Below are 243,707 nucleotides of genomic sequence, written 5' to 3' on the forward strand. Positions count from 1 at the left end.
TGGTGACTGTTCGGTGGTATGCATTTCCCATTTTTAAATCCCCACAACTCCGCTTTTGTGCCTTTGATTTGAAGCTGAGCCCGAGTGATACGCAGCAACTGAGCCGGCTGGATGGATTGGCTTGGGGCCCGTGCAACTGGTTCGTGTGAAGGAAGTGAAATGGCGTTAGGTCAACCCCGATTACATGCCCATGGTGAGAGATGTAGGTCAGCTTACTGTCCTCTGCCCCAATTGTTTGGAAAGGAAGGGGTTAATCAACACAAAATATGGCAGCTGTCAATGATCCGATGGGATTTACTTTCATGCTACAGTAATGAGAAGGCACCACATTCCATCACTCATATGGTTGCATTACAGGAAACCATAGTTGCCATAGTTACTGTTTGACCTCTGGACGTTTTTTTTGGGGAGGGTCATTTGCATTCACAGTACATTTACCAGTGTACATTTATGCAAATCTTGTTTGTAGGTTTGGATTCCACCGCTGCATCGATGCCACTGTAAGGAGTGTTGCTAAACCACGGTCATTTCGGTCATTGCCATTCATCCGTGCCAACAACAACAGTTTCATACATCACCACACACTCACGGGACGTTTCCTAGTTGTACAGATGGTTGAATTTGATGCTCAGATGTGTAGGTGGGTTGCAAAGGGAATCCAATTAACAGTTTAATCTGTCTAGTGTTTGTGTTCACTGTGGCACCAAACAGCACAAGGGAATGCTGGGAGAAAGCCAGTCCTCTCCCCTAATTACTGTATCTCACTCAGTACAGTTTTTGGCTAGCAGAGCCCAACTATGGTCCCACTATGACCACATTGAACAGTCTACGTAGGCTCGCTAGCTAGCTAAACCGTAGTCTTAGTATGAACGCATCACATTGCTGGCAATGTCGAGCTTCACACGCAGCGTGCAGATTAACTGAAATCTATGGAGTCAGCAGTATACAACCATTTATCCACAAGGAGATCTGGATGGGGCATGTTCTTCATTTTAAGTGGTCTTATTTAAGACCTGCTGTAATAGGCTGTTAATGAACCACTAACAGTCTAATATTGATCAGACATAAGAGGGGCTCGCAAGAGAGCGAAGAAACAGATATGGCTACGCACACGCATGCACAGGCACACACACACAGAACAAAAACTCACACATACACAATGTGCACAAACACACACACACACAACCCTCCTGAACCCTACCGTTCACACAATCACACACTTCTACACACAGACTTTGTGCCTCCTGGTGACATGTTATAGTCACAGCAGCCTCCCGGCGGCTCCAGTCGATAGACTTCCATTAGGAGGGGATAGACTGTCAAAGCAACCCATGACCTCTCTCACCCCTTTGGAGCCTGCTGGCCTCTTCTGTCCGTATCAATATGAATTTTTGCCCCCACGCCTGTCTTCCACCATTTCTTGTGTCCATTAGTCTCAAGTATCTGTTTTCCTCAACTTGTGTTATTGATTTCTGCTTGTCTTTTGTCCAAAGTATGTACAATGATCTTAAAACAGACTTTTTGATTTGTTGGATTTCTATCCACTGGGGATTCAGGGTTCTTGTGCGTCCTACCCTTTTAATGATCCTCAGGTCTCTGTAACGCTGTTTGAATATTTGCAATATCTCATCACCTTTCATTATTGCTTCAATAACAGCTCAGTTAGCCTGCTAAACAGATGTGTCCGATAGTACGATGAGAGTTGACAAACATGAACAGATGAGTGGGCATTTTTGAAGTCGGTGAGACGGGACCTTAAAGGTCAAGGCATTTCATCTCAGCGACTAGATGAGAAGAGCTGTTGTTGTCATCAACATGGCAGTATGTCACAGCAAATCTGCAATGTTATCACTACCTCGTGAGATGCTGGGGATGCGTCATAGATTCGCTTCTTTATCTTCATATTCAATAAAATAATAAGTGTTGTGACAAACAAATGTAAATTGTGAAACAGTGATATAATTGTTGAGGTCCTTGAATGATAATTGGTCAACCAAAAATATAAATAAATTGAAAGTAAAAAATAATTATATAAAAAAAAAATTCTTAGGTCCTAAAAACAGTAATCTTGATTCTCATGATAACAGCCTCAGACTAGATTATTACACAGTTGTTTCCTATAGCAATCCATTTCATACTGCATATCTGACTAAATTGTTTGTATTCCTGGACAGAAAAACTTGAAAATCACCTGTAAAGTTAGCTTTATGGAATGGCATTTCAACTACAAAACTCAAATTATTCCCATTGCATGCTTCCTAAAAGCAAACCTAGATAGTTAGCTATCACCAAACTGTGTAATAAAACATGATCAATTTAAGCCCTGAGGTACTACACCTAGTTATTAGCAAGTCAACTATGTTCAAGTAATGTTGAATGTGTGTAAAACAGCACAACTGCATATTTCTCATGCTGGCTAGCAAGTTAAGATATCACCAAACATGCAATTAGAAAGTAATTTAATGTTACTGAGTAGCTAGCTAGTACAACTAAGCCAGTTAAGAGGATTCCTCTGAGTCATCCACACACTGGCATAACTCAGGTGCAATAACAGTGACTTACAGTGGGCATCCCAAGTCTACAAAAAATAATAATCTGAAAAACTGCCAATGATGTGGTTGCGTAAGTGTACACCCCCTTTATAATGGAGGATGTGGCAGTGTTCAGATTTAACTTTCTTGGTTGCATATCACAGAGTTAGCCATGGCCAAAAAGGAGTTAACAAAAGATCTATGGAATCTTATTGTTAAAAGGCAAAGATCAGGTGAAAGATAGAAAATGATTTTATAGCCATTACATATATCCAAAACACTGTAAAGACTATCATTAATACAGTGGGGAGAACAAGTATCTGACGATTTTGCAGGTTTTCCCACTTACAAAGCATGTAGAAGTCTGTAATTTTTATAATATGTACTCTTCAACTGTGAGTGACGGAATCTAAAACAAAAATCCAGAAAATCACATTGTATGATTTTTAAGTAATTAATTTGCACTGTATTGCATGACATAAGTATTTGATACATCATAAAAACAGAATTAAATATTTGGTACAGAAAGCTTTGTTTGCAATTACAGAGATCATACGTTTCCTGTAGTTGACCAGGTTTGCACACACTGCAGCAGGGATTCTGGCCTACTCCTCCATACAGACCTTATCCAGATCCTTCAGGTTTCGGGGCTGTCGCTGGGCAATACGGACTTTCAGCTCCCTCCAAAAATATTATTTTGGGTTCAGGTCTGGAGACTGGCTAGGCCACTCCAGGACCTTGAGATGCTTCTTACGGAGCCACTCCTTAGTTGCCCTGGCTGTGTGTTTCGGGTCATTGTCATGCTGGAAGACACAGCCACGACCCATCTTCAATGTTCTTACTGAGGGAAGGAGGTTGTTGGCCAAGATCTCGTGATACATGGCCCCATCCATCCTCCCATCAATACGGTGCAGTCGTCCTGTCCCCTTTGCAGAAAAGCATCCCCAAAGAATGATGTTTCCACCTCCATGCTTAACGGTTAGGATGCTTAACGGTTGGGATTCTTGGGGTTGTACTCATACTTCTTCTTCCTCCAAACACTGTGAGTGGAGTTTAGACCAAAAAGCTCTATTTTTGTCTCATCAGACCACAAGATCTTCTCCCATTCCTCCTCTGGATCATCCAGACTTTCATTGGCAAACTTCAGATGGGCCTCGACATGCGCTGGCTTGAGCAGGGGGACCTTGCGTGTGCTGCAGGATTTTAATCCATGATGGCGTAGTGTGTTACTAATGGTTTTCTTTGAGACTGTGGTCCCAGCTCTCTTCAGGTCATTGACCAGGTCCTGCCGTGTAGTTCTGGGCTGATCCCTCACCTTCCTCATGATCATTGATGCCCCACGAGGTGAGATCTTGCATGGAGCCCCAGACCGAGGGAGATTGACCATCATCTTGAACTTCTTCCATTTTCTAATAATTGCTCCAAGAGTTGTTGCCTTCTCACCAAGCTGCTTGCCTATTGTCCTGTAGCCCACCCCAGCCTTGTGCAGGTCTACAATTTTATCCCTGATGTCCTTACACAGCTCTCTGGACTTGGCCATTGTGGAGAGGTTGGAGTCTGTTTGATTGAGTGTGTGGACAGGTGTCTTTTATACAGGTAACGAATTCAAACAGGTGCAGTTAAGACAAGTAATGAGTGGAGAACAGGAGGGCTTCTCCTGTGAGAGACGGAATTCTTACTGGTTGGTAGGTGATCAAATACTTATGTCATGCAATAAAAAGCTAATTAATTATTTAAAAATCATACAATGTGATTCTCTGGATTTTTGGCTCTCACAGTTGAAGTGTACCTATTATAAAAATGACAGACCTCTATATGCTTTGTAAGTAGAAAAACCTGCAAAATCGGCAGTGTATCAAATACTTGTTCTCCCCACTTTATATGGGGGCAAGGTGGCACCACCAGGAAAAAATCTAGAGATCCCTCCAAAAGTGATGACAAGGCAAAAAGAAAATCTTTCATGGATGTTACCAAGAGGCCAACGGCATCCGTGAAGGAGCTGTAGGAACTTGTAGCAGGAAGTGGGAACACCATGCATTTTACAACCACTGCGTGTGTATTCTTAAAAAGTCAGAGCTGTGGGGTAGGGTGGCAAGATGTAAACCATTTCTCATCAGAATTTCTAGAAGTACAGTTTGCAAGAAGACAAATTAAATCACCCAAAACCATGTTGGAAAATGTTATCTGGTCTGATGAAACTACGGTAGACATTTTTTTGCCATGTTTGCAAACTATATGTTTTGTAGCAAAGCCAACATGACTCATTACCCAAAGTACACAATATCTACTGTCAAGCATTGTGGCAGCAGCATAATGCTATTGGACTGCTTCACTTCAGCAAGGACAGGGACTCTGGTCAAAAAGAGGGGACAATGAATATCTCCAAATATCAAGGTATATTTTGGTGTGAATATCAAGGGATATCACCTCTGCCCTCTAGCTCCAAAAAACTGAAGTTAAAGAAGAATTTTGCCTTTCAACCTGACAACAATACAAATCACAAAGCCAAATCAACGAAGCAAGGGCTTGCAAAAAAAAAGTCAATGTCATAGAATGGCACTGTTAGATGCTGCGTTACATTGGCGTATTATTACATATTGCTGCCACAGTGGGGTTAGCTAACCTTAGCTGTCTCAGGTTTATCCTTGAGCAAGACAATTAGCCCTAATTGCTACCAGGTTGTTGCTGTGCAAACAAATGTGTTTGTAAAAAACCTTACTTGATTTTATACTCAAAATACAGGGTAAACCTAACCTTGAGGAAAAATCTTTATCACTGAGCAATTTTCTATGATGTTTAATGAGATATAAGAACACATTAAGGATGTGAGACCATTCATCCATTCACAGTCTCTGGCCTTTGGTCCTTGCTTCAGGACTCCTCTTCACCTCACCCCATAGGTTTTCAGCAGTGATTAGAAGACTGGGGTTTAGAAGACTGGAATGGCAAAAACAGTGGCAAATTTAGCAAATTCACAAAAAATCTAATTGGATTCTGTCATCTAATTTGATTGAGAAATGCTTTGGATTAGTGTCCTGCTGGAAGATCCAGAAACAACCCAGTTTTAGGTTCATATTAACTTTTTGGTCATCTTTACCAGTGGGGCCAATAATTCTAAAGGGAACTGTATATTAAAAATACAAAACTGAATATAATAATTGGTTAGGTCTTCACATCATTAAATTAATACTACCTCTTGCAAAAATTTGAACTGTGTGTCTGTTAGGAAAGGGCTCTATTAACTTTTTAATTCCAAATGTGGCAACTGTTTAGTATCTGTCAAGTTCCTATGCATTGTTTGAAAGGAAACTTCAAGTCATGGCACACATGCTTGATTGAATTTAGGTCAGGGCTCTTACTTGGCCATCCTAGGATTTCAAACTTTTTATTCCTTAGACACTCCACTGTAGATATACTGTAGCTTGGTGCTTCAGTTTGTTGACATGCTGAAAGGTAAACTCATGTCTATGTTTCAGCTTTCTCGCAGAGGGCATCATGTTTACCTGAAATACTGTTAGGTTCAATCCCAAAAGGTTACAGAAAAAGTCAACTTTTTTGTTTCATCATAACCACATAATATGTTGCCACATGGCTACAGAATGTCCTCATTGTTTTTGACATAATGTTTTTGGAATCAAGGATGGTATTCTTGAGTAATGGCTTCCTTCTCCCTTCCCTTGAAATATAAGTAAGATTTGTGGAGTAACGGGTATATTGTTGACACATACACACTTTGCCATATAGGCCTTTGCTTGGGCCAACAAACATTAGACCAATGGAAATCTGTCCATTGTTCTAACTGCTGTGTTTGTGTTTGTGAGACGCAGAGTGGGTGAATGGATGATCTCAACATGTGTGGTTCCTGAAGCATGAAGTGTGATGGTGTGGGTGTGCTTTGCTGGTGACACTATGGGATTTATTTAGAATTCAACACACACTCAACCAGCATGCAGCTATATGCCATGTCATGTGGATTTTAGTGGGACTATCATTTGTTTTTCAGTAAGACCATGACCCAAAACACACCTTCAGGCTGTGTAAAGGCTATTTGACCAATAGGGAGAGTGATGGTGCTGCATTAAATGACCTGGCCTCCACCATCACTCGACCTCAACCCAATGGAGCTGGTTTGGGATAAGTTGGACCACAAAGTGAAGGAAAAGCAGCAAAGAAGTTCTCAGCATATGTGGGAGATCCTTCAAGACCATTGGAAAAGCATTCCAGATGACTACCTCATGAAGCTGGTTGACAGAATGCCAAGAGTGTGCAAAGGCAAAGGGTGGTTACTTTTAAGAATCTCAAATGTAAATGTATCTAAATTTGTTAAACCCTTTGTTTATTTACTACATGATTACATATGTGTTATTGCATAGTTTTGATGTCTTCACTATTATTCTTCAATGCCAAAAATAGTAATAAATACCCTTGAATTAGTAGGTGTGTCCAAACTTTTAACTGTAACTGTGAGTGTAGCAAGATAATTCAAAGTTTTCAAACAATCGATGTTGTAAGACCAATTGGACAACTCTACAATCGTTTTTCAAACTTTGTCAACTTACTTTGAACTGGATTCATCTAAATATTATACAGTTTGGCACAAAACAAGGCGGTTTTTTAAAGTTACTTGTGATTCATTGAAAATGTAGCCTTGTGCCCAGGACAGGAAGCTGGGATGACCTTTGACTTTATTTTCTCTTCGAGGCCTCATTTCATAGATAGTGTCACTGTAATCCCTTAGCCCCCATTCAATTTACAGAGGCACTGTGTCACTCCAGGCCACTAAAGTCAACTAAATTAATGGATCAATAAGCCATCTGAAAGCCTGTGGGGAGAACAGAGATTCCCCAAGTCGCTATCAGGTTACTAGTCATAATGAATGGGGTGTTGTTTATGTTGTAAAGTGCAGTGTCATTGAGTCCTTTGAACATGCCCCCCTTCTTCAGACCTACACATGCCACTAGGGCAAAAAAAATTTACTGCCACCTAAAATATGTTACTGTATGTTTAGACTCATGTGGTTTTGTTCACTTGCTAAAAACTTGAGCTCACAGTGTTTTTGTTCTACACTGACTGATAGGAAGAGATGTACCTTTTGAGCAGGCCCACGATGTGTGCTGATTGACAGTATATCAGTTCTGATGCTCTTATAAACATGACAAGCACAAAGAGCCCTAATTGCTACTAGTTGTTTCATCAATGTCACTATACCCAAAGGCTAATCTGAGCACTGCTAATTAGAGGTAATTATAGATGCCATACTAGAATTCAAATAGAGGGCTTTATGGAAAAACTAGCTTGAAAGGAGTGCGGTCATTACTGAAGTGTGAAAAAATATCACTTTATTAGGGTAATTGAGCATATGTGCCCTTAAAACACACACTGTCTGTTAAGAGCAAGGCAGTTGATAAGGGTTGACATGACATCTTTGATTCAAGTTGTCACCTCTGGCTAATACAAAGATGGTTTTACGTTAAAAATGATTTCATATGACAACACTGGGTCAGAACCTCTGAGATGGAAATTGTGATCAATGTGTTGATTTCTGGGGAATCAAGAAATAAATAGACCCGGGCACGCAAGCCCAGATGCAGCTCCCCACATGCAACTCCACACACACAGCTCCACACATTTACACACACACACCCACACACACGCACACACACATGCATACTGACACACATATTGTCCAGTGTTTTAGATCAGTTTTGGATGTTGTCTTTAAATCAAAGTGGGCTTACTCTTAAGTAATAATAATTAAGTAATAATTAAGTAATTCTTGCTTCCTATGGCCAGAGTTTCCATACAGCCAGAGATTGAAGTGATTGGTATATTGTTGCCATATAAACACTGTCTTGGGCATCAAATTTGTCATTAGCCTCTTAGAAGATACCCTTTCTAATCAGTCTCCTATTTGGAGGCGCACTCAAAAGCACACACACGCAAACAGTCAAATATGTACACACATCAAGTTGCCCTGTTTTAGATCACTATAGTTTTTTAGGCTAGCCTAGCATCCATCGGCCACTAAGTGTTTTTTACGTGATTCAAACTGACTTCTCCAATCTACAAAGCAATATGGGCCCATTGTAATGATGTTAACAAATACGGGCAAAACATTCGGACGTGGCATCGGGTCTCGGTTTAAGTCGTAACAGTAAAGCATTTGCATTTTAGTGGCATGAGAAAGGCTCACGCCACAGCGGTTCAACGCGACCGCATGATCACATGCAATTCGAGATCAATGATCTCAAACAATGTAGCGAAAAACTAGACATTTTAACAGGGAATCAGAAACATGTGCTATGCGGGGTACTGATGGTGAGATTTGAAGGAAGTGCTGACAGTTCTGCTGCCTTCAGCCGTTGCGCTGCCCAGAATAACTCCAAATCAAACTCACAGGGCCATTTCTGGATATAGAACCCCTCCTTTGTAAGCCATGGCTGGCAGGAAGTCAATAGAATGTATTAAACTACCTATAATGTTCCACCATCGATAGCGCTTAATGTGTGCCGGTGGTATTTTGGCACTGGCGTCTTTTGATCATGTTGAGATTAATGGGTTTTTCGCCGCCTCTGACTGACAAACCTACGGATTGCAGCCCAGCTCAAGCGGACCAGGCAGCCAGGGGGGGTCATCTGAACCGTGTGGTTTGGGCGTAGAGTGCTTGGGTACAGGCTGAGAACGCTGCGTTCGCAACCGTCGGACACTCGGAGTCAGGAAGTCTGGCGACTCTACACCCCCCCCCACCCCCCATCCAATACACAACACCCCGAAGATACACTCCCGTACACACACCTGCAGACACACAGATGCTCAGACACACTCACACACATAGCGTTCCTTTAACCACACCCCAAACGTTGGGATTTTTTCGTAAATAGGGACCTTATTAATATGTTTGTGCACAAAGTGTGCACTTTCTTTGAACAATGCAAACGCTTTCAAACAATGCAAACCTTTCAAAGCTAGAACATTTACTTTTATATTAGCAGAATGACACCGTCTCCTGCAGCCTGTTAGAGAGTCTACAATCCAATAGACGAATTGGCTCCAACTGGACCAAAAGGAGCTATGACCGATAGTGGATTCTGTTTGAATGAGGAGCTCAAGGTGGATGAGTCTAAGGAAGACGTTTTAATAGTGACTTTATTAAAAATAAAAATAAAATAAAGCAGGAATTTTGCACAAAAATAAATCTGATTTGAGTGCAGACTAATTGGTTGAGTGAACAGGTTAACAGTGGCAGGCCTTGGAGCGGTTGTGACGCGGGAGAAAGCAGCACGTGAGACTCTGCCACTGAAGAGGGAAGTGACCCGGAAACGCTGTGAAAGTGCAGTCAACATGGCCCTTTAGAAAAACCTCTCCACAAGCAGCTATTTTCCTTCTCTATGCAAATACACATGATGCACAATCTCAATTTTTTCGTCTTTTTTCTTTAAATGTTTTTTGTCGGTCTATCACACCCACACGCGCAAGCATATTACACGCAAACCCACACAAACCCACAGGCAAGCAAGCAGAGATAACACAGACCATCGTAAAAGCGCCAACACACAGAAGTGGAAAACCCACAAGGTAAAGTTAGAATTTCGAATAGTGAAACCAAATCAGTAATTCTACTCTCCAATCCTGCACTTTAATGCAACCCTCTATCTTTAAGTGAAATTATTTTACTTCATAGATACACCATTTTGCTCCTCACAATGCACGCTGAAACACCAAATTAACAATTGAAGTAGAGCATAACTTCAATATAATGCACTGAACACTGTCGTTACCTATTCACATTCCGCGAAATCTAAAATATTTGCAAACGACCTGTTTATTTGAAAACAACTTATCGCCCGTGAGAAATCATGATTAAGGTGCACAGAATTAATTCTGGTTTGCTTGGATAAATTCTGGTCATGCTTATCATGCATTTATTTAAACACAAACTGCAAACAGGTGTCCCATGTTTAGATAAAGTGGATCCAACTGATAATTGGAGATGTGGGGTGATACGTAGTATCCACAGTCAATATGTAATCAATCTCAGAGATATTACAACATTTTATTGCATATTATCATCTTCGTGATATATAAGTCAACAGCTTTACAATCTGTCATCTGAAATGCGTGTAGATAATTAAATGAAATAGTTTTTAAAAGAAAGATCTGAAATGAACATAGAACTGTAAAGGTAAGGCCATATAAATTAAACTCTAATACAGAGAGAGAAAGATATGTCAACAATTCAACAAGTAAAGCAAGAAATAGCTAGAAAATAGTACTTGGAACAACAGGAAGCAAGCAAAAACTAATGGTGATAATAAAGATAGGCAAAATAAAATGAACCAATAGTACAACATAAACATATACATTCATTAAAATATAATTACTGTACAAAATAAAATGGATCCAAGTCCAATAATGCATGCATAGATCATACTTTGGTTTGGTGTATATTCATTTATGAAACAGCTGTGAAAAGAGTAACAATGATAATAATCATAATAACTATTATGATTATATTATTAATAATATAAATGTTAAAATAATGTATAGGCCATATTGACAGTTTGGGATCCCCTTGGACCTTTTCCTTACTTCCACTCAATATCATTTCTAGTCATTGTGAAGAGCTAAAAGTGGCAGATGCGTGCTGTGCATAGTCAAGGAAGCAAACATCACCAGTTAAAGCCAGCACACTGAACTGAACAGGCTCATTATTATGTACACTGAAGAAAGTTGGCATATTCAGTGGTACTGAATTTGTTTTAACATCCTTGAAAACGAAAAAGCAACCTTACTACCACGTGTCAGGTGGTGCTCTAATTCCAAACTTTTTTTTTTTGAGTTGCATGGATGTCGACTGGGTAGCGCATTCCAGAAAAGGATACATCCCTAAAAGTCATCCGTCTGCATCGAAAAGGCTAAAATATTTACCAGCGTTTGAGAAATAAATGTAAGGCGCACTGTTTCCTGTATACATAACAGGGAATGGCATTGGTAGCAAACATCCGCCCAATATGTTGCTATCTTTGTAAATAGTTGGTAATTGAACATTTTTCCCGACATCTGAAAAGTGGTCGACTGGAACTGGTCCTTCGATGTCGTTAGATAACTGTCGCTTCAACTTATTCCGGCGATTCTGGAACCAAATTTTCACTTGAGTCTCTGTAAGTTGTAAAGAATTCGCCAGACATGCACGTTCTGCACTGCTTAGGTACCTTTTCATGTCAAAAGTAGATTCCAACTGAAAAATCTGCCTCTTTGAGAATATAGTGCGGGTTTTCTTCTTTGCCATTGCTTTGGGTTTCGAGTTGCCTTTATGTTGTTCAGACACATCGTCGCAGCTGCTCGCGCTCTCCGTCCTTGAACAAGTGTCAATCATCTTCGTCCCATCGACGTCCTCCCTGCAGACTGAACGCGCACTGTCCTCATTGCTGGTGCTGTTTATTTGTGCTGTGAAATGAAGCGATAAAACTTGTTTAGAAGTGGTGACAGCAACGCATATATCATCACATATCATCTGTGATACACTTTAAGTGAAATATATCAAATGAGAGAATACAGATTTTTTTTTTCTTAGCCTAGATATTTTTGTCCAATTCCTCTGCTATTGTAGTGGACCATGCAAATAAAATAACAAATATCAATTTAGGTCTCACCTTTCTGGTCGGATGTATAATCTGAATCATGCCTTTGAACCTCATAGTTTTCATACCGGTGCGCAAAATTATTTTTACAACCTGCAACGCTCTGCACTTTTGAGTCGTATCTATCCAAGTTGCTGTTATTTTGCTTCAGATTGAGAATATTGTCAATAGTGAATTTCAACGAAGCAGTCCTACAGGGAATAGCCCCCGTGTTCATATTCCCCGACATTTACAGCCTTCCTTGTGTTCTGAATGGTGAATTGAGTTCCCCAAAACATCGAAGCCTCCAGATACTCCAAGCACCATTGCTCCGCGATTGCAACTACACCCTGGCGTAGGGTAATGTTATTCAATGAACCGGAAGACTGTGGTTTCGACGCTTTTGATTGGTGAGATTGTGTTGGCAGCGTGACGCCAAATATTAGACGAGGGCGGGAAGCATCCTTAGACCAGATCGGGGTTGACCTGGTAGATTGTTTCCTCGTGTTTTCTGGGTAATATTCGCAAAATTGCCTAAATAGCGCCCAAACAGTTGTTTGCTGTTTGGCATTGCTTTTCAGCCCATACAAAGAGCCTAATATATTCCACTCTATATAGGCATTTTACCCATAAGTGATGTCACATCCAGAACTGATTTAACATATTTGGGTCTTTTTGGTCCCATTCATCTAAACGTTAATGGGGTACTGATATAATCTCTCCCACTGATAAATGATGATTAACTTACTTATTGTATTTTTAGTGTAAGCTCCACGTTAGAAATCTATAGGGAGATTGAGGTTGTAGATATTATGTCAGGGTATAAGGCCTTGTGTATTCACTGCATATTATATTAAATCTCCTAGTTTCCTTTTACTGTTTTTCATTTACACAATTCCAACTTGACTGGCTATTTCTGTCTGATGAGTAGGCTAGTTCAAATTTAATTTAAGAGTTATGGGCCTACTTATATACATGAATACGTATCCGTTTCCCTGTGCCTCTACATAACCTTTTGAACCTTAACAAAAGCACAGATACGCTATTTTAAATGTAAACGTTTTTCAGTCGTCTGGTCTTTTATTGTCCACATCTTCTCAAAATTGGCGTACAATGTCGAAAGACACTTGCTATAAATTAGTTAATCAAACTTAATTGGTTGTGCACTTTCCTAAAAGCGGATTTCAAAGTTCTTACACAAATTACAATCGTAACAAAAATCTAGAAAAACAGTTTTGAAACAATCTGGGAATATACATTGTCTTAAAGGCAGAATTGCTGATGCACCTCCAGCAGGCTATTCCGGATTGTCTGATCTGATGGCAGGCTCACCAAAAATGTTATTCAGACGTTTAGAACAACTAATAGGCCATGCCGTGGTTCTGAGTGAGGTCATAAAAACATTTGATGCATGTATTCGGGCCCAGAAGTGCTTTTTTAATATCTATAAAGCAACTTCAATGTCAGTTGAAAAACATAGTTAAGTAATGCAGAAATTATGTGTTTTCCTTCTTTTTCCATGAAACATTTTTTGTGGTCTACCAAATCAGCCCTATATGTTCAGGTGCAGCATACGCAGTAGGTGCAGCTTTGCAAAAAGGTAAATGCGTAATTTTGGATAATGCACGGGTTGGATGAGACTTTCTGTTTATTCACGGCTGTGGTAGGACAATGCCCCTAGTGAGACAGCGCCTTCCGGAGACTGGCTATTAACATAATAAAATATTGTGCTAATTATGAAAACACAAAGAAGGCCTTTTCGTTAAAACAGTAATAAAGAAACATAGTATGGACTCAATTTTATTTACATTGATCGGACAACTCATGTACAAAATGTCATACGAAACCCACTTTCAATAAGAAATAATACAGTCCCTGTATCCCCATGCTACGCTCATAAAAATGTCTACAGGTGCCAAGTTTTGCCATTTAAAAGAAAACAAACACATTAGATACTGGTAGAATATTTGACAATAGTTTATTCATCAAAATATTTATATAAATCGAATAGTGTGTGCTTATGTTAAAATCCCTACATTTAGTAAGTGGTCTAGCTTGAGGGATTCATTTATTACATTTTTGTACACTAATCAAGAAAGTACTTGGCAATTGCAACTCGCAATTAAAATAAAGAGTTTGAAGCCTCTAGGCTTCAAAAGTGTTGTTGCCTTATGTGGCTTTAATATTAATGATTTGCTATAGTCACCATCAGCAATAAAATCTTAAAGGGAAATATACCTTGTCCAATACGCAAATTGACAGTTCAGTATAACAGACGGTCACACAATTCCTGTCATTTGTGATCTTATGAAAGCTATGGGGTGAGTGAACTGGGAGAGGGGATGATTAACAGTACTCGTGAAGCCCACTAAAGGCGGGGACACCTGTGCCAGGTTGCCGCTCAGTGTCCCAGGTGCTGCACTCTCGTGGTAAAGAATCGGAACCCTGACAATCCTTTGGGTGGAATAGGAGATGCTAGTGGCTTCCATATCGGCAGCTAGCTGCCTCTTCCACTTGTTCCTTCGGTTCTGGAACCAAATTTTTACCTGCGTTTCGGTTAGTTGTAAAGAAGCGGCCAGTCCCGCCCGCTCAGTGCTGCTCAGATAACGTTTTATGTCGAAGGTGGACTCCAGTTGAAAAACTTGACTCCGACTGAACACCGTACGAGTCTTCTTCTTGCGAGCGCCTTTCGAATCAGGTGTCTCACCGTCGTCTCGCGCGAAACAAAGAGACCCTGTTTCGTCATCTTTGTCATCTGTCAGACTGCCCTCTGCCCTCTCGTCGGGTTCGTTGTCTTCCACCCGCTCCGGTAGAGCGGGAGAATCCCGGTCGCTGGTTGGTAGGGAGTATCCGGTGTCATCAGAGTTTCTGGAGTGGCACTGCGGACCTGAAATGAATGAGAAGTGTCGAGACGCCTTTGGTAAACTGTTTCTGCTACATATTACTCACAGGCCAATACGGATCAATAAGTAGGCGACCTTTTCTCTCTCAAGCGTGATATCAACTCTCATTCTACCAATCATAAGTCTAAGCGATCGCTGTATTTGATGGTAGACAACAGGCAGCCATTCTGTAGCTACATCGCACTGAACAAATAGGAAATAAGCTTACATGGAAACTTGTAATAAAACACCGTAAGTATAACCTTTTCCAACTGCATGATAAGCAAGATAATCCTTCTTGACGAGTTAGAGTCGTTAGTGTTACGTATTGATACGGTGCACTACCCATGTAAAGAGGAACTGCTTGGAGACGTTTTACGCACCGGGTAGAAGAGAATAAGTCTTGTTATTATGGCTTGTTGTGGGCTATGCATGAAAAACAATGCAGCACAATGTTTTATTTTTATTGCCACGTCACGATGTACAGTGTATTGTAATTGAAAAATACATATTTTATTGTCTATAACTGAACGCAGCAACCTCCAAACATTGTCAATCTCTTTACGTTGTTTTCGTCGTCAAGATCTAAGGAAACACGTAGGCTATCCTCGCATGCTCCTCTTTGAGCGGATCAGCCTAAGAAGAGTTTAAGCTATTAGTTAATAAACGTACTACGTTTGGGCGTGGTTATAGGCTATTTTGCTTCCGTACAGGCAAACATAAGCGGCAATTAACAAAAGTGACACTTACTGTGTAAATCGCCCCAAGCTTTGTTGGGCGATGTCCCACACCAGTCCGAAATGCAACCGGCTTCAGCGAGGCGTTGGGCGTTTAATCTAAAGTACGACACTTGACGCTCCACTTGGCTGCAGCGACTCTCAATGACAGCGACTTGGTTGTATGACAGACCCGTTTCCTTACAGCCCCCCTCATCTTCAGTCTTAGACCGCCTGTCTGTAGTCCTGGTTGTAGAACGAAGTAAATTCTCAATGGAAAATGATGAGCTTCTTGACGCTGGATCATTACGTTGGGTTTCGGGTACCTTATCAAGCATGTTTATGGTCGTTTTTAAACCACCTAGTCTCAGATAAATCTTTCACTTTTAAATATTTACGTCCAATGTTCAGACATTACTGGGTGCCTTTTTTCTTTCGCTCAGTTACGCCTTGTGTTTCTCTCGAAGTCCGTCGAGCTATCCATCAGAGCTCGAGACAGCGCGAGACCGTGAGAGAATTCGTAGATATATGGCTCAGTATCTCAGCCTACTGTACATTCCACGGCGCGAGATCCACGCGCAGCACATAAATTGCGTCTTTCTTGCGATTGGACAGTAGGGCAGCGGGCAAGATTAGTCAAAGAGGAATACTCGCATTGAGTTCCTTTCTACGCTGGGTGATAGTCTGTTGCCTCGAGGGGTTGGAGGGACCCTGTTTCTCAGATGCTTTATTTAGGTCAATTAGAAAGCAAATCGAAGCAGAGACGACTGTGTCCCCCAGCTAGGATATACGGTGGAAGAGATGGCTTCTTGGAGAATGACACAGTACCTCCTATTGGCTACTTTTGTATTTGCACGCACTTTATTGTGCCTCATGAAATGATTATTCAACTGTTAGGAGAATGGGCACCTGCAGTTGACATAATAGCAGTAGGTTTGCATTTCACAATTATATTCTGTTATAGGCTGTAACTTACTTGGTTTTTATAAAATTAAACTCATTTTCTAAAAGGGATTAGAACGTATAGGGATATGATTTCGAAATGTTACGAAATAACGCATTATCTGTCATTAATAATAACAATTAATAATACTTATTTATTTAGCAGCAAATGGAAGCAAACGATCTGGGCTTAGTTTGTTTTTATTGTAAGACTACGTTGTAGTCTATTAGGTTCAGTCAACATGTTTTAGGCTTCTTGATGGCTTTACTTAAAGTAACTTTAGTGTCCTATATGTGTATCGATATAGTACTTTAAAAATAATAATTTCGCTATTTTTGCAGGCCCCAAGAAGTTATGCCCAATTACCGAATGATAGCATAGGCCAATAGCCTTCATTTATAAAAAATTAAATTCAAGTTGATTAATGTGATCCTATAATCAAATAAATAAACAGAATGCATGCGTGCAAAATAGGCTACAACGTCTTAATGGGACTGAAATTTAAACAAGTTGTATATATGAAGTTGGTTTGAGTATTTGGTTTGAGTACTTTGTGTGTACATATGCATTAATTTCTACTTTAACAGTTTTAGTCTAGCATTGAAATGCGAAATATGTTGTGTTACGCTTGTGTATCCAGTTATTAGTATTATCATTATTATTATTGTTAATATAATTATGAAATGTATTTTTGCATATCCATGCACATTCTTAAAAAAAATTATATTCTGTCCAATTCCACATTATACTCTAAACTTGGTAGTTAAAAATCACTTTCCCCAAAACTTTCCCGATTGCCCATTAACCCAATTTAGTAAAAAAAAATCTACTCTAAATATTTATTGAATGTTAATGTTAGGCCATATTGGTCAATAGGTCCACTGACCTTTATTGAAGTTCATTGCCAATTCATATTTTGGTTTAACTCTTTATCGTTAAACCAGGTTAGGTAATGGTCACGTGAGTCGTAGAGATTTATAGTGGGTCATTTCCATACGATGAGTTTATTTGTATTTTGGACAAGTTATCATTAGCCTACTAGGATCGGCGTGGTGTTATAATAGAATACAAATATAACCCATTACTTTTATTGAAAATACACATAGGTCAGCAGCAAGCTTATTTAAACAAATAAACAATGAGATCATCTAAATTCCCAAACCAAATTTCTGTCATCAGTACAGTAGATTATGTTTGAAATCTCAATTTAAATTACTATGTTTAATCTTTATTTCTTACTTTCTGTCCAAGTCTCAGAAACTTTGTTTTTGAATGTACAATTGTTGATGGACCATCAAGCTCTGTCCGTCTAATTCTGAAACTGAAACTGTTTCATTTTTCCACGCTTTGTAGGATGGCTGTCTTTTAGGTTAGTTGAGTGATATTAACATTTGTTTAAAATTGTGATGTAATCTGTGACAGTCTTAGAGGCATCACCAACTTTTCATTCATTATCCCACGATAAGCACATTTGACTAAATGTGCACCTCACCAACTACTGGACTCGAGGACATGTGAATCATCCGATAAGAGAAGATCGTTTGCCTGTCATATATCATGGTCTGGAGCTTTTCGCAGGACACCAAAACAACCTTGTGTTGGTTATTATTACAGACAAAATGTGTGTCTACGCGGCTGCATTTATACATAGCACGATACTACATATGACTTCACACAGTCATTACATTATTTCAGTTGAAGACACTGAGCAGAAAATTACAATGGTAGTTGTGGCTCTAAAACCTATGTATTTAGGCACTCTGCTTTACTTATAACAGGTATGTTCATCACGAGTTTGTGTAAAAAGAAAAAAGGTACTTTTTTATGCGAGTAAAACCCAATAGGGTTTGTTTAGAAATGATTGTTAAATCTCTCTCACTCTAGAACTTTTACATATTGTTGATATTGTGCCACAACAGGACAGCAGTTTTAATCTGTTGGGAAGTGTATGTCCATATTTTGTATTGACTTGTAAGCGCCTGTGTGTGTCACTGATATGTATATGCCAAACATGTGTAGCATTTTAGCAGAATACATTTAAAATCATCAGGAGTTTTCCAAAATATCTAACACAAACTACACAACAGTGCAACACTGATAAGTATTACAGATATGTTAAACCCTATAAGAATGTGTGAAGACAGGACAAACCAAGGTAGATAGATTTGAACTTGTTTTGTGCTTCTAAACTCTGGATTTGCGCATATGATGAGACAATCTCACGGATATGATTATGGCAGAATATGATATGTCCATGGCATAAAAAAAACGCATGATAGGAATACACAGTCTGTTTTCTTGCCAAGTGAAATGTATTGATTTGAAGGAAAATGTCACTATGATAGAGACATTCGTCTACCCTCAGTGATTTGAAGGCAACTACAGCACACACACACCTCCTCCATGCTGTCATCAGAAGCTAATGGTGTCTTCCTTCAATCACAGCCTTTGTTTACATCTAAAAAGAGCTTCAGAACTAATGCAAAAAAGAACAATGATTTATCAATTAAATTGAATTGCTGCACAAAAAGTAGATAAAATTGACTTTCTCCAAAAAGAAAGACATCCTCCTGGTATACCTATAGAGTTTATATAGGATTTTAGCCCGAGCAAAAATTCAAGCAGACATATCCCTGTAAATCCAAGACAACCTTGAAATGTACTCATTCCACTAAGTGAACATCCGATGGAATGGGGTGTGGTCTTCCTTGCTATATTTTCAAGAATTTCAAGAATTTTTGAAGTAAAGTTATTCGATTGGGGCTGTGACGCCTCTGATTTTAAAGCCCTAAATTAACATGAAAAACGTTCCTTCACCGTTGCAACAGAAGGGGGAGGGATCGATGCAAGTGAGGACACGGTCTTGAATCTTTGTCCTACATTTTCATAGAAAACCTTAATTGTATTATGTATTCTGCAGTATGTCTTGCTTGTAAAACAACATAAAAATGTTACGGCAGTTGACTAACTGTTGTTCATTTCTGTATATACTACATTCCTTTGCATCTCATTTAATCCAATGTAATCCCACTGTAGTCCCACTGTATTTAGTCTAGAATTTAATGACATTATTGTTAATCCCACATAATACATCAAAATGATTTCTCCATAACTTCTTACAGGATGTCGAGATGGGAAGTGTACTTAAAAGGCTCTGATATAGATACTACTGCGACACGCACTAACTGATGATTAATCTGATGTCCGTGGTTGTAGTCTTAAGATTGTTTATCCAAACACTGAAACCTATAATAGCCGCATCCGGATGGAAAGTCCTGAATTCCAATTCTATATCATTAGCAATGTAAATGTTTTGCATTTTTTCCTCCCGTCTGCTTTGCAGAAATGTGCTCCGTGGGGCCTGTCGGGGAGGGGAAACCTGTGTCATTACCGCAGTAGCAGAAACGATAATAGGTCACTGTCACAGTGCACTCTGCTGAGGTCAAGGCCATGTCCCAGAATGCAGTAGTGTATATGAGGTCATAGAGGTCCAGACATCTTGAATGTATCTGCCTTTAGAAGGGCAGTCATCCAGAACACCCTTGCTTTTAGAAATGTCTGGAGCTTGGCGCTATTGATGAACCTCTCTTATTTAGAAGTATGCTTGGGGAGATGTCTGACTCTACCTCCCTTTCGCTCCTTTCTCTTTTTTCTCCCTCTGTCTCATTCTTTTTTCCAAAATGCCACAATGTACCTAAATCTAATCCAAACTGCCACAATGTGCTTAAAATATTTGTTTAGTGCCGTTCTTATGTTTGACACGTAGCTCTTTACACAGCGCATTGATGTACGTTGTATAGCAACTAACGATAGTTAAATGCAGGAACCCCGCATCTCTAACTTCTAAGTATTCCTTCTTCCTCATTTTATCTCCCCCAGAAACTCAAAAGACCACTCCAGATCAGGTCCATTGAAACTGACACATACTTCTCCCCAGTTTATTCCATTGCCTTTCACCTCAGTGCACCCGGGACGCAATTCACCAGGACAGGCCAAAAGGCATTATAGGATTTGTTTGGTTAAGTCATTAGCGAAGCACATTGCTAAAGCCTTAACTGGACCCAATATTTGAAGACAAAAAAAACACACCAAATTGTTTCAAGTATTAGGTTGGAGTTCCAATGTGCCGTTTTTTGACGAACACAAATAGCATTTTAAAAACGGGGATTTTATCATGACACAAACTACGAATACCGTTTGCTTAACCCCTTAACAGCAAATTAACCCCGGTTAAGGCCAGCTCGTCAGTTCGGCACAATAGAGGGAAAGGCTTGACATTTTAAGCACATCACAGCTTAGTGCCAAGAGCTGCCCTCTCCCATAGATCAGTTGTGTGGAGTCGCTGGTTGGGGAGATGGCAAGACCAAAGACCAAGTTCAAAGAAGTCAAATATCTATAAACGCCCTCACTAAAACGACATTCAAATGCATGGTGTTTCCTCCATGAAAGGCAGTGGCGACATCAGAGTGACAGTTGTGATGAAAAAAATAGAAATTAAATGGGTAAAAGATAATTTTCTGATAACAATCAGTGACCCAATATCACTAAAAACTATTCTCATCTTTGACCCACACAATTGTTTACACAAAGGCTGTATTCGTTAGTAATTAGACTTCTGCGTTCCGTTTGAAACACACCCCGTACGTTTATGAGCCTCTGAGTGTACTGCAGGAATCAAACATCAGCATAATCTCAGAGCTCCTAACCATATAGGCCTGCATTATGTTAAACTAGTTGACTCAACGCGAGGTTAATTAGCCTGGCCTGTGTGAGATAAGTGCAGGTACACAGGAAGAACGTATTCTCCCTCAGGGCTGGAACAAAGGAGCACTTCTGATGGATTACATAGTCCGTTCGAAATAAATAGGCTTATTGGACATTAGATCAATTTATCCGAGTTATGTTCCAAGGCATATTTTTCTTTCCATAATTCCCCTAATGCCTTCAGCAGTGCCAGGAACTGGGGTCAAATGTTAAGACAGCACTTCCAATGCAGTCCAAGTCCTGTGGTGGTTGATAACAGCATTGGTAACAATTGTGTGTCATTATTGGATTTGATTGAGTTTTGACTAAGAATGGAAACTAACTTTAAGATTTCACCTACGTTCTAAGGCCAGAGAAGGTGCTTTTGGTAGGTAGCATCAAGCATCTTAACTTGGACAACTTGACCAAAATCCCATTCTCTGACTGCTCTTGTAGGCTTTGTGGTTCAGCTAGTATTTGTGAGTAAACTGGAATTAACCCTGCTTAATAGGGGAAAGTTACCCGACGGGACGAATTCCTCTCAAATACTAGAATCGCGTGAGAAAGGAGGAGAGCGCAGTCAAGGTAGCATGGAAAAAAAAGGCAGCTGACTTGAAAGTACACTGCCCCCAAGGTCAAAGCACTTCTGTCATATTAGCTTATACACGAGGTCCATATTTTTCAATAAATCATGCCACGAAGCCATAGCGGAGAGTGTAGGCTATTAGGCGGCTGTGCTTGATGTCTGTTTCCTCCAATGGAAGTAATGAGGATAATGATAATGAATAATAAGTTTGTTATGTTTGATAGGCCTGGTGAAGCATATGGGTGAGGTAACATTACATTTATTGGATTTTGCATGTGATAAAGTTATTTCCATATTTGTTTTTTATAAACAAAAGTTTTCTACTCATGTTAAATACTTGACAAAATGACAAATAGCCTCCATATTGGACTGCCACTAATATCTATAGCGTGTCATTTGCCCCCCAAATTGTATTACTGCCATTTCTGCGTATCACTATGCAACATTACCGTTTTATTATTAAATATTGAATAGGAGCAAAACATTGTGTTTCTTGATGACGGAAGTTGATTGCGGTAATATATATTAATCACAGTAGCTGATTGAATACAAACATGTTGATTCGAGAAAGGAAGGATACAAAAATCGAAGAAAGACATGGAAAAATAAAAACTGTTTTTGTATCTAATATTCGCTCTCGTCCGTTATTTAAAAGCTTAAGGGTTGGTTTGTTTACCGGTTGCCCCGCTTGAGGATATTTACACGACAAATAAATTGTTATTAAGGGTATTGATCGAATATGATGATATATTTGTTTGCAACTCGGAAGATCAGTCTATTTATATCAATAACATAAATGTTTCCCATAAATATCATTAAGGCCTGCAATCATAGTTTTCTGAAGTAAGACTGAAAAAAATGGTTTACAATTGCTCTTGCACGTATGGTTTAACTTAGGTTATAACCCATAACAGAAAACTTGATCAGATTTTAAAACGAACAAGATGTGATCATAAATTAAGTATGTAGGTTTAGAAACACGGTTCACATTAAACATGACAACATTCCCCATAATGCTCATCTTTCTCTCTCTCTGTCTCTCTCTCTCTCCATCTCCTTCCAAGAATCCAAAAAACGATTGCTTTACAGCAGCAAGGCCATAGTGTAGCCTACTTTCTTGTTTCAATCATTTTGGGACAATCTATGGATTTTCCCCACAGAGGTTACACTCTACGGAGGAACATCTGATATGATTAAACATACATGGGCAAGGGGCAGGCCAAGATAACCAGAAGCGACGTGAAAGATGAAAGAGTCCACTTTTAATGTGTGCCTCGAGGACACCGGATTGCCTGGGCTCTGCTTGTCACGCGAGTCCTTTTTACTCAGGCCTCCAACGAAATCCAAGCGCACCTCTGACCCGAATCTACCTCTTTTGACAAGGTGAAAGTGATTTTTTATCGCTATTCAAGGATAGCAATGAAAACTGCCCTCGATTTGAGGACATTAAAGTGCTTTTAATGAATTCTTAATAGAATGCCAATTCACCCATAATCATAGCGAGACAGAGAGGAAGTGATCTTAAATTATGAAACTATAGTATCTAACTTTTGGTCTACGTGGCAAAGATTGGCCTATGCCATAACAGTGGTATAAAATATCATTTTAGTGAATAAGTCAGCGGCAAACTGAATCCCAATCAAAGCTAAGAGGTTCACAGTTTAAATGTAGGCTCTTTAAACATTCCCTCTAGCTGTATGCTATTATAGGCCTCACCATCTTTTGACTTGCAAAGTTGACAAGACGGATAAAGTAAAAATGAACAGAAAATGATTAATTAAAGTACCCATAAACAGTTTACAGTTTACCCACCATTTGCAAAAGAAACACGCATTGAACGCATACCTACTTTATATATGGAGTAGGCTATTGTTTTTTTACATCGCAGTCCGCAAAACCAATGTTATTTACTAGTTTATTTTTCCTTTAAATATATGTCCATATAATATTATTTTATCATATTTAAAGAAATTAATAAATTAATTTCGAATTGGAAGTGAAATTCTATGTTGGAAGTGTTGTAAACTTGTGTAAAATGATCATTGCCTAGATAACCCCTGAAGTAATATAAATGTAATATATTATTGGTATTATTAATAATAATTACTTACTGCTTATAATAACCTTCCGCTAAAAACTCAATAACAAAAATAATAAAAGAAATGAACCCCGGTGGAAGTCAAAGAAGTTCGAATGTGGATTTTGAAATACAGTTAACAAACCATAACTGCAAAACTGTCCAGACATACCACTGTCTGATTTGTAGGGGTTAACCTATAATCCAAAAGGAGAAATGTTTTGTGTACAGTTTCAGAACAGGAAAAAGCCAGTGTTGCCCCAATAACGGGTGCGAAGAGGGGAGACATTGATCCGTGACGTTCGGGTTCAAGGATAGTGTAACCAAAGACAGGACAATATAAAGATAATTGACAAAACAAAAACTATATTCCTATTGTGGGTCGTCATTTACTAGTTTTTTTTGATACTGCAAACACTGAATTACAACTCTCTACAATAACTAAATAGGACAGACATTACTTATTGTGCTACAATTATTAAGTTCACAGAAGAGTGAAACATGCTAGGTCTTTCTGAATTTCTTTAAACCTAAACGACCGAACGTTCGTCACCTTGCAAACTAAAATGCAAACCATTCACACAATTAGATTTTAATGTATTGTATTTAGACCTATATTGCCTATATATAGAAGCAGATGGATATAACATATTCCGTTAGAATGTAAGGATTTGATTTTAGCTGTAGCCTACACACCATTAGGGTGTGCACTAATTTGATCCAGGCAAATGCATAAACTGGCAGGCCTAGCCCAATCAATTAAAATAGCAGCTTTTAACTTACCGCTTTATCTGTGCAACTAAATTATTGCAATAAAAAGGCTAATATTCTTGATGCCTATTTCCTCCAAGTATCCTATAGGCTTACATGCAGTTTCTAACGCTGCATCTTTGGCTGTGAGGGATGTGTGCCCAAACAAGGCCTGGTAGCTTGTAGATGCAAACGAGGTCGTTTGTTAATTACGGAGTTGGATGTTATTTTTTTTTTTTTTTTTAATGAAATGCATGAGAGGAAACTCAGATGTCAGCTCGGATTTTCTTGCTCACCTGAGCGAAGTTTTTCCCACTAGGCAAGCGTGTTTCATGCTGCGTGATCAAAAACAAGGGTGTCGTCCCCACTTACTTTGACACTGCGACAAAAGGAAACCCCAAACTAATTCCAAAAGCAATAAGTAATAAGTAATAACACATCGGAAGTAGCCTATAAAGCGCATACACATGACAGTGTGCAGAAGGAGAAACAAAACAAATGCCTACTGTGATTCTGTGTGATTCGGGGAACATTTTCATTGTATTTCGAGTTATGTCTTCTCTCAAAGAGCTGGCTCGTGTACTCCCGAAGAACTGACGTGGGTCAATTCCCTACATGGCATTAGGCCGAACTAAGCGATGTGCTCTGAGAGCGCCGCTTTGCACGGCCATGTGTTTGTAATACAGCTGACAATCACAGCAGTGTTACTTCAAATTCATGGTGGACCTGCAAGCCAAAGGTCACAGGCAATGCATTGCAGGGCACTCTCAATTTGACCGTTAGATAAAGTCAACACATTTCTAATTAATCAAGTCCACAGAGGGGAATGGCACCTTCATGAAGCTAAATAATGCATCAAAATTAGCATTAGTACCCCACAGCGCACCCCCAACCCCTTAAATGGTGATCAGTAAGGGCAACAGACTGTCACACTCTCAAGTGTCTGTTTTGAAATCAGTTTAATTTTGTGATATTTCAATGTGGGATGACCCTGGGCCTCAGCTGGACTCAGTTATGATGCTGCAGATTAACATGTTGGTTTATTGTCATGACAAAGAACCCAGGTGAAAGGACAAGTAAGCCAACTTTGCTGCATCAAAAGCCCAAGAGCATGCATGGATCTATTTGCGACACCATTTGGATACAGACTAGCAGTGGGGTGAGAAAGCATTTGCACTGTTGATGAAAGAAAATTGTTACAAAATGGCCATGTGATACAATTCAAACACTGATCAGTATTTTAGGTGTGTCTGGGTAAGTTATACCCTTTTCATACTCATACAATTACTCAGATAAAGATACTAATAGTTAGTTTCTTTCAAAAAGGTAGTGGTCTGAACGTCTTCAACAACTTTAATAACTCTCCCTGTGAAAATAACGCTAATCAGCACTTTTCTTTAAAATGTGTTATTCCTCTACAGAATCCTTAGAGATCCTTAATATCTTTCTAATACTCATGTACTACACTCTTCGAATTCAAAATACAGTTTTAAAAAGGCGTTTGAGGAAACAATACAACTTCACAATAACGGAACTATCATGTGCTCCTGTGTTGCTTAGTTTTTAGGGCAGTGTGCTTTCAACGTGACGTTGTGGGTTTAATTCCCAAACAGGACCATAACAATATTATTTTTTAACTTGATTACTTGCAGACAAAATCACTATATCTCTTATTAATGGGATTACTTAGGAACAGATTTCAAAAGTAAATGAATTAATATATTAGAACACTGATTTTTATAATTATACATTCATAATGTCTATTTTTCACTGGTGAACTAGTTCTGGCCTGTCTGGATCTGGCTTCAACCCCTGATCCACAGTATCTGTTTACTGTTATGGGTGTTTCAGCATATTCACTGATTGAATCCCACTGATACAATCATCTGGAGCCTGGAGGAGAATATTTCCTTTATTTGGATCCCATTAGACGTAATTCGCAAGAAACTGCAATACGCCCAATGTCATTTTTAACCTCACTGTTCATCCATTATGGCTCAAGGCCCAGAGAGCTGCAGAATGCAGCTGGCACTGAACTAGAGTTTAATCTCAGAGACCAGTAGAGGTAATGACTTGACACTGAATTATGACATATTTTCGCCAGAAGAGGGCAGAAACAAGGCTAGAATACCATTCTGCATATATACAGCGGATTTTGAAAGGCGAAACAGCACTTGCAGAGTCCTCAAATTTTGCTGCCGTAAAATCAAACCTTAGATAGATTTGCATATTAGATTCCCCTAAAGACCTGCTCCATAATTTCAAAGTAAACTGATATTCTACAACATTCATTTCAAATAATAAAAAATAATACGATTTGTCTTTACACCCAAGTAAATCCTTGGTCGAAGCACTTGCGGCAGCCCTTACAGCTATGAATCCTATTCTAAATGCTTTGAAAAACTCATAGGGCACCATGTCTATTGTTTTTCTCAAAACTGCTCAAGCTTGTATAGGATACATGGACAAAGCATCATCTGAACAGAATCTCTGATAGTCAAGTGAATTAAAAGAATGCACCATTCAGGAACACTCATCAGTTCTTGGAAAGCAATTCTTGTTGGCCTTTGGCATGAAAATGATTTTAATTGTTCCAGTGAAAAATACATCTCTGTTCCAGGGTTAGGTTTTGAAAAGACAGAGGCTAACTGTTTCACTGTGTGTTGTGTTGGATTTGTTCCAAACCTGTCATGTTTAATTTAGGCCAAAAAGTTAGTCATTGATGGTTGTCTAACCTAATTCCTTAAAAGGTTGGTAAAAACATTTTTATTTCAGTACTTTGATATGTACAATAATCCTCTTTAAAGTGTTATTATAAACGTGCATTGCTATTTTGATAAATGTTCATCCAAGCATTTCCCCTCTTTTCCATTTCTTGGATTTTGTGGGTGGGATCAAAACATGTACCTATTTACTCGGTTTTAACTCAAATGTTTTGCCCAATAAATTCACCCAATTCAAATTATCTACTTAGGCAATATGCCTCCAATTCATTGGACATCTATCTTACCGGCGGTGTCACTTTAGCATAGAGCCAATAACAACGTACCTTTAATCAGTTCCCATCCCCCCGAAAAGCAGCAGTCAGACAGAAATTGATGAAGTTTGTAGAGAGCCATGGCGAGCATGTAAAAAAAAACTTTACTGTGAGGAGCTAAATGTGGAGCGACCATTTCTTTCCTGACAGTGTTTTAAATGTCCCCCAGACAGCCAATAGATTAGCAAGACTGAGCTGTAGCATCTCGCCGTCTAACTATCTCGGCTACAGGATACACCAGTCAGCGGAGCCCGATTGTACATGTAACTAGTGTGCGCTACTCTCAAAGCTAGTTGAGTACCATTCTTTGCCTTTTGCAGAACTGATTAATTAGCAGGGTGCCTTGAAGTCGCTAAGCATTTGCAAGACGAACGTTGAGCCAAGTTTTGCCGTGCACGTGGAGTCACTGCTGTTGGTAACGTCTGTGTCCGCGTGAGTTTTGACGGTTGCCATGTGTTTGTCGGACATTTAAATGTTGCCCACATAATGAGGATAACATGTACGTCGGCTGAACTGTTGGAAGAGGCAATAAATGCTAATAGAAAATGATCTATGGTTGCTATGGTCGTTATTTTGGTTGGTGATTAAGATGATACCTAACTAACATATCATGTAAACATTACTGAGATTTATTTAACCTTTAAGTTTGCACCTACTTTAAAGATGCAGTCTGGAACTTTTGTAAATAATAGTTTTTATTTCACCTCCTCTATTGTGTTGTATGTGTATTATGTTGTTTATATGTGCATAATCTATAAATTGAAAACTTTAGTTAGCCATACAAAGTTTGATAGTAGGGGTTTGGATCACATAAGACACATTTTGGCACATACATGAGATACAGTTAATATTATTATTTTTACATGTTGGGGTAACAACATCATGTTATGTGTATGCTTGTCACCACCAGGGACTGAGGGCTTTGTTTTGATCAATAGGAAAGGCATAAATAAAATAAATGACATAAAAATATATATAATGACAAAAAAGACACATCACAATGACTTTCCAAGAGGGGTTGAGTTTCCCAAAATGGTCCAGTCTTCCTCTTGACTTAAAACTGTAAGAACAAAACAATAAAGGGCTTTAATATTGCTTTTAGGCAACAGCTTAAAAACAATCTGATGAGTGTGAGCAATTTTGTCAAAACCAATGGAAAGATTTAATCTTTTGGTAAAATATGATTCCAAATGATACAGTGTAATGGATGTCAAATAGGCTCCCATCAAGCAACATCTATGTGCTGTGAAGCCATACAAACAATACATGTTCCTTTTGTATTTTTTGGGAAAATGTAAAAACTTCAAAAAAAAATTTACCTCAAAAAAAACATCTAAAATGCAATAATTTTTTAGATTATAATTTTGAGACAGCAGTGTGTGAAGAATCTTTCACTATCTATGTAGTATTTTATGTAAATTGTAGGTGTTAGTAGAAACCATGTGTGCAAATAATGTTTTCTGTCAGTACAAAACTGTAGATTATTGACGCATTCAGCCATTGATATGCACTTTTGATCTGTCCCAAAATATGTGTATATACTAGTCTATGCTATATAGGCAGATACAGGGTAACACCAGTCTTATTAAATCTTTGTAAACCGTGCCAACCCTGTACACGAAATGTACCAGAAATCAGAACTAGAACTTACAATTACTGCTCAGTGTTTACAGTATAGGTCCATTCTTCCCACTAGGTACAGTGAATAATTCCAATGTTTACAGTAGAGGGCCACTCTTTTAGAACAATTGTAAATGAATGTTTATTAGAGGGCCACTCTTCTGACACAAGATGGCAGCATTGCATTGCAAGAAATCATGTCCCTGAGCGTTTTGCTTAAAAATTGAACGGTTTTCAAACTCCAGGGAAACTGCACCATGAGTACAATAGATGCACAGCATACTATTTAACAGTTTTACTGACTACACTCTTTAAAGTACTGAAAAAACAATAACATGGAAAAACAAAGTCTGCAACAGTATTCATGAAATCCATCCAAACAGTGGCACAGGCAAAATATGAATTAGATAGAATTGTTTTGAAGATATTATGGCTAAGATCACAACAGCTTTTAGATGAAGACTTGAAATAGAGTGCTAGTTCATGATAAGGATAATTCGCTTCGTGGAAGTTTTTATGGCTCATTTACCAACAAGGAAGCAGGAACTGCATGAAAGCAAAATTACATTATCATATGTGACACAATTTTATCTCCGAAAAGCTTTCAGGAAAGCAGGGAAGAGAGACAATCCAACATGTCATCAAGTTCTTTATACAAATGACTTATTTTTATAACTGAGGCAATCTTCAATTGTGGAGATCTTCATCTGTGATGAGCTTGTGATCTTTCCTGATGATGGCAATGATGATACTGAAAGTTGCTGAGTTTGAGATCACTATATTTTACTAGGAGAACAAGTTTTGTTTCTCAGTTTGACCTCGGAAACCTCTCAAACGTTAACCTTGTCCCAACGCTCAATTGATATGCAGAGAGGGAGCGTTGGCTACAGCTGGCTAGTGGCAGCGATGACTCAGAACTTGAATACATTTGTTATTTTGTACCATAGTCATACATTATTTTTTGCTTGGCTTTATTACGAACCACATGTAGAAATAATTGTCGTCTACTTTCAAGTTCCATGGCTGCATATTATCTAAGTAAAATTTTCAACAATATACAGGTAAACAACATTAATACAGCCTAACGACATAATCTATCATAGTCCAATTACCCAGAGAGAGATGGAGTACCCTCTGGGGATTTGATTCCTCCCAAGGCTGTCTCTCAGTCCATCCTTGGAGGTTTGGAAATGAAGGATATTATTGATCTTATGCTAGTTTTGTACTTGCAGAACTCTGAAAAGTTCTTTACATGCAAGTGGCACAAATTGGGCAAGATAATTAATATGTACTATAATGAATATGTCCTATAATGAATATGTATTATAATGAATATGTATTATGATATATAGCTGTGCCAGTGGTTAGGGTCGTCCTTTATGTCTGAGTGCAAAAACAAGCACTTTAAATCATACGCCAACGCTCTAGTTAAATTGTTTTATAATAATAGCTTGTAAGATAACCTGCATTTCTTGTCTGCTGAGAAACCCTGAGCAATTATGTACAGGACTCTCTGTGCCATCCAGGTCCATGTACCTCATCCCACAGCATGATGTAAGGTAGAAAATATTCCTGAGGAAAGATTTATGTTACAATAATTACCAAAGTGGAACTGTGAACTTACCCCAATAGAGGTAGATAGATGTGGATAAAAAACGTTTTGGCTTAACACTACCATTGAGGGCTTCCACTGTTTGAAATCAGTATGTGATATCTCTCCCACTCTCTTTGTTTACCATATATGACTGATTTCATTATGACTTTGACACATTCAAGTGCCCCGGTACCAGAGGCAGCAAAGCAACCTTACAGCATTATCAAACCTCCCACACATTTGACTATGGGTAGGGTATTCTCTTCTTTGACTGCTTCTTTTCTTTGAGCGTCTATAAATGTAGGGCTGACCTGCTTTGCCAAATAACTCCAATTTTGTTTCATCAGTCCAATTGACATTTACCCTGAAGCATATTGTTAGATGTTTACTTTGCAAAGAGTTCCCTCCAGAATATAGGCACCATAGGTAAATATGAACAATATAGTCTGTGGTCATCAATGACATCTTATTTCACTGGGGTGTAACAGGCTAAGCTGCCATAGTAATCTGTCAACGTGAAAAAGGCCTGAGAACACATAAATGAAATGAGACAAAAGGTTATCAAATTACACAAATCAGACAACACACCTAAAATACCCAACTCCACTTTTAGGACAATAATTTCGAAATGAAAAACAACTGGAGCTATGATGAAATTGCCTGGAAAAGATTAATGTATATTTAACCCCCTCAACATTGAGAAGAAATGGTTGAAATGGCAAAATAAATCTCCAAGGACCACAGTTGGAGAATTGCAGAAATTGCTTATATCATGGGTTCAACAAGTCTCCAAAACTACTTTTAAATGTCACTTCCATGCCAACAAGTTTATTTGGAAGGTTTGGGAGAAAAAATAGGAACTTTGATTGGAACAAGGTTCTACGTTCTGATGAGATGTGGTGGATGTGTGAAGTTGTGGGTCTGTTTTACATCCAAAAGCCCTGGGAAACTTATTAGGATACATGGCAACATGGAGTCCATCAAGAACCAGGAGATTTTAGTCCAAACTCTTTCTGGCTCTGCCAGGAGGCAAAAACTGGGTCTTCCAGCAGGACAACGATCAAAAGCACACCTCCACATACACACAAGAATGGTTCACCGTCAATAGAATCAAGCTTTTGCGATGGCCATCACAGTCCTCCGACCTAAATCCCATTGAAAACATCTGGGGTGAGTCCTCAAACAAGGAGTCGCCTCAGATCCTTTCCTGTGTGTTCTCCCACCTCATCAAACCTAATAGGAACCGACTCAGTGCTGTTACCTAGGCAATGTGTGGATGAACAAAGTGCTAAATGCCGGGGTGCCAAGTAATTGTGGCACGCAACGTTTTGAATAACAATTATTTATTGAAGATTTATTTCTCTTTGAACACGTTTGACTGAATTGAAGGTAAGAGTCATATGTTATGTTTGAGTGTAAGATCGAGCTGATAAACAACAATTGCATTATGTTGTTCCCATTCACCTAGAGTGCCAATAATTCTGTACCATTTCGTTTGAAATCTCTCGTGTCTCTTTTTAAGCAGTGGGGTCTCGCTGGGGTTCCCGTCACTGGTGACATGTGCGGCAGATATTACAGGCTGATACTGTCCGTCAGTTTGTAGATCTTCGGTAACCTGCTTTGTCAACCATTCCAACCAACTTCATACGACATCTGAGGCTGGAGCGTCTTTTTGCGGCCACCCCGCCAGGTTCCCCGGGTGACAACCCTGTACACGTTGACGACAGGAATTCCAAGGTCCTGGGAGATAGACTCGTAACCTGGTAACGGCTGAGAAACAGAAATAGAGAGGGAGTTAGGGGAGAGGTGGAAGATGGATACTGAATACAGAGAGGGAGGAAGAGGGGGAGCTATTGGAAGGGAGAGCGAAGAGACAGATGGGGAGATGAAGAGGAGGCGGAGAGAAGGAAGCCAAGAAAAGGAGGTGAAGGGAGGGAAAAGAAGTGGGTTGAATTCATGTCCTTGACGCATTTCTCTGGGCGTCAATGTGCTGACGCTGATCTGAGGTCCAGTGGAGGCAATGCATTCATACGCCGTGTACGCATCGTTAGGTTTGACGTACCAGACCAAGGCTTTTTCTGTTTACATCACGTTGGATTTCCAGGCTTCCATACGTTTCTTCAGCCTACGGATGAACGTGAGCTTGGGTGAATGAATGCGCGAGACTACTTGACTGGTGAGCTGGAGTCGGTTGTCGGGAGACACACGCTTTGCACACCACGCCTAGATGTGTGTGGCAAGGGAGGACCCCGGCTGCCGACTGAGAACGAACGCAGAGCCGGCGCAAATTTCGCCGTGCATAACGGCCAGCGAGAATTATCAGACGATGAGTCTGCGGCTCGTTTCTCATGCACGTCACACGCCGTCTCCTCCAGTCAGCCTGTCGAATCAAATAATTCCTTTAGAAGAGCCTCGACGGAGGATGTCATCTGTTGTAATGGTCTCAGGCAGACAGAACACAGAACAAAAACATATAGATATTTTGAGACGCAAACCTGCTCCCGAAAAGGGAACACTTCCAGAGTAATGCAAATTAACGTACTGGGCTTTCACTTCAATTGGATTTCAAAGTCAATGTCCGGGTGGCATAAGTTCTCTAGGCAGCCAGTTCCTGGGAGCTCGGTTAGAGTACAAGCATTTACATAACGTCTACTTGAATTAATCCCCCTGCATGAGTAAACAGTCCAATTCTAACTACACTGGCATTGAAGAAAGGGCTTAGTGTGGTGAGTAAAACAACATGCAGGCAATGTGACGCTGGCTTTAAAGATATTAAAATCAAAAGTCTCCACGGCCCCCTTTCTGCCTATGCCTGTTGACCTCAAAAGACCTTTTAAAAAGCCAGCAGGTGCATGTAGCAACATTGGGACACATGGAGGAGGATGTGAAGTTAACAACACAGACGCTGCTGTGGGAACCATATTCATACTACAACGTTTTAAATCAAACCAGGCGACAAAAGGAGTTGACCACACACTAACACACACACACAAACCCACTGAAAAGCACAGACTTTTGGTTTTGAGGAAATCAAATTTTGAAGCAAAAGGGTGAACATCTTGTCCAATGGGTTTAAAAGTGGGCTATCAGACTGGCACTGACGATCCCCACTCCAGCAGACCACATCCGTTCACTAAACATCTATTTCTCGTCACTGATTGGCCCTCTTCAAACTACCCAGCAATGATCATCCTCAGTTCTGACCAGAAATGAGTCATAGCCCAATGTTGGATTTTTATTACCGGCTCTTTACTTGATCATTGCCCATCATCAGATATCTCCTCAGAGACTTGCCAGACACCTTTTTATTGTATGGTAGGCTAATGATACATCATCAGAGACCAAACAAACACACTGTACTTGTCCATGTTCTCCCTCAGCACAGTTAAAATGAATAACCTGTTACACAGCACTGTCATGAAGACATCCTCTACTTACACAATGTTCACTGGATTCACAACTTGCACTACATTCACAAAGGAGGAATGACAATCGCCTGTCATGTAAGAACACTGAGAGCTGTTATTTATGGAGAACCTCCTGCCTAGGAACTTCCCAGCTGACAGGGAAGCCCAGGGATCCACAACACAACCTTCTGTCGTTCCTGGACCACCAAACAGAATCCTGACACTTCAGATGTTTTTTTCTCAGACGGGATTAGCCAATCCAAGTTAATAGCTGTAATTCCGTTAGCATGGTGCTTGTAACACCGGGGTAGTTCGCTTACTTGGTACGCCTATATCTAAAACACCGTACAGTATACGCCATCCAGGACTGTAAGTCCTTTTGGATAAAAGCGTTGCATGCAAAATGGCATATACTTTATTATTGTATTTTTACTGCCACTACTCCCGCTTTAAAACCATGCAGTTGCAATGGAATTGCTGTCACACCTGTGGTCTTCCATACACATGGCCGGGTTAACATGGTCGGAGGACCCTGGGCTAGAGGTCTATATGGGGCCCCAAAACAAAAAGAATCGTTTTCCCTCAGTCATTCTCAACCTTCAGTTGATAGTTACAACAGCAGAATGTACTACATGCCATTCCTACACTATATAGTGCATTTAGATGTGCAACAACACCTTCCTTTATGTCTTTTATTCACTGACAATGTGTCATTTTGCTAATGTTTTGTTTAAAGTTTCATCACTTAAATAAGGTTGCCAAAATCTTGTGTTCTATGCCATATATGTGCCAAACTTGCATCCAAATGTCATGGTTAACTGAGGTACAATAGTGATTCTACTTATAGATTAGGCTCATACAATATACACAATATTCTTCTATTTGCAAAAGTCGCAGACCGCCTTTTCAAGTAAAAAACATAAATTAGCTTAGCTTTTCTTAGCTAATTGTCAGGGCTGGACTGTAGTTTTGTTGATCCCCAATTAGAGGCAGCTGCCCTGCGTTGTCCCTAATTGGGGATCCGATTTAAGTTCAGCTCTTTCCACCCTTGGTGCGGTTCATTGTTTGTGTTTAGTGTGCTATGTAAAGTCCTCGGTTGGTGTCCCTCTTTCTGTCGTTTGCTGTTACTTGAAAAGAAGGATTTAAAAGAACGTTCTTCAGCTCTGCTCCCCGTGTCCTGCCTCACCACCACAGCCGTGGAACAGACTGCACACACACATCAATCCACCCCCCCCTTCAGCCCAGGCTATTCTGTGCATTAAAACATTAAAACGGTCCTACTACACAGCGCACTCAGCCTGTAATATAATAGCGACTGCTCTCTCTCTCTCTCTGTGATTCTGCTGCCCCACGTTTGTTATCGTAAGGGTTTCTAGCTGACTCGAGATGCTGTCAAAGAGGTTTTAACCGAGTAAATGTAATTTCGGTCCATGTGAAATATCACTGTCGTTCCCACTGTGAGCCGTCCAGGCCCAAGAGAAAAGGCTGAGGCAATTTGTATGGATGTAATCCTGGGCAAATATAGTGTTTCCCATGCGCTCCATGCACTCATCCAGAAAAGGGTTCCTGCCGAGGTGACCAAAACCTATTTACAGACTGAAGCAAAGATAAGAGCATAATCATTCTGCATTTTCAAAACATCAGGGAAAGTTAGCGGGTCAAATGATGTCCCTGAGCATACAGACATCACACCACTAATGTCTGAGGACGGCCAAAATAGCCTGTGTTCGGAGTGCAACACAAATAGAGATAAATGATCTCTTATAAACTTTTTTTTGGTCGGGTTCAAGAACACAGGTAATTACACAGGAATATAAATACATGTACATGTATAAATACCGTAAGTGTATTTATGTACATATACACAGTGCCTTGTAAAAGTATTCAACCCCCCTCTTAAATTTGACTGAATTACAAATGATAAATGGACATTTCTTTCTATTTGACATTTTATTTCAAAACGCTGCACCTCCAAATAAGTTATTGTAGGGTGACATGGGTTTTATGTAGGGAAACTTAACAAAAAAAAAGAATAGTTAAAACCGATGTGTTGCTCGACCCCTGTGCTTTGGACGCTCCCAGTTCACACAAAAGAAAAAAAATTGCCATAACCAAGGCACAGTTACCTCACCGTTGGCCTCTACCTGTGAGGCCTGCAATGGGCGGTCACATGTTCTGGAAGAAAACCCACTGTTGATGGGTCTTTGTGGACACCACAGAACACCACCTAGACAAGAAAAGTTGAGTCCCTTGGTGAAACCAATTTCGCCTTAAAATAATTGGTTTTGAGTGTCAGTATTTTAAAATAAAACATCAGACAGAATGAAATGTACCATTTGTAATTCAGTAAATATTAGAAAATGTGTTGTGGGTTTAGTATATACAGTACACCTCACATTTTTGTAAATATTTGAGTATATCTTTTCATGTGACAACACTGAAGAAATGGCACTTCGCTACAATGTAAAGTAGTGAGTGTACAGCTTATATAACAGTGTAAATTTGCTGTTCCCTCAAAATAACTCAACACACAGCCATTAATGTTTAAACTGCTGGCAATTAAGGTGACTACACCCCTAAGTGAAAATGTCCTTATTGGGCCCAATTAGCCCCACTGTCATGTGACTCAGGTGTGAATTGGGAGCAGGTGTGTTACATTTGGTGTTATCGCTCTCACACTCCCTTATACTGGTCACTGGAAGTTCAACATGGCACCTCATCCTCTCTGAGGATCTGAAAAAATGAACTGTTCCTTTACATAAAGATGGCCTAGGCCAGTGGTTCCCAACCAGGGGTACTAGGACCCCTGGGGGTACTTAGCCTCTCCACAGGGGGTACTTGAAAACACTCATGACACCATAGACTTACTAGTGAAATTAACACGAGGGGGTACTTCAGGGGTACTGAAAGCAGTGCAAAATAGTTTTGGGGGTACAGTAACTGAAAAAAGTTGGGAAACACTAGGCTATAAGAAGATGGCCAAGACCCTGAAACTGAGCTGCAGCACGGTGGCCAAGACCATACAGCAGTTTAACAGGACAGGTTCCACTCAGAACAGGCCTCTCCATGATCAACCAAAGAAGTTGAGTGCACATGCTCAGCGTCACATCCAGAGGTCGTCTTTGGGATATAGACGTATGAGTGCTGCCAGCATTGCTGCAGACGTTGAAAGGTTGGGGGGGGTCAGCCTGTAAGTGCTCAGACCATACATCAAATTGGTCTACGAGGAAGCCTCGTTTAAAGATGATGCACAAGAAAGCCTGCAAACAGTTTGCTGAAGACAAGCAGACTAAGGACATGGATTACTGGAACCATGTCCTGTGGTCTGATGAGACCAAGATAAACTTATTTGGTTCAGATGGTGTCAAGCGTGTGGCGGCAACCGGGTGAGGAGTACAAAGGCAAGTGTGTCTTGCCCTACAGTCAAGCATGGTGGTGGGAGTGTCATGGTCTGAGGCTGCATGAGTGCTGCCGGCACTGGGGAGCTACAGTTCATTGAGGGAACCATGAATGTCAACATGTACTGTGACATACTGAAGCAGAGCATGATCCCATCCCTTCAGAGACTGGGCCGCAGGGCAGTATTCCAACATGATAACGACCCCAAACACACCTCCAAGATTACCACTGCCTTGCTAAAAAAGCTGAGGGTAAAGGTGATGGACTGGCCAAGTACGTTTCCAGACCTAAACCCTATTGAGCACCCTATGGGGCATCCTCAAATGGAAGGTGGAGGAGCGCAAGGTTTCTAACATCCACCAGCTCTGTGATGTCATCATGGAGGAGTGGAAGAGGACTCCAGTGGCAACCTGTGAAGCTCTGGTGAACTCTATTTCCAAGAGGGTTAAGGCAGTGCTGGAAAATGATGGTGGGCACACTAAATATTGACACTTTGGGCCCAATTTGGAGATTTTCACTTAGGGGTGTACTCACTTTTGTCGCCATCGGTTTAGACATTAATGGCTGTTGTTGTGTTATTTTGAGGGGCCGGCAAATTTACACTGTTATGCAAACTGTACACTCACTACTTTACATTGTAGCAAAGTGTCATTTCTTCAGTGTTGTCATATGAACAGATATAATCAAATCATTACAAAAATGTGAGGGGTGTACTCACTTTGGTGAGATACTGTACACACAGCGAACCAAATATTTGCACTGTGACACACTGTTATATATTGTCTCTCTATTCAAGCCCTTTGGTTTAGAAATGACACAAACAATTCAGGCCGTTGGATGTGACTGCACGTTATGTAACCCCCACCCTGGGCCTCATTACCATTTTGCCACGGGATGCCCAGAAGGCTTTCCCGCAAGTAAAACACAAATCTTTTTAAGCCGTGATTAGGAGATGTATTTGTCTCCCACGTAACGTCTGCTTAGCCTCAACCCACCAAGTAATCACGGCGCATCGAGGACGTGTCCGAAATCCTGTCCAATCTCCTGTTTGTGTTGACCAGAGCCGTCTGAAGCCTGGCCAAACATAGTGCACTTTTTAGGGCGCGGGGTCCATTTGAGATGCAGCACTGAATGTTACATGGCCTCAGGGCACTTTTCAAACCTCACTTTCATGCACCTATTAGCTACCCCTGGAAATGCCTTCCATATGTGTAATGGATGTGCTGTGTATTACATCGGCACTCAAGACCAATTTCTAATTTAAGTCCCAATTACAATGTAACCCTGTGGAGATTTGTTTCTTATAGCTTTTATAGCTTGAAAAACCAATACAATTATATAATTAAGCGCCAAGGAATGGGATTTCGATTTCTCTTCATGGATAATTACACTGCCTGGGTACATATGTTTCATAGCATTCTTGCTAAAAGTGGCACTCCGTTTTAGGCTTATCGATTTACATAAATGTGTATGCATGTGACATGTACACTCAGCTCCCGACAAAGGAGCTCAAAATAAAAGCATGAAAAAAGAGCAAATGAATCCCAGTCGTAATATAGCAGAAACACCTGGTGATGAATTATGATAGGAGGCGATATGATATCCTGGATAACAAGTCGTCGAAAACACATCCACTCATCCAACCGCCTTTCAGAGAGAAGGCTCCCCTCCCTCCTTTAGAGTTCCACAGGACTTACAAAAAAAATCTGGGCAGGAGACATCAAAAGCTCTATGTCTCGAACACAGATGTTTTCTCAGGCATGAACAGGGGAATTCATCTATTCATTTATTCATACATCAGCAGGCTGGTCTGTAGGTGGAACCAGCAGTGTGGCTCTTTGGAAATGTATCGGCAGCACGGCAATGTGTGGACAAATGCCATGTTGTCCTAGGGGCCACCAGAATCAGTACAGCAACTGCTTTCAAGGAAAACAGTTTTTCTTTAGATTTTCTAATGTTTTCTGTGGGCATGGCAAAGAGTGACGAGGGATGCTTTAGGTTACAGTATTGAATCTGAGGCGGAGCTATATTTTTTGTTATCTCACCAAAGCACCAGTTTTAATCCCAGTGGCAATGCAGATTCCAGGCATTTATATTAGTTTGACGACTTGGCCATACATTTGGTGGGATCTGGCATCAAAATGAAAACGGATGAGCAGTCAACAACCCCAAATCGAGTGTGAAGTTTTGTGAGGTGGTGGATCTTTGATGTTGCAGGTTATTTGGAGTTCACTTGTCCTGGGGCTTCTGTTAAAATCAACAGCATCATGGACTTTACCCAGTACCGAAATATTTAAGCCCAAACCTGCCAAGAGGCTTGCCAAGAGGCTGACACTTGGTCACAAATGGATCTTCAAGCAGGACAATGACCTCAAGCACACATCAAAATCAACAAGAAAATAGTTCATTGGCCACAAAATCCACAATTTACAATGACCAACTCAGTTTCTGGACATAAAAGCCTTTGACATCCTCTGTTCTTCCGTCCATAAGCGCAGGTGAAGGTTATTTAGCATCTGTAAGGGTGTTACAGATTAATCTCATTGTGTTTTCCAAGTATTAGCATTGTAATACCCACACTGTGAGGTATTTCAAGTTATTGAAAACAAGGGTACATAATTTTCACCCCTACTTTTTGAAGATGAAAATAAATGACTTAATACTGAATAAAATCACCTTCTCAAAAAAGTATAAAATGTTAATACATTCATAATAATTATAATAACAATTATAATTAAAAATTTTTTTATAAAACACAGAGATTATTTATTTTATAGTTTCTGTTCCCTTCATCTTTGGGCTTCACTGATATCCCCGCACACCTGGACTGTTGATCTGAAAAATATCCAATTTGTCAGGAGCAGCTGTGGCAATAATACCAAATGGAAGACTAACATTAAAGAGCCTGTGTGTTGCTTAATTTCAGCCTGGGAACTTCATTAACCAAACATCCCTGGACCACTCAAGGGCAGACGCTCTATTAACGCAAAAAGCACAAATGCTATTTCAATAACTCTGCTACATTCCCATCTGGGTTTTTTTTTTACCCCCCTGCCCTCCATTTCATCAGCAGTAAATGTACCCTCATCTTGCTGATGAAAAAAAAATGTCAATAATTAAAAAGTAAGTAGTGATCAGGTAAAATACAACTTAGGAGAGAAATTACAGTTATGCATAATGCTTTACTACAGAGACAAAAGGACAGATGACAGCATACCATAATTCAAAAACTGGAGAAAGTAAGGAAAGAAATGTAAAATACTAGATTGCAGCGACTGGCATAGGAACATACAGAGCCATATTTACTAACATACTATGGTACTCAGGACCTCTCTGAATTCCGGTCAGACAGGCCTACAAAAGTTTATTTTCATTTGACAGCTACATTGTTTTGAATCTTCTATAATACCTAACGGTACACAACATCCTACAATACATTTTCTATATTTATAGTTTCAAATTAAACGTTTATTTGACATGTCAAATATTGTGGTCGCACAAAGATCGAAACAAAATGGCGTTCCATAGCAACAGTGTTTTGTGGACCAACAGGTTGGATTCCTTACGTTTGAAAGAAGCATGGTTACAGTGGAGCTGAGCCTGCCAGTCTAACTTAACATGTCTTACTGCCACATTCTGTTTATGCTGATTCAAATTTAGTAAGATGCCACTTTTTGTCTTCATGCCAAATGTTTGGAAAAAGAAATGTCAGGGGAAAGAAGCATCTTCTGTTATTTTGAAGCTTCCAAAGCGCTGAGTGGGATTACCACATGAACGACTTACAGAAACCCTGTTCTAGGAAGTAAGATAGTAATTGTTTTAGGGGAAACATCTCATACGGTTGTATGCCAGCGAGTATTTTTACAAGAACCACATTTTGTAGTGAAAGCCTAAATAGTTAATCATTTAAAAAACTAAAATCGAGACCCACTCATGGATTCTCAGTATAACTGCATTGATTGCATTGGAAACAGCTGGGCTTTTAATATCTTTAAGAGCACTATATTCAGGTAGATGTTCAGTAAATTAGTTTTATCCAGCTAGCACAACACACCCGTTTAGAAGAATTAAATCTTCCTACTATAAAAGATTGGGCTTCTTGAACCAGGGCCAAGCTGGCACCAACCTTCTTTATCCATTCTTCCACTACTTTGGGGGGGTGGGGGCTGGGCAACTCATTTTATTTGCACTTTAAACCTAATTTCCTCTTTGCCTCATACAATCGACACTTGACTGGACTGGACTCTTAACACACATCACAGCTTCATTTCACACTCTCACGCTGATGTCCGTTGCCACCAGGCCCTGCGGCCAGCTGTACAGGTCATGGCCCTAGGTCAAGCAACGCCCAAGAGGCTCTTACCACCGAACGGCCTCACTTCTCCTGGACACAGATGAGTCATGGGGAAAACGGCAAAAGACAGGAGGAGGTCGGTACATTTCCGTGGACCGGCAGGGAGTCGACATATCAAAACTGGAATCTCAGCGGGGGCTTGAATGAAGCAGGTAAAGCTGGCCCGAGAGGGCGACTGCGGAGCTCAGATCCCAGACGTGCACTGTGATGTGTGCCGACGGTTGTGGCAGTCGTGGCCCCATCGACTCATCCTTCCCTGTCACAATGACAAAGTCACGAATGTACCCTTTCACAATGACACGCCAATTAAAAAGCAGAGGTTCTGTGATAAGAAGTGAGACAATGCCCTCTGCGGCAAGCCCATTATTAGTGGATCATCATAGCAGGCGGTTTGGAACTGATGGCTCAAGGGGTTACCATTAAAAACCGTCAGAAGGTGAATGTTAGTAGAGGCAGCTACTGATGTACACCTCAGCAATGCAGTGCTTTGCCATGGCAGCAGGTTGGCACATTCGTGTGTCATGGTCTAAAATCCTACTGTATTTCTGACAATCCAGTATTATATTGCGACTGAAACCAATGTTTACCACATACAGTTTAATCTAGACCATCTAAGAAATCAGTTTGATCTCTCATTGGATTGCACTTAGGTTTTACAGCATTGCTGGACATTGTTGCCGTGACAAATAACTAATTACCGCGTGTCTGACTGGATTTGGCCACCTCCAACCAGTTTTGGAACAGGTTTGTGATGCAAAGCAGTCTTCTGGCCTTTGAACTACATTGCTGTAAATAAAAAAGAACAGGGAATTAAGGGTGTTTAGGGGAAGACTTTGGAAAAGGTTTGACATAAATCCAAGCTTTGGTTTGTTTTCCATGGCACTGTTTCCAAATGCTCACATTTATGGCACAAATCACATCCAATTAAAGTTCTGGTACTGGTATTCTAATTTGTTGGACATTTTGTCCAAATGATCCCAAAGTATCTGAAATTGATTTTTTAATCTTAAAGTGTCGTGTAGATGATGCCAACATGAGAGGTGGTAGTATTGTCACTATGACTTTAATGGGATTTGTTCCAGAAATGCTAGGAAATGCATATCACAGTGAAAATATTGAACTCAATCAGAGTCAGGAGTATCGGAAACCGAAAGGTGAAATAATGTGAAAATCTTAAGTTTATAAGAATATACACATTCTAGGCAGAGTTCTTATTTGTATTTTTGGCACTAATCAGGGCTGAAGGTTCATGCTGAACATTGACTGTGTTGAAAATGGTTCAATGGGGTGGGTATATACTGATGATTAACAAGAGATTTTTACCCCGTAAACCTTCCCCGGGTGACACGGCAAAAGGGAAAAACACGTGACACCACACGTGACACCTCAATGTGCCCAGTATCTGTGTTTCCAAGAAGATGGGCAGAAATATAAACATCTCGATAAACGTAAGGACATACCCTCGACGAAGCAGCCTCGTGACGCCATCTGTTTGTCCTTGAGAACAGAAGGTGTGTTGTGGCTGAGGAGCACAATGCCACCTCCAGTGCCTTGAGTTCCTCTCATCTGGAGAAACAAAGGAGCCATAATGGGAGGTTCCAGTACCTTCTGTTGCTTAGTGTGGGACGTCACTCAGTTTACCAAGCCATACATGTGTCCTGCCTGCCTCGTCTACACCCATCTCATTCACGCCAAGATTCGCCGTGGCAACGGGATGTTATGTTCAGTAAACGCCCAAAAGATGAAGGCATTTCTTTACCGACCTGCACCACGGTCCTGAAAGCTTCGCAGCTGGTAAAATTATATATAACAAAAAGTAAATTGCAAATAGTGAATTTCCTTTAACACCAGGGGTGTGTCTGCGGTCATGAGCTTTACTTCCTGTTCACCCACAACTTGGAGGCTCTGATTTTATGTTGCAAACAAGCATCAACCGCACAATGGGGCCATAAAAGCAAGGTCCCTCTTGATTCGCTAGGCTCGTTTTCCTGTCTTATCTACTCACTTGTTACTGTTGCAATTACAATCATTCCAGTTCTAGTAGCTATGCAAGGATATGTAACAAAAAAATTGGCAGTTTGTCAAACATCACCAAAAACTGGATAGAGCCCATAGATGCACCAAATGTCCATAGATGCACGAAAATGTCGTACATATGGTCTTTCCATGCCAACTTACATCAATATTGGTCTTTTGGCATTATAGGAGTAGTCTTTTCACAAATTCAAACGATAGAAAATCCACAATGGCGAAGCTATTGTCCCAATGGGTAACGAGGTGATTGTTAAGATGGACCACTGACCTTTTTTTTTCTTTTTTTTTTTTTACACTTTAGGTCAAACGGGGTGTATGGCATGAGTTATCCAATGTTAGATGGTCAAATAGCGCCCCTGTATGGTCAATATATATTTGTTTTTAGAAATGGTCCATAGCAACAAATATCAAGGTACATGGCGATTGACCTACTGGTATTATAGAAGCAACTTATGAAGCGTTTTTTTCTTTTTTTTAAACCAAAATGGACAAAGGCAAAGATGGTAGAATTTTTCCAAAATGCAAATATGTTCCTTGTGAGGAGATAAACTTGTATACTTTTCAAGACTCTGGGCCCCATCGCACAAACCTCCACCATACCTTAAATCTTAAATCACTGTTAATGAACAGATTTACCGGCTACAAAAACAGGGTGGATAACTTTGGAAATCCCTGTAATCTCCAAAAAGTTAATCTGCATTTTATTTATTTAGAATTGATCAATTGGTATGGCTGTTATGATTTGGGACCTTATTGCAAAACCATGTTTTCCCTTTCTTTATGGTATATTTATTGTTTGGAAATTTTGTGCAGGCATGTTAATATGCATTTAGGGTTGTGTATTTGATTGTGCACCTTGTATTCCTATAAATTGAGTGCACCGAGTAATGACGGTCGCAGTGTTCTGGATGAAAACGTTAAGGCTAAATAAATACAGTAAATACCACAAAGGGTCCAGAGGTTTTCCCTTCTAGGCAATTTTCCAGTTCTCACCTTTTCCCCTTAGTGCTATTTGACAGAGGAGCGAAAAGGTGCCAGCGAACTGAGGCTCTGCTGAGGAATCTAGCAGGAAGCTGTGAGCTCTGCCGGGAGGGTGTTAGCAAGTGTGTGGGACCCCATTTGAGCCGCCCTCCATCACCGATGCTGACAAGTAAGAGCTGATGTATGTGTCTGGAGATTAACTGAGGTCACTAACTCAAAGTGCATGGAACTGTGCCCCGTAGTGCATTGAGCCAGTGGAGCGCCTGCGTTTCTTCACACAGTCCCGCACTGCAGGGAGGTACTGGGTGCCGTTGCACATTATTAAAAAAAAAACAGTTATTGAAATAATATTTCTGTGTCACCACAAATGTCCAAAAGGAGCTTGAGTTAAGAAAATTGTACTCCCTAAAATAACGGATTTGTGATGTAATCTGAGATTTTCAAAATGTTCAGTGGGCAGCAACTCCCCCTCTCCTTCTGGCCCCTGCACTTGCTTAGACAGAACATGCCGGAACTGGTAGAGTTGCCAAAGCAATGCTTAACTGGATTCATTTTATACAGATAGATAGCCTTTCCTTTTTTACTGACTGAGGGCAATTTTGTTTGAAGTGTTTTTCTGAGGGCCCACCTGAGATTGCTCCAGCCACCTTCTGGTCAACCACCACATCCTATTCCCATAAGTCTGACTGCTGTCTGTAAAATGAAAATTTGTGGTGTGGAAGGGTATGAAATTAAGTTATTACTGGAGAAAGTAAAATGAAGTTATAGTGCTGAAGAGTGTCAAAAGAAGTTGGAACTGCAGAAGAGTGTACAATTAAGTTAGCAGTGTGGAAGGATATAAAATGGTAACAAAGTTAGTACTGGACAAAGTTAGCACTTATGAGTGCAAAATGACGTTAGTAGTGTAGAATAGTGTAAAATATGTTTGTAGTGTAGAAAAGTGTAAAATTAAGTTAGTATGGAAGAGCCACATCCTCTGTATGCAACCAGTTAGCTCCCTTTTCACAAATGCTCAAGCTGAGAACCCAAAAATTCCTCTTCCAGACATTTCTGTGGATTATTGTCTGTGTTGTAGGTGGAAGACCGTACTATCACTTTGTGTACACAAGAATATAAAAGGGACACTTTGAAATATTTTTGCATGGCTTCATATTTTCCAGTATTGTCATGCTAATTCACACAATGGATTTCCGTAATGCCGAGGCTGCACTTCTGCATGGCGTTCATCTAGTGGCATTATGAACAATGGCGGCACCTCAACCACTGACATTAGTATTCAACTTTTCTTGCAGTCTCACCATAGGGCTCATAAGGCCAGTGGGATTTGACGCACGTCGAAAGTATAATTGGATTTGAATTCAACTTAAAATGGAAGCAGACAGTGGACCCACTTACCCAGATGAGGGTGAAAATATACAATTGTCTAAAGGAGACAGTCCTCATAGAGGATTTTCACTTACTGCAATTGCTAGTGACAGGAATGGCTTCATTGCTGTCTGCAGAACATTCCTCTCTTCAGAATACATGCCAGTTGTTGGGCAACCATCTACATTCAAGTCTGAGGCACTCTAACGTAAATGTTTCTTCAGCTGGGAGCCCAGGCTTCCTCTTTTTATCAAATTACTTTTATCAAGGCAGAAGTGTCAACAAATATCAATAATGCCCACATATAGTTTGCTTAAGGCTGATGAAGCCGCACCCTGTCAGTCCTTATATTAGATTCCTGTAGGAAATGGCCAGTTACCATGTTCTCTTTCAACGTTTATTCAAACTGAACTGGAACTATTTCTCGTTTACATTTCGTTGGCGTCTTTTAGTGTCAGGTCCGCAGGAATGCCTCTACACATCTCTAGGTTTAGTTTTTTGGTTGTTCGCAGATAGAGGCAGCTGCCCTGCTTTGTCTCTAATAGGGGTTGCTATTTAAGTTGCCATTTTCTTACCGATGGTTTGTGCCTTGTGCATTTCAGTGCTTGGTTGTGACCTCTCCTTTTTGTTGTTTTGGAAAGACACTATTAAAGGATTGTTTGCTCTCAACCTCTCTGCGCTTCAGGTCCTGTCTTCCAACCGGGACAAGGCTTTTAGCGAAGTCCATTTCAATCGGCCTAGCAGGACCTCAGGGCTTGGTGCTTGGCCCACTGCAAATGTTCAAATTCTTCTCAGATTGCGGTGTGTCATGGCACAGATTGCAGCCAATCCATTCTGTTCCATTTAATCAATACAAATCAGTAGACTTGGTACACTTTTACACTGCTTGTGTTTACACGGCTGTGTTTTCAGGGACAGAAAGGGAAAATGAATACAAAAACAACCACCCTAACCTATTGCAATAGCGTGTGATTATCTACTGCAGCAGACACCCATTCCTTTCAAACAGGTTTGAATAACAGACTGAATGCAACAAGTCATCTGAAAATATTCCCTGGTTTCTCTCACTGAGGTTTGCCTTTAAAGTATTCTCCTCTGTAACAGAAAGTACACAGTCCATTAGTTGTGGCACGCGGGGCTGTAGGCATACTATATCGATTCCATTTACATTCCCTTTCAATAGCTCTGCTTGAAGGACCATTCATTACTTAATTCACTGAGGATTAAAAATCATACTTGGTTCGAGTTTCAAGTGCGCGTTTCCTTTTTATTTGACTTTGTTAAATTACTGGCCAGACAACATTTGCAATTAAAGAACATTGAAGGGTGGCGTGGTAAACTACAACACAAGAATCAGTCTGACCTTACGAAGCAAGCAATTCAACACAACTGTTTACCCCTAGATCGTACACCAGTGGAGCATTAAATGCTAGTCTTGTGTTTGACAAAGTGAGATGCAAAACCACAGAACTTTTCGTAACGCATCACAGATCAAACAAGAGCTGAATGCCGTGGGTAGAGTTCCGTCTTAACATTCCTCTGAAACGTACTGTGAATGAGCATGATGCCTACACGTGGATATGTGGGCCAACCATATCCCTTACACAAGTCAATGGGGGTTGTCACAGGGTGCATGTCCACTGCATTCATACTGCTAACATCTAATTCAAACAAACGCGAAAGCCTAATTTAATCACTTTGATTCAGTTAGCTTAAAGGGTAAACACGTTTATTTCACTATGCCTATATCAGCATAATGTATCATGTGTGGCTTTTTCTTAACATTTACCCGTGAATAACAAAGCACCCCTTCAATCCCCAATGTCTGCGTATGTTGACATTTGCTTTAACACTGTAATTGACCTGAGCAGGAAATACGGGCACCATTACAAGGAGCTGTTACGAGTGGAGGAAAGATCCAGAACAACTGTTAGAGGATTCTGTCTCACCTTGCTGATGCCCACGGGGCAGTGAGGGATATTGGATTATCTTCTCAACCACAAGTGACATTCAACCTGTTGTGATACAAGGTCAGCGCTACTCTGGTATTGACACTGCCGGTCTTTGCCAGGGGGACGGAGCTTTGGATTGAACCCATTACTGCACATTTCTTAAATTTCACAGTAAACTTCTGAAAACGTTTCCAATTAACGTCACCGGGGATCGGTGGGACTTCTTAATAAAACGGGTCGCGTCCTAAAACTCCACGAAGCATCCTTGTTTCGCTCCATTTGTGAAAGTACACGGACCCTTTTTGTGTTCACGAACATTGCTTAATGAGGGTGATGTTTGCACGACACGGTTGCAAAAAAACTAGTTACTGATATAATCTGTAACGTAAAATCTGACTGAAGCGAGACAGTAAGATAGAGTTTTAGTTTTTCTCCATGTTTTCGGAATGTTACTGTTGATTATACACCCAACATCAGAACTGCTACTCCCATAAACGTACTTTAAAAAAGTGTGTTTGACAGAGTTGTTACTGAACTGACGACCCAATAAAGTTATGGAAGGGTTCTTATATGTTAATAAAAAATTTACTTATTGACCAGAGATCTTGAATATGACTTCACAGCATTTAGTTATTTAACATGTACACTACAGGTCAAACGTTTGGGGTCACTTAGAAGTGTCCTTGTTTTTGAAAGAACATGTTTGGTCCATTAAAATAACATCAAACTGATCAGAAATACAGTGTAGACATTGTTAATGTTGTAAAAGACTATTGTACCTGGAAATGGCAGATTTTTTATGGAATATCTACATAGACGTACAGAGGTCCATTAATCTGCAACCATCACTCCTGGATTCCAATGGCACGTTGTTTGTGCTAATCCAAGTTAAGAATTTTAAAAGGCTAATTGATCATTAGAAAACTATTTTGCAATTATGTCAGCACTGCTGAAAACTGTTTTGCTGATTAAAGAATCACTAAAACTGGCCTTTTATGTGAAGGGAGTAGTACACAAACTTTTTAACGGTGGTGTAGATTACTTTTTTACATAGTGGCTATACTATAATTTAATAGATATTACCATGATTCATCTTGTGCTTTTCAGCAGACCCTCGTCCTCAAGCGCTGGGACAAGCTGGTCAGAAAAAAGCTAGCTAAACAAAAACACAGAAAAAACAGATAATCTGTTTGTTAGATATTTAGCAAGGTGTCATGTGTTTATCTCGACAATACACCTAATAATTTATAAGGCCATTTTCTTTGATGATGGTTGTGTTTGGGTGCGGCCCACTCAATATTCGCTGCTACATTATGTTTCACTTTGGGGCAGTGGGAGTCTTTGGGGCAGCGGGGGTCAGTATAGTTTGCTAGGTTTACGTGAGTAAAACGAGCGCCTACTAGTTGCATGTATTATTAAATGAATACTAAAGACATTAAAATGCCTTTGGTCATTATTTACAGGCATCCCTGTTGGTCCCTGTCGGTCTATATCACAGAGATGTCTTTTCATCTCAGTGATATAGACTGGTGAGGGGAAATGAGATATTATGAAATGGCCATCCTAATTCTCCACAATTCTCCCCAAGTATGAAGGCACACGTTCCCACTAATGGGTTGCCGCTACATAACTGGGAGTTTACAGGCGAAGATTTTGGGAGAAGGTGGGAGATTGGTATGTGGCCCGATTAAGAACACCCCCAAGCCACTCTACCCGGGGATTTCAAACATGATAGATAACAGGTTGATACCGGAGTCTTGATCAAAATTGTCACAAGGGGGTTTAGACTTCTAACTATAGAACACATGTATTCCCAGGATGCTACAGCAGAGACCTCCATCTAAGTTAGTGTAATTACACCTGACATTCATTTTGTCCCACTGAGTGCGTGTGGATGAAAGGAGTGTGTAAATTCATGCTTGTCCTGTGGCTGTTCTGAGGGAAAGTCTAAGGGACAAATGGGTTGCCAGATGTCTTAGAGAGCACTGCACTTCAGACAGAGGCAGGGGCACACTAGCAGGGCACATTATCTCTAAAATCTCTTACAGAGAAATGGAGAGAGCTGAGTATTGGCAACCTCAGTATCTCTCTATCACTCAAGCATGTTAAATGCAGTACATTGTCACAGTTCTCAACTTTATATATATATATATAAAGTTGAGAACTGTGACAATATATATATATATATTTATATGTGTATTCCAGAACTCCAACATCATAATGGCTCTTACATAAGAGTCTTCCTATATATATATATATATATATATATACACACACACACAAGTGTATGTATGCCAGAAGTCCAACATCATAATAGCTCTTACATAAGATTTCTCCTGCATTTATTGTGCATGACATACCTCTACATTAAATGTAGGAAACGCAGCATTTGCTAAACAAAATGCTAAAGAAAATTCACAATACTTTACAGAAATAGTCCACAAGACAGGTAATGTCTATAAATAAAGACTTTTTTTATTCTTAAATTTGAATTAGTCAGCATCCAAGGCATAAAATAGGGAGGTTTCTTACTGATATAAATAACAGGTCCAACCATAGCCTACATTTTAAAAAGTATTTCAGTCAGCCCTCCACACCTCAACACAAAGTATGTAATCCAAAGGTCAACTTGGAAATTAGTCATCCTGCCCAGAAAACATAGTGAATCTGACTGCTTTCATACCCTAAGAATTAGTGGGGACTTCGAGAAACCCTGGAAACTCTCAAGGAAAGTAAAAGCTAATACAAATGTATCAATGGTTCATATTTGTGGCTTCAGCAAGATGAGCGGCTCTTGAAAGAACATTTCATGGCTAAATGTAGTAAGAGATTGCAGAAAGAACCATGGAGTGGAGGCGTGGCTTAGTAGGGACGTGGCTTTTAGATACATTGGTTTGTCCAAAACCTATAGTAAATATAAAACTTGTTCATCTCCTCCATGTCATTAAAGTGTACACTGACAGTAGTTTAGCTTCAATAAGGGTCACACAGGTAAATGAGAGCGTGCATCAATAGCCTACAAAATCCCAAATTTTAATGTTTACCGCTTTCTAACCGCTATTTTTAATCAGCAGTGTCAATATTCGTCATAAGGTGCAACCTGGTCTCAGAAGGATTACGTTACTTTGCATACATTTCAGCCAGGGGATTTCCTAAGATATATTACGTTCAGTAAAATAACGTTGGAGTAGGAATGGAGAAAAGAAAACAGGAAACGTTCCACATCGCAGACAGGTGCACTACCCACTGCTCCAGTGAGGAACCCATGAAGGCAAGTGGTGGTGTCACAACATAAATATGTTTGAAGTGATTTTCTTTGTAATCCTAACCCAAAACACAACCCTAACCTGAACCCCAGTGCTGTGAGACCTAACCTGAACCCAAACCCTAACCTGAACCCCAGAGCTGTGAGACCTAACCAAACCTGAACCTAACTTTTTTGTTTCCTAACCGTAGCCCAAACCTTAACCCTAATCTTAACCCCAGCGCTGTAATATCTAAACCTAACCTTAACCCCAGTGCTATGATGCCTAATTTTAACCTAACTGTAACAATAAAATGCTTTTATAACATATTTTAGGGACCTTGGTGTTGCTGTTACTCATCTTAAATCTACATATCCTGTGTTGGGCAATGGGTAGGGTGACTGCCATCTCATCCAAATGTCGCTGGTTTGAAACAAAGTTCGAGCATATTGTTAAAAATGTGTCATTATTTATATGTTTTGATAGCGTTCGTAAATATCATACGTTTGTCTGGCTTTCGTATGTTATTTTACGTTTTAATAGCGCTCGTAACATTTGATACGTTGTAATAGTGTTCGTAAGATATGTTACGTTTGAATAATTTCGTTATGTATCATATGTTTTGGTGGTGCATTGTAATGTAACCTAACGTAACGTCACATATTATACGAAATCGGGTGCCATGGATTTTCGTAAAATAGTCTACGTAGTGTCCTGAGACCAGGTTGCGTTTGCAAGATTATAAACCAGGAAGTTCAAATCCTTAATGCTTATTGGCTGAAAGCAGTGGTGTGTGTGTGTGTGTGTATATATATATATATATATATATATATATATATATATATATATATATACTTTGTTGTGCCTAGGAGCGTCTCTTAGCTGTGGTATATTGGTCATGTACCACATCTCTTAGTGCCTGCCTCACTGCGTAAAGCCAGTATATATACACAATAATGGGTGGCCAAAGATGACTACCTGAAAACCACGTCTCCAGTAATCCACACCTTTGAACCGACATTTTATTAAGCTACAAAACAACATTTCCATCACAGAAAAAGGGGTTCTTCAAAGAGCCCATTTCAGAGCGGTTTCCTCATGGAACCCTTTTAACTAGAAAGGCGCCACCAGCTCTGCAAAAGAAAAGGTTTTTACCGGTCACCTTTACTTCTAAGAGCGCGGGCCCGCTCCCCCGTGTTTCCTGCGTTAACATAACTAGCCTTGGTAATGCTATCTGCAGTCGGTAGGAGACATCTAATGTGACACTTAGTTTAAGCCTTGCGACACACTTCAGCACGTCTATGTCTGGGGACCACTGTGCACACACTGAGCGTAGATAGCAAATATGCAGGCTGGTAACAGAAGAATGTAGGCTGAGGACACTCAAGAGTTGCCTGTGAAGGGATATGGAGGGGTAGGGGTATGAAGGTGCATGAAGGCTTAGCTGGGTGTTGTGCTCCGACTCAGCGTAACACTGTGCGTGTTCACCGTAAATACAGCGATTTGCATTGTTCAGGTGGTCTAATGCAAAGGGGATTCGTTCACGCTGATATTCCACGGCAGCATTCACACGTTCATGCTGTTGAGTTTGGCCGCGGTCACCTTGAGGCATACGTGTTCTGGCCTCGTCCATCCCACTATCAGACAATATCTAGAAGGACTTTTTCCACGACCTGCAAAGGATTTTCTGAAATGCGCGCCTGAAGTCCTGGTTGAAGATGGTGTAGATGGCCGGGTTGAGGGAGCTGTTGCAGTAACCAATCCAGAAGAAGAACTTAAAGAGGGGATCGGGGATCTTACAGGGGTCCCCACACACTCCATGCAAGCAGTAGCTGAAGAAGAACGGGAACCAGCACACCACGAACACCCCCATGACCACAGCAAGCACGAAGGTGAACCTCTTCTCCCTGGCCTGGGAGACCTTCTTCCTGGACGCCGAGCTCCTCCTCCTCTTCCTCCTGGAGGCAAATATGTCCATGGATTTGTTGCTGGCTCTGGAAATCCGGCTGGAGTGTTTGGAGATGGCGCTGTTCTTCCGGCTGGCTCTACGGGCACTCTTGGCTTTCTTACGGTGCAGGTCGGGGGGTTTGGGGCGACCTTTGCCCTCAGAGGAGGAGCTCTCGTCCTGGTCCACCTCGTCATGGACCCCGGTTGTCCTCATACTGGGTGTGGGCGGGCACTGACAGTGGCCGTTCTCTCTGTCCCCGTTCGTTTTGCACGGCGGCGTTACTCTGCTCAGTCCATTCTCAGTCATTGTAGATTCACATGCACCGTGTTTCTTCTCCGACATGCCCCTGGTCCTGGTCTTAGCCACTTGGTATATTCGGATGTATACTAATATCATTATTAGGCAGGGAGCGAAGAACGACGCAATGCTAGAGGAGAGGATGTACCAAGTGTCATCATTCAGCTCACACTGTGGGTACAGAGTGTGGTCATTGTTATTGTCTATTGATATTAATGGAGGAGAGGATATCAACGCAGATATAAGCCATACAATGACGATAATACACTTCACTCGTTTAGGAGTCCGTTTTAGATTGTATTCAACAGCTTGCGTAACGGACCAGTAGCGGTCTAAACTGATTGCGCACAAATGGACAATGGACGAAGTGCAAAACAAGACATCTAACGCCAGATAAATTCCACACCAAACTTTCCCGAAATACCAAAACCCCATAAGTTCGTTGGCCAGAGAAAAGGGCATCACTAAAGTGGCGACCAGAATGTCTGCGGTGGCTAAGGAAACCAAAAACAGATTCTGGGGTGCTTTCAGTGCTCGGCTTGTTAACACGGCAATTACAACCAGAACGTTCCCGACCACCGTAAACAAAATGAGAAAACTTACAAGTGCTGCAAGACTCGCTATTGTAGCCACGCAATACGGACTTTCTGATGAGGAATTTAAATTAAACGCAAACGCGTCAACTCCGCTTGAATTAAACGAATCCATGTCGTCCGTATATTTCTTTTAATTCCAGAAGGATCGATTCATGGAAAATACTTCACTTTATTCATGCAGAATCCGTCAAAAAAAATCACACGAGTAACTATCAGTTTTGACATTGCTAAAACGAAAACGCGCACAGTGGTAACGAAACATATGTCCCAGTGGGTTTTCCAAATGCGACTTCTGCAAATAGTAAGTTCTCAAATCATCCCAATCTGGTCGATTAAATGAAGATGCCATGCACACAACTGAAAAGGCAACCCTTCACCATCAGATGCTGTGCTTCTCTCAGCCGGTTGCGCTCGCGCTGCGCTCTACATCAAAAAGCTGTCTCACTCAGTGCCCATGTGTTCTTCACATACAGCTAAATTATTTTTTCGCCCCCCTTCCCCCGAAAAAGAACACTATTGATTGGTATCGATATGGTATCACTGTAATCTCACTGAATTACAGCAAGCTTTGGGGGCTTATTTTTGCCTTTGTTGTAAAGATATTTTGTGACAGACGACCATGAAACACGTCGGCTGTCACTATGATCATGTGATGTACTGATCATAACTTGCCTGCACGTATATCATGCTGATACAAATATAAAAATGTTGATATTGCATGAGAGAAGAAAGTACATTTGCGAACACAAGCATATTTCGGAGATGTGAGTAGAACCCTGTCTTTGTGAAATACCACCGTTACCCCAACACGCTGGAGGTCACTATTGCTGCATCAGGAACGAAGTCATCCTTTCATCTCAGCCATGACAACACGTATTGTCACCGGTAACATATGTATATGTACATATTTATTTATAACCGATTATTATCTATCCTTACATACATACCAAGGCGTTCGTCATTACAAAACCGAAATATGAAAAATATGCTGGTTATAAAACTACGCCTAATTAATTTATTCGGATTCCTTGAGTCAGTTCCAGTGCGCGCGCGCGCGCGCGTGTGTATCCTATGTGTGTGAAAAAGAGAGTGGCCAGATTCATGATAAGACAAAGTGAGAAAGTGTGAATCTGCATATCAAATTAAGCCCAATATACTGTAGGTGGCAAAGGCAGGGTGTTGATTTGAGCTGAACAGCCAGGCAGAAGTAGACATCAGACAGACAGGAGAGCGGCTGTGATTCCAACGTCAGTAATACAAAAGATATTTTGTATTTTTCACTTTCAACATGCACCCACCCACTATGTCCCGCTGCAGGGAATCTAACTGAGTTATTCTGTCAACTAAGTGGGGTTACCGGTCTGAATTGAGATGAACGAAGAGCTTAATGCAAAAACGACAATCTCTCCTAACCACCCTCCTATCCACCGCTGTTTCTATTTGTTTTAGCGATGGTCAGGAGAAGCCAGGTGAAGCATTGAGGACAGATCGAATGCTTGGCTTAACTGTCAGAGCACGACGATGATGAGAATGACCCACACGTTTCACGAGCTCCCGGGGAGTTCAGCCGAGGGCCCAGTTTTGAGATGCTGAAGATTGGACGTCATGTTGTCCACAGTCAACTTCAATATAGCGATCTGTCAGGATCCGGTCTACACGCACACAGGTCAGCCTTTACGCCCTACACACTTGCTCGGAGTGCCCTTCATGGTGACGTGTTGCTAACGACATACCAATAGGCTATATATATTTTTGGTAATAAATACATCAATTCCGTGATACACTCGTGACTTTGATGAAATCCATCCACTTTTAATTAAACTGAAATGAATCAAATTAAAATGTAATCCCTATCGTTTTTGAATAAATAAAGCTCATTAACAATTTAACATTTTAAGTAGGATGCATTTCATCTTGATTTCATTTTTGGCTGTGTCAAGGCTTGAAATCAGACACAAACAAAAAGACGTGTCATGTGATCAGGCATGCCTATCCATTTCTTTGGGTGTGAAATTTGTGCAAGCTCAAAAACAATGCAGTGCCCCACGGGATCCCACTTCACCCATAAAGGATGCACACTTGCTGAAAGAATCCACTGGGGGGTCTAATTAGCCCCTACAACCTTGACAATTTTCGCTCCCTCTACTTTGTGACACTTTGTGAGGTCTGTTATGAAACCTACTGTTTTTTTTAAATGCATGGTATGACACCTGCCCCCCAATGCGGATTATAACCTCTTATAGTAACCAGTATCAGATTAAATTATTAACTGACAAAAGGGACTAAATCCAGTTCTAACGTGTGACGTGCCAATAAAGGAGAACTGTATTAGCTCGCTGAGATTAAGCTACCTTGGCGAACATCCTCAGTCTCTGACCAGGTAGTTTAGACAGTAAGGGACAAAGACCCATCCACTGATTCACAGGTACCCCCAAAAATCGCCACGTTCAAGTTGCAGATTTGCGGTCACCTATACCCGGTTAAAAAAACGACCATGTAAGAAAACATCGGAAAGTCGCATTTCCTTGAGATGATACGGAATAGTCTCGGGTCTCACCCCCCTCTTTGTGTGTGTGTGTGTGTGTGTGTGTGCGCGCCCCTGCGTGCTTGCATTGCGAGCTTATGTCTCCGCGCAAGTTTGTGTGTTCATGCGTTTATATGTAGGGGAGGGATTACTCCAAGTTGGAAGTTAAAGCCATTTTGTCAGCATGGGTGCTTTGAGCCACGTGAAGGCTCTGGGGCCGTTGTGTATTTCTGAACTGCATGGGTTCACCACTTGAAACAGACAGTGTATTTGGCGAAGTGGTATGTTCAGAGAGCCTGCCTCATCTCTGGGAGCTATTCTATTAATATTAGTTTGGATTTGCGACATTTAAAAGGAGAACAAAATTAACTTACCTCAAGTTTCGGAAATATTAGTAGTAGCAGTGGACTAGCCTTTACTCATTTTATTGGCTGTTTGTACTGTTTATTTGGCTTGTCAGGTCAAGATGCAGAGGCCTGGTACATAGTCTGTTAGAATGCCTGAAAGACCAAGGTGAATTCTCTGTCTTTGCTGTTCCTCAGATTTATGTCGACTTAGCCATGGAGGTCTCCAGGGTAATTCTGAGCAAAAAAAAAGTGTGAGAAAAGACATCCAGCCAACACGTAACTCTTATTTTTCTATTTATTTAATGGAGAACCATGCTGTTTGTAGTCTGTGGATATTTTAGTGCAGTGTGTGAGTCACTGTTTTTTGGAGCACTCCAACAGAATGCTGGGCTTGTCAAACTGTCAACACAGTTTATAAATAATGCAAAAGATGAGTTATGTTAAAGTTTCTTACTTATTTATTAATTTGACCCTCACCTGAATACATCAGTGTCTTTTCATATTATGACAGGCGTACCCTACAAGACAGCAACCTTTTTGATTAAATTACATTGTGAAGCCATCTGGGATTTTGAAGGATGTGTACATTATATGAGCTATATAGGTTAGTTTCATTATTGCCTGAAACACTCTTAATTATAGTCCTGCATGGTTCCCCTTTTTCTTGTAACTAGCTGGGTGTTTGCTAATGATATTCAGCCTCATTTAGAAACAAACTGGGCTACCAGGATTGATTATCCTTAACTACAGGCCTTGCTAAATGTTCTGGGATTCGGTTCTTCTTTGGTGAACAACAATTTCCAACTCTTTCCACATTTCACATTCTAGATGGCCAAAAGATAAAAACTGATAGTCATGTATTTAATTGGGTTTGTTTTGGACCAAACATTATTTGTTTTCATTTATCACAAATACGTTGTACCTTGAATATCCTCAAAGTTGACATTTTCATTTTGAGATTCTATCTCATCAATTATCGTTGGTCATGTCAAGTCGACATTCTTTTTTTGTGGGTGTGACGGTTTTTAGAGTGCAGGCTTATAAAAAAAAAAACTTGCTATATAGACAGGGAAGCTAAGGAGATACATTTTTCAAAATAATTTTCCCCTGAACATTTAATCGCAAAAATGAAAGACACTTTGGGGCAGTTTCCCATTTTGGTTCGATTAAGACGCCCATGTCTTTTCCACCTCCATCTCATTAGGTGTCATATTTACCTCCACAATAAAAAAAAGAGACCTACGAGTTTCCGCCATTATTAACATGCAGGGAGGATGGCCTCCCGCATGCTGGGAGTGAGAATTGACTTCCACGGAGGCCCCACAGCGAAAGGCAAAAGAGATTTCACATCAAACGCAGCAGCTGCTTCTTCATGGGCTGGGTCTGAGCATACAGGCAAACAGCAATAACACCATTAGGACAGGGTAGGATTCTGCAGGCTAAAAGCCCATAGCAAGCAGCAGGTTAAGGGGTACCTGGTGGAACAAATGTTCCCCCTAGACTGCCGTCCAAGTGTGAGTAGCATACAGTCTGTCCAAATCCCATTCCGAAGCGTGTGGATGAATACGAAACAGTTGGGTGGGACTTACAGGGCAAACACGTTGGGATTCCTTCTGTCTGCTGCTAGTTATGTGTGGGGCTTAACTACAAACAGTGCAAGAAACCAATTGAAGCGGTCTAAGTCAGGATCTGATTAAGGAGTTGATACATGATTATTACCCTGTAATAGAATTATTATTATTATTCAAACGTGTAATAAGGGGATTGACGAGAAAACGCGCACAAATCAATGGGGACTTATTTGAGTAACCCTCTCTAAAATGGTTGGTAGGTCCGGAGGGCAGTAAGGAACGCCCTGATCTGCACACTGGTTCACCAGTCGCCGCCAAGTCAATCAGCTCATTCAAGGTGAACCCTTGTGCAGGGGATGAAATGTGCTTGGAATGTTCCAGTTTGCCAGGAGCGTGTTGTGGCTGAAACCCACGTGAGCGTTGTCAGAGTGCGAAACAATTTAATTACAGACGAGCAGGCCAGCCGTTTGATCGATGATGACTTTTAGCTTGCACGCCCCAGACTGGCCTGTTTAATGGTGCCATTTGTCAGAGGTTCCCTTTTTTCGGGGCTAACAATGGCGGCCGGTCTGGATAACGACCGTTACGAAGTGAGCTTCACTCCACTGATGAGAGGCAAAGCTAAGGGGACCGAGGACGTGAACCTTCGACTTTCAAGAGGAGCTGGCGAGCTTATAAGAGCTTGAGACCCAGGTGACCTCATATCGGACCGTAAGGCCAATATAAGTGAGCAGAAGTGCCACTTAACCACTCTATATTCCCAAACTCAAAGAAACGGACTAATACACTGTAAACCCTAACGTATTTCTTACTCAAATGTTTTTACTAAGTGCAACTCAAAGTTAGATAAATGTTCCCAATAACTTACAACGTTTATGTTTTACTGACTTTTAAGTTTAAAATGAAAATGTTCCCAGCATGCTTTGCTTCAAGTTGATATTTTGGAAACATTTTATTATCCCTTTTTGCATGTACTTTGACTGATTAATTAATATTAGCTACACAAACATCAAACACATACATTTGTCTAAAGTAATCCAATAATTTAGTCAAACATATATTTTGCACCCACTACTGAAATGATTGTAACAATTAGATAAAATATCCATCTATGTGTCAGACCAGCTGGTTCTGATAGGAATTATGCATTCCTTTGCAAACCAATGACTTGTGGGTAGCTTTGCAAAACGCTGCCAATGTTCCCAGGATTGCCAGAAATCTTAGCAGAATTGTTGATTAATATTTTGAAAGTCTGAGAGTTTTGTTAAAGTTAAGAAGGTTTATTTAACATGAAGTTCTAGCCACTGTGCTAGGATTTCAATCTTACCTTTCACAGCCTATTTTGACGGCATCTGAAACGAACAGTCCATGAGCTCATGGTGGCGGGGCTTACAAGACTTCAAAATAAGGATTTATGAATATGTTAAGTATTCGCAGTTTAATATTTTATAACTGTTGGCAAGGAATTGACAAAAGGAATAAATGTGTTCAATAACCATGTCTCAGGCATTAACAAATACAGTCATGGGTGATAACTTTAGAGTTAATTAAAAGGGCAATGCATATTAGGAAATAATTTTCTTCTATATTTTTATGTACAGTAAACTATTAAGTTCCAATAAATTGTAATTTTTTACTAATTACTTACTTAAGAAAATTAAGGTATTTGACTTAAATATTTACATGTAATCAGTTTCCACAAAAGCTTTGAGTATTCTGAACAAAAAATAAATACATTTTTTACAGTGTAGAAACTGTCCACCTGTTCCTAAGACAAATAGGTCTATGCTCACCAAATCAAAATACCTCCAAACCGTTAACTACATAGAAATATTGCACTAAAACTCTGTTCATCTCGCTACATCTGGACATACTACACTGATAGGGTAAATGTGTATCAACTGTAAATCCATGTATATTTATATTCACCGCTCATATCTCATTATCTTTTAATATGTAATCTGTGTGTAGACCTGGTGTTTTCCATTGCAGACTACCGTGTACATTCTGGTATCAATGTCAATAAGAAAATGTCGGAAATTGGCGCAATTACTTTGTTTACAACTACACGGAGTAAATGTCCAGTCCATGCAGTCTTCCATATTGTCCAGCAAGTTTTGATTAGTCAACTCACACACACACAGACGCACACACCCACTGTATACAGACAAACTCACACGCAAACTCAAACCTAGCCTAGAGATGTATCTCTAAAACTAGGTTTCATGGTAGGAACTCTGGAAGCACGTGCACTTGGTTCATAGAACCAGGGTTACCAGAGCGGCAATTAAACACACTTGTAATAAGCAGAGCACATTATGTTTTCTTACAAATCTGGCACTCATGTTTAAATGTTTTCAGCTACAAAGCATTATGACCTATTCATTAAAATGATTGACTCAAATGAACACCTGTAGGTCTTCCCCTCAGAAACACTTAGGAGAGAGTGGACAGCCATTAGCCTTGATGTGTTCCTGAAGTTCTACATTACCGTTCCGATGTGTTTCTTAGTTCAAACTGAAATCTGCCCACAAAGAAGTCTAAAACGGTTAGTGACAGAATGTTGTGTTTCCAATTAACACAATTAACATTTATTGTTAACGTCCTTTTTTGACATGTGACGTGAGGTTGCCAAACATTGTTTCAAATCGCAATAGGATCAAGGTCCACAAATATTTGGGTACCTCCTGTCAGGATATGCAGATAGCTTTTACTTCCACACAGCTATTCATGTTGCTTCTGATAAATGATTGTGGCTGTCAGCACACTGTAATTGTCCCTGACAGTAGACACACATGAAATTATTTGGGACCATGTCAAATCAATCAAGCTATTATTGAGGAACAGGTAGGATGACTTTATCTCTTCCTCGTATTTAGAAATGGAAATCGGTATATGTCAGACACGATATCGGCTATGAAAAACATTGAGTCCAATTACAGAGTCATTGACAAATTAATGGAACCACAACCATTTTGCTAGAGAAACCACATTTTTACTGCACAACTGCAAATTGAAACCCCAAAAGATGGAGACACTGTAGTTTATCTACTGTTAGTTGGTGCAGTGTAAATGTGTCTTGATTTTAATTCAGTATAATAACCGTACAATATATTAATTTTAATTCCAAACATCTGTATATACATCACTTAGTGACTGATGCAGGAAAGGCTTTTGTTTTTTTCTTTCCTTCCAGACAACTTTAGTGGCAATTACATACAACTTTAGTAGACACCAACTGATGAGAAACATCCAACAGGTGCGTTGGGAACCTAGTTACCTTTAAATCAGTATAAGTAGTTGATAGGGGCAGCCAAAATGCAGGACTGATTAATGACTTCAACATCTTTTAACTTGTAGATTTTGTTACTTCTAATGTATAATACAAATGTACTATATAGCAAAGCAACTTACAACTTTGATAACATTATGAATTAACAGAATTATTTTGGTTTGCTATCTGCAGCTCTACCAAGTGATCCTAAATGACGCTTTCTCTCACACCCACTGTCCACAAACACTATACACATACCACTATAGGAGACGGACAGAGACAGACAAACAGACCAGATCAACTTATCAGAAGCAGTCATAACTGCCTGTGGTATTTCCATGGCCATTCCTACTGCCATATTTCTAGACTGTAAACCAAGAAAAATGAACCTGCTCCTCAGCAGCTCTACGGTAAACGACAGTGGGTCTCACTTCTTAATTCTCCCTGTCACAAAGAGTTTCAGTTTGGGAAATGAATAAGTTACTGAGGATCTAAACCAAATGAAGAACCCCCAGAGTCTCATAATGACTCTGGCCATAATGGCCAATGACGTGAATGCTCCCATGGAGGTCTATTTGCATTGGTAAATAAACCATTTGGACTGAGAATACCACATTTTTGTCACAGTATTTATTTCAATATTTAGGAGTTGATATGATATGTAGTGCAATTTTATACTGAGGTTTTATTATAATTTAATATTTCAAAAATATTTCTCACCATATGCCGATGGCAGAGGGACTAGATAGTCATGAGGAAATGTGTTTTGATCAGTCATGGAAATGAAAGTGCTGGAATGAAAACATTGGTTCGCTATTTAAAATGAGAAAAGGTTCCCCCTTCGCCCCTAAACCAATTCCTGGCAACTGATGATGGGCTGTTTCTGAGTTGCCGTGGTGCTGACTGATATTCTGTTGGTTTGGTGACTCAGAAGTAGTCTTTCAAAAAAACAGATGAGAGACAAACTAGGGACCATAGAAGGGTCCAGAGCTATTTTGGAAATACATTTATTCTGGGAGTGATCAGATCATCATATCTTATTGATTGGCCAGATTCCTTTTCAACTATGAAATTATCATTTTATCATCTAGGATCATTTTTCTATTTTATATCGTAATCAATAGGATTATATGGACAAGTGGTAAACTCTTAGATCTGTACCCTTACTCTGAGACACTTTGGGGATAGGAGTTATGTTGGCCCAGACAGGTAAATCAGTAAATCAGAATTTACATTTAAGTCATTAAGCAGAGCCTCTTATCCAGAGCAACATACTACAGAAGTGAGTGCACACCATTCTATACTCTCTTTCTACTGGCCCCTGAGGGAATTGATCCCACAACCTTACCATTGTAAGCACCATGCTCTTAACACAGCTAAACAGGACCACCTCTTGGCATCTTCTAATCATCTCCTTATTGGAAGTGCCCTACGAAACCAGGAGTGATAAGGCCCATTAAGACAACCGAACACTGCAAAATTAACACTGAGGACAAAGCCTGACTCTTTATTTGCATTCCTTTTCAGTGTTAAAGGAACAGTGGACCGTCTCACTGATGAGAAGTGGCGGCTCGTTTCAAACAGCATTGAGTCGATCTTTCAGCGTAGGACATGGGCGTCCACACAGGACTTCTCCAACTCATTTAACAATGACGGATGCCTTTCTAAAAAATTTCAGAGGCTCATCCATCCCGTGTCCGGTGTCAGTGGGATGGCTGGGCCCGCTGGGTATCAGCCTCTGCTGGTCAACCTTGTCGCATGGGGGACTTTACATCAACTAGCTTGTAATATAAACATCTGCCAGTTGATAAAAAATAAAAACAACAAGCCTCTAGATCCATATCATCAGTGTGCAATGAAACCAGCTAAATAATTCAGAAATGACCACTTCATTATTCAAGTAAACAAGATTGTTTGGACTGTTTGTTTTTTGAGCCAAAGGGGAATACGTTTGAAAGAAACGCCATTCAGATACTGAGTTGCTTATCAGTTCCCAAGTGTCTCAGCACTTCAATTTTAATTAACTTGTATTCCATAAAGGCAAAGTCTATTTGTCAACAACAGAAGTGTACTAGAGATCTTAATAATTCTAATTATGAGTTAAATGAAACTTCATGCAAGGGTGAGAGCATGAAATAACCATGGATTTGAAAGAAGTCAGGTTGTTATTCCTTATGGTTTTACTCAGGGTCTTATCGTGTTGGTTGATTGGTTGACTGAGCGGTGTACAACTCGGCCATGCAGCAAATGTTTTAAGTATCGTCGTATTGTGCTCCTTGAAACAAGCACACCGTCTTTTTCCAGAGCAGCCTGTATTTCTACTGAGGTTACCTGTGGCTTTGTCTTTGTATCCCAAACAATTGTTCTGGCAGTTTTGGCTGAAATCCTTCTTGGTCTACCTGACCTTGGCTTGGTATCAAGAGATCCCTGAATTTTCCATTTCTTAATAAGTGATTGAACAGTACTGACTGGCATTTGCAAGGCTTTGGATATATTTTTATATATTTTTCCTTCTTTATTAAGTTCCATTACCTTGTTACGCAGGTCTTTTGACAGTTCTTTTCTGCTCCCCATGGCTCAGTATCCAGCCTGCTCAGTGCATCCACATGAGAGCTAACCAACTCACTGACTGTTTATACACAGACACTAATTGCAATATAATAAGCCACAGGTATGGGAAATTAACCTAAATATTGCTAGTTTTAACCTGTGTTTCACCTTGTATGTCTGTAAAAAAACCAAACATTAATGGGTATGTAAACTTTTGATCAGGGCCATTTGGGTGATTTCTGTTATCATTATGATTTAAAAAGGAGCCAAAAAACTATGTGATAATAAATGGCTTCATATGATCACTATCCTTAAATAAAAGACAGTTTTTTTGCATGATCACTATTTTCAAAATCAATGCCAACATTTCCCAATTTCTGCCAGGGTATGCAAACTTATCAGCACAAATGTACATATTTATGTTATAAAGTGGGCCTGAACTGGCTAATTATCTGAAAGGAGAGAACCGCATAGATTATGACAGGATGACGTTTCACAGTGTAGCGTATCAGTGCCCCGCTGTGTTTCAGTACTTACATTTTAATTGTATTCCGTTACAAGAATGTCTATATAAAAAATTATGTTTTATGTGTGTTACTGGATACATGGTTGGCATTGGAAAATAACAGATCTAGGTAAGGAGTTTCTGGATACAGACCGTTGTCGTATATTAGCCACTTATTAAATGTGAAAATAAATAAACGCGTCATACCCTTGGTGTAACGTCCGCTAATAAGCATTCAATGTTTAGACAACGCTGTCTAAGAAAGGAATTCATCTACAGTGTAATGTACAGTGTAGATCATTTTAAATGGCATTGAGGCACCACAGATTCTTTCTAATGTAAATCACCACACACGCTGAAAGGGCTAAAACAACACGAATCAAACATCTCACTGGAAACAAAACACTATGTCTTTCTTCATGCATTTTCTCATTTCCTTCCAATTATTGTCATTCCCTCCAACTATTGTCATTTAGCAGACAAATGTTAAAGGACAGACTTTTAGTTTGTCCTGCTGATGATTAGCTAATACGTTTGGTTCTCCCAGGCCATAATTGTGGTACTGATAAGCCTTTTCTGGTGCAGATGTTTTTTTTCCCAAAATGGGGCAAAAGGTGTGATTCAAATTACAATACTGTGAACTCTGAAAGTGCATGTTCTGTCATTGTCAAGTCTGTCTATTTTGGCTCTTTATTCAAGCAATCTGAATTTAAAATGATACAATTATTATGGGGTTTAAGTGCAGACTGCCGACTTTAATTTCAGGGTATTTTCATTCATATCGGATGAACAATTAAAAAATGACAGCATGTTTTGAACATTCATCCGCCTGCGCTTCGTTATTGTATCATTTCCAATCTGAAATGCAGAAACACAGAGGCCAAACAAATCGAGGCACTGTCCTAATACTTTTCTGTGTCAGGTATTCACAATTAACATTTAAGATTTTATAATAAAGAAATGTCTTTACATTGTTTCAAGGACACAGCATAAGCTTCCACAGCAGCTAGAATTCCTAGTAGGCTAATCTCAGTCAATTGAAACCATATTTTTTGCTGGTAGCCTACTCAATGAAATGTGGTAAGTCCTAAAGTGGGGAGAACAATTGCTGCTCACAATGACAGGCACAATAAAAAAAAATACAGGAGACACTAATCATCCCTTTGTGCAAGTTATTAATTAAGTTTTGAAGTATAGTATATCAGTACACCCAGTTGATACACCTTCTTTCGCAGTTTTCAAGGAGGAAGAAAACTGTGGTTTTACAGGGAAGCCCATGGTAAATAAAAGAAAGCCTGTGTTTTGAAAAAACTGAGAAAGGATCCAAAACATTGTAGTTGCTCCTTATGTTTGCCTAAGTTAGTAAAAAGACAGAAGCCTCCAAAACAAACGGTCTGAAACATGTTTGCTCCTTCGCTGTACTCCTTCGCTGTCAGAAAAGGTAATATATCATACAAATCAGAAAGGTTGTGCCAAAAAGTTTGAGAAAAAGTGACAGTGTAGTCAAGTAGAAAGCAAATTCAGAAAATACATTGTTAGCTTTAGTCACACGGTTCAATTGGCAGTAGCAGCCACAAGTTTCAATCCATCAAGGTGATTTTTTTCTCTAACCATAACCCAAACATAAGTGGGTACCTTTTTAAAACGGCCCCACACCGTTTTAAAATGTCTCCCAAAATGCAAAAAATACTGTATACTAAATATAATAAACAAATGTCCCTTGACCCTCACTGCAATGGCCACATGTTCTAACCCATTGAGAGGTGATTTTACCCATAACCCCATAACATAACCCAAACTGTAACCCCCATTTATAATAGTGCCACAATGAGCAACTTTCTAACCCTTTCTAAAGATCCCTGTTCATTCTCTTTAAGCAAAGTGGTGACTGGATCATGTCCGAGGGTGTACTTATCGTTGGAATTTTTTCAGACAGTTCCATCAGCATCATAGCGGCTCGCTTTTTCTTCTCTTTGGTAATGTTATACCCACAGTACTGTTCAGCTACAGGACATACTCATTAGCCCAAAGGATAATAGAGTACTGAAGTTTTGTGAACCATGTTGTCAACCTCCTGTGACAAGGATCTTTCTAACTGGAGTCAACACTTGTTGACACACCTGATCAATTATTTGGTCACAAATGCGATATTGAGGCAACTTTGGTAAACGTGAGAAACGATAAACATGACACTGTGAGGAATGACTGATCAAGCTTTTCTGAGGAGTGCAACTGTACACTGCACCTGCAAGCATGTCATCATTCATGTCAGTCATCTTTAGCCAAGCTCAGCAGGGATCCACAAAGACAAAGAAATAGGGGGATGACAAAAACCTGTCGAGAATATAGATGTCGTCTCCAAGCAATTAAAAATCACAGAGAACAATGGTGCAGCCCTCAACCTGAGAAACACAGAGTAAAACATAAGAAGAGAAACTGGTCACCAACGGCAAAGAAAGATGACAACCAACTCCTTTGAATGGTTGCTGGCGAGTGGGATTTCTAACTCTGAATTCTGGTCAGTAAGAAGAAAATTGTGCTGAATACATTAGGGACTGAATATACAATTGGCTGAACAAACACATTTAGGAACTGAACGACTACATGCCAGCTACTTCTGAGGCACTTCTGAGGTTCCTGATAAGCGTTTGCTCAGCTGTTTTAGATAGCTTGAGGTTAAGTTACCCACCTGTTTATGCCAGCTAAGACACTGACATCCTGCAAAGTCAGGTAGGGGTCGGACACGTTCTCGGAGGAGAAACCTTGATGTCTAAAAAATGCATTGATGAAGTAAATAAGTTCTCAAATGCATCATTTATATTTTTTTTACTAAAATGCTCATTGCTTCCGCAAAATGCACAGAGAATTATCAGAATGTGGCATCTCTGGTGACTTTACTTGAGGCAAAAACCATGGCATGAGTTCTCCTTTACTTAAATATGAAACTATGATGGAGCTCATTCATTTACCTGCCTGAGTCAATTAATCTACCCAACTCCCTATGGGGATAAGTAATTGATCTCTGATTAAACAAAACATACGAAATAAGGCCTACACACAGACCTGCCTTTCTTATCTATTTATTATAACAGTTGTTGTTTGCAGATCAATAGAATACAAATTATATCTATATATATAGAGTGGATCTTACATCATCCATCCATCCATCTTCTTCCGCTTCTCCGGGGCCGGGTCGCGGGGGCAGCAGTCTAAGCAGGGATTATTACACTTATTTAAATTATAAAATGGTTAAAGTGTTAGGTTTGGGTTCAAGGTAGAATTAGAGTTTAGGCTAATGTCAAGGTTTAGGGTAGAGACAGGTTTTTGGTCAAATGTCTACTTACAGCATTCAGCCTGTTTTAAATTTAAGCCCCACCCACTCCATTGAGTCAACAAATTACATTAATTTCTATCTTCAGGGCAGATCTGCCGCCAAGACGTGTTTAAGTAAGTGAAACTCCAACGTGCATATCTAGGGGATTTGTGCAATCATAGATTCTGATACATAATTATGGGCCCCAGAGTGATTGCACTGCCTCAATCTCACTGGCTTGCTTCTACACCATGTGGACTGAGTTTACCCTTGCACAGCCACTTGACCCTAGTCTAGCTCACATCAGCGCTCTATGTCAATCACAGCCCTTCCTTCCAGGGTGGTTACCCGGGTCACGGTAACAATGCTAAACTGGTAGTGTGAGCTTTCATTAATTCATGTAATGTGAATGAATTCATACGAGCTGGCAGGATCATGCGGTTTTTGTGTTAGCTCGTGATATCTGTGAGGTATTTGTGAGTTTGATGGCCGCTCCCAAAGGCTTGTTCTGGGCCACGTGTGTTTCCAGTACCTCAACTACCAGATCTAACTTCTAATAAATCTAATTAAAAACAATAATGTCCACACATTTGTGGGGGAGGAAAATGCCTCCTCGTGAGAGGAGAGAAAATGTCCCCATATGAGAGGGAAGAAATTCTCCCACACAGGAAGTGTCACCACACACGAGATGGAGGTAAATGCCTCCAGATATTTGACACTGGGTTCCCCAATCACTCCGAGCTATAGAGTAAATCTAAGCGCGAGGGATATTTTTGTACCTGCGCTCAGTTAAACGGGCCCAATACATCCCAGCTTGTGTACCAGAGCGTATTGTCCCTCCGTCTGCACGAATGATGCGTCACACTCCCTGTGAAAATTATATAATGAATCATTGCACCCCCACCCCCCCACCCTCCCCCCCACCCCCCCAAACGGATCTTCATCAGACTGTCGCATAGCTGAATCACTTCGGCAGCCAGGCAGCTGAATACAAGGGTGGTGTGGAGCGACAGCCCGCCTGGGCTTAAACAAAGTTCTTCCTATCACCCGTCTTGAAAGCTCGCAGCCTCCCTTCTCAAATTGAGTTCCACCACGACAATAGCTCACACAGATAATAATAAAACACCAGGAAGTGAAGGTTAATAGATCTTCCAGTCGAGTTGCCTGGCGCCTGCATTAGTGATGTGGGCGCTTTGTCCATAGCCGACTTGAGGTAAATTAGTTTGATTGCTATGGCGTCATTGATAAATTACAAGTGCATATTGGGTTTTAATTGGCTTTGGGTAGTAAAAAGAAAAGAATGATTGTGGACATGGGGCTGCTGTGAGTCACATTTATTGGTTATATCAACAAGAATTAAAGGCCAAGAAATGGCTATCATATTTGATAGTAGAGTAAGGAATGAAGCTCAATTTCACATTTTGCGGAAAGGAATTCACTACACCCTCTCATGTACAATTAAGTGATGGGAAGTACAACTGTTTTCAAGTTGTACAGTAAAAAGAACACATTTCTCGAGTCAAATTGTTAATTTGTATCAGTAACAGTAGCTAACAGGCAGGGTTACAGTACAGTACCTACGTAACAGAAACTGCAGAATTCAGAAAGAGGTATTTTGGACCTCTACTTGAGAGCATTCCTCCCAGAACCACCCTATAGTATGGACCCCCTGTGTCTCTCCCAGTTACGCCCTAAAATAGTACTTCAAATCTAAACTTCTGGAGTATAAAGAAGAAACATTTCTTCAGGGCTTAAGCGGTCATACTGAATTCAAAACGCAGCCTTAAAAGGTAAAGTTCTGTCTGCGAAAAGGCCATGGACTCCGTGTTCACATGGCTTTCACAGGGCCACACAAGGAACAGGTCAGACTCTGAGCCTTTTCTGGGTCAACCTGCAAGACACAGTCCTTAATTGAAAGAGGCAGGGGAACAGGGGCTAGTCAGAGAGCACATTAAAGTAAACGATACCTGCTCTCATTCAGCCATCAGAACCAGCAGTAAATGTCAAACCACCAGAAAGGCCAGGCACAGCATGAGATTTAACAGACTGGTTGAATGTCCGCTAACATTTTTATCTTCCATTTTAGATCGATTCCAAGTTAAAGATGCATTTTGGTATTTGGTACCGCTGGTTGTAAATGTGGCCCTGTCGAGCAAAGAGCGGGTCCGTGAAAACGGAATAGTATGTAACTTCTGTGCCTCATGTAATCAGAAAAATTTGCATTCAAACTTGGAATTCCATGTCAAACTGAAGTATGATACTAACTTTACTTATAGATTATACACATATAAACAACTTATCACACATCCAGCCCAAAATGGGAGTCTTTAAGGCCTCCAAGCAAAACTACATTTTCTTACAGCCTAATAGAGCAGTCCTGATAGTAGACCAACCAGAGAATGTTCAGTGACCTTAAACATCTTAAAACATTCTACATAATATAATTTGACTGAACATTTTTATTCCGTCCATCAGTTTAGAAACAAAGAGCAATCAGGCCAGAAAGTCACTGTTGATGAAAGGATCTGATTAGTGACCACAGAGCCAGAGTTATTTTTTTTAAATCTTCATACAGACTCGACCATTGTGAGTAATGACACAACATCACTCACATCACTTCAGTGAATTATTCAAAGGGGAGTGTTCAAGATGTTCTCAAAACAGAGAGGAAATATTTTAAATGAACGCAGACCTCATGCCCTCCTTCTGTCTCTCTTTATCTCTTTTTAAAAGCACCTGCTAAATTCAATCTACTGTCCTTGCCCACAATGCTTATTGAATTTGTGCAGTTTATCTTATTTTCAGTCAATTCAAGTTCTAGTGGGAAGCGTGGATGTTAAATGTTAGTTAGAAAGAAAGAAAGAAAGTTCAAAAAGAAAAAGTCACAGGGAGAATCAGCCACTTTCACGCTTCATCGCCTAAACTCAACAGAAAAACAGAAGAGCTGTAATTTCTTATGATGCAGGAAATTGAACGGGTCATTTGGTTAAGAAATGAAACGGGCCAAACATTAATCCAAACCAGAATAAATAATGCTAGAGCTGAAGTGTGGGATGATAAAGATGCCATAGGAGGCAGCCATCAGGACCAAACTTGTCCTAGGCCAGAACTTGTCAAACGTTAATCTCTCATGGACAGATTCCATGTGTAAGCAGCAGGAATCCATCAAGGCTCACATTAATATGTGATTACCAGCGGCATTAGTTCCTGGTTATGGGTTGTCATCATTGGTCAGGTCGGAGGAAAGGTGGTACCAACTGAGGTGGAGATTTTATGCATGCGTGTGGATGTAAAGGAAGTGATAAACTATGTATCCAAAAGTATGGGGACACACCGACCAACACACCTCTATGAGCTTGTTGGATATCCCATTTCAAAACTATGGGCATTAATACGGAGTTGGTCCTCCTTTTGCAGCTATAACAGTTTCCACTCTTCTGGGAAGGCTTTCCACAACCCATTTCGTGATGCTCCCGACGCGCAGAGGCCACCTGGAACTCTTGGGTGAGTCATGCACTTCAGCACTCTGCGGCCCTGCTCTGTGAGTGCGTGGTCCACCACTTCCTGTCTGCTCTGTGAGTGCGTGGTCCACCACTTCCTGTCTGCTCTGTGAGTGCGTGGTCCACCACTTCCTGTCTGCTCTGTGAGTGCGTGGTCCACCACTTCCTGTCTGCGCTGTTGTTGCTCCTAGACGCTTCCGCTTCACAATTATGGCGGTTACACTTGACCGAGGCAGATCAAGTAGGGCAGACATTTCCCAAACTGACTTGTGGTAAAGGTGGCGTCCTATGACAGTGCCACATTTAAAGTCACTGGGCTCTTCAGTACCACCCATTGTACTGCCAGTGTACTCACTTTTTTTGCCAGCGGTTTAGACATTAATGGCTTTGTGTTGTGTTATTTTGAGGGGACAGCAAATGTACACTGTTATACAAGCTGTAAATTCACTACTTTACATTGTAGCAAAGTGTCATTTCTTCAGTGTTGTCACATGAACAGATTTAATCAAATATTTACAAAGACGTAAGACTTCTGTGAGATGCTGTATATAGATTTGTCCTGAAATTACTGTTCCTGAATGATGTAGTGGGGTGAGAGGATAGGGGTGCTTCTGAACTTAAAATGTGATAGAAAGTGTCTAATAAATGGGGAAGGGATGTTTGTTCAGAGTTAATGTTTGTTTCGGGGAGGGAGATAAAAAAAAAATATTCAAACATAAAAAAAAACGTTTGACGGATTTTCAACTGGACAAATAGCAAGTGTGTGTCACGTCCTGGCTGTGCCCCTAGCCATCTCTGCGCTGGGCTCGGGGCATAGCCAGGACAGGACAGGAGGTGGCCTTTAGCCACCTCTACTCCTTTTTTTGGTTTCCCCAATTGGAGGCAGGTGTTAGTCATTGCCTCCAATTGGGGACCCTATTTAAGTTTAGTTTGTAGGCCCCAAGGCGTGGTTCATTTTGGTTTTGTTTGTCCTGTGTAAGGAATACCCACGTCACTGGTTGCTGCCTTTTTGTTTTGTTGGAGTCCTTCTTTCTTTTGTTTGATTAAAACATGGATTACCCTTGTGACCTTCAGTCTGCGCCTCTGTCCTTTCCACCCCACGACCGTGACAGTGTGGTGCAGTTTCTTGCATTAACCCGGTCATCTGTGTCCTCAGACATTTTGGACAACATATTTGCTTTTTGTCACAATGGTTCCCCAAACACATCCTGTGAACTTTGTACTTCCAGATGTCAGTTAGGGAATAACGAAGTTTCCCTTCAGTAACCATGCTGTGCCAATTGCACTCATTTTGACCATGCACAAAAAAAAAGTGTGTGTTTGCCATTTTATTATTGAGACATTTTTAATGTAAGATTAAATACATTCTAAAAATATTCAGACAATGAATGAAACTCTGGGAATGGTAATCCCTTCTCAGAGATAAACAAGGCTGGCCGAACTGGGGATTTTAACCCTCCTTTAAAAGCTGAAACCACACAATCCAACCATTAAAATCTAAATTACACAGTAAACTTCACAACAACCATGAAAAGTGGTGCACATTGGGAGCGAACACTGGTCCTTTAAATTTAAAATTTTTTCAAAACTATATACACTTTAATTTCATGTAAACTGTCACTCTAAATAGTGGTTTAACTGTCATGAAAAATAAAGATGTGTTTACTTGCGCGTACTCCCCAACTAGTGTAAGTGGCGTTCCCCTCCGACTGGCGGTTAATGCAGTGTAGCATGTCCACTCCACACATATCTCACCCTGGATCTCCTGGGCCTGCTGTGTTGTGAATACTAATTGAGACCCAGCAGTCGTCTGCTGCTTACTTGGGCATCAGTAATCTCCAAGCATCACATCATGTCCCAGAGGCAAAGCACATTCTATTTCTCATTTAATGCCTTCTCTCTCCACTACACTTTTTTGTTTCTGCCTGCGGTTCTGTGATCTCCCTTTTGTCTTTGCAAGTTCTTGTTCTGCAGTCCCGGAGGGGCGAGTTGTGGAAGTGAAGTTACCTGTTCGCCGTTGTTGTGATACACCCCCCCCCCCCCCCCCCCCCCCCCCCCGCGCGCGCGGGAGGAATGCTGAGGGATAGTTCGGGTGTGTGAGAGGTCAAGGGTCATTCCAGACTGTGACTATACATAAGACTTCACTTTGAGCAGTGATTCATTGCCGCCATGGCACACAGAAACCTCACAGTCATTACTTTCATGGCTTCCTGGCCATGATGGAGATGACATTAGAAAACCTCAAATGAGATGGAAATACCTAACCCTAATCCAATGTAAAGCATAGCTAATCTACTTACTCAGCAATGATATCTATTCCACTGCAGAATCCCCATTAAAAAATTTCTTTCTGGACAGTATGGGATTTGGTCATACTTTTTCTGTAAGATTGGGTATGGAGGCAATAATATCACGTTTTGTGCACATTAGCCATCAAATTCGAGAGAAGTGTTGTAAACCTTAAAAAATATATGGCAGACCCCATGGGTTCATAAGCCAAATTGGTTCCCTGTGAGGAGCGGGACCTAAGTATTGAATTTCATGACTTTAAATCAAATGGAATGATGAGTTTACTTTGTAACTGCCACATCTGTTTAGGTAGGCGAGGTACGAACGACCAATTCTTCTGCTACCTGAATTTCTTTATGGGAACAAACATCCTTCTGCCTTTTTTCCCCAATGAACTGAGCTATGTGGGCTCACATGGAATTGATCTGTGGTCAATTTCTGATCAAATATATTTTCCTGTTCCAGAAGATCAACATTTTACAGTATAAGTAGAATTACGCAGAGGCATAATTTTCATAGTTGGCAGATCTGTTCAAGTAAAACAATGATAAAGTCAGCACCATTAGAAAAATAATTAGGAAAGCATTGAAAAAAGGGCTTTGTGGTTAAAAATGAAAGGGACGGGGGGGGTAAATGGTGTGTCATTGGCCGTGACATGAAAAAGCAGTAAGAAGACAGCTAAGACCGGAGAGCAGAACAAATGTAGTCTGAATTGAAACTTTGAATTACTTTCGAGTAATTTAAATATAGATGTTTGAAGAATATTCCCGACAAATTATTATATGGGGCAGTTACTTAGCAACCACTAATAGCACATTAACTGATAATATAAACACACATTATTGAAGGCCCAAGGTTTGCTGGATGACATTGTTTTGAAAACAAGGATGGTGTGAATTGTTTTCACATTTCTCAAACCTTAAACCTGGACCTTCGGAAATAATGCCTTAACTGTAGAGACGATAAACGTTAAGTTAATTCACTTAAGTCACTTTACAGTTATAAACCTGAGAGTGACTATGCTATGAAGAAATACACGGATCAGCCATAACATTATGACCACCTGCCCAATATTGTGTTGGTCCCCCCTTTGCTGCCAAAATAGCCCTGACCCGTCGAGGCATGGACTCCACTAGACCTCTGAAGGTGTGCTGTGGTATCTGGCACCAAGACGTTAGCAGCAGATCCTTTAGGTCCTGTAAGTTGCCAGGTGGGGCCTCCATGGATCAGACCTGTTTGTCCAGCACATCCCAGAGATGCTTGATTGGATTGAGATCTGGGGAATTTGGAGGCCAGGTCAACACATTGAACTCGTTGATGTGTTCCTCAAAACATTCCTGAACCATTTTTGCTTTGTGCCAGGGCGCATTATCCTGCCAATGCCACCAGGGAATACCGTTGCCATGAAAGGGTGCACATGGTCTGCAACAATGCTTAGGTAGGTGGTACGTGTCAAAGTAACATCCACATGAATGGCAGCACCCAAGGTTTCCCAGCAGAACATTGCCTGAAGCATCACAGTGCCTCCGCCAGCTAGCCTTCCTCCCATAGTGCATCCTGGTGCCATGTGTTCTCCAGGTACGCGACACACATGCACCCGGCCATCCACACGATGTAAAAGGAAACATGAGATTCATCAGACCAGGCCACCTTCTTCCATTGCTCCGTGGTCCAGTTCTGATGCTCACGTGCCCATTGTAGGCACTTTTGGCAGTAGACAGGGGTCAGCATGGGCACCCTGACTGGTCTGCAGCTATGCAGCCCCATACACAACAAACTGCGATGCACTGTGTGTTCTGACACCTTACAATCAGTACCAGCATTAACTTTTTCAGCAATTTGAGCTACAGAAGCTCCTCTGTTGGATCGGACAACATGACCCTGTCACCGGTTCCCCGCATTTCCTTCCTTGGACCACTTTTGATAGGTACTGACCACTGAAGACCGGGAACACCTCAGAAGGGCTGCAGTTTTGGAGATGTTCTGACCCAGTTATCTAGCCATCACAATTTGGCCCTTGTCAAAGTCGCTCAAATCCTTACTCTTGCCCATTTTTCCTGCTTCTAACACATCAACTTTGAGGACAGAATGTTCACTTTCTGCCTAATATATCCCACCCACTGACAGGTGCCATGATAACGAGATTATCAGTGTTATTCACTTCACCTGTCAGTGGTCATAATATTATGGCTGATCGGTGTCTGCTGTATATCACAGCCAGGCTTGGATGTCTGTGCATACATGCAGAAAAACCCTTTTGAAGGATCACGAGCCCCTAGTTTCCAGTGTTTAGTTCCCGCCACCCACACACTGTTGGACGGCCTTTCACAAGCTGGTGTTTGCCAGTTGTCAAGTGCGTGGCCTGTACGACTTGTTACGTGTTGCGTCAAACTCAAGCACTGAATATCAAACAGGGCTGTGCTTGTTTTTCAAGTATCTGTGACGTTTACCTCAATTAAATAGACTCTATAAATGTGTAATTTCAAATTTAAATGGGACATTCACCAGGCACTCTTGTAGGAAAATATTTGAAAGATTAACTTAAAACAAACTGCAGATCAACTGGTGGATTTTGCTGGTAATTATGCTAGCAGTACAAAAATAACACTTTTTCCTGGCTAGTGTGGCGCAGTACGGATATGTGCAAGTTCCAGTAGATAGCTTGCTACTTATGGAGAGCTTAACTGGAGCTAAAATATCCAACAGCTCAATTCTCAGGTGCATATAAGCCTGTGTATTCTCTATAGCTTGAAAGCGATGCCTATGTTTGAGTTGTTACCAGAACTACATACCAATTTCTTCAAAACTGGAAAAACAACACGGGACAAAAACAAAGACAATTATGGGGACGACGCCGAGGTCATTTGAAAAAAGTTATTTTATGCTATGAACCACTGTTTCCACAAAGCACCCCCCCCCCCCCCCACCACCACCACAAGGCAGATATATCAAAATAGATCGATCAAAACATTGGGCATGCCAAAATCAACTGTTTGGAACAAGAAGAAAGAACTGCTGAGCTTATGTACACCATCCAAAAGCAACAATCGATGGAGAACCGTTTATAAGCATTACTGTCAATGAGGATCTGGGCACAAAGCACTGCTGAGCTTATGTACACCATCCAAAAGCAACTATCAATGGAGAACCATTTATAAGCATTACGATCAGTGAGGATCTGGGCACAGAGCAATGCCAGAGCAATACACCAGCCTGCCCTGACCACTCTAGGTTTACGTCAAGGAGCAGAAGGCCATCATCCCAGAATGCTTTGGAATCCTTAATTGAAACTTCTCGGTCCAGTGTCTTCCTTCCAGTAGTTCCTGGTAATTATATCCTTCAAAAGCTTAACTAACTTCTCCCAATTCCAGCCTCCTGTCTCTAAAAATGAGTAGAACAATGTTAGTGCCTTTGCTGTGGGGGGCTATGACTTTCTCAGAGGCTAAACGGGCCCGTGAAATGAAACCCTAAAACATTTCCAACTGCCAAACCAGAGGTGCCAGCTTTACCTGAAGGGTTTGCTGCTCCAACTGGAGGCGCCGCCTTGTTGTACATCGTCAGTTTTTGTTGTTGTCTGGGGTGACAGTTTCAGTACAGCGTTAAAGCTGGCTAGTTACGAATCTGACAGGATGTACAGTGCCAATCAAACGTTTGGACAACCCTATTCACTTCACTCAAGAGGGAGAGTGGTTGTTTGAGGTACTTAGTAGACACTCAAAACGGTTGCAAAGCACGATTAATTAAACTGCTATGGATTGATGAGCCGGACCAACTGCCCTAACGGAAAACATCTCTCACTGTTAGTCTTATGGCTAAATAAAGAGTGGACCGTTTCTCCTCTTCTCCATCAGCGAATACACTGGTCCCTTTGCTTTCATTATCGTTCATGTACCAGAGCAGCCAGGAAGCCTCTTATCCGATTTTTCTGTTTTCAAAGAAGGCCGGAAAGCAACCGCCACTCTGAGTTCTCCATCTACACAGTGCAGAGCTTCATCAACTCTACCACTGTTCAGATTTACAGCCATTCATCTCGTTTGATTGTTCACCTTCATTCACCTGGATATTGGTCACAACTGCACAGCCTAATACCTGCTGTCCCACTCTCTCACGAGACCTTGTTTCAGTTTTGCCCGACGACAGACAGTGCAGGGGAGATTATGACTGTGACGTCAGATGTGGTTATTCCATACAGAGAGACACCGGATGAAGTCCCCCTTACTAGCAAATACAGACCTGGCCTCACAATGACCTTTATACTGCGTGAGACTGTGTGCTGTACTGTGTGAGATTCAATATTTCCATTTGGTGGCAGAGAACTCGTTATTGTATCATCATCACACAAGAGCATGCATGCTCGTTGTTGCACGTCAAGAATTGCATCAATAAATGCGTGCTTGCAGAGGAACCTATAATAGGACAATGTTGCAATCACATTAAGTCTGTGCGTCTACCTAGTTTTATTGCAAATCTGAAATGTGCATTTGTTTGTGTAGAGTACCAGTGTTTAGTGTGTCTACATTATGTGGCATTGGTCAAACCCTGTAGTTCAAAATGAAATGCTGTGAATGTTTTAGTGGGAAAACAAGTGTTTATCTGAACGTGTACAGGGCCCATTGTATTCACCTTCTTGCAAGTGCAAATGAAGAGGGAAAAAACTGTGGTCTGTCATTAAGTACATACTTCAAACACATTAGCCTAAATGAGATATGAATAAATATAAATAATACACATTCATTAAAAAGTCTGTGGGACTGACAATGATTAATATCAAGACCTTTTCAATTGACTGAATAGATAAATATGTATTTAATGGCTAAAGTGGGTACTGCGTTATTTTCAAGTGTTTAAATCCACACCTTTAACATAAAAAACTATGTATTTTAGCCTCACAAAATATTATTCACGTTGATACACAAATTAGGGACACTTGTAAAATGTTAAAAAATATATATATCTAAATTAAAGATGGATGTTTTCTTTTTACTTATCGTGTTGGTTAGCAATATCACAAGTATAAATACATGCAAGTAGACAAACGAAAGGGTGAAAAAACATTTTGAATTGCACAGAGCTTCTTTTTTTTTTTACACTTCATTAATTCATGAGAAAAACAGTCAAACGCCTTTGAAACTGCTGCATAACCACTTATGCACAAATGCTGTTAGTATCCAATTCTCTGTAACCAATATTTTTTTCAAATCTGGGCTATAGCTGTGGAAATGAGGGTTCAAATAATAAGATTTATGAAACAAATTTGTAAGGTTTGCTTTGACTAGAAGACACTCCGGATCTTTTGCTTTAATGTGATTATGATTTGTAGGCTATGGAAGATAACTAAGGGAGTCAATCATGCATCAAACCAAAGACACTTGGCCAGAAGCCATGCTACAAGGATGAGTGTTGGAATGCATAATCAACTTGTGACATAATTCAGTCCCTCATGTTTTACAGACAAAAAGGAAGTTCTGAAGCCATTCCAGTGTCCCTTTCCAAGGTGCTAGCACACCACAGTCTAAGGTGCTAGCACACCAAAGTCCAAGGTGCTAGCACACCACAGTCTAAGGTGCTAGCACACCACAGTCTAAAGTGCTAGCACACCACAGTCCAAGGTCCTGGCACACCACAGTCTAAGGTGCTAGCACACCACAGTCTAAAGTGCTAGCACACCACAGTCCAAGGTGCTAGCACACCACAGTCTAAGATGCTAGCACACCACAGTCCAAGGTGCTAGCACACCACAGTCTAAGATGCTAGCACACCACAGTCTAAGGTGCTAGCACACCACAGTCTAAGATGCTAGCACACCACAGTCTAAGATGCTAGCACACCACAGTCTAAGGTGCTAGCACACCACAGTCTAAGTTCAAAGTACAAATGTCAGATTATGATGCAGCTCAAGTCTTAACCCATGTTCAATAGTTGTACTTTCTCAAACATGTACTCTGGGCAGACTGGCCCTGAAGGCAGAAATGTGCAAACTAGCTCAACTCAATTGAAAGGAGGGCGCTCAAATACATGTTTAGACTATGTACAAAAAAAAAGTATCCTACATCCTGGGAACTTTGAAATCATTGACCTCCAACTTCAGTGATTAAAAAAATCATTTAACTGAAAAAAGTTAACTCTGACTAGTAAATAGTTGGATTTGCCTCCAGTTCATGCTTAGACTATATAAAACTCGCATTTGATGGGAATTATGAAATCTTTGACCTCTGACTTCAGTGCTTTACCAGTCAATTGACTCGGAATTCCAAGTCAGAAACTGAAATCTTCCTTTTTCACCTGAAGATCGCTGACGCCATTATCTGTTATTTCTGTTATATGTTTTGAATTTACCCGTGTCACATCTCCAAGGTGACCACATTCATGACGACACCACCTCTCTGACACAAAAATTTCACAAAATTTCACCGTTGTTAGCATACACCTAATTATAGAGCAATGTACATTGCCATGGATCTCTGAGGAATTCCAAAGATGATTGTCATTTGCTGATAGAGTTACTCTAAACCGACCTCTGAAATCTTCCATTTCACCCTAATTAGCCTACATGTATTTACTAGAGGGGGGCACAGGGGACACCCAGGGCCCCAACCAAAAACGTACACACTATATATGATACTATGTAGTTTATTGCCCAATATCATGGAAACTAATTTCGTATTTGGGTAGAGTTTTAATTAAAAACTAAAATAAATATAGTACATACAAATACATTATAATTTTTTTGACAAATAAACACTTACTATCCAAATAAATTATTATAGTTCAACTTTCAGGTGCCCTAAGACTTATGCACTAGGCTGTACACAACAAATAGACTCATGGTCGGTACAGACAACCGGAGTCTCAGTTTACACATTTACGGTCTGGCGTTTTCAAGGTCTCCGCGTCAAACTGTGTGACTCTGTATTGGGCCTGTTTTATCCCGTTGCACAGTGCAGAGCCGCCTGAGGGCTGACGGAATGAAACCTGCCTTGCTCCCGTTCTTTCTGAACCGTGGGATCTTGCATTCCTCCAGATGGCAGCAGCTCAAACAGCTGGGCATCCTCTTAGCCTTCGCCCACGCCTGCCCATCATAGACGTCCTGAAGCCCTTTGCATCACAACACACAGAGCCTCTTCAACTCAGGTTCACAGCCCGCCTGAGGTTGCCGTCGGTGACTGCTGACGGCCCCGCCGTGCAAGGCCAGGAAGCTGTAAGTCAGCGTCCCCTTAAAATGGCAGGTGTAGCCGCTGGAGTGCAGTCTGGCATTAACAGTCAATTTCCTTGGTCTGCGCGGAGGTTGGAGTCGTTGATTTTTATTGATATTCTGAGTGGTGCCATTAAAATTGAGTGAGCAGTCCGTGACAGTTCTGAGGTACCTAAAACCCTCCACCTCTTCACCATCACTCAGGACTGGCTGGCACACCGAGTTGGCCTCATACGGAGAATATCCCTGGGGCGATGACTGACACTTGGGAGAACAAGTAAATATAAATAGGGGAAAGGACCAATGATGCCCTACTTGTGATTTGGTCAGAAAATATATAAAAGCACGGTAAATGTGTGAACTGCCTCTAAAAAAAATATTATTCAATACTTCAAGCTTTTCAGCGCTAACTACTATGCTACTCCTCCAGCAGCAGTCCTGAGATTCGGGCCTGACACCCAAACTTGGACTGCATAGCAATTGCTTGCTATGGGGGGAGGTTGCAGCTGTGGGTTTGTAGCAGTTTATCTCCACTTTTACAGCACACTGTTTATAGACCACTTTGGGGTGTTGACATTAACACTAGGTCCGTTATATTTGGTACTAATCAGATGGCGCTAAATAGCTAGTTAATGGTGTCTGACTTTATTTGACTAATAGAAATGACCTAAAGCATTTTGTACAAGAAGCAGGATCCAAGCAGGGCACATCTGTGATGCTCACTCACACCAGCTAAATTATAGAAATTAGTCTCTCTGAGAACGCTAATGTAGCAACACAGATAAACAGAGGCTACCGTGCTAGTATTTATAGACAAAACATGGAAGTTGACAGGAATCGTCTTCTCCTATCAAAGCTAATTCACTGTTGGGCTTTTGAGCTGGTACTCAGGGGACACGACTCTGCCAAAGAATCTGAGAACCCAGGATAGGGAACTTGTTGGTTATCAGACACCACTGGTCAGTGTAATGAAAAAGACCACTTAAGCACAATTACAATGTTGAAAGGCATGTCTAGAACTGTTCAAAATGAGCTCCTGGACTGAATACTGGCCACACAATTCACGGTAATAAATCCATTCATTCTATTTAGAGATTCGACAAATGAATAGCCAATAACTGGAACGGTTTGCCCTATTATCAGGCCGGCTATTTTATTAGCGCAGACAAGCTACTAGTGGAAGCATGTCTGTTCAAATCAAATGTGTAATAATTCTACCACCACCCGGTACAGCTCCTGTTACTGAGCCAATCAGCAGCTGCTACTGGAAAGCATTGAGCTGTTGAACCTGACAAACTGCCCCCTCCCCGCTGTCTAGCACCTTCAAGATAAGTTTGTCGCAGGCTGCAGAGAAGGCCGTGAAAATGATGCGCGCACAACAGTGAGCATGTTTCCCGGTTGAACGGTTACAATTAACCACGCTTTTAAAATGGCAGCATTTTTGTGTACATCTGTTTGCTTCAAGGAAATGTTTTGTAGAAGAGCTTGAAATGTTTTCTTGAAATGCCCAAATTCAGGCCTCGCTATCTAGTGCTCCCTTTGGTGCACACAGTATTCCACTGTACCATTGGTTGGGTTCACGACCCCTGCTAATTTTAAAACATTCTTTCCTGTTGTCCCTTATCCAGCAGAAAATGCGCTAAAATATGGTTTCTATATGCACTTGAATGGGTGTGTCCAAATATTTGACTGGAACCCTATGTGTATGTAACAATGGTATGACATGAGTTTTAAAACAGTTAATTCCTCATGGCAAAAAGCGCAAGGAAATTAGCTTTGAAATGCCAACCTAGCATCATGACAAGATGTTTTAAAAGGCATAAAAATGTTGCCGTTAGTAATTTCCCACCTAGGTTTTCCCAAAATAATTATCCTGTCCTGACTCTGTTTCCATCCATCCATCCATCCATGGGATGAGTCGCAAATATTTTTTTTGTTGTTAACTGATAATGTTGGTCAATCTAACCTAATGCCATGTCTTAGCAACAAAAACAAATGCATTCTTATCAAGAATTGTCCTCAATCTGACCTGGTTTAGAAAGAGAATAAAAGAAAGACATGAACAAGAGAGCACCTGCCATGTTAGAAGGAGCATCAACAACAGAAGGGGGGTTGTATATGTTTTTTCTTAAAACAAGATTAGGACATTTGTGCAGCACAATGCCTCATGGGCACTGCCTGTAAAAGCTACTTTCTGAGGGACATTAGGGAATATAATCGAGTTGCGTTCAACAAGGCCAATGACCAGCAACCAATGACCAGGATGGAAAGGTCAGTGGCCACAGTTTATTGGGTTGCCTGGCGTTTGAAAATGTTACCCAGCCCTCCAGGTCTTGACCATTCACAACAAATCACGTCCAACAGCTAAACCAATCAGCAGCTATATGTGGGGGCTTAGCATTTACTTTGAATCAATGGAGGTTGAAGGTTCAAGTCGTTAATGTGTGGCGAAGACCAATTCAACCAACGTTTTTCAAACCTATGTGTAGACAGGAATGACATAAATGAACACACTGAAATACTGTGGTTTGTCGTGACAGTTGTGACACTCTGAGATGCTTTGGTGGACAGGGTAATCTATGAGGCCTCTGCCAATCTTACACCAGTGATACTCTATATCAGCAGGTACACCTAATGTTTATGAAATTAACATTGTCTGTACCTGATCTACAACAATAACACAATTACAAACTGAGAACGTTATCTGAGAAGCAATTGCAAATGTTTTGAGAATTACTCAGAAATGTACATTGGGGCAAAAAAGTATTTAGTCAGCCACCAATTGTGCAAGTTCTCCCACTTAAAAAGATGAGAGAGGCCTGTAATTTTCATCATAAGGTACTTTTCAACCATGAGATACAAAATGAGAAAGAAAATCCAGAAAATCACATTGTAGAATTTTTCATGAATTTATTGGTAAATTATGGTGGAAAATAAGTATATGCCGATAATCAATACATCATAAACATTCATATTTCAAGCCCTATCATCCCAGACTGGCCTGTACTTTTCTCCATTAAATGTCAAGTATCCCATTCCCTGCTGCAGGAAAACATCCCCATATCATAATGCTGCCACCATGCCTTACAGTAGAGAAAGCCTTACACTGGTTTAGTGGCTTGGCCTTGATTACTCAAAATGTTGGTGCCCGGGTTACACCAAGGTGTTACACTTTTGTTTCTTCTGCATTTTTTCTCATTATTTCACAAGCCTTTCTGCAAAATGCAGGCATGTTGTCTTGCACCTTGTTTTCTGAGTAGTGGGTTCCATCTGACCACTGTCCCATTAGGCTCAGATTGGTGGAGTGCAGCCAAAACGAGTCCTTCTGGTACGATCTCCCATCACAGCCAGGTTTATGGCTCTTCAATAGTTGCTCAGTTTGGTTTGTTTTTCGGGCAGCCAGGACTGTGCCAGGAGACTGGACACTGTGAGTGCGTCAATTTCTTCCCCATTTCATAATGATGGGACCCGCAGTGCATACGAGAACCTTCAACTGTCCACAAATAGTTGTATAAACCTAATCAAGGATGTTTAAGACACCTTAAAGATCTACAGACTCTCGCTTGGAGTTCATGTTTCAGTTGTTGCTCTGATCTGCACAGTCAACAATAAGACCTTGTATATAGACAGGTCCCTCTGTTTCTAAATCATGTCAAAACAATTGAATTGGTCACAGTTGGACCTGAATCAAATCCTAGAGACAATCATTATTTAATGGTCATTTGTAACATTGCCAAAATGGGGTGTAGGGTGTAGAAGCTTGAGAAAAAAACAAGTTATTTATAAATGCAGACTGTAGCACAACAATCTGTGGAAAATGTCAAGGGGTTTGAATACTTTTGGAATGCCCTATACAGGTGCTGGTCATAAAATTAGAATATCATCAGAAAGTTGATTTATTTCCGTAACTTATATAATGTATACAATCATTCAGAGATACTGAATTTGGGATTTTCATTAGTTGTCAGTTATAATCATTACAATTACAAGAAATAAACATTTGAAATATATCAGTCTGTGTGTAATGAATGAATATAATATACAAGTTTCATTTTCTGAATGGAATTACTGAAAGAAATCAACTTTTTGATGATATTCTGATTTTATGACCAGCACCTGTATATGGGTCAGCCATTCCGCACTCCAGCCACTAACCAGCCATTTCCTCGCTTCTGGCATGCAATTAAAAACAAAAAGCTGGGGTATTGGTGACCTGGGGTACAGAGAAAGAGGAAATAGTGGAGGATTTAATGTGAGAATAGTTGCTGAGTGGACACAGTGACATAACAGAACTGACATCATGCCAAGCTGAGTCATTGTCACAACAGCATTGTATACTCAACAACATGCATCTAGTAACATCACATTCTTCATGTTAAACAACAGTTCAGAAGCCTCGCCCGGGGCCGGATATTCCTGAGTTGTCCGTTGTCGGCATATTATGATGAGGTGCAAATAAGCCTCCCTTCTCAATCTGACGTTGAATTATTTACTGAATTTAGCAGGGTTTATTCTTCATTCATTATTCATTTCAAACCAAGCATTTTTTTTAACCCTGTTTCTTAAACTTACAGAAGGCACACAAATTTCTTCTTAACCAAAGAAACATTAGAAGAGGTTTGATACATTTGTAGTGCCTTTCACAACATTTCCCTCTATTGTCACTATAACAACCAATCCTTGCAATTTTACGAGATAGTCAAGCAATAACTTACTTGGCAATAGAAAAATGTGAATCGCACCAGTGCCATTTGTGAGAGCTCCTTTACTCATTATATTCTCGAAACACGTTTTTGTTTTGGGGGGTGAAACCCATTATTCCCACGGTGTCCTGCACTGCAACGTGTCTTCCTCCTGTTTAGTTCCCTGTCATACTTCCCACCCTCCCTCTAAGATTACACGTGTCAGCGGGACACACACTGCCGACTTTGGACTGAATTTGCCAATGTCGGGAAATTATCTTCATTACTAATCTTAGTATGTGAACTTTTGAACGGTAACATTTTTAATGAACTACTATATTATTTATTCATTTTATCTCTAAAATGTAGACCAGACGCATGTGGAGCTACTCCCGTGGCAGACCTCCCACAATTGCCTTTGGCCTTACATCAGCAATGGCCTTGTGAGCAGTGTATAATTTAGAAGAAGAATAACAGTTATAAAAACATAATTTCTCACGCCCTACCTAACACATCCTCTACTTGAAATCCAACCTCATGGAGTATTAAGCCCACCACTCTATTTCTGTGCAGCTTCAGCGCTGGTTTTCATGTGCAGTTTGTGAACGTAAAACACCACAGACAGATTAATCCAGGAGGTGGCAGTATAGTGGCCTGAGGTTGGTTCCCAAGAGAGACAGTCGCGGTGGGATGCCGTTGAAAGACTCTTAATAACAGAATCATTCTTAATAATACCTACAGTGAATTTGTTGTTGAATGGCGTTGATAGACAGAATCAAAACAAGCACTGGCAGCAGAAAAAAATATTTATGAATTAAGAATTTGTTTTTGGTTGGATATTGTTACCTCAGATATTTTCATAGGCTTTCTTGTTCTCGTTCTAGATTAATATTTAGGTGAAATAACACTTACCTTGAGTTGTTCTTGTAGGCCCTTGGGTAGATTTTTCACAACAAGCCATTATAAAATGTTGTCCCAGCCTGGAATTGGCTTTATTAGCATTATCCAAATTAATGAATTGAAATCATGTGTTCCGAGCAACAAAAACTGCACTGCATGCGAAAACATTCCAAAACACTTCCAACTAAATCTATTGGTGTTGTTTACCTCAAAGAAACGTTCAATGTTGTATTCCTCAAAATAATGTTTCCTTTGTTGATATATAAATCTCTTTTTAAGCTGAACTGATTCTTACCTATGTTTACCGGTCAGTTTTGTTCACAATCCATGTTTTTTCAAGTTTGACCTAACAACCGTTAAAAACCTGGAACCACCACTTAGCATTTACTAGCTACTGATGACAGAATTGCCATATAACAGGCTGTGTGTGGTGGCTACATAAAATAGTTTGTATAGTTCCAGTTTGAAGTCTCCAAATTCCACCAGCTGTTTCATCAGTATGCAGTCAAAAAAAACAATACTAGCGCAACCGATTACGGAAAGTAGTCTGAAGTGTTTTTTTACTCTGCTTGCAGTTAGAGTTGGGCACAGGTAGTTGAATATTCGAATAACCGAAATTAAGTTAGTATTCGATTACTTGTGTGTGTATTCATTTTTGCCCCTCAAAAGATATTCTTAATTTATGTATTTCTTTGGTTGAAAAAATTGACCTGTACGTTACTTTTCTAAATACTATTAAAATTCCAATCTAGAATTGTTACATGCGATGATATTAATAGGACTCAGGAGCCAAACGCTGACTCAGGAGAACCGTTCCAACAACAATTTCTTGGCAAAGGCAAGGGTAGATTCTTACAGTGTTTATTATTGTTACATCTTGCAGGAATACATATCCTGATCCCTATCCAGGTTTCATACATCACTGATGTCTCCTCTTGTGAAAGCATACGTGTTAATACTAAAAGTTAACTACACCAATCCAGAGGTGGTGGTCAGCTCCAGGATCACCTTTTATGACTTTTTACCTGGGAAATAGTTAACAAGCAGCCCCCAATGAAGAAAATAATCATAAAAAAAGGCTCTGAATCTAGTTCCACCTGGATTTGGTAGTTACACAACCTGAAGAACACTATTTGGCAAAAGGCATTTGCACTCAAATGCTCAGGCTGACTGACTTTTGTTGAGGCAAATTAGCAATGGGTTCACTCAGGCTATGAGGAAGGCAGGGCAGGATTATATTTGTCGGTTCCATTGGGGAGACTCAGAAATAATCCTTTCTGTGTTCCAGGTAGAATGCCTGTGGTTTCAGGTAGAATCCTTAATGGAACCCAAAATGTTCAACCTGGCTACCAAAACATTGGGTCTCAATTTAGACCTCAGAGTCTAAAACATTTTGGAAAGGGCTGCTTTTTGATCATTGTGAGTTGCTGAGGAAAAACCTCTGGTTCCATAGATAATATATCCTTCTTATATAATATATTTTTACATTGTTGGGCCCAGGGAGTTTAGCCCCGGTAAGCCCCCCGCATTAATCCATCCAGACGGAAGAATAAAGTCAATTACTTTTTACAGTTCACTGTGGGTCTAGAAAAACAGAAAAAGACCAGCCAAAGAAAAACCCTCCTGGTTCACAGCCACCCGTGTGCATTAATGCCGATTACGCAGCCGTCACTGAGAAGGGGACGTACGAACGGCCCGAGTTCTTTAATTACCATTTTAGTACGCCGGGATTCCTGTTTGCCTGCTTGTCCGTTCCTAATCTGCCAGCCCCTCTAATGCGACTAGCCTTGACTCTCCTCCCTGGTTTCCCCAGCCACCTTCCTTAGCTAAACGAGCTCCTTCATCTAAACCCTAAAAAAACACATATGTGACAGACTGTCTTGTCCCATGGTTCTTGCAGGTAGCAGTTCCTATGATCACGCAGGCCATCTCAGCCCGTCTCTCCCATCGGCTGAAGTTTATAATGCATGAAAGACAACCACGGTCCATTCCTTATTGAACTGATCCCAAGGGTTACACACATTTCTAACTTTCTTTTGTATTTCAAAGATTTCAATGGGGAACACTTTGGTGAGAAACCGGCTGTTATGGTATTGTTATGGTGTTGTTTTTTTTATTTTGTCACTAAGATGTTGTATTGGTTCCAGGTTGTTGTATAATGTCGTGTTACAATCATGTTGTATTGCTGCTAGTTTGTTGTCTAATCTTGTGTTACGATCATGTTGTATTGCTGCTAGGTTGTTGTCTAATCTTGTGTTACGATCATGTTGTATTGCTCCTAGGTTGTTGTCTAATCTTGTGTTACGATCATGTTGTATTGCTGGTAGGTTGTTGTCTAATGTTGTGTTACGATCATGTTGTATTGCTCCTAGGTTGTTGTCTAATCTTGTGTTACGATCATGTTGTATTGCTGGTAGGTTGTTGTCTAATGTTGTGTTACGATCATGTTGTATTGCAGCTAGGTTGTTGTCTAATGTTGTGTTACGATCATGTTGTATTGCTGCTAGGTTGTTGTCTAATCTTGTGTTACGATCATGTTGTATTGCTGCTAGGTTGTTGTCTAATGTTGTGTTACGATCATGTTGTATTGTTCCTAGGTTGTTGTCTAATCTTGTGTTACGATCATGTTGTATTGCTGCTAGGTTGTTGTCTAATCTTGTGTTACGATCATGTTGTATTGCTGCTAGGTTGTTGTCTAATGTTGTGTTACGATCATGTTGTATTGCTGCTAGGTTGTTGTCTAATGTTGTGTTACGATCATGTTGAATTGTTCCTAGGTTGTTGTCTAATCTTGTGTTACGATCATGTTGTATTGCTCCTAGGTTGTTGTCTAATCTTGTGTTACGATCATGTTGTATTGCTCCTAGGTTGTTGTCTAATGTTGTGCCGGGTTCTGTGTTGTCCTTTTTTCTTTTTTAATCCCAGCCCCTATTCCCACAGGAGGCCTTTGCCTCATCATTGACAATAGAAATATGTTCAAAATTGACTTCCCTGGTAAAAATAAATAAAAATAAAAAGGTGTTTTAAATGTATTTTTCACAAGACAGAAGACAAAAGCCAACCCGATGAAGTCTCAGTGTCGGGGTCGTCATTTTTAATTCAACAGACATAATTTTCTCTGAAGCCATGACTAAGAGGTTTTCTGGGATAGCAAACAAGCAGAGCAACAAATCCTTTTACTGAATTCATCAAGTGCCCTCTCATAGGTCAGCAACTTGATTGCTTTCATAGGCACTTAACATCAACCCTGCTTGGAGGAAAGGGGCTTGAATATATTACATTTGCCAAACAAATGAGGTAGGAGCAGTATGTAAGTTCCAGGTTATTTTGACTGCACCAATCCACCAGTCAGTCAGAACAAATATTTTTCCTCTTGTGAGCTCAGAGATGCGATCATCAACCTTTTTTCGAAAGCTCCAGTCACCAGTCTACCCTGCTGCCCATCTAACAGTTGTTTTTATCCCAAACACTTTGGTCCTGACAGCCTGTTTTTGAAAGAAGGAAGGGTGCAGGGAAAGTCACATGTCTAGGATTCTTAGGATTAAAAAACACTGGGTCTTAATCAGAGGCGTTGCTAGGGATCACAATACATACAGAGGCAGCAGCTCAAACCAGTGGTCTACCCTAGGCTACAAATGTGAATGCTTTCTCGTTCCCCAAATGTTGAAAATACTATTTGAATTTAGCAGACTATTATCCAGGGCAACTCACCAATAATCTATCGTTTCGGTCCCCATGGGAACCGAACCCACAACTCCAGCATTCCATGTGACACAAACTGAGCTACACAGGAACTGTGAACTGCAAAGCTTTGCATCTTGGGTATTTTCTGTCATACGTGTAAATGTTCCAGGTGTAAAATTCTTCTATATGTTTTTCCCACAGGCACGCCGTTAAACAATAGACTGTTCCCATTCCCTTTGTACTTTTCAGTTAGGGGAGAGTAAGGATGGCGGGCGGGCGGGGGGGGGGGGAGAACCGCAACAAAATGTTGTCAGCATTAAAGTGGCGTTGATTGCAGATCTTCTGCAGCTGGGTGAATCAGGAATGAGGCTCAGCTGTGCGCCATTAAACAGGGTTGGTTGTGGTGCTCATTTTTCATGTTCACTTTCTGGTTCTTCATTTAGTAATTTCATCATCGCCTTTTTTTAAGAATTTGCATAGTGTGAAACTTGTGAAACTCAGTACACGCGCAATCAATGAACTGAACATTCTGCGTTTTTAAATACCTAATTACAATATCTAACAGGCACATTGCATTTCATTGTAGGCCTTCTCATTGACATCGTATCTCTAGGTCAAAGATTGATTAAGACATTTTTCAAAAACGTTCATTTTGTTTTACGGTGGGATCCAACGGGAGGCTATTCTGGTAACAATTACATATAGGTGTCACCTTATTCCCTGCCAATCCTGAGCTCTATACTGTCACACACATTTGAGGAGTTAGCCAGGTACTTGTGTAAACAGGGGATAATGTAGGTTATATATAAACAGGGCAGGTTTCACCTCAAACAGTCCACACTTAGCGAGAGAGCGTGATGAAGCCTGCTCACATGTCAGGCCGAGCAGGGAGCAAAGAGAAAAAATACATTCAGGGAGAAGGGCTTAAAGTCAGATTCAGCTGTCGGCTCATAAACGCGGTTCAACAGGTCCTCTAGGAGCGTTTCCGCCCGGCCTTCTCAGGCAGATCCCCAGCCAGTCAGGGGGGACTTGTGTCATTACTACTGTCCTTCAAGAAGGTGGATTACCAGGTAGGACCCCGCTGAGTTTAGAGGATCTTGGATCTTCAGGGACATCGGACCTGAAAGCCCAAGTTGGCCCCTCCCACCTTCACCTGTCCGTTTTGGGAGTTAGGGTGGAATGCATTGAGGAGGCCGACAGAGCCTTGGTTACTGCTGCCGTTATTAACTTTGCTATGAAATGATGGCAGTCGAGGAAGTTGAAGACCTTGTTCATTCTCTGCGGGGGGGCGAGGGACGCAGTCATAATCAAGGAGATGAGAAATACTCATGCAAGCGGCATGTTCAACAAGGCACAATACAATTCAGGAACATGTTTACAGCACTCCACCCCCGGGGAAATCAGACCATGTGATTATCCATCTCATCCCGCCGTACAGACACGTAAATGTGCAAAGCCTGTCAAACACACAATGTGGAGTCGGACTGACAAGGCCATTGGGGGGTAAAGTGCTGCCTTGACACCACAGGTTGGGACCGCACACCGACAGGGTCACCTCCTGCATTAATCAGTGTTAGTGATTCAATCCGCACCCTGTCAACAAAAAATTACTTCTGTCACACGGCAACGACAAGCCAAGATTCACCGGGGAGTTCAGAGGTCTCCGCTGTGACAAACGGAAAGCCTTCGGGACCTTCTGCCCGGCCAAAGAGCCAGAGTAGGTACGGAGCCCACTACAAGGAGCACGGATACATAAATAGGTCAGGACATGGGCCATTTTAGGATTTGACTCTCATGGACACCGAATTAGAATGTGAGATGTGCAAAGTGCAGGTAATTAATAAATTAATATTAAATTCCCCGCAACAAAACAACACAAGGATGGCTGCTAACACTCTTTCAAACTATCAAACACTCCCTCTCTAAATGCCATGAAAAAGGTGTCTAAAGGGATTTTACAATGTGTCCTTGAAGGTCCGAACTTAAGAATGTAAACCAACCAATGTTTTCCTAAAAGGCACACAGCCACCATGGACGAAACCAACTGAAAACCTAAAATGACCAGTACGAATGTGTTGGTGAAGAAAATTATAATCATAATATAATCAGGAATATAATTTTGGGTGCACTGCAGTATATGTGGGCAACAGCTGCTGTTTGTGATACACTTGTCTTGGCTTGACTACCAGCTCAGTTTCTCACCTGGTACTTGCTCTCTCTCCACTGTGGCCTCTCCATCCCACTCTCCCTCCTCTTCTTTCACTCTTTGTACTGACAAGCATAAGCAAATAATACTAACTAACGTTAGTTAGTTAGATGCTTGGGCATCTGTTTCGGATGCCTCCGGAACGCCTTCCTGGGAAGGTGTTCCGGTCCCGTCCCACCGGGAGGAGACCCCGGGGAAGACCTAGGACACGCTGGAGGGACTATGTCTCCCGGCTGGCCTGGGAACGCCTCGGTGTCCCCCCGGAAGAGCTGGAGGAAGTGTCTGGGGAGAGGGAAGTCTGGGCATCCCTGCTTAGACTGCAGCCCCCGCGACCCGGCCCCGGATAAGCGGAAGAAGATGGTATGGTATGGTAACGTTAAAGTCGGAGATGTTACATTAAAGGTAGCTTCCTAAACCAGGCGTGGCTGGTCTCCAAGGAGGACAGACGAGATTGGAGGTGTGGCCTCGCGAGACTACGTTAAGGGTAATCTGACATTTTGAATGGGGCCTAACTTGTTGATGATAAGACAACACAACTTATATAAATCGCTGTTATAAGTACTCGAATGCAGCCATTTATAAGCTATACATTGGCCAAAACAATGTACAATAGATAAAGTACTTAGCTTGCTAGCTAATGCAAATGATAATCTGACTAACATTAGGTATGTTGATTAATTGCAGCGAGCACCTGCACATTCACTGTCTCCACAGTCTTTCTGCACCGCGCACACCCTCGATGTGTGGTTCAAAGCAACCAATCACAAATCAGAAGACTGGGAAGGAAATGGTGGCCCACAGCCTTACTGAGCAAACATCTACACTCAGCCTTAATTCCAGTCATGCTGGGCACAAAGGATGCAAGTGATGTTTTCAACAGTAAGTTAATGAGACCACGCCACGGATGTCTTTGGTTAGCGTACTACAATAAAAATGTTGTACTGAGGGAAGCTTGACTGAAGTTCCCATAAAAAAAACGCAGTGTGGAGTTTCTTACTATAGAAGATGGTCGACAATGGGAGTATTTACTTTAGATGATAGCTCACAAAATACCAGGGGAGTAAATAGATGTCAGAAAATAATGACTTAACATTTTCTGGAGTGCTGATGTCCCTCAATCACCAGGTCACCTCACTATGCAGTCTGTCTAGAGAGCCAACAGTTCTGTGGACTATTGTGTTATGATGAGCCTCTACTACATATTCCAACACTTTGAAAAAGACATACTGTTTGTGGACTTCAGCTCTGCGTTCAACACCATAAAACCAAATGTACTGCTCGACAAATTTCAGGAAGAGTTGGAAACCCATTCCATTCCCCTTGAGATTGAGGGCGCAGCTGTTAGCTTGGCACATTCATTCAAATTCCTACGGTCCATCATCTCCCAGTCTCAGGTGGGAAAACATTTAATGTCACCAACCAGTGAGGTCATCAACCAGTGGATGTAACAATTAGGCTAATTAGACAGTAGAATAAAAATATAGCTTTTTATGAACTCATAGTCCTGGGTTAGGGAATTGCGAGGAAGACGACAAAGCAAGTCTGGGTCAAACTCTGTCATCCTCCTAATCTAAGGGTGGATTATTAATGTGGGCTCCAGGTTTTGTCTACCTTAGCTGTAACTGACAATTTCAATCAACAATTAAAAGTATACCAACCTGCTACAAATAGTGGTGAACCGATAAGGAAACAGCACGGTCAATTCAGTTTATGAAAACCAAAAATCTGTGACTAAACCAGTGAAAGCCAAGGGAAAATTGTCAAATTCAGACACCCTATTATATCCTTCAGACCTAAGTCTTCAGACTTTAAGACTTTAACTTTATTTTAGGGTATCACGTTGTGTCAGAATATATATCTCATTACATGTAAAATTGTCCCATTTCTAAGCCTGAGTTGGAATGTGAAGCTAACTGAAGCTGGCAAGATTTTGGAATCCCTGGTAAACGCTAGCTTGCTTTGTAGATCACTCCTCAGGTAGCGTTACCTGTCCAGGCATTGTACTTTGTCAGTTGTCAGCAGCGTCTGAGCAGAGGGATGAGCTTCATGTTATCCACATTTGTCAATGATACAGTCGATGTTGCGTCGCCTCACCTCAGCTGTGTAATGCATGCTATGAAAGTTTTTTTCTTAATCTAAAACAGCCAACCATTTGGTTGTAGTGGTTATTATGAATACAGTGTAACCGTCAGCTTTTGGTTCACTGAAACCACATCAGGATAAAATGTGTCCCAAAGAAATTGACTCACACATTGAAATGATTTATCATTTATTAATAAAATGTTGAAAGAAAATATGTCTTTTGAAAAAATACAGGCATTGTTTTAAAACTCTTTACACTGAACTGTACAGATCTTCAAATGTATAATGTATGGCAATCCAAAACATCTAGACTAAAAACAGGACAATGTATTTACAGATAACAGAGAAATATATAGCTTTCTCTGGTTTTAATATGAAGATATTTCTTTCTAGACAAGGAAACATGTGCCGAGTATCTGAAAACTGTATGGACTACTATGTTATGAACCTCAGTAATATCAGAAATAATCAGTTTTATCTCAGTAGCAAAACTACATACAGTGGGGAGAACAAGTATTTGATACACTGGCGATTTTGCAGGTTTTCCCACTTACAAAGCATGTAGAAGTCTGTAATTTTTATTATAGGTACTCTTCAACTGTGAGTGACGGAATCTAAAACAAAAATCCAGAAAATCACATTGTATGATTTTAAGGAATCAATTTGCATTTTATTGCATGACGTAAGTATTTGATACATCAGAAAAGCAGAACTTAATATTTGGTACAGAAACCTTGGTTTGCAATTACAGAGACCATACGTTTCCTGTAGTTCTTGACCAGGTTTGCACACACTGCAGCAGGGATTTTGGCCCACTCCCCCATACAGACCTTCTCCAGATCCTTCAGGTTTCTGGGCTGTCGCTGGGCAATACAGACTTTCAGCTCCCTCCAAAGATTTTCTTTTGGGTTCAGGTCTGGAGACTGGCTAGGCCACTCCAGGACCTTGAGATGCTTCATATGGAGCCACTCCTTAATTGCCCTGGCTGTGTGTTTCGGGTCGTTGTCATGCTGGAAGACCCAGCCACGACCCATCTTCAATGCTCTTACTGAGGGAAGGAAGGTTGTTGGCCAAGATCTCACGATACATGGCCCCATCCATCCTCCCCTTAATACGGTTCAGTCGTCCTGTCTCCTTTGCAGAAAAGCATCCCCAAAGAATGATGTTTCCACCTCCATGCTTCACGGTTGGGATGGTGTTCTTGGGGTTGTACTCATACTTCTTCTTCCTCCAAACAGGTGAGTGGAGTTTAGACATAAAGCTCTATTTTTGTCTCATCCGACCACAAGATCTTCTCCCATTCCTCCTCTGGATCATCCAGATGTTCATTGGCAAACTTCAGTTGGGCCTGGACATGCGCTGGCTTGAGCAGGGGGACCTTGCGTGCGCTGCCGGATTTTAATCAATGATGGCGTAGTGTGTTACTAATGGTTTTCTTTGAGACTGTGGTCCCAGCTCTCTTCAGGTCATTGACCAGGTCCTCCCGTGTAGTTCTGGGCTGATCCCTCACCTTCCTCATGATCATTGATGCCCCATGAGGTGAGATCTTGCATGGAGCCTCAGACCGAGGGAGATTGACCATCATCTTTAAATTCTTCCATTTTCTAATAATTGCGCCAACAGTTGTTGCCTTCTCACCAAGCTGCTTGCCTATTGTCCTGTAGCCCATCCCAGCCTTGTGCAGGTCTACAATTTTATCCCTGATGTCCTTACACAGCTCTCTGGTCTTGGCCATTGTGGAAAGGTTGGAGTCTGTTTGATTGAGTGTGTGGACAGGTGTCTTTTATACAGGTAACGAGTTCAAACAGGTGCAGTTAATACAGGTAATGAGTGGAGAACCGGAGGGCTTCTTAAAGAAAAACTAACAGGTCTGTGAGAGACGGAATTCTTACTGGTTGGTAGGTGATCAAATACTTATGTCATGCAATAAAATGCTAATTAATTATTTAAAAATCATACAATGTGATTTTTTAGGGATTTTGGTTTTAGATTTCGTCTCTCACAGTTGAAGTGTACCTATGATAAAAACTACAGACCTCTACATGCTTTCTAAGTAGGAAATCCTGCAAAATTGGCAGTGTATCAAATACTTGTTCTCCCTACTGTAGTTAATTTGACACAAAAGGGAATACAGACAAACAGCTATTTCTATTTGTCTAAGGTTACATGTTCAAAGTAACTCCTGTCTTAAATAATGTATTACAAAAATTCATGTCTGAATAATGGTGGCCGAAGGTGCTTTAGAATTGTTTTCCAAGAATATAGTTTAAAATCTCCCCTTTATGCGAAGCTGCAAAAATCCAATGATGTTTCTTATTACATGTTCTGAATTATTTATGTGTGTGTGTGTGTGTGTGTGTTGCAAAAGCACTGTTTGTTTGTCCCTTGGCGAAGCCATGTGAACTGTGAATCTGAAAAATAAATGCGACGCATGTGGCCATCAGTGGGCAATTAGGCACACTCAAGCCAACCAAAGTTCATTTAGACAACAGAGAACAATTCTCAGCCTGGGCTGAATCATCAGAAACCATTAATGAGGGGTTGATCGCGCTGTTCTCATTGACACACAAAGACTGCTGCAACTTCTATGCCCACTTTGTCACATTTGCTTTATGAAGTGATTAAAAAGCCAGGCGAGCGTTCTGAATGAGTAAGACTGCTTGTATTATACAGGACAAATAGAGACTGATTTTCCATTATCTTTCCGACCCCGTGCTGAACTAAACTCTATCAAAAGGCCCCAATCAAGGCTTTCGTATAACTAGGCGGTGTAGAATGAATATAATGATAATCAGAGAGGTGTTATGATGGGTGACGCTCTTCATAATTAGACCCTGTGGTTTTTTTCTCATGTCCCTCCTCCATCTTTCCCCAAATGAGATCCTGACCACAATGTATTAGATTATGGGGTGGCACAGTTGAGGCTGTGAAAAACCCGCCACTCCCCTGGGGGCCGTTTCCAGGACTGGCACTAACAGGCTTCCACTCCAAAGTCGGCCCCCGGGCTGCGGCGGCGACTCGATACTCTAATGAGACGTCTGTATCCACAGAGAGAAGCCCTGATTGAGATGTTCCCTGCCGTGACAACAGCAGCTCTTGTCTTCTACTTTAACAGTTGGCGTTAATGCTGCTGTACTGTTCATCAAATTCAAACGAAAGGAGCCGTCCTCGTAAGAGCCTGGGAACTTGGCTGGTAATTCAAGGAAAGCCATTAGGGTCGAGGGGTTCCATGAATTCTAAAAATGTTTACAACTTTCTCCAACATCTTCGTCGAGGTCAGCGCGCGACGCGTGGTGTCACTGTGATACTCCCTTCCTCCTCTGTTCCAGAGTGTGAAGACCCTCCTCTCGCCCCAGGGCATGCTGGGTACCCGTTTTGTGGGCAGCGTCCGTAGCCGTGATGTCTATCTGGGCGTATTTTGTGGAACATTTTCCTGTGCGGAGAAAAGACAACAGGCCCTGCATGAGAGGGGTGACCATCACTTGGTGTTGTTGACCCACCTCTCGGGGTGTTGTATAGAACGAACACCACTGAGGCTATGCCTGGGTGCGGCCGTCATATAAATGAGAGAAAGCAGCAATATATCCCCTGTCCAGGAAATACAGCAGAAGCAGTGAGATCAACATCAAGAATGCTTCAGTTATTTATTCTCTAGGCAGTTTCCTAAAGTGGACGAATCATCACGAAACAAACAAACACACAACTCCACACTCTGGGAATATGACCCAGTTACAACAAGTGAATTCATGGTGGTATTCCAAACGCCCCTTTACCATCACGGCTAAGCCGGAAACGCTCCTTTCGGCAGATAGAAACGATGGCGCGGACATTGGAAACACTTTCAGCACGATCGGCGCTCGTATTCCTAGAGAATAATGACATTAATGGTTGACTTTTCTGTCGATTAGACTCTATTAGGCTCTATCGCATCCTGATGACAGAGGCTTTTGGTTGTAGTTCAGCAGGACAGGGAGCAATCAGAGTGACCACTGAACAGATATTTCCTTATCTCCTACCGAGGGGAATTAGAATCAGAGGAGTATCATTTACCAAAGTCTCTTGAGTCTGACTGGAATCAATATGCCAGTGCATCCTCCCCATCTGTCACTCTTGGCCATTCTTGTGTAAGCAAGAACCAAGAAATCTGAAACACTCAAGGTCAGCAAATTGCCCAGCAGTTAAGAGAATTTAGTCAGTAACAGAAGGGTTGCTGGGTCCAATCCCCCAAGCTGACAAGGTCAAAATAAATCGGTAGTTGCACTTGTGAGCAAGGGATTGAACCCTGATTACTCCTGTAAGTGCCTCTATAGTCTTCTAAATGTAAAGTGTGTGTCCGTACTGGATGCCACTTGAATATGCTTTTAAATATTCAGTCCAGTGAACCTACATAAACTGAAGGACACTTTAAAAGGCACATAATGTCAATTGGGCACACAGAAATCCATAGCAAGATGGACGACATTGGCCAGACAACCAAAGAAGCAGAAAAAGACAGGTAATTACTGGAAATGTCCTTACTCTGTCCTGGGAGGCGTTGGCCACTAACCCTGAACCCCGCAGGGTCCTGGTGGTCCAACTCCATATAATAAAGCTGTTTCTTGGACGTGGGGCTGACAGGAATATTGACGTAAGTCACTCCGTCACCACGGGGTCTTTCTGGAGCAGCTGAATCCGGAGGGGACGCGTGCGTGGTTCCTGCCAATGGAGAAATACCAACACGTTATTCAATAACTGATCCATCTGAGGGGGGGGGGGGGGGGGGGGGGGGACGACGACGACGACGACGACTAATGAGGCTAATTCATCAGCAAGCACAGATGTGGCATACCCCTGAAAAATGAAAATTAAATATCTGCTTCACTGCGGTGACACGCGTGAGTGCTAATTCTCAAATGTATTTTTAATAACGCACTCCTCAGTGTTGGTGAGCCATTGGTGGCCATTTCTGTGACATTTCACATACTGCTGTGAGCTTCAGTAGGGTTTCGCATCTGTCAAGTCCCTGACATGATCTACCAAATGTAGGCGCAAATGGGATCAGGACATAATGTACAGCACCCAATACAGAGGTCATAAGGTATTGCAGAACCATGGCGTAAAAAATACAACCAACACATGTTTTTAAATACATTGTAAACATGAGTCCTTCCTGTCAGACAGACAAAGAAGAGAAATAACAGTCATTTTCTTGCATCCACGCACTTCGCACCTGCTCTCAGACTGAACGTGATAAGAAAAGGAAGCCCCCAAAGAGGGGCTGCCATTAATCTGTAATCCGTTCAGCCATTCAAAAACACGCATAGACACGCCTTTGACCTCAATGTCTTATTCATACAAGGGTACGGACCAAAACTAAAATATGTGCATTTTAGATGACTGTCTTTTTATTAGCTAGAGTAGGTGTCAACAGTTCTCAGAAAGTTATCCATCATATCGTTCCGTACGTGTACAGTACATGGGCCTGAAAGGGATACAGGAAGTGCAGGATCTACATTTGAAAACTGTTACAGAGTTTTGTGAGACTATAACACAGTCATCTTAAGAAGCATGTACAAAAGCCTAAAATTAAGTGTGCTGGCCTTTTCTGTCAGTGTATAGTGTATAGAAACAGATTTGATCCCCAGATCCATAAAATGTTTTCCTGTTTATATAACGTATTCATCTGAAGAACTAAAACTTCTAAATATATAATTTTTGAACCTCTCATTTACATCCTCAATAATACCAAAATTACTATATTTGAATCTTCAATAATACCAAAATTACTGTATATTTAAATCCTCGATAATACCAAAGTTACTGTATATTTAAATCCTCAATAATACCAAAGTTACTGCATATTTGAATACAAATGTGTTGTCCAGCAGGATACTATGATAACTGAGTTGGTCACATTACCCCTTTTATCCACCTGATTGGGAAACATTGCATGGTGGGCATTATGTAAATAAATAACATTTTAAAGGGATGGTAAAATGATGGATGTATGCAAGAGGTCTCCAAATATTTGCCGGCATAAGCTTCATTTAAAAATGTCATGTCACAAGCTATTGTTTTGTTGCTTTCAATTAGACACACTATTATTTTCTCCTCTGGCCTGCAACCTTTCCGTGGGTCCTTTGGGTAGAAGTGAATGTACTAGACTATATTTTCTGTCAATATACCTGGTCAAATAGGGGTTCATTAACAACCAGTCACAATCCAAATTAAAAATTAGTTTCAGCTCCGCAGCTGGCCATTTGGTCAGAGGGATTCACTCCGGTCAGGGCTACAATCGTTTCTAATTCCATTTGAAACCAATCATAATCTTGAACAAATCACCCTATTTATCCTGACTGGCTGAGCGGATGGTCTAGAGCTCGCCACTTACCCAGCTGACCAGCTCAAACAGAAAAAGAGAATTATCTCTTATATAAAATATAAAATATTTCAGAGTGCTATTTTGACCTTAAAACAATGTGGCAATAGCTTCATCCACATCATTTACTTCATATTGATGTCACTAAAGTAAGTGTTGTTCAGTTCTGCAGATTTCACTAAACTGTCATTTGTTCAGTTCTGAAAAACTTGCTAAACTGTCATTTGTTCAGTTCTGAAAAACTTGCTAAAATGTCTTTTGTTCAGTTCTGCAGAAATCACTAAGCTGTCATTTGTTCAGTTCTGCAGAACTACTTAATCTTTAGACATCAGGCGGGTGGTTAAACTAAATGGTATTTTGCACCCACACACAATATTATTGTCTCTGAAAATAATCTGTGAAGTGGTAGATTTCAAACAAATACATTTGACATTGATAAAACCCAAGCCATAATTAGAAAATGAAAAATAACTCTAATCTCTTTCAGAAGTTATTTCAATAATAAAAGTTAATGTACCAATATTTTTGTAAGTTGATATACAGCATTTTGTAATAAAAGGCTTTTATTTCATAGTCGTTGAGAAGCCATTAAAGACTGGCATGGTCTCCTCTGGTCAGTATTTAGCCTGGTCTGGGAGGACTAATGCCTAATCAGACATTAACTGGCCCTTGCAATCACAGCAGGCTCTAATGGCAGCCCATTAAAACGGTAGGCATCCACACCGCTTCAGAGGCTGAGGCCTTTTAGCTGCTGTTCACACAGATTGATCACGGAAGGGGGCGGCCATTTTGTCAGAAAGCTCATTCTGGAGCAGCATCACTCTGTGGAAAGTCTTTTGGAAGGTGATGTCATGGAATTCACCAATGGCTACGCTTAGCGACGCAAGCTCTTCGCGGTCAGCTCGTTGCCAATGGACAGTGTAAGCAAGCGGTTTAGTGTTACTATAAGGGAGGGTCGTTTCTCAAAAGGATTCAGGGGTGACCAGTTTTTGAGAAGCGCACAGAATTAAATGGTACAGGTTGTTATGCATAGAAAAGTATTGTTGGGCACAGACAATTACAGGCACTAGTGAGTTGATGCTTCTTCTGTAATGTAAACGGCAGTGTCCGTCCTGCTTATGATCACAGCTCTGTTGTAGTCTGTGTTCTACGAGTAATTCCATACATATTACTATATTATATTACATCCAAATTGTAGCAATCTAAGCAATTACGCATTCCAAGTTCCAAGCATTTGCACATATTTAGTTGTGATCAATGGTTTTGTTTCCAAAGAACATTGAGATGTTAAGCACATGTGACCTCATTCTTGAGGTCAGGGTTGTGTGCAACTTCCTTCTATGTGAAAATATTTTTTTTTTCCAAAATGCATTTTCTTTCAAAAAGGCTTCTTGAACATGTGAACTTCCATGTGACTTTAATATTACTAACTTTTGTGGTCAGCAAATATGAATAAATATGGTAAATTACAAGCCTTATTCACATGAACAACCATGGATGTTGAACAAAACCAAATGCTTCATTACCTCTGAGGTTGGAAAAGGCACTCTTCATGTTACAGAGAGGTTGTGAACACCTCTTCAAATAAAATGTTCCCTGTCAGGCACTGAAATCCATTAGCTTGGCTCAAGCTCGCAGTGCACTCCAGGTGTCCCAGACTGATCTCAGATTCTACTTCGCTCTCTCTGACCTCCAACGTCTGATGTCTATGTCAATCCTCCAAGATGTTGTCTTTCTGACGGTTTCATTGTTACACCAGACAATAGTCAATCTGTCATCTCATACAGTCCAGCTCCCTGAGTCACCGCTAACTTAGATATGCTGATTTGAGGTAGATCACATAATATTTTAGTGGGGATTATTGCTGTTTTTCTTTTTTACATATTAGCTATACTTTCCTGTCTATTTTGACATTTTGGGCATAATGCAAGAAGAACAGTTTGAAGTTTTAACGTTTTTTTTTGTAATTCCAACTGATTAGCCACGAGACAGAGAAAAGATGTGTACAGATTTCGAAAGACTGCCATGGGGTGGAAGGACATGTTTTCAGTCTTGAAAATGATGTGAGTGAGAGTGACTATCAAAATCAATAGTGGAACTATGATTACTAGGAATTTAGCTAAAGCTATTCTTTGTACTCACCGTCAGTCTCATGAAGGAACCATGGTGTTCCATAACTCCCCATTAGCTCATACTTGCATTTTTCCTCTGGCTGAAAGATAAAACACAGTATATAAAATGCTGGTTCTGACAGAAAAATAAAACCGAATATAATATGCTGGCTCTTGCTGAAAGACGACAGTCTATATTAGGCTGGTTCTGGCTGAAAAACAACACAGCGTCTAACAGGCTGGTTCCCACTAAAAAAGTGATCAGCCGGTTCTGGCTAAAAGGCAACATAGTATTTAATAGGCTGGTTTTGTCTGAAAGAAATAACATAGTATGTAAGTTCATATAAGTTCACTTTGTCCAAGTGTAAGTGGGTAGTTCATTACTGAGAAATTCAGTCCAAGTTTAATAATATATTTCATTAGCAGACTAAAACAGACTCAAAGCCAATCCCAGTTCAACAGTTCACTGGAGGCACTCAAGTTCAATTAAGAATTGACTAATTAAAGTGTACTGAAATCTCCGACATGTCTACTTCAGCTGAAATGAGACTAAAGTGTGCCCTGTCCTCATTAAAGCTCGTCCATGCCTGTCTTCATAGGTCAGACTGAACAGTAAGAAATAGCGACTGAGGTAGGACTCTTACACATTGTCTTCTGTCTGTTCTGCCCCAAACGGCACAAAACATCACTTTCACTGACTTGCTTTGTTTTCCCCACATACTCCTCACAAACATGATTTGAATGTGCTGTACTTAAGATGTTGAGGACTGTCACTTAAGACCATTAAAGTGCATATGAGCAACCCTGACACATCACATAGATGTTGTTGATGTTCACCAAATATTCTTTCCCACTGCGTAAATGCTGAAGGGGCCCAGATCAGTCACAAACGTAAATACCCTATTTTTTTACGTCTGGCTAACTTCATGAGGTCATAACCCTGATTTGATTATAATAGATGAATGACTGTTCAGCTGGGTAAGGAGAAAATTAAGTCTGACCAATGACAAATCTTCAAATAGTTTTCTTACGCCGACACAATCAGACTGAGCGAGGACAAAAGAGGGAAATGCATAAAAGAAAATATATCTGAAATAAGCAAGCAAAGCAAATAAGCAAACAAATGTATTATAAGCAACTTATGCCATGTTGTAATATGTTCTGTTTTATTTCCATTTGTCCTTAGCAGTGACATTTGCCCTCAGTGGTGTTTCATTTTAAGTTTGGACGACATCAAAAAGCTAATGAAGCATGTGACTATGTGGATCTTCTTGAGGAATCACATTCATATGTCCATACCTCTGAGCTCTTCTCCAATGCTCGACTTTCCATGATCTCATATTCGACTGCACTCCTTTCCTCCTTCCTCCTCTGCTTCTTGTCTGGTGACAAGAGAATAAAACTAAATGTTTAAAATGAGACACCTAACCACCATTACACAGCAACAAACCCTGTGACGTGAATTCTCCTAACAACGTACAACATGCTGTGAACTAACACAGTGGCATTTCTTGTTGCCCAAAACATAAACATTCTCGATCCAAGGATGGGAAATGATTGGGGATGATCATTTCAGGGAATGGATTAATCATACTCCAATACCGCAGAATGTCAGGGGACAGGATTTGGCACTATACTGTCAGAAGCTCCCTAGTGTGGTAGGGATAAGTGATGTGTTAGCCAATACAATGGGCCTGATGTCATTTCCAGTACAACTGTAAAGCTCCCCGAAACCGCAGTTTCTAAATAACTAGCAGATTTATTTTCAATGCAATCTGGTCTCTTTCTTGGGCAACAAATGAGAATGGTCATTTTAATTTGTTGTTCACTTGTTTGACATCACTGGGAAAATTCTATTCGCTTCTAATGTCCTTCTGTTTGAGCCAGCCGCAACTGGTTGAGATTCTCTCGAGCTCAGTGGTAAAATCAGGAAAAGGCGAAAAGGGCAGAGAGAGGGAGAAGCATTAACAGCTTGCAGAAGGAGTAGAACTAGTCCAAGAAACAAGAGGGAACAGAAAAGGGATATCTTTTTTTATTAAACTGAAAGAGAAAAAGGCAAAGGAAAGCTGAAGAAACACAGCTTTTACAGGACTCACAACAGAAGAAAGGAAGGCTGGAGGAAGCCAGAAAGCAGGAGGCCGGCTTCGCTTGTTAGCTTGGCGTCCAAAGAGACAGAAGAAATCGGAAGGAAGCACCATCTTACCTTCCACTGACACCGAATGACCTTTCACATCTACACACGGAAGGTCCCCGTCTTGGACTTCAGAGTCCAGCAGTTGTACTTCAATGGGCCGCCAATCAGGCGTCTCTTTGCGATCCACACGGTTCTGTGAGGATGGCTCCGAGGGTGGAGGCAATCCCAAACGCACACCACTGTGGTGAATGTGACTGGGCCGCTCGACAACACTGTCACTGGATAATGTTGGTGTCCCTCTGGCGGGGGGGTGGCACCCATCCCCTTTCCCGCACTTCAGGCAGTTTTCATAAATGACAGTCCTCTCACCTTTCCGCAAGGTCGGGTAACCTAAAGGTCCAGTTGCGGTTACAGGATGCTGAGATCTAAGCTCTCGTCCCGAAGCAGTGGCCATCGACTCGTACAGATTCAGTCTGTCCGTCTTGGTGCCTGGCTCTCCACTTGAGCCACGGTATCCCACTAGGTCAGCCAAGAGGTTGGCTAACCTCCCCCTGTCTCTGGTCTGTAGACCCGCCGGTCCCTCGCGAATCCCCCTCAGATTCTCTGTGCTGCGATCGGTCACCGAAGCAAGTGGCCCTGCGGTCATCGTAGTTTTCGGCGAGGCAACCTGGACGTATTCAAAGGAGCTGCTGTTGGGTCTGAACGAGCCCCTATCAATACGTTCACCTGTTGATTGGTAACAATTGGGAGGTTCTGAGTTTACCACCAATCCTGTCCACCAGTTCTGCGACTGAGTGTCAACGCATTTTCTATCTAGTTCTACAGGTTAGGGATTCTGCGTATTGGCATGATAATTTGTGCGAGTCAATACTTAGAACCAACAAATTAGCCGAAACCGTCTCAAAATGAACTTAGCTTTGAAAATGGATATGAAAGGGATGTCGTGGCACAGACACAAAGGAGAGCAGACTAACCTGGTATTGCTGGCATGGCTGAGCCCCCAGGGTAGGGGAGCGGGTTGCCCTGTGCGAAGATGTGGAGAGAGAACATCTTCAATAATTCAGACTAGATGAAACGGCATGTGCCGGTACAGCTCCTTTCACACAACAATATTTGTTTTACATTTGTGCTGGAGTCTTTCAATTAGTATAACTGGGGCATTGCTTTGTTGTAAAAAGACATGAGAGGTACAGATTGGCATCGGAACATTTGGGCCCTGAAGGGTCCTTGTTTTCTTAGCTGAGGTTGAGTATTACAACTAAGTTGGTAGATGTCCACCCACACAATTATCCCATAGGAGTGGCGCTGAAAAACTAGCAGAGAAATTACTACAATGTAAGGGTGGACTTTGACAGCACTCATGGCGAGTATCTTTCAAAGTGTCTAAAGACTACACTTAAGACAGAGGAAACAACCACAAATATCCCTTCTTTGTTTTCTACTAAAATCATCGGAAATTGACCTTGGTATGTTTGGCTCTAATACATTTTTGATTATTTCTAGTATCATCTAAATGCACCACCAGCAGATGGGGCTCTAAGTTTGGGAAATCAAGACAGTCATGAAACATGAATAGAAATCTGAATAAGCAGAGTGCGACAACTGCAGATTTTAAAAGGGCTTTATAAAAAAACATTTGATTGATTGGTGTGACATTTTTGGTGTGACATTTTTCTTCTTTGGATGGACGTGTTATGCATAATGAAAATAATTGCCTAATTAAACCGGTATGTTTTTTTTACCAAAACAATCACTGCATCATGTGTTTTACGAAACTAGAAAAGTCAATCATAAGCATACAAAGGCTCCACAGTGCTTTAAAATATGGTATGTTTTGGTTGGTTTAGTTGACAACACGAAGACAAGGGTTTACTTATATTCACACAATCTGCTATACAGTTTAAAGGCTTGTGCATGAGCCACCAAAAGCGGAACAAAGTAGGAGTTGGAAATTCGACACGAGTGGGAAGAAGCTATGCTTCGCCGCCAGAAACAAGTTAATTATGACCAATGATTTTTACAGATTTGTGAATCCGACTGATGAACTCATTGAATTATAAACTCAGACAGTATTTTTGTACTTTGGTAGTTACTCTGGTGCAGTGTGGCACCAACAAGGACAAATGGAACACACACCAAAACCCTCCTACAAGACAGAAGAGTCCAATCAGAACCAGGAGAGTCGAAGCAGCACCAGAAGAGTCCAAGCAGCACCAGAAGAGTCCAAGTCCCCCTTGGCCTTCTATCATACATCTGTGAGAGAAGGCCAAGGGGGATTTCAAAGCTTCTCAAAGAATCAACAAAGATGGCAGGTTTGAAGCAAATGTCACCACAACTAATCCCGATAATGACTTAGGATAACTGCGACTCAAGCGAGGAGATTCTCTATTGGATGGCAATGAAATGGCACACAAAGTTCCTCACAACCGCTTCTTTTCTTCAGGAAAATAAAGTAAACAGAATTAAAACTACATTATTAAATGGGTTGATGCGGTTGGTATAATGGTATAATTTCCAGAAAGTTCACAGGTTTCACATCACTTCAACTCAAAGAAAAGCATGTACGCTTGTAGACCGTTACCTGAGCAACTACATAGTCGACACACAGGGGTTGATATGGCATGACAGTTGTTACACTACCCTCTTTTTTTGTGTTGGCAATGCGTAGATTCTATGCAGGTCACAGAAAAAGCATGCAACGAATCTTGGAAGGGGCGCAGGTCCCAAAACCCTCATCTGAATCAATCCCAGCTGTCTTTGTCTCACAGCTTCCTGTCCAGGATTATAGACTGAATGTGTGAGCACCACTCCTTGTGTTCAGAACCAGTGACCAGTCACGGTTGTGGTCAATCACAACCAAGAATAATTTAAGGAAATTCTGTGATCCTTTGTTTTTTTGACTCAGCATGCATGGAGAGTTCTCTGAAGATCATTGGTCCCAGTAAAATATACATAATATATATGCAAAAGAGTTGTACAGACTACACCTCATTTCCCCCAAGTTGAACCTGAGCCTGTATTTCAGTACAAATACTAATATATTTTAATAAACGGAGATTCAAAGCTGATGTTCTTATGCCCGTTTAATCAAAGGATTTCCACACCTATCCCCCTCCTTCCTTAGTTTGATTCTATTTAATCTAAATCTGCATCAACCATTCATCCTGTAGGCCTACATTCATTGTTTAACCTTGGATATTTTTATAATCAGTCTCTGTGTATGAAGTACTGTATTCGCTGTGTCCGGAATACTAATAGGACTTGTCATTTAGAAGTACTCAGTGGTATTTAGATGACTCACGGGTTTGTCCCTTATTGCTAAATGCTAGGTTCTCACTGATGATGAACAAATGACCGCTGCCCTGTAAATACTAATGAACATTACATAACTAACTGTGTCACTTAACAGAATACAGTAGACTGGAGGAACATAAAAGCTCTCTGTACCTTAACACCACCACAGGTTTGGCAGATGGTGAGCAGGGTTCTGGAGGCAGTGGTTTGGGCAGTGCTGCAGACCAGACAGGAGTCTGGGTGTTGACTGTCACTGGGGGGCGCCGCACTGCTTTTGCGCTCAGGTCGGCCGTGCACGAGCTCTGCGGTGGAGCACCTGACAGTGTCCGAGCAACCCCCCGAATGAGCCCCTTCCTCCCCCTGTGTTGGATCACATGACGGGGATGACTGGCGTGAACTGGCTGTCTTGTCCTTAGGTTTTGTAGAAGACTCCTGCCCCCTGGCCTTCGCTGTGTCCCCCTGCAGTACAGTCCGGGGACTGTCATAGAGGTACCTCAGTGAAGTGGGCGTCTGGTACTCGGGTCCTGGGGCCGGGGGGCAGGTACAGGGGGCCAGGTCCGAGGCTAGGTGTGGGGGAAGGCTGAGCAGAGAGCCAAAGTCCAGGCTACCTGTGTAGGAGGAGAAACTCCCAGAGTAAGAGGAGTGGCTTCCTGTCGCGATGCCGCTGTCCGATGAGCTCTGGCGACCAATCTCCTGCAGCTGCCGGGATCGAGGAGGCTTGGCCACTGTTCGGGCTCCTCCCACTTGGCCGACGGACAGTTTCTCCTCGGCCTGTGAGGTCACCTTGGGTCCTGACTGGCCAGTGATGATCTCTGCGGGGGCGGAGCTTGTTGTGACAGCCTCGGTCCAAATGGCCAGTCGGCTGCCGATGCTGGAGTCCGATTGGCTGGTGTCAGAGTTCTCTGAGGAGCCCGATATGCTATGGTCGTCTCCGGCCACAGAGGGAACATACGAGGAGGCTGCCAAAATAAAACATTAGAGAAACATCCAGACTATTACAACACTTGGGTTCATTGTAACGGCCGAAAAACAGAATGAACGGTGAACAGCGGAGGTAGGCTGTCACCATAAGTGGCACGCCAGGCCTCGCTGTGATGGCCACGTCTGAACGAACAACACGGTACTGCACCTGTGCTGCTCAGATGAGCCAGCATGCTGATGCGTTTTTCCAGCTCCTGCGCTTCTTGGTTCATCCGCTCCTCAGCGTGGGCCTGGCTGGCCACGGCATCGGGCACTGTCAGGAAGAAGGCAGCGCATCAGTAAGGCACCAAGGACGGCGGGCCTAACCTAACACTCTAGCGTCTGCAGGCGGCACTCCCAGAGGACGCACCTGTTCCCCATCACTGATTAGTTCTGTATATGCGTGTGTTTGTTTTCGGCCACTGCGCCCCACGGACTATTCGTTTGCCGTGAGGTGCTGTAAAAATAAGAGACAACCTTTTCGATCGTTATTGCTTGGTTTTTGTTTTCCTTCTTTTTGAGACTCGCTCGTCACAAACATGCCTGATTCAAGCTGCTGAGTAGTCACTGGCAAGCTCTTGATGAGTTGAATCAAGTGTGTTCGTCCGTTTACCGGACTCTAATGGGAGGAACGGCTGCAGGCATGTTTGGGAATCACTGCACCAAAACAATGCAATAAAAGCCTTCCAATTGCAGTTAAATTTGAGTATCCTAAAAGCATTACTGCCTATAAACCTTACCGGTAGGTTCCGCTTTTTAAATGTATTTTCATTTCGGTAGTATCTGTTGATTAAAAGGTCACACAACTCAATACCAGGCACCGGGGACATAATTATCTCTGAGAAGGTAACCTTGAGAGCCATTCTGGTGTCACAGTGTGACATCATTAGTGACATCATTGCTGGCGTAAAAGAAACGTTTGAGAGGAGCGCTAACATTCGGTTTGCCGGGGGGAAAACATAAGCCGACTGTATCCCTAAACACCAGATGTTTCTGCTTTCTGGAGCTTCCACCGCGGGTGTTACCGGGGCGACAATGGGACAGCTGCCAACACAAATCACCAGTCTGCCAGTCTAAGCTAATCTCCATGCTAGCGCTACCGTTTTTGCTGTCACATCGCCCTCTATCTGTGAAGGTGAAAACTCCAGGCCTGTGGAGGGTAACAGGCAACCGTCAGACAGTGGAACTCGTACTGTGTGTGTTACACTGTTTATTAATAGTGCCACTGGCTACTGTGCTGTGTGCTAGAGAGGTATGATTGAGGATCATTAGTACCAAACTCATGTAAATTCGAATAAGCCTAAACCAAATAATACCAAACTGATATCCTGAAGTAAAAAAAAATTGTGATATACAGCTCCGGGAAAAATTAAGAGACCACTGCACCTTTTTCTTTCCTTTCCAAAAAAAGTCAAAAAGAAGGGTTTTGAGTGAGAAGGGTTAAAATTAAAAGACCACCGCAAATTGAACGCTTCTGTTCCTCACTCAAAACTTTCCATTTCAACTCTTTTGGAAAGGAAAGAAAAAGGTGCAGTGGTCTCTTAATATTTTCCGGAGCTGTATATTTACACCAGGAAAGAAGATTTAATACAAGCTTGGCCTATACTGGGCCTATATGTGATTCCAAGGTACTTCTGAAGCACATTCATAATTGTTCCAAGTAAACTAATATGTCACACTGTAAAGACATTTGTTTGTAATGAAAGCACAAATGTTGACAAAAATATAATTGTCATTGCAATTACAAAGTGGATTTTGGAATATTAGGTTCACATTGGTTATAAACACTTTCCTACTGAAATGCATTACAGTACATTCAGAAAGTAACCCTGTAGCTCACATGATAAGAACCTTGCAACACCAGGGTTTCGGGTTCAATTCCAGTACTTACCATAAGTCATTACTGTAAGTCATTTTGGATGAGAGTGTCACATTTACATACACGTGAAGGAATTGTTCTGTTGTTTTACAGCCTAAATTTAAAATTGATAAAAATTAGATTTTTTTGGTCACTGTTCTACTGACAATACCATATGAAGAAAAAGGCACATTTTGTTTTTATAGAAATCTTAGAAATCCACAGAAGCGGCGGCAACATCGAGGTATGTGTATGCTTTTCAGCATCAGGGCTTGACAGCATCGAGGGAACAATAGCTGGAGACAAATAAGGGCAAGTCCTTGATTTGAACCTGGTTCAGAACATGAACATTTCCATTTCAAGGACAAGGACCACAAGCATACTGCCAAATAAATTCTGGAACGGCTTAAGGACAATACTGTTAGTCCTTGAGTTGCCCAGACCAAGTCCAGACTTAAACCCAATTGAGAATCTGTGGAAAGACCACTGTTCACCCCAGCTACATGGAATTGTGTGTAGTTCAGTGACAAGAAATGTCAGTCTGGTCCATTTTAAATTCAGGCTGCAGTGCAACAATACCTTGAAAAAGTAAAGGGTTTTGAATGCGGCCCAAAACACATTTGAACTGCCCACAACACATTCATTAAATCAATGATCTCCCAGAGAATGCATTTCTAAGGGGCCATTGATTTACAAAAAAAGAAGACGATGAACTGCCACAGGAAGATGAAAGCATTGTGTCTGAAAAATGGGTCAGGCAAGGTTCGGTAAGAAGTAAACAATCATGATGCCTAATGAATATACACTAGCTTTTCTGGACTCAGAACAAATGGTTCGGTGAAGCCTTATCATGACAACGTTATTATTTCTTTGCAAACAGTGCAGTCACACCGCTAAATACTTGGAAATGATTCACACCTTGGAGGCCTGCGTCAACACAATATCTTCTGGTTCTTTCATTGCAAAATTACATGGAAAAATACTACCTCAAGAATTCCAAATGGATTCCCATTTAAAATGTTGGCGGCATATCAATCTGTTAACAAATGGACGGCGATTGACTGTGTGTAACAGATGACATCTGCTTCAGCATCCTGTCAACAACCGCGTTCCCTTGCGTGAGGAGGCACTGTGATGTTTACTCAGGTTAGGACTGAGAGAGAGAGGGACACAGCAAGGGGAAATATTTGAAGAAGAGAAACAAAGCAGGAAAAAGAGGAATATCGAAAGAGAGAAAGAGACGGAAGTACCAAGATCAAGTGACCGAACAATTCATCGAGGTAGAAGGAGAGCAGTGGGAGAGAGCAACGGAAACCGAGACAGAAACAGGCAGAGGCAGGAAAGAAAGGGGGCGACGCAGAGAGACCAAAGAGACTGAGGCAGGTACTGAGAGAGAAATCTTGGGGGAGGAGGGTACACACAGAGCGAGCCAAAGGGTTTGGGGCGCCCTGCTCGTGTGAATCTAGACCCGGACCCTCCACTTTCCCTCTGACATCGTCCCATGCTATTTATTCTACTACGAACTGCAATAATAGGAGATGAGCTCAAGGCCTGGATTGGGCCGAGGGGATGTGTGAAAACCAGGAATACCCATAAGCCACAGCTGCAATGCCCTCCCCAACCTTTGCAGTACCCCTCAGGACGCGGAAGACTATACAGAGGTGACAGGACTGAATTAGCTGCTATAATTACAGTTAGCAGAGTGGTATGACCTACACTGTAAATATACAGTGACACCATTGTATAAAATGTGTACCGTACTGTCCAGTGGCTATCGGATTACATTATACTAATATTACAGTCTGCATCCAGCTAATTCAATTACGCATTAAACAGCTGTGAGTCACAGATCTGTCGGATCGCAGTACCCTGGACGGAGTCCTTGGGACCCAGTGTGGTGAGTGCCTTGTCAGTGGCTACATTGCTGGTAGCACATAATCTGCCATTTTTGTAGCCAGGAGGATAAATCCCACCGTCAGTGCGTTTCGAAGGACACTAAAACACTGATATCAAACACTCGTCGAGGAGAAACCGCAATGGTTAATATAACTCAATCTACATAGCCCAGAATGACCACAACAAAACACTGACACAATAATTGACATTCGCCAAGTTATTCGCCCGTAGAAACGCACCAGGCCGATAATGTCATGTACCACAGACTTGCGACCCTCGTCTGTATGGACTTCCTTGGCCGAACCCCGTCATTGGCCATAACAACCTCCACACACACGCAGTTGTAAACACTTTGGAACTGACCTGGAAGGACTGGCCGCAGTCCAAAGGGGCCCCTGGTGGGGGAGATGCCCCTGACGATGCAGTCGAATAGAAAGCTGATCTGCTCGCCCTCCAGGGACGATAGGAAGAAGACGCCGGCCCCTGTAGGAAACACACATAGTCCGGTGGCTTAATGACACATTTCACTCTTCAGATGGATTGTGACGCCACGCCCCTCTGGGTCGTTTAAAACTGGATGGAACACTGATACATCTTTGCAATGGCGAGTCGGGCTTACTAGTTTACAGCCAAACTTCAAGTCAAAATGTGAAACACAATTGAAATGTCCTATACTTCCATATGAATGTTGGCAGTAAGTGACATTTTATATGTATATATAGTTGTCATTTAGCAGATGGTCATTTTTGAATGAATTACTTTAGTGGTTGCACAAAACTATGACAAAATCAGAGGGAGGGGAGCAAAATTGTAATGAGCAAATTGTAACGTGCGGATTAGGCGGCCATGAGGCCCTGATTGGAAATGTATCCAGGACACCGGCGGTTACCACCCTGACACCATAAGTGATCCTTGGTGACCACAGGGTCAAGATACCTGTTTAAAGTTTCATCTAAAAGACTGCACCCTAAACAGAACAATGGCCCATTACTGCCCTGGGGCATTTGAATCTCCCTAAACCAAGTACTTGGGCCATTTTGGGATTTTGACACTGAATGTTTTCGGTTTCTCAATCAAAACTTTGTATTATAACTGAACAATGAACAAAACAATTGTACACATGTTTAATATATTAAGAGAGGTATTCAACGCCTAATTTACCTCTGTAAATAAGTGATACACTTATCTTTCCACTCAAGAGCAAATTGTGCCGTGCAAGGAATGAAACCAAATACTTATTTTTATTGGCCCTACCACAATATCTCAACTGGATTTTGGTCTGAACATTGACTAGGCCATTTAAAAAGGTTACATTTTTAGCTTTGTATTTATTTTGATGTGGCGTTGCTTATGTGTTTTGGGTCATTGTCTTGCTGCATGACCCAGATCTGTCTTCATCTAATGGATGGGTGACCTGACATTCTCCATTAGAATTCTCTGATCCAGAGCAGCATTCATGTCTTTCTCCAAGCCATGAGGCAGAAACGCTTCCTGAAAACATCCCCATGGAGAATAAACAGAGAGTACATTCTACAGATTGTCCCTTCAATTAAGTGGCCCATTATTCTGTGCCACGACCTTCCCGTGCAAATAACATTTTGGAACACTACTCTAACCTCCTTCCTTCCTTACTTCTCTCCAGAATAAAGCACAAAAATTACACAAAATAATTATCTTAATCAACCCATATTTTACTAATTAAGCTCTAGAACAGCCTTTGTAGCCACTCATTTAGATACACGGTTACTGTAAACTGTAGGCTACAAATGACTTGCATATAATGATGTATGTACATAGGGTGAGAGTAGGAGGGTTGAGGACTGCTCCTCTGGCAGATGTCCAAAGTTCATAACCATCTTCTCAACACCCCAGACACACACGGGGGGGGGGGGGGGGCACCAAGAGGGCCCTTCTGTCACCCTGGTCCTGAGACCACCCAGCAGAGAGCTGCCCCCGCCACATTATTCAGATGCCACTGACCCTAAGAAGAGGTCAGCATCTACGACCACACATGCGTCTGCACTGACACAAGAACTACAGTTCCCGTCAGCCATGGCTTTTTTTTTTGTAATGCCGGAAGTTCAAAGTCCTAACACTAGTGGGGTTTTGAAAACAACTTAAAGCTCCGCTTACAGCGACTGCAAGGAACAACAGACACCACAATACCACACACCATCTAAAACTTCCTAACCATACCCAAAAATAAGGGACCTTTCCACTTCTGCCTTCATAACACTCCATAGAACCATCCCAAATGTCAGACATTCTCTAGAGGGACAGGATTAAAGGGCCTTATACAACACGATACAGACAGTACACACGAGGGAATGGTTATCATTACTACACATTTCCAGATTTCACAGACTGACCTTTTTTAAATGAAATAATGATAAAAATACGTATGTTTAATTACCCGATAATAGGACATAGGCTTGGTAAAATGTATAGGAATCTCATGATTTTCATAGATTACCCCTTCAATAAATCTGAAAGAAGAGTATTTTAGGAGGGCCATGCATCATTTATTTTATGTTTCTGGAGCAATGAGGGGCTGCTTGCCAAAAAGAGTCCGAATGGTTTAAGGTGACCAGACAGACATCCCTGTTTTTCCGGGGACTGTCCTAATTTGTGGTTGTCTGTCTCTGGCTTGAGCTGTCTCCGTAAATGTCCCTGTTTAGCCCCAAGTTAAATGTCAGCTGATATTTCAACAATCAGATGCTCCAGCCTAATCAAAATGGCCGGTAAAATGTTGTTCCTCCCTGTGCTGTACCTTAGGGTTAAGAATACCTTTTATTGGCAAGTTTGATTGGTGAAGTCATTTAGGTTAACAACTGTCTAAACAACAGTGCACATGGCCAGAAGGTGTTATCGCAAAACAACAACACAACACTACAGCAACAACGTCTGCTCCCAAACCGAACATTTATCTCAATACTATTCGTATGCAGTTGAGAAAAAAATTAATACCCGCAATTTTCCCTTCAGATAGCCGATCACTTTATGCTTTTGTTGCTGTCGATATCTATCCTCGCCACACCACAGCGTTAAGAGGGGGGGGGGGCGCGCTGCGGTGTAACCACGGAAGGCTGCGGCTCGATGTTGTGATTGCCTAAAGTTCATTCTACAACATAAACTAGCGGCTTGAGTGCTCTTCGATACTTTTCAGGAAATAAACTGCAGTACAAAAAGTCCATTAGGCGAGTGTGTAAATACGTTTTAAGCTCTGCACTGGCGCAGTGTGTCAAGGTTGGGCTGTTTGTTTTGCTCAGCGGCAGTTAACAATGCTCCAAGCAGCCGCCATTAACACCAGTACCACGAGATGAAAGCACTGAATGAAAACTAAGGCATACAGAAACACACTACTATCTGCGCGGACATGCCCTTGTCCCGGCTCTCTAAAAGCATAGTTATATAAGCACAGTTTTTTCTGAGTAGCTCCTGTCCAATGATCCGGTGTCCTTATTTAGTCGAAAAATAAAGTCGGCGTGATTGAAAGATGTTTTGAGCAGGCGTAATAAGACATCCCAGCTCCACACTAAACAATGCAAATATATTTACTTTGATCAGAATAGCTTTGTTACCCAACACCATTTACCTATAAAATGGCTCTGAAGAAACACCTCAGTTTTGATATCGGACCACCTGCCTCTCCCTGGCGGCCTCCTTTGGGTCGGGCCTTGGAGAGTGTTGACACGGCAAAGACAGAAGAGGCCAATTCACCACCAGCCACCATGAAGCAACACTACCCCCGAGCCCATCTGGCGTGGATAAACTGTGCCGCAACAGTGTATCTCTGGAATGCCTGCCCTTCAAGACACATAAACATTCAGACGCGCCCACGTATAGATGAGCTTTCCCTTTTTTTTTTTTTTTTTTTTTTTTTTTTTTTACAACGCACAGATTGGAAAACCTCTCCGCGGCGACGCGACCTTCACAATATTAAGTTGCGCCCCTGGCCGAAGATTGAATCGAGCTAAATAAATCACAGATCACATTCTGAAGTCTCGTATGTCCATTTGGTGGTGTGTATTAACATTGCTCTGATGTCGTCGGGCGCAGCACTCCGGGTCTTGACGCGTGTTCATTCCGTCTTTAATGGTTTTGTGTCCATTCCAAAATGCGAACTGCAAAACACCGGAGCCCAATCACGTTTCAGCTATGGACGTTAATGTTGTGCACTCTCCGGCCGTTTAAACATGCATGGACCTTAAACACACCAAATGTGTATGATATGGATGGAAGTAGATGTCAAAAGTAATTGTACACAAAGAAATACAATACCATTCAAAAGTTCAGACACACTTACCCATTCGCTGCCTGACCAATTGTTTATATGTGTCGTTTTTTCAAAAACATATAGTTCCAGTCAAAAGTTTGGACACACTTGAATGGCCAAGCAAATCCCTGTCGTTGGTCCAACTCTTGTTGGACCGATGAGTGTCTGGGATTTCTGTCCAAAGCTCATCCACAAGAACATTTTCATGTTGTCTGTGCAAGTTAAAAACCAGACACTCTTTCACATGTCTAATCTATAATCACTACTGAGCAGATTTATTCTGTCTGAACCAGGGGAGGCCTACACTGTCAGGGAACTGAAGGAACATTCAGTAGCTCTGCTCATCTCTTCAGTCACCAGTCACAGATCTGACACTAATGTTCTCCGTCTAAACGACACCAGCTGCCACGCCGTTAGCTGCGTGCTATTCTTCACAATAGCTTGCGACAGGCTAGAGAGGACAGAGTAAAGAACCCATGAAAGTGTAATGATCTAAATCGAATGCAAAACACGTCTTTCAGACTCTCAATGAAAATAGGTCCCAATTATGAGGATTTGTCATGGAGCCCGTTTTTACGAGTGGTACTGTGGTTTAGTGAAAAAAGCAGATACAAGCCGATGCATCCTCCTCAGTATTCCCACGATATGTAATCAGACAAATCAGTTGGTTTCTGTACTTAGAATATGGTCCAAGACTGATCTTGGCAAAGTCTAAAGGATTGACCTCCGAAAGCTTAATATTAAACTGGAAAGCACCCGTTTAACATTACAGTTCCATGCTTTTTTGCAAAACAATATGAAAGCACTGCAGCTAGTCATTTATAAACTCAAAGTAACATCGGTGTCAACAACAGTGTCAATGGTGTCATCTATAAACTCACAGTAAAAACAGTGTCAACAACAGTATCATCTATAAACTCACAGTAATATCACTGTCATCTATAAACTCACAGTAACAACGGTGTCAACAATGCTGTCAACAAAACTGTCAACAATGCTGTCAACAACGCTGTCAACAACGTTGTCAACAACGCTGTCAATAGTGTTATCTATAAACTCACAGTAGCCGCAGCGCGTTCCCCCCTCGAAGACGAAGCCGTTTGGTACGGGCCCATACCTGCGCAGGTCCGGAAGGTTCCACTGACCAATGATAACGGGGGGGAGGTCCCTAGCTAGAACCAGTAGGTTATTACATAAGTGCAGGGTAGCAGGCCCACACTCCAGCTTGGTGCCCGGTAAGATGCCAACGCTGAACCTGTGGACTGGAAAGAGAGGAAGACAAGCTGAAAGCGAGTAAAAGAAAAAACAACAAAAATAAATACATCAGAGATTCAACAAGAACGCATCACTCCCTCGATTCCCACATCCGATTTGGGGTGACCAATAGCTACGTCCAAGAGGATTGAAGGACACCATTCCTAAACGTTACATAACTCCAGTAGGGCTCTTATTCAACAATAACAATTTAGGAAAAACAGCCGAGCACACTGAGGGTGAGATTAGTAGGCAGAACAAAGAACAGAGCAGTACTCAGATCTAAAGCCCACATGTAATCAATCTGAGCTTGTCACAAACACCGATGTCACTTACTCAATATTTTGGTTAACGAGCAACAAAGCAGGAACGGCAGGCACGGCCAGGGTTAGAATGTGTGCCGCATATATAAGGACGCTTGCCTATCTGCCTAAGCCTTCAGCTGTGTGTTTACAGGTGGGATTCCTACAACACCAAATGGTGACTTCATTAAATGAACGAGCGATCACGGCGGGCTGCACTCTGTCAGGTGACAGACGGATGGCGCCGGTGATGAGAGGACGTCAGCCGATCCCAGCGTGTCATCGCTCAGTTTGAGAGGGAGATTTATGGGGTGTCCCAAAACACAACAAAAGCTCCGGAGCATAGTTACACTCAGCCAAATGCCGCCAGGTGACATTTCTGTGCTCCTTGCCTTGCTTAACACACACCAGAGCATGGAGAATTGCCAGACACACACGGGAACACACACGTGGACACTCGTAAAACACGGACTGGAAATTGAACACAAACATGCATGCACACTCCCTCAAACACTAACAGGCACGCTCTCAGAGAGCAGCTGAGATTTACCAATTATACTCCACACAATAGTTCCATTGCCTCAGTGACTTTTGAACTATTTTACACCCCTCTGTTCTAAAACCCAATTCATTTGGATTCTGTGGAGTCTGTAAAAGTCCTACAAAATCTCCCTTCCCTAATACATTTACATTACATTTTAGTCATTTAGCAGAGGCTCTTATCCAAAGCAAATTACAGTTAGTGCTTTCGTTTTAAGATCGCTAAGTGGGAAAACCACACAACTCAGCAATATTAAGCACACTATAATAAATGGAGTGGCTGTCAGCAAAGTCAGTCCCAGAAGGAAGAAAAAAAATTAAATTAATTTAGATAATCTTTAAAAGGTTATGGTTTCAGACATTTCTGCAATTGGGACAGGATTATGTTGAACTTCTATTAACTGTTAAACCAGAATAAGAGGAATAACACATAAAAACACAGAACTTTCTAGATTTTGACAGGGATTTGTTTTGGACCCCCACACCTCACTCCAGGTTAAACCAGTCATTAATGTGACATCTAAAACACTTCACTGGTTACTAAAGGGATATTTGGTTTGATGACCATTTCATGTTAAATTGGTCACCCAGAAGCGCATGTCACTGGAGAACCCAACCACCCTGAAACCAACCACCCTGTAGGACACTGGTCAGTTAGCAGTAACTAACTGACCAGGTTCAGTTTTACCAAGCTGATGTATCTCAATATCCAGCAGAGGTAAATATACGTTAGATTTTTTCCCCCAAATTACGTTTAGCTATTAGTCATAACGCAAAAAGTATGCACATCACCCCACAGGAAAATACACTGCGTTTTCATGGAAAAGTCTGGAATGGGACAGTTAAACTTTTGACGTTGTTCAACATCATCTAGCCATTGTCTTTCAAACTGGAAAAGGAGATTACTATATTCGTGCAGTTCTAAAAATATATTTCGGAGTTATTTTCATAAAAGAACACGCTTTAAAAGTGGGGACCAACAGCAAGGATTTCAAAAAAAATAAATCACAGTATTATCAATACATAACTGTTAGCAACACTAAATACAAGTGTGCTTACTAACATTATTCATTAACAAATATTAGCAGCATGGAATTGAAATCACTGAGAGTGAAGAAGTTGGAAATGAGAACATCTGCAGTGCACACCACCTCCCTGGGCCGAGTGGATACGTCATCAGGCTGAAGGGGACACAGATGACCCCGGGCTAAAATCTACAACATCTGCTCAATTTATTACTTCACGAACTAGTAAACACGGCATGCACGCAGGGAGCGCAAGCATAGAGTGGCAACAAATGTTTGCCCCCCCCCCTCCCCCCAAAATGACTAGCCCCGCATCTCCCACCTTCTCCCAAACTGTAGCGGATGCGTATTTCCCAGGCCAGCAGAGTGTCCTTTCCGTCGAAGCCCAGCACGGCAGCCTGGCTCAGGCAGAGGATGGAGAGTGTGTGGCCCACACCTTCATAGGACACACCCGACTCCAGGCCACAAATGTCCTCCAAGGTGACGCTGGCCCTCTCGCGGTGACCCTGGCCTTTGTCTGACTTGTCTTTGTAGACCAGCAGCACCAGACAGTCTAAGGATGACAGAGGGAGGAGGGAAAAGCGTGCGTGTGTTTATAGGTCTCAAAAAATAATTGCATTGTTGGTAATATTTGAATCCTAAAATAAGCATGCGGTAGCTTAATTTGACTGAGCCTTTCGCAACACATAAAAAAAGTTGTTGTGTGGATTATCGTGAATGTACACACCTTACGTTTTGCATTAAGGCAAATTACGTTAGACATTTTGTAAAAACTTTTCCAAACCTCAAATACAAGTTCCTACAACAACAGGATGATCACATTTCAATATGGGATCTGCGCATGACTCTGTTTACCAGACACAGACAACCATTAGTCCAGGACTAAGATGAGAAGAGGAGGCTAACTATATCCAGAGAAGGTTGTCATACATTTAGCTATCACTGTATTCAAATAAGAAGTGAGTATAGTTAATTGGATAGTTAATGAGATAGTTAATTGTACGGTACTGACTGTTCTGATGGGGTAGGAGACCAGGGAGGAGAAAGATGGGAGGAAACAGCATTAGAACATGTGAGTGCTTGTTGAACTTGACCTCGGGACGTCGCTGCGGCCTAAGCGAAGAAATGTGGCGCAAATATTTGTCTGGTCTGTTTCTAAATAAAGATACAAAAGGAATGACTTCACATCACGATCCCAGAGAGGTTTACGCTCATCACAGCATCAAGCCAGTAAGCAACGTTTGCACTTTCGGCCTTCTGGCAGCACCGGCCACTGTAAGACATGACCGGCCAACCCTAACCCGCGTCTTCTTCCGTAGTCCAGACGGGTCATTACTCAAGGTAAATAAACCGTAGTGGGCCCACTTTTAGAAGCAGTTCCCCTTGACATATTGGGTGCCTGGTGACGACAGCCAGACAGTCGTCACTGGTGCCCTCGCCCTGTCACCGTGGCGCTTTTGAAGTACAATCGGGGTCAACTGACCAAACAAGGCCTATTATTGTCCCGGCCTCAAGCGGACACGAGACAGACACACCGGACACAGCTCACGAGTGACCCTGGACAGCTGGGATAACTAGCGCTTCAAAGGGACAAGGCATGGCTGCATCCAGCCTCAACTTAATTCAATAAACACCTCAGGTACGGAAGGGCAGAGCCCAAATAGGCAGAGACGACCAGGCTTTAGGTCAACCCCAACTTGGCTGCTTCTGTTGCATAACCAAAGTGTGGCAGCATGAAAGCCTATGTCTTTGTGAGTAGACCCAAGAATGACAAGTCAATCAATGATGCAAAGATTTGGCGCCTAGTGTGCTTGAGGCATGCTACTAAACTCCACTTGAGGATTGTAGGCTAATAGGCTGTACGATGGGTGACATCAGATAATTACAATGACGTGCAGTGAAGAGCAGTAAACACTTCACCAGCGTCCGTTTACTATTCGTCTACTAAACGTTAAATACTTTACCCATGTTCAACTTAACATATATGTTAACATAGGCTACATGTCTGATATACATGTATATACAATTAACATACATGTCGGATATACAGAGTTGTAAACCACTTATAGACATACGTGCGGAATTGTGCTCTATCAATGTAGAATATACCTGAACACATAAAGGTGGCCCGGCAAAGTTCAGAATGTGCAACGTGAAATTCGAACCTATTCCAGCACTGCGGCCTATGCTTTGTAACACATTTCATTTCATGGCAAGCATTAAAGCAACTTTAGCTCCCAATTGCTTTTCATTTGGGCCATTTAAAATTACAAGCAGAACGTAAGTCGTCGATTTAGTACGGTAGCAGGACATTTTAAGAATGTACAGAATTATATTGACAAATTATTATAACAAAGCCAAACGTTTCAAAGTTGTTATTCCAAAAACGTGTATGGTATTACGCACTTTCAAATATAGAACATTGAGTGTGCGACGTACCTGCTACAGGCGAAGGCTTGCGAAGTACGACCCACCTATTCTTCCACTGAAAAAGATAACGGTACATAATACACGTAGACGTTAAAAGACCGTTAATCTTCGACGCACATGCATGTTTACTGAATTGTTACGTTTTGTAAACACCTTTTTCCCATCTCTGAATTTGACGTAACCCTCCACGACAACCGAATCCGTCATCTTCATTCATGGTTCCAAACAGCTGCCGTGTTGCTGTCCCATTCCCGAATGAGGGGTCACTTTCAAAATAGCTTTTAGCTTACTTAAGAGGGGGCACGCTAACCCTTGTACACGCACGTCGTGCACCCCTGCGTGACAACACAGAGAATCGCACGCACCCAAACTCAATATCTAAATGCACGTGAACAGGTCTTCATCAACATGTTACCTATCTAATAATAGTTCAAATAAAATCTCTTTGCATTTGACTCATAACACAATAGCATACTAATCAATAAACTAGTCAACAGTAATCATCTGGGGCTGACTCACTGACAAGACAAGTCATTTGCTTTTACAGGGACCTCTTCATTCAACGAAAAAAATTTCAAGACAGGTGGAAATACTACTAAAAACATTTACAATGTTTATTCAGTCAGAAAATAATCATTATTTTACAGTTGTGTGTACCTTTGTTCCACAGTATGACAAAAAACAATACAACCCCAATCCCCAAAAAGCTGGGACGCTGGGTAAAATGCAAATAAAAACAGAATGCAATAATGTGCAAATCCCTACATTATCCCTACATTTAATTGAAAATTGTACAAAGACAACATATTAATGTTGAAACCGAAATGTTATTGTTTTGGGAAAAATACCTGCCCATTTTGAATTTGATGGCAGCAACATATATCAAAACCTGAGACGGGCATGTTTAGTAGTGTTGTATCACCTCTTCTTTTAACAACACTCTGTAAGCGTTTGCGCACTGAGACCAATTGCTGTAGTTTTGAAAGTGAAATGTATTCCCTTTCTTACTTGATATAGGATTTCAGCTGCTCAACAGTTCCGGGTCTCCTTTGTCACATTTTTTATTTCATAATGAGCCAAATGTTTCCAATGGGTGACAGGTCAGGACTGCAGGCAGGCACCCGGATTCTTTCACTATGGAGCCATGCTGTTGTAATACCTGCAGAATGTAGTTTGGCATTCTCTTGCTGAAAATAGCAAGGCTCTCCCTGAAAAAGACATTGTCTGGATGGCTGCATATGTTGCTCCAAAACCTGTATATATTGTTCAGCATTAATGGCGACTTCACAGATGTGAAAGTCACTAATGCCACATGCACTAATGTACCCCTATACCATCACGAATGCTGGCTTTTCAATTTCACACAGTAAAAAATTTTAACTTGGTACTGATTACAAGCCAGTTATGGTCCCTCTCCTCTTTAGCCCAGAGGACGTAGCGTCCATGATACCCAAAAATATTTTGTCAGAACACAGAACAGTTGCCTCAGTCCATCTTAAATGAGCAGCGTTTATGGATCTTGTTCATGGTTTCTTCATTGCATGGTAGTTTTAATTTGCATTTGTGGATGCAGCAATGTGCTGCCTGCGCAGTCTTTCACAGAGTGGTGAACCCCTCCCTGTCTTTACTTCTGAAAACCTCATCCTCTCTGGGATGCTCTTTTTATACCCAATCATGTTACTGAACTGTTGCCAAGTAACCTAATTAGTTACGAAATGTTCCACCAGGATGTGTTTTTAGGATTACATAACTTTTCCAGTCTTTTGTCTTTTTTGGATTTATTTCCTGCCTTTTGGGCCCTGTCTGGGGCCTCCCCCGGATAGGGCCACAGTGTCACTGGACCCCCCTGTCTCAGTCCCATGGTCTTACGCTGCTATATTATTGTGCTAGGGGAGTAGGGCCAGTATCTTCTTCACTATAAATCCTTGTAGATATAAGGAAGGCATTTTCTAAATGTTCCCTGTCTTCTGCCATTTTAAACTTAGGTGGACATGAGGTCTTGGCCCACACCTGAGGAGTACCAGGCTTGAAAGACCCGTTGCTGTCCCTGTCCAAAGTCCTCCTGGTTGTGTTGCAGATCAAGACGATACCTGACGATTTCAGCTGCCACTGTGCTGACACCTCCCCCCCCGTCCCTGTCCAGCTGGTCATGCTTCCGACCTGGACTAAGTTTAAATAGACTCTGGACTCAGCCCACATGCATTTATTAATTATTACAATTACAGCCTTCTTAGGGAGTTTTTCCTAGCCACTGAAATTCAACACTACTGTTGTTTGCTCCTTGGGGTTTAAGGCAGGGTGTTTTGTAAAAGCACTTTGTGACAACTGTTGATGTAAAAAGGGCTTTATAAATACATTTGATTGATTGATTGATTTTGTTGCCCCTGTCCCAGTTTTTTTGAAAAGTGTTGTTGGCATCAAATTCAAAGCGGACATATATTTTTCAAGAAACAATAACATCTCTCAGTTTCAACATTTCATATGTTGTCATTGTACTATTTTCTGTTGAATATAGGGTTTCAATTATTTGCACATCATTGCATTCTGTTTTTATTTACATTTTACACAGCGTCACAACTTTTCTGGAAACAGGGTTGCAGATAAAGTGAAATGTCCTTTTATTCAGTCTTGGGCTTGCGCTTAATAATTGTGTTGATCCAGTTCACATAGTTAACAACTTTGGTGTAGACGCCAGGCTTCCCAGTATTTCCACAGCCTTCGCCCCAGCTGATGACACCATACAGGAAGCTGACATCATCCTTTGCACAGGCTAGGGGGCCTCCTGAGTCACCCTTTGTGGAACAAGCATATTTAACACAAACACACACACACACACAGAGTGAGTCATCTCCTTGAAACAGTTGCATTCAACCTACAGTGAATATGTGTTCTAATACAACGCCACGTATAAACAAGGTGGGAGATTAGCAAAGAAAAGATGGACTAAAGAGAAAGCAGCTGGAGACCATGCAATGCTGAAGCTAAAATACCCCAGCGGTTCCTTTGCACAGTCAATACACACCTGTATCCCAAGTCAAATGCCTTCAGCTCACGAATGGACCCAGTCATCTAGTCTAGTCACTCTAACTTAAAGGCCTGATGGATGGAGGTCCACTCAGAGAAATGTTTGCCCACTCCTCGCAGTACTGCTTCTGGTCTTTACCCAGGTGTTGTCAGTCATTTCTGGATATTCTATTTTGAGACCAGAGGCTTTTTCATTCCTGACCTCCCATGTAGGCCGTGTATGTGCAGCCTCTTTCTGACAGTTGACTTATGCACCTTGAAATTGATTGAGGCCTGTAGAGCTATAGATGTTGACCTGAGGTTCTTAGAGACTTTATTAAACATCTTTCAGTCCGCTCTTGGGCTGTATTTGGTGGGACAACCTGTTCTATGCATATTGCTGGTGGTTTGGACATTTATCCATCTGTAGCTGATCTGTCGTACAGTGGAATTATGTACTTCGAATTGCTTGGAAATTATTGTAACCTCTCCCAGACTTAAGGGCACCAATAATCTTTATTCTGAGAGCCTTGGATAGGTCTTTTGATTTCGGCATGACGTGTTAACACAAAACCATATGATTAATGCCAAACCAGACACTTCTCATCTTTATTGAAGGCTAGACCAATCCCAAGTCAATCTGAAATTATCTTGTAATCATTTACAATTAAGGAAATTGCATTTATTTTCATTTTGAATAGCCCAAATGGTCTGAATAATCATGGACATACAAAGATATTTCAGTTGGCACACATTTCCAAAAATGTGTATTTGCTTAGTTTTTGCGTGTAGATTGATGGCAACTTTTTAAAAATAAATTATAAATGAAGTATGTTACAACAAAACAGGAAGAAAGCAAAGGAGTATGAATACTTTATGTATAAACTTGTTGTTTAACACTCACTTTATAAGAGTTTGTGAAAATAGGTTCACCTAAATTGAGACTTGCATGACATAAAGCAATGCCGGGGCGCAGGATATAATACCCAAATGTTTCCTGCTGAGGACACAGTCCCACCACCAGTACACACTTAAAGTGGCTGATATGTCCCGGACGTCTCGATATTTTCGGTCAATTCTGAAATGCAGCAGCTTAGACCGCAAGACCAACCTAGGACATCTTCTTTTCGCTCGTTAGCTGAGGTGAGGATGTTAAGTCACTTGAGATGTTGGGGACTGGGGGTTTTACTTAACCTGAACATGTTTTCTGGAGGCTGATTCGCCCTGAAGGCAGAAATGAATGTGGTCGTTTTGACTTAATAGATAGGGGGGGGCAGAGCTCGCATTCCAACCCCGTAATCATTCAATTTCTGTTCAATCCTAAAACGGCAAGGGTAAAGGGTTACGGTTAGGTAAGAATCAAGTCAGTGTCGCTAGTGTAGAAGTTAGAGTAAAGGTTATTGTTGAAGGTTACCGTAAGGAAAAAGCGCCAACGTTGGCCAAATGTCAGCTTGGGGCATTCATCCCCGTTTCAACACTTCTGACGATGTGGGATCGGATCAGAACGGGACATAGATCGACACCGGCTTAAAGGCGAGTGTTGTTTTGACAGCCAACAACTAGGCGACATTGTTTAAGGGTTGTAAGTGCAAACGCAGCGACTGAGGTGTGTGCGCCTGGAAATCGGTACCTGGCAGGCGTCCACACATCGGTTGATGCCGGCACAGACCATGTTCGGTGTCACGTGGTTGCCGTAGACTTCAGGCTTAGTGCACGTCTTGAATGGGACGATCCGCACTCCAGCCTCCTGCAAGTTGTTGTATTGATTCTGCTCTTTGAAAAACAAGAGAAGAGCAGACATTGGGATTGGGATTTACTCCCACAGTCTAGAGGTCCGACAGGACAAACCCACAGAATACCGTTTGCACACACGATTGGATATGCACTTTAATGGCCAGTTTGAAATGTTATATTGTAGTTGTAGGAAGGCAATATGAAGACATTCAAGACATTCAAAACAGACAAAACCGTCTTTTGATACATCCAGTGCCTCTGAATGAGTGTGTGTGTGTGTGTGGGGGGGGGGGGCACATTAAGAGGCACTGGATGTATCAAAAGACTGTTTTAACTTACTCTCGTACTTGTGTCCCCAGCCTGAAATCTGACAGCAGTAGTGGTCTGGGAAGATCATGTCTTTATCCGGCAGGCAGATTGGCCGTATAAACTTGTTTTTTTTCACACAGCGGCCATTCTTCTTCTTCAGTTTTAACAGAACTGTTGAAATAGAACCATTCACATCATAAAACAGGAAAGGATTAGCCGATAGCTTGTGTTGTATGTTTTAACTTTATATGTAAATTGAGCGCCAGTGTCCTTTCAGCAATGCTTGAAAATCAATACAATCTTAATGTTCGTTATTATAAAATACACATTTTGATTGACAAGCTGTGGCACCAGAGGTAATGTTATGATTTTAAAATATATATAAAAAAATAAAAGAAAGTGCCTTGCTTAAAGAGATATATTAGGTACTTAGAATTTCCAACCATCAAGCTTTCGGCAGTAAAAACAAACAAAACACTCTGACGGAGTTAAAAACATGTCGATAAAGCATCATTCTACTGTCAACTCAATGCTCAAGCAGCTGAAAATTATTAACCATTTTCCTGTCGAACTAAGCGTAAAATGTCCAAAAATACAGTATATCTTAAAAAGAGAAAGAATACCCCAAAAACAGATTTCCATGAAACCCCTGGATTACAAGTTATAGAACTAAGTTACAGAAAGTTGTAGGATGTAGGATGTAGAATGTAGTGTTCTAATGATTTAAACTGCTGACTCGTTGAATCCCAAAAAAGATTTCTGTGCTGTTGGACAATGTCTGTAATGCCGATGAGCTCAGAAAACAGCTCTCCTAAAATAGGGAAATTGGGACGGACGAAAATATTTTTCTTTTGAATGGACACAGATGTTCAGATCCTCTCACCCAAGTGTCTATTTGTGTGTGTGTGTGTGTGGGTCTTTACATTGGAGACAGCTGTTCCAAGATACACAGCTGTGACTACGAATGTGCGCCACATGCAGACAGACTAGGGATGTGTGTTTGTTTGTTTGTGTTGGGTGTGTGCGTTTGTGTGTGTAGGGGAGTATGCTGTAAACACAGGAATACACAAGTGAGTATACGAGCGTGTGCTATAACATAAACTGTGTATGAATGTTTGCGTGTGTGTACTAATCAGCGGGTGTAAATAGGAGTGTGCCAGTAGATTACCAATGTCATGGAGAGTTGGATTGTAGACAGAGAAACTCTTTGGAAAGATGTACTTTTCCACTCCAAAGGTCCTGGTGTCAGGGGTTGTTACGTTGAACTCATGCTGGCCCAAAATCACACGAATCTTTGACACAAGGGGGCTGAGGACAAACACACATCATTGTAATTTTGTCTCACAACTGTGCTTCAAACACAATGGCGTTACCTTTTTACGACACAAAGCTTCTTGCTTAAGAGCTTTCGGGGTTCCATGGTTCTAACCGGGACCAAAAGTTCCACGGTTCTAACCGGGAGTACTTCCAAAATGGAAAGTAGCGTCGGCTCTCTATTCTATTTCTATGCTCAGGCAGGCCGACATATAGTACCAACAGAAACAACAGCCTCTCGTAGAAAGGAGCGTTGCACTATACAGGTGACTCACAACGTCCTAAAACACCAACAGGTGACAAAAGAACAAACAGAAACGGACGCCCCAAGCAGCTGTGTGGCCCCGAGGTCCCTCCATTTCCACAGTACCTGCGGAAGAAGCAGTGGGCGGCGGACACCACCCAACAGGAGGCCACCAGGGTGCCCGCGCAAAAGCTGTCAACGCCTATGTAGATGGCCGCCATCCAGGGGTGGCTGCCGTGCTGGGCAGAGATGCCGCCCAGGATGCGCCCCATGGGCCCCGGAATGATCCTGTTGTGCCTCTTCCCGCACACAGGCTTCTTGGCTGGCTTGGCCTGATCAGCTGGGCTGGTTTCGGCGGGGGAGTTGAGTGGCAGCAGCGGCACCACCACTCTCTGTGAGGAATCTGAGGGGACACACCCATAAGCATTTAGGACTAGTTTACGTCAGAAACTGATTTAGTTTACAAGCTGTGATAGGGACACTCTTTTTGTCTTTTTACACTGCCCTTTTACTAGGTAAATTGTGACAGGTATTACTATACATGAGGCAGGGGAAGCTCTTGTCGGACCCCCTGACCATCAGCACTGGCTCCCCTCAAGGTTGCGTCCTGTCCCCCTTACTCTTCTCCCTTTGCACCAACAGCTGCACCTCCAGTCACCACTCTGTCAAGCTCCTGAAGTTTGCGGATGACACCACCCTCATCAGACTTATCTCTGATGAGGGTGAAGTCTGCTTACAGGTGGGGGTTTGACCATCTGGTGTCCTGGTGCAGTCAGAACAACCTGGTGCTCAATGCCCTAAAGACTGTGGAGATGACAGTGGACCTCAGGAGAAACCCAGCTGCCCCCCCCCCCCCCCCATTGCCCTGGGTGGCTCCCCAGTCAACTCTGTGGAGTCCTTTCGCTTTCTGGGCATCACCATCACCCAGGACCTCAAGTGGGACGTGAACATCACCTCGCTTACAAAGAAAGCTCAGCAGAGGATGAACTTCCTGCAGCAGCTGAAAAAGTTCAAGAGGCGAGCAGCAGAGATTAGGGCGGATCCTGCTCACCGTGGAAGTGGACTATTCAGAACCCTGCCCAATAGCAGAAGGCTGAGGACTATCAGGACCAAAACCTCCCGCCACAAGAACAGTTTCTTTCCTACAGCAGTAGTCCTCATGAACAAGCCAAACTGACATCGGCCCGCTCCCCACATAGACACACAACCCTCAACTGGATAATATATATAACCCCTCCCCACATAGACACACAACCCTCAACTGGATAATATATATAACCCCTCCCCACATAGACACACAACCCTCAACTGGATAATATATATAACCCCTCCCCACATAGACACACAACCCTCAACTGGATAATATATATAACCCCTCCCCACATACACACACAACCCTCAACTGGATAATATATATAACCCCTCCCCACATACACACAACCCTCAACTGGATAATATATATAACCCCTCCCCACATACACACAACCCTCAACTGGACAAATCTTGCACCTTACATCATTTGTAGTATATTTTTTTGTATTTTATTAATGTTCAGTGTACTGTTTTTATGTTCAGTCCACTACTCTTATTTGTTTTTATTTCATTTGTACAAAATTGCTGCATCAACGGACCAGAACAAATTCCTAGTTTGTTGTTAAACTTACTTGGCAATAAAACTCTTTCTGATTCCATATTATTATTACTACACCGCTATCACCCCCACCACTACCATTACTCCTACTACAACCATCACTATTACCATCACTACCATTACTCCTACTACAACCATCACTATTACCACCACTACCATTACTCCTACTACAACCATCACTATTACCACCACTACCATTACTTCTACTACAACCATCACTATTACCACCACTACCATTACTTCTACTACAACCATCACTATTACCACCACTACCATTACTCCTACTACAACCATCACTATTACCACCACTACCATTACTCCTACTACAACCATCACTATTACCACCACTACCATTACTCCTACTACAACCATCACTATTACCACCACTACCATTACTCCTACTACAACCATCACTATTACCACCACTACCATTACTCCTACTACAACCATCACTATTACCACCACTACCATTACTTCTACTACAACCATCACTATTACCACCACTACCTTTACTTCTACTACAACCATCACTATTACCACCACTACCATTACTTCTACTACAACCATCACTATCACCACTACTAACACTATTCCTACCACAACCATCACTATCACCACTACTCCTACCACAAACAACTATCACCACTACTACCATTACTCCTACTACAACCATCACTATCACCACCGCTACTCCAACTACAACCATTACTATCACCACTACTACCACTACTCCCACGACAACCATCACTATCACCACCGCTACTCCAACTACAACCATCACTATCACCACTACTACCACTACACCTACTACAACCATCACTATCACCACCGCTACTCCAACTACAACCATCACTATCACCACTACTACCACTACACCTACTACAACCATCACTATCACCACCGCTACTCCAACTACAACCATCACTATCACCACTACTACCACTACACCTACTACAACCATCACTATCACCACCGCTACTCCAACTACAACCATTACTATCACCACTACTACCACTACTCCTACTACAACCATCACTATCACCACTACAACCATCACTATCACCACTACTACTACTACTAGACCACTGCACCTTTTTCTTTCCTTAATTTGAACAGAAGGTTCAAATTAAGAGACCACTGCAAATTGAACGCTTCTGTTCCTCACTCAAAACTTTCCTTTTCAACTTTTTTGGAAAGGAAAGAAAAAGGTGCAGTTTCTCTGAATTTTTTCTAGAGCTGTATATTAAAAAATATATTTTGAATTAACTCACATGTAAGTCGCAGCTGGTTATGAAAATGCACAAACTGACACCCCATATTTCGAGAATTAGGAAGAAATCTGATATGTATTCCCTGCTGGGAGAGCCTAGCAAGACCTTACTGCAAAAATCCATGGCATTATTTTTTTTATGGTTTTGGGTGAATTAAGTTTGAGATGGTGTTGCATCCACTTTTATCATGATCTTTATTTTTATTTCCTCTTTCTTTTACAGTGTAGTTCCAACAATCATTTGGCCATGTTTGGAGTAATGACTAATGGCATATTTTATCCAAAGTTAATACATTTACCTCTTCTTATCATTTTGGAAATTTTGGGGGGGAATAATTTTCCCCTGAAAAGAAAAGCAACAGACACAGTTGTTTAACAGAAAGCACCAAGTATAGTCTCAATAACGTAATGTCAGGCACTCAGAAAATAATACAATGTCCCACTCATCAATGACCATTCAATGAAGGAATGTGCTTTCTGTGCATACCCATTTCATCATGGCATCGATATATTAACAAGAGCCAGATTTGTAATTACCACTAAAACAATCTACAACACTTGGTTTGACATGTTTAAACTGAATGCCTAAACTTCCATATCTTATCCAATCAATTTCTAGCTATTCAGATTAAAATCATATTCAAAGATAAAGCCATCTGTGTCAAGATATTATGTGAACTTTCTATAAACAGTGCCTATATCAAGTAAGAACAGTCTCTTCTGTGGCACATGGGCGTGTGCTGTATAAATCCATTAATCTTCTTTTAATCGGTTATAGGGACATGTTCTGTATTAAACTGAGAGCACATTTTAATTAATTATGCAGAGTACTTTGAATTAGCGGAGGGCTTTGAATTTTACAAAGCCGTAGTGTCATGGGTTTTGTCAATGTTCTGTGAAAGCAGAGAACAACATTTTTGGAAGGAATATAAAGAGACTATTCAGTCCCACTTACATGAGATGCAGCAGTTGGCGGGATAAAATAAAACATGTCAACCTCTTGGTAACTCATAATAACACAGCCGTGGTTTTAATGTAGCACAAATTGAAGACTGCAAAATGCATATTTCACCCATGATAAAGGACAAAGCCTCTCACGGATCAAAGAGACTTGCAGAGCTCTATAAAATGGTTCATTGGAAACAGTTCAGATTCATAGGAGACATTAAACTGAACTCTGTATTATAAAGTCATCTTCATCTACGAAGGTATAATTAACCAATTCTTTAAACAAGGTGCGATATCAAGGTTATTCATATAATCTAAGTTCATTTCTTGAAGAGAAACTGTTACGATAAATGGAAAATGGTCATGGCAATCTGAGAGAACCCCTTTGTTCTCTCAGACCGGTTGTGTAAAAAATATAATGAAAGCAATGTCAGGGTTGGATTCCTGCTCACAGATTGGCCATCAGGTCCCGTGGAATGCAGTGCGACGGCCTAGCGCCTTCCAGATTTGGAGAGTTAGCAATCAGATATGGTCACACTTCCCCATCGAGCTCTAGCGACTCCCTGTGGAGGCTTGGGTGCCTGTAAGCTCAATCAAGGTAGTAGATTGGGATAATTAGCTTCTACTGACGCAGGATTCCGGTCTAGGCTTCCTAGTTGAGTGAGCTGCGCGATACGAACCAGAAGGTCGGAGGACACGCATCTATAAGTTGACCCTGGAAGTTGATGCGATCAACTCTCCTATCCTGAACAACAACAAAAAAAACACTAATACTTTTTAAACTTGAACATTAAGTACCCAGACAAGGCGACCTAGCAGTGGTTTTGGACTCATTCTGACCAACAGATCTCTGTTTGCCCTAGGAACTACTAGCACAAATTACTGAACCCCCCGGGGGGACTCAGATCGATCTCCCCATTCGGTCACGCTCTCTGTGTTCAGCAGAGTGGCACTGTTAGAAATCTGTGACTCCCAGCTAAGATTTCCTGGCCTATCAGGATAAAGGATTCATTTGTTCAGAGTGACAAAGCCCCAGGTGAGACATGTGAAGGGGAAATTAATGATGGTAGTAATGGTAATGGTAGCAACTAGTAATGGTAGCAACTCGCTCTGATGTTCCTATGAGGATTTAGCATTCAAAACATGGAGAATGTACTAAGGTACATGCAGGAAAAACACACTGAAACTTTAAAACTGAGTATTACTTTTAACAGTTACTTTTGTTTGACCCAGGCTTATGTTTTGCTGTGGTAACTGGAGCACCTCTATCACTCACAGGACTTAATAAGACCTACATGCTTTCTCTATGCAACTTTCATCTCTCCAGCATCGCATTTTGTCCTTGTACAGTCGCTGGAAGTTTGCTGAAGATGCTCCTGATAAAATGTTAATACGTTTGCCAAAGTTATAATTTGAGACACAGTTTAATCTGAAAATAATTTAGCGTACTACATGGAGCAGGCCACTTATTTTGGCACAGAGGACAAATATCATCCTTTAATAGAGTTAAATAAACGAGATGTGAACTGTGTGCATCTCAAAGCTTGGCCCAAAAGCAAATTAATTCCTCCAAAAGAAATGGCTCCTGCTAATCTGTCCGTAAGGCTAACAACTTCCCAATAGGCCTTTTGAGCAAAGAGCAGCTAAGATGCTAAGCTACTGTTGAGGATTTCCAAATATAGCACTGTACTTGGCTCGCACCAAAGTATCTTGCACTCTTTTCATGCTGGGAAGATGCTAGCTACCAGTTAAGCAGCTGAAGAAATCAGTGCCACTGTTCACCCAGGAGATGTCTTCGCCAATCTGGATGCTACGTCTAGATCTAGGGATAAGTGTATATGTCAAGACCAAATGTCACTACAATGGTAGTAAAAACCGATAAATCTGTCCCTATAAAGGTTTTTGGCCGTCCCCTTCTGGGTGGAAAAAATACTTATTGCTTAGGGAATAGGATGAACATTTTAAGTTGGGTATTGAGTTGGGCATACAATTGGGGTTAAACTCGGCCTCCGTAGTCACACATTGCTGATGAAACTCAGAGGGTGACTTCCAGAGTGTGTTGAGGGGATCAATGAACCCATCAAATGTGGGATGCACTCAGATTCCATTTGACAAGTAGAGCTAGCAAGAAAGACAACTTTCCAAAGTATTTCTGTCATTTTAGAAGAAATTAACCTCAATAAGCTCAATTACATTTTGAGGTATTTCATTATGAGGAAATCAGATCATCAAATGCACCTGTCGTATACTGTATCTAGATATGCCTATCCATTCTCTCGTGTGAAATGGTGCAAACTCGAAAATAACATGGTGCCTTATGGGATTGTACTCCACTCATGCTTACATGTCGCTGGAAGGCTCTCCCTCCCACTGCAGGCTCTAAACTGACTCCACAACCTCCAAACGTTTTAATTCCATCAGCTTTGGGGTCAGGCGCAAATGATGGAAGGATGGAGAAGAGGAGTTCACCTGGGATTTGCTGGGAAAATGCTTCAAATGCTTCCAAAATAATTTAGATCTCAGTGTTCATGCTCGGATGTGTTTTCTCCCAGCTGCGTCCTCTAAACCTCTACGTTGTTCAATGAAATCCTGAACAGACAAACCAACCAAGACCGGGTACCGCTGCACATACTACACAGACCTGCAGTCGGCGTGTTTCCCATATGTCCCTAAGGGGGCACTGCCTACAAGGCCTGTGGGGAGTTCAATACGCAACAGGTCGGAGTTCTGACAGGGGTTACCAGAGATGGCGGGGCACACCATGCCACGTCAGCCTGTGCCACTTGTTTTCATAGCACTCCGCCTCCGGGAGCTGAACGAGACATGTGGGGGCATGAGACGCCACGCTTCACACCGCGTATATCACAGCCTGCTGTGTTTGTTTATTTATGCCAGTGTGTGTGACCGAGTGTGTCAGCATGTTTTATATTATAAAATCTAAACGTTTTTTGTCTAGACTGTGGCCACAGAGTCAAATAAACGCTATTAAAAGTATTCGCTGTGTCATCGTATGACATCTGGGTCAGACCGGTAATGCTAAGCTAAAGCTAAGCTAACCTAAGCAATGTAAATGTAACGTCGTTAGCATATAGAGGCGGGACTCACCAATACGGCAGTATGGTCCACTGTAACCAGCGCGGCAGGCACACACCTCCTCCCTGGTGGCAGTGAGGAGCCGGCAGGCACCGTCGTTCTCACAGGGGTTCTTGCTGCAGCCTGAGGACGGTTACACAATAACTCAGCATGACGAACAACAGCACCGGGATCGTTCCCACCATGTCCTGCGTCACACCACGGCATGACAAACACCGGAACTGGCCTTGCATCACTGCCTTGAGACCAAAACCCCACATGATAAAGACTGCTTACATTCTACCAAGCGCTTGTGTTTATGGTTGCACAAGTAGAGTGGGAGCAATCTAAGTCAGACACCGGTGTAGATCAGTGGTTTTCAAAAAAATAATTAGTTTGTTTTTTGTTTAGTATTTTCTTCCTAATTGTAGGGGTTATAATTATGGTATCATTGAGTCAATGCATTTGTTTAATGATAATAATAATATGTCTGTATTACTTTAATAAAATGTAATTTGAGCAGTAATACATGTTATGTAAAAGAAAAAATGTACTATGCGAACTGTGGTCCTCAGGAGCTTTTGATTAGTTGGTCCCGGAAAAGAGAAGATTGAGAACAGCCGGAACAGATTTTACGTGTAGTTCTTAGAGTGACCTTGTGGGGGCAGTGTGAGTGGATAAAGCTTGTGTGCTGTAAACGGCCTGGGAAGGTGGGGGGGGGGGGGGCATGAAAGCACAAACTCTCCTGCTGTACAAAACTAGATGAGCAAGAAAATTCTGCCTCAAATCGTATTTGTTTTGCGGAACCTTTTGAAAATTCACCATGACAAAACACTGGCTCGGGAAAGTGCCTATTCTGTAAGAACAAGTCTTAGAATACCTCTAAAACATACCCAATTGAGAATAAAGCACTTTAGGGCGTGTCCCAGAGGCCGCTATCGACTCAGGTTGAGTCATATAATCTGTCTTTTTATCTAGGCCTACAGCAAGGCTATACTTGTAACCATGGCGAGTACAGTCGAACCGAAGGCCAGCCCTGCCTTTGGGATCTCTACTGGAAGGAAACCTAAAGGATTTTCTTTTGCCTGCAAGATTTTTCTTAAATGTTCTGAGGGGCCTCAAAAGTACAGTGGGAGTTTCTCAAGGCCTGGCAACCTTGCCAAACAGTGCAAACCGCGGATTTCCCTATTTTACAATAGACAGCGGAACCGTGGATTCAAGTTTTTCTTTAAGCTGCCATTTGAAACTTTAGCATTACTGAATTATAAAACATTTAGTAATAAATTTTAAAAAACTACAATTCATATGGAAGAAATAGTGGCGTATAAATCTATGGAAATAATTGGGGTGTGTGAGCACATTTTTAAATCCTTTCCAAATACTCAAAATCACCTGAAATCAACTCTTTACCAGAAGTTCTGTTACCTGAAGGTGATTCGTCCATTAAGAAAACAAGACCATCCTCACGCTGTGCATGAACATGTTCTTGTTTTTTTTATAGGGTTTTAGAGGCCCCTCAGAGGAAAACCCACAAGTCTGAGGTTCCACACTCATTTTAACAAAAGGTGACATGGCAAGGAGTGGCTACAGCTAAAGCAACAAAAGATCAAAGAAGGCATACCAATGTAGGGGACTCTCTCACAGGAGATGTCTCCGTCTGCACATGTACACCGCTCCACGTTGCGAAGGTGAATCCTCCCCCAGGACTCTCCATTGTCATAATATCTCAGGTGTATGGTTTCAAAGCACTTCCCTGTCAAATGGGGAGAACAGAACAAATAAATGTTGTTGGACGAAATATGAGAGGATGGGTACCGTCACTGAGGCGTTGGACCACTCAGCCTTTTGTGGTGTTCTGGCATTGAGAATAGCAATGTGCGTACGGGTCAAGGCACTGAGGGTGCTTCTCACAGAGGTCGCCAGTTTCTTCGCCACACCCACACTTGGGAAAAATAACTTTTGAATTTAGAGCGAAACCCCACTCGACTGTAAGCTAAATGTTAATCCGTGCTTCAGTTTGATTGAAACTGGTTTGAAACACAAGTCCATATTGTTGAAGGTACGATGGTGAAAAGTGCTCACTCTGATCGCACAGCCTCCCGGTGAAGCTCTTAGGACAGGAGCAGTCAAACGATAGTCGGTTTGGGACCTGAGTGCAGACGCCACCATTTTGGCATGGATTCACCTGACACAGGTCTTTGGATACACAAACACACAAGAAACAATATTTGTGAAAACCCTGAAAAATAAATAAGACTGTACCAAAGTGGCATTTGAATAGATGATGTAACATTTGTGCGTTTTGCTTTGAAGTTTCAGGACTACTGGTAAAATGTATTTTGAAAATGTGGAAAAATGACCACTGCCACTACTAGACATGGCATGAAATGTTTACTTAAGATTGTACAGATAATGTTCATATGCAGGCACAATGCAGACTTTGTAGACGTCAAATGATTGTCCATTGTCTCCACAGATATGATCTCTTACCCCTGGGTTGAGTGGTCTCAGGTGAACAGTAGCCCCACAAAGAGTCCTGGTCAAAGTTGTGTGTGAGAGAACACCTACGATACGGAAATAAAAATGCATACCTGTAACGCAACGCAACAGTTTCAACATCGCTATTAAGATCAAGGTGTCAGATAGCGAAGAGACAAAAAAAAATTACCGGGGAAAAAAATGTGAACATACTCAAATAAACCCTTATTCCTCAGATCCCTGAATATCTCCCGACCAGTAAGGCACAGGATGGATTTGTAACTGATACCATATTTAACAACTGTTTTTCAAGTTTGCTGAAAAACTAAGTTCTAATGGCTCGCCACTTCTGTCATTTCTTTTCTGACAAAAATGACGTAACCACAAAAATGTTTTATTATTGATTCCTCCACCCATCTATCCAGAACCAAATCTTCGTGTACATATTAGATCACATTTTTCAGTGTGGCTCCTGTTGTAAGTGGCCACAAACCGCACACTCCAAAGGCCCTCACAATAAAATATGACCAAGTATTGCTACTAATTGAGGAGAGGGCACAAGCAATGCTGAATTACATGTTAGTCGTTTATTCTGGCACACGTCAGTCTGTGCTGACCTACTGCCGTCTCACTCATGATGACTTGTTGTTTTGACAATACAAGATTCTACAGAAACTGTTTCCAGTCTTGCTGTGTCACACTATGTGTGAGATTTGACACATGTAAAGTCTGTCACAATTGTATATGTATATACAGCTCCGGAAAGAATTAAGAGACCACTGCAACTTTTTCTTTCTTTCATACATTGAATATTTTTATCCCAACAACACACAAGATTTTAAGCTGGTGTTATGGAGTTGGGTAAACCTACAATCAAGGGTTAGTGTCAGAATGGGGGTATGTTTTAGGTGTAGATATTAAGGGTTAGGGGTAGATTTTAGGGTTGAGTTAAGTTAAGATTAAGGTTAGTGATAGGTTAAGTTCAGGCATAAATATTGAGGTTAATGTTATGTTAAGTTCAGTCAAAAAGATAGAGGTTAGTGTTAGGTTAAGTTCAGGCATAAAGATAGAGGTTAGTGTTAGGTTAAGTTCAGGCATAAAGATAGAGGTTAGTGTTAGGTTAAGTTCAGGCATAAAGATAGAGGTTAGTGTTAGGTTAAGTTCAGGCATAAAGATAGAGGTTAGTGTTAGGTTAAGTTCAGGCATAAAGATAGAGGTTAGTGTTAGGTTAAGTTCAGGCTTAAAGATAGAGGTTAGTGTTAGGTTTAAGAAAGGATAATTTTTTTCTGCTCACCACAGAGATAGTTCAATGTGTGTGTATATTTACGTGTACATGAGGGAACAGAAGGTCCCCACAAAAATAAAATGTTGGGCAGGTCTGAACGAAATGTGAACTCTGGCTTAGTTTGGATGAAAATTATCCTTTTAGAGATAATCATTACTGGTTAAGGTTTGAGTAGGAATTAGCATGGATTTCTGGATTAGGGTTCTGTCCCCACAAGGATAGCAAAATAAAATTTGAGCGTGTGTGTGTGTGTGTGTGTGTTTGTATCGCGTCACAGTTAATGATTAGAAAACCCTTGAAGTTGTACAAGAGTGAGCCTACCGCTTCATGTAATGGCAGTGTGTGGCAATGTTGTGCTGAGTGTATGCGATTTCAAGAGACTGCTTGTGTCTCCAAAACACTGGATACTGGAGTGACATAGCTATGGGAGTGACGTGGATTGGGAGTGATGTTGATGTGGGAGTGATGTGGATTGGGAGTAATGTGGATGTGGGATTGGCACAGATGTGGAAGTGACGTGGATGTGGGAGTGATGTGGATGTGGGAGTGGCGTGGATGTGGGAGTGGCGTGGATGTGGGAGTGGCGTGGATGTGGGGGTGGCGTGGATGTGGGGGTGATGTGGATGTGGGAGTGGCGTGGATGTAGGAGTGATGTGGATGTGGGAGTGGCGTGGATGTAGGAGTGACGTGGATGTGGATGTGCCGTAAATGTTGAAATGGTGTGGATGTGGGAGTGATGTGGATGTGGGAGTGATGTAGATGTAGGGGTGACATGGATGTGGGAGTGGCGTGGATGTGGGAGTGATGTAGATGTAGGAGTGACATGGATGTGGGAGTGGCGTGGATGTGGGGTGGCATGGATGTGGGAGTGGCATGGATGTGGGAGTGATGTAGATGTAGGAGTGACATGGGTGTGGGAGTGGCGTGGATGTGGGAGTGATGTAGATGTAGGAGTGACATGGATGTGGGAGTGGCGTGGATGTGGGGTAGCATGGATGTGGGAGTGCCGTGGATGTGGGAGTGACGTAGATGTAGGAGTGGTGTCTATGTAGAAGTGACGTGGATGTGGGGGTGACATGGATGTGGGTGATACTGGGCTCACCAAGATCTGGATGAGCTGATGCTGATGCAGTGGTGGTGAATGGATCCTCCCTGACGGAAGGGGAATTTACATTCTTTCCCATCGACTGTTAGAACTGGATCCAGAGTAACAGGATTAGAAACATTTGATCATCAGTACACCCCAATATACCTTATTGTATTATTCACATATAGTGCCTACAGAGAGTCTACACCACCTTAAACAGATTCCCATTTTATTGTGTCAGTATCTTAGAATTTCAGACTTTTTTATTAGGACATATTTTTATCTACCACCATACTTCACACTTTAAGGGTAATCATCATATATTTTGTGAGTTCAAATTAGTCAGTACAATAAAAAAAAAACTGAAATATAAACAAACAGATCTCCAGCCCCGAGTTCGGTCTTGGTATAAGCATCTTTTATCAAAAATTACAGCAGGGAATCTTTTGCGGCAGGTTACTACCAATTTCCGGCATTGCCTGTAAAATAGGCTCAGTGTGCTATAATTTAGTAATTATGTATTTAACATTTTCAGTATCTTCATCCATTGTCCATCTATTGCATTTATTAGAATAGTCAAAATAAGGGAAACTATGTTTTAACAATCAGGATGAATGTTGCTTGTGTGTCATATATCATCATTGTGTATGTCTCCACCCCTCTGAGTTAACTCTTGGTGGAAAGAACGTTGGCAATAGTTACAGCTGGAAGTCTGTTGGGACAGGTCCAACTTGGCACACCTAGATTTGACAATATCCGTACATTTTTTACTGAACTGCTCAAACTATGAACCGTAGATCCAGCTGGGCCATCTAAGGACATTTGCCTGTTTATTTCTTAGCCGCTGTAGCTTTGGTCGTGAGCCCAGAGTCATTGTCACGCTGAATGTTAGAATTCCTTCTGAGTTTCACTTTGCTTTCAGAGCACTGTAGGTGTTTCTCAGGGAGTTTTATGTACATCGCTGCATTCATTTTCCTGTCTATGCTGACAATAGGCCTTATGATTAGACACATCCCCATGCCACTTGGCTACAGGACCTCCTGAGTACTTTTTTTTCCTACTTCTTACATTCCAGGGGGACTTTCTTCTCACCACCCTACTGTACATTGGTATATTTCTGTCACACTTGGATGAATCTTGGCCATGAATGTTGGTCACGCCGTCAAAGTTCCCATTGGCCTCTTGGAGTGACATAGATATGGGAGTGACATGGATTGGGAGTGATTTGGATGTGGGAGTGGCGTGGATGTTGGAGTGATGTGGATGTGGGAGTGATGTGGATTTTGGAGTGATGTGGAGTGATGTGGATGTTGGAGTGATGTGGATGTGGAGTGATGTGGATGTTGGAGTGATGTGGATGTAGGAGTGATTTGGATGTGGGATTGGCATGGATGTGGGAGTGGCGTGGATGTGGGAGTGAGGTGGATGTTGGAGTGATGTGGATGTGGGAGTGATGTGGATTTTTGGAGTGGCGTGGATGTCGGAGTGACGTGGATGTAGTTTGAGGTGAAAGTCTGATCTAGACAGGGTCTTTGTGGGATCATAACCATCCCATGATCTGTGTCTTTCCACAGCTTTTTTGCTTGTTCTTTGAAAGCTCTTTGGTGCTCATGGTTGGTTGTCTGCTTTACAGTCCACTACCCAACTGAGGGAAACTACAGAAACTGTATTATTGATCCTGAAGTCTAAAAGCTCTACCATTTAACACAGGCAGACGTCAGTTTTCTTGGTGTGTGTGATGGTGAAGATGATTGGGCACATCTGAGATTACTTAAGATGTCTCTTACAACTGGGACATAGACTTCTATATTACATTTCAGTTTGTATTATTAACATATCATGTTTTTTCAAAAAGTGTGGAGAATGGTATGTAGATATGTGGAAAATGTTAATTTGCGTTAAAATGTCTGTTACATTTCCGTGAAGGAAAAACTGGTGTAGACTTTCCAAATGCACTGTATTCCCATCATACATTCTATATTATCTTCAAGAAATATCTAGTGTTTTACCCATAATATCTTTTTAACAGCCATATTCAAATTAACACAATACCAACACTAAATCAAAAGCACCTTTTGGCAAAAAAGGGACAATTAATATGAGAGACGAACGCTTTGACTTGGACAGGGGTTCCAGCCAGGACCCAATCAAATTAAATTACCCGGGAGGCCCAATAGAAGGTAATAAGAATACAATTCAGTACTATATTCTACCCCATGAAAACCCAATCGTGGTTCAGTTATGAAAATCTAATGTGACCCTTGCCAACACAAACTGAATAATACTGAAAACCTACTCTATCAAGGTCTTTATCATTGAGCTGTTGACTGTATTTATTGTACAAATGTGTAAAATATTTTACAAACAAAATACTAAATCAACATTTTATACAAATAAATACAATAAAAGAAACATTTGAGGCCTGTAAGGGACGATTACTCATTAAACGGTGTAATCAATTATGCTTTTTTTGATGTGATTAGGAATGATTACCTTTTTTAATATCTCTGGTCAAATTTCTCGTACTCAATGTTTCATATCCTGTGAGTACCATTCGCTGGATTTCAAGATAAAAATAAGTTTAAAGGAATTCAAAGTTAGTATATTGCCAAATTACGCATGCATAAATAGGTATACCTCTACAAACAGTAGCATTCACTGAAATAACTGCAATCATTTTAAGAAATAACTTTTTTAAACTTCACTTACTTCACTCCGAGCACTGAAGACATACGGTAGGAAAAGTAAAACAAGGTATATCATCGTAACCTTTTGGTTTGTTTAGTCTGTAATACTGTGCGCGAAGCTTTAGAAGTTGATACCCTGTATCAGGTCCGTGTCACGTTTTATCTGTCAGGTCCAGAAAACACAGCCTGCTTTTGGTAATTGAGAACGTGGGAAATCCTTCTAGAGCGATCCAGTACACCGCGCGCTCAAATAATTGCGTCATTAAACAGCCTTTTTGGTTCTGGCCATTGATCTACGCAAAACATGTATTTCTCGAAACGCCCACGATTAAACATGCAAGATCTTGAAAGAGAGAATCTTTGATGTCATGGAGTTAACGTTTTGCAGGATGAGGGGCGGTCGGTCACCAAGCGCCGTCCCAGTTGTAAACATTCCAAAAGAAACGTGCCGTGGCAAGAATATCCCCAATGTCACAAACCAAACCTCTAATTCTCTATACGGTTGCAATATTTAGCAGACCTGCAGATGCTTCGATGAATTACCCAAGAAGACCTATTACTGATAAAACAAGCGTTCCTAACAAGACGGTTGAAATGCAGTTCATTAACTGTGCCTCGAAGCCCCAATTATGTTAACCCGTAAAATTGCGTGGCCTATGTACTGCTGCGGCATGGGTTCAATTCCGACGGACTGCTCTTTTGGCAAATACTCTCTTCTGTCTTCTCCCACTCTCCTGTGCAATAAAGCAAAAGGCCTACAATACCAGACAAAAGTTTGGACCCTCAAATGTTTAGACACACCTAACTGGGTTAGTGTGTCCAAACGTTTGGCTAGTACTATAGCCTATATACATATAATAGTATATATAAATAAATGTTTATAATTTACAATTCATAAAAAACTAGGCAAACAGAGCAACAAGCCAAAACACACTTGGGAAATACCTGGAATGTAAAACATCTCAAGTGATAATGGTTTTAAAAGTTTATGTTTGAGCCAGCTTGAACATGAAGTAGGCTATTTGCGTTTCGCTTTGTGATTTCACAAATTAGTAATTCGAAAGGAAATCAAAGGGGAATTCGAAAGACAATGTTTAACTTAAAAATGCACGATGTGTAGCCATTGATTCCAGGAAGAATTAACTAGATACTTTAATTTCCAATTCGTGTCACTTTCCAATTATCCTGTAAACGTCCTCAACTTTGTACTTCTGCAACGTGGTTAGCCTGGTATATATTCCGCTACATCCGTGAACATCTGCAGCCAATATAAAAGCGGGAAAAAAAAAACTATGAAAATAATAAATGCGTCATGAGCTACTTCGTTCGACCCATCAGTCGTTTATATCCCAGATTGCCACGTTTATTAAGCCCAATAATATGAGTCATTACAATGCTCTAGCCGAGTAAAGACAGACGCTTCAGTGTTGGAATTATAAAGGTAGGAATGTTTATTGTAATTTGAATAACCGAACATGAAGCCAGACCAACACAGATCAGATTTACAGACATACGACATCACATTTTGTTCATAATGAAACCATAATAGTACATTAAAACACACACGAGAGCATTCCTACAATGTGTAGCCTTAATCCCATCCTTCAGTCTACTTGAAAGAGGCCATATGCTTCAGCCGCTGATTTGCAGTACCATTGACTTCAGTCTCGAGGTACTCCCTGATTAAAATCCCCAAACAGTAGTATATTACAGAATTGTTCATCACTTCTTGAAAATGTTTACCCGCTTAACACACCAGAGAATGGTATAGTCATGTTTCAGAACACAATAGCTATCACCAAAACAATTATTATACATATAAGTTCTGGAATTAAAATTAACACATTTTTACAGGATAAGTTCCTTATTTGTCCAGTAAGTAACTGTTTGAACAGTGACTAAAGCTTGGAAAGTGCTGGTGAAGGTTGCTCAAGCTCACACCATTGTGGCCTTGTATGTGTCAGTCTTGGAGTCTTTACTCTCATCTGATTGGTCGTGGGCATTGGTCTTGGAGCCTTTGCTCTCGTCTGATTGGTCGTGGGTATTGCCGGGTGCCAGCGAGGTCTTCATACGGCTCTGGCATTGCCGGAGCTCTGAGACGTACCCTTGGAAACTGAGACTGAGCTCGGAGTCTTCTCCCTGGATAATGGTGACCTCTCCCACCTTGTCCCCCTCCTCCAGACACACTCCCTCCATATCCATCAACTCCTGTACAGCTGGCTGAGAGCCCAAGGCCCCAAGACATGGCGCCCTCTTGTGGGAGTGGTCAGAAGCGCTTGCTCTTTTTCTTCTCTCTGGGTAAAGGAGAGATGGGAGATTTAGAAATGGAGGGATGTGCCCTTATTTTCAACCCGTAGAGAACGATAGCGGTATATAGATACCAAGGGGGCCGTTTAACATGGGCAGATGTAATGAGGGCTTCCACCATTGCAGTGTGTTCTACTAGGTGAGACTTCCAACTTAATTGGCTGATCCCTGATTAGCCTGTCGTAGTCATGTCCAATAAGCTATTGCAAAGTGATCAGCCAATAATGAAGAAGAAAATTAACTATTTCATAATGGAGATGGCCTCAGTGGTGCTGATGAAGTACTCAGACAGCATAATGGGAACTCTATAGGTAGAGTTTCACTTGTGTTTTCTATGGTTCCAGATCAAATAGTCCCAATATTGGGTAACATTGAGGATGACTACCACAGCCTGGGAAGAATACAGTCAACAATGATTTGGTTAAAATTGCAAATTAGTCACTGATGCTTTGCTATGACTTCCCTGTGTGAACCGGGAAACCTTTCAGTGGATCTGATGATCTGTTACCATTTGTTAAATGCAGAGTCACTGTAGGCCCACAGTGCATTGTCCTGACATATGCCCTTTTATTTGGTGGTATTTGAACCAGACAGTGAGTCGGGGAACTAAGAAACTCATCCGAGAGCTAATACATCTCAATTATGATGGAGCTCTGACCCATGAAATGCTGCAAGCCCACTGAACTGAGCTCAGAGCTCGATGGCTTCTGGCCCAAGATCAATTCAGAGCATTGCTCCATATAATCTAACAAATATCCCAACCCTATTGGTCTGCTTGGACTAAAATTTTAACTTATTGCTTCTTCATTACATCCACACACACACACACACACAAAATACTGTACTCACACTCCATACATACATATACACACTCAATTATACATAACCTGAATACACATTTACATAAATTTGCCACACAGAGACACACTACTCATACACTATGATTGATTTACTGCTACCCCTACCTAAATGTACATAAACCTAAATAGCCTAAATGTTTTTGTTTATTCCTTCTTATTGTGATTGAGAGTGACATTTATTGTTTTAATACCTTTTATTATATACCCTTTATTTAGCAATTTATGTCAATTGAGAAGCACTTCTAGTTTTCAAGGGCCAACTGGCCAAAGGCGTTTTATTACTAAACAGCGTGCTTGCTGGTTTTCCCAATGTACTTTAAATTAACACTATCACAGCTGCGCAAAACAGTTGGGGCTGAGCAAATATCAACCCACAAAACACTCTGGGCTGAGCAAATATTGTCCAGTGCTGAACCCTGAAAGCCTGGATCTGGCAATGTGCATGGTGAAAGCCAGCTAACAGGAGAGCAAAGCTAAGTTTTGATGAGCGGTGAAGGGGCTAATAGTGATAAAACGTATAGAACTGAATGAATCGAACGTATTGAGAAGGAGTTTAGGGCTGTAGCCAAGTCAATAAAAATAGCTGCCCAAACACGCCTGTTGTCTAAAGCAGATTTGATGTCGTTGAGGACCACTGCAAATTCTGATCAGTGGCCAGTGCTCAGGCCTGACTGCACGCAGAGAAGACAGCGTAGAACTCCCGATGGCAGGCTACCTGTTTGTTGAAGAGGCATTTAAGTTTAGACAGACAGGGCAAGACTGAGATATGGCCTATAAAAACAGAGTCGCCCTTTGAAAAGAGGCATGAAGACCGCAGCTTTCCAATCCAATGCTGGTTTAGCTCGGATAATTTAAAGATGAACCAGAGGCTGAACTGGTTTCTGGTCCGACCATACTGAGTGTCATGTTTCCTCCAAGCTGGAAAGGAGAGTTTTTATAGTAGGACCAGGTGCCCTTACCAGTGTATATTGTCACTTCTAGGCCAGTGTACGGGTGACAAGGCCAAGAAGACATGCTCATTCAAGATTCATTTTTTCAAATTGCATTTATCAGCCACAGGACGTCTCTATAGGGCGTGATCAGGTGAGGCACGGCGACCATATTTTATTACAATCACCCTAAACCAGGATGAAGCTGGCCAATTGGCACATCCTTCCAAGGAACCCTTTGGCTGATCCGGGGGATGTGAATCAAACCGTGTGATTCAAACCGTCACAATGACACAGCTAACTGATATGCAGTGATTTACCACGGCGATGTTCGCTGTCACTGCAAGGCAAAACACTGGAGTCAAAGAGAGTTCGGGCCTGGCTCTGTAGGTGAGGTACAATTACTGGGAATTTGACCAGTGCACATACATGAAGAGAAGTGGACTATAATAAGCCTTTCGCTGGAGGTTCACACCTAATGTCAACGAATCACATTCCTTACATTTGGAAGAATCCTCAACCAAATGTGGTGCTTCCGCACAAAAACTTCACACGCTACATCACGGGGGTTACATAAAAGAAAGAACTTCATCGAAATGATTATTTTTGATCTTCAGTAAGGATGGGTTTGTATCATCGCGGCTTTGGTACATTCCCGTTTGGTCTTTAGCGGAATTCTTATCTTGGCAGCGTTTGACAAGTGTGACAATCACAGACAGAGAGAGAAGCAGATGCCAGTTCGGGGTCCTCCGCCACAACAAAGGAGGGTGGAGTGTGCACAGAGTGTGCACAGAGTGTGCACAGAGTGTGCACAGAGTGTGCACAGAAGCACATTGACTCATACCGTTCCCCCGTGACATCTTTATCATGCAGAGAGCTCCCAAATCGAGAAAGCCAAAGCTGGGTTCGTTACGATTCCAGTTTCGACGAGTAATAATTCTCCTCGTGCCTTCTGTACTCTGCAGTCCCTGGGTATTAAACAGGAGGCCTGAGTGACTCAATTGCTGCAGTCCAACACATACTCCTACGACTCTGATTTACAGTCAAAGCAGTGTTGTAAACAGCCTCTGCTATGTTTCCTTCATCCAGCATAATGAACACACACACACACACACACACAGATGCTCTTCTCTTGTAAGTGTAGGCCTACCTAACAAATGGATGTGCTCAGTGTTGTCTCTTGAAGCTACTTCATTTACTCCTGAACTTTAACTAATGGTATGTTGATGATCATTACTATAATTACAGTGACCCATTTAAGCAGGGTGCGTTAGTTAGCCTAGCTGTTAGCGCATGCAACCAATAACCCAAAGGTTGCTGGTTCGAATCCCATAGCCAGCAAGCAATAGTGTTGTCCCGTCGCTCAGCAAGATAGTTAACCCTACGTATTCCCCTGCGGTAAACTTACCAAAAAAGTAAATTATTGAAAAGGTTTGGAACTATCATATTTTTTAAATGAATGTGAGCCTACTATTTCTTTTACCCTGTTTTCTCCCCTCCAATAAATGCAGTCTCAAGGCAGTGCCTCATTGCACTAAGTCTTGACAGGCTTGGGAGAGTCTGTGTCTCTGCTTATCACTTGGCTCGCACAACCAGGAAAGACCTGCCAGCACTGCGTGCTTAAAGGCTTAAGCATTCCCTGGCCAACAACCACTAATGAGCTTGCAGGTGCCCAGCCCACCAGAAGGAGTACTGAACAGTATCTAGCCAACTGGTACCACCTCATTCCGGGATCGCCGGCCATTGACGGTTACACAGACCTATTTGGTTTGGTGGCAAACATGATCCTGCTGGCTGTTGTTCACGTGTCTGCTCCTTTAATAGACCATGCCACTATACTGGCTCCAAACAAACTACCACTCCTCATGGCCAGTCTGGAACAGAACCCACAGAACCAAGGCTGCGATCAAGGATGGCTGGGATCAGCCCAAGGCTCCTTGGTTCGTGCCAGATGAATAATAAGGCAAATTCTGAGCTAGCTACGGTGAGCCTTCAGTCAGTCAGACATGGGAGACAGAGAGGCTTAAAGATCTGCTGAAGGAGCACAGACAGTATGTTTAATGTTCATTTAGCTGTTTTGGAGTAACTGCACAGTGGCCAATACTAAGCCTAGCCCTGTGCCAATGTGGTTGATTTGAAAAACGGATAGCTAGCTGTTTTAAATTCTGGATATAGGGAGAGATATCAGTCCTATTTTTCCAAAAGCTTATGTGACTGACCAGTAATATCCTGAAGCCTTAGAACCACAACAACTCACTATAGACCTGCACCTGCTATGATAATTAGTGAAAATGAAACACAACTGCAGGCAATGAGAAATGGGCCGAAGTCAAATTACATATTTATGTGTTGGTTCTTTGCTATGACTACAAACCTAAAAGGTTTTGAGCGCATCCTCAAATGCCCTTTCACTGAAGCGGATGAATAGTTTGGCTATATACGGTTGCCCTCTAGTGGTCAAAACAATAAATAAAAAAAGTTATTAACGATACGCGCTTTGCTGAGATGCAGATAACAGCTTTTCAAAATAGGAGAGGTGTGAATTAAAGGCCATAAAATAAATTATCAGATTATCTCTTTCAGGTATTCAAATTGGAAATGTTACCTACTACGAAACCTTGCAGAAATGTTTTATAACGTCATTGTTGTAATCATGGACTGAACCTGAATAGTCTATAGGAGTTGATCCCATATTCACTGTCTGACTGCAAGTATGTTTGTGACAGATTTACTCGGGCAGCTATTTAAGTCTGTTAATTTAATAACAGTCTAGAAAAATGTATAATAAATAAAACTATATTCTTTATTAAATAGAAGAAAATGCCATGGCAAAAAAATACTACTTTGACAGACATTACATAAAATGTTTAATCATTGCATATTAAATAATTAATATTTCATATTTCCATCATGTGCACATTCAAAAAGCCTAGTCCAAAAAATGCAAACCCAAAATAAAGTAAGACAAAAGCACATCTGCCAAAATCAACAGCATTTCGTGGCACCGTGCCGACTTCCTGTCAAACTAATTGTCATGGTAACGATGACAGCAATACATTCTGGGAAAGGCCTAACCAGGCTGGGACCATGCTAACCAAGCCTGACTGTGGCTTCGGGTCATCCGGCGGTGCAGCGTGCTCCTCTATTTCACACCCTTTGTTTAACACCGCAATTTGAACAGCCTGCATGGTCGTCCCCGTCCCCCCATAAATATTACATTGTGTTGACAGAAAATGTACCCCAAAACAGAAAGATGAAAAAAGAACAGTTAAACTCGGGCTGCTAATAACCTGGATGCTTATTGGAAAACCCATTTGATTTGTTATAGTCATACTGAATTTGGCTTCTCTTAATCTGTGAAAAAGACTCACCAGCAGAGGGAGGTAGCCTGGACAGAAGCGCTGACAGAAAAAATATTACATTTCCACTCAACCCACCGACTGATACAGGAGCTGTTCTGTTGACTGAAGTGTCTGAGATGTATGTAATGGAAAGATACAACGACGCATTATTTTAACGTTACACAATTCATCCGCGCACGCAAGCGACCACATCACACCAGGCACGGGTGAAGAGCAGCACGGATATGCAGCATGCACAACAATACATAGAAATGACACGCATTTCTATCAGGGACATTTCGTTAAGCCCAAAGCAGACAACGAGAGAGAAAAGGAGGGGGAAGGAGAGAAATAGAGACAGAGAGAGAGAGAGAGTGAGAGGGAAGGAGAATAAGATAACAAACACACACCCCCACAATAATATCAACATCTCTGCAGCAGCACGGTGAACTGACGGAGAGGAAAGTCGTTACCAAGGTTCCCAACATAGCAGAATCAGTCTGATACGCTTAGCAACCAGAACAGAGGGGCAGAGATACACTCTGTAGGGCTCATTCCACCCCCACGTATCATCTTGTGTACACACATCACCATCACCTTATATATTGACAGAGCAATTGAGAAACAGGTCAGGGCTAGGCTCACTGCGTCCACCGGAGCGATGGACGTTTGTGTGCTTAGAAGTGCACCTCGGTTTGAGCTACAGGCCATGTTTCTAATGTCATTTGTTTCCTTTCAGCACTTTCGGTGTTTGATTGAATTCTGGATGGTTGCATTTTAGGGACTGTGCAGATTGTTTGTACTATGGGGTTCTTTTGCATGTTAACGTGTAAATGTTTTTCTATTGTAATTATTAACCTTTTCAAAAATGTAGTCATTTAGCTGATGCTTTTCTCCAGGGCAACTTATACGGCAAGCCTGTAGAAGAAACCTGAGTCTCAGAATGACTTCCTTGTTACAATAAATTTAACAGAAGATTACATTAACCAAGAAGCTCAATAAAGTGCCTAACTATTTAAATAAAAAATATATCTATTTGAGATAGACAGTGCCTTGCAAAAGTATTTAAACTGACAATTGTCCCATTTGTTTTCTTTAAAACACTGACACTCAAAATCAAGAATTGTATGGTGATATTTGTATGTTGGTAAATATTTGTAATACATATAAATTAAATGTGTTACTTTAATAATCCCCACACATACAGCTCCGGAAAAAATTAAGAGACCACTGCACCTTTTTCTTTCCTTTCCAAAAAAGTCGAGAAGGTAGGTTTTGAGTGAGGAATAGAAGGGTTACAATTAAGAGACCACTGCAAATTGAACGTTTGTGTTCCTCACTCAAAAGAAAGAAAAGAAAAAAGTGCAGTGGTCTATGACTTTTTGACAGATTTGTATTTGGTAGAGTCACTTTGACTGCAGTAACCGCTTTTGACAAGCAGGTACCCACTTTGCACTACGTGTTGGAGTGATTTACACAGATCTACGCCGACACAGATCAACGCCGACACAGATCTACGCCGACACAGATCAACGCCGACACAGATCAACGCCGACACAGATCTAGGCTGACACAGATCTACGCTGACACAGATCTACGCTGACACAGATCTACGCTGACACAGATCTACACTGACACAGATCTACGCTGACACAGATCTACACTGACAGATCTACGCTGACACAGATCTACGCTGACACCATCTACGCTGACACAGATCTACGCTGACACAGATCTACGCTGACACCATCTACGCTGACACAGATCTACGCTGACAAAGATCTACGCTGACACAGATCTACACTGACACAGATCTACACTGACACAGATCTACGCTGACACAGATCAACGCTGACACAGATCAACACTGACACAGATCAACACTGACACAGATCAACACTGACAGATCTACGCTGACACAGATCTACGCTGACACAGATCTACGCTGACAGATCTACGCTGACACAGATCTACGCTGACACAGATCAACGCTGACACAGATCAACGCTGACACAGATCTACGCTGTGCATCCAGCAAGTAGATGGCATTAGCTTAGGATAACTTCCCTATAATTCCCAGAATTTCCAGAAATCGTGGTTGTATGATTTCTAGGAATGGAGCTCCAACCATGATTTATGAAAAACAATTCCTTTGGAAAGACAGATGAAAGCAGCACAGAGAAAACATAATTACACAAAAAACATTATAGTCTAGAATTGTAGCCAAAGCACCAAAATCCCATCACCGTCATGCTCCCTTGGAAGCTGGTTTTTCCGACGAGGCTAGGATTACCCTGACGCAGCAACGCTCATTTTTCAGAAGCGCACAGAACGAAGAAAGCTAACATGCAAACACAAGTTAGGGAGAAGGCGACGGAAGAAAAACTAAATGAGATGAGACGTAGCTACAGACAGTCAGAGATGAGAGGGCGGAGTGGTAAATAATCACAAACGTGTAAAAAGACAAGACTGTGATTTCAGGTCTAACATTTATTAGATCTAATCAAACACAAATACAGAATGAATTGTCATGATTAACAGGCTTCTACGGAGGGACAGGGTGATTCCACACAGTGAGTGACACGCAATTCAACAATGACACTTCATCTAAAACCTCTACCATCAATAAGATGCCAAAATCTTGTTAAGAAACATTCGGCTATCCTTCTGTATGTTTCCAGATTGAATGTATTGTGGAAGGACAGTAGTGTATAATCTGATATAACTATATTATCTACATTGTTGAATTGCATTGCATTTGAGGATGGGATGGAAGGAAATCAGCTTTTTGATTTAAAAACCAATAATTCAAAGTACAGGCAGGTAACAATCATGATCATCTTCTCAAATAACAATTTCACAACTCTTTGGTTACGTTGCATTTTGTCTGTAGCTAGGTACTAGGTTGTTTTTTAATCAATCAAACAATTGACATTTGAATGGTAATTGATGCTGAAGAATAAAGTGTGTCAATTTGAGTTTGATTGTAAAGACAATGTTAATCATTAAAGGAATATTTAGGGATTTTTGGCACTGAGGCCCTTTATCTACTTACCCCAGGTGAACTTGTGGAGTTAAGGAAATTGCTACGCTGCACCAGCACAGCGTTAGCACAATGCACGGAAATCTATGGAATTAGCTAGCAGACTAGCCGATCCCATAGACTTCCCATCATTGCAGTCATGCTAGTTAGCAGTGGCTTGTAAATTTAGCTCTACTTTCTTTCATACTGGAAGCAAAGACACAAAATGGTATCCACAAGTTCATCTGACACTGGGCAGGAAGATTAACGGCCACATCCCAGAGTGCCCCATTCAATCATAATGTAGGTATTCTGAAATGCATCCTTAATTTTTTCTTATTTACTTGAATACAATCTAAATCCTCTCCAGAACAACAGTATGAAACATCAATCTCAAGTATCAGTAACTTGGTAAAACCCCCATCAGTTCAATGGTGTGCGAATGTAAATGTCATTCAGTTCAAAATATGTACATCAGTATTTACAGTTGAGCTCAACTTACTATTGAAAGTGACCACAAACTATGTTCATTAGGAAATATTTAAAGAAGTAACAAATAGATGACTGGTCGTAGTACTTTGAGAGCATTCATTTTCAGTTGTAAATAAAGTGCATTGAATTCGGTATAAAAGGAGTTGATGTTGGAAGTCAGGTCACCTACACACACACACACACACACACACACACACACATACACACATTGCACACTCTCTTGTTTCTCACATATACACACACACCCACATGTACAGGCACACCAAGGCACTGACGCATAGTCACACTGTGGAAATACCTGAGCTGGACTGGCCGTTCCCACATCCGTCCTGGGAGGGATGGGCGCAGGGGGGAGGAGGGGTGAAGTTGGCCTTGGGCAGACTGCCCTCGTGGGGGAGCAGCGTGGGGGAGGGGGGTAGAAGGGTGCAGTTGGGGCTGGTGATGTCCCCCTCGCCCACCAGGGTCAGGTCCGCCGGAGAGTCTTCCTCCAGCGTCCTGAGTCCCGGGCCTCTAGCTTCCGAGGGGCGGGGGATGGGCGAGAGGGCAGAGCCGAACAGGGGGGCGGTGTGGCGGGGCGGGGGCAGCAGTGCTCGGCGCCCGGCAGCGGAGTAGGAGTGTCCGTTGGCGCTGCCGAGGGAGGAGTCCAGGCTCTCGGAGCGCAGGCTGGCGCTGAGGGGGTGGGCGCGGCCGGGGGCGCTGCCCGCCGTCTTCTCCCGGCCTGCCCCGGGGCCCTGACTGACGGAGGTGGGGGTGGAGCAGGCCGCGTCTAGGGTGGCCGTGGAGGAGGGGGTCAACCGCAGGAAGTCAGGTAACTCCAGGTCCTCTTTGTTCAGGAGTCCTCTCTGGTCATTCTTCCGGCTGCTCTGTGCTCGGCTCAGGAGCTCAAAGAATTCTACAGAGAAAGACAGCAGCAGGGTTACTTCCTGTTCCTAAACCCTTCAGAAGAACAAGCTGGATGTGTTCTAATGAACTGGGGATTAATTCATACACCACGCACAGTACACATCCCCCGCGCTGCACTGACAGAGAGCTGTGAAGGTTTACAGAAAGTAGACAGCGTTAGTGACGCGGCGAAGCAAAGCTCAGCGAGGCCACCAGACAGAGCGGCTTGATTTACCTTCGGCTTCGTCTATATTAATCTTTTTCGGTTTTCTCTTTTCCGTAGGGAGGGACGGGTCCGGTCCGCTCGCCTTCCCTGACGACCTGTCGTCTCCCTGCAGACGCAACAATAACAACACACTCCGTTAAGAGGGCGTAGGGTGCATGGCGTTGCGTTAACCCAGGTGACCTAACAGTACATCTAGGCAAGAGTCACTGACGTGTTTATGGGGTCACACTTGTGCTCCTGTTATCTTCAGACGACAAGGGGACACAAGAAAGGCAAGAAAAACTTTGAACGCTTGTGGTTTTCTTTTCGATGCTCGCTCTATGCTTAGTGGATCACGTTGACGTATTATCCGCGAGGTCAAAATGTCAAACTATAAACGTTGTCGGGGAGGCTAAACTACAATGTGGGTAGTCGGCCAGTCAGTGTTTAAGTCAGCCGCAGCAAAGCAGTCAAGCAGGAAAACGACAGGGGACAGGAACAAAGTGGAGCCAAGCACTTGAGCGATGTAACATTACGGGATTAAGAAGCAGCGCAGCAGGGAAGCAGAAAACTGGCACATCCAAAACTTCAAAGATACTTGAGAGAGTGAAGGTGGTCTCCTTACTGTGGCAGAAGGGCTCCTGCTGGTCAAGGAGGCAGGGTGTCCCTTCAAGGAGGCTGACTTGGACTTGGAGTCTAGAGAAAGAAAGAACTGTGAGGTGAATGGGAGCTATTGGCCCATACCCAGTGTTCTCTATTACTCTGAAACCACTGGTTAACTGTCTAACAATCTCACTGGTTAACTGTCTAACAATCTCACTGGTTAACTGTCTAACAATCTCACTGGTTAACTCTAGAACTGATAACACTGTTTAACTCTATAATTGATATCACTGGTTAACTCTAGAACTGATATCACTGGTTAACTCTAGAATTGATATCACTGGTTAACTCTAGAATTGATATCACTGGTTAACTCTAGAACTGATATCACTGGTTAACTCTAGAATTGATATCACTGGTTAACTCTAGAACTGATATCACTGGTTAACTCTAGAACTGATATCACTGGTTAACTCTAGAACTGATATCACTGGTTAACTATAACGAATGTGACTGGTTAACTATAACGAATGTGACTGGTTAACTCTAGAACTGATATCATTGGTTAACTATAACAAATGTGACTGGTTAACTCTATAACTGATATCACTGGTTAACTCCATAACTGATAACACTGGTTAACACCATAACTGATATCACAGGTTAACACCATAACTGATATCACTGGTTAACTCCATAACTGATATCACTGGTTAACTCCATTACTGATGTCACTAGTTAACTTCATAACAGACACCCCTGAAAACTCCACAAATCTAACATCACTGTTTAAGTAGAGGGACATCAAAACAGGACATTGACTTCAAGAGTGCTTTGAATTCCTGAAACAGACGAGGTGAAGTGCAAGGTCAACATCGAACAATCATTTCTCCAGCCACTACGGGGGTCTGAGTGTGACAGCGGGTGACCGTTGGGCTGTGCAGCCAACTAGGTTTGACAACCAGGATCTAGGTCACCGCTCTCCGGCTGTCTCCACAATGCGCTGAACTCATACCTGTCCCTGTTCCTCTTACCTTTCCCTGAGGCAGCTGTCTCGGCTCTCTCCAGTACCACGCGCAGGCCGTCCAGGCTGGATATGGGAGCCCCCAGGTCTAGAGGCTCCGTTCTGCCGCTCTGACAAAGCACAACATTTTTCATGTTAGCGTGCTTCCACCTGAGTGTCTGAACGAGCACAACGCGATGCCACCACGTGCTGCCGACACGTTGCTATTTCAGGTTGTGTACTGCGGTTTACAACGTAAGCCGTCGCTCCGTTTAGAATGTGGCTTTTAGATTGCTGGGCAATACTTGGGTAATGATTGGAAACTCACCACAGGCCCAAAATAAACCATCCAACTGGCCAGGATTTAGGGGGAGATGGGAGGGTCTTTTGTACCCCACGCCCCTCCCCACATGTTTCAGTGGTGTTGTCATTCATAATTATAGCCCTCACCCTGTCTGGTACTTCAGAGGTTGTGGAGTCAGAATGGTCTAACCACCCAGTAAGATTTGAAGAGGATGCGGTTATTTTCCTCTGAGCCGAACGAGGCTCCACCCATTGACACTGTCATGCTTTACATAAGAGCTGGGATTCATTGGGCACACAACCGCCAACAGAGCACCAGTAACGACGCCACGAAGCCACTTACTATTTTGGCGACCAGATCGTTTAGGTGGAGACCGTATTTGGCCACGACGGGACGCAGGACCTCGGTGACTGGTTTGGTGGGTTTGGCCTTCAAGCCCACAGACCGATTAATGGGTACCAGGTCCAACCTTAACATAGAGGGAAAATAGATAAACATACACAATGCTTTCTGCAACACCATCATATGATTCTTCTTTCTACTGGGAAGAAAGTAATAGGTTATATTTCATTTTGCATCACGTGAGTGAGGTAGATTTACCTGAACAGGGTGCGCTTTTCCATTCGGAGGTCCCGTGCGCTTAGGGTCATGCAGTCTTGATCCAGCACCAACGGCTGAAACCATTAAAATAAATATGAAAACCGTGAAGCAATTCCTGACCAGTACAACTGATAAAATCCCTCAGTTATTTCTCCACATGGGGTGGCTCCCATGAAAACTGACCACATAATGTACCGGTGAATCTTCAAATGCACATTTAGGCAGAGCAGAGACTTGGCAAGCGGCCGTCGTGTGTGATCCTCACCTTCTCCCCTCCCACCAGGAAGAGGTCAACGGCGGCCATGTTTATGCAGACGCTCTGACACAGGTCCCGGAGGAGTTCCCTGATGGTGGCCCCGGGCCGCAGAGTGACGGAGGCGCAGGAGCCGTCCGGGAGCATCATGTTGCACTGCTTGGCAGGGCCCTCCCTCCCCCTCTCCCACGCCGAGTGGCGATGGTCTCCCTGTGAGGTCACAACGAGGAGGAGACATCAAACGGGCGCGGGTGAAAGAGGGCAGACACCTAAAAACCTCTCTGTGGATTGTGTGCGCGGATTAACGTTCATCCCGCCAACAGACCCAAAAATAACCTTTGAAAACCTTTAAAACTTCAATCAAATGCTCGGTGTAACAACCGTCGGAACGGCTTAAAATGCAGCACACCCAAATCCCCTTTCAAAAGGTATGTCTGCAAACATGCCACGTAACCACGCCGTGATCCGTGCGACATGTGAGTCTACAAACAGAGCTATCTCGGTTCAGTGTTGCCATGGTGACCTGGCAGCAGGATTTTTACCTCCGTCTTGCCCGCTGAACAGGAAGTGGCTAGCTCCATACTGGCACCGGAGGACACGGATCCCTGGGATGCCCTCCGACCGTTGCTGCCGGAGAAATCTAACCCAACCCCCAGGGTGACACGGAGGACAGAGTTAGGACACAAATCATCCCACATTTAATCCACTCCGACTACAAGCACATTGACGCTACATCTAAAACGGTGGTGGTCATGAAATCTGGTCTGCCGGTAATTGTCATGCTAATGATTGCCTGTCTCTCCGTAATTCACCATTAATTAACATAAACACGTTTAGCTTCTCCGGGCTGAAACACACACACACAAGCTGCTGATGCGCACCTTCGCAACGTGCAAATATATATATCTTTAACATAATAAAAAACGCTTATGTGTACCGTCCCAACCCTTACATTATTTATTTTAGTCACGTCTTACAAAATATGATATGGAGAAAATGTCAGAATAACAGAACGCTGTATTCGGAGTGGATTTCCATGCTACTGATCTTCCCACGTTGTGCTTTTACGCCCAAGCCACTGCAGAGCAAGCGTGTACGAGGAGCTGTCACATAAAGACATCACTTCAGACAGGACCCATGTGCACCACTTGAAAACAGTCGTCACACAAACCTTAGAATGCAGTGGAAATGTACGGGCTATCTTCAGTATGACCCTTAATGATTTAGAGGTGGGTAACAAAACGACTGCCGTCCTTTCATACAGTGATGACACTGTCACAGTCAGACTGCGTCTCAGTGTAATCTTGCCACCCCCAACATGTTTGAAATCCGTCTAAATCTAAACTGAAGCAAAAAGCATCAGTATCAGCTGGACAGGAGCTTTGGGGAGGGGGAACGGACGTGTAATTCACAAGCACTGGAACAGAGGAGGCATTTTCCTTTCAGGCTGTTAAGGCTGCCAGTCGTAGAGCTGGCTGGAAGAAGGCGTCTAATATTGTAAAAAATGTGAATCAGGCCAACCTGCACCTACAGTCAACAGTGTGAGTCTGTTATCTCCCAGCCTCATGGGTAGAAAGTTTGGAGCGGAGCGCTTTGCCAAAGTCAGCCACGCGTAAAACGCTGATTAATGGCACAATCATTATTTTAATTCTGCCTTTTATTCTCCTGGCTTCGGCTTGTACATAGAACTTCGAGATTAGCCTGTAATATATGCATGGATGTTTTCCGCTCAATTTAAACCTGTTGCTGAACTTTTTATTTTTTTCCCTCCTCTCAAATTGATCAGTCACAGTCAGGTCAAACAGCCGCTTTTAAAGTATAACACTCCCACCCATCCAGCAGAATTAGACAGCCATTGATAGCGCTCCGCCGTCGGCGGTTATCCTTGCCATTCGTATTATTCAAATTCAATCATTAAGTGTTGGAGGGGATTTTTGATTGCTTTTGCATTGATGTCTGAGTGATTACAGGGACAATACAGAGCTGAGTACCGGGCCATTAGCGGAGCGGGCTGTTAGCGATTTGAGTAGCCTATCAACCCATCAATGCCGTTCAAGCACACAGCGCCAAACAGGAGGAGATTAGCGTCACTCGGCGGTCACGTGGAATTCTACTGCAGAGCACTGCAATGACTCACGACTGCCAGTGAGTCGGGAATAGTCCCTGCAACAGCCCCGACCGCCAGTGCGTGTAAAAAGCGCGCTACTATCCAGTCGTCAACTGAGAACATTTTCTGCATGCCGCTGCCGCGGTTAGGGCGCAGCCCAAACCACGACGACACACGGAACGGCGACCGTGATCTGTCTGTGTGTGGCTCACCAAGGTTGATTTCTCCGATGTCCTTTTTCTTGGGGCCCTTCCCAAAGCTCCGGTTCCGGGACCAAGAGGAGAAGATGCCCCGTTTCTTATGCTCGTCGTGCTCCTCTCCGTGCTCCTCGTTAAGGGACTTCCCTGACCTCTGCTTCCTGGCCTCCTATTGGTCAAATAACGAAACACGAACACATCAGACAACCTGCCTGACATCTGGATGAGAATGCTCTAAACTCAAAACCACCAGAATGATCCAGAATCCCCAAGGGTTTTCTTTACATTGACGTAATTTAGCAGAAGATCATATAATCCGCATTTTCATTCCTTTGATATTCCCTGTAACTTTCCATCCACTGGGTAGTTATGTAACAACCTCTACACTGTCATAGTAAAACAGAAATGTGACACTACATAGACTGTGATAGTAGATGCGTGTATTTCACCCTTGAAATGACTTACCAATACTGCAGTCAATGTTACGAAATTCACTAGCGGTTTTCAACATCTCTAAAACCACCCCACCTTAGTTAATGTGACTCAGTGGTAGTAGCTTTCACCTTTATTAATCAATTACATCCAGTCAGTATCAAGATAAGTGGACACATTTAAAGTAATCGATTACTGGCCGATACATTGGTGGATACATTGGCGCATCCCTAGCTACAACAGTTACTAAGACAACGGCAGATACCTTGTATTGTACCTTTTTGGGCGTGGAGAGGGAGGAGTGGCCAGAGCTACCACTGTGCTTGGAAGGGGCGGGGCTACAGGGTATCTGGTAGGGGTCGGGCAGAGGTCGTCCCTCCACCTCTGCCAGCATGCACTCCTGGTACAGACCAGATTTGAGGAACCTGGAGTAGCTGTCGAACTTCATCAGGTTGAAGATCTGCAGATAAAACGGGGGTCCGGTGTTATGAAGGGCCACAAACAGCTATGACATGTGTCATGATCTGCGTCATAACAGCCATGGTTAAGTCATGCCTGGAACAACATCGGACAGGCAGGAGCCCTCGGAAGTGTGTGGCCTTGGTGAAGAATCCGGGCCCTTAGACAAACAGTGGAAGCATTGTACTGGAACAATGAGCGCATAGCACAAAGAAAAAGATCCAACAGCGTACCAAAGTATATATAATTAAACAACATAACAAGTAGCAGGCAGCTCATCCTCTCACCTGTAGCTGCTGAGCTTTGAACATGTTTGGACATGGGGAGGTGAGGACGTCATCGGCCAGCTGGGCCTGACTGTCAATGTTGACCGGCGTGGTGGCCTTGGTGGACAGGAAGCTGTTGTAGATCTCCCCCGCACGCTGGGACAGCTGATGGACCCAAGGAAGATGTGTTAGAAAACACACACACCACCGCAATAAAACGTACTGCAAACAGTATATTGAGGGCTCTAGGTAGAAAAGAGTGGTTTGGTGTTGTTGTACGGTGCACAAAGAACTGCACCTGCTTTTTGTCCGTTGCAGGTACGTGACTGAAGTATTCACAGGCCTGCCAGAACAAGATATTCTCCTCACTGAATTCCTTCTTGAGGAATTCCTGTGGAGACACAAGCAAAAGATCTACCATACCTGCAATGAGCATGTACAGTTGTCTTGCCCGCCGTTATTTGGCTATAAATATATTGCCGATTGCTTCTGTACAACAGAAGGGAATGATAACGTCTGAAGTAGTTGCCTATTGATTTTATGCAACTGACTAAAAAATTTGAAAAATACTGATTCATATAACAGATAAATAATTAAAATCAATTTTGCTACTGGTAATTATCTGAATAGTTAAATGCGGACTATATCCCACAGAACAAATTTGGATGTCTGTGAAAGGTAGTGACTTAATAAAAAATGTAAATAAAATCCCAGCAGGTTTGTTCCCCAGAGTACCTTACTGGACTTACAGAGAAGTAGCGAACGCCGATGGGGTCCTGGAGCAGCCGCTCAAAACAGGCCGCCCAGCTGGCCACCCGGCGATCTGACAGCCTCCGCTGGCTGCTGGAGCCCGCCAGACTGCCGGTGCTATTCAGGCTGCTTTGACTGCAGCAGCCCTGGAGCTGCACACCACCACCATAGTCTGGAGGAAGGAGGTGGAGACAGGGGTCAGGAGACAAGGAGGTGGAGACAGGGGTTGAGGACAAGGAGGTGGACACAGGGGTCAGGAGGCAAGAAGGTGGAGACAGGGGTTGAGGACAAGGTAGGTGGAGACAGGGGTCAGGAGGCAAGGAGGTGGAGACGGGTCAGGGGACAAGGAAGTGGAGACGGGTTGAAGGAAAAGGATGTGGAACAGGAGTCAGGAGACAAGGAGGTGGAGACAGGAGTCAGGAGACAAGGAGATGGAGACAGGGGTCAGGAGACAAGGAGGTGGAGACAGGGGTTGAGGACAAGGAGGTGGAGACAGGAGTCAGGAGACCGAGACAGGAGTCAGGAGACAAGGAGATGGAGACAGGGGTTGATGACAAGGAGGCGGAGACAGAGGTCAAGCGACAAGGAGGCGGGGACAGGGGTCAGGAGACAAGGAGGTGGAGACAGGGGTCAGGAGAAAAGGGGGTATAACATGGGTTGAGGACAAGAAGGTGGAGACAGGGGTCAGGAGACAAAGAGGTGGAGACAGGGGTCAGGAGAAAAGGGGGTATAACATGGGTTGAGGACAAGAAGGTGGAGACAGGGGTCAGGAGACAAAGAGGTGGAGACAGGGGTCAGGAGAAAAGGGGGTATAACATGGGTTGAGGACAAGAAGGTGGAGACAGGGGTCAGGAGACAAAGAGGTGGAGACAGGGGTCAGGAGAAAAGGGGGTGTAACATGGGTTGAGGACAAGGAGGTGGAGATAGGGGTTATGGAAAAGGAGGTGGAGACGGGGAAAGGAGGAGGAGACAGTGGATTGGGGACAAAGGGTGTTTTTGGTCCTTGTCCACCCGGTCATGATTCTGAACTAGATTCTGGACACAGCCCACTTGCATTTATTAATTATTACAATTTGTACTCTTAAAATGTTCACCCAACACAGCCAGAAGAGGACTGGTCACCCCTCCAAGCCTGGTTCCTCCCTAGGTTTCTTCCTAAATTTAAGGCCCCTTTAAGGAGTTTTTACTAACTACTGGGCTTCAACACTGTTTTTGCTTGCTCCTTGCGGTTTCAGGCTGGGTGTTTTGTAAAAGCATCTTGTGACAACTGCTGATGTAAGGGCTTAATTATACATTTGATTGATTGATTGTTTTATGCTACATTTTTGACCGATGACCGAGAAATATATCGGAGACATGTTTTTTATACTGCACACAATCCTCCAAAGGTAACACGTGTGATACTTCTGAGAGATATGGTCTAAAGACAACGTCTCACTCGATATGAATAGCAGTGGAATGAGCGGTGGCGCAGGAAGCCATGTTCTGTAAATCTCCACGAACTAAATCAGGAAAAAAATTACTTTGTTGATGGGAAGAAACTAAAAAAACTCACACTGACACGATAAGAATGCTATTTGCATCAACAACCACTTATCTGACGAAGAGCACCATATTGGTAACCAGGTAAACAATAATGTGAGTGAGTTTAAAGTCCTTCCAGGTCAGTGGCCTGGTCAAAGTGTTGCACACGCTGGTGTTGGGCCGCTTCGGCGCATAGTGAGAGTTTCTCGTTTGCTCGCCTGAATTGAAAATCACATATACATGTAACGCTAACGTCATTTCGATGAGAGCGCTTCCACGACAGTTGTTGTAGACTACACGGTCTCAGAGAGCTGAAGACAGTGGTCGGACGGGGACGGCTGTAAAAAAAAAAAAAAAAACTAAACAAAAACAGCTTCCTCGTTAAAGCTGCCTGCCACCCACCACCACGGTTCCAGAGAGAAGAAAGGTTAGAGGGGTGGTGACTGTTCTCACAACAACGGCTCTGACACTACAGCCTCCCCCACATCCACCGCCCAGAGCCTGTCCAGGAAAACACACAGTGATCATATAACAATCATTAAGGACTGACGTTATATGGCCAACATGTCACAGATAAGAGCCGTGCCCAGGAACTATGTGTCACACTGCCGTGCCTTTGTTACTTCAATAGAAATGTGGCCACAGCCTTCCACGGTAACGCATATTTGTCTCCCCAGGGATGCTGGGCGTTCCGTCCCCGCGTGTTGCCATCCATCAGCGGCACCGGCGCAACAAGCCAAGGAACTGTACGTAGTAAATAAAGGCGATTCTGGTGTAGTGGATGAGCGGCGGTGTCAGAGAGAACCGCTCGGCCTATTGGCAGCCGGTCGGGTTTCCTGGCACATGACATCCGTGAGAATCGAGGGTAACTTCTGATTGGTTTATCCAATGTGGATAAAAATACCTTGAAATTTAAGTGGACAGTCAACCCCATGTTCATTTTACATTTTAGATCTAAAGTGCTGGAATAAAGTCCTGACATTAAATATGAATTTTGTCTACAGACAAATATTTTTCTAGTTCACTGCCTTATGTAGCCGGCGTAATGAGGCCTAGCCAGTGCACGTTGATAAAACAATGGTTACGTGTCCACACACACACACGTTCCTAAACTCCACAACCCTGTCTCGGGCTTAGCTGTACACATACACACAAACTCAAACATTATGGAAATGACTATGGAAAATAAGGCAAATGTTCTCTCGGTTTCCTTCTGATATTCAAAAAAGGCTTTACGGTAGGAGAGACAAAGCCATTGTACAACCAATAACATGTAGCGCGTAGCCTGGAAACTGTGTTAGAGTAGAGAAAAACTACTCCACTGTCTGACCAGATTTAAAGTATGTATGACTAAGTTAAAATACTCCAGTTTCAATTTAAATGACTGATACCAGGTAGAGAGTGAGCAAAAAATATTATTGAATTAATTTCTGAAACAAATGTCTTCAATAACATTTCGTTCAGTATGGAGCTACATGTATAGATGGTGCTATTTATCAGGCTGTGTGGTCCCAAGGGAGCTTGCCAACGTTCTTCCTCAAGAATATAAGCAATATCGAATTATTGACAGTGGAAAAGGTGGGGACGCTGTTTCTTTGTCTAATACACCTTCAGGCATTGTAGGGATTGTCCCCAGGCCTTTTAAAACAAGTACTTCCAAAGACTCACAGGGAGTACTGGCTATCATGGTGGCAGACGACCATTTCAATGGCCCACCAACCGGAGAAAGCGCAAAAAGACAAAAGGATGACAGAAGGACACGTTACCAAAAGGTTCTTCAGCATTTCACGATCTGCCAACAGGACTTTTAACAGCCTCTGTGGGAAGTTCCTGACAACCCTAAGCTAAGATAATTCTAAGAAAACTCGACACCCAGTAGCCAGTTTATTCGGCACAGTGAGTGATTCACACGGCCAAGGCTCAGCAGAGGCCTTCGGTTACTGTTCCACTGGATGTAGTACTGGTCCCTGGGTCAGAACAGACACCCTCCAGGGTTCTCACAGACGACACTGGTCAGGGTTTACGGGCAAATGGTGCGACAAACTACAGACTTCCAGGCGAAGACACAGTAACAACGGCATAGTGAAACAGCAGAAAGACACCTCAGAACTGCACAATTCTTTGTCAGGTCGGGCATACGCAGCAGGCAACATTTCAACGGTCCACCCAGCTTTTAGCTCAAATTTAAAAAGAACCAGCTCCAGTCGGCATGCATTCAACGACACCGGGCTGCTGAGGAATGGAAAACATTTCAGTCAAATCCTGCTTCTTGTAGCGTTGTGCTGGCGGCAGAGCCAGGGTTTGGCGTACGCAGGCAAAAGTCCCCCTGACCCGTCCTGTCTATTGTCAACGGTGCTGCCTGTTAGCGGCGGTGTAATGGTGCAGAGAATGTTATCCTGGCACATGTCCTGGCAGCAGGTCCCTTGATACCGGTTGAGCAATGTTTGAATGGCACAGCGAAACTGAACATTGTCACTAACCATGTGCATTTCTTAATGGCTACAGTTCAGCCATCACCACATGGATTCATCCAGCAGGGAACCTGACAGCAAGTTGAGTTTACCTGGATGGACTACACAATCCCCAGACCTCAATTCAACACAGTCTCTCTGAGATGAGATGGAATGTGCAGAATGTATCCCCGTCCAATCAGCAGCAACCGTGAAAGCCATCACATCAGCATGGACCCACGTCACAGTGAGACGTTTCCAACACCTTATATAATCCATGCCCAGAATAATTAATGCTGTAACTAAGGCAAAACGGGGGGGTCTGGCCCAGTACCAGGTGAGTGTAGCGGGGGGTAAAAAAATCACAGGTTACTTTGATCCGTTAATAATGCCTCCTACAAACAGGTGAGACTTGACTGTGGCTATTCGAGCAACAACTGACTGCCATGGCAAACATTACCTGACAGCTTGGACGTGTCGTGACAGCTGACTTTCCACTGCTGGAGTAACACCTGGGAGGTACAGCAGCTCACGACCCTGTTTTAACCAGCCCGCCCCAGTTAAATCAGCACACTCCAGTCCGGTGATACAGCATAGCTAGCTTGTTTTACACGAGGCCTGACATGCTCCGAATTCACAAACTCATTTCCATTTTGTTACTGAGCAAATCAATCATGTACACATTCTCGTTTCAAAGCCCTGCGGTATGACCTTGGCGATATGACATTTGGTTTGGAGCTGACATGGTATTTGCTTTGGAGTTAGCCCTTAAACGATTTGGGGGGGAAGGCGGGGGGGTTGGTGAGTCTTGTGTTTCCCAGTGGAGAGCAGATATGGGGCACGTGTAGCTTTGTTAATGAGACGGTTTTCAGGGAAAACAGCGCACGTCTGCACCACGTCCCCGCTGAGAGCAAAGCAGCCCCTCCACGGCACCCGATCCATCCCCCGCGGAGCTCAACAAACAGACCAAAACCCCATCCAGAAATCCTGGCACGGAAACCCATTGTCTCGGTCGGGAAAAAAGAGAAAAATACACCGAAATAATTCTGCGCTCCGGTTTTATTCAACAACCTCGGAGTTGCGTGTTCTTGGTGAGCTTAACAAACACACAATTAAATGCGAACACACCGAGAAGGCAGCATTCGAGGCAAAGGCACAAAACAGCAAAGCAGAAAGGCTTTGGAGGAAATGGTCTGTCTGGCCAATGCCTGTTTTGCTGTCGATCTCAAAGTGAAGCAAAAAAAGATTTAATCCGTGACCAACAGGGACAATCACTGTGCTGTACTTGGAGTGTCACAGATTACCTCAATCTAAGGAAGAGTGCAGAGAAATATGAAGATAAATTGTACTCACCGGCCTCTGAGGAAGCAGCCGACTGAAAGAAAACAAAGAGAGACATGAGTGAGAAACTGCCCTCATGACCTCCTCCCGCCGTGAAACGAGGAACTGCTGGAGCCTGAGAGCGGAGCGTCTGTCCAGACATACCGCCAGTGTCAATGGGTGCTTGTGAATGCATGTGTGGCACTGCAGAAAGGGAGGCCCCCTGTTCTCCACAGCACAGGGCCATTCATGTGGGATGTGGGTGGACCCAGGGCCTCCACAAGCACACAGACACACACACACACACACACACAGCTGTTCACACCTCAAGAACGCGGCCCGCCCCTCACAACACACTCACACAACACACTCACCAGGTATGACTCACATACTTTGGACACACAAAAAACATTTGGAGACGCACCCACACACTCTCACCAACACACACACACACACGCACGTATACACACGCACCTACACGCACGCACACACAGGCAGGCCAAGAATTAGCCCATTCTCCCTGGCTGGTGTTATGATCAGATGAGGAGAAATCACGAGCAGACATTTGAACGGACGACGTTTAGACTAATGGGCCACTTTTCACATGTTAAATCCGGTGCTAAGTGGGCAATACAAATCTATGCATGGTCACCGAGTGAAAAGGGAATTAAAAAAAAAGCATCTCAGGAAAGGTTGAACCATTGCATTTCACAAAGTGGTGGAATTTCTGAGTTGGCGTATTTATTAACAAACTTGTCTCATCTATTCAAGCAAATAGGTTGAGGTTATGAAGCAGCTAAAAGGGGTTTACTTTGTATACATCATTTGTAGACGCTGCTGGAAGGAAAGCGAGAATACATGTTTACATTCGTTCAGCACGGCTATAAAATGAACTTACCCCCGTTTAGCAAAGCTATAAAATGAAGAGTCAGAGCTGAAAGGCTCACATTCTCAAATGCCCAGGATAAAATGAGTGTGACACCGTTTAGCTTTTTCCAAGAACACTTTTTAAATCAGTGTGAAGGAGGATTCGTTTGGGAAGACAGTCCAATTCCCAAAGAGGTTCTGAAAAGCCCCGATCAAAGTGTGAATGCTGGGAGATATGTTTGGACACACCAGCCAAAATCATGATCACACTGAGGCACTGATTGTATCTGTGTCCCTAATTTCCATAGTTTCCTCTGTGTGAGCCATACATTTTCACAGTCAAAAAGTAGAAATAAGTTGAACTTTTAAAGGCCAAAGGGAATGTCAGCCAATTAGCACACTTTACAAGCATGCCACTGACCACTGAACATAACGTGTCAATTTTTTAGTAGGGCCATCAATCTAACGCTTGAATCAATTCAACATGTACCCTATTATTGTTTAATTTCCCCACTGAAGAAGTAATATCTTAAGTATAAATACAGTAATAAACACATTCACAAGGGAGCATATGTAGGATTTTCACTGCATTACTGCCATAAATACAAGCATAAATGACCAGTACTGCGTGTGGTCAGACACAGTAATGTCCCTGCACATCCTAAACTACCCTGGACTAACTAATCCTATTCCTGTCTTGTTTGGTAAGGGAAGACGAGGAGGAGACAAGACGTGTCATTGGTTGAAATTCAGGATTCTACACAGTGCAAAAATAAACAAAGGCAAAGTTCAAGAGTGGGCCAATCAAGGAGTTGCCCATTTAGGAGTTTAAGGCTGATGTCAACGGCCATGGCTATTTCTTGCAGGAAGAATAGAGGACAATACAGAAACGTCACCGTTTGTCACCCTTCTCTAAGCACACACACACTTGTTCCATGTCACGGGGGTCCCTGGACCTGACAACCGGACAGATTTGAATGATGTCGTCAGCAGATTAACATCTAATCATAACATATTGAGAGAATGTCGAAAAATACTTTCACTATTGTCCACGGCTGGTTGAAGCAATATACACATCCGAAATAATCATCGATCGATCACTCGAGGAACTAGACCAGACATGTTTTGTACACGCCTGCTCCCAGTTTGAGGCTGACGAATGTCGTCGGACCTTCTGAGAGGCAGGGATGACGGTCACATGTTCCAACAGTGGTTCAGTACATTTTTAGGAGTACATTCCGCGCGGTCAACACAAAAGCAAACTGGGGGAAGTCCCAAGAGCCACAACATCTTGTCACCAGGCTTCGGAACCAATCCCATATAGCCTGGTGCTAAAAGCTACCTTGTCTGCTGTGGCTAGACCACATACAGTCAGAGATTAAAGGGGGAGTAGATGACGCGGTTTATAGACAACAGAGTAAGAACATGGAGAGTGCGCACACTCAAAAACGATGTTTGCTTTAGTTGCTCTCGTGGCAAAAAAAGCACTGAAACTATCACCCTTAAATACAGTCTGGTGTGACCAAGACTCCTTCTGAGCTACAGACAGATTTCAACAGACGACACACGTCTTGGGTGGTTTGAACTGGTAACAAGTCCCTAAAGAAACCCCTTAAAATATATACAGGGGGATTGGTAGCAGCGTGCGGAAGTGCTGAGTGGACATTCCCAGGCCTGGTGTTCTGTTAGATGAGCCAGTCTGCCAGTCCCTGTTCTCCAGACTGACGGTCCCTACCCACCTGCGCTGCGTGACGACACGGGAGATAATGCTGGGGTAGATCGTGACACATTCCGGATGTTAGCACACCGAATGCCTGTCCCACCAAATCACCACGTGTCATAGGAGAAGAACTCGTGATTGACAGCGACACGGGTTGGATCTTGTCATCGATCGTGAGGGGATGCCTTGACACAGCTACACTTCACACTAACACCGTCGTAAACATCAACTAAATGCAACTTCAACACTCCCTTGGTCTCGTCACACCTAGAAATTGTTGATTGATAAAACGGTGTGTGCGTAATACCCTACACCTCCCCTAAATGTTCTCTACCAACCACTTATCGCTCCCATTTTACTGATATTGTTCATGACATTAATTCGCTTGTGCTATAGAGTTTGACTATTTCCTGTTATCACATCAAGCTATGGGGATCCTTCTGGCCTATCGCTCCATCTGTTCAAGGCTCGAAGCACCTCAAACGTTCCACTTCAGCTGGACATTTTGCTTTGTTGTATTCCAGACCTACTGTTTGTTTCCTATCTGAATGCACATATTTTATTATTATCACTATTATTACCTTTAGTAATGAAAAGGTCTATAGAAGCTAAAATTATGAAATCTATCAGTTTTCCGCAATATGGATGTTTTCCCATATCACCAAGCTTTAGTGTGTGTGTATGTGGAAGCCTGCTGCAGGGACCACACACAGCTTTGTTTGTGTTCCAGCATCTTACTGCTTCCACAGCGGTACACCTCTTTGCTGAGATCAAGTGACGGCTTCCAATCTCTGTTTTGTCAACTGCTTCCTTAGTTCACACCTCTGGTGACGCCCTGTGAACAGGTTCCATTCATGGGAGGCACTAGGCAGGGCAGGCTTTGATCCTCAATGCATCAGTGCTTAAGGATCACAAATGTCCAGGAGCACTGTGCGCCAACAAACGCAAAAATATGCGACTTTCTATATGGGTATGGTTGTTCAGGCAGTGGTTGGGCCAGCTAAAATGCATCGCATTCGGAAGCAGGCGAGCTTGAGTGCCTGTTGTCTTCAGAGGGCTCACCGAAAACTGGGACTGTCAACAGAGAACGGGGCTGTTCTTTTGGTCACCAAAAATGAAGAACATAAGTAACATAGCTCAGATTCTCCCTTGGTATTAATTAGGCCAGTAAGAAGATATCGCCAGAACCCTGACGAGCAAGTAGAGTGATTCTGCCGGGAGCTGGAGGAGTTAATCGGCATACGACATAACATATACACGCCGACAAGAATGTCAGAAACATTTATGTATTAAACGTAAGAATATGAACATTACAGAATATTGTTTGAATTTTTACCATATCTGCAAGAGATCAGAGTAGCAGCTTTCCCAGCCTCTTTGGTAAGCAGGCACTTGTGGCTTCGTTCAAGAGACGTATCATGGCTCCCAAAAGGCTGTTTGTCCAAACTGCTTAAAAACTAACCAGGAACCAGGAAAAACTTTCCAAAAATCTCCCATTTAAACTTCAATAGTCCAAAATCAGCAAACTAAGTGTCATATGGCGTGTGTCGGTGTGCCATGCCAAAATAAATGTCCAACAGTGTGCAATACACACATTAAAATCACCTCCTGCGTGTAGGGTTGGTCAGTCTTACTAGGAAGTCGTGACCAGGCATGGTGGACGTACCAAACATTCCAACTGAGCCTCCAATGTCTGTGAGTTTGAATCACAACAATGTTTTGTTGTCTAATCTTACAACTAACCTTAACATTGACCGTAACCACACTGAAGGATTACCAAACCTTAACCCGTAACCATGCATGCAAACTGGAGCGTCAACGTTGCAATTTTCAGTTTTTACAGTTCATTTCGTTAAAAATGTAGTGCAGTGGCAATCAAATCTGCCCATCGAAACCAGTTCCACGCGCGCTACAATCCACAGTTCCACACGCGGTTCATCGTTGATTTCTGCGTGGTATACACACAATATGAGTGCCTGGTTTGTTAGACCGCCTGCTCCAAAGGACCACTATTGAGGTAACATCAATGAACAGAAGCACAAGGACCAGAACAATGCTCATCCCACTATTTATTGAATGAGCATTCTTTTTTATTCATTTACTCATTATTACGTGCAGATACATCTATTTTGATCACAATAAGTATGAAAATGCAGCAATCCAAATGAGCTTTTTCATTGTTGCAATTCGGTTCCCAGCGTTTCCCAAAAAAGAACTGTTACGGTAGTCAAGGGTGAGGGAAGAAAATGGCAAGTAGCTTACTGTTCAATGTCAATTTAAGGAAATATATCGTGGCATTCCATGGCTTCCTGTTTCACTGGGGCATAAAAATAACATGCATGTAAAATCCCATTGTAATATATCACCATGGGAAACGGTGAAGAGCTCACAAATGGTTGTTGACCTTGGCAATAGGTACACAAAACTACATAAGCATCAAACTCTCTGATGTTTTTCTTTGGGTTTGGGACTGAAGGAAAAATCGCAACGCCAATGTGATTTACAAAACATGGTCGCAACTTTAGGTCACCAAGTCCCCAAAATCTACATCTACAAATCTACAAATGTCACATCCAAGCCACAAAATGTTTGGAAGGGTGGCCATAAAGAATTACGATTGACAAGAACCAACGTAAACAGCATTGGCAGCTGAACCAGCGCTATGGTCAGAACAACAACAGAAAACATTATTGTTGTTTCGATGGAAGCATATGCAAAGAAGATATCTATGTAAAATACGGTGGTTGTTCAATGTTATTGGTTATTTTGCTTTCACTCATCCAAGTTAACGGCACTGCAAATTCTACAAAGACAAACCTTTGCTTTATTCACACAGATTTGATACAGCAGGGGGGACATACTGAACAGGCATAGAAGGTCGGAAGAGGATGGAACCTTGGTCACCAGGAAGCTGGCTTGGGTTCTGGGGGGTATTCCACACATCAAAGAAAATCAAGGTCCTGACTTTCTGCTCCAAATCTGGTTTAGTCTGTACCTAAAAACTGGTTGGGGTCTGCACTTCAAATCAGGTTTGACTCTTTCCTCCAAATCTTGGGATTTTAAATAAAAAATGAAGGACTATGGCATTGAAGTACAGACTGACAGATTTAATTTGAGGTGGTTGTCATTGGTATCGAATGAACCATTTTGAAATTATAGCACATTGTGTACATATAGTTCACCCATCTAAGGGGACAAAAAGTAATTGAACAATTGGCTTCATGCATTCATGCATCATTCGTGCATGCAACAAGAGAGTTGTCAAAGTCAGGTCATTATTATAGATTTTGCATTTGCATTTACAGTTAGTTGCAGGTGTCTGACAACACAAAGACTAAAAAATGTCAGTGCAAGTCAAGCTGACCAACACAATGCAGATAAATCAGAATAAACGTAACAGAGACTTAGCAGAAACATTAGAATGATGTAACGGCTGACAGCAGCACCAGGATCAATTCTGAATTGTACAGAAAATATCTTGTATGCGCAGATCAGATCTTCACCTGGCAGTGGAACAAAGATCCCAAACACACTGCAGAAAACAACCACGTTTTAGACTGGCCAATCACCTGAATCCAATTGAGCATATGTTTCACTTGCTAAAGACAAGGCTGAATGCAAACGAACTGAAGACGGCTGCAGCAAAGCCAAAACATCATCAGGGAAAGATACACTGATGGTCCAGAGCGACTGACAGAAGTGACCGGATCCATGTTTGGACCACCAGGGAGGTTGAACACAGAACCCTGACATAGCAAGCCGTGCTCGGTCAACTGAGCTGCATCGGGCATAACCGTATAATGACTTAGATTAAGATTATGTTCCCTTTACTTTAGGTTGTCTAAATTGGTCAGCGGGCTATGTATAAAAAGGGTCTGTAATTCCTAAATGAGGTTTATTGATATTGATATTAAATATCCTAAAATGAATGCAGACAGTCTGCACTTTAGCCTCTTAGTCACTGATCCATTACAGATCCAACGTGTTGGAGTACAGAGCCAAAACAACAAAACTTGTGTCACTGTCCATATTTTTCTGGAGTGCGCTTTACATACGCCACATATTCAACACGGACCCAAGACTACAGTTGTGAAACTACGCCAGATCATACAACACTTGACCTGTTCTAGTATGCCCATGTCAACAGAACTGGGTTAAAAGATGAATTCTGATGATTATACAAGAATGGCCAGAAAGTATGTCCAAAAGACTTTTCCAAACACAAATCGAGGCAGTTTCTTTCTCCAAAAACACAACTGCTGAAACAAATGTTACCACAATGAATGTGATTCCCCAATCCAGACAGTGAATTAGAACGCCCAACGCAGCTGTTTTGAGTGTGGAGGAGAGTGAGAAAGAGAGAGAGAGAGAGAGGGGGAGAGAGAGAGAGAGAGAGAGAGAGAGAAAGAAGAGGAACAGAGAGTTTATTTGGATCCCGGTTAGCTTTTGCCAAAGCAACAGCTATTCTTCCAGAAAGGAAAAAAGAGTGACTAAAGCAGCCAACTTAACAAAAACAGTAGTCGTTCCAACCGATGAAAAACAGAAACTCTTTGTCAAAGTTCTGGGAAGTTTACTCACGGTGTTGAAGTACCAGGTTTTCTTGAAGGAGAGTCTCTTTTTGAGACTCATTGTTCTCAAGAGTCTGGTGTATGCTAACGGCCAGACAGATGTGTCTGAGCACATACCTGAACACTCCCCACCCAAACGCCGCCACCATGTCTGTACAAGTCAGAGAGAGAGAGCCGGGGAAATTTGACGAGGTACCGGACAGGGGGGGAGCTCTGTTCCTATACACTCCTCTACTCACTGTTGCCATGACAACACACATGAGCAATCCAGTGCAGACAGTCTCCTCCGCCACAGTGAATGAGGGACTTCGATGAAATAAAACTCCACCCCCCACACCACAAAAAACAACAACACTCTAACCACATTTGCTTCTTTCCGATTCTTTTTTTTTCTCTCTCTCCAGACACAGTATTCCAGATTCCTTTAGTTTCCTGTATTTTAGATTCTGTGCCTTCAAACGACTGGATTCACTGCTAAATCAAACCATATTAATCCTCAATCAGCCAATTTCTGTTCCACTTTATTATCACATTTCACCTTCAAACTATACTACAAAAGCAATGGACATCAAGTAAATGTAAATCAAGTCAAACTATTTCCCTCATACTACACACTTTTCATTTTCCAAACTGTGGAAAAATCCACATTGAAACCCTTGGCATTCGAGTGGCAGTTCAGCTTCTCTTTAGCAATCTCTAGGATCTGTAGACCGACTGCCATGGACTCACTCTACTATCCTAAACATTAAGGGCCCATTTAGAGGTTTTCCCAGAGCTGACAGACAATCCTCATTCCATTTCATTCCTGAGTTCCCGTCAATGCTACAGGGCCTGGAAGTGCCATGTAATTGTGCTTTTCCATTTAGGGGCCTCTTAACATGCTACAGTTTACAGGGGATTTTCTTTCTATCCTGGTGCTTTTGACTGTAGTGTATTATGGTCTGTTAATTTTGGTCATGTAAATGTCCTGTCATTCATAGCCTGTAATAGAAAAAGAGAATGTTTGTGTGTGAACATTTACAAAACATAGAGATCCAGTAACCAACATGTATGGTTTCATGTAAGATATCTATTTAGATCCGTTCGTCATCCAACTGCCACGCTTGAATGCTTCCTCGCTGACTTCAGGAAAGAAAAAGGCCTTGCAGAATGTCTACATCTGTAACCTTTTTTTGTGTATAGTTACTTCCCAAAACGCCTCAGACCAACCAATGTTCTAGCAGTGTTCTGGTCCGAGTCACTGACAAGGAGGCGTCCTGTGAGGAGATGCCGACAGTGGGCTTGATGAGCCCCGAGCCAACACCCTGCATCTGCAGCCTGAACACCAGGTCAAACACCCTCTGCAAAAATGTGAATGAGCCCCTCGTGGGTCTCACACTCAGGTCTCCAGTCATAAACAAAGACATCCAAAGCTAAAGACGATAAGTAATCTCTGCCTGCAATCTTGTGGTAGAGTACAAACTATGCCTCCGAAAATAACATCAAGAGAGGGACTTGGAAGCCACTTCCTTTTGAAGGGAGGGTGACGGCGCGGAGACTGATAAGATGGCAAATACATTTCTTCCCCAACGGAGCGGGTCTTCTCGGGCGATTTCGTAAGTAAATGAAGATACCCCCAAAACAGATGGACAGACAGCCTTGTGTTGTGTGCTTTGGAGATTGCAACTACCGTTCCAAATGTTTTCTTTGGGAGATCATTTTAGCCACTAAGCCCCTGTGGGGTGTGCTAGACACTGCATGGCATCACGTCACATTTGACGATGAGCTCATGAATAATGATTAGGCGACAGTGATGACAAACAAACACATTTAACACGTTTAGGGTACTCAGTCTCTCTATGTGTGCTAATTAAATTTCCTAGGCATAGTTTGTACAGTAGGCATATTAGGCCAATGATAAAAGGACAATTCCTTTGAACCTACAGCAAAGATCTTCTCATTAGCACACATGATGTGGCAGCCTCAGCGCCTCCGACATGAAGAGTAGCAAGGAAGATCCATGTTTAGGTGAAAATGTGACATGGTGGGTGAAATCTCTCTATAAACTAGAGTTGCATTTTATAATCCAACATCCGATCATTAGCACACAGCTCGGGTTGACAGAGCCGGTCATGTTCCTCGTCACAACCTTTTAGCATTTTTTTCAATTCATTGTCTTATCTTACATTTATAATGTTTTATGGCCGATTTTTTCCAGATATTCAGATTTGAGCAGATGACAAGTTCTAGAAGTGACTCATTTAGTCTAGGTGTCATGATGCAATAGACCAGCGTCAGAAAGAACACAATTAGACAAGGCTATTCACACAGTATTCAGTTGGGATGACATTTTCATAAATTTCGCCCACATTTAGTCTCTGTCCTCCAATGATTTAGTCACCCTAATGTTGCCAACTCTGAAGTTCTAAAAACTCCAATAACCTTCGATTATCATAGACACGTCTGGTTTGGACCAGTGATTCTCTTACAATGAATGTATTATTTTAACCTAATGGTCCAAAAGGACACCCTACAAACAAAGAACTGGAGAACACCAAAGAATCTGCTGTGACATGCGACCTTCCGGCTTTTAGTGTAATCCTTTCCAGAAACAAAGATATTTAACCGTCATTTAGGTTTGTCTTAATTGCGTGTAAACAACATCCACAGTCTCTCCCTCCCATTTCCTAAGCTCTCTCATCTGAACTAATCACAACCACTTCTTTAACGCTCTCCAATTAGCCACTACAGCCGTGGCAGATGGGACTTGCATCAACTATGTAGCATGTTGTTTCGGGCTACATGAGCTGGTGCGTGTGTGTGTGTGTGTGTGTGTGTGGGGGGGGGGGGGGTGATGTATTGTTTGGGGGATGGCTTGTGTCTGGGTTTGTATACACAACATCTGTAACAGTGTTAACCACGCCATACTAGGGCAGCCGTGCCAGTGACAGTACACTAGCAGGGAGTGTAACTGTGTCAGCATTCCTCTCGCTGAAGATGTTTACCTTTCCCACTCTTGATTGCCTCTCTCAGGGTCAGATGGTCCAAGCTCAGACATCAGAACTGAGTTTGCTCCTGGTTCCAGAGATGGCTAATGTCAATTTAACCCTATCCGACCCACACACACACACACACACACACACAAATAAAATGGCCTGATGTTTTTGCGTAGCAAGTTATTTGTTCTACAAAGTAAGTGCTAACGTTCCTCTGACTGCATACGTGTCAGTGTGAAGTGACTGTAATTCACAGTGGACTGTGTAATATGGCAGAAATCTCAGATGTTCACAACAGTCCGAAGGTATGCATTAGTGCACGTTTGCCTAGATTAAAGAAAAAAAAGGGCTTAGCTGAGGGACTTCAAAATGATATGTAACTGTCATTTATGGTAAGTCTAAAAACCTTGAGCTGACTTCATCTTGGGGCAAATCAGTTGAGGGAAACTTAGAAAGTTTGAAGGGGGTGGAAGGTAGCCAAGCGGCAGTAGCATCTGACCAGCAACCAATCAATTGTAATCAAATCTCTGTCACTCTGTTGCTGATCAAAGCAGTCGACACCAATTGCTTCTCAACGGCTCCTCGTGGCGTCTCCCTGCACCTCTCTCCGATCAGGAGAGACTGGATTTTAATGCGGAAGCCACGTCTGGGTTGGACACACAGTATCCCCTTTCCCTTCCCATGAAAGACAAACATTCAAACATGGGACCCCTGTGACCGCACAGCCGTGCTGACTATGATAGAGGAGAGAGGCTCCCCTCCCATGAGCCTCGGGGGCATGCAGATTTACCCACATAAGACGCCACCACGCCCTCAACCCGCTTTCTCCCCCACAACCACACAAGAAATGGGCTTTCAAACCTGAAACCTGACACTTGTAATTAGCCCATGGATTCCTCCCCCTTATTTTCCACCAAAATAGCCACAGTACAGAGAGACAGCTCGAAGGATTGCAGGCAGGATTTTTGAAAATCAGGGACGATCGTTTACATGGGTGGTTTTGTTGCAACCTCTGATGATGAGAGGGCCTTGTGATTTGAGAACTCAAAGTATTTCATCGCAGGACGAAAGGCTAGGGACTGGGCTTTGACACTGATATATTTCCTGAGTTCCTGAGTGTAAGTGGCCAATTCACACTTAGGTCGTTCCTATGAGGTTAACGGGGCCCTATAGAATGTCATTCTAATATGGTCCCGTAATGTTGTTTATTATAACCTCTGCATTGAACCTACAAAAGTGCTGTGCACTTGGAAGAACATTGATCTCTATGTGCTCTATGTGCTGTTGCTTACTGCTCTAGTGGTTGTGAGGCAGTAACATGATCGCTGGGTGCTACTCAATGCATAACGTCACTGGTGTGAAAGAAGTCGAACTGCCCTTCCATTGAATCTACATTAATGGCAGAGTTACCCTCTCATTTTGTTGCGGTGTGTTCAGAGGCTGATATTCCACACAAAACAATGCTCTCTCACTGAAGGAACGCTGCCTGAAACCGAGAGCTCCAACAGGTCTACCTGCCTTCTAGTGAAGCGCTGGTTAAGTCACACCATAACCCACAGCGGTTATATCCAGGCTGAAGGCGGGTTTGCGGTCATAAAATATAGTTTAGATGAAGGGCGGCTGGGTTGAGGTGGGTTAAATGTTGAATGACATATCTAGGACTAAACAATGTAAGGAGAAAAGTGTAACGCAAATCATTAAAACGCGCATTAAACTGAAATTAAATCGCAATAATGGGCCCTTAGTGCTAACGAGCATTTGGCACGGGGACAGGTTTTTGGCAGCTTTAAGACAGGCAAAAAAATAGACGTTTCTGGAGCAAAACTGACAGGGACTGTTACGGAGACTGAGTGGGAGACAGGAGAGAGGGAGTTGACACCCGCTGTAGAAAATAGTGTTGACATATTATGACACACCAGTGCCATCTAATCCAGCGTAGCTTCATCCACAGGCCAATCTCCAGCCAGCAGTCTTTCTACGACAGAAAGGTATTAAAAAAACATCTAATAGTGATGCCTATGCAGGCATTAGGTGATCATGGATCTCAGGTCAGTTTTCCTGTAAGAAATGTAGAGGGTAAACTGATCCTGGATCAGCATTTTAGGGGCAACGTCGATCTCCATGAAAATAGCATGAGAACATAATATATGCATGCACCTGCACATTAAACACAACAGTTACTGGCTGCTATGCCCTTCAGATAGCAAAGAGGTCACAACAGATTACTACATTTGACCTGTGCGGCTGAGTTGGTAAAGTATGGCACTTGCTTAACCGTGAAATTCCCTGGGCACAGATCAGAACATACAGCTCCTTCAAAAGTATTGTGACCCCTACACTTTCACCAAATTGTATGTATTTTTGCCATCAAACTACACACAATACCCCATAATAACAAACTAAAGATTTCTTTTAAAGATTTCTGCAAAATTATTGGGGGAAAAAAACACTGAAATTTCACATTTACATATGAATTGAGACCCTTAGTTTCATTGGGTATGCCTCCACCATCTGTTCACGCCTGCCTTTGGGCAGATTCTACAATTCTTCTTTGCAGATCCTCTCAAGCTCTGTCAGATTGGATGGGGAGCATCTGACAGTAAACTGCAATCTTCAGGTCACCCCACAATTGTAGCGCTTGGCATTCAGGCCAAACGGTTTGATTTTGGCCTCATCAGACCAGATAATCTTGTCCCTCGTGCTCTCAGAGTCCTTCAGACGGCCTGTCATTTCCTCAAGAGTGGATCCTGTCTAGTCTCGCCACCATAAAGGCCTGATTGAAGACCTGATTGATGGAGTACTGCAATCTGAAACGCCAAAGCCCAGTTAGAGTGGTCATCAGACTTTTCCTCACATCTCCGACCAAAGTCCTTCTTGGCCAAGTTACTTGTGTGTTGACGGAAGGAATCTCTGAGGTCTGTGGACAGGCTTGATTTTTGGACATGCACCTGAACCGAGTTTCAACAGTCAAGTTCTAGAGACATCTCAAGGACGATCAACGAACAAATTGGTCATTTGTATGCATTGGTCATTTGTATGAATTGGTCATTTGTATGAATTGGTCATTTGTATGAATTGGTCATTTGTATGAATTGGTCATTTGTATGCATTGGTCATTTGTATTCATTGGTCATTTGTATTCATTGGTCATTTGTATGAATTGGTCATTTGTATGAATTGGTCATTTGTATTCATTGGTCATTTGTATGAATTGGTCATTTGTATGAATTGGTCATTTGTATGAATTGGTCATTTGTATGCATTGGTCATTTGTATGAATTGGTCATTTGCATTCATTGGTCATTTGTTACGGCAAACGGTCGGAATACTTTAATAAAAGTTACATTTTATTTTGAGAGTCCCATTTTCCATCTGTAGATGTTCTATAAAGATATTAATACTATCAATAAACTTTCAACAAACTTTAAATAAATAAATAATTAACTGCACGCTAAGGTTAAGGTTAGGATTAGGTTTTGAATAAGGTTTAGGTTAACAGTTAAGGTTAGGAATAGAATAAAGTTTGGGGTTAGGATATAGGTAAGGGTTAGGGTTACTAGATGGGTAGTTTGTTAAAATGTTATAGGCAGTCAGTAGCCAATCGGTAGAGCATATACAGGCACACTTTCGGGGCTCTCAAAAGAAAATAATATTTCAGGAAGGATGGGAGAACGGTCTGTAAATGAGATATTTCAGTTTTTCCTTTCCAATAAATTGGGACAAATCTTTGTGCGTAGATTGATAGAAAAACATATATATTTAATCAATTATAAATAAAGTCTATAATGCAACTAAATCTCTGAAGTCTAAGTGGAGAAAGTGAAGGGATCTGAACACTTTCCAAAGGCACTGTACATGACATACTGTAATACAATTATCCAGGGCCAGTTTTGGTTCAACAGCTCCACTTTAATAACCAGAGGCCAAATCCCGGTTATGCACCTTTATCTTTAGCTTGTGGGTTAAGTAAACTGGGAAGATTAATATTTTTTTCCAAGTTTCTTGCTTTGCTGGTCCGACCCATATTTGTGGAGGGCAACCTTTCTAATTAAGCTGTCTGGCAGTGTCAAGGTAGGCTGTGTTAAAAACTCACTGACAGTTAGCCCTGCCTTTCTAGAAGTGTTGCTCTGGCCATTAGCATTTAAGTGAATTTTGGACAGATTTTGGCAACATCATTTTTCTGATTTAAAATGCTTTAAAATTTAGGAATTTGTAATTTAGTTAGTTCATGTCCTGCTTCCGTTCATATGTGGGCCCTAACGTTTTTGGACAACAATTATTGAAGTTATTTAAACACCTCATGAGAGATGCATAAGCAAACCCAAGCAAAACTCTAACAATAGCATTGGAGAGGAACACGCCTCCTACAAAGAACTGGGTTAATTAAACCTACCGTGTGAATCGAGTTCAATCCCTGTGTTATTGAGCAATCACATTCACACTAACCACAATAGTTCAAACATGGCAGCGCCTCTTACCTAATGTCAGGTGCATGTGTAACACATTCATAGGTGAGGTTAACAGAAAAAGCCAAATGTGTACTTGGATGATGAACAGTGTCTTAGTTCCATGGTTTTCCTTTAATTTAGTCAGTCTGCAGTAAGGCCAACTGAGCAGTACGGAGGAATGTGTTAATATCCAAAGTAGGAAGGAAGGTAAATAGCCTGGGTGGGTAGATGGCCTTGAGCATGATTCATACTGCTACACCCCAGAACCTTCCGGAATCCCTGATAGGCAGATAAACCCAGAGAAGAGGCGTTTCAACACAGCCAGATAGATGGAACAACGCACAACCAACTGTAGCCAACTAATTAAACACGTCTACTTTTCCGACAGGGCATATGTAGTTGACATATGATGTCATGGTTGGTGTGACTGCGATGACATCATAAATTGGATGTACAATGCAGAATAACAACCAGTCACTCGGTCAGTCAAACCATGGCAGTTTACAGTACGGTATTTTTGACCTTGGTTGGTCAGACACAGCTTTCCGCCTGTGGTCATGAAGTCAGCAACCACTATCACATCTGGTCCTTTGGTCACGGAGTTTCCACCCTCAGGGTTCCGCAGCTAACTTTGTCTGAAGTCGTCAGCCATGTTAATGTGGCTGTCTAATGCGGCGAGCCATTTTTCCACTTCGTGGGCAGAGACGGCTTATTTAATGCAATGAAACCTTTGCAGGAGGAGGGAGGAAGAAGCACGTGTGGAGACATTTAGAAAAATGGCAGGCCGCTTGCTCTTTACATCCCATAATTCTGTGCCTGAGGACACATTTCGTGCGAGCAACTGTACACCCACACTCCCGACGCACCCGCCCTGTGATGAGAGATAAAAGCGTGTCGTGATCTTCTCTCGAATGCTAATCCCCCAAAACACAGAATCTCTGCATTGTCTTTCAAGTCACAGCATCAGTATCAAATGAAAACCATATTGCAGTTTGCAGTAAGCATTTGTATTTGCCTTTTGGCAGATCCTGTACATTTAAATTAGACAGTTTTCTCAAAGGCAAAAATAGACCGGAGAGATAACATTAAAAAAATAAAAAAATAAACACATGCCACCACTGTCCTTAGTAAAATTAACAAAGGAACCTTTACGACCAAAACATCATGAAGACTGGGGTGAATGGGGTGAACCAGGACAGTTAACTATATTAGGGCACTAGAGGGACTGGACGAAACCACACGCAACCACATCAACTTCAACCTCAAGGAAAGCTGCCGAGGGCAACCCTAAAAATAAAACTCCCCTCCCACGTCGGGCCGGGACTGATTCCTTTCTCCCCAAAAAGCACTGGCACGCTCCTTCAAATGACAACGATTCGTTTGAAATGGGTCACTAGCCAAGGGAGCCAAACGCGGCAACGCTCAGTGAACAATTCATAACGAACGCCTGGTGAGAGTCAATGGCGAGGGGACGGAGAAAGAAATCCCTCATCGTCGCTCACAAAACCCTTTTAGTATGACGCCTGATTTAAATTCAGCGCGTGAGAGTGCCCGGTCCCAGCGTTCAGGAAGCCACACGGATCTCTGCACACACACACACACACACACAGCCACACATTAGAGCAGCGTCGTCGGCTGGAGCCGACCGAAACATTCCTCTGAGGGAGCGCACAAGCTAACCACTGTGAGGCACTTAAACACTCCGACATGAGCTACAAAGACCCCAAAGAGGGCCCGAACACTGTCAGGCAGACGCAAGAAGACACCGGCGCCCAGGCCGAGGTACAATTTCCTGTTCAATAGGCGTGAGCTACAAATGCAAAAGGATGAGCGGGAGAGAGGGTCGGGGAGAGAGAGAGAGAGAGAGAGAGAGAGAGAGAGGGAGGGAGCGGTAACGACGGACGGATAAACGGACGGACGTTGAGGCTTTTGAGAGGACTTACGGAGTTGAGCGGTAAAGTTTGCTCCATGTATGGCGATGAGTGCAGCATGGGTCTGGGTTGTCTTCAGCAGCGCTGCAGCTCCACACGCCCGGCGGTGTGTGTAAACAAGTCCATTTGCCAGCGTGCTCCGCCGTCTCCGTGTGTGTGTGTGTGTGTGTGTGTGTGTGCGCAGTCGGGGAGAGCTCGGCTCGAGGGGGAGGGAGTTGAGCAGCGGTGCTGGAGCGCCCAAGACCCTGACAGCCACTGAGAGTTCAAACGCTTTCTCTCTCCCTCTACTGCAGCTGTGCCTGGCTTCCCCTCGCTCTCACTGCCTCGCTCCCTCCCTCTTCTCCTCCCTCTGTCACTCTCTCTACTTTCTTATCCCTCCCTCTCTCTCTCTCTCTCTCTCTCTCCCTCTGTAGTCATTCCACTTCAAGGTTCCTGCTACGCCCACTGAGTAGATTTCTTAGCCCCAGGCAGATTAAAAGAGCTGAGATATCCAGCCAGTGATGAGGGGGAACGACTGACCTTTGACTCACAGATAAACAAACACCTTCAACTCTCGTCAAACTTGTGTCACGGACGGTTCGCACAAAATGGCATCACGCACTCACCAGGCAGACCCGCTCCACGTCGTCCCATTTCGCAAGTCGGGGGGCGGAACTTGTGTGGCGCATTCCTTGCATCACCTACTCAGTTTGGTGTGCAAAAGTGTCCAATCTGAGTCTGAAACAAAAGCCTGAGGTGAGGGAGGGGATCGTTTCCGGGTCTGGGGTGGAGTGTTGGTTTCCGGCTGGGCTTTGACACACGTCTGAGCAACAATAAAGGGCCACCTCCGTCAGTGTTTGGTGATGTAGCCGGCGATGCCCACTCATCCCCACACTCATGTTAACACACACACACACACACTTCAAGTCCACTGCTGAGGCCCAGCTGCGACCGTGACAAGAGAAAACGCCTGAAAACCCCAGATCTGGCCAACAGGATGCCCTTTGGTGAACACATCTCTGTGATGTGCAGAAAACATGAAAGCCTTTACTGACTCCTGATCCCCCCCCCCCCGTCCCCCGTCCCCCCACCAACACTCGTGTCCGCAGGTGTGCAGTGACTGACAGCTGCTTATATTTAGAAGTAGCTCGGCGTGAAATGGCCTCTGTAGCATCCTACTGCAAGTCCATTTATAATGGAATATTCCAAAGGATTGAACACGCCGCCCACCCCCCCCCCCTTCCCCACCCTCCCCTTTGATTCCGGATATGCTGGGTCCCTTCTATTCATAAGGTGATGAAAGGCTAACATAGGAGGTGGCCCGCATGAATCACCGGACTGAATGCTGTCCTCCTGCGACACGCTGATGATGCCTGCAGCCTTACGTCTGGTTGAGCCCTTAAAACGTTGAGCCTCTTGAAGTGAACAGCGGGGCCCGGGCATCAGACATAGATCAGGGTCGGATTTCCTGAGACAAAAAAAAAATATGCCAAACATCGCAATCGCCTGAGATGTGTACCGCGACTTGAGGCAGCGCTGGGGCGTTTTTTAGAGGTCTTCCTAGGATCCTGAAATTGTTCTACTCAATTCATCTCAGATGAATTGGAATGGTTACCTCAGGTGAATTGTTTCTGTGAAACTGCTGTCCGACTCCCACAGGAAACTGTCATTTTTGGGGGGGTAATCAATACCCAGTCCCACTGGGATCCAAGATTGACCAAATGTCAACCACAATACTCAGAGATTTGATATAATCACATCTTTGTTATGTCTGATTAGACTGAAATGTATCAAAAGTCACAAGAGATGCCATGTTTTCATAATATATATCGTGAATGATAAATTTTTCAGATTCCTTTACTAAAGTCCTTCTATGTAAGCCTAACATCATACCTCATAATGAAAAAGCTTCTGATCATGTCTCCAATGAAAACATAATTAAACAAGCTACCTAAACACTTCTCCCTTTTGCAAATTAGTGTCCTGAGCTTACGATACAGAAAGCAGCCAGCTGAAACATTGTCACAAGTTCACCACAATGAGCTAAAATCAGACATGGAAAAGCAGACACGTGAAGAGAGATAAATGCTGAAAGAGAAAGAAAAATGCTGAAAGTGCCCTGAACCAAAAGCAATCCGACTCAAGATCCCACGATCCACAACAAAATGTCATATCAGACCCTACTGCATATCCATGAAGAACCCAAGCACTTTGCTCATCTTTTAAAATGGTTTCAGGGTGGCTGAAATGGTGACTGTAAAACATTTGCAAATAATTGTGTGTTTATAACCACATGTCTACACAACAGGCCAGCATTTCCTAAGAAATCCTTAGTTACAAACTCCACTGTTTCTTACCATGGATAAGTAGAGGAAAACACTTCACAGGCTATGTTCATATTCACTTGCCGAGGAGCCGCCCCTTGATTACATGCAATTTGGCTTGCGAGATACAGCCCCAGGTAACACTTGAGGAAATTCTACCCACATTGAAACTGGGGATTCCCATTCATTTTGTGGCCACCTAAATAGTTTTTATTGTTTGGCAACGCCAAAGCTATTTTTCATGTATTACATACAAGAGAAACTGACAGTTTATGTCACAGGGGATCAAACCGCAGGATCAACTATTGTCCTGAAATTCCAATTATAAGAGCCATCAGAATGAGCTAGGCTAAGTTATTACTTAATAAAATACAAGGAGAATGGAGAATACAAGAAGAATGCCCAACTCTTCTCTCCAATAGCACGGTTTGTCAAGAGCAATGAAATGCTCTAGATTAGGGCTGCAACTAACTATTTTCATAATCTATTACTCATTTCTATCTATTTCTCTATTCTAAAATACTCCAAGTATACTTAGTAGGAGTAAGGAGGAGAAGTAAAGAGGAGGAGTAAGGAGAGGTAAGACATTGCAGGGAATCTTATAACAGGCAGCTTTAAAAACAGCTGAAGTATAGCCAGTAGTACACAGACAACATCCCTATAATTCAGAGGAAATTGAGGTTGACAGGTGATTCCTTTTGCTCCAAGTTTCTATGACACTTGTGGCATCATGACATCAGTAACATGGGGAGTGCTTAGTCTGCATGCCCGGCCGCAAACCAACTCCATGCTCACAAATAGCACCCCTGCTTTGTGATGCTTCTGCGTATGTTACGGTAATGTACCACTCAACAAGCCATTTGAGAATAAGGCTTATTTTATTTTAAACCCTCAGCTAGCATGCACTTCAAAAAAAGATCCATCTCATGCAGACCCAACTAATCCATAATTAAATTATAATTAATGTTCTGAAAATAGCACATAATTGATTAGTTGGGTCTACGTGCGATGGAGATTAAAAATGAAAGGAAAACTTTGAAAGACGGGAGAGACTGTGCCGTCAATATTGCAATTTCTATCCTAATTTGACTAGTCGCTTAACCTTAGGAATTAACAGAATGCTATGAATTATTTTTGTAACAGACATTTTGAAGGTTAAACTGTTCAAATACCAAAACAGGTGTTAAATTTAAGAAAAAAACCTGAATAATGAGTGGAGGAACATAAACAATGCAGATACATATAGGTGTCCTGCATGAGAAAAACAAAATGATTAACATCCTATTAGCATGTTCTGTTGCATGTACTAAAATGCTGAGCAGGCCCAGTTGACCTCGATTTTGAATCAAGATGGAAAGAGGAAAAGATCTAAGTGACTTTTAAAGAGGGTTTATTATTGGGGCACGATTTGCTCTGAATGGTTTGATGAGTATGACAATGATGATATGCTATGCTATGGCCTTTACAGTCACCAGATCTGAACCCAGTTGGAACACCTACGGGAGATTTTGGGACCGACGTGTTACACAGAGCTCTCCATCACCATCATCAAAACACCAAATGAGGGAATATCTTTTGGAGGAATGGTGTTCCATCCCTCCAGTAGAGTTCCTCAGAATCCGGGCCGAGGAGCAAAGAAGCTCTTCTGGCGGCTCATTTTGGCCCAACAATTTACTGAGTCACTTAATGTTGGTTTTCCCTTTAACTTGACACCTGTCTGAATATAATAATAGTTATTCTAAAACCTGCACAAAATGTTTAATTCATAGTTGTATTATAGGTAGCTAAAACAAAGCTATACACAGTACTTGTGAAAACACCATGTTTGGGCAATGGCGGCCAGCATATCATTACAAAGACTATGGCTAAAAGACTTTAGCTAATCGTAACATAAAAGAAAGCATGAGTAGTCTTTATTGATGTCAAGGACACGTCCAACAACTTGTCTGTCTGCGTAGCTGTCCCAGTAGTTCATCCTAAGGCAGATTTGGACCTGGCTGTACTGGACTAAGATTACTGGAGATGGACAAAACCAAATGCATCGTTATTATAGCATAAGAATGGTGAGTGGAGCGATTCTACTATATCTATATTGAGCATCCATTTCAAGATCATTTTGACATATTTTCTGGGTAAATAGCTATACTTGTAATTTGAGAAATGTTTGAATTATTAATTGTTTCCTTGAATTATTAAAGATGTACAATACATTTCACATGTGTTACAACATGGAATTACCTATGTTGTTCATTTAATACAGCATTTAATTTTTCATCTTTACAAGGAGAGCCAATCATTTTTGTAGACGACAGTAGAGTATCAGGTTCACACACTACCTGACAATACCATCACCTTCTCTCCTGTCCTGTGCAAAGCAAATGACGAAGATATCACCCAAAATCCAAAATGAGAAGAAACCATTAAAGTCATAACTTCCTAATGCAGTGTAGCAAATAAAGCAGCAGCCGTATTGAGACAAGCCAATCAGCTGCTGTTTTGACAGAAGCCACTGATGTCGAGTCTCTCACAGACTTGTCAACCAAAATAAAACGCAAACATGAGCAAGACAAATGGACATCATAACTCGGCTCTTGCACAGCGTGAGGCCGTTCTCCACAGGCGTACGTTGCAATGAGATTATAGAACCCCCACAGAACCTAAAGAGGAGACCAGAGCTCTCCCGTTCACAACACCGTTTTGGCACGGGGGTTGACCCACGGGGCACGCGTGTTCACAGCGTGTCTGTGTGTTGTTGTACGGCCGTGTGCATGCATGTGAAAGCAAGGGGGGGGGGGGGGGGGCAAGAGTACACAGGGGTGACAGAGTAGCAATTCGGGCATGTCATTTAACCAGACTGGCCGTTAGCAAGGCCAAATAAACAGAGACCACGCTTCTGGGTCACACAAAGACCACTCTGTGAGCAAGCCTCACCCGGAAGTGTGCCACCAAATACCACATTTCCCAATAGGGCTGGGCAACATGTCAAAAGAATTATATCACAGTTCACCTTTCTTTTATACAATGACAGTAACAAAAAGTATATTGCTTTGCATTGCATTGTAGGCTGACTTGAGATTGCAGTGTAATACTGCTGTTTGTAGTGTTATTGAGCATTTTGTAAAGCATTGTACTATGTTTAAAGCACAGCAATGGTTAGACAACATCCACAGGCCCACACAGATTAATATATAGTGGGGAGAAATCCAGAAAATCACATTGTATGATTTTTAAGTGATTAATTTGCATTTTATTGCATGACATAAGTATTTGACACATCAGAAAAGCAGAACTGCACACACTGCAGCAGGGATTTTGGCCCACTCATCCATACAGACCTTCTCCAGATCCTTCAGGTTTCGGGGCTGTCGTTGGGCAATACAGACTTTCAGCTCCCTCCAAAGATTTTCTATTGGGTTCAGGTCTGGAGACTGGCTAGGCCACTCCAGGACCTTGAGATGCTTCTTAAGGAACCACTCCTTAGTTGCCCTGGCTGTGTGTTTTGGGTCATTGTCATGCTGGAACACCCATCTTCAATGCTCTTATTGAGGGAAGGAGGTTGTTGGCCAAGATCTCGCGATACATGGCCCCATCCATCCTGCCCTCAATACGGTGCAGTCGTCCTGTCCCTTTTGCAGAAAAGCATCCATAAAGAATGATGTTTCCACCTCCATGCTTCACGGTTGGGATGGTGTTCTTGGATCATCCAGATGGTCATTGGCAAACTTCAGACGGGCCTGGACATACGCTGGCTTGAGCAGGGAGACCTTGCTTGCGCTGCATGATTTTAATCCATGATGGTGTAGTGTGTTACTAATGGTTTTCTGAGACTGTGGTCCCAGATCTCTTCAGGTCATTGACCAGGTCCTGCCATGTAGTTCTGGGATGATCCCTCACCTTCCTCATGATCATTGATGCCCCACGAGGTGAGATCTTGCATGGAGCCCCAGACCGAGGGAGATTGACCGTCATCTTGAACTTCTTCCATTTTCTAATAATTGCGCCAACAGTTGTTGCCTTCTCTACCAAACTGCTTGCCTATTGTCCTGTAGCCCATCCCAGCCTTGTGCAGGTCTACAGTTTTATCCCTGATGTCCTTACACAGCTCTCTGGTCTAGGCCATTGTGGAGAGGCTGGAGTCTGTTTGATTGAGTGTGTAGACAGGTGTCTTTTATACAGGTAACAAGTTCAAACAGGTGCAGTTAATACAGGTAATGAGTGGAGAACAGGAGGGCTTCTTAAAGAAAAACGAACAGGTCTGTGACAGCCGGAATTCTTACTGGTTGGTAGGTGATCAAATACTTATGTCATGCAATAAAATGCAAATGAATTATTAAAAAAATCATACAATGTGATTTTCAGGATTTTTTTGATTCCATCTCTCACAGTTGAAGTGTACCTATGATAAAAACGACAGACCTCTACGTGCTTTGTAAGTAGGAAAACCTGCAAAATCGGGCAGTGTATCAAATACTTGTTCTCCCCACTATATTTGTTACAATTGTTTAAGTCCATTCGTCTGAATTCTGTGTTTGCATCTGCATTGCAGATTATATAGGGTCTGTTTTAAAAACATAAATAAATTGTATTAGACCACAATATATACCAAAATACAGATACATGTATGTCCAATCGCAGGTATAACAGGCCAGTATGGGCCTTTTCTTGTTAATCAGCAACCGGTCCTGTTCTGACTACCTCTCCATAGTCCCGCTACATTTAAAATCCATGTGCATCCTCCTTTGACGCAGAAGACTGTCAACAGGCCATATCTAGCTGTGCAAGCTCGCTCATTCTCCATCTCACACAGTAAGACTAAATCTATGGTGAAACGGATGAGTTGACTAAAAACAAACGTTGCAACATTTTAGTTGGCCTTTATTCTAATAAGGTAAGTATGGGGATGCATGCAATAGGCATGCCAGCTGGCTAACTAACTAGGTGACCTGTAAAAAATAGCTTTAACACCTACAGAACCCCTCCTATCAAATACCCCCCCTCTACCACACCTACCCCTCCTCTCAAATACCCCTCCTCTACCACACCTACCCCTCCTCTCAAATACCCCTCCTCTACCACACCTACCCCTCCTCTCAAATACCCCTCCTCTACCACACCTACCCCTCCGCTCAAATACCCCTCCTCTACAGCACCTACCCCTCCTCTCAAATACCCCTCCTCTACAGCACCTACCGCTCCTCTCAAATACCCCTCCTCTACAACACCTACCGCTCCTCTCAAATACCCCTCCTCTACAATGCCTACTGCTCCTCTCAAATAACCCTCCTCTACAGCCCCTACCGCTCCTCTCAAATACCCCTCCTCTACAGCACCTACCGCTCCTCTCAAATAACCCTCCTCTACCACACCTACCCCTCCTCTCAAATACCCCTCCTCTACAGCACCTACCCCTCCTCTCAAATACCCCTCCTCTACAACACCTAACCCTCCTCTCAAATACCCCTCCTCTACAGCACCTACCCCTCCTCTCAAATACCCCTCCTCTACAACACCTAACCCTCCTCTCAAATACCCCTCCTGTACCACACCTACCCCTCCTCTCAAATACCCCTCCTCTACAGCACCTACCCCTCCTCTCAAATACCCCTCCTCTACAACACCTAACCCTCCTCTCAAATACCCCTCCTGTACCACACCTACCCCTCCTCTTAAATACCCCCCCTCTACAGCACCTACCCCTCCTCTCAAATACCCTTCCTCTACAGCACCTACCCCTCCTCTCAAATACCCCTCCTCTACAACACCTACTGCTCCTCTCAAATACCCCTCCTCTACAGCACCTACCACTCCTCTCAAATACACCTCCTCTACAGCACCTACCGCTCCTCTCAAATACCCCTCCTCTACAATGCCTATCCCTCCTTAGATAAATATGGTGCTAGGATATCAAAGAGAGTTAATGAGCCAGCAAGCTGGCTATCATTTTTAACATGCAGAATTTAGACAACAAGCCATTTGATTTATGATGTATTTACTAAGGTAGCTGATCCTATCTGTAAGTTTACTGTTGATAGATGATAAGATTTTAATATAGTACGAAGAAAGTATATTATGCCTTTATTTGACAATAGTCATAAAGTTCAAAGCAGCAGTGCATATTTGTGCAAGCACTCTCACAATGGGAGGGATATTTATCAGTATTTGAATTTGAAATATTTTAATCAAAAACTTTTTAGGTTAGATATTATGCATGTTCATGACTTGCTAGCAAATGACTTTGAGATACTGTCGTTTTAAGTAAAAAACTATTTTATTTAAAGAAGGTTTTGTGTCAGTCAATTCTTCTCATTCTTTGGCATCAACATTACTTTATTTAAAAGGGAACTGTGTAGAATCCTGCCCCTAATGTTTACAAGACTGAATTGAAACAATAACACAACTTGTCTTCCCTTACCGAACAAGACCGGGATAGTCTTAGCTAGTCCAGGGTGACAGGGTGGGAAGGATAGTTTGAGGAATATATGGACCGGTGAGAACGTTTAGATGGGGAATATCTCAGGCACACTGAAAACGTTTGTAGAAAAAAAATACATTTTCAACATTAACTTAAAACATGAACTGCAGACTTCTGCTAGTCATATGGGGCAACCCCTTTCATGCCAGGCAAAGAAACTCGGTATGATGGAGCCAGGTTTGAATTCATAGCAGTTAAAGTGTACAGGACATTGGGCCTACCTCCAGGTCGTCCAGTGATCTTGCCACACTGAGCCTCTTGGAGTGTCGGAATGAGCGGCGGCCAGAGAAGCGGCGGCCAGACGAGCGCCCTGCGCCCATGCCCCAGAACTTGGAGCCCTTTCAAGGAGAGGACAGAAACATTTACAAGCATTAATGACCGTCTTTCAAAGTATCACACTGCCAAAATTACCATATCTGGTCCCAGTGTGGCTTTTGGCCATAGTTAGTTCACGACATCACCAACATAGACAGGACAAACACACAGAGAGAACACCTTTGCCATCCCGTAGGTTTCTGGGATTAGCAAGATTATCAGTGATTCACTTAACACGATCATCCGTCCGTATGGAACACACTTAAATTCAAAGTAGAAAAGCCTGATTTATACATGCTTGCCATTCTGGATTACTGTACCACTGGCTTTCTAAAGTCTGGAGGGGGTCATAAGGAGGATCTAATGGGGAAACTAAACCAGGATTATGTAAAGCAAGATGCCTGGCTCTTTGGCCCATATGCCGTCTGTCATTTAAAAAAAAACAAGGGGTCATCACACGCAACCACCTTCTGCCCAAAAGCAGAACTCTCGAAAGGCCGTGATGGCAAATGTGATTGGCCCGCAGCCTGTACGGTAACAACGGATTGATTGGCCGCGCAAGAATCCCAGTGAGCTCCATGTGAAACAAGGTCGACCCATTAGTTGCATTTATGCGTAATGCTTGGACGATGCCACGCAATGTGCGGTGGGGCAGGAATGGAAGAATTTCGATTTCCACCTTCTTTTATCTTGAAAGTTGCCATCGAACTTAAGTCCTCCTCTTTCATCTGCACCTTAGTCTAGCCGTTTCACTGCGATATGCTAAACGAGCGTGAGAAATGCGCCACCCAACCATTATAATGATGGGTGAAAGCCTAGTCCAATGTTTGAGTTGGAATTAAGAATTGACGGTAATTACCGTGGAATTACATGGGCTTTACCCCATAATTTGCTTTCCCCTTCCTGTGCAAAATGGCCTGATTTTCAGAACATCAGAAGAGGGGCAGGCTAGAGAGAAAGACACACGATTCATCCTGCCGTATGCCACACAGGACAATAATTCTTGCTTGGATAAACAGTGAGAGAGAAACACAATGATAAACAGCAGACGTTATTTCCCCTCTGTCATCTGACTCAAGGCAATCTTCTATCTGCACCGGAAAAGAAACGAGCGGAAAGCTGAATATCAGATGGGAGAGGAGGACTCCACATTTTTTTTTTACCAGATGTTCCTCCAATGTGCCAATCTGTCGAAGCAAAAAAGCAGTTGCCAAATGTCTGGATTTACAGGGAATAAACCATTTCTATCTACATTCATCATGCATGCGAAAGTGTAGGCACAAAAACAACATTTTATCAAATGGTCAACTACCATTTCTTAATATTTAAGGAAACCACAACATGTCGATAGAAAATCAACCGACAAAACAACTATTAGAGTTTGAAATATGGTTTGAAATATTTGAAATGTTTAAAATGTTGTAATTTATATATTTTTTTTTATATACAGTATGTGTAAATGTTTTCAACAAAATCTCATTACTAAAATGCATTCCAATAAAGTTTTCAAATAATTTCATAAATTTGAATTTAAAAAAACTTGTAGTCCGTAAACGCTAACAATTACATACTAGTTGAAGTTTACAAAAAAATATGAAATGTAGTATATACAATGACAACAATCAGTTATTAAATATCATATTATGAAATGTAGTATATACAAAGTCAAAAATCAGCTATGAAATAAAATTTATGAAATGCAGTATATACAAAGACAACAATCAGCTATTAAATAAAATATTTTTTATCTGTGATGCATCATATGGAGTAGCTCTTTGATGAGCAAGTGTTAATTTATTCATTAATAGTCCTTCAGACTTTTCAAACAGCCACTTTACCTCACATGGTCCTCCTATTAATAAAACACTCAAACTGGGAAAAGAGTGAATAGGTTAGTATTGTACTAACCACATTTTAGTGCCTTTAAAACAAAAGAGCAATGTAAAATGCATATCAAAACACTGCATTTTTTGGGGGGTTGAGGTTTGTTGTATTAATCGCTAAGACTTGGAGATTTCGGTAAAATTAATTATATCTGACAAAACATTATAGTATTGAAGATAAATAAGTACTAACATATCCTAATCTCAGTGATCCCAGAGAAAATATTAAAATGTTTGGTGAAATGTAATTTCTAACACTTGAATGACCCTACAGTATGGGCCAACCAGAAACTTACTGAATTGGCTCATGCTGCAAGTACTAAGTAATGATTGCAAATAGCAACACACTCCCTTCACATCTTGATAGTGAAACAGGGACATCTTGTGGACACGTGGGAAAACAACAGTGCAACCTGTCTATACCAGAACTTTCTTTAAATGTGTATTTACCAGACAATTGAGGCAGGGTGCATTATATTGGATGTAAGAGTGAAGGGGCAATATTACATAGTAACATGAATCATTCCTGTGGACTTTCTTTTGGCAAAGGCAACCCAATTTAACAAATGACACCACAGTTGAAACCATTCATGTATTTACAATAGACAGAAATGCAAGTTAGTACAACCCTATCGAATCAGTTGCACCTAAAAGGGTCCAGCCTTCCATAACAATCAGAATTTTTTTTCACCATATGTGTGTGTAGTAACGCATCATGCCAAGGTCAAAAGACCTATCTGATCCCCTCAGAAAAATGATTATTGATGCCCATGAGTCTGGGATTATCAAGCACTTTCCAAGAAATTTGAAGTAAATAATTCTCCTCTACAAGTTGAGAAAATCCCAGACCAATGACAATCTACATAGGACAGGTTGTTTTGCCATAATCAGCCCAAGAGCTGACTGAAAAATGCTCATAGAAGTCTCAAGGAGACCCTAGGGAAGAGTTAAGAGATCTACAGGGCACTCTTGCTATCAGTGTCCAAGTGCATGAGTCAACTGCCAGAAAAAGACTGCACAAACTTGGGCTACATGGTAGAAGGAAAAAGCCTCTGCTTTTAAGAAAGAATATCAAGACACAATTGACGTTTGCTAGACACCAACTGGGTGAAGACCAGAACTACTGGAACACTGTTCTCTGGACAGGTGAGTCCATGGTGGAGTTGTTTGTCTGGAATGACAGATACCAGGTCTGGCGAAACCTAAACACTGCTTTTGAATACAGGAACCTCAAACCAACCCAAAACCATAGAGGTGGTGGGATTACGTTTTGAGGGGGAAACACCAACTACTAAAGCTAGGGGTACACACATTTTTTCCACACCTATGAATTAGCATTTCTGTGGATTTTTCATGAGTTATGATTACAAAGTAAAATCTTTCAGTGTCATTTGTTAAATTAGGTTACCTTTATCTATCAACAGTTTGTTGAAGTGAAAAGCAAATATCCATACAGCTCTGGAAAAAATGAAGAGACCACTGCACATTTTTCTTTCCTTTACAAAAGAGTTGAAAAGGAAGGTTTTGAGTGAGGAACAGAAGCGTTCAATTTGCAGTGGTCTCTTAATTTAACCCTTCTGTTCCTCACTCCAAACCTTCCTTTTTGACTTCTTTGGAAAGGAAAGAAAAAGGTACAGTGGTCTCTTAATGTCTTCCGGAGCTGTATGTCCAAATATGTGGAAAAAAGACACCTTTCTAGTGGATGTACTTACTTTTTCACATGACTGTAGAAACACAGAAACAGATGTGGAAAAGAGATGAGGAAAAAGCTGTTTTTGTTCAGCCATTGCATGTCCCATGAAAACTTTGGGATAGGGTTACCCTCCCCCCTCCCCTGAACAAAAAACCTTTTCACACATAATCTCACCTTGGTATTGACATCTTTACTAGGCTGTCCATTCAGCAGTTCTCCAGAGTCAGCTCTCCAGTGTCGACCGGCCCATTCCTCCCTCTGAGGCAACGACATCATAGCCATGGCCTCTGTTGCCTGGTACCTTTCCACTGGGATCTGGCCCATGGGGGGTGGCAGGGCATTTGTGCTACCCACCGGAGATGGTCCTGACCAGCTGTGAGTAGCCGATGTTGCATGGCCCTCTGGCTCTCCATGACGGCCCCTAGGCCACCTCTGCTTGACGCTCATTGAGAACCAGCGCTGGCTGCTTCTGAACGGGCCTCCTCCTGTTAGATTCTGGCTTTTAGACAGCTGGTACGGTGGGGGCGGGGGCTTGAACTGAAACTCCAGCCTGGGCGGAGGGCCTCCGGATGGGCCAGCCAACAACGCTGGGCCCGGTAACGACTCGGAAAGGGAATGTGTGCTCCCCGGATTAGGGTGGCCATTTAGGTTGAGGCGGCCATTTTGGGGCGGTGCAGATCGGGCGAGCTCTCCCTCAGCCGGGGGGTAATCCTCCCATGGACAGCTGGGGAGGTGGCCCCCGGGGTCGTTTCCACGGGCGACGGGGAAATCCCTGTCCGCTCTCTCCTCAGGGGGGGTGGAGTTACCGATCCCACTGTCCCCGTTGCTGCCAGCACTGCCTTTCCCGCAGGCACTCCTCTGGAGGTGATGGGCCGACTCTCTGTCTAGCCTGGTCCTAAGCCTCTCCACGTCCTCTCCCATGTCACAGTACAGCACAGACACAAACTGCAGGACAGAGGGGGGGGAGGGGGGGAACTCCAGGCAGCCCTGGGTGTCTGGGTCCGGGGTACAGTCGAAGCCGAAACGCCCAGCGATGTCAAGGTGGTCACCATGAAGGCACAGGTCCGGGTCAATGAAGAACACGTGGCACGAGCTCCTGAGGGGCCCAGTCCGACCGGCAGGGCCCTCGGGGGTGTGCGCGGTGGTTACCAGGCAAAAGAAACGCCTGTCTTCCGCACACACCACGCCAAGGACGAGGTTCTCGGCAGGGAAAGCGGCCAGGACAGCCCCGGCGTCATCACAGAGGCGGACGCAGTCCAACATGGTCCTCATCATCACTAGCGTGTGGGTCTCCTGCTCAGTCCCCATCTGTTTGATGCAGCCGCGGATCACCCGCAGGCAATTCTCCTCTGAGCCCAGGCTTGACAAGGCCAATATTAGCTCAGTGGAGCCCAGGTAGCCCACCACCATGGCCGTGTTCAGAGCGGTCCAGTCTGGATTCAGGTCAATCTGTTCACTGAAAACAGAGACTTTGCCGGCCACTTCGGACATTTCCTCCGCAGACAGGACGCCAATTTGGGTTTCGGGCACCAGTCGTGTCCAGTGGGACATGTCCGGTTCTGACACCGGCCGCAGTTTAGCTGGGGTGGCACTGAAAAAATGACACAAAGAGCCGCCGGAATGGTCCGAAACCGCGCGGAAATCTACCCCCTTTCCTTCTGTTCTACAAATCCCCAATTTCTGGTCGCCGGAGGAAGGGCTAACCACAGGCCCGGGCCCGACAAGCACCACCAAACGCAAGGGTCCTTTACAAGTGCCAATCAACTGCACCACTGCCTCATGGGATGCCATTGCCACGTCTGTGCCATTGACGCTCACTATACGATCCCCCCGCTTCAGCCCAACCTGGTCTGCAGGGCTTCCCTCCAATATACCACTCAGCAGGCACGGGCCTTGACCTGCTAATGTAAACCCGTATCCGACCCGTCCTCGAACAACCTCTACCCCCCTGACTTCACGAGAGGAGGTCAAATCCAGACGTCTCCGCGCCCCCTCGTTTAGGCCCGGCATCCTCATCCAGAATGTGCTTGTTTTTCTAAAGCAGTGTGGGAATTGAGTCACGCTGAGGTAATATATGTTTAGTAACAACACTGGATGGCTGTTGAAAGATAAAAAGGGAGGGAGAGAGATTTTAGCAAAGCTAAGTGAGATATAATCAGTCTACTAAAGCTCAATTGATGGATGAAGATGTTTCTTAAAGATATTGAATCAGTATGCCTAGGCATAATATACCTTTTTTTTCAAAAGCAACTATCATGTAGGCTAATACTGTTTCAAAACATTTGTTACAATGTGTTCTGTGCCAAGCATAATGTGTTCTGTACCTTATTTTATACATAATAAACAAAACAAATTATATATGTATATCATAATACTTCAATATTTTTACACACTATAACAATCTCCAAATACATGGGGACTGTATGTATTCAGTGACCATTTGGTCCTGAAAGTGACCTTCCAAATAAACCGTCTACTCGTCGTACAGACAGCGCCAGCTGGCCCCACTTCTAAAGAGCAGTTAAATCTAAGCACGAGCTTTCAGGCGATAGGTTTGCAAAGAAAACACGCACGAGCGCTTTGACTGTTTCTTTTCACTGCCTCTCTAACTGTTTACTAAACGCCAAAACATTTAGGCCGGTCTAATGAAATACTACAAAACCAAAAACATATTTTCTAAAGCATTTGAGTTGCACTCACGCTCTATATATTTGCATGTAGAAAATCCAACAATGTTTCCAGGGTTGAGACTGACATTACCTTTTCGTAGCTTCATGAAGTCTGATCAAAGGGTGTACTACTCCCAACAGTCCCAAATATACAAATTTCAAGAACACATGTGCGAAGTTTCAGCCACATAATAATTCATGTTTTCAAAAGTTTCCCTCCCGTATTCGGTTTTCCATATGGCACAGTGAAAAGCTCCGCCCGCCTCCATTCATTGTTGGGGATTACAATGTGTCTTTCATGGTAACCATGACACCGTAACGTTTTCAGAGCACGTGATTATTTTTCATTTGTCAATCTCAATGTCCGTCACGTTCAATATTTAAATATTTGTAGTGATCCTATTGGTTAAGATAATCTGAACTGTACAACCAAATTAGAAACCTAAATAGAACGCCGATGTATCTTAAATTTACAAACTAAATAATAACTTCCACTAAGCATGATACTTAACTTTCTACATGTATATCAAGGCTATATATAAAAAATAAATCAAGCTTGCAAAATTAATGATGTATTACGAGCTAATGAATAATGTTTAATAAGCAAATTAATTAATTGCTTACATTAAATATAGAGGACGTGTAAAACACAGAGCTTAAGAAGTGCTACTTTGTAACATTCTGATAAGCGAATCATATGTAAACAAAGTCTCCGTTTTGGTCAAAGGGCTGCAACGGTCGCGAGGGCAGTAAATCACGTGGTCTTTATATGCATGTGTACACACCGCCGTCAGATTGACAGAGACACTATTATAACATATTACATGCCGATCGGACTATGCACAGTGCAACCTCGTGGCAATTTCCAGGACAAAAGGGAGAGGTTGTTACGAAGACAGTTTTTATTTCAGTCATGCACTTCAGACATGTCCGACAATTATGCCTGCTTAAAGATGCATACATACACCATGTGAACACACATTAGAAAAGCATTGATACAACACCAAATGTACATGCCCTTTGTCATCAAGATGTAGAACTTGTTGGCATTGGGTTTTGTGCAAAAAAAGTATTTTTCTAGATATCTCTAAAATCTGTCATTTAACTCCATAAACTCTCAAAGCAATCACTAGATTGCCATGCTAGAAATGACTCAGTGGGTGATTGTTTTCAGTACTGATGAACAAACAAGGTTTTCCATGTGGTCATTCATCCATGCCAAGGATGATTCTCGTTCAGAGTCCATATTTACAGCCTTTCTTGCATTGCCTTATAGTGGATAATCACCGTACAGCATTTTGTCTTTGATAGCCTATATCATTTATTTTGAAGTCCAACACACACACATCCATGACCCCTCACCCTTGACCCTTCATCCCTGGCCTGGCTCTTTGACCCCAGGCTGCGCTCCAACTGCCCAGGTGGGAGCAGGGGCTGCAGGCGGCTGGATCATCTTCTCCAGGAGGTTCATCATGCGCTCCTGGAGCTGCAAGCTCTGCACCTGGAGGAAGTTCTGCTGGTGCATGACACGGCGCACCTCGCGGCACGTCTCCTCCACTGCCCGGCTCACTTTCTGCTGCTCCTGCAACATGGCCTCCATCACCTTCAGCTTCCGACGCTTCAGCGACAGATGCTGGCCCACCTTCTTCCTTTTGACCGGCGAGGGGTGTGAACTGGAGAGAAGGGGGGGGGTTATTAGTGAAGGTGACCACAATGGCAATGTTCATGGAGAGCACAGGGAATAATAGAGGACTTCAGAGGCTGTATAAGCAGTTTTTAGCATTGCAGTAACATTCAGGGTTGGTTGGACTTCCTGTGTGTTTGATGACCACCTACAATGGCTAAAAATTCAAATTACCCCACTATACGACCCTTTCGGTTTGGGATGCGCAGCAACCAGTGGTCTTTTTGATTCATGGGGGGCTGAGTTAGAGCAGTTGTATGAGACCAAGGCAGAACCTGAACAGCTACAGAGGATTGTTCCAGAAGCGTCTTTAGAGTCCAAATCGTTTTTTCTCTGTGACACTCACGACAGTAGTAAGAAGGTAGGAAAATATATTCTTTAAAGAACATCAATGTGAATCCCAGGACATTGGGTCTAATGCTGTACCAGGCTCACCAAGTCACTGTCACTAACTCGCTGTTGTCAGTGGCTAGTTTGATTAATCTCCATCGACCATTGCTCGTGTAGATTTTCCGTTTTTATGGGGGTCGCTGGGTCTCAATGAGCGTATGAGGGTTAAACAACAACTTTGTCTCTCTCTCTCTCTGTTTCAGCTGAATACCTCAACTTAATACTCTCTCTCTCTGTCTGTCAATCCATCGCTGCCTCCACCCAGTCTCCCCCTTCCCTTATTCTATGTCTGATATGTAATCCTGCACTCACTCTGGACAGGGAGCTGCCGAGTGCGAAGGGCCAGAGCTGTCCGATTCGTCCAGGTCCTCCTTCATCTCCGTCTCGTCCGAGGAGCCTGTGTACTCTGGGAGGAACCCCATGGAGAGGCCCTCGGCGTGGGACATTGAGGCCTCCGTGGAAGTGGAGGGGCCAGAAGACTGGAGCTCAAACGGGTTCATGGTCCCATTGTCGGCCGTCTTGGTGAGGATCTTCTCTATGGCTTTGTAGTAAGGCCAGTCGGGTGTTCCGCTGCTCCCATTGGCTGTGCACTTCATCTTCCTGTCAAAGACGGGGGAAGGTCAATAATACTGGTCAAGTAGGGCATGAAAGAAAGTCTGCCCTGTGAGGAGTTTTAGGTAACACCTGTGGAATTAAATTCAGTTGTCCTGCTGTCTCTGGTGAAGATTTGTGCAGGTTTATGTTGCAACCTTTGTCGGTCCACTTACCTGTACTGGAAAGACATGTTGGTGATTTTCATCTTGATCTCCTCTCGGTGGCGCTGTTCTCCCGTGAGCTCGAAGAACCTTTGTGCCATCTTCTCGTAGATCTTGGCATTCCTTTTACATTTCTTCAGCTCTGCGACGTTCTGCTCCCATACATACAGGAGCCCTTTCATCTCGGCATCTGTCCAGTTTCGGGCCCTTCTGTGCTTCTCGCTGTGTCCTGGGGCAAGGTAACTAAAACTGTCCTCGGCAGCCATTTTGAAAGCCCTCTCAAAAACACTCTCGCTCGGTTTCCGTTTTGTAAACGAAAATATGCCCCAGAAAGGTTCAGTTTGGAAGTCCTTCTCGTCCTTGTTGTCTTTGGAACGTGGTTGCAAGCAGCCACACACCACTCTGTTCGCTTGCGCCCTTCCCCCGAGCTTAGCTGAAAGAGGACTCAAAATGGGGCCTAGGGCAGAAGAGGGATCCGGTTAAAAGCTTTTAAATGGGGGAAATCGTCACCGTGATGTCAAGTTACCCTGGCAACAAGAGGGAGGCCCCTCTTTTCTCCTCCCTCTTTCTCCCTTAACCGCTTACTGTCTCTCCTCCTCGAGCTGCTCTCTCACACGAATGCCATGACAAAAAGCTTTTAGCTGAAAGGCAGCGAGGTAGGCCAGAGATTACAGGGGAAAAAAGATTTGAAATATGAGCCTGGGAGGAGGGAGGGAGTGGAGTGAGAGAGCAGTGTCATTTGTTTCCTTGGCAACAGGCCTTTGGACTGGGCTGGCTGCCAAGACGTTGCTGCATTTAAAAGCTTTTAATAACAGACAGTTGGAAGTGCAGGGACTGGCTTTTTGCAGCCACTGGATGAAAACAGGAGGATATTCCTTTGCATTTACAAGAAACTTACCACTAAGTGCAGGCAGCGCAGGGACCCTATTTTCTCTGCAAGTTATAATGCAATACATTATGAGGCAAATGACATGATAGTGTGGAAGTCGCATTCTGATCAAACCAAGACAATGGGAGCCTTTGAATTTGAATCAATCCAAGACAATGGGAGCACTTAGGTCAACTTATACAGACACTTAAAGCCCCACCCCCCTCTCCTCAACACAATATGGACTTTATACTACAAGGGTTTGCCCAGCATGTTCTCTCTGTCTATTTCTTTCTCTCTCCCTCTGTGTGCAAACCTCATGTGTAGTGCCAGACAGTGTGTACAGACAAGTGAGCCACATAGCAGGAGTTTGCAAATTTTTTATAAGCGAAGCAGCCCGAAGACCTCTCTGGTCTCAGTGTGAAGATTTTCTTGTACCAATTTGTATCAATTTGTCCAGAAAAGCTCAGAGCCCTTCTCATTGTAGGGCTGAGATGGCGAGAACTACGTTTATTATTGACCCCTTCACTTCAAGAACTTAAACAGCTCTATAAGAGAAAGAGGATCAGTAAACCTAATGTGTCACTGTCTCCTCAACGTCTAAGACGGTGCCACATGGAAGCCAGAAGAGAATATAATGCAAATAATAGCCAAATCCATCTGTGAGGCACGATCACTTTGTCTTTATTAGTGACACTCAGTTAAATCTGTCACTCTGTTTTAACTAAGTTCTAGCCTTGTTAAACCCAGGCCATCTGCTCTAAAACTGACAGACGTTCCATCATGCCGTAACCCTGTCCGCGTTTCACAATCCATCATGCCTGTCACCCAATCATTGAAACGCCTGCTTCATTAAAATGGACAGATAGCCTGGCGTTCACGTTATGCCATTTACCAGACACTACAAATTATCCAAAGATGTTTACAGTAAATTCATCGTATACATTTACTGATGTGGTCCATGCAGGTTTTAAACCTGGGGTTATTTGCGTCTGTGTGTCAACACACATATTGTACATATTGATGCGTTCCGTATCTGTCCTGAAGTAGCTGTGTTCACAGGCTATTTTGGCCGAACCGTCCAGGAACAAGATAAGCCCTATTAGGTGTCAAAAGACAGTATGTGCCAAGGCCATGTTCTCACCAGATTATCTCTGTAGGAGAGTGAAATAATGGGTCGTCACTCCTCACAGGACCTTTATGAATTTTAAACTCCTTTCCAACAGAAGCCATTTTAAAGACACTATTAGCTAAGGCTAACAGGCTTTGTTAATCAACTTATACCTGTTGGCCGCATGAATGTCTGGGAACGCATTCAAGATGCTCAAGTCGTTCAAATAGATCAAAACTAACTGCAAATTGAACTTAATTGTCCAGAAATGGCACTTTGTGGCACAACAGCCCTCCGTCCCATAAGCGTGTAGTGATATAATAGTTATTCCACAGAGACTGCCTTTGGCCAGTAGGTACGTTGGCTGCTATGACCACATAAGCTAATTAATTAGAATAGGGGCAGAAATTCAGCAGTGATTGTTTAATCTGAAAGGCCACTCACGCTACTGTATATTGTAATTACGCTTACAGTTATCTCACTAGTGTTTCTCATTCGTTGAAGTGGACATAATCCGGACTCCTAATCCAGAGCACAGACTAATCTACGGATAAACCCTCATGGTTTTTACATGGTTAGACTGAATCTGCCAAGTCAGGATTTGGGTAGAACCTTCAAGGATTGATAGAATTTCTTCGCAGAAAAACACAGTCTTAAACGCATTTGCCAATTGCGCAAATTGTCAGTTACTCACAAAAGCATTTTTTTCTTGCAGAAATACCACACATTTTTCAATCTCTCAAGTTATCAACAGCGGGTAACAAAAGAAGATCCGGTTTAGGCTACTGGATTAGGTTGTTTTCCTCAGTGTCCACCTGGCAGGTCCGCCAGCCCCGAGCAACTCTTCACTGCAATACCTGAATAAAAGGTACATACACACACCAACACCGTAATCATAATACTCATATTCATTTAATAGTCCCGATGTTACTTTAAATGCAAGTTTTTTCTCCTTTTATACATGTTACTACTTTCTCTGCCGTCATAGTTGTTTCCAACTTTTTTACAAAGTGCTCATGAGCCTTAAACCAGTGTTTTATTCCCATTGAAGGACATATTAGGTCTGACAGAACCTGGGAGAGGAAATGACAAACGGAGCAGCGTAAAAACTGAATAGACAAAAAAACATTAAAGGCCTACATTGCCCATCCAATCCATTGGAAGTAACCATTGGGGGATCTACAACGTCACATGACCCCCATCCAGGAAGTGATCACGTGACAGGCATGTAGGACCATGTAATCACCCATCTGTAAAACATATCTAAACAATACTTCAATGTAAAACATTTGTGGTGTTGATATCCCGACTAAACAATTTAATAAAAAAAAACAGGTAGCACATTAAATAAAAGGAATGTGTACAGTTACATTTGTACTAGTAACTTATCATTTTTTTTAATGTACAGTTGTGCACGTGGACACACAGCGCATACAGAAAAAATTGAAACTATAAATATTGGCTTATTGTATGTTAACAATTACTCATAGATATTTAAAATATGGTTCATGATGGACCCAACACAAGCTGACCGGTCCATTTAACCAGCTGAATGAGACTTCTGTGTCCAAAACAAACAAAATACAATGATTGACCAAACAGTTTAATCTGTTAGGTTTGACAGCAAGTTATATCCGACTTTCCATGTTTGATTTTGACTGAAGGATGATGCTTCATTGTGTAGTGCAAATCTGACCTCTGGTGGCAGGTCCAATCATAGCTTTATAGCTGACATAAGGTGGCAGGTGCCATCATAGCTTTATATCTGACATCTTGTGGAAGGTCCAATCATAGCTTTATAGCTGACATCAGGTGGCAGGTCCAGTCGTAGCTTTATGTCTGACTTAATTCCTCCTGCATCTCATTAGTCTAAAGTGGCCTTTTCCCAAACCTGATCCTTCATCTGTATTGACTTGACGGAATAGGAGAGGACACTACCGTGGGGAGAACAAGTATTTGATACACTGCCGATTTTGCAGGTTTTCCTACTTACAAAGCATGTAGAGGTCTGTCATTTTTATCATAGGTACACTTCAACTGTGAGAAACTCCAGAAAATCTCATTGTATGATTTTTAAATAATTAATTACAATTTTATTGCATGACATAAGTATTTGATCACCTACCAACCAGTAAGAATTCAGTCTCTCACAGACCTGTTAGTTTTTCTTTAAGAAGCCCTCCTGTTCTCCACTCGTTACCTGTATTAACTGCACCTGTTTGAACTTGTTACCTGTATAAAAGACACCTGTCCACACACTCAATCAAACAGACTCCAACCTCTCCACAATGGCCAAGACCAATTGTAGACCTGCACAAGGCTGGGATGGGCTACAGGACAATTGACAAGCAGCTTGGTGAGAAGGCAACAACTGTTGCCGCAATTATTAGAAAATGGAAGAAGTTCAAGATGACGGTCAATCTCCCTCAGTCTGGGGCTCCATGCAAGATCTCACCTCGTGGGGCATCAATGATCATGAGGATGCCCCACGAGGTGAAAAGGGATCAGCCCAGAACTACATTGAAGGACCTGGTCAATGACCTGAAGAGAGCTGGGACCATAGTCTCAAAGAAAACCATTAGTAACACACTACGCCGTCATGGATTATGATCATGCAGCGCACGCGAGGTCCCCCTGATCAAGCCAGCGCAGAGGAGGAATGGGAGAAGGTCATGTGGTCTGATGAGACAAAAATAGAGCTTTTTGGTCTAAACTCCACTCGCCGTGTTTGGAGGAAGAAGAAGGATGAGTACAACCCCAAGAACACCATCCCAACCATGAAGCGTGGAGGTGGAAACATTCTCTGGGGATGCTTTTCTGCAAAGGAGACAGGACGACTGCACCGTATTGAGGGGAGGATGGATAGGGCCATGTATCACAAGATCTTGGCCAACAACCTCCTTCCCTCAGTAAGAGCATTGAAGATGGGTGTTCCAACATGACAATGACCCGAAACACACAGCCAGGGCAACTAAGGAGTGGTTCCGTAAGAAGCATCTCAAGGTCCTGGAGTGACCTAGCCAGTCTCCAGACCTGAACCCAATAGAAAATCTTTGGAGGGAGCTGAAAGTCTGTGTTGCCCAGCGACAGCCCCGAAACCTGAAGGATCTGGAGAAGGTCTGTATGGAGGAGTGGGCCAAAATCCCTGCTGCAGTGTGTGCAAACCTGGTCAAGAACTACAAGAAACTTATTATCTCTGTAATTGCAAACAAAGGTTTCTGTACCAAATATTAAGTTCTGCTTTTCTGATGTATCAAATACTTATGTCATGCAATAAAATGCAATGTGATTTTCTGGATTTACCTATGATAAAAATGACACACTACATGCTTTGTAAGTGGGAAAACCTGCAAAATCGGCAGTGTATCAAATACTTGTTCTCCCCACTGTACATAAGACTATTAAGACGCACCCATTGTCTGAGGACTCTCAAGAGGATTTCTATATCATTAATACTGAAAGTAATTGGCAAAAGATGTGTCAAAAATCAATGGCTGGTAAAATCATTTAAACACATACACACACATAATGGCTCATAATACTGAGTCCTCCCAAGAAGACTTATGCTTGACTAATCTCCTTACAATGCCACATATAAAATAATGCTATAGCAATCAAATAGGCAATGTACAATGTTAAAAAGTCAGAACAAAATGGAATGTAAAAATGATATAAACTCAACCGAGCCAATATTTATCAACTATTAAAAATTTACAACAACGCATTTTCCAAAAATGATACAGCAATTCATAAAATACTGACGAGAACCTAGAGAAAAGGGAATGTATTTTTCAGTAAGGACCACTAGAGGGCAGTAAACACTCATGTTCACGTGTCCAGTCATAAACATGATATACGTTTGACGTTCTCTTTAACAAGAGATTTGCTTTACCACGCTGCCAGTGGACACTTCAAGCCTTATCCTTTCCTTCTTCATTTGACCTCTTCCCTTCAGTCTATTTAGCATATCCCCATTAACACCCCTGTCAAACACTCACAGCAGCTCAAGTAAACTTCACCACTGAATTCAAAAAGACCAATTCAGATTTAGTACATTCTTGTCGAGCTCTTGCGGGTTTAAACGACAACTCCTGTCCAACATTGAGCTGTATACGCACTGCGGCCTCAAAAGTCTCACTGAATGACATTTTGTGATGCCACCAATACTGGAGCAGGAAAAATAAAAAATAAAACAAACATTCCACCGTACAACTGACCCATGCAGCGGCCGGGCCAACTGTTCTTCAGTTAGTGTCTCCAGAATCAACAGCCAGGACGTCCACTCGTCTGTTTCTCTATTTGTTTTACAGAGCTGGTCCTTTCCGTTGGCTCATCTGTTCAGCGGTCCTTTCATGTAGTGTCGTATGCGGTCTTTCAGGCTGTCAGTTTTCAGTGGGCGTCTCAGTCGCACCACCCTGTGTTGATTTCAGTAGATCTAAAAAAAAAACACAATGTTTAAACATGAATTTGTCTTTGTCCACCCGCGTCGGTCCCACAGTCTCTCCCGAGGGTGTGTGTGTTCGTCAAGCAGCTGAATGTCCCTCCAGAGTCAGACAGGCGCCGGGCTCAGTCCCTGGGTAGGCACTCCTCCCCGGTGATCCCCTGGGCCTTCAGCTCCTCCAGGACGTTGTCCAGGTGGCCGGGGTCCGGGTAGCCGTGGCCTGTCAGGTTGGAGCCGAACTCCGTCTTGTGGTGCACCTCGTTCCAGATGACCGTGTCCGACTCCCCCGTGGTGCTGGACGTGCCCACCGAGAAGATGAGCCGGCGGTCCCACGCCACCAGCAGCAGCCTCAAAACCTGACAAAGACAAAAAACACAGCCACATAATCCAGTCATTTGTTCCACCAAAACCAGCAACGAAGAAAAACCAACAGCAGGAAGATCTGAGGTCTGACGACAGGCTGGTGTTCGTTACCTTGCGTCCCTTGTCGCTATCCGGCAGGTAACAGTGCCTGGGAAACCCCCGGGCCGTGAAGGGCTTGCCTGGGTTCGGATGTTCCGGGCCCTGGGCAAAGGGAAGGAAGCTTCAGATTAGGGCACAACAGAAATCGTGTGGACCGTGACGGCGGGGACCGTGGCCTCGACCGGAACGGCGCGTCGGCGTGGTCCGGGGCCGGGAACTCTACCTGGATGCCTGGCGGGATGTTGTAGATGATGCGCACCGTCTTGCAGTCGGGGTGGCCCGGCAGCGAGTGGGGGATGACGTGGTACTCCATCTTGCCCGGCGGCTGGTTGCCCGTCTTCACGCCGTAGATGGTCTTGCAGGTGGGGCACTGGAGGCTGCCGTCCTTGTTGCCGTTGTTGTACATGGCCACCAGGCACTGGAGGTGGTACTGGTGGCCGCACTGGGCCAGGCGTCCCACTGACTCGGCCCGCGAGACGCCTCCCACGCCGGGGCCCTTGTAACCAGACGGCCCGGCCAGGGCCTCCATGCAGATGGTGCAGTCCTCCTCCGGCGGGTTCCGGACCTTCTGAAGGTACCGCTTCACCACCTCCTCGGGGGTCTTGCCTGGGGGGAGCAGAGGGCGGGCCGGGGGGGGCATTGCGGCGGGTTCATTTCTGTGATGGATCGTAATGTTCTTTGTGTGTGTGTGTGTGTGCGTGGTGGGTGTGTGGCGTGTGATGCACCCACCTTTGCGGGCCTGCTTCTTGGTGGTCTTGCGGCAGCAGTGGCCGAGGCCCGGCACCGGCTTGATTTCACTCTTGCTCACGGGCGGGGGGTGGAGCACCAGCTTGGGGGGGCGGGTCAGGCAGACGGGGAGTCCCGCGGCGCTCATCAGGATTCCTGTGATACCTGGACACGACCAGCAGAGGGAGCCGTGAGAGCACTTCTTCATCACTGCCTGTTGAGCTCAGCCAAGGCAGACACCGTCTGGTCCACCAGAAGACACGTTCACTGACCATATGGGTCACACTGATTAACTAATTAAGCATGATTCTCTGGGAAACTGTCTCCCCCTATTAGATAAACCGACCGTCAATTGATCAAGGCCGAGAAACTCAGAACAACAGAAAATCATTTAGACACACTGGTAGGCCTGCATGTTCCTCCAACAGTCTGACTAGGCAACATGGCCGCCCAACTTCCAAGTTGCTTTATTAAATAGTGTTGACCGGAAGACTATGTGATCCTTACCTGCTAATGCCGGGTGGACAGGGCTAGATCCATTGAGGTTCTTCACAGGAACCGTGGGGACCCTGAAACGCCAGACACACCAGGGTTAAACACAGAAGACACGGAATGTAACCCATTAAATTGGGACCAACGCGGAAGACAGCACATCCCACACGGTCTGGATAAGGGGTACAGTGACCGCTGCCATGTGACAGGTAAAACACAGGCGGAAAAGGCATGCAACCAACAACCATGATGTCGTGGGCGCTTTCTGTGTCAAGGGTCACGCCGTCTTAGCGGGTCAGAGCTTTTGCCAAGTCACGAGCACTAAGTAGCACACAGAATGGAACAGCGCCACTTCGACAACCCAGTTCTACAGAGCCATGTCTGTAAACAACAGAGCTGAGCCAAATTCGCAATGTGCGGATTGCTTACAAGGTGAACTAGAGAATGACTTCTCGCAGTTTAGTCGTCAGATCAACTCAGAAATGGAATATGACTCCTATCGAAATATGACGGTCAGGAATTCAAAAATAATTCAAAACCCAGGTTGGGAAAGATACAATGGGACTGTACATTCTTCTAAACATGACCCAGTCAGAACCACTACTTACTCTGTGTTCAGTCGGATTACGGTCATCTTGACTTGGTTGGGTTCGTTTCAAAGCTGAATCCGCAAACTCCTCCCGTACTAACTCAAATCTTGTCCCAAAGACACTACTCACTACCCCTTCTCCAAACTTCAAATCTTTCTCAACCCTCTCTTCAACCAAAAAAAAAAATATATATATATATTAAAAAAGAAGAATCCCAGCTGTGCATATCCTTTCACTCAGACATGATGCATTTCCTCGTTTGCCAGGCAGGGTCTGTAGGTATGCGAGCGTCTTGTCTTATTCCCGCCGGCTCTTCTGGGCATAATCCCTCCTTTTCCTTGTGTTGATTTACCTCTAGTCTCAGGAGAGGTCTACGTCACAACGCCGGGATTACCTGTCGATAAGAGCATCACTGTGTCAGGCAACCGGATACCAGAACGTAAAGCCGTTTTTCCCCCAGAGCACAGGAGTCCGTGACGTACCCCAGGAGCTGCGACCAGTCTTGGGGGATTAACTAAAAGTATTAGTTGAGTGATATTACTTTTGACGTCGACCATATGAAACCAGAGTTGGGATAGTATCGATGTCAGTAGTTGAAATCTCAGCGGAACCGGATCTGTTCTGCCGGAGAGTTCATTGCATCCACATGGTGTCCCAGTTCTACATCACTCTATGATTAGGGGCGAAGGAGAAAGAGGTGCCGTGGAACGATATCGTCTTGTAGGTCCAGATATGTAAAATGGGGGTTTGGGCACCTCATTAATCAGTCCAGTGAGTCATCCACAGAAACTCAAACATCCCGTTAGTCCTTCTCCAACTGGTTTATATCTGGCAGCCTTGCGTTTGAGTCCTGCCTAACTGGGGATCCCTCATTGACTATAGTTGGATTTGCTGAGCTATAATCCATCCACACCCAAAGTCCATAACTCAGAGGCATCCTCGTTGGTACTTTTAGAATCAGTTTTAAAGCTTTATCGGGCCTTCTTTGAACACTTACTTGGAACACTCATCCCGCTACTGATTTGTCTCCGCCAAACAAGCCAGTGGTCATCACCGCCATACATTCACGCCACGTATCTGACCCTATCTGAAAAGTTGTGTGAGCGATGGGAAACACCGTGCGGCTCACTGGGTCACCCCCACCATCACCACCCGTCACTGTGGTAAACAAAGTGACTGAGTGACTTAGCCCAGTGGCCTCTCATCCCAGATATTAAGGCGTTGACGAATGCCAGGCTGAAACGGTGGCCAATCCGCTGGCCGCCCTGGTTCTAAATCCAGCAGCGGAAACACGGGCGTACGTGCGAGGCCAAAGATAGCGTAGGAGGGAGAGGGAGGGAGCGACGAAGCCGAGGAGGGGGAGGAGCGAGGAGGTGACGAGGAGCCCCGGGATGTGGCAGTTAATTATGTGGTTCAGTCATGTTCGTTTGATCCCGGGCTAATCTTGTAAGATTTGGTTTGCCTTATAGCTGGTCCCCTGAGAGAGCCATGGAAATAATACAGACTTCTGTGCTGTGATGGGCTGAGAGTAGTCAGACATGCCGGCCCGTACACAAAACACTCTTCACAGACCCACAAGATATGATGTTTACCGTTTCTTCTAGTAAGTCATGTTTAGATGACCATACTGTAGCGCTACTGAAAAACGTCAGTCCTGTAATTTTCTTTTCACTAAATACCCAATAAATAAAAGTACTATCAAACTGTAATGTGTACATCATTTTGAAAAGTCCACAACAACATCCCAAGGCACTAAAAGTGGAAATTGCATATTCACATGAAAGAAGTGTCAAGCCATCATGAGGCAGATAAATGAATAAATTGATCAGATAGATTACCAAAAATATAAGGTGTGCCAAAATCCATTTGACAATTGAGCAATATACCAAATTACTTCCTACAACCTAGTAATAAAGGTATTATTTGATAAAACATTACAGTGTGTTTATTTTTTTGCCTGACACGTAAGTGGTTGACAGATGTTTGTTATTTTTATTTACCTACAACAGTGGTTGGCGGACCAAAAGGTCACTTTGAGGACGCGAACACAAACAAAGGGTAGGAGAAGAGGGACAGAATAGAGGCGCGCTTGATTACTTTTCTATTACTTTTAACTATGAATTATGTTTTTCTTGGCATTTGTGCCAATTTTTGTTTTGGAGCATTATAAATGGCTACTTGCTTGAATGGACTTAGTGCCCTGGCTATTGGCCTCGGTGACCACATTCCATCTCTGGTCTGGGGACATCTACGTGTCACAAGCTTCAATATGTGAGTAATTCATTTCTAAATGGTTCATCCGCCAAGGACGGTGATATTCTCAAATCAAAGTAGTTATTATGCTGTTTCAACTGGCTGGAAAACAAAACCGTCTCTGTTCAAAAACCTCTGGAGTTCACGGCATACGCTGACCTGTGACATCACCAGGAGGCGTGGCCACGGAAAACCCTACAAGACAACACGAAGGCATCTCACCTGGGGACAGATGTCAGGCCAGGGCACATTTGAAGGCTTGGTTCACAAGAATATTTCAGTTTATTTGGAATTACTAGTGGGACGTCTTAGCTCATTCACAGCCTACAAAGTTCACCTGATGCCCCGGCTCCCATTCCATTGATGAAGGCAATCTCAGTTCTCCCAGAGGAAATATGAAAATACTCTTAAAACAATCTTGTTGGGTTGACAACGGCTTGTGTAGATACAGAACCATCCCTTTATCACCCAACAATCATGGTGTAGTGTTTTACAATGACCTGTCGCTCAAATGACAGGGATGCGTATTAAATCTCTTTCACATTACCTCTCCAAACGTTTTGGCATTGGGAGTCTACTGACTAACTGTTTGCCACGGTCAACTCGGTTTTCCTTATTCAATTTTAAAAAGTTTTTGTCGAGTTCTTTGGCCCAAATCCAAAATCCTAGTTAATCAAGTTGTCACCTAAATCTTCCATTTACTTCAAAGCATTACTGTGTTATATACTTACACCCAACTTATTTAGGATCTGTTATGAATGCAGGCTAGTAGCAAGAAGAGTCATACTACTACCATCTGAGGTGAACATAACACAGAAACAATCAAAGAGGATTTATTTAAGTGGATTCCCTTGGAAAACATATTTTCAATCACAAAAAAAAAGTATTGAAACGCCCCCTCAAAAACAAAAATAAGTTAACCTGAAATTTATTTTTATAAAACCATAATTAGTACATACCAATTCCACTAGCCATCCAGACATAATCAACCCTGCACAAGCTGGCCTTCTATGACAATGCTGTACATCTCCTGGCTTCTGACACCAGACTTAAAGAAGCTACTGTCTGGTGTAAAGTCCTTAGCTCTTCGCTCAGTGAAAAATGCCCTCAAACTGCGAACACAAAATCCTTGCTACACTCTCTTACAATTACAGCACCTGTAACTGTAACTATATCAAAAGTGATACTCTCCCTGTCAATGTATCTTCAGTTTAGCAACTTCTCAATAAGCCTATATAAATGCTAAGTATCTGTGTTTACCAACTTTTAAATATGATCTATAGTTACAATATGGCTAGAACGGTTTACTTAATATGGCAGTTAATTCTCTTAAAATTCAATGTTAGGATGGTGTGGGTGTGCCCCGCAAACAGAAAAGTGTGTGCATATACAGTGGATATAAAAAGTCTACACACCCCTGTAAAAATGCCAGGTTTTGTGATTTGAATTGTTCACATTATAGGTCACATTGAAAGTGGAAAAGGTTCTGACATTATTTATCTTTGTCTCATTATTTTACATCACAAAAACCTGGCATTTTAACAGGGGTGTGTAGACTTTTTATATCCCCTGTATGGGCAATAAAACATTAATGTAGACCCCTGATTGGCTAGCCCATCCTCCTCAGATGATCACACTATACATATTTTAAATAGTAGGCTGTTTGAAATGCAGGTTTGAGGTGTTCATGCATTTGATATCAAACAGACGTATGGCACAACATAACATGAGTAAACAGAACAGAATGGAAATTACTTTAAAAGCTATACCTGCTTTCTTTTGCAGGCACACCAAAGTAGTCTCTTGTGCCTGATTTTGAAACAATCCCACCCCCCAGGCACAAAGTAATAAGGCACAAAAGTGCAAAAGTAATGCAGAACTATTTTCCAAACTGGAGCTATTATAGCATATCTAGTTAAATCCACCTGTCCAATCCTTTCTGACGCACACACGTGGTTGAGGAATGACTTGTTATGGCATCACCGCACAAACCTACCCATCAACATTGGTCAATGGCCCTTTGTAGATCTGCACGGACGCAGTTGATTAAAGCACTGTGGTAGTTTGGCTAGCCCCTCAGGCGCTGAGCACACGTCTCAAACTGAGACGCTGCTTTGTGTCAAAAGACTGGAGACGTCTGCCTCAGACAAGCCAGCTCTCCCCCTTCCCCCCCACCCCTGCCAAACTTCCCCCCCACCCCTGCCAAACTTCCCCTATCAACAAGTCTCAAGTCTTCCAATCACCCCCACCCTCCCCGCACCCATGTCACACTCCCTCTCTGGGCCGACTTCCCAGCCGGCACCACGGTGGCACGCAGTGGAACAGCCTCAGTCGCTCAGGGCTCAAACATGGGCTGGTCGCTACAACAGTACCCCCCCCCCCCGCCGCTGCCCTGAGAACCCCTGTCTCTGTCTGTATCTCAGCATGGGAACTGTCTGTATCTCAGCATGGGAACTGTGTACTCGGACGACGTCTGTTACAAACCGAGGAGGTGTGGTATGGGACCAAAATACCACAACCCTGTGCCTTACTGCTGACATATACCATGGCTATTAGCCAATCCGTATTCAGGACTCAAAGCAGACAGTTAACAATTAGGCAATAAGGCACAAAGAGATTATGTGTATCGCCAATATACCAACCTAAGGGCTGTTCTTATGCTTGAGACATGCAGATATACAGTATGTACCACAAACCAGAACTGGTGTAATTCCTGGGGGGGGACACACCCCACCCCCATGTACATAAAAGAACAAATTTGTCCCTGTAATAAAGAATAATATTGTAATAAATAACAATTACTAGTAATAAATAATAATTATTTAATTTTGGTTTTTAATCTATGGTTTTTGGTCCTGGAACCTGTGTCAATTTTATGCTTTACCCTTTGCATACAGTAGCTTGTCCAAGGAAAGTGAAAAGGACTTTGCGCAGCAGACCTCGCTTTATGGAATATAGATGGCAAATATCAGATGGCTTGCTAACAATATATTTTACTCTGAAAAAGTAGGTAATTTGCACTTGGATCTTGACTAGCAGTATCAGCTGAATCCATGGAAATACTTTTTTATCATGCTAGTCTAACATTAACAAGCCACAAGCAGCTAACGCGTTACAGTAACCAGACTCTGGTTAGCTTCGACTGCAACCAAAGCAGTTATATATTAGGAATTCTTTAGTTGAGGAAAGTTGCATAGGTTTACAGAAAAGTTAATTACATTTAAACTTGTTAGGGCTAGTCAAAATCACGTTTCTTGTCAACAAAGGCATGTGTATAATCTGTTTGGAGTCTAGTTATCATCCAGGGTTTGAATATGTTCCTCACTACCACAGGGTTAGAAAAACATTTTTTATTTTATATTCCATAGGTAGCCTTATATGATAAACAGATTTTCAAACGGAAGTTCCATAATGTCATCTACACTCACTGAGTTTATAGTGTAATTCATTTTTTAAATATCAAAAATATATATTAATAAATTAGCTGATTAAATGAGTCCATTGTTTTATGAGGGTGCACTCTATGAGTGCAGATGATGTCATGAAAAACAATATATAGAGTTTAGACAGGAGTTGAGATGTGTAGACGTTTATAGCTAAATACCACACATACTTAGACAAATTTAGACTGGTGTAATACTGATGTGGGTTGATCATAGAAGAAGATAAGACGGGTGTAATAATGACCTGGGTTGATCATAGAAGAAGATAAGACGGGTGTAATACTGATGTGGGTTTATCATATAAGAAGATAAGACAGGTGTAATAATGACCTGGGTTGATCATAGAAGAAGATAAGACGGGTGTAATACTGATGTGGGTTTATCATATAAGAAGATAAGACAGGTGTAATAATGACCTGGGTTGATCATAGAAGAAGATAAGACGGGTGTAATAATGACCTGGGTTGATCATAGAAGAAGATAAGACGGGTGTAATACTGATGTGGGTTTATCATATAAGAAGATAAGACGGGTATAATAATGACCTGGGTTGATCATAGAAGAAGATAAGACGGGTATAATAATGACCTGGGTTGATCATAGAAGAAGATAAGACGGGTGTAATAATGACCTGGGTTGATCATATAAGAAGATAAGACGGGTGTAATAATGACCTGGGTTGATCATATAAGATGATAAGACGGGTGTAATAATGACCTGGGTTGATCATATAAGATGATAAGACGGGTGTAATAATGACCTGGGTTTATCATATAAGAAGATAAGACTGGTGTAATAATGAGTGGACTGCAGCTGGAGTGATGACTCACCCGGAGGCGATGAGGGCTCTGGACTGGGCCATGGCAATGCGCTGCAGGGCGGGACGGCTCAGCCCAGCCAGGCTGGCACGTGGAGGCAGGGGGGCGGCACAGGCCGCCGCCGCCGCCGAAGACACGGGTCCCAGGACACGGGCGGAGGGCGAGGGGGTGCAGGAGGACGCCGCCGTGGAGATGAGAGGAGGGGGCGGAGCCGGCATGGACGGAGGGGCCGAGGACGCCATGGACGCCATGGTGAAGGAGGAGGAGGGAGGAAGGGTGCCGCTGTTTGAGGCGATTGAGGAGGGCGGAGGTGGGGGAGGAGGCGGAAGTGGGGGCAGAGGCGGGGGCGGGGGTCGGGTGGAGGAGAGGGAAAGGGCAGCGGTGGCCGAACCCAGAAGGGAGAGCGAGTGGGCAAAGCCGCCGCCGCCTCCGACCCCAATGCCACCGCTAGCACCGCCCACGGGCGTCCTGTGCGGAGACAGGGACCTAGCCATAGAGGAGGGGGGGCGAGGGAGGGTCAGTGAGTAGGACCCCCCCATCGCCGAGTAGCTACTGCCCAGTTTAGGGCTGGGCGGCTTGTTCTGAGGAGGCCTCCTTCCCAGGGTGTGGGCCGTTGCCATGGCACCTGCCTTGACACTCAGGACCAGCATGCACTGCTGACAGGCGCAGGGCTGGCCCAGGGAGGTGATGGCGGAAGCCGGAAGGGCGCCGCTGGGGTAGGCGCTGCCATTCCCGTTGCCCATCCCGCTCGAACCGACCCCCATGCTCAGTCCGGAAACCCCCACCCCGAGCAGCCCGCCGGGGCCTGGCCCCCAGGCGTGGTGAGACTTGGGCAGGGGCCCTGACACCAGCGGGTAGGCCAGGTCAGAGCGTCGCTGGATGCGTCGGCAGCGCTGGGTCTGCCCGTTGATCTGGGTCATGCTCTGGAAGTCGATGAGGTAGCAGAAGCCCAGCGGGGCCAGGTCCAGCCAGGGCTGCTGACGGTCGCGTGCGGCCTGGATGGCGATGCCCACCTCCGTGTCGTACGCCGTCCACGAGCCGGCGTCGTTCTCCCACTCCCACAGCCAGCCCTGACCCGGAGCGGACGTGGGGTCGTAGAAGCTTCGGCGGACGGGTCTGAGGGTACCTGGGGTAACGGTAGAGAGACGAGGGTCACGCCACAGAACTACGGAGAGGGGAACACAAAAGGGACCTGTTCCAGAAGACCGGTCAACTGATCACGCAAAACACACACACACACTCACAACACTGATTACATTTACCATTACAATGGCACCCAGCAGAGTAATGAATGAAGTAATGAAGTGAGTAAGACAATTGTGTTTCTGTTTTTAGGGGACATACTGAAGTGCCTTGATATGACAAGTTAAAGTGTCAAAAAAGGGAAAGACTAGATTGTTAATTACTTTTTAATTACTACTACTACTTTTTTAATTAGGGTTTGTTGACTGATACCAAGCTAAAGGAGTTTGATGTCTTTTAGTTCCGGTTGTAATATTTGTTGTAGACAAGGTGTGTGTGCTCGCTACGAATTTGGGCAAACAGGCTAACAGGTTGCCCCTGGAAACAGCACACCGTGTTCTGAATGGTGATTGGTCTCTGGCCATGTTCGGGCTCAGAGCTGGTCATGTTTGCTTTCCCATCCAGTGCACAGACTAAACTCAAAGATGGTTCAATAAACCCCTGACCATTTCAACTGTCCTCCTATTACCTGAGATTTAAAGCAAATTGTCTGGGGTTTCACTCGCTTCACCTAAAAGTATTTTTGTAGTGAGCATGACAGTAATAAAATGGCCGTACTAAAACAGAAAGAAAGGCTGTTTAAACAAAGAGAAAGACACACAATATAATCTCTATCTGCAGTATTGTGTGGAAAACAATGGGGTTTGAATGTCATTTATACTTGAAAAACACATACAGAAGTATGGTCTGACAACACAACAACGCCTGGAATGCAACAGAGTCATTATTTCATTAAATCTGAACTCAGCTGCCCCCCTTCCCTAATGACCTCAGACTTCTGAAATTCATCACCCCCCCCTTGTCCCTCTCTGACTAGTGTTGGGCCTGGGACACCCTACCCCCCTCGCCCCAAAACTATCTCTGTCTGGGAAGCAGGAAGGCTGAACTTAAAGCTTTTGTCAAACTAAGCTGAGAGGGGGGCGGTGGTCTTTGCCAAAGTCAGACGTCCCACTGACAACTCTCCCCCTTCATGTAGTCCCTCGCTTTCCTTCATAGTCTGAAGACTTCACTTCACCGCACAACTCGTACAACTCGGGCAACACAGTGAGGGTCATTCCACATAATAACATCAACAGCCTTAAAATGAGGCACATATACAAAGGCACATTTCGGAGGGTTTTGGGTGGAGTAGGGCTCAGATACGGCAGCACTTCACCTAAACTTGCTCTGCTCTGTTCATATCAGCCAGACGTCAGTTAGACATGACACAGGACTTCTACGGAGGTATCGTTTGGACATGAGTTGCTCCCGAGAGAAACCATGGGGATGTGCAGCTGCACCGCGAAGCTTAAGATTACAGGTATCTTGTATGCGTGGTTTTAGGATGTCGTTAGAGTCTGTGGATCCCTCTGCTTACAACAGAACACATACTGTTGATCAAAGTGGCCCGGATCCACAATAACAAGAGAACAAAAGGGGTCACTGGGAACTAAGCTAAAATTGACCCAAAACCCCCTCAACCTTCTCATCTTTATTCATGATTATGTTTCGCATATTAACTTGCAATGAGAGGCCTGGGCCACTCGTTCATAACTGTGGCCTATATATAGGCCTACTATAGATCTCTACAAAGAGTGACTCACGGCCGAGTACTGTGACACTTCAGACTCACAGCCTTTGAGGAAGTGAGACAGAGAAGCTGAAAGAGCCCTCACTGTAAATATTCAGTAAAACATGAAAAATAACAGGAGAAAAAAACTCCTGGCTTCTCGTCATTGTGAGTGGTGATTTAGGGAAGTCATTTTTATTTTAGATCAGAACGGGCCGCATGTGGACAGCCTCAGAGACTGGCTCCTAGATTAGGACTTCTACTGACAGCTGCACTCCCTGATAAGTGCAAATTGGTTGGGCCCACTTAAATACAGTTGTCCAGGGCCAATTCAGACGCTTTGCACGTATTTTCAGATATATATCCAATATACTGATATCCTTCAGTTTACTACATGATGTCACAGCATGTCCGAAGAGCAGCCAGCACTTGCAAAAGTCGTGGAAAAGCAAAAGCTGAAGCATTTTGTAACATTGTAGTGATGCAGGGAATTAGGGTTAATGTGGCCAATACAAAACTCCCTCCATCTATCTATCTCCAGACTATGTTATCCAGATCCAAAATAGAAATAGAACAGTGAGAACGTTGATAGAGTCTTTTGAAATACTATTTCGTGAAAATCCAAACACATTATCATGAGAAAAACGAATTAAACTCGTTTGGAATAATGAAGGCAACTGCGGATAACAAACAAGGCCTTAAAAAACCTCGGCGCGCAACAACAGTGCCTAATTGTACATGCACACATAGGCTAGGCTATAGCTAGTCTGCATAAGATGACGCATCAAACAAGAACATAAAGGTTGTTGTTATTTCAAACGTGAATACGTATTAGATTATGTAGTAGGCTAAATGAGCCCAGTGCAGGCTATTGTAATGTATTTTAGCCTATGCTACATCATCGGTTTCACTGAGGTAATGACACCGTAATGGCACTGGGTCTATGTACATCCCCTCGAAACAAATGTCATGGTTGTCAGTCACATTAGTCTTACCTGTGTCTTGTCGGAACTGGTGCATGGAATGCAAGTCGATGATGTAAGGCGAGAGGCGAGCGTCCACCTGGCCTAAGACAACACTACCACCCCGTGGGTCGTTGCGGATGACTGCCTCGATGTGGTGAGAGACCGCCGGGCTGTATGGCCGCCAGCGCCCGTGTTCGTTCAGCCATTCCCATACCACCACGGCGGATGCTAGTAACATCCTACTCCTGCAAAATGAAGCACAAATACGCGTTTATGTGCAATTCTTTTGGTTTTCTTTTAAACAACGTCCTATTGTGCGCACATCTCTGTGCGTGGCTGCATCCATCTTGAGCCATACCAGATAGGCTTTCGAAATATGTTTGTAACAGTGCAGCTCTGTCATGTGGAGCCTACCTTCCATGTTGATATCATGTAGTGTAGCCTACAGGTACAACAACATTTCGTTCCTTTGTTCAAGCGAATCAATAAATCGTTAGAACCGTATGTCAAAAATCAGGGCAAAAAACCTAGCAGGTTCCTTGCATTTTGGTCCGTATGCATGCAGAAAAAAATGACGTGCAGAATAGGCTACTGGAATCATTTCTACCGCACAATCAGGTTTGGGTGTGTGAAGATGCTGTGTGCTGTAGTGTGTACGGAGGATGGAGACATGATACATTGGTCAAGTAAGATACTGTAACAAGTGCTAAATGTAGTTTCATACTGCGACAATGTAGCCTATATTCAGCTCCTTGTGGTGTTATTTTTAATTTTCTATTTAAAATACTAAAACGTCCACTGGTCTCTGAAAATATCAAAAAGCCATAAACTGTCGAGTTCCACACCTTTATTACATACTTAACAGTAAAGGCCTGTTATGGGCTTATTTGTAGGCTACTGTAGGTAGGCTATAGCCTAAAGTAAATTAATATAGACATATTTACCAATTGCGGGTAGCCTACTTTTAGTTCGCCTTCCGTTACCTCCAATCAAAGCCAATCCCGCTACCTCCAATCAAAGCCAATCCAGTGTAGGCTATGGTATTTTAGCGGTTATCCATCAGGTTCTGTTAGAAAAGACAGTTGTTCAGAGAAAAATCACGGATTCGCGTTACATAATTGCCCTGATCATAGAGCTTTGGGCTATTTGTTTGAATCTCTATGAAAGCGCAAATGGGCCTGCACAGCCATGTCGTGCAATTGGTCCATGATGTGTCTTGGATTTATGAGTGGGTTGCATTTATAAGAGGGACCACTGAAAATAATTCCGTGGGCCCTCCCCGGCAAAAATAATTGTATCTGAGGAAAATGTTGGCGTGAGTCCTTGGACAAGCTTTTCACCCCGCCCTATCTACCAGGAATAGGTAAAGTAACCAGTCATATTCCAGAAACAGGGACCAATACTCCGCCCATTAATGACAAGGAAGCACATTTTTGCAAGCAGCGTACACCGGCGTCCACCGACAACCCTGTTACAACCTCATTGGCGTCCAATAGAGACTCTGGACAGTAAATAACATATAAAACAATGTATCGTTAAGGGGTAGGATGAATTACACTTAAAATAGTTGTTGGTGTTGTATCGAAAAGATTCGCACCGCGGTTTTGTAGTCTCAAAGAAAATGTGGAGATGCCGGGGATTGAACCCGGGGCCTCATACATGCGAAGCATGCGCTCTACCACTGAGCTACATCCCCATTGTCTGCAAAAAGGGCAGTAATAATGGTATATAAAGGATATAGTGGCATGTTTAATGGCAATGATAAATAGTATTTATTATAGCTTACAGTAATAATTATGCAGGCCACAGAAAAAGCAATATGTTTACAAAATATATTTTTTGGATTTTAAATGTTTATTTAAAAAATTAAGCATGTACATGCAAATACGTTTATCTTTCAGTTTCTTAAAGGTATGAGTGTACTATAGTACAGTAGGTCTATCGTGTAAATGAATACAGCAATGGGAGACGATAAAACGTTTTAGCCTGTTATCTGACAGTGATTTACCGGTGAAACATTATAGAACAAAGTAAAGCATTACCTGAATAGCTGTTCATAAATCATCACAAACATGTTTGCAAAAACAATCATTTCAAAACAACTCTGCTCAATATATTATTTTAACGTATTATAATCTAATAAAATAATTTCCTTTGTTACTTATATGAGTTTACAGACAGAGCAGAATAACCTTTTTATAACCTCTGCGTTTGTCTACTGTGTTGAGTTTGTGTTTTATTGACTTGCCTTCGATTTGTTTATGTTGTATAATATATTCTAGGAATGTGTGTGAGTTTCTATGAGGATTCCTTAACATATTACTTATGTAGTCATTGGACAATACAGAGTGGTCTGGGATACATCATTGATTGTTGTACAATAGTATAATAATCAAGCAATTTGAATTAATATGTTCAACTTTAACATAACTGCATGGAAATCCCATGTTCCTCTCACTTAGTCTGACATAAGCATATTTAAAGCAGACTAAGGAATAATTTTACAGTCGTTTTCACTCATGCTCAGATCTTAAATCTTTATAACTGTCTGTGAAGGAATCTATACACATACACAGGTGTAGAGTATATTAGTGTAAGCAGATAAAATGCACAGCTGAAATGCACAGTGCAAAGCCATTTAAAATGTTTTGCTCACAATTATTTTAAACAACATCAAGGTCAGAATTATTGTAATGTCTTTTAGTATGACAAATTGTAAAGGGCATGATGACCAAAAGTGCATGTTCTGTCATGCACTGCCACTGTGCATACAATGGAGCTGCGGGCAACCGCCGGCATCAAGGTAACTCTTGACAAAACACAGGACACATTTTCACATTGAAGTAATTTTGCAGACACTCTCATCTAACATTGTTACAGTAGGGCGCGCCCTCATTTGCATTCTTTTTTGGAGCAACAAAACATCTAACACAGGGGCTTACAAACGCAACTGGATCTCTGAGTTTAATTAAGCAGTTAACACCCTATCAAGCTTAGGGTCACATGGTGACATGCTGATGGCGAAGCATTTCCATCCTCTTTATGGAAGTGTTTTTTTTCCAGATTACACTGCTCACATTCAAAGGTCACGAGAGGTGATAGACTTGATGAGCAGGAAATCGAATGTAAAGCATTTGCCATGGCCAGCTCCATCACCAGAACTCAACAGATCGAACACATGAGCGGATACCAAAAATAATTCCTACATCCTAAATTGTATGAGAGACACTGGAGCCCCCCCCCCCCCCCGCTAGCAACAAAAACACCAAATAACAATTATTCCAAATTTTCTCATGGAAAAATTGTGCTGTATCCCTCCAACAGTTCCAGACACCCTTCACACTGAAGCTGCCCAACAACATATTAAGACAATGTTGGTGTTTCCTTTATTCTGGCTAATACCTGTACCCCCCCCCCTCTTTTTTCAGTCCCTCACAATGCAGTCACATCCTCCATGTTTCCATCTCCCACGCCCTTATCGCCCGACCAGATGGCGCTACCAGAGAATGGGTGCAGATCTACCAGCAAACCTCCTCGTCCACTTTCTTGTCCTCCCACTGCTCCCTCCTCACACTCTCCGCCGTCTCGACTCGTCTCCGGCTTGCTCCCCACACTCCCTCCCCTCTCCTCCTTCCCCTCTGCGAGCTTCACTCTCTCCCTAAGGTCACAGCCCTCCAAGCTAGAGTAGTCATCCGAGGAATCATCCCCTCTGCCCTCCTGATCACCTCCCTGGCTGTCCCCTCCCACGCTCGCCCGTTCCACATCCTCCTCTTCGTCTTTCTCGTCCTCTCCGGCAGCCCCCTCACTCTCGTTGAGAAGCCAGAGTCGTCGGCCGAACCGAACCTCCAGGACTCGGATCCAGTTCCTCAACCTGTCCCTGGCGCCACCTTCCCCATAGACCAGGTTGTGGATGGTGTATTGGTCATTAGTCTGGCGGTTCAGTCGCTTGTACAGGTAGACCAGGAGGACAACGAGGATCACCAGGATTATGACAAGGGTCCAGACGACACTATTGGATGTCTCGTCTATGACTTTTGACATGACTACTGGGAGAGAAACAGTGTGAAGAGTTTTAGTGTGCATTTTCTGATACTGAGGAGAATTCCTTATTTCCCCAATGGGGCAATTGTTTTGGGGGAGATAATATCACATGCCTGCCTGTGTATGGATGCCATATCAACGATCAAACATAGTGGTGAAGGTGTGAGGATGTAACAATGGAAATATTGCCTTAATTGAAGAAAGCATGAATTTTGCTCATTATTAGATCATTAATAAAAAGTAAAACATCCATCTGTGAGATGAAGCTGACCCTGGGCCTTGCAGCAGTGACACACATTCATTTCTATGTCCAAATGACCGAAAAGCAATAAAAAAGAGACACATTTTGGACTATCCCAGTTGTTCAGACCTAAACCTGATAAAGATGTTGTGGCAGGACCTAAAGAACAGTTCTTGGTCATTAACTCACAAATATCACTGGGTGGGCAAACATTCATCCACAGTGGTGAATCGTGAATAAGGAAGCATTTGGTGGCAGTCATTGTTACTATGTGGAACAACCAGTTATTGAGAACATCTGACAACATTTAGTGTGAAAATATTCCGCAAATCATCAAGAAAATCACCATATTCGATGTTGCAACATACCTCTTAGTTCTCAGAAAGAATGTTGAAGAAATCTCTGCTCAATCAGAAGTTGGCGTAGTAGGGATCCAGGTCACATCCCAGTGTGGGCAAATATATTTGTTTTAAATTTGAATTGATCCATACATAGATTTATTACTGACTGGATCTGTTAAGAAACAAGATAATGTTAGCATTTTACCGCCACAAATGGGATCAGTGTAGTTGAGCTGTATACATTATCCTTCCATACAAGCAACGCAGCTTCTTTCAATTTCTTTATCCATGCAGCCAATTAACATCAGTAGGCCTATAGATAACTACACCCAAACTAGAAATATATGCATTAAAGTTAAACTTTGAGCAAAAACATTTTACAGGATAAAATAAGCCTGTTGTTTTTTGTGTAGACTGAACCCTGCCAATCAATGTTATAATATTGTATCACACTGACTGGTTGTAACATGTTCTGTGTGGTTCTGTCCGGTGATGTGCCATGGTAGTTGTTGTCCCTTTGTTGTATTGATTGGTTCTGTCACCGTAGCTGCATAACCACAGAGACACAGGAAGTGCCTGTAAGACCCTGATTCTGACTCTGTGACTAACAGGAAACCAACATTCTCTCTTGGTCCTGCTCTCTTCGTATTGAATATTCATGTCAAATGCAAATGCAAGCCAGCCACCACAATAGATTTTAAAATGCACATTAATCGCTGAGCGTATTTTAACCTCCAGATTCGTGCAGTTAACGGTCACAAAGAAAAGTTTCACTAGTATAATAAAGAGGCTATGCAACAGGTTTCCAGTGTGTGGTTACGCTGTATTTTGTGACGGAATTTTACCTGACCGCCGAAACATTTTGCATGTTGAAGTCAGTTCTCTTCTCCCATCCTACAATGCCTTTACATTGATGCACATCACAAAACTAAGCCTATGTGGATTTTTATGTCCCCTGATGTTCCCATGTTGTGCAGGCAGGGTATGTATTGGCATGGAGCAGTGCTTAATCAGCCTCTCACTGGGGGGGGGGGTGCTGTCTACATAATCTCTCAATACCACTATGTGTATTACAGACACAGGCTAAGCAAATATAATGTATATGTTTAAATAAAAGGCCCACATTACATAGAACCATGAACCGCACCCTTAACTCCCAAAATGCAATTCTTCCATTTAGTGGCTTGCTACCAGAGTTCTGAAAGGAAATAAACAGGGGAGACAAAAACCTGAGCTGTCATATAAGAAACAATAAAACACACAATGGAAAGACAGAAACAGTGGTGGGAGGTAAGCAACGCTGAGAGAATGACTGAGGGAAGGGTGAAGATGAAGGACAGACAAGTGGTGTGTAGAGCTGTGACAAGCAGCGTAAAATATCGTAAAGATGGAAGAGCACATTTAAAACAGAACCACGGCTTAAAATGCTAAAACCAAAAAGGATTTGATGAACTATGAAGGGTTGGGTAAAAGTTGTAAATGAACACTCACCAAAGCCTTGCTACAGAATAGCCTAAATGATGGTTTCAAAAGGCAGAGAAAACCCGACCAGGCAGGAAGAGGTGATAGGCGTGTGTGAGCAGTGGCACTTTTTTTAAACAAGAATGTGGATGCAGAAACTTGACAGATGGGCGTGCAAAACCTATAACGTTAGAGGGATATACTGTGGGTGGAGAGAACTGAGAAGATGTTACTTGATTATAGAAACATCAAATCACTACCTCACGCATGATGTTTAAAATGTTGCAAGGGAAGTTTTGAACACAAATAGAAAGAGGAAGCTGGGGTGAAGCTGGGGTACAGCTGGTGTACAGTGTAGATGAGTGTGGTTAAGCTTCAGACATGTTCAGAAATGATTTGTTCTACCATGGCAGGTTAACATCGGTGAAGAAACCCACTAATGAACAGACAAAAAGTTTAAGGTCCACAGATGGAGAGCCAATTAATCAGAGCAGAGTAACCTGCCGAACTGGTGATTCTGTAAATAATCCCCTGCTCTGAAAAACAGCAGTTTGAAGTGAATGCAGCAGATTCCCTCCATTTACAGTGAAATGTACAAAACCAGTCAAATGTTTGGACAAATTCACCCATAAATGGGTGTCCAAACACTGTATGCTGAGAGATGAACCCGTGCTGAACCATTCAACATATATGAAGTGCAGAGCCTGAGACAGGATGCGAGTGATGGAACATGGGCAGGTTTAAAACAGAAGCACAGAGTTCATACGCTTTCAGTTTTGGACCACATCCTGTTATGCGCTCCACTGGCTAGTAGAAAAAAAAACTGCTAAAACTAACTGCTGAAATACATACAGGCCGATTTAGTATTTAACTACTCAGACAAATAGGTCTACAACCTACCTGTTTTCCCAGGATATAAAAAAGGAATGCTGTCCGTTTTGTGCTGTGTCTCTTTCCTATCCCTGCCCGCCGAATCTCCTAGTCATTTCTACAGTCACCCCCAAGCCCATGGCTGCAATCTTTCTAATATTTTGTTCCCAGCCCTGCTATCTAGTAGTGTTTGGGCCTGTCGATCTGCTGTCAAAAAGGCATGGATTTCCCAAGAGAATACTGCTTACTGTGGCTGCTATCTCTTCATCTGAATGATTCCCCATAGTCCAAGAGCATCTGGATTGCCTCAGTGGCATCGTAGGGCTACTTGTTACTTCAAATTGGAGATTATATGTCCCTCACCCTCTTTTGAATTCCATGCTGTCATTGTGTGCTTTCGATTTGAGCTTAACATTGTTGTCACATATCTTCTGCCCGATCCACAATCTCTTGGATGTCAGTCAACCACTTCAAGCTTAACCTTAACAAGACTGAGCTGCTCTTCTTTTGCAGAATGGCCAGTCCGCTCCACAACATGTCCATCATGGTTTACAACTGCACAGTGACCTCCTCCCAGAGTGCAAACAGGACAAGAGTGTCTGCAAAATGTAATTACCTTTTTATATTGTTATTTTAAATGTTTAGATTTTTGGCCCCAGGGACACTAGTTTCTGTCAAGGCAGGAGTTAGTGGGAATGCCAACAACATATTGAGGGAGGACACTCCATAGAGAATTTTCATTGAGTTCTCTTCGCAAGACAAAGAAAAGATGCCTCCTCAACACTGGGGCACAGGAACAGAAGCACTTTGGGAGCATGCTTATCCTGTATTATAACATTCATGATTTAAGTCACATTTCCATTGTCATTTAGCACCCACTCTTCTCCAGAGCAACTTACAGTTAAGTGTTTTAAAACAAAGACAGTGTTTGAGTTCAAATCCTGAATGCTGATAGCCATGGTATACAAGACCGTATACTACAAGTATGATATTACATCAGCTTTTACTGCTCTAATTTTGTCCAAGCACTCTGCACTCTACAAATTGCGTCATGCATGTGAAGTTCTTAAGCAAGGAACAGTATCTCACAAAAGTGAGTACACTCCTCACATCTTTGTAAATATTTGAGTATATCTTTTCATGTGACAACACGAAAGAAATGACACTGCTACAATGTAAAGTAATGAGTGTACAGCTTGTATAACAGTGTAAATTTGCTGTCCCCTCAAAATAACTCAACACACAATATCTAAACCGCTGGCAACAAGTGAGTGAATACAACCCTAAGCGAACATTTCCAAATTGGGCCCAATTTGCCATTTTCCCTCCCCGATGTCATGTGACTCATTGTTACAAGGTCTCAAGGTTGTTACAATGTGTGAATAGGGAGACGGTATGTGTGAAATTTGGTGTCATCACTCTCACACTACCTCATACTGGTCAATGGAAGTTCAACATGGCACCTCGTGGCAAAGAACTCTCTGAGGATCTGAAAAAAAGAATTGTTGTTCTAAAGATGGCCTATGGCCATAAGAAGATTGCCAACACCCTGAAACTGAGCATCTGTGGGGCAATCCTCAAACCCTGAAACTGAGCATCTGTGGGGCAATCCTCAAACCCTGAAACTGAGCATCTGTGGGGCAATCCTCAAACCCTGAAACTGAGCATTGAGCATCTGTGGGGCATCTTCAAACAGAAGGTGGAGGAGTGCAAGGTCTCTAACATCCACCAGCTGCTGTGATGTCATGGAGGAGTAGAAGAGGACTCTAGTGACAAACTGTGAAGCTCTGGTGAACTCCATGCCCAAGAGGGTTAAGGCAGTGCTGGAAAATATTGACACTTTTGGCCCAATTTGGAGGGGCTGCTCACTTTTGTTGCCAGCGGTTTAGACATTAATGGCTGTATTGTGTTATTTTGAGGGGACAGCAAATTTACAGTTATAAAAGCTGTACACTCACTACTTTACATTGTAGCAAAGTGTCATTTCTTCAGTGTTATCACATGAGAAGATATACTCAAATATTTAGGAAAATGTGAGGGGGTGTACTCCCTTTTGTGAGATACTGTATGTTGATCATATACCACACCCCATTATGCCTTATTGCAGAAGTACATACATGAACTGTTTCATGTAAACATAAAAATACATTTAATTTGTCTGTCTGTTAATACCCAAGCTTGTAAAAACAATTCAGTGACAGCCATGACCATGGGAAAAGTAATAGTGCAAATCTGTGGCGTGACCTGTGAGGAAAATTCAGTGGCCGTTCCACAAGCACAAATGGAGAAGGATTGTTTATTGGAAGAGTCGCACAGTGGAGTGTCATTTTTTAAATCGACCTACCGGTTCACAGCAGCACCGCAGTACATACAGAAACACTGACCAAGAAAAATTATATGGCGAGCCTGATGTGAACTGGCTTGGTCCCAGATCTGTTCGCACAAACTATCTGTTGACAAAAATGCAGCCTAACACAGATCTGGGAACAGAACTGAAGATACAGTAAACATGACAACTTCTGAACGTAACATCTCTGATTCGCTGCTGGCTAACTATGGACCACGAAAAGCTCCCTTTTGTCTAATCTTCAAATAGAAACACAACAGATGCTATATTAGTACACAATTCTATTGGAGTCTACTAACTTCAATTACATCATTCGCATAGTACAAAAAATAATAATAAAATGAGTCACTAATTTCATTGCAACTCTTTTTTTCTTCATCTCATAACATTCCTCATGACAACTGCTATGGATTTAATGGAATGGTGTCAACTTTGCTCTACTCAGAACCCATCATTTGAGGTAATGCTTTCAATTAAACTCCGTTCAATTAAACTGTTATAAGCTTTCTTTAGAGTTTATACCACTTTGTTATTATACTGCATCTTGTCAGTCAGGAGAATCATTCACCTAAGAAAACGTTTAAGTATGAGAGTGCAAATTAAGCGTCACCTAAAAAAAAAGAAAAACAAAGATCTCCTAAATGATTAACAATTCACATACATGACAGGAATCATTTAGAAGATACCTTCAGCAAACGTCCATTCGTTTTTAAGAAAAAGCACTTCATATCAATATCAACATATTTGGATCATGATGTCTTGATTTGTCTTTACATATCAATATAGGCGCCATATGAACCTCAACACAAAGTATCCAATTCGCATTGAACTAGTGCAGTTTTGTAGACAGTTTTGCAATATTAGCATTACATCGACAACACCAATGGTCTGATTTTATGTCTTCGGCTATTTTAGGGATAAAGATTATTATGATGGAGTTCATATTTTTTTTTTGTATAAAGCAATGCATGTATAAGTATTCAGAAAATTGAGTATTACATTTGATATGACAGCAGCTGTAACTACCTGATCACTCAAGTCAGTGCTTCGATTAACACAGTGACTGTAAATGATCCGCCAATTTATTAGGCAACACTTATACAGGGCGTATTACACAGACACAAAACACTCAAAGACGTGCCATTTTAACAACGGGGACAAGTCAACAGTACAGATCTTTGTCCCGGACTATACTGTGTGTCGTAAGGATGTGTGAGTAGGCTACAAATAAGTCTGCATTTCTTAAGGTTTTATGCACAGTTACTTAAATGCACACGCCTTCAAATAGTGTCACTCTGGTTATTTCTTCATAAAAAAACGCTAACAATATCATACTGCGGAACGGAAATCCTCAGCGGATCTCCCTTCATCCTACTTCACCCACTATCTAATTGAAGCACTTCTAGCATTGCAAGGGAGGATCTCAAATGTTTTTCGTCCCGCCTCGTGTCCTCCCTCTCCCTTGTTTCCTTGCACTGGATGAGAAGGTCAGAGGACGCGAGGAAAGAAGAAAAGTACACTTGAGAGTCCCCCCCCCACAGAATCCAATTGGTCTCTGAAGACCCTGACTGTTATAGTTTACCTGGTTCCTGACCCCGCTGTGATTCACATAGTTAGTCACTGAGCTACACCTCACTACATCCTCCCACTTGCACACGCACACAGCTTAAGGTACTGTTACTGATTCTAGTAAGGCTATGGTCTATTGAGTTTCTGTAGGAATGCCCTTTAGGTGTAGTGGTGAAGCCCTTCAGCCAATCAGACGTCCCCGTCTTCGATGCGGGCCAGCTGCCTCTCCAACAGCTCGATCCTCTGGCCCTGGGCCAAGACAACGGAACGGAGGGCCTTCACCTCCGCTAGCACCTCGCTCAGCACATCGTCCTGGAGAGAGGGAGAGGGATGGATGAGGGAAGGTGGTGAGAGGGACGGATGAGGGAGGGATGAGGGAAGGGGTTAGAGGGTGGTTAAGAGGGAGACATGCACAATGACATCCTAAATCCGCACTCCAGACTGCACACACTACCACACTCGTCTGAGCGGCCTGTTTTTAAAGGTTTACCAAAATGGGCCGCTTCTACAGACAACAAATCACTTGGCCATGGCTTGCTATATAAAGCAGGCAGACAGTCAAGGCATTTGGTTAATGTTCAATAGAACATTCGAATGGCCTAAACGAGGGACTTTAAGTTACTTTTTGCATCTTCTGAGGTCAAGTGAGCCCGTTTCAATATCTCAAAATGTTCTCTCTCCTGGGCATTTCACCAACAACAATGTCTAGGGTTTATTGCAAGTGGTGCAACAAACCAAAAAAATGCAGTCAGCAGCAGTCCTAAGGACAAAAACATATTGTCGATAAGATCTAAGGGAGAATAGCAAGAATCGCGCGAGCGGACAAGTGGGCAACGAACAGACTAATAATGGTGCGTTTCAGAAAGAACCATTCATCCATCCATCGCTGACGTGGAGGAAACAAATGTAGCGCCGTCCAACATGGACCATCATCTCTCCGGAATATTCCTGAAGAATTCAGGCCGTTTTTGAGGCAAAGCGGGTTTTAACTCTGTACTAGATGGGTGTACCTAACAAAACGGTCTTCTCTTTCCCCTCCTTTTCACAACAAAACCAGACTACTTTAACTTACAGCCGATAAGAAACACTTGCTCTTGTATCTCTACAGTTGGGCATGGTGTGCATAAGTGAATACAGCCGTGCTATGGAAGAGTGCTATAGCTGTTGCCTCATAAAATACTAAATGCTACTAAAATGCCACGGTCACCTCTCTTTTCACCCCATCGCTCCCTCCTTCTCCTTGGGTGACCCTCTGGGGCATGACCCCCTCGCTCTCAGTCTCAATGGCCACGCCTGTTGGTGTGGCTGTCTGTCGGGGAGCTGGGGGAGAATCCGTCCCGGAGCCCTGCGACAGCAGCTTGGGCCGGTTCCTTAGGGTGTCCCTGTTTTTGGAGGGGGCGCCGGCGTAGCCCCCACTTAACGAGACAAGCAGAGGCGGCGCGTCCTGCCCGGCGATCCAGTCCTCGGCCAGAAGGGAGGGCTCCACGCTGGCCGTGTTCGGGTACAGGTCCCCCTGGAACAGGTCTGACTGAGGGGGCAAGACGCGGAGGAAGAGGGCGGGAAACACAGGGATTGTTTTTGAGTCAACCGAATGGTCAGTTTTCAATAGCTTCATTAGTATGCCACTTACTAGATTTAGAGTTACCCCTAATTTAGTAAAATTGCATATTGTTTGGTCGTTAGGTTCTTTGTCAGGCAGAAGGTTTATAGACGAGCATTCAACAATATTTATTTTCTTCAGAGACACCTGATTCAGGCATTCATCAGTGGGCTGTCACATTTTAACACTCTAAGCCAGTGCCTCTCAACTTCTAGCTTGAAGAGGCAAAAAAAAAATATATATATATTATCTTGTCTATGGTTGTGTCTGTACATGTCCTTAGCTTTGACACTTCTTTCCATGTTTGGCTAGACAAAAACATATTAGACCTACATTTATATTACACATATAAAGTCAGGTTTAACACTACAGACATATAAACTTCATGGGCGCTTTTCCTACTTGCTAAGTCTATGGAACTATGCGCTAATTACAATATTAAGGTATGAAAATGCACACAAAGAAATCAGAGTAATATTTTACACAGTACGCAACGAACACTGCCCTCTACTGCTAGGATACACTTCCTTCCATGTGACCCCATCTCCAATGCATACAGGTAGGGTGTGTTCTAGTGAGTATTTTAGGTTATCCAAACAACAGACTATATTAGCTGCTTAACGTGACTCACTTTAACATGGCCCACATTTGAGCAGCTAGTGTGTGCACGCGTTTGGGCGTGACATAAAAGGAAGCCAGGTTAACTTCAACTCCTATTACGATCACCCTGTTCGAGGCACGAGACGTTTCAGAATTGTGCGCGCATTGCAACCGGAGTGACTTTAAATCTAGTGTCTCTTTCAAAATTAATTCGAAGCCTACCTTCCGTGGTACTGTCATGGAAATGGGCTCCACTTTCCTTTCATGCAGTTTGTAGAACCTGGAAGGGAGGGGCAAAAGGGAGGGGGGGGGGGGGGCAAGAGGGAGGGGGCGAGCAAGAGACAGAGATTGATTACTACGGGAGAGCACGACAGAGGGTTAAAGAACAGGATAAAGACAAAAGATGAAACACAGTTCAGTGAATAACCAGAAAGACATCCTGGGAAACCTGTTCACCTGGCGATCTCACACTTGTTGACATCCACGCCCCGTTTGCTGAGAAAACCTGCTCCTCGCTGGGGCTCTTTACTGCTGTACAGGCTGAGGAAGTGGACATAGGGCGACTCGTCCGTCACCTCAAAATACCGGATGGTGCAGTCCCCCTGAGAGAGAGAGAGAGAGAGAGAGAGAGAGAGAGAGATCAACAGATAAACAGGGCCGTACCAAACATCCGGAGGGGGAAGATCTGATGTTATCGTCCGCTGACAGCTTGAATGTATGACAGGGGGGCGTGAACGGCGGTACTGTACCTTTCCACACAGGTACACCATGTTGGTGTCCGGGTCATAGTAGGGGAGGAGAACACCATTACTCGTGTCCATCTCCTGCACAGCCATGGGCTCGGACATATCCCTCTGAAAGCCACACATGCCGTCAACAGAAAGTCAGCGCCAGGGTCACCCCTAGCTCCTACTTGGACAGTGTGTGTGTGTGTGTGTGTGTGTGTGTGTGTGTGCGGTGAACATAGGCGCTGTCTGATTGCAAAACAAACAGGGCTGACATCTTATCACCGCCACGTAACACATCTCTACACAACCACTGCGGTCGCGTACCGTGTCCCACAAGGCCAGCTGCCTCTCACTCATGCGACTGAAGCCCGTGGTCAGGATCTTGCCGTCAGACAGGAACACCGCCCTCATGGGCCTCGTGCCTTCGTGGACCTTCTCTTTGACCTGAGGGGACACAAACGCCTCGCTGCTGTTAGAATGGGTGGCCAACTCGTGGGGGGGGGGGTTGAGATATTTACCTTAAGGACGGTGCCCCGGCGTGGGTCGATGACGCGCAGCGCCTTGTCCTTGCACACGGTGCAGATGGCGCTGCCATCTCTGTTCCAGCTGACGCTGTAGATCAGGTCGGGGTGGGCATCGGCTATCTGGTACACCAGTTCCCCCGTGCCCACGTCCCACACGCACACCAGGTTGTCGCAGCCTGACCCACACACACACACACACACACACACACACACACACACACACACACACACACACACACACACACACACACACACACACACACACACACACACACACACACACACACACACACACACACACACACACACACACACACACACACACACACACACACACACACACACACACAGAGAGAGAGAGAGAGAGAGAGATGCTCAAGTTAACGACAGATAGACAGCTTTAAGCTTTTAAAAATGTACCCTCATATTTTAATCAAACATCAACCTTAACAAAAAGGTAGAGATTGCAGGGGTACATTGAAAATTCTAACGTAATATTGTAAACATCCCAAGTCACACAGACAGAAATATAGACATATCAACCGCTTTAAACATTTTCAACGCTCCATTGATTCACATCCAACTTTGAAAATTAAACAGGCAGCAACACTTGCTTCCACACATTAATTTTTCAGACCAGCTGATGTCCATCAAAACAAAAGTCCTAACATAAAAAAGGTCTCCGCTTACAAAGCGGACTGGACAGTCCAAACGGTCAGGCTGACGGCTGATTGAAGCACTGACCTCAGACGCATAATGGTGGCGCCACCTGACGTGAGGTGTGACCAGAGGACGTTACCTGCAGTCAGGAGGATGTTGAAAGCTGTCGGGTGCCAGGCCAGGATCCCCACTCGTTTGCTGTGTGCCTCCAGCGTCGCCACGGGGTCCGTCATCGGTCCGGTCAGACCTCCGTCGGGGATCTGCCACACCTGTCAGACATTCGTTTTAGCAGACGCTCTTATTCAGAGCGCGACTGACAGCAATGACTCCACATCCCTTAGTGGGGAATCGAACCCAGAACCCTTGGCACTGCAAACACGGTATTGAACTAACTGAGACAAGCTACATGGGAGCTCCAGGCAACAGAAAAAAATGGCACTTGGGGGGTGGGGGGGCAGTTACAACTGAGCCTCCGGTTAACTGGCACCAAACAAGACTTGCCTTTTCTGGACAGGCCTTTTCTCCTGTGCGCCCTTGCTTGTGTTTTCTCATCTGAGGGCAGCTAGAACGACAACGGCCATTTACCTTGACAGTGCAGTCCTCCGAACCGCTGGCAATGACGTTGTCGTCATGGGGACACCACTGGACATCCAGCACAGGCGCCGCGTGGCCACACACTGTGGGCGTGGCCTGGTCAATCCTGCCACTCTGTGGGAGGGAGGCGGTTAACAAGCACAACGAGTTAGCAAAGGAAACCCAAGCGTGAAACGTGTTAACAGGGCGTGGGTCCACTCGATGCTGAACTCCACTGGTGGGACGCAACACCGTAAACTAAGAGTGTACGAATGTAACACTGAAGGGTGGGCGCCTCTTCAGGCTGCCGTATTTTGTCCACACCATAGAAAGTCACGGCATTTATTAGCGCCAATGACGCAAAGGCCAGTGGATCAGTCCACATCACTCCTTCAACAATGCCTCCCCAAGCATAAAGCTTCTTACTGACATTTCTTCACTTAAGCGGGGTGGCCAGAACAGTGGCCAAACAGGTTCCAGCCAGCAGGTTCATTTAGAACACTAAGCAAGAAAAGATGTTCCGTCAACACCTGCCTTTACTCGTTAACTCAAGTGTTTCCTATGTTTTTGGAAGGTTTCTCTCTCAATAATAATTAAAAACAATTTATTTCTTATTCACCAACCATTAACCATTGTTTTGCCTCTTTTTTTTTTTTCTTTTTTTTTTTTTATGGCATTATTGGACCAGGAAGACAAAAAATGCTTCTTCCCAGGCAGTAACGTAAACAGTGCATTTGGAGATCACTTTGAAGGTACTTATCCAACGCTCATCCAGAATCTGAAAGAATGTGGATAATTCAATGATGGAGCCCAAACCTTGTTGAGAGGCAAAACGAGGAAGGCCCCTCCTCCACCAGATTCAATGATGACTGCAGTGAATTTGGGGTTCACAGCACAGAGGGGCCCGTCCCATGTGACACGGGATACTCGGACATCATCAATGCAGTGCTCTGCCTTCCAAGCTTGGGCAAAGACATGTCTAAACTTGCTCTGTCTGACCACTCCTCTTCGGAAAGACATAACTGTAAAGAGAAATATGGTTATTTGTTACCAACAATGCACCCAAAGCAATAACCTTTCATCCTCAACTTCAATGAATGACAGCATCAGGGCACATAGGAAACACTATAGGTCCAGTGAATACATTCTGAAACACAAGTGGCAATAAAAAATTTTAAGAACCAGTGGCGATAGTTTTGCTTTACTGAGGTCATTACTTGTAGGCTACTCGTACGCATACTAGGTACTCAATCTAATGGGCAAGAAACTTTTAAAAACCTCGAGCACGCCACAATGTCAAGAGTGATGCCGGTAAAACAAACGGCCTGCTCGTTTCTATGAACCCTCTATCAGCAGAGTACACACGCATACGCGGATCAAGCAAACACGTATTCAGTCAGTAACAATTCATGAACGTTAATACCGAGGATACGAAAGCGAGTCAATCATTTGCATCGTCGGCCAAATTCCCCCACACTGAGGAAGTCAGTCCTGAAAAGAACAGTCATGGCCGGCTGGACAAGAGGTCATAATCCGTCTGTAGCCAAAACAAGTCTGCTAAAATACTAAGATGTAAAACACAGATCAGATGAATAATGGTGGGTTTTTCTGTCTGAGATCACCACAGAGAAGCGACACTTCTATAGCAGTATGTTTGATGTTGTTATCGAATGGCTCACAGCTGACAGTACAGTATATATCTAATCAAGTTTCACATTTCCACTTAATCGCTAGACTGTCGGCTACAATAACACGAATATGAGAAATATGTGTTTGACTTGCATTCAGGTCATACATATGTATGCATGTCCCTAGGAGTGGTAGGTTTAGTTCGTAACTAGATGTGCAAATTGTCTATTGTTGTCAACATTAAATGGTAAAGGTGGGTCAGAAAAGACCCGTATAAGGGCACGAGATCCAACTACAGGAATGTAACAAACGATAAAATAGCCCACGTGGTTTAAAGGCCAACAACGTGAGATATTAGGAGATTAATGCTGAATTACAATAGTAAGACATTTTTCTAAAAATATGGACATTTCTACTTTACTGTACCTCGATTTCAGGAAACCTTAATTGGAAAAGATAAAGGCCGAAGACTAATCGTGACAAGAGGGAGCCAATAAAATAATCCGCCACCAGCAGTAACTTAATCCTTTGCTACGTCTGAGAAACGGTTACACAGACGACCAACCACGATGGCAATCAATAAATGTTGTAGAATAAACACAGGTGACGATAGGACCTTAGCAAAAATAAAGACGCGCAACGCAAAATCCTGAAGAAAAAATATTTTCCACCCGGTTGGTTAAAAAATCCGTGAATCTAGTGGAATATATAACCTGATCAAGCATGTCAAACCGTCAAAAGAAAGGTGGAAAATAAGGAAGACAAGGGATGGTGACCATGAGTGATGGGCGTGCGACGGCAGAGATGCTGACACTACGCACTCCGTGTTGGAATGATTAGTGTAGCGAAGGGAATAGAAATACACACTTCCGCTTCTGGCAGGATATAGTGGGGAAGTAGCGTTGTTGTATCCATCGTACTACTCAACAGTCTGCCATTGGATTGGGCTTCTTCACTAATACAAAGGGCCCACTGTACTACGCTACTTGAAGTGCATAACAAGCGTTGGAACTACGTGTTGCGTAAGTACAGACTTGCACATTGCAACAGCAAAAAGGCTGCATACATTTAAAACTGTACATTTATGCAGTCCTTTGTTTGTGCCTGTACTTTGTGGTGTCTGGTATGACCCACCCACTTCCAGGTGTTCCTATAATAAAACATGTCTCATCATATCAGTGCCCATCTAGGGGGAATACGCATGCGCAAAGTGATACATACAATCAAATCTAATTTGCCCAGCAGGAGCAAATCAGCCGGAAGACCCACCTCCCGTGCTACAACGACGTCCCCAGCGAACACCTGCACTAAAATGTTTCTGTTTGTTAAAATGTTTCTGTTTGTTAAAAGCACTTATGTTCTAGGTAAATCTCACGCCTGCGATTGCTGTTGTTTTTCTATTCAATAGAAAATGTTTCTTCTTTCTTGGCGCACCTTATTGCTATCCACTGCTCTTTGTTATTTAACTGTTAGATTTTATATTGATTTTGTAATGTTCACATTACTTTCATCTGCTGGGATTCATGTCTAACCTGGTGGTAGTTCTCCCTCTCAGGCTGTTGTGGATGTCGCAAGTTCAGTTCTGCTGCTGGCCAAAAGCTTAAACCCGCCGCATCACCGTCATTGGTTACTCTAAACGTTCCCCTAGGGATGCTGACCTCTTGGAGTTCCCCCAGCTGTTATGTATGGTCAATTAGCGTGGCACAGAAGTGACTGTCCGAAAGAGAACCGCTGCTTATGAATATAACCTTCCTTCCTACGCAAAGAGAATCACTCGTTTTTCAAGCCTGGAATTTCATGGATACCTATGATATGGTAGTGATTGTACTTCATTATTATGATTATGCACACAAATGAACCATAAACATTACACATCCAGCCCAAAATGGGAGATTTAAAACATTTTTTAATAATTGAAAGTATTCAGACTTTTTAATAATTTCCTATATTTTGGGGTTTATCGTATCAAATGCTTGTTGTAGTAAGTGTTATAATCGCATCTGATCGTCTATTTACTTAATGTAACTGTAATTCCGTGCTCATTCCATAAGATGTCGACAAGTCTCATAGAGAAACGCGCGAAAATATAACGTGGCCAAATGTGTTCGCTGCAAGCTTCCGTAGATTATCCAAACACGCTTGATGCCACGGAAAAAAGGATTTAATGGTTTTTGAAAAGAAGGCTTCGGGTGAGTATAATAACGCTCCTTTTTTTTATTTTATAAATGGCTTCAGTTTATGATACCTATATTGACCACCTAACTTAATTTCACAACAAATTAAGACAAAAGTAGACTAAACAACAACCGTTAATTTATCACGTCACCTTGCTAACTGGCTAGTTACGTAGTGAATCGAAAATGTACTGTATTTTTAAAACTAGTTTCGCTATGTACTGTTGAATGAAAGAGGACAGACTGACATACATTTTACACTGCAATAGTGTTCCCTTATTGAGACACTGACAATGTAGACAAAAAATACGTTATTATAAGATCAGGGACATAATGTATTTTATCAAAGTATCCTTAATCTCTACCTCTGTTTCCTCTTGTTCTACCTGTCTCCAGTCCGTGTTGCGGAGGCAGGGCAGAGACGTGTGTTGGACGATGCAACACGCCAGCGGAGGTTAAATCGCCAGCTGGATGCTCTTGAGAAGGATAACTTTCAGGATGACCCTCTATCCTCTCTGCCTCCATCCGGTCCTACCGCCCGCCTGCCCGCTTTCAGCGAAGGAGACGAACCTGGTCTGTGTGCGTGTCTGTGTGCTTGAGAACATATTTTAGACATGTCAGGACTACTGTGAAGAGGCTGTTAAGCTGTGGAAAGCTCTACGTTTGTAATTCGTTCTTCTGTACTTAACCCAATCTCTCTTATCTCCTTAATTTTCTTTCTCTGGCTTCTCTTGCTTGCTGCTAATTCTCTCCTTTCTTTCTCTTTGTCTTCTCTTGCCTGATCTTTTCTACTCTGGCCTCTCTCCCACCTCTCTGCCCTCTCTACTCTCTGGCCTCTCACATCTCTCTTCCTCGTCTTGTCCTCCCTTTCTCTAGGTAAAAAAAAGAGGAAAACTAGAGGTGATCACTTCAAACAGAGATTCCGCAAAAACTTCCAGACGCTACTAGAAGAGGAGGTAGGTGGAATGACAACCCCACAAGCGCCGTAAAGTGAATTTGGTGTTGTTTAAAAGACCCCGGGCATCATGTGCCTGTGGTTGCATTGTGACGACATCCAGGTCGAAATCTGTAATGTTATATGGACATACTCTTAACATTTCTCCCGGGTCCATATAGAGATAATGATGTTATTCGGACATACCAAAGTTCAACAAATGTGGACGCTTTGTTGGACTAGTGATTAATAACCTAAGTGGGAAAGCCCTAAGATCACTTGGTTATGATAACTTGTCAGAAGTAGAAAACGGGTAGAAAAACTGTTGTGTTGTGATTGGCAGAACCTGTCTGAGAGGGAGGAGCCTAACTACCTGTCTGCTGCAGCCCCTCCCTCCTCGCTCCCTCCTCGTCTGTTCTGCTCCGTCTGTGGATTTCCCTCGCCATACAACTGTTGCTCCTGTGGGGGACGTTATTGTTCCACTCGCTGTCTGCAGACACACAGAGAGACCAGGTAATGTTCCCTTTTTAACTGAATGGGTATCAACTCCATTTAAATTCTAGTCAAGTCCAAAAGTGAACAAAACACATCACAAATTAAGTTCCTGACTTGATTGGGGCTGAAATTGATTCAAATGCCTTACAAATCAAATACATCTCT

The 243,707-nt window shown here is 42.7% G+C and overlaps 9 protein-coding genes, 1 long non-coding RNA gene and 1 other non-coding gene across 29 annotated transcripts; all 11 read right to left on the minus strand.

Moving 5' to 3' along the window:
• Window positions 1-13,940: 13,940 nt before the first annotated feature.
• Window positions 13,941-16,528, minus strand: LOC105020661 (homeobox protein HMX1). Its single transcript, XM_010887858.3, has 2 exons — window positions 15,784-16,528; window positions 13,941-15,038 (listed from the first exon to the last, which is right to left on the minus strand). Exons 1-2 carry the CDS (start codon window positions 16,085-16,087, stop codon window positions 14,431-14,433), a joined length of 912 nt encoding a protein of 303 aa, XP_010886160.1. The 5' UTR covers window positions 16,088-16,528; the 3' UTR covers window positions 13,941-14,430.
• A 24,646-nt stretch (window positions 16,529-41,174) lies between these two features.
• On the minus strand, window positions 41,175-49,058 carry LOC109615001. Its single transcript, XR_002196028.3, has 4 exons — window positions 48,589-49,058; window positions 43,720-43,825; window positions 42,958-43,045; window positions 41,175-42,515 (listed from the first exon to the last, which is right to left on the minus strand). It is a non-coding gene; the product is annotated as an uncharacterized LOC109615001 (long non-coding RNA).
• A 3,655-nt stretch (window positions 49,059-52,713) lies between these two features.
• Window positions 52,714-54,829, minus strand: LOC105020660 (alpha-2 adrenergic receptor). The gene has a single exon (XM_010887857.4). The coding sequence runs from the start codon at window positions 54,787-54,789 to the stop codon at window positions 53,488-53,490; it is 1,302 nt and encodes a 433-aa protein (XP_010886159.3). The 5' UTR covers window positions 54,790-54,829; the 3' UTR covers window positions 52,714-53,487.
• A 42,534-nt stretch (window positions 54,830-97,363) lies between these two features.
• Window positions 97,364-124,025, minus strand: LOC105020659 (protein Dok-7). Of its 3 annotated transcripts, XM_020043098.2 has the most exons (13): window positions 123,888-124,025; window positions 123,744-123,789; window positions 121,627-121,857; window positions 119,245-119,445; window positions 114,271-114,390; window positions 110,323-110,427; window positions 109,347-110,152; window positions 106,874-106,922; window positions 105,969-106,625; window positions 105,065-105,147; window positions 103,797-103,866; window positions 99,815-99,991; window positions 97,364-98,729 (listed from the first exon to the last, which is right to left on the minus strand). In XM_020043098.2, exons 1-13 carry the CDS (start codon window positions 123,945-123,947, stop codon window positions 98,593-98,595), a joined length of 2,742 nt encoding a protein of 913 aa, XP_019898657.2. In that variant the 5' UTR covers window positions 123,948-124,025; the 3' UTR covers window positions 97,364-98,592. The 3 variants fall into 3 exon arrangements, with proteins under 3 accessions (XP_019898657.2, XP_034146760.1, XP_019898658.2); XM_034290869.1 differs by lacking the exon at window positions 105,969-106,625 and having other exon boundaries at window positions 99,800-99,991; XM_020043099.2 differs by lacking the exon at window positions 99,815-99,991.
• Window positions 124,026-126,350: 2,325 nt separating this feature from the next.
• Window positions 126,351-145,236, minus strand: LOC105020658 (hepatocyte growth factor activator). 3 transcript variants are annotated; one of them, XM_010887854.3, is made up of 12 exons: window positions 144,839-145,229; window positions 144,623-144,686; window positions 142,145-142,238; window positions 139,770-139,843; window positions 139,362-139,475; window positions 138,901-139,032; window positions 137,313-137,423; window positions 130,465-130,741; window positions 129,949-130,088; window positions 128,811-128,951; window positions 128,368-128,510; window positions 126,351-126,526 (listed from the first exon to the last, which is right to left on the minus strand). In XM_010887854.3, exons 1-12 carry the CDS (start codon window positions 144,890-144,892, stop codon window positions 126,353-126,355), a joined length of 1,518 nt encoding a protein of 505 aa, XP_010886156.1. In that variant the 5' UTR covers window positions 144,893-145,229; the 3' UTR covers window positions 126,351-126,352. The 3 variants fall into 3 exon arrangements, 1 of the variants encoding a protein (XP_010886156.1); XR_002196090.3 differs by having other exon boundaries at window positions 126,440-126,526; window positions 128,368-128,505; window positions 128,819-128,951; window positions 144,839-145,236; XR_004575344.1 differs by having other exon boundaries at window positions 126,440-126,526; window positions 128,819-128,951; window positions 144,839-145,236.
• Window positions 145,237-146,243: 1,007 nt separating this feature from the next.
• rgs12a (regulator of G protein signaling 12a) lies at window positions 146,244-201,222 on the minus strand. Of its 2 annotated transcripts, none has more exons than XM_020043545.3 (18): window positions 201,058-201,222; window positions 198,472-200,395; window positions 194,628-194,744; window positions 169,156-169,177; window positions 163,828-164,000; window positions 163,377-163,469; window positions 163,100-163,243; window positions 162,631-162,813; window positions 161,937-162,090; window positions 160,160-160,257; window positions 159,630-159,827; window positions 159,365-159,438; window positions 159,107-159,233; window positions 158,492-158,591; window positions 157,480-157,550; window positions 156,885-156,981; window positions 156,066-156,659; window positions 146,244-147,110 (listed from the first exon to the last, which is right to left on the minus strand). In XM_020043545.3, the coding sequence occupies exons 2-18, from the start codon at window positions 200,311-200,313 to the stop codon at window positions 146,752-146,754; spliced, it is 4,446 nt and encodes a 1,481-aa protein (XP_019899104.3). In that variant the 5' UTR covers window positions 200,314-200,395; window positions 201,058-201,222; the 3' UTR covers window positions 146,244-146,751. The 2 variants fall into 2 exon arrangements, with proteins under 2 accessions (XP_019899104.3, XP_028973479.2); XM_029117646.2 differs by having other exon boundaries at window positions 162,619-162,813.
• A 454-nt stretch (window positions 201,223-201,676) lies between these two features.
• On the minus strand, window positions 201,677-207,785 carry msantd1 (Myb/SANT-like DNA-binding domain containing 1). Of its 3 annotated transcripts, none has more exons than XM_020043128.3 (4): window positions 206,469-207,785; window positions 203,808-204,252; window positions 203,353-203,640; window positions 201,677-202,639 (listed from the first exon to the last, which is right to left on the minus strand). In XM_020043128.3, exons 1-4 carry the CDS (start codon window positions 206,500-206,502, stop codon window positions 202,339-202,341), a joined length of 1,068 nt encoding a protein of 355 aa, XP_019898687.2. In that variant the 5' UTR covers window positions 206,503-207,785; the 3' UTR covers window positions 201,677-202,338. The 3 variants fall into 3 exon arrangements, with proteins under 3 accessions (XP_019898687.2, XP_019898689.1, XP_019898688.1); XM_020043130.3 differs by lacking the exon at window positions 206,469-207,785 and adding an exon at window positions 206,246-206,304; XM_020043129.3 differs by lacking the exon at window positions 206,469-207,785 and adding an exon at window positions 205,808-206,065.
• A 1,298-nt stretch (window positions 207,786-209,083) lies between these two features.
• Window positions 209,084-224,508, minus strand: dtx4a (deltex 4, E3 ubiquitin ligase a). Of its 3 annotated transcripts, XM_029117636.2 has the most exons (10): window positions 224,353-224,508; window positions 223,700-223,821; window positions 223,170-223,399; window positions 222,786-223,000; window positions 219,012-220,164; window positions 211,911-211,972; window positions 211,407-211,568; window positions 210,901-211,283; window positions 210,690-210,779; window positions 209,084-210,571 (listed from the first exon to the last, which is right to left on the minus strand). In XM_029117636.2, the coding sequence occupies exons 4-10, from the start codon at window positions 222,991-222,993 to the stop codon at window positions 210,341-210,343; spliced, it is 2,289 nt and encodes a 762-aa protein (XP_028973469.1). In that variant the 5' UTR covers window positions 222,994-223,000; window positions 223,170-223,399; window positions 223,700-223,821; window positions 224,353-224,508; the 3' UTR covers window positions 209,084-210,340. The 3 variants fall into 3 exon arrangements, with proteins under 3 accessions (XP_028973469.1, XP_028973471.1, XP_028973468.1); XM_029117638.2 differs by lacking the exon at window positions 224,353-224,508 and having other exon boundaries at window positions 219,012-220,125; window positions 223,700-224,254; XM_029117635.2 differs by lacking the exons at window positions 223,170-223,399; window positions 224,353-224,508 and having other exon boundaries at window positions 223,700-224,255.
• trnaa-cgc lies at window positions 224,380-224,451 on the minus strand. The gene has a single exon. It is a non-coding gene; the product is annotated as a tRNA-Ala (tRNA).
• An 80-nt stretch (window positions 224,509-224,588) lies between the features above and the next one.
• Window positions 224,589-230,825, minus strand: si:ch211-119e14.1 (protein tyrosine phosphatase receptor type C associated protein). 8 transcript variants are annotated; one of them, XM_034290582.1, is made up of 4 exons: window positions 228,870-230,824; window positions 227,836-227,925; window positions 227,406-227,550; window positions 224,589-226,801 (listed from the first exon to the last, which is right to left on the minus strand). In XM_034290582.1, exon 4 carries the CDS (start codon window positions 226,794-226,796, stop codon window positions 226,188-226,190), a length of 609 nt encoding a protein of 202 aa, XP_034146473.1. In that variant the 5' UTR covers window positions 226,797-226,801; window positions 227,406-227,550; window positions 227,836-227,925; window positions 228,870-230,824; the 3' UTR covers window positions 224,589-226,187. The 8 variants fall into 8 exon arrangements, with proteins under 8 accessions (XP_034146473.1, XP_010886142.1, XP_010886140.1 ...); XM_010887840.4 differs by lacking the exon at window positions 227,836-227,925 and adding an exon at window positions 228,526-228,576; XM_010887838.4 differs by lacking the exon at window positions 227,836-227,925 and adding an exon at window positions 228,507-228,576.
• Window positions 230,826-231,989: 1,164 nt separating this feature from the next.
• On the minus strand, window positions 231,990-242,693 carry coro1b (coronin, actin binding protein, 1B). 3 transcript variants are annotated; one of them, XM_034290552.1, is made up of 11 exons: window positions 242,479-242,693; window positions 239,127-239,332; window positions 238,323-238,445; window positions 237,877-238,006; window positions 237,072-237,253; window positions 236,878-236,997; window positions 236,575-236,679; window positions 236,282-236,427; window positions 236,048-236,105; window positions 234,833-235,153; window positions 231,990-233,937 (listed from the first exon to the last, which is right to left on the minus strand). In XM_034290552.1, exons 1-11 carry the CDS (start codon window positions 242,636-242,638, stop codon window positions 233,815-233,817), a joined length of 1,674 nt encoding a protein of 557 aa, XP_034146443.1. In that variant the 5' UTR covers window positions 242,639-242,693; the 3' UTR covers window positions 231,990-233,814. The 3 variants fall into 3 exon arrangements, with proteins under 3 accessions (XP_034146443.1, XP_028973493.1, XP_028973492.1); XM_029117660.2 differs by lacking the exon at window positions 242,479-242,693 and adding an exon at window positions 241,472-241,537; XM_029117659.2 differs by lacking the exon at window positions 242,479-242,693 and adding an exon at window positions 240,366-240,792.
• Between the last annotated feature and the right edge of the window lie 1,014 nt (window positions 242,694-243,707).

The sequence above is a fragment of the Esox lucius genome, chromosome 24 (genome assembly GCF_011004845.1).
Source record: "Esox lucius isolate fEsoLuc1 chromosome 24, fEsoLuc1.pri, whole genome shotgun sequence".
Taxonomy (NCBI): domain Eukaryota; kingdom Metazoa; phylum Chordata; class Actinopteri; order Esociformes; family Esocidae; genus Esox; species Esox lucius.

Coding starts and splice junctions, on each gene's coding strand:
- si:ch211-119e14.1 (XM_020043542.3), bottom strand. CDS start 226,796: ATGTCAAAAGTCATAGACGAGACATCCAATAGTGTCGTCTGGACCCTT.
- LOC105020658 (XM_010887854.3), bottom strand. CDS start 144,892: ATGATATACCTTGTTTTACTTTTCCTACCGTATGTCTTCAGTGCTCGG. Junction 142,239..144,622: donor GACCAGAGATATTAAAAAAG/GTAATCATTCCT, acceptor CTCTGGATCCAG/TTCTAACAGTCGATGGGAAA. Junction 128,952..129,948: donor TCCAACTCTCCATGACATTG/GTAATCTACTGG, acceptor CTATTTCAACAG/TTCTGTTAAAACTGAAGAAG.
- dtx4a (XM_029117636.2), bottom strand. CDS start 222,993: ATGTTACTAGCATCCGCCGTGGTGGTATGGGAATGGCTGAACGAACAC. Junction 220,165..222,785: donor CCAGTTCCGACAAGACACAG/GTAAGACTAATG, acceptor CCCTCTCCGTAG/TTCTGTGGCGTGACCCTCGT. Junction 210,780..210,900: donor ACATCCCGCCAGGCATCCAG/GTAGAGTTCCCG, acceptor CCCTTTGCCCAG/GGCCCGGAACATCCGAACCC.
- rgs12a (XM_029117646.2), bottom strand. CDS start 200,313: ATGAGGATGCCGGGCCTAAACGAGGGGGCGCGGAGACGTCTGGATTTG. Junction 160,258..161,936: donor CATCGGAGAAATCAACCTTG/GTGAGCCACACA, acceptor GGGTTGGGTTAG/ATTTCTCCGGCAGCAACGGT. Junction 158,592..159,106: donor ACGATCTGGTCGCCAAAATA/GTAAGTGGCTTC, acceptor GTGCTTTGTCAG/AGCGGCAGAACGGAGCCTCT.
- LOC105020660 (XM_010887857.4), bottom strand. CDS start 54,789: ATGGATTCGTTTAATTCAAGCGGAGTTGACGCGTTTGCGTTTAATTTA.
- msantd1 (XM_020043128.3), bottom strand. CDS start 206,502: ATGTGTGGTATTTCTGCAAGAAAAAAATGCTTTT. Junction 204,253..206,468: donor TGCAAGAAAAAAATGCTTTT/GTGAGTAACTGA, acceptor CTTCTGCCCTAG/GCCCCATTTTGAGTCCTCTT. Junction 203,641..203,807: donor AACATGTCTTTCCAGTACAG/GTAAGTGGACCG, acceptor CGTCTTTGACAG/GAAGATGAAGTGCACAGCCA.
- LOC105020659 (XM_020043098.2), bottom strand. CDS start 123,947: ATGAAGATGACGGATTCGGTTGTCGTGGAGGGTTACGTCAAATTCAGA. Junction 103,867..105,064: donor CATTGGAGAAGAGCTCAGAG/GTATGGACATAT, acceptor TTTATCTTTCAG/CCAGAGGAAAAATGCAAGTA. Junction 98,730..99,814: donor CCAACGCCTCCCAGGACAGA/GTAAGGACATTT, acceptor TTCTCCGCACAG/GAAAATGTTCCACAAAATAC.
- LOC105020661 (XM_010887858.3), bottom strand. CDS start 16,087: ATGCTTGATAAGGTACCCGAAACCCAACGTAATGATCCAGCGTCAAGA. Junction 15,039..15,783: donor AGCTTGGGGCGATTTACACA/GTAAGTGTCACT, acceptor CATTCATTTCAG/GTCCGCAGTGCCACTCCAGA.
- coro1b (XM_034290552.1), bottom strand. CDS start 242,638: ATGGAGGCAGAGAGGATAGAGGGTCATCCTGAAAGTTATCCTTCTCAA. Junction 238,446..239,126: donor TCGTTTTGCCTCTCAACAAG/GTTTGGGCTCCA, acceptor TCCCTCCCACAG/AGTGGCAGGATTGACCAGGC. Junction 237,254..237,876: donor CAACATCCTCCTGACTGCAG/GTAACGTCCTCT, acceptor TGTGTGGGTCAG/GCTGCGACAACCTGGTGTGC.